The 274,888-nt window shown below is 53.2% G+C and overlaps 12 protein-coding genes, 3 long non-coding RNA genes and 1 pseudogene across 36 annotated transcripts; 9 read left to right on the plus strand and 7 right to left on the minus strand.

The window, feature by feature from the left end:
- Nucleotides 1–16,241: 16,241 nt before the first annotated feature.
- Nucleotides 16,242–22,756, plus strand: RNASEH2C (ribonuclease H2 subunit C). Of its 2 annotated transcripts, none has more exons than XM_007983460.3 (4): nt 16,242–16,562; nt 16,754–16,929; nt 17,007–17,126; nt 17,361–17,489. In XM_007983460.3, the coding sequence occupies exons 1-4, from the start codon at nt 16,391–16,393 to the stop codon at nt 17,385–17,387; spliced, it is 495 nt and encodes a 164-aa protein (XP_007981651.3). In that variant the 5' UTR covers nt 16,242–16,390; the 3' UTR covers nt 17,388–17,489. The 2 variants fall into 2 exon arrangements, with proteins under 2 accessions (XP_007981651.3, XP_007981825.3); XM_007983634.3 differs by lacking the exon at nt 17,361–17,489 and adding an exon at nt 22,441–22,756 and having other exon boundaries at nt 16,267–16,562.
- Nucleotides 17,867–25,580, minus strand: KAT5 (lysine acetyltransferase 5). 5 transcript variants are annotated; one of them, XM_007983179.3, is made up of 14 exons: nt 25,474–25,580; nt 25,308–25,374; nt 24,907–24,975; nt 24,683–24,819; nt 24,238–24,393; nt 24,074–24,148; nt 23,903–23,977; nt 23,008–23,256; nt 22,841–22,930; nt 20,368–20,508; nt 20,193–20,286; nt 18,415–18,574; nt 18,204–18,285; nt 17,867–18,109 (listed from the first exon to the last, which is right to left on the minus strand). In XM_007983179.3, the coding sequence occupies exons 1-14, from the start codon at nt 25,483–25,485 to the stop codon at nt 17,975–17,977; spliced, it is 1,542 nt and encodes a 513-aa protein (XP_007981370.1). In that variant the 5' UTR covers nt 25,486–25,580; the 3' UTR covers nt 17,867–17,974. The 5 variants fall into 5 exon arrangements, with proteins under 5 accessions (XP_007981370.1, XP_037853388.1, XP_007981470.1 ...); XM_037997460.2 differs by having other exon boundaries at nt 24,238–24,420; XM_007983279.3 differs by lacking the exon at nt 24,238–24,393.
- A 190-nt stretch (nt 25,581–25,770) lies between these two features.
- Nucleotides 25,771–59,269, plus strand: LOC103226939 (uncharacterized). 3 transcript variants are annotated; one of them, XR_012092721.1, is made up of 4 exons: nt 25,771–25,923; nt 34,017–34,188; nt 49,718–50,064; nt 51,301–59,269. It is a non-coding gene; the product is annotated as an uncharacterized lncRNA (long non-coding RNA). The 3 variants fall into 3 exon arrangements; XR_012092720.1 differs by having other exon boundaries at nt 49,718–49,818; nt 49,914–59,269; XR_005240228.2 differs by having other exon boundaries at nt 49,718–59,269.
- A 7,897-nt stretch (nt 59,270–67,166) lies between these two features.
- Nucleotides 67,167–76,658, plus strand: RELA (RELA proto-oncogene, NF-kB subunit). Its single transcript, XM_007983705.3, has 11 exons — nt 67,167–67,471; nt 68,087–68,113; nt 68,204–68,355; nt 68,457–68,605; nt 70,077–70,168; nt 70,495–70,626; nt 71,468–71,572; nt 71,789–72,001; nt 74,026–74,106; nt 74,199–74,273; nt 75,261–76,658. The coding sequence occupies exons 1-11, from the start codon at nt 67,465–67,467 to the stop codon at nt 75,881–75,883; spliced, it is 1,656 nt and encodes a 551-aa protein (XP_007981896.1). The 5' UTR covers nt 67,167–67,464; the 3' UTR covers nt 75,884–76,658.
- A 2,671-nt stretch (nt 76,659–79,329) lies between these two features.
- On the minus strand, nt 79,330–92,305 carry SIPA1 (signal-induced proliferation-associated 1). Of its 3 annotated transcripts, none has more exons than XM_007983792.3 (16): nt 92,204–92,305; nt 88,776–89,545; nt 88,018–88,145; nt 87,756–87,932; nt 85,295–85,469; nt 84,467–84,570; nt 84,049–84,206; nt 83,362–83,971; nt 82,761–83,035; nt 80,749–80,967; nt 80,557–80,668; nt 80,364–80,472; nt 80,178–80,279; nt 80,038–80,092; nt 79,752–79,830; nt 79,330–79,660 (listed from the first exon to the last, which is right to left on the minus strand). In XM_007983792.3, the coding sequence occupies exons 2-16, from the start codon at nt 89,452–89,454 to the stop codon at nt 79,514–79,516; spliced, it is 3,129 nt and encodes a 1,042-aa protein (XP_007981983.1). In that variant the 5' UTR covers nt 89,455–89,545; nt 92,204–92,305; the 3' UTR covers nt 79,330–79,513. The 3 variants fall into 3 exon arrangements, with proteins under 3 accessions (XP_007981983.1, XP_007982065.1, XP_007982144.1); XM_007983874.3 differs by lacking the exon at nt 92,204–92,305 and adding an exon at nt 91,968–92,185; XM_007983953.3 differs by lacking the exon at nt 92,204–92,305 and adding an exon at nt 90,355–91,940.
- A 637-nt stretch (nt 92,306–92,942) lies between these two features.
- PCNX3 (pecanex 3) lies at nt 92,943–115,396 on the minus strand. Of its 5 annotated transcripts, none has more exons than XM_007984576.3 (35): nt 114,270–115,396; nt 113,725–113,912; nt 113,391–113,490; nt 113,229–113,268; nt 113,032–113,127; nt 111,671–112,798; nt 111,081–111,204; nt 110,809–110,987; nt 110,312–110,402; nt 109,780–109,915; nt 108,380–108,540; nt 107,104–107,257; nt 106,786–106,818; nt 106,377–106,548; nt 106,162–106,272; nt 105,728–105,819; nt 105,464–105,573; nt 105,202–105,307; nt 104,968–105,060; nt 104,658–104,808; nt 103,660–103,804; nt 103,156–103,333; nt 102,041–102,149; nt 101,796–101,925; nt 101,329–101,387; nt 101,013–101,228; nt 100,145–100,398; nt 96,020–96,250; nt 95,735–95,838; nt 95,254–95,401; nt 94,925–95,155; nt 94,569–94,843; nt 94,065–94,198; nt 93,683–93,981; nt 92,943–93,606 (listed from the first exon to the last, which is right to left on the minus strand). In XM_007984576.3, the coding sequence occupies exons 1-35, from the start codon at nt 114,420–114,422 to the stop codon at nt 93,406–93,408; spliced, it is 6,132 nt and encodes a 2,043-aa protein (XP_007982767.1). In that variant the 5' UTR covers nt 114,423–115,396; the 3' UTR covers nt 92,943–93,405. The 5 variants fall into 5 exon arrangements, with proteins under 5 accessions (XP_007982767.1, XP_007982858.1, XP_007982950.1 ...); XM_007984667.3 differs by having other exon boundaries at nt 111,081–111,201; nt 114,270–115,371; XM_007984759.3 differs by having other exon boundaries at nt 110,809–110,984; nt 114,270–115,371.
- Nucleotides 115,397–115,557: 161 nt separating this feature from the next.
- On the plus strand, nt 115,558–133,487 carry MAP3K11 (mitogen-activated protein kinase kinase kinase 11). The gene is made up of 11 exons (XM_073014662.1): nt 115,558–116,240; nt 116,403–117,701; nt 122,564–122,744; nt 122,944–123,092; nt 123,203–123,378; nt 123,510–123,753; nt 124,230–124,343; nt 124,949–125,084; nt 125,178–125,269; nt 131,488–131,862; nt 132,626–133,487. The coding sequence occupies exons 2-11, from the start codon at nt 116,963–116,965 to the stop codon at nt 132,961–132,963; spliced, it is 2,544 nt and encodes an 847-aa protein (XP_072870763.1). The 5' UTR covers nt 115,558–116,240; nt 116,403–116,962; the 3' UTR covers nt 132,964–133,487.
- Nucleotides 133,488–135,296: 1,809 nt separating this feature from the next.
- KCNK7 (potassium two pore domain channel subfamily K member 7) lies at nt 135,297–138,108 on the plus strand. The gene is given in 5 exon segments (XM_007985063.3): nt 135,297–135,422; nt 135,425–135,451; nt 135,454–135,684; nt 137,259–137,657; nt 137,903–138,108. Coding segments are annotated over 5 exon segments (915 nt in total). The 5' UTR covers nt 135,297–135,370.
- A 362-nt stretch (nt 138,109–138,470) lies between these two features.
- Nucleotides 138,471–155,127, minus strand: EHBP1L1 (EH domain binding protein 1 like 1). Of its 4 annotated transcripts, XM_037997466.2 has the most exons (20): nt 154,748–155,125; nt 152,034–152,091; nt 151,735–151,830; nt 151,172–151,225; nt 150,902–151,080; nt 150,681–150,823; nt 150,034–150,102; nt 149,787–149,949; nt 149,198–149,621; nt 147,413–147,586; nt 146,807–146,964; nt 146,671–146,719; nt 145,596–146,246; nt 141,361–141,430; nt 141,190–141,245; nt 140,972–141,095; nt 140,590–140,689; nt 139,241–139,314; nt 139,024–139,138; nt 138,471–138,912 (listed from the first exon to the last, which is right to left on the minus strand). In XM_037997466.2, exons 1-20 carry the CDS (start codon nt 154,849–154,851, stop codon nt 138,813–138,815), a joined length of 2,961 nt encoding a protein of 986 aa, XP_037853394.1. In that variant the 5' UTR covers nt 154,852–155,125; the 3' UTR covers nt 138,471–138,812. The 4 variants fall into 4 exon arrangements, with proteins under 4 accessions (XP_037853394.1, XP_007983621.2, XP_007984038.2 ...); XM_007985430.3 differs by having other exon boundaries at nt 147,413–149,621; nt 154,748–155,127; XM_007985847.3 differs by lacking the exon at nt 147,413–147,586.
- Nucleotides 155,128–156,902: 1,775 nt separating this feature from the next.
- On the minus strand, nt 156,903–159,205 carry FAM89B (family with sequence similarity 89 member B). Its single transcript, XM_007986315.3, has 2 exons — nt 158,121–159,205; nt 156,903–157,739 (listed from the first exon to the last, which is right to left on the minus strand). Exons 1-2 carry the CDS (start codon nt 158,409–158,411, stop codon nt 157,461–157,463), a joined length of 570 nt encoding a protein of 189 aa, XP_007984506.1. The 5' UTR covers nt 158,412–159,205; the 3' UTR covers nt 156,903–157,460.
- Nucleotides 159,206–159,317: 112 nt separating this feature from the next.
- Nucleotides 159,318–161,034, minus strand: ZNRD2 (zinc ribbon domain containing 2). Its single transcript, XM_007986216.3, has 4 exons — nt 160,909–161,034; nt 160,664–160,815; nt 160,449–160,533; nt 159,318–159,695 (listed from the first exon to the last, which is right to left on the minus strand). The coding sequence occupies exons 1-4, from the start codon at nt 160,925–160,927 to the stop codon at nt 159,352–159,354; spliced, it is 600 nt and encodes a 199-aa protein (XP_007984407.1). The 5' UTR covers nt 160,928–161,034; the 3' UTR covers nt 159,318–159,351.
- A 12,211-nt stretch (nt 161,035–173,245) lies between these two features.
- Nucleotides 173,246–193,444, plus strand: LTBP3 (latent transforming growth factor beta binding protein 3). The gene is given in 29 exon segments (XM_007986395.3): nt 173,246–173,764; nt 177,000–177,112; nt 177,114–177,330; nt 177,477–177,679; nt 177,855–177,960; nt 178,130–178,222; nt 178,404–178,526; nt 178,978–179,136; nt 179,227–179,412; nt 179,819–179,835; nt 179,909–179,981; nt 180,159–180,257; nt 183,737–183,862; nt 183,968–184,099; nt 184,228–184,356; nt 184,900–185,022; nt 185,260–185,382; nt 188,579–188,701; nt 188,904–189,023; nt 190,585–190,713; nt 191,018–191,185; nt 191,357–191,440; nt 191,678–191,806; nt 191,910–192,047; nt 192,139–192,279; nt 192,398–192,559; nt 192,650–192,730; nt 192,819–192,950; nt 193,044–193,444. Coding segments are annotated over 29 exon segments (3,897 nt in total). The 5' UTR covers nt 173,246–173,448; the 3' UTR covers nt 193,196–193,444.
- On the plus strand, nt 180,485–180,572 carry LOC119624596 (U7 small nuclear RNA; annotated as a pseudogene).
- A 113-nt stretch (nt 193,445–193,557) lies between the features above and the next one.
- Nucleotides 193,558–206,694, minus strand: SCYL1 (SCY1 like pseudokinase 1). Of its 6 annotated transcripts, none has more exons than XM_007986608.3 (18): nt 206,491–206,694; nt 206,043–206,183; nt 205,716–205,838; nt 205,409–205,635; nt 204,886–204,976; nt 204,642–204,797; nt 201,029–201,187; nt 200,135–200,242; nt 199,018–199,131; nt 196,879–197,034; nt 196,117–196,305; nt 195,923–195,998; nt 195,507–195,671; nt 195,128–195,270; nt 194,379–194,447; nt 194,079–194,294; nt 193,937–193,991; nt 193,558–193,820 (listed from the first exon to the last, which is right to left on the minus strand). In XM_007986608.3, exons 1-18 carry the CDS (start codon nt 206,599–206,601, stop codon nt 193,696–193,698), a joined length of 2,424 nt encoding a protein of 807 aa, XP_007984799.1. In that variant the 5' UTR covers nt 206,602–206,694; the 3' UTR covers nt 193,558–193,695. The 6 variants fall into 6 exon arrangements, with proteins under 6 accessions (XP_007984799.1, XP_007984754.1, XP_072870797.1 ...); XM_007986563.3 differs by having other exon boundaries at nt 194,379–194,450; XM_073014696.1 differs by having other exon boundaries at nt 193,607–193,820; nt 194,079–194,257.
- Nucleotides 206,695–206,890: 196 nt separating this feature from the next.
- LOC119624214 (uncharacterized) lies at nt 206,891–208,451 on the plus strand. Its single transcript, XR_012095164.1, has 2 exons — nt 206,891–207,190; nt 208,253–208,451. It is a non-coding gene; the product is annotated as an uncharacterized lncRNA (long non-coding RNA).
- A 32,228-nt stretch (nt 208,452–240,679) lies between these two features.
- On the plus strand, nt 240,680–273,120 carry LOC140711502 (uncharacterized). The gene is made up of 2 exons (XR_012092760.1): nt 240,680–240,811; nt 271,793–273,120. It is a non-coding gene; the product is annotated as an uncharacterized lncRNA (long non-coding RNA).
- Nucleotides 273,121–274,888: the final 1,768 nt, after the last annotated feature.

A 274,888-nucleotide genomic window follows, 5' to 3' on the forward strand; every position in this document is an offset into this window, starting at 1 on the left:
TGTTGCTCCCAGCTGTCTTCTGCTGCTGCTGGAGGCTCCACTTAGTCTCCAGCATTTGTTCTGCTCCTCTAGAAACTGCACCTTGTTGATGAAGGAGGCAAACTTGTTGAGCGTCTTGATCTGCCCCTTCTCCTGGGTGTGCACGGCCCAGATGTTGGGGTCCAGGTCCAGTTTAAGGGGGCTCAGCAGACTCTGGTTTACCATGATGGCTGTGTCACCCACCCCCACCCCATACCACTGCCCCACCATAGCCTCCACCCAGACGCATGCTGGTGCCTAGGCCACTCTAGAAACTGCTTCTGCTGCTGCTTGCTCAGGAGAAGCTCAAGGAGCTGATGTGGGCACCAGGACCACTGGTGTAGGAGTGGCTGCTGAAGGCCCAGGGGCCAGAGATGGATGCCTTGTAGGGCTTCTGTGTCACCCTGATGGACATGATGGAGGCAGGAGTGGAGGTAGGCAGGCCGAACCAGATGTAGATTCAAGGAGTGGAGAAGCTGCCTCTAGGTCAACCCTTGTTTTCCAGAAGAGGGTGGTAATCCCACCTTCCCAGATTAGGCAGCTGTTTTTTTTTTCTGTATGTTCCAATCTGGGAGAAGGCACTGTATATGCGCTCCTTGCTCACGAATGGAACCTTACTTATCTTCCTGTGGCCTTGGGAACTTGGCAACTAGAGTTGTGTCACAGCATAGTGGGGAAACTTCCACTTTTGTGTCATTAACACCACAGTGGGTACAAAAGATAGAATCATTAGTGCCGTAGAGATCTAGACACACGCCTTCCCAGGTCCAGGTAATAGTGGTGGGGGATTTCAGGTAGAATCCGTCAAGTGCGGGAAAGTTCCACCTAATGGTAGGGGTCTGGGTACTTTGAGTTTGCTGTGGTTGGTGAAGAGGGTCAGGGAGTTAGCCATGAGAGTTTTTGGATCCGCCAGAAGGTGGAATTCTCTATCCTGGGGATGTTGATGACAAATCCAGCAACCATGAAGATGATTTCCTAAAGCTTTAATGTTTGAAATATTTACCGTAAAGTTTTGTTCCCACTTACACGGGATTAGGTTAATTGGGAGAACAAACAGGATTAATGGTGGCACATGGTATCCACTTGGGCCTTAGAGTGGCCTCTATACCCAACAAGGACAAAAGAGGTGTTTCCTCGGAGGAGGTAGTTGCCCAAAGCGACAGAAAAGAAGTATTACAATCAGGAAGAAGAGAAAAACATTCCCACCCACGGCGTCACGTTACCACTTGTGGCTAAGTATTGATTCTTTTAAATAGGTAGCAGAGTTCCTCCAAAGGTTTACAGATGTAGGTCATGGTATCCTGCTTTTGTGCCTGTGACTCATAAGAAACAGGTTTAATCCTAGACAGGTGTATCCAACAACTTATTCCCTGAAGTTTAGCAGCAGAGGGGATACTCAACAACACCTGATAGAGGCTCTGTCATTTCGGTTGTAATGGATCCTCAAGGGAATCTTTCTTTCCAAGTTTTTATTAAGACTAAGCCTCCTGGCCGGGCGCGGTGGCTCATGCCTGTAATCCCAGCACTTTGGGAGGCCGAGGCAGGCAGATCACGAGGTCAGGAGATCGAGACCATCCTGACTAACACAGTGAAACCCCATTCTACTAAAAAATACAAAAAATTAGCCAGGCGTGGTGGTGGGCGCCTGTAGTCCCAGCTATTCGGGAGGCTGAGGCAGGAGAATGGCGTGGACCCGGGAGGCGGAGTTTGCAGTGAGCCGAGATCACGCCACTGCACTCCAGCCTGGGAGACAGAGCAAGACTCCATCTGAAAAAAAAAAAAAAAAAAAAAAAAAAAAAAAGACTAAGCCTCCTGGTTGAATGGTGGAGTAAATTTCTTCTCTTGTGAGATGAGCCAATATTGTATTTCCATACGCTTGAAGGGCTCAACCTGGCCTAAGTTGATAATATGAGTGAGCATTCTATGTGCCTCTTCATCAAACAAGAGATCTGAAATTCAGAAGTCATTTCAAATGCACTAAGCTTTAAGGCTCCCCGTGGAGCCATCCTCATGTGCAGAGGAGCTAGTGTAGGAGAGAAATCCGGGCCTCTGAGGGCTCCTGACAGGATTTTGCTAATGTCCTCTTATTTTTTATTTTATTTTTATTTTTTGAGACAGAGTATCGCTCTGTTGCCCAGGCTGGAGTGCAGTGGCGCAATCTCAGCTCACTGCAACCTCCGTCTCCCGGGTTCACGCCATTCTCCTGCCTCAGCCTCCCGAGTAGCTGGGATTACAGGCGCCTGCCACCATGCCTGGCTAATTTTTGAATTTTTAGTAGAGACACGGTTTTGCCATGTTGGCCAGGCTGGTCTCAAACTCCTGATCTCAGGTGATCCACCCACCTCATCCTCCCAAAGTGTGGTATTACAGGCATGAGCCACTGCACCCGGCCTGCTCGTGTCCTTTTAAAAACATGGTTGGGTTTTTCTACTTTACCTGAGGCTTGAGATCTCCAGGAGGAGTGAAGATGATAGGTAATGCCTGAGCGTAAGGAAACCTGCTGGGTCACCCTAGCAGTGAAAGAGGGTCTGTTATCACTGTGCAGGCTTTTTGGTAATCCAAACCTTGGGATGATTCTGTATTCAAATTGGTTTCTCAAATCTTGTTTGTAAAGAAACTATTTCAGACTGTAAAAAGCATCACCAGTGCCTGTGAACTTTGTGCCCATAATGACCCAGGAAGCCACCCCATACCCCCAACCCTACTCAAACCTGTACAACACCAAGGGACATACCCTGGGGAAGACTGGCAAATCGATTTCATCCAGACGCCACCTTACTGGGGACTAAATTATTTGCTAGCATTTCTAGACACTTTCAGCTGGTGGCTAGAAGCTTTTCCCGTAAGACCAGAAAAAGCATTAGAAGTATCCAAATTCCTACTGAACTACTTAAAGTATTTCCTATTGTGGAAATACTTAACTATTTCCCATTGCTCAGCCTCAGGGAAAAAGAGTTTGTGGCTTTGTGGTAATCACCCTGAGTGATCCTTTTGTGAGTCTTTCTGCTCTGCCCGTTTCCGTTCCTTGGGGGTATAGTATGGTGTCACTGACATGGGCAGAGCATTAGGTATTAGTATAGCAGCCTGTAGTACTGGTCTTTCCCTCCCTCCCTCCCTTCCTTCCTTCCTTTTCTTTTTCTTTCTTTCTTTTCTTTCTCTCTCTCTCTCTCTGTCTCTCCTCTCTCTCTCTCTCTCCCTCCTTTATTTTCTTCCTTTCTTCTTCTTTTTTTTTTTTTTTTTTTTGAGATAAGAGTCTCGCTCTGTCACCCAGGCTGGAGTGCAGTGGTGCCATCTCGGCTCACTGCAACCTCCGCCTCCCAGGTTCAAGTGATTCTCCTGCCTCAGCCTCCCAAGTAGCTGGTACTACAGGCGCCCGCCACCACACCCGGCTGATTTTTGTATTTTTAGTAGAGACAGTGTTTCAACATGTTGGCCAGGCTGGCAGTACTGGGGTTTCTTTAGCTGTAGCTCTGGCTGCTCTGTCTGCCAGAGCATTTCCTCTGATGACAGAGGTATCTCCTTTTTGGTAACTCCAGCTGTGAGTAACTGCTACCCACTTTGGGAGTTGGACAGCACCTAACAGTTCTAAGCTTTCAGAATGTTGTTGTGTGGGGGGTCCCCTGGCTGTCAGTAGTAGCCATTCTTTCCCTATGGCTGCATGAACATGGAGCACCCACAACCCATATTTGGAGCCAGTAAATATATTGATTCTTAAGTCTTTTCCCAACTGAAGGGCACTAATTAGAGCAATTAATTCTGCTTTTTGAGCGGGAGTTTGAGGAAGTAAAACTTTTGCCTCAGTGACTTCTTGTTGGCTGACCTCTACATACAGTGTCGTTCTTACTCCCTCATGAATAAAGCTGTTTCCATCTCTAAACCACTAGACATCTGGATCAGGTACGGGCTCATCTCTGAGGTCAGGCCTGCTGGAGAAAGTCTGTTCTATGATTTCCACACAGGAGTAATTGAGTTGGGAATGCTTCTTGGGGCAAGAAATATGGCTACAGAGTAGCATGGTCTAAAACCTGACATACTTTTAAGGGTAAAATCTGGGGTGAAGGCTGGGTGCGGTGATGCACGCCTGTAATCCCAGCACTTTGGGAGGCTGAGGCGGTGAGGCGGGTGGATCACTTGAGGTCAGGAGTTTGAGACCCGCTTGGCCAACATGGTGAAACCCCCATCTCTACTAAAAACACAAAAATTAGCTGAGTATAGTGGTGGGTGCCTGTAATCCCAGCTACTCAGGAGACTGAGGCAGGAGAATCGCTTGAATCTGGGATGCAGAGGTTGCAGTGAGCCAAGATCATTCCACTGCACTCCAGCCTGGACAACACAGCGAGACTCTGTATCAAAAAAAAAAAAAAAAATCTAGGGTGTTAAGCAGAAGGGCTTGATATTTAAGTAAGCAACCTCCTATTAGTCATTGGTGTCCTTTGACCTCTAGGACCCTCTGCACTGGGTCAGGGGGATGGGTCATGATATCTAATTTTTGTCCTAAAGTAAGCTTACTGGCTTCTTCTGCCAATAGACTGGTAGGGGCCACAGTTCCACAGCTCACAAGCATCCCGGCCACCCAGCTGCCACCTGCTCTAGCTGTTTAGAAAAGTAAGCCACTGATCTAGGATTCTTCCCAAGCCTTTGAGTGAGGATGCCCAAAGCCATCCCTTGTTTTTCAGCCACTCCTCTCACCATCTCTTCTTCACCCCTGGCTCACTCACCACTGATACAAGGCAGGTTCTTGGCTTCACCCAGGAAAGAATTCAAAAGCAAGCCAGTGGTAAAAGAAAACGGCTTTGTGGAAGTGGTGGCAGCATTAAAGCTCTGTGACTGCTCCTATGGAGTAGGGCTACCCAACAGACAGTGTGCTGAGAGTAGCAGCCTTGCGGCAGTTTTCCAGTCCTATTTATACCCACTTTTTTTTTCTTTTGAGACGGAGTCTCGCTCTGTCACCCAGGCTGGAGTGCAGTGGCATGATCTTGGCTCACTGCAAACTCTGTCTCCCGGGTTCACGCCATTCTCCGGCCTCAGCCTCCCAAGTAGCTGGGACTACAGGCGCCCGCCACTACGTCCAGCTAATTTTTTGTATTTTTAGTAGAGATGGGGTTTCACCGTGTTAGCCAGGATGGTCTTGATCTCCTGACCTCGTGATCCGCCTGCCTCTGCCTCCCAAAGTGCTGGGATTACAGACGTGAGGCGGTCTATACCCACTTTTAATGATATGCTAATTCAGGTGTGGGTTATTCAAAAACAGCTAGAAATTTTTTTTTTTTTTTTTTAAACACAGCTCTTTGTCACCCAGGCTGAAGTGCAGTGGCGTGGTCTAGGCTCACTGCAACCTCTGCCTCCCAGGTTCAAATGATTCTCATGTCTCAGCCTCCCAAGTAGCTGGGATTACAGGTGTGCACCACCACACTCTGCTAATTTTTGTATTTTTAGTAGAGACAGGGTTTCACCATATTTGCTAAGCTGGTCTTAAACTCCTGACCTTAGGCGATCCGCCCATCTCAGCCTCCCAAAGTGCTGGGATTACAGGCGTGACCCACTGCACCCAGCCTAAAAATAGCTAGAAACTTCTGAGTGTTGCCATGGCAAGGGGCAGTAACTTCCAGGTGTTGCCAAGGCAAGAGGTGATAACTTCTGGGTGTTGCCATGGCAATGGTAAACTGTTATGGTGCTCATAGGTGTGTCTTATGGGGAGGTGCTTTTGGTGCCTCTTCTTGGTTTCAGTCAGTCTTCATTCAAGTCTGGAGTTGATTCCCGCCTGCCTCTACCCCAAAGAGACCCCTAATAGCCAAAACAATTCTGAAAAAGAACTGGAAGACAAACACTTCCTGATTTCAAAATTTATGACAAAGCTACAGTAATTAAAACAATGTGGTACTGGCATAAAGACAGACACATAGACCAATGGAATAGAGAGCCCAGAAATAAACCCTCTAATGGATGGTCCAGTGATTTTTGACAAGGGTATACAGACTACCCAATAGGAAAAGGGCGGTCTTTGGAACAAATGGTGCTGGGAAAACTGGATCTTGACATGCAGAAGAATGAAGTTGGACCATATACAAAACACCACATACAAAAATAAACTCAAAATGGATTAAATACCTAAATGTAAGACCTAAAACTATAAAATTATTAGAAAAGAACTAAGGGCAGGGCCAGGTGCGGTAGCTCACACCTGTAATCCTAGCACTTTGAGGGACTGAGGCAGGTGGATTGTCTGAGCTCAGGAGTTTGAGACAAACCTGGGCAACATGGTGAAACCCCTCTACTAAAAACACAAAAAATTAGCTGGGTGTGGTGGTGCACACCTGTAGTCCCAGCTACTTGGGAGGCTGAGCCGGTAGAATCACTTGAACCCTGAAAGTGGAGGTTGCAGTGAGCCGAGATTGTACCATTACACTCTAGTCTGGGTGACAGAGTGAGACCCTGTCTCAAAAAAAAAAAAAAAAACAAACATAAGGTCAAAACATCATCGCATTAAATTTGGCAATGATTTCTTGGATATGATACCAAAGGCACAGGCAACAAATTTTAGACACAGACATCAAATTTTATGAAAATTAAAAATTTTGTGCAACAAAACACAATATTAATGAAGTAAAAAGGCAATCCGTATAATGGGAGAAAATACTTGAAAATTACATATCTCCAAATTGCTATGCAAAATATAGAGAGAACTCCTAAAACTCAACAACAAAAAGCTAACTTGATTCAAAAATGGGCAAAAGACTTTAATAGACATTTTTCCAAATAAGATATAGAAATGGCCAATGAGCCCATGAAAAGAGGCTCAGTATCACTAATCATTGTGGAAATTCAAATCAACCACAATGATATACTATCTCACACCTATTAGAATGGCTATTATCAAAAACAAAATAACAAGTGTTGGCAAGGATGTAGAGAAATTAGAACCCTTGTGTACTGTTGGTGGGAATGTAAAATTGTACAGCCAGTGGGTAAAACTGTATGGCTGTTCCTCAAAATATTAAATATACAGTTATCATATGATCTAGCAATTCCACTTATTGATATATAGTCCCTAAGGAATTGAAAGCAAGGGTCTTAAAGAGATATGTGTACACTCATGTATATAGCAGCATTATTCACAATAGCTAAAACATGAAAACAACACAAGTGTCCCTTGACAGATGAATAGAAAAGCAAATGTGATGTATACACAATGCAATGTAATATTATATAAATTTTAAAAGGAAGGAAATTCTGACATATGCTACAACATGGATGAACCTTGAGGACATTATGCTAAGTAAAATAAGCTTGTCACAAAAAGACAAATACTGTATGATTCCACTCATATGAGGTTCTTAGAGTCGTCAAAGTCATGGAGAGAGAAAGTAGAATGGTACTTGCCAAGGCCTATGGAGAGGGGTAATGGAGAGGGGTAATGGAGAGTTGTTGTTTAATGAGTATAGAGTTTCAGTTCTACAAAATGATAAGAGTTATAGAGATGGATGGTGGGGATGGTTGCACGACATTGCAAATGTATTTAATATCACTGCATTGTACACTTAAAATTGGTTAAAGTGGCTGGTTGCAGTGTCTCATGCCTGTAATGCCAGCACTTTGGGAGCCTGAGGCAGGCAGATCACCTGAGGTCGGGAGTTCAAGAACAGCCTGGCCAACATGGTGAAACCCTGTGTCTACTAAAAATACAAAAATTAGCCAGGTATGGTGGCAGACGCCTGTAATCCCAGCTACTCAGGAGGTTGAGGCAGGAGAATTGCTTGAGCCTGGGAGGCAGAGGTTGCAGTAAGCCAAGATTACTCCATTGCACTCCAGCCTGGGTGGCAGAGCAAGACTCCGTCCCAAAAGAAAAAGAAAAAAAAAATTGATTGAAGCTGGGCATAGTGGTGTGTACCTATAGTCCCAGCTACTTGAGAGGCTGAAGTAAGAGTATCACTTGAGGCCAGGAATTCAAGGCTGTAGTATGCTATGATTGTGCCTGCAAATAGCCACTGTACTCCAGCCTGGGCAACCTAGTGAGGCTCCCATCTTTTAAAAAATGGGTAAGATGGTAAATTTTATGTTATGTCAATTTTAACACAATTATTTTAATTGAAAAAACAATTAAAAATCTATGTCTAGGCTGGGGCAGTAGCGCCTGTAATCCCAGCACTTTGGGAGGCTGAGGTGGTGGATCACGAGGTCAAGAGATGGAGACTATCCTGGCCAAAATGGTGAAACCCCGTCTCTACTAAAAATACAAAAATTAGCTGGGTGTGGTGGCACATGCCTGTAGTCCCAGATACTCGGGAGGTTGAGGCAGAAGAATCGCTCGAACCTGGGAGACAGAGGTTGCAGTGAGCCAAGATTGTGCCACTGTACTCCAGCATGGTGACAGAGCAAAACTCTGTCTTAAAAAAATAAATAAATAAATAAAAATAAAAATCTATATTTAGGCACATTAATATTCAAACTCCAGAAAACCAAAGACAAAGAGAAATTCTTCACAGAAACCATGGTGGGAGAATGCCTTAATTACAGAAGAACAAGGAAAAGAATTACATCAGACTTTTCATCAGAAGCCATGCAAGCAAGAAAAGAGTGGAGGGAAACATTTAAAATGTTGAATGAAAAACCTAGAATTCTGTAGCCAGTGAAACTGTCTTTCAAAAGTGAAGGAGGCTTACTCAGACAAACAAAAACTGAGGGTATTTGTGGTTTTTTTTTTTTTTTTTTTTTTTTTGAGACGGAGTCTCGCTCTGTCGCCCAGGCTGGAGTGCAGTGGCGCAATCTCGGCTCACTGCAAGCTCCGCCACCCGGGTTTACGCCATTCTCCTGCCTCAGCCTCCCGAGTAGCTGGGACTACAGGCGCCCGCCACCTCGCCCGGCTAGTTTTTTGTATTTTTTAGTAGAGACGGGGTTTCACGAGGGTATTTGTTATTAGTAGACCAGCCTTGCAAGAAATGTTAGAAGTTCTTCTGAGGGAAGGAAAATTATAGTGTCCAGAAGTTCAGATCTGTATGAATAAAGGAAGATCATTAGAGAAGGAATAAATTAAAGTAAAACAAATCTCATTTATTTTTTATTATTCATAATTGATCTAATAGGTAACTGTTTATGCAAAGTAATAATAGTGAAAATGGGTCCCCAGCACCTAAGCCCACACATTGCCCTATACCCCAGGGAACAGGTGGTCCAGTATATCAGAGAGACTGTACTCAGGACATATGGAGCCAAAATGTGTGCTCCCTAAATCTAAGAGCTGTCTGTTCAGGGCCATAGCCACAGACAACAACCCCACTCCCTCCAGCAGCAGGGCTACCATGCACCAATATGCACTGCCCGAGGACCTAAAATCTGGTCCACTGCTACCACCACTAGTGCCCTCATGAGATGCCTGGAGTCCTGAAGACCAGTCACCCTGGGGCTCACTATCACAACAGCTAGTGCCTTCATGTGCTACCTGGAGGCCTGATGACCAGCCTACCTGGTGCCCCAGGCCCCAGCAAAGCCTCACCAAAGCCTCCACAAACAACTATGGCCTAAGCTACTCAGGAATTCACAGATACCACTGACATTGATTACAACTGAATAAATCATATAAAGACTACACTATGGCACCCACTCAGAACCAAAGCCAAAGTGCCCTAATCAACCAACACTATAGATACATCTACAGAAAAAAGACTTCCCTGTGAAAGCCACTCCATAAAACTGGAAGGATGGACTATTACACCCAATGTGCAGATATGAATATAAATGCACAAGAAACATGAGAATGCAGGAAATACAACTCCTCCAAAGAAATACAGTAATTCTCCAGTAACAGGCCCCAAAGAAGAGTAAATCTATGAAATGCCTGAAAAGGAATTCAAAATAATGATCTTAAGGAAACTCAGTGAGGCCAGGCACAGTGGCTCACACCTATAATCTCAGCACTTTGGGAGGCCAAGGTGGGCGGATCACTTGAGCCCAGATGTTCAAGACCAGCCTGGGCAACATAGGGAGACCCTGTTTCTACAAAAAGGTTTTTAAAAAATTACCTGGGTATGGTGGCACATGCCTGTGTTCCCAGCTTCATGGGAGGCTAAAGTAGAGGATCACTTGAGCCAGGAAGGTTGAAGTAGGAATGAGCCATGATTGTGCCACTCATTCTGACCTGGGTAACAGAGCAAGGCCCTGTCATAAATGAATGAACGAATGAATAAATAAATAAATCCAAACAGAAAGCCTAAAATTGAAATAGTCTAGGAATAAAATAAAAAATACAATCAAGAGCTTCAACAATAGACTAGATAAGGCAGAAAGATGAATTTCTGAACTTGAAGATAGTTCTTTTGAAAAAAGTTCAGTCAGAACAAAGGGAAAAAAAGAATTTAAAAAATGAAGAAAGCCTATGTGACATTTGGGACACCGTAAGGTGGACAAATAATGAAATTTTTGGAATTCCAGAAGTAGAGATGGCAAAAGGTACAGAAAATCTATCTAATGAAATAATTGCTGGAAACTTCCCAAGTCTTGAAAGAGATATAGATATCTAGGTATAGGAAGTTCAATGATTTCCCAATAGATTCAACCCAAAAATGTCTTCTCTGTGGCACATTATAGTCAAACTGCCAAAAGTCAAAGAGAAGGAAGGAATTCTAAAAACAAAGAGAAAAGTATTAAGTTACATATAAGGTAATCTTCATCAGACTAATGACAGATTTCTCAGCAGAAATCTTACAGACCAGGCCAAAAGCACTCACCAAGAATACTATACCAAACAAAGCTAGCCTTCAGAAATGTATGATAAATAAAGTCTTTCCCAGATAAGCAGTAACTGAGGGAATTTATTACTACTAGACTGAACTTGCAAGAAATGCTCAAGGTAGTCCTACATCTGGAAGCAAAATAATGATATCTATCATCATGAAAACACACAAAAGTATAAAAATCACTGGTAGAGCAGGTACACAAAGGAGAAAGAGAAAGGAATCAAACATTACCACCACAGAAAAACACCAAATTGCAAAGATAAACAATAAAAAAGGAAAAAAGAAACAAAGGATAAACAAAAAAGTCAGAAACCCATTAACAAAATGGCGGAACTAAGTCCACATCTCTCAATAACCTTAAATGTAAATGGTTTCAATTTCCCAGTTAAAAGATACAGACTGGCTGACTGGGTACCAAAAACAAGACCCAACTATATGCTGCCTACAAGAGACTCACTCATCTGTAAAGACACACAGACTGAAAGTGAAGGGATAAATATATATATATATATATATTCCATGCAAATGAAAAGCATGAAAGAGAAGGAGTAACTATACTTAGACAAAATAGACTAAGCCAAAAAACATAAAAGGAGACCAAAAAGTTCATTATATAATGACAAAGGGATCAATTCAGAAGAGGAAATAATGAATGCACCCAACACTGGAGCACCCAGGTTCATAAATCAAATATTATTAGAGCTAAACAGAGAAACAGACCCCAATTCAATAATAACTGGATACTCTAACACCGCACAGTCAGCCCTGAACAGATCATGTAGACTGAAAACAAACAAAGAAACATCAGACTTAAACTGCACTATAGACCAAATAGACATACATAACATTTCACCCAACAGCTGCAGAATACACATTCTTCTTATCAGCTCATGGACTATTCCCCAGGATAGACCATATGTTAGGTCACAAAACAAATCTTAACCAATATAAAAAATTGAAATCATATCAAATTTATTCTCATACTACAATGGAATAAAAATAGAAATCAATAATAAGAGGAACTCTGGAAGCTACACAAATACATGAAAATTAAGTAACATAATCCTGAATGACCACTGGGTCAATGATCAAATTTAATAGAAAATTTAAAAATTTTGAAACTAATGAAAATGGAAACATAACATACCACACAACCTGTAGATACAGCAAAAGCAGTACTAAGAGAAAAGTTTATAGCAATAAACATCTACAACAAAAAAGTAAAAAGATTTTAACAACTTAACAGTATACCTCAAGGAATCAGAAACACAAGAACAAATTACATCCAAAATTAGTTGAAGGAAAGAAATAATAAATAAGGATATCATCATTGCACTCCAGCCTGGGCGACAGAGCGAGACTCCATCTCAAAAATAAATAAATAAATAAATAAATTAATTAATTAATAAAATCAGCCGGGCATGGTGGTGGGCACCTGTAATCCCAGCTACTTGGGAGGCTGAGGCAGGAGAATTGCTTGAGCCCGGGAGATGGAGGTTGCAGTGAGCCAAGATCGTGCCACTGCACTCCAGCCTCGGCTACCAGGTGAGACTCTGGCCCAAAAATATCTCTGTGTGTGTGTGTGTGTTTGTGTGTGTGTGTGCGCGTGCGCACGTGTTTTAACCTCTAATGAATTAAAAGATCGAGGCAATGATCATCTATGGCTGTTAACCTCACAAAAAGAGGGAAAAATACAAAACCACCCATGAAGTAGTCTTGACCCCTCCCCTCCCCAAAGAATCGAATTAAGCTTCTAGGTGTAATTACAGAAAATACAGGTATAGATTACCTTGACACTATAGGAATGCAATTACTAATATCCAGACTATGGGAAACTTGCAAAACCAAAAACATAAAAATAAAAAGTAAGATCAAACATCTACTCCCAATTTTTAAAAGCTTAGTACAGCTTTAATGAAACATATATAACAAGTCAAAAGGCAGTTTCATGATTATTGGTGAAACAGCAGAAGCACTCCCATGAAAGTTTCAGGAAAAAGACAACATTGTCCTCTGATAGCAGTAACATTTGAGAGACTGTTCTGCAAGTACTGGCCAAGGCAATTAGAAAAGAAAACGAAGGCTGGGCGCGGTGGCTCAAGCCTGTAATCCCAGCACTTTGGGAGGCTGAGGCGGGCGGATCACGAGGTCAGGAGATCGAGACCATCCTGGCTAACACGGTGAAACCCCGTCTCTACTAAAAAATACAAAAAACTAGCCGGGCGAGGTGGCGGGTGCCTGTAGTCCCAGCTACTCGGGAGGCTGAGGCAGGAGAATGGCGTAAATCCAGGAAGCGGAGCTTGCAGTGAGCTGAGATCTGGCCACTGCACTCCAGCCTGGGCAACAGAGTGAGACTCTGTCTCAAAAAAAAAAAAAAAAAAAGAAAAGAAAAGAAAAGAAAACAAATTACAAGGTGTAATGAAAACAAACAAACAAAAAAGAAGATGTAATGATGAGGTGAAATTATCATTATTTGAAAGAGAGGTGGCTAATTCTGGCTAATATTTTATTTTCTTAAGAAAATAAAATAAAAATCATTAGGAACAAAAGAATTCAGTAGATATCTAGTTTGAAAATTAACATATAAGGCCGGGCGCGGTGGCTCACGCCTGTAATCCCAGCACTTTGGGAGGCCGAGATGGGCGGATCACGAGGTCAGGAGATCGAGACCATCCTGACTAACACGGTGAAACCCCGTCCCTACTAAAAATACAAAAATTAGCCGGGCGCGGTGGCGGGTGCCTGTAGTCCCAGCCACACGGGAGGCTGAGGCAGGAGAATGGCGTGAACCCGGGAGGCGGAGCTTGCAGTGAGTGGAGATCGCGCCACCGCACTCCAGCCTGGGAGACAGAGCGAGACTCCATCTCAAAAAAAAAAAAAAAAAGAAAGAAAGAAAAAAGAAAATTAACATATAAAAATCAACAGGTTTGCTACAGATGAGGGGTCTGAAAAATATGGCCTGTGGTTCAAATCCAACCCACTGTCTGTTTTTGCAAAGATTTACTGGAACACAACAATGCTTATTCATGTAGGTATTGTCTATGGCTGTTTCCATGCTATAATGGTGAAGCTGAGTAGCTGTGACAGAGACTATAAGGTCCATAAAACCTAAAATATTTACTATTTGACCCCTTACAGAAAAAGTTTGCCACCCCCTGCTATAGATTAAAAAAAAAAAAAAATCAGTCAGAAAATAAAATGAAAAAATAAAAACCCCAATTTTGGTTTTTAGAGACAGGGTCTTCCTCTGTAACCCAGGCTGGTGTGCAGCAGTGCAATTGTGACTCGAATGGTAGCCTCAAACTCCTAGGCTTAGGTGATCTTCCCACCTCAGCTTCTTGAGTAGCTGGGACTACAGGCACATGCCGCCGTGCCCCACTTCTGTTTAAAACATTTTTTTCTTTGTAGAAACGGAGTCTTGCCATGTTTCCCAGGCTGGTCTAGAACTCCTGGCCTCAAGCAATCCTTCCCCATCTTGGCCTCCTAAAGCACTGGAATTACAGCTGTGAACCAGTCATGCCCAGCCCCTCAGTTTTTAATACAAACAATTATTAATATAACCTAGGAAGAAATAAACTTTACATTATGTATTAATAACTATTATATATGAACAAAACCTCACAACTGTATGGATATCCAAGGAGATGTGAATAAATGGAATTATGTATTTCGTGATAGAAAACTAAAGCAAGCCTTTTTCTAAATTAATCTGCCACTCTAGCCAAAGACCACCAGGAATACATCTGCGGTTGAACAAATTGGGCATATTACTCCTGCACTCTGGGGCATTTCAGTAAGAAGGTGCTAGAAAGGACTTAAAGGAGGATTTGTGCCAATGTTCAGTGATTTCAGTCAGGGTTTAGGGAAGCCAGGCTTCTCTCTGGCTTGGATGCTGTCAGAGGTGGGGGTATGTCTGTGACGGACTATCTTAATGAATCTTGCCCAGGAGAGAAGATTAGTTGGAGGCTAGTGCTGTAATTGGTAAAAAAACAAGTCACTTTCCTGTGGGAGAAAGAGGGATGTTTCATGCCTTTTGTGGTTTGGACAGTGTTCACCTTTGCCAGCGTTCAGATGTGATGATGGAGGGGTTCTGTTTCTGTCTTGCTCCCTCATGGTCACAGAGCGACCTTGTCCGACGCTGATGTTCTCTGAAATTTATGTTCCACAGAATACCAAGGCCAGCTCCCAAGATGTCCAGGGATGTATAAATTAAACGCAATTTAAATCTAAATTTCCAGTTTTGTGTTTATGTGAGAACTTGAAAGAATATATCTAAGTTGGGTGTCTGAACAAATAAACATTAGAGAAAAGTTGAGAAACCAAAAAGAAAATTGTGAAATCTAAAAGACTGAAAAATGTTGATAAATTTGACTACAAAAAATAAGTCTTTATCCTGGGTACAGTGGCTCACGCCTGTAATTCCAGCGTGATTTGGAAGGCCAAAGAGGGCAGATAGCTTGAGTCCAGGAGTTCAAGACCTGGGCAACATGGCAAAACTCTGCCTCTACCAAAAATACAAAAATTAGCCGCGTGGTGGCGCAGGCCTGTGGTTCTAGCTACAGGGGAGGCTGAGGTTGGGGGATGGATTAAGCCTGGGAGGTCGAGGCTGCAGTTAGCCAATCAAACCACTGCACTCCAGCCTAGGTGAGTGAGACCTTGTCTAAAAAACCAAACAACAACAAAAATAAGTCTTTGTCCACCAAAAATCACCTTTACACAGGTTTGCAAGACAGACCACAGATAAAACATTTTCAGTGCATTTGAGAAAAGGGTTGATGTCCCTAATAAACTAAAAATGAAGAACCCATCCACCAACCAATATAAAGAGATTAGAATCGTTTTAGATTTTTACAACGATCATGTCCCATTAAAAACAATACAAGAAAAAAACCTGCTGGGCGCGGTGGCTCACGCCTGTAATCCAAGCACCCCGGGAGGCCAAGGCTGGAGGACCACCTGAGGTCAGTAGTTCGAGACCAGCCTGGCCAACATGGCAAAACCCCGTCTCTACTAAAAATACAAAAATTAGGTGGGCGTGGTGGTGCGCGCCTGTAATTCCAGCTACTCCGGAGGCTGAGGCAGGAGAATCGCTTGAACCTGGGAGGCGTAGGTTGCAGTGAAGCTGAGATCGCGACACTGCACTCCAGCCTGGGCGACAGAATGAGACTCTAAAAAATAAAAAATAAGAAAAAGAAAGAAAGAGGGAAGGAAGGGAAGGAAAGGAAGGAAGGGAAGGGAAGGGAAGGGGAAAGAGGGGAGGAAGGGAGGAAGGGAGGAAGGGAGGAAGGGAGGGGAGGGGAAGGTAGGGGAGGGGAGGGGAGGGGAGGGGAGGGGAGGGGCGGGGCGGGGAGGGGAGGGGAGGGGCGGGGAGGGGCGGGGAGGCGAGGGGCGGGGTGGGGTGGGGAGGGGAGGGGAGGGACTGGGCGGGGCGGGGAAGGGAAGGGAAGGGCGGGGAAGGGGAGGGAGGGGAGTCCTGGGACTTGGACCCAGGGAAAGCGTTAGGGGTAAGGGGACTACACTTCCCGTGCAGCTCCGCGGCGGCTTCCCGTGAGGCTCTGCGGGGGCTTCCTGAGAGGCCCTGCGCGCTTTCCGCACCAGCTTCAGCGCCAACCCGCGAGCCCTTGCGTCGCGTAGAAGCGAGGATGGAGAGCGGCGACGAGGCGGCCATCGAGAGGCACCGCGTCCACTTGCGCTCCGCCACGCTGCGCGACGCCGCCCCCATCACACTGCACCTGCTGCCCTGCGAGGTCGCGGTGGACGGGCCCGCCCCGGTGGGGCGCTTCTTCACGCCCGCCATCCGCCAGGGCCCCGAGGGTGAGCATCGCGGCCGTACTACAGCTCCCGGCAGCCCCCGCGCCGCTCCGCGCGCCCCTCATCTCCTGGGCTCCCGGGGATCGTGGTGCGTCCGGAAGTGGCGGGAGGGCAGCTCCGGGCTCGCTCCGCAGGGCTCAGGTCCTGGGCCCAGTGTGGGTCCTACCTGAGGCTCTTTGCGCCTCCCGCTCCAGGACTCGAAGTGTCATTTCGGGGCCGCTGTCTACGGGGCGAGGAGGTGGCGGTGCCGCCTGGCCTCGTGGGATACGTGATGGTGACGGAAGAGAAGGAAGTGTCCATGGGGAAGCCAGACCCCTTGCGGGATTCCGGGACTGACGACCAAGAAGAGTCGCCGCTGGAACGGGACTTTGTGAGCAAAGGGATAGGGTTGAAAGGGGGTGCGGGCGGGAGCTGTAGTCCCCATGCTGAGCCAGGCCCCTTCCTCAGGACCGCTTCATTGGAGCCACTGCCAGCTTCAGCCACTTCACCCTGTGGGGTCTGGAGACCATCCCTGGCCCGGATGCCAAAGTGCGTGGGGCCCTAACTTGGCCCAGTCTTGCGGCAGCGGTGAGTAGATGAGGAGTTCCGTCTTGTCCCCGGGTGGATGGGCTGGGGAGCACAATTGGGCAGACGGAGTCTGGAGGATTCTACTGGGTGGTGCGTGGGAAGCGTAGCTCCCTGACCACTCTTCTAGCATGTCTAGAAGGGGTTATTCTGAACAGCTGAGTCCTTCCCCGGCTCTGGGGGCCAGCCTGCCGCCCTGCCTTACAAGTCCAACAGTAGAGGCGACTCCTCTTGCAGATTCACGCACAGGTGCCCGAGGACTGAGAACCAGAGCTTGAAATTCAAAGCTGCAATCCCTTCACAGCAGTAAACCAGCTCTTTGGAACCACTGATTCCATCACCCCAATAAAGGAGCTCTTTACAGCACCTGTGAGTCCGGGCACCTTAGAGCCCCTAAGCCAGCATGGACCCCTTTCCCCCAAGAACCTTGCATGGCTCTGGCATATAGAAACAATTTATTGCCGTGGGCAATGGGGATAAGAGAAGCCAGAATTTTTTGCAGCCAGCACCCACCCCACCCCCAACTTCTACTTTACAAAAGAAATTTTTACAACCACCAGCCCTCTGTACAGAGCTCCCCCATCCCCCATCCCACTGTACACAGCTGCCTGGCTCCCTCTGGTCCCTGGTTCAGAGCAGGCCTGGGCCTGTGGCCAGCTGACCTTGGAGTTAGCCTGAGCCCTGAGCTCACCTTGGTGCCGGGCACCAATGGGCCCTGCCAGGCCTGTCCCCTCCTTTTCGAGCTTTTCAGCCCCATCTCCCTTAGAGTGCTTTGTGGGAGCTGCAGTGGGGGCGGGGTAGGCTATCAGCCCCAGTCCTGCTGTCTTAGCACTGCAGTGGGCAGTGCCTGGTCACCACTTCCCCCTCTTGCTCCAGTCCTTGGGAGTGAAGTGCAGACACTTGGAGTCGATCCGCAGGAGCCGCTTGAGCATGGCCCGCTCATGGCCATCCACGATGTCCTCTGACAGTGTGAGGATGTACTGGCCCTGGGCAGAGGAGATGGGTTCAGCAAGTGGCCTGCCCACAGGGGCCTGCACTCTGCATCCCACACACCTGTCTCCACCCTGCCTGCCTCCCTACCTTGTAGTAGTTGATGAGATTGAGGTACTGCAGAGTGGAGATGACATCCTCCTTCTTGATGCTGGTGATTTCACTGATCTCACTGTAGGAGAGCAAAGGTCAGGTCCCCTGAGGACCTTCATCTGTCCCCAGGAGCCCCAGGAGGGAGTGAGAAAGCCCAGGAACAGACAGGCCATGCCATGTACCCCCAGGTAGGCAGTGCCAGGCTCACTTGATGGTGATCTGTGGCCTCTCCCCGCTCTCCGACTTCAGCCCCATCAGAATCTCCAGGATGGTCTGGGACCAGTAACTTCGATAGGATAGGAGGCCAAGGTCTGAGAGGGGCTTCTCAGGGGTCCCTGTTTTCCCTTCCACTTTGGAGAGTTCATAGCCTAAAGCAATGGAGCAGGAGAGGGTGAGTAAGAGGTCACAGATGAACATAAGCAACATTTAAAAATACAGGTCACCAAGGCAGGCTGCCTAGTTCCCATCATGGCCCTGCCACTTGGCAGTTCTGTGGCCTCCACCTCTCTGCGCCTCAGTTCCCTCAGGAAGAACTAACGAGTATTCACTCTTCCCCTGGGAGTTGAGCACAGTGGAGGGCATGAGAGCACTGAGAGGAGCAGCTGCACTCAACCACGAGGGTGATCAGAGGCCAGTGAAGGCTTATGGGCAGGGGATGCAGGGAAAATGGCTCAGGGGAAGAAAGTGCCTCCAATTTTCCTTTGCCATCCCAGGCTCCATGTCTGGGCATGTAAGGAAGGAAGTGGGGACAGATTCCTGTCTCTAATCCAGGCCTGAGAATGCTTGAATTCTCAGTCAAATCAGTCCTCCTAGCTGGGATCTTGGGAGTGTCAGCTGCTGTTAAGACATGAGTGGCCTGACTGGGTGGTTGTGAGGATGCAAGGAGAAAAGGTGCACCAAGGTGCTTCCCAAGTTGGGGAGACCATTCCTGAGAGCCAGGTGACTGGCCCCCACCATGGCTGTTTCCCTCCAACTCATGCTGGTAGCTGGGCACTGGGAGGCAGTCCCCAGTGAGATCCTGACCCTGCACAGCCCTGAGTGGCTTCACATCTCTTGGGCAGTGTCTTCATTCTCCCCACCAGGGACCTGGGATGTTTGTGACTTCTAGAAGCCCTTCCTCACCCTCACAATGGACCTTAGCCCCTTGGTAGTCCCACCCACATCCCATCTCCATTGCAGTCTGAGCTCCAAGACTGAGTTTCTTCAAGCATCCACTTGTGCTACCAGGCTGAGAAGTTCTGAGGATGAGACCCCATCTGGGCATCACTTAACCAATAAATTTCTCGAATGGACCATAACCTTGATCAAGTAAAGCCTCTGTGTCTTCACCAGGCAAACAGCTAGAACTTCCTCTTCTTTTCTCAGGTCAGAGCTTAGTTATTCCAAGTGAGTGGTGAGATAGAACGCGGGGTGATAGGGAAGAGGCTGAGAAGGAGAAGGAGCCTCAGGGTTGGGGAGGGCACTGAAGAGCTCATGTGTGATGAAGGTCAGAGTCCCTTCTGGCTTTAAGAGACTGACCTCACTGGACACGAGGAGCAAGGGACAATTCCATGCTTACGTGTATCTGTTGATAGCATTTTGGACACCTGCCTGCACGGCTCAGGGGACAACTGGGGACATTAACCACTGGTCCTTGCCCAAGGACTTGTATCATGGGACACCCGTTACCAGATACATGAGCACCAGCGGCTCACTAACCTGCCCATGGCCCCAGGCAGGAGCATGTAAGTCAGACTTGGGGAAAGCTGAGTGGCACTTAGAACCCTGGCCAAGGAGCAAACTGTGGGGCTGAGAACCTACCCCAGATAAGCAGGGCAGTCAGCCTGAATGGAGAGAACTCTGGGAGAGTGCCACTGTTATTTCTGGCTGGCTCCCCTAGAGACCGGGCTGCACAGCCACGGTTGAGAATCACGGTAGCCTGGCACATCTGCCTATGAGGCACCGATGATGGGTGCACTGCCCCCTGGCCGCAGCACACATACTCACTGAACTCGATCAGCAGCTTGCCATAGCCCCGGCGCTGGTAGGGAGGCAGGGTTAGGATGCAGGCCACATTGTAGTCTTCTGTCGATTCTTTCTCCTGGAAAAGGGGGGCAGGTGAGTGTCAGGGAAGGGACCTGGCTCAGGATAGGGCACAGGGACAGCCTGAACAGGCACTGACCTTGGAGAAGTAGCCCACGATGTGGAAGCCCTTACAGTCATACTCCGTCATGACGTAGAAGAGGAAAGGGTCTGTGTCATAGTATAGTGTCTTATGGTCAAGGAAACACTTGGCCAAAAGACACAGGTTCTGGGAATAACTCTGCAAGAGAAAAGGCTTGTCACCATTCTGGGTATCCTGCCTTGAGCCTGGCCAGTGGTTCAGGGTCAACCAGTTTGTGCTATGCCCCAGACTGATAGGTGATGACTATTCTTCCCTGGCTGGGCCTGACCCACCCCACCAGCCCGCAGCTTACGCAGGGCTGCTCCTCAGTGTTGAAAAGCCTGTGTGCCAGATGTGTGATGGGTCTGAATGCCTCCCTGCTCAGTCGGGCAAGTTTCCCGACTTGCTCTGCACACCTCCATCTAAGCCTGGCCGGGAGACTCCACCACCCTGTAATGTTTTTAACAGCAATCAACAAACTAATGTGTCCAAAGTCAGACTCCGACCACCGCTCCTCAGAGAAGCTCTCTCCAACAGTTTTGGGAGTCTAGCTGTTAAAAAACCTAACATTCTGCCGGGCGCGGTGGCTCACGCCTGTAATCCCAGCACTATGGGAGGCCGAGGCGGGCGGATCACGAGGTCAGGAGATTGAGACCATCCTGGCTAACACGGTGAAACCCCATCTCTACTAAAAATACAAAAAAATTAGCCAGGCGAGGTGGCGGCGCCTGTAGTCCCAGCTACTCGGGAGGCTGAGGCAGGAGAAGGGCGTGAACCCAGGAGGCGGAGCTTGCAGCCTGGGCAACAGAGACTCCGTCTCAAAAAAAAAACACAAAAACCTAACATTCTACATCCACAGTCACATCTCCTGGGAACTGATCTGCTACTCTATGACAGAGTTAAGGAATTATGTAATTTAACAAAATAACTGCCTTAGGGGTTACCCCAGCAAAATTATGAATCATGCTGCTTAACCTTATCTCTGCACATGATTTCTCCTGCATTTCAGACATTGCGGGGTTTTTTTTTTTTGAGACAAGGTCTCATTCCTGTCGCCCAGGCTGGAGTGCAGTGGTGCAATCACGCAGTCATGGCTCACTGCAGCCTTGACTTGCGAGGCTCAGGTGATTATCCCAACTCAGCCTCCTGAGTAAGTACCTGGGACTACAGATGTGTACCACCACACCCAGCTAAATTAATTAATTGTTTATTTAGAGACAGTGTCTCGCTCTGTCACCCAGGCTGGAGTGCAGTGGCGCTATCTCGGCTCACTGCAAGCTCCGCCTTCCGGGTTCATGCCATTCTCCTGCCTCAGCCTCCCGAGTAGCTGGGACTACAGGCGCCCACCACCACGCCCGGCTAATTCTTTTGTATATTTAGTAGAGATGGGGTTTCACCGTGTTAGCCAGGATGGTCTCAATCTCCTGACCTCATGATCTGCCTGCCTTGGCCTCCCAAAGTGCTGGGATTGCAGGCATGAGCCACCGTGCCTGGCCAAATTTTTTATTTTTAGTAGAGACGGGGTTTCTCCATGTTGCCCAGGCGTCTTGAAATTCTGGACTCAAGTGATTGGCCCACCTCAGCCTCCCAAAGTGCTGGGGTTACAGGTATGAGCCACTGTGCCCAGCCAGAAACTGCTTTTTGTTTTATTTATTTTTTTAGACAAAGTCTCACTCTGTTGCCCAGGCTGGAGTGAAGTGGCACAATCTTGGCTCACTGCAAGCTCCGCCTCCCGGGTTCACGCCATTCTCCTGCCTCAGACTCCTGAGTAGCTGGGACTACAGGCGCCTGCCACCACGCCCGGCTTATTTTTTGTATTTTTTAGTAGAAACGGGGTTTCACCGTGTTTGGATGGTCTCGATCTCCCGACCTCGTGATCCACCCACCTCGGCATCCCATAGTGCTGGGATTACAGACGTGAAATTGCCCAGCCCAGAAATTGCTTTTTAACTACCTACTGCTGGGTACTGCCACTTGGATGCCCAGGTCCACGTTAATAATTACAGAATGGTGGTTAACACAGCATCTTCATCACCTGAGCTCTGTCCCCTGTTAAGAGCCTTCCCTTTTCCTCCCTTTTTTGCCTCCCAGCCAGAATGATCTGTGCCTTTCACAAAGACCATCTCTGTGCATCCATGCCTCCTCCTCAGCACCACTGCGAGAAACTGCCTCAGCCACTGTCATCCACCAAGGCTCCAAAGTAACCCTCTGTGAAGCTTTGCCAACCACCTCCTTTGGGTCCTGCTAACCTGCCCTCTGTTTCATGACACTTAAGACACTGGGAGCTAAGAGGTCATTGGTATGTCTGTCTCTCCCATGGACTAAGCTGTCAGAGAACAGACTGTCTCATTCCTGGCTACCAACACCTGCCAGACAGCAGGAACTCAATAAAAATGGGGTGAACTGATCTGCTGGCTTGACTGGTCAGTGTTTACCTCAGCAAGATGTCATTTGACTCACCCCAGCGCCCCACTGCCTCTCAGGCACTAACCTTGTTCTTACGTCCATCAATTTCAAAGAAGGAGATGGTGCCCTTGCGGTAAATCTCATTGCCTGGAGGATGTCGTAGGTCGCACTTGGTCTGGGGAAGAGAGGACGGTCAGGAACAAGGGCAATGTGGAGGGTGCTGGGAAGGCAGCCTCCCTGGACCCCTCATACCAAGTGACGCTGAAGACACTTGAGGCTACGGCCGTACTTGAGGCAGAACTCGCACAGGTAGAGAACAGGCAATGTGGTGAGCTCCTGTGGGTATGGGGAGAAGTACCACGGCTTGAGGCGGTGCCGGCCCAGCTCAATGCACTCGATGTTCTTCATCCGGGTGACGATGTCGTCGTGGCTTCGGTCAGACACCAGGCTGCCAGTCATGCGTGGTGCTGATGGTATTCCATCTGAGCTGTCCTGGGAGTCCTGCCCAGGGCCAGTGGAAAATACCAGGTTAGAAGAGACAGCTCAGCAGGACACCACAGCTCACAGCCCTTTGACAGGTTTCCTGCAAGCCTAACAGCAACCCTATGGGGGAGGTACCATGATCCCCAATTTCTGGATAAAAAACCTGAAATCCTAAGGGATTGATGATGTGGAAAAGATCACCGAATGACCCTTGTTTTTGAAATGGAGTCTCACTCTGTCACCCAGGCTGGAGTGCAGTGGCATGACCTTGGCTCACTGCAACCTCTACCTCCGGGATTCAAGCAATTCTCCTGCCTCAGCTTTCTGAGTAGCTGGGATTATAGGTGCCTGCCACTACGCCTGGCTAATTGTTGTATTTTTAGTAGAGACAAGGTTTCACCATGTTGGTCAGGCTGGTCTCGAACTTCTGACCTCAGGTGATCTGCCCGCCTTGGTTGGCCTCCCAAAGTGCTGAGATTACAGGTATGAGCCATGGCACCCAGCCCCAATGACTCATTTGAACCATGTTCTGCCTGGCTCCTAATCCCACCAACACTAGCCCCTCCTACCACCCCTTCTTTATTTTTAAACTCATCACTAACTCTCCACCCTGCCTGCATCCGTTCCTTTTCACCCAGCTCCTTCTGTTGCTCCCCAGACCCACCTCATCAGTGCCCAAACAATTCGATTTTCGCTTCCGTCCTGGCTGGGCTGCCACCGCCCTACGGGCTGCTCCATTCTGCAGATATAGTAGTAAAAGAAGGGAATGAGCCTGAAAAAGGCCACCAGAGAGTAGAAGAGAAAAAGGGAACAAGAAATGGTTTGGGAAACTCACCTGGGGAAAAACCGAGGCCGGGGCTGTCTCGCTGGGCACTGGAGTTGCTGGTGAAACCACCTCCACCTTCCGTTTCTGCAGAGAGAAACCAACAAAGGTGGGTCAGAAGGTAGAGAAGGTGGGACCTGAGAAGAAAGCAAGGTCCCTGGAATTGCTGAGGGTACCGTTGAGCGGTGGTTGGGCTGCAGGCAGGAGCTGGAGGAGAGCGGCTGGTCAGGCTCGCCACCGGGAATGGCCTCCCGCTCCTTGGGCAGGTTGAAGCGGAGTGTGATCTGGACCGGGATTGGCAAGGTCTTCCCGCTGGCCTGGGCCGAGGCCGGCTGTAGAGATAGGTCCAGGGTCTTCCTCTGGGGCGGGGATGGCAGTGGAATGGGGAAGGGGAACAGGGGTCCCTCAGCTCAAAATTATCAAACCCCACCCTCGCCTTCTGAAGGACACAGGACTAGCTACTGGACTCTGGGAGCTACATGTGCAATTCGGCCCCCATCCTTTGCAAGATGAAGTCAGGGTGAGAGGGAGCCGCCTACTGCCCATCCAGGAGCCCCTAATGCCAACAGATAAGAGAAACAGGAGGCAGGAGAGAAGAGGTGAAGTGGGGGACCTACTCACCACCTCTCTCTCTGGAGAGCCGGGACGGGACCCAGGAAGTCCGTTCTTGGTGGGGGTCTTGGCCTCTTTCTTCGGGAACTGGATCTTCTTTAGGTCCAGCCGCTCGTGCGTCACCCATTCATCCAGACGTTTGTTGACTGCAGCAGTGGGGATGGCTCAGGACAGAATGCCAAAGACTGTTCCCCAACCCTACCCTGATGCCCCACCTCAGGCCCAGAACTCACAGTCAATGTAATGGACGTAGAAAAGCTTCCGGCCACTGATGTCCTTCACGCTCAGGATCTCGGCCAGGGCTATGGGAATAGCATAGGCAGGGGCCTTAGACGGGCCGGGCCAGGCTATGAGACTCCACCTTTCCACGACCTGAACTCCACCCCAAGGCCGGATCCCTAAGCTCCAGCACTTAGAAGGTCTCTCCTAAGCCTCCTTCAGTCACTACTGCCACCCCTTTCCAGGCCCCGCCCTGTACCTCTCGGAGCAGCTAAGAGCCACGCCCCTTCATGGGAGTATCTGCGCCCCGACCGCCCCATAATTCCAGAGGCCCCTCCCCATCCCGGGGGTTCAGTTGACTTCCTCCCGCCCCTCGCCCTCAGGTTCCTTAGCCCCGCCCCCCAACGTCACTCACGCCACTCATCTTCGTTGTCCTGGTTCCGCCGCAGCACGGGTAGGCGGCAGCCCTCGATTATCTCCCCCTGGGGAGACAGCGCGGCGCCAGGGTCGGCTACTGGGGGGCCTCGGGCTCTACCCACCTCCCCTGGCTCCCTCCGCCCCGCCCCGGGCACCGGACTCACCACCTCCGCCATCTTCCCTCCCTCCACTGCCCCTTCCGGCCCCTGTGGGAGACGTCACTTCCGGGACCGAGCCCGCTGTAGGCCCGGGCCTCACGAAGCCCCTGTAGAGGGGGACCTTTGAGAGATACCGCGACCCAGCTGCAAGGGGCAAGACTGCCCCTGTGACTCCTGGGAAAACGGAGTGTTACAAGCCTCAGGCCGAGCCCTAGGTGGAAACCCCACAACGTGCACAGCGATTGGAGAACTACTGAGTCTGTCACGTGACGCCCACCGGGTGCGACGCTGTTCACGTGGATGCGGAGCGGGTCACGTGGCAATACCGTTTGGGGTTTGACTGAGGGCAGTCCTCGGGCGTCTCCTTGTGGCGGCGGGAGGTGTTGTCGGCAGTGAACTGCGCGCGAGAGGCTGGAGAAAGGAAGTGGGCTTAGAGGGGCTCGAACGCTCCCCCAGGTCTGTGTACTTCATTCCGTAGGCAGGAGGACTCAGGGAAGATTCCTAGCTTTATTTTGTGTATTAGGCTTCTTTTATTTTTGAGACGGAGTCTCGTTCTGTCGCCAGGCTGGAGTGCAGTGGCGCCATCTCGGCTCCCTGCAACCTCCGCCTCCCGGGTTCAAGCGATTCTCCTGCCTCAGCCTCCGGAGTACCCAGCTAATATTTGTGTTTTCAATAGAGGCGGAGTTTCACCATGTTGGCCAGGATGGTCTGGATCTCTTGACCTCGTGATCCGCCCGCCTCGGCCTTCCAAAGTGCTGGGATTACAGGCGTGAGCCACGGCGCCCATCCATATTAGGCTTTTTTTTTGAAACAAGGTCTGTGTCGCCCAGGCTGGAGTGCAGCCAGGGAGGCATAATCTCCGCTTACTGCAGTCTCCGCCTCCCTGGATCAAGTGATCCACCTCAGGCTCCCGAGTAGCTGGGACTACAGGCGCGCACTACCGAGGCTGGCTAATTTTTTAAAATTTTTGCGTAAACAGGATTTGGAGACTGGGCATGGTGGCTCACACCTGAAATCCCAGCTATCTCCAGCCTAATCATGAGAAAAAGATCAGACAAATACCAATTGAGAAACATTCTACAAAAGACCCCATGAATACTCCTCAGAACTGTGAAGATGTCACCGGTGGAGGGTGTCCAGATTCTTGGCATCTTAAAGAATTGGACAAAACGGCTGGGCGCGGTGGCTCACGCCTGTAATCCCAGCACTTTGGGAGGCCGAGGCGGGCGGATCACGAAGTCAGGAGATGGAGATCATCCTGGCCAACACGGTGAAACCCTGTCTCTACCAAAAAAAAAAAAAAAAGATACAAAAAATTAGCCGGGCGTTTTGGCGGGCATCTGTGGTCCCAGCTACTCGGGAGGCTGAGGCAGGAGAATGGCCTGAACCCGGGAGGCGGAGTGTGCAGTGAGCCGAGATCATGCCACTGCACTCCAGCCTGGCTGACAGAGCGAGACTCTGTCTCAAAAAAGAAAAAAAAAAAGAATTGGTCAAAACGCACAAAGCAAGGAAGGAATGAACGATTTATTGAAAATGAAAGTACACTCCAGTGTGGGGGCCGGCTGAGCATAGGAGCCAGTTACAGGATTTGTTGGAGTTTAAATACTCTTGGTTACTTGGGATACGCCCTGTGTAAATGAAGAGGATGAAGTAAAGTTACAAAGTCATTTAGGGTGTATGCCCTAAGGAGAGGATATTTCCTGTCATAACTGAAATGTGAGTCGGCCTTATATGTTGCCTGCCTCCAGACCCTATTTTCCTGCCTCAAAGGTGGCTGAACATGGTGGCTTACGCCTGCAATCCCAGTGTTAACAGGAAAGGGCCTATCCAGACCCCAAGAGAGGGTCCTTGGATCTCACACAATAGAGAATTCAGGGCGAGTCCAGCACTTTAGGAGGCCGAGGCAGGTGGATAACCTGAGGTCAGGAGTTCAAGACCAGCCTGACCAACATGATGAAACCCCATCTCTACTAAAAATACAAAAATTAGGCAGGCGTGGTGGTGCCCTCCTGTAATCCCAGCTACTCGGGAAGCTGAGGCAGGAGAATCGCTTGAACCCAGGAGGTGGAGGTTGCAGTGAGCATGATCGCACCACCAGCACTCCAGCCTGGGAACAGAGCAAGACTCCGTCTCAAAAAAAAAAAAAAAAAAAAAAAAAGGAATTCAGGGCAAGTCCATAAAGTGAAAGCAAGTTTGTTAGGAAAGTAAAGGAACTCAATGCTGATTGTTCATTTTTATGGTTATTTCTTTTTTTTTTTTTCTTTTTTTTTTTTTTTTTGAGATGGAGTCTCCCTCTGTCGCCCAGGCTGGAGTTCAGTGGCACTATCTCGGCTCACTGCAAGCTCCACCTCCCAGGTTCACGCTATTCTCCTGGCTCAGCCTCCCAAGTAGCTGGGACTACAGGCACCCGCCACCATGCCCGGCTGATTTTTTGTATTTTTAGTAGAGACAGGGTTTCACCTTGTTAGCCAGGATGGTCTCAATCTCCTGACCTTGTGATCCGCCCGCCTCAGCCTCCCAAAGTGCTGGGATTACAGGCGGGAGCCACTGCACCCAGCCCATTTTTATGGTTATTTCTTGATGATATGCTAAGCAAGGGGTGGATTATTCATGTCTCTTCTTTTTAGACCATACACAGTAACTTCCTGACACTACCATGGCACTGGTAAACTGTCATGGCACTGGTAGGAGTGCGGCAGTGAGGACGACCAGAGGTCGCTCTAGTGGCCATGTTGGTTTTGGTGGGTTTTAGTTGGCTTCCGTACTGCAACCTGTTTTATCAGCAAGGTCTTTGTGACCTGTATCTCGTACCACCTATCTTATCCTGTGACTTAGAATGTCTTAACCCTCTGGGAACGCAGCCCAGTAGGTCTCAGCCTCATTTTACCCAGCTCCTGTTTTAGATAGAATTGCTCTGGTTCATGCACCTCTGACACCAGCATTTTGGGAGGCCAAGGCGGGCGGATCACTTGAGGTCAGGCATTCGAGACCAGCCTGGCCAACATGTTAAAACCCCATCTCTACTAAAAATACGAAAGTTAGCTGGGCATTTGTGGCATCCACCCATAATCCCAGCTACTCAGGAGGCTGAGGCTAGAGAATCTCTTGAACCCAGGAGGCAGAGGTTGCAGTCAGCCAAGATGGTGCCACTGCACTCCAGCCTGGGCGACAGAACAAGACTCTGTCTCAGAAGAAAAAAAGAGGCCGGGCACGGTGGCTCGCACCTGTAATCCCAGCACTTTGGGAGGCCAAGGCAGGTGGATCACAGGGTCAGGAGTTCGAAACCAGCCTGGCCAATATGGTGAAACCACGTCTCTACTGAAAATACAAAAATTAGCCGGGCTTGGTGGCAGGCGCCTGTAGTCCCAGCTACTCAGGAGGCTGAGGCGGGAGAATCGATTGAACCCAGGAGGCAGAGGTTGCAGTGAGCCAAGATCACGCCACTGCACTCCAGCCTGGGCGACAAAGAGAGACTCAGTCCCAAAAAATAAAGAAAGAAAGAAAGAAAAGAAAAAGATGTTGCTCAGGCTGGCCTCAAACTCCTGAGCTCAAGCAATCTGCCTACCTCAGCCTCCCAAAGTGCTAGGGCCACCGCACCCAGCCGTTGTTTTGTATATTAGGTTTCTTTTTTTTTTTTTTTTGGTCCAGTGGCTCACGGCTGTGATCCCAACACTGGGAGGCAGAGGTGGGAGGATCGCTTGAGCCCAGGAGTTACAGACCAGCCTTGGCAACAGAGTGAGACTCCGTCCCTACAAAAAAAATTTTTTTTAATTAGCCAGACGTGGCAGTGTGTTCCCAGCTACTTGGGAGGCAGAGAAGGGAGGATCGCTTGAGCCTAGGAGTTCCAGGCTGCAGTGAGCCGAGATCATGCCACTGCACTCCACCCTGGGTGACAGAGACAGACCAGCCTGGGACAGACAGACTCAGCACTTTGGGAGGCCGAGGCGGGCGGATTGCCTGACACCGTTCTGTCAATCCAGCTGCTTCAGGATGTTGCCTTGGTCAGACAATGCTGTGTGGAATACCATGAGGGTGCATTCTATGAGTTCACAGATGGTAGTCTTGGCAGAAGCATTGCGTGCTGGATAGGCAAACCCATATTCGGGGTAAGCGTCTATTCCAGTGAGGACAAACCTCTGACCTTTCCATGATGGAAGAGGTCAAATATAATCAACCTGCCACCAGCTAGCTGGCTGATCACCCCAAGGAATGGTGCCATATTGAGAGCTGAGTGTTGGTCTCTGCTGCCGGCAAATTGGGCACTCAGCAGTGGCCGTAGCCAGGTCAGCATTGGTGAGTGGAAGTCCAGGTTGCTGAGCCCATGTGTAGCCTCCATCCCTGCCACCATGGCCACTTTGTTCATGGGCCCATTGGGCGATGACAGGGGTGGTTGGGGAAAAAGGCTGAGTGGTGTCCACAGAACAGGTCATCCTATCCACTTGATTATTAAAATCCTTCTCTGCTGAGGTCACCCATTGGTGAGCACTCACATGGGGTACAAATAGTTTCACAGTTTTTGACCACTCAGAGAGGTCCATCCACATACTTCCACATATTTCTTTGTCACCAATTTTCCAATTATGCTTCTTCCAAGTCTCTGACCATCCAGCCAAACCATTGGCTACAGCCCATGAATCAGTATATAATCCCACATCTGGCCATTTCTCCTTCCATTTGAAGTTCACAACTAGGTGCACTGCTCAAAGTTTTGCCCACTGGGAAGATTTCCCTTCACCGCTGTCCTTCAGGGATGTCCTAGGAAGGGGCTGTAGCACTGCAGCTGTCCACTTTTGGGTGGTGCCTGCATATCGTGCAGAACTATCTGTCTTCTGCACAGGCCAAATGGGAGAGTTGAACGGGGATGTGGTGGGAATCACCACCCCTGCGTCTTTCAAGTCCTTGATGGTGGCATTAATCTCTGCAGTCCCTCCAGGGATGCGATATTGTTTCTGATTTACTATTTGTCTAGGTAAAGACAGCTCTAATGGCTTCCATTTGGCCTTTCCCAGAATAATAGCCCTCACCCTACCAGTCAGGGAGCCAATGTGGGGGTTCTGTCAGCTGCTAAGTATGTCTACAGCAATTATGCATTCTAGCACCGGAGAAATGACCACAGGATGAGTCTAGGGACCCACCGGAACCACTGGAAGTCGGACCTGAGGAAAACTCCATTAATTACCTGACCTCCATAAGCCCCTACTTTAAATTATCTTTTTTTTTTGAGACGGAGTCTCGCTCTGTCGCCCAGGCTGGAGTGCAGTGGCCGGATCTCAGCTCACTGCAAGCTCCGCCTCCTGGGTTCACGCCATTCTCCTGCCTCAGCCTCCCGAGTAGCTGGGACTACAGGCGCCCGCCACCTCGCCCGGCTAGTTTTTTGTATTTTTTAGTAGAGACGGGGTTTCACCGTGTTAGCCAGGATGGTCTCGATCTCCTGACCTCGTGATCCACCCGTCTCGGCCTCCCAAAGTGCTGGGATTACAGGCTTGAGCCACCGCGCCCGGCCCATAGGCCCCTACTTTAACTGGAAGACCAAAATGACATTTATAGTCCCCCGGAATCAGTGTCAGCTCAGAGCCAGTGTCCAGTAGTCCCTGAAATGTCTGATCATTTCCCTTTTCCCAGTGGACAGTTACCCTGGTAAAATGCCAGATGTGTGCTTGGGGAAGGATGGGTGAGCGATTCAGTGCATAAATTGTCAATAATCTAGTGGGGTCCTTCCTCAAGGGGACCCGGTCTCCCCTTCATTCAAGGAGTTTTGGGTCTATAAACTGGCTCAAGTCTGGAAATTGATTGAAGGGCCCTGATTCTCTATTTTTATATTTCAAATTAGTCTTTTGTCCATTTGACCTAGAAGTTTTCTGCTTGTATAAATTAAGTAGGAATGAAGTAGGCTTCCTATCAGTTTCACTTCTAGGAACACTATGATTAATTAGCCAATGCCAGAACTCTACACGAGTCAGACTATTCTGGTTGCCACTTTGCCTCTGCTGTCCATTACAGTAGCTACTCCCACCTTGCCTTTGACCGTTGAATGCCTCCACTTGCCGCTGCCACCTCAAGACCCAATTACTCCCATTGTATTTAAATTTTGTAGTTGAGTGACTGTGGTTCCTGCCATTAGATCTGACATACAGAGAAGAACAATTACAGGGCTCTTCGAAGATGCAGGAGCTGTCCTCACAAATCTATTTTGTAAGGCATAGGTTAAGGATATAGGTTCTGGACCCTCACAGCTGGGATGAGTAGGTCTAATTTGACTAATCCACTCCACCATCGCAATCTCCCTAAGCGTTTGGATACCTTCCTCTACATTAAACAAAGAGATCAGGCATTTCCAGCTTGCTCACAATGGGCCATCTTTTAATTCATATTTAACTAACCAAGCAAATAAACAATTAGAAACTTTTTAACTCCCAGAGCTGCAACATTAATTGCAGAGTCCCTACTTAGTGGGCCCAAATTAATAAATTCAGCCTGATCCAACTCTATGTTTCTTCCACCATTATCCCATACCCTTAATATCCATTTGTATGCTTGTTCTCCAGATTTCTGTTTATATAAATTAGAGAACTCAAACAGTTCTTTTTGAGTATAGCTCACTCTCAACCTCACCTCTAGGGGCCTGCTGGGATTGGAGTCTAGTCATAGGTCTAAAGCAAACAGGTGTTGGGGGTGGCTCCTGAGGAGAATCAACATTATCTTGCCTGGCAACTGCCTCAGGCAGAACAGGTTTTATCTTCTCAGACAAAGATGGAAAGGCTAATGATAGCATGGGTTGGGGAGAGGATGTTGCTGCTACTGGGGATGGGCAAGTTGTGTCTTCTGGAAAAAAAGATTCATCAGAGTTTACAAGCTCAGTGCCCCTAGCTTCAGCAGGGTCCTCCCACACATCCCCATTCCAAGTCACAGGATCCCATTCTTTTCCAATCAATGCCCTCACCTTAACAGTAGACACCTGGTGAGGCTGTGCATGCCTCTTTCGTTGCAGGTCAGCCACTTGCATGATAAGAGCTTGTGTCTGTTTTTCCACAATTTCAGCTCTTTCTCTACAGGAGATAAGACTCTCACTCAGGGCAGTCTTAGCAGATTTGAGGCTCAGTATCTGCCTCTGAAGCAGACAGATAGAATCCCTAAGTTCATAATTTTCTTTCTTTCTTTTTTTAAACAGAGTCTCACTCTGTTGCCCAGGCTGGAGTGCAGTGGCACGATCTCGGCTCACAGCAAACTCTGCCTTCCAGGTTCACACCATTCTCCTGCCTCAGCCTCCTGAGTAGCTGGGACTACAGGCGCCTGCCACCACGCCTGGACAATTTTTTGTATTTTTAGTAGAGATGGGGTTTCACTGTGTTAGTCAGGATGGTCTGGATCTCCTGGCCTTGTGATCCACCTGCCTTGGCCTCCCAAAGTGCTGGGATTACAGGTGTGAGTCAACGCGCCCTACCCATCGTTTTCTGTAATCACTTTGTCCACTGAACTTAGAAGCAACCAACCAGCGTCATTATGTTCCTTGGTTCTCCATATATGGTCAAAGGTATTATGTATAGAGTCACTAAAATATTTTTAAACAATGAAGTATATTTTGGGTGAAATTAAAATTCTGAAAAGCCTACATGAGCCCTCTATCTTCAGGATGGTCCTCGGCAGAGCACAAGTCAAATTTTCCTTATGCCTCAGAAGACCACTTGACGTGTGAAAGTGTGCTTATTAGGTCAGATGGAGCAAGAACCAATAATGCTCAATCAGACATGTTGCATTTTTGCAACAATGGGCATAAGAAGGATATTTGAAAATACTTAAGCACTCTATTTGTGGTTAAGAGGACTTGATCACAACAAAAGTCTGCTCTTGTAAACTAGAATGATAAACCCCACATTCATATTTAGGATCAAATACAGCACTTACATGGCCTGGCGCGGTGGCTCACGCCTGTAATCCCAGCACTTTGGGAGGCCAAGACAGGTGGATCACTTGAGGCCAGGAGTTCAAGACCAGCCTGGTCAACATGGTGAAACTCTGTCTCTATTAAAAATACAAAAAAATTAGCCAGGTGTGGTGGAAAAGGTCTGTAGTCCCAGCTACTCAGAAGGCTGAGGCATGAGAATCGCTTGAATTCGGGAGGTGGAGGTTTGAGTGAGCTGAGATTGCACCACTGCATTCCAACTTGGGCAATAGAGTGAGACTTTGTCTCCAAAACAAAACAAAACACCCCACAGCACCTACAGGCTGTTTCCTGCCTGCCAGTCACTCTTTCGGCCACTCAGACAGCTCCCCCAGCTTCTTTGCTGAGGTGAGGTCTGTCCTTCCGGGTCTCTGCTGGCTCTGGTCACTCACCTGGAGCAGGCCTAGCAGTGGGTTGAACACTGGGTTGGAAGGAAAGTAGTGTCTGTGTTGGAATGGTGTCTCAGCTCCATTGTTTGGTTAAGTCACCAGAGAGCTGTGCCTTCATGGTTCACTTGTCAAATTGGCAGACCACCTATGCCATTCGCAGGGTGACATGAGGTCAGATCCATTCGTCCAGCAGATGTTCACTAAGAGTCTCCTCTGCGCAGGCACTGGACGGTGCTGGTGCAATTGGATGATGACACAGCCCCGTGAACAGGGGAAACAGACCTGTTGCTGGATATTCAGTTTACAACCCACAAGCAGCTGGGACTGTGAGGTCCGGAGGCTTCCTGGAGGAAGAGGCATCTAAGCCATGAATGAGATTGCTGGGCTGAAAATGTAAGAATGTTCTATTTTACTAGATATTAGCTAAGTTTTTAAAAATTAACATCTCTGGCCGGGTGTGGGAGCTCATGCCTGTAATCCCAGCACTTTCGGAGGCTGAGGCGGGTGGATCACGAGGTCAAGGGATTGAGACCATCCTGGCTAACATGGTGAAACTCTGTCTCTACTAAAAAAATACAAAAAAAATTAGGCGTGGTGGCGGGCGCCTGTAGGAGGCTGAGGCAGGAGAATGGCGTGAACCCGGGAGGCAGAGCTTGCAGTGAGCCAAGATCGCGCCACTGCACTCCAGCCTGGGAGACAGAGCGAGACTCCGTCTCAAAAAAAAAAAAAATTAACATCTCATCCACAAAAAAGCATGAAAATTTCCATCTCCTCATATCCCCATCATTAATAGATGTTAAAGTTTACATATATATGTATATTATATATAAAACATATATATAATATTAGTCAGTTTCCATACTGCTATAAAGAACTGCCTGAGACTGGGTAATTTATAAAGGAAAGAGGTTTAATTGACTCACAGTTCAGGATGGCTGGGGAGGCCTCAGGAAACTTACAATCAAGGCAGAAGGTGAAGGGGAAGCAAGGCATCTTCTTCACAAGGCAGAAGGAAGGAGAAGTGCAGAGCAAAGGGGGAAGAGCCCCTTATAAAATCATCAGATCTCATGAGAACTCACTCACTGTCATGAGAACAGCATGGGGGAAGCTGCCCCGATGATTCAATTACCTCCACCTGGCAATTACAATTCAAGATGAGATTCGTGTGAGAATACAAAGCCTAACCATATTTTATATATATGTTATACAGATAGATATAGTATATATATCATATATAACCATATCTCATATATATATATATAATTTTTTTTTGTTCTGAGGTGCAGTCTCAAGAGGTCCTGAGAATATGTACCCCAACTCCTGGCTTGAGCAACGCTCCTGCTTCGGCCTCCCAAAGTGCTGATATTGCAGGCATGAGCCACCATGCCTGGCCCCAAAGCCTTTTTAATTATTGCCAAACTGATGGGTGTAGTAGTATAACTTTACTTTGCATTTCCCGACTGTTTAGCCTGATTAAGCAGCACCTTTTCTTTTGTTTGTTGGCCACTGGAATTTTTTTCTGTGAATTGCTCCTCTGTATGTTTAGCTCGCTTTTCTGTTGTGTTGTCCACTTCTTGATTTGCAAAAACCCCTTTTATGGGGTGGTATTAAGCTGCTATTGTCTTCAGCTGTGCAGACATTTTTTCTGAGTTTCTCCTTTGTCCCTGTACTTTGTCTCCAGCCTCTTTTGGCATGCATACATTTAAATAGTCACATTTCCTAACTTCTGGGTTTCCAGTCTTGATTGAGAAGGTCTTCTCATATTTTACATTTTCTTACAAGATTCATATTGTGGGTTTTTTTTTTTTCATTTAATAAATCTCTTCTGGAATTTGTTTTGTGGGCTAGTGTAACAGACAGGCCCAGGTGCATTTTCTTCCAGGTGGGGAGTGAGCTGACTGCAGTGCCTCTCATTACATAATTCCACCCTTTCCTGCCGAATTAAAATGCCACATGTGGCTGGGCGTGGTGGCTCACACCTATAATCCCAGCACTTTGGGAGGCTGAGGCAGGTGGATTACTTGAGGTCAGGAGTTCAAGACCAGCCTGGGCAACATGGTGAAACCCCATCTCTACTAAAACTACAAAAATAACTGAGCGTGATGGCGCATGCCTGTAGTCCCAGCTACTCAGGAGGCTGAGGCAGGACAATCACTTGAACCTGGAAGGCGGAGGTTGCAGTGAGCTGAGATCGTGCCACTGTACTCCAGCTTGGGTGACAGAGTGAGACCCTGCCTCAAAAAAAAAAAAAAAGAAAAAAGAAAAGAAAAGAAACAAAGGGACACCATGGGACAAGCTGGCATGCAGGGAGCATGGGAGGAATAGAGTGGCACTTGTCCGTGACATTTAAGAGCACCCAGCCTCCAGCCAGTAGTGACAACAAAGAAGAAAACCTTTACTTTCTTTATTTTATTTCTTTATTTTCTCCATAACTCAACTTAATCTCTGATTTAAGATCCGTCATGCCTAGGAGGGTAGGGAACATAATCTCAGGAACTTTTGAGATGTAGACTCCCATCCAAGGTAGAGCTGGAGGGCAAGGATGGGATGACTTGGAGATACATCAGTCATTTGACTTGGGTGAGCGCCATATGAGAAACAAGGAATACTACTGAGAATTAAAAGAGATATTTTATCATTATAAAGGAGTTACTTCATTAAGAAAACATCAAAGTCATAACAGTATGCATTCAATAATTCAAAATGCATGAAGCAAAAACTGACAGAAGTGAAAGGAGAAATTCCTTTCAGACAGGCAAGAGCCACCGCACCTGGCCTGTCTGACTGATTTTAAGTGTGCAATTCACCGCCATTCAGTATATCTACAATGTCATGCAACTATCACCATTTTCTGTCTCTGGTATTTTTTCATTGTCCCCAACATAAATTCTGTGTCCATTATGCAAAACTTCGCATTCCCCTCACCTCAGCCCCTGGTAATCTCTATCCTACTTTTTGTTTTTATGAATTTGCCTATTCTAGGTACTTCATATAAGTAAAATCACACAATATGTGTCCCTCTGTGTCTGGCTTATGTCACTTGGCATAATGTGACACAGGTTGATCCATGCTGTAGCGTATGCCAAAATTCCATTCCTTCAGATTGCCACAGAATATTCCATCGTATGTGTATACTGCATCTTGTTTCTCCATTCATCTGTGGATAGACATTTGAATTGTTTCCACATTTTGACTATTGTAAATAATGTTGCTCTCAACGTTGGTGTACAAATACCTGTTGAAGTCCTTGACTTCAGATTTTGCTTTTTTGTTTTGTTTTTTGTTTGTTTGTTTGTTTTTTGAGATGGAGTCTCGCTGTGTGGCCCAGGCTGGAGTGCAATGGCACGATCTCGGCTCACTGCAACCTCTGTCTCCCAGGTTCAAGTGATTCTCCTGCCTCAGCCTCCTGAGGAGCTGGGATTACAGGCGTGAGCCACCGCTCCCGGCCCAGTTCTTTTGGATATATACCTAGAATTGGAATTGCTTCATCACAGGATAGTTCTGTGTTTACATTTTTGAAGAATTGCCAGGCTGTTTTCCACAGTGGCTGTACCTTTTTGCATGCCCACCAACAAGGCACTAGGGCTCCAATTTCTTCACATTCACACCAAAGCTTATCTTTCATTTTTTGGAATTAAGGGTTTAATTTTAACAGTTATTCAGATTATATCATATTGCTCCATGGCAACAGTTAATAATGACATATTCTAGACATTTGATTAAAATATGTACTGCTGGCCGGGTGCGGTGGCTCACACTTATAATCCCAGCACTTTAGGAGGCCAAGGCAGGCAGATCACGAGGTCAGGAGATCGAGACCATCCTGGCTAACATGATGAAACCCTGTCTCTACTAAAAATACAAAAAATTAGCCACTCGGGAGGCTGAGCAGGAGAATGGCGTGAACCCAGGAGGCGTAGCTTGCAGTGAACCGAGATCGTACCACTGCAGTCCAGCCTGGGCGACAGAGCGAGACTCCATCTTTAAAAAAAAAAAAACAAAATACACTGCTTCCAAGAAGCCTTTCTCATTTTGAGAATGAGATTCAATTTTATAGATTCAAACAAGAATACCAATCGAAATCTCAGCAGACTGGATTGATAGAAATTGACAAGCTGATTCTAAATGGTATACAGAAATTCCATGGCTCACACCTGTAATCCCAGCACTTTGGGAGGCTGAGACAGGAGGATAACTTGAGGCAGGAATTTGAGAATGGCCTGGACAATGTAGCAAGACCCCATCTCTATGAAAATAAAAATATTAGCTGTGTGTGGTGCCATATGCCTGTAGTTCTAGCTATTCAAGAGGCTGATGCAAGAGGATCACTTGAGCCCAGGAGACACAGACAAAAACCATATAATTATCTCAATTGAAACAATTATTAAATTGCATTTAATAAAATTCCATATCCTTTCATGATAAAACCTCCAAACAAACTAGGAATAGAAGGAACTTACTTCATAACAATTTATTGATATGACAAACCCTCAGCTGACATCACACTAAATGGGGAAAAGCTGAAAGTCTTTTCTCTAAGATCTGGAATAAGACAAGAATGCCCACTCTCATCACCCCTATTCAATACAGTGATGGAAATCCTAGCCAGAGCAATCAGGCAAGAAAAAGAAATGAGAGGCATCCAGATTGAAAAAGTCAAACTCCCTCCTTGCTGATGATGTGATCATATATTTAGGAAAACCAAAAAACTCCTAGAATTAATAATGAATTCAGTAAAGTTGCAGGATACAAAATCAACATACAAAAATCATTAGCATTTCTACACACCAAAAATGAGCTAGCTCAGAAAGAAATGAAGAAGCCCATTTATCTTGCTGAAAAAAAAAAAAAAAAAAAAATCTAGGAATAAATCTAACCAAGAAGGTAAACTATCTCTACAATGAAAACTACAAAACACTGATGAAAGAAATTGAAGAGGACACAAATGGAAAGACATCCCATACACATGAAATCAGAGAATTAATAGTGTTAAAATCGAGAGAGGAGACCAGTAGGACTTGTTGGGAAAGAACCAGCAGATGGTGACAAAAGCAATCCCTAGCTGCCCTCATTGCTCCCTCGCATAAGACACTCCCACCAGCATCATGACAGTTTACAAATGCCATGGCAATGACCCAGAGGTTACCACGCCTTTCCACACCAATGACCCAGAAGTCACCACCCTTTCCTAAAAAGTTCTAAATAATCCCTCCATCAATTTGCATTAACTCACCCTTCTATTTGCATATAATTAAAAATGAGTATAAGCGAATATAAATATGGTTGCCAAGAGTCCATAGGTTGCCTGCTGTACATGCACTGCCCATGAGTTATCCCTGCTCCACAAAGAGCAGTACCATTCAATTAAAAACTGCTCTCTAGGCCGGGCTCGGTGGCTCAAGCCTGTAATCCCAGCACTTTGGGAGGCCGAGACGGGCGGATCACGAGGTCAAGAGATCGAGACCATCCTGGATAATACGGTGAAACCCCGTCTCTACTAAAAAATACAAAAAAAAAACCTAGCCGGGCAAGGTGGCGGGCGCCTGTAGTCCCAGCTACTTGGGAGGCTGAGGCTGGAGAATGGCGTAAGCCCAGGAGGCGGAGCTTGCAGTGAGCTGAGATCCGGCCACTGCACTCCAGCCTGGGCTACAGAGCGAGACTCCGTCTCAAAAAAAAAAAAAAAAACTGCTCTCTAATACCGCTGTCTTGCTCTTGAATTCCTTCCTGTGTGAACCCTAGAACCCTCCCAGGCTAAGCCCCAATTTGGGGGCTCACCTGTTCTGCATCACCTGGTGACCATGAAGACCACAAAGACAGCAGAGATGGCAGTGATTGGCAATTAGCAGACAGGCAGTAAGACAGTAGAGAGGAGAAAATTGGCAATTGGTGGTCAGCAATTGGCAGGATGGTGAGACAGGACAGAAAGACCAATAGATAGCAATTAGAAGTGGTGAGAGCAATTGGCAAGACAGACAACAGAGATAGCAGGAGGTAGCAGTTGGGGAGAGGTGGCAAGAGATGTCAAGATGGTGATCAGCAAGAGACAGCAGGTGATCAGTGCTACAAGCAATCGAAGCTACAGAGCTTCTAATACTGCAGAGGCGTAGCACTAGCCCAAAGGTTCATTTTAAGAGCCACTGTCTTGGCCAGGCGCAGTGGCTCACTCCTGTAATCCCAGCACTTTGGGAGGCCGAGGCCAGTGGATCACCTGAGGTCAGGAGTTTGACACCAACCTGGCCAACATAGTGAAACCCCATCTTTACTAAAAACACAAAAATTATCCTGACATGGTGGTGCACACCTAAAATCTCAGCTACTCAGGAGGTTGAGGCAGAAGAATCACTTGAACCCAGGAGGTGGAGGTTGCAGTGAGCCGAGATTGCGCCACTGCACTCTAGCCTGGGCAACAGAATGAGACTCCATCTCAAAATAAATAAATGAATAAATAAGAGCCACTGTCTTTCCTGGCAGCCAGTGGAGCCAAGCAGATGGGTGAGCAGCCATAGCAGAACTGCCTTGTGTGGGACTCACTACTGCAGCTGGCATGCTGTTGGTACACCTGTTGATCCCCCTTTGGCAGCCAAGCTTGCCCAAGCTGGGGAAATCTGGGGAGGAGATCTTCACTGGGCCCCAGTTAGAGACTGGCCAGCACCATTTTGGCTCCTGTGGACAGGTGACTGTCCCCTTTGCCTCCTCCCTTCCATATCAGGTGAGCCAGGAAATAAGACTGTCGGCTAAATAGTCAATTCAAAGTCCCTCGAAGCATGCCTGACCAATTGCATCCTTGTTGCCCCTTCTCTTGGTCCCTTCTCCTCTCATGCCATTTAATTTTTCTGTTGGCCATTTTATTTCATTTTATTTTCCACTCTGAAATATATATTTCTTTTGTAGTTTTTGCTTTAAATCCCCACTAACTATATTTGGGCAATTGTTTAAGGCAGGACACTTGCTTGTGAGAGGTCCCTGTCGTATTGACCCTGGAAAAAGTTGTTCTATGCCCCCGACTTGGTCTTTGGGGTTCGCTGTTGGCCACCCCCGATATGGTCCAGGGTTTTCCACATTTGGTGTGAGGACTCTCGTTGGCCAGTTCTCAGATACTCTGGGGTTTTAGGCATTTGGTATTGTTGGCCACCCTCCAGGTGCTCAGGGGATGTTGGCATTAGCATTCTTTCTAGGACTGTGGCTTGGGTGCCCACCCCAGGAGAGTCTTGGCCTTGCGTTTTCTTGTTTTCTGCCCTAAAGTTATCATTTCTGTAACAACATCTTTTTTTTTTTTTTTTTTTTTTTTTTTTTTGGTGAGATGGAGTCTCGCTCTGTTGCCCAGGCTAGAGGGCAATGGTGCAATCTCAGCTCACTGCAACCTCCACCTCCTGGGTTCAAGCGATTCTCCTGCCTCAGTCTCCTGAGTAGCTGGGACTACAAGCACACACCACCACACCCAGCTAATCTTTGTATTTTTAGTAAAGATGGATTTTCCATGTTGGCCAGGCTGGTCTCGAACTCCTGACTCGTGATTTGCCCATTTCGGCCTCCCAAAGTTCTGGGATTATAGGCATGAGCCACCGCGCCTGGCCTGTAACAACATTTTCTTTTGGTTTATTTACACTTTTCCTTCTACATTTCATTTAATAAAAATATGTCTTTAGTCATATTTCATTCACTGGCAAACGCTTATAATCCACTTTCACAATGCCTTGCTACCTATACTTATGCCTTCTCTGCAAGAGGTAAAAATCTAAAAGCGAAAAATAGCAAGAGCCCAGTTTTCGCTAGACTTAGAAAAACTTGTGCGTCTAGTGTCAATCCTTCTAGTCATGGGGACAATAACAAGTATTTCAGAGGACTCACCACTAGGGTGTCTTTGGACTATCAGTGCAAATTCAAATTCTGCTTAAAGGAAAACAAAACAAAACAAAACAAAAACCCCTCACTTTCTAGTGCAGCACCATTTGGGTCCAATACAAATTTTTAAAAAGAAGAAATTTGGCTTAAATATGATTCACTATAATGCTATTTTACAATTAGAGTTATTCTGTAAAAAAAAGAATAAGAAAAATTGGAGAAGGCCCTTTATATACAGAGTTTATAGCCCTTTACTGGCTCATGTCACTTCCAGGCACCAGAAGCTGTGCTTAAGGGATCCCCTCCTAGCTGCTCCCCTTAGAGGGTCTACACCCTCCCTGGAGCCTTCTCAGCCCCCCAGTTATAAGGGGGATCCAGCCAGTTCTCTAATGCAGGATTCCACCCCAGGGTCATTAGACACCATTCCCTCTTATCCAACTAGCCCTACCCTCTACCTCCTGCTGTCTGAGAAGTTAAGCCCAACCAGTACCACCAGCAATGGGGCCCCATTCAACCCTAAAGTTAAACCTGTGTCCATTGCAGGAGCTACCTGACAGAAATGGGAGAAGACTAAAGAGTACATGTGCCATGGCCGGGCGCGGTGGCTCACGCCTGTAATCCCAGCACTTTGGGAAGCGGAGGCGTGTGGATTACCTGAGGTCAGGAGTTCAAGACCAACCTGACCAACATGGTGAAACCCCGTCTCTACTAAAAATACAAAAAATTAGCCAGGCGTGGTGGCGCGTGCCTATAATCCCAGCTATTTGGGAGGCTGAGGTAGGAGAATTGCTTGAACCCGGGAGGCGAATGTTTCAGTGAGCTGAGATCCCACCATTGTACTCCAGCCTGGGCAACGAGAGTGAAACTCCATCTCAAAAAAAAAAAAAAAAAAATTACATGTGCCATTTTCTAAGTCAGATTTGGCTTTATGCAAGAAAAGCGTTGGCCAGTTTTTGAAGGAGCCAAGAAAGTTTCTAGAAAATTGTATTAAATTGACCATATTCTTTAACTTGGCATGACTTGCAAATATTGTTATCCACTTACTGTGCTGTGAAGAAAAAAAAAAAAAAAGCAGAAAAAACTATACCATTAAGCCTGTCAAGATTTTTTAAATAACTAAAAAAAAAAAAGTCCCACTCTGTTTCAGGGTCATTTGGTTAAGACCCTACAAAAACCAAACAAACAAAAACTTAGCCAAGCATGGTGGCAGGCAGTGTAATCCCACTTGGGAGGCTGAGGTGGGAGGATCGCTTGAACCAAGTAGGCGAAAGTTGCAGTGAGCCAAGATCACACCACTGCACTCTAGCCTAAAATAAAAGGAAGAAAGAAAAAGAAAAACATTTACAAAATAAATAAAAAATCTACTTACAGAAAGACATCATTACTATAATGAAAAGGCAAGCCACAGACTGGAAGAAACTATTTGCAATACACATATTGCAAAGTCAAAGTCAAAAGACTTTTATCTAGAATTATTACATAAAGAGCTCTAAAAACTCAATCACAAAACAAACCAAAAAAATTTTTGAATACAGACTTCTCAATAGATGATATACAAAGTCAGACACAAAATAATACATATTGTGTGAGTTATTTTTATGAAATTCTAGGAAAAACAAATTCATAGTATCAGAAAGCAGATCATAGGTCAATGTAGAGGCTGGTGAAGAGCAAAAAAGAAAGAAAGAAGGAAGGAGAGAGTGAAAGGAAGAAAGGAAGGACAAGGAGGAAGGAGGGAGGGAAGGAGGAAGGAAGGAAGAAAGGAAAGGAGGGAGGGGAGAGAGAAAGAAGAAATAAAAGAAAAGAAAAGAAAGAAAAAGAACAAGAAAGAAAGGAAAGAAAGAAAGAAAGAGGAAGGAAGGAAAGAAAGAGAAAAAGAGAAGGAGAGAAAGAAGAGAAAAGAAAGAAAAGGCAGGAAGACAGGAAGGAAAGAAGGAAGGAAAAATCAGTGGTTGTCTGGATTATAGGGTGGGCATGGGGCTTGATTAGGAAGGAGCACAAGGGGTAGTTTTAGGTGTGATTTAAATGTTCTAAATATTTTTCTTCTTCTTCTTTCTTCTTTCTTCTTCTTCTTTTTTGTTTGAGACAGGGTCTTCACTCCAAAGCCCAGGCTGAAGTGCAATGACACTACCACAGCTCACTGCAGCCTCAACCTCCTAGGCTCAGGTGATCCTCCCACCTCGTCCTCCTGAGTAGCTGAGACTACAGGCGTGTGCCACCACACCCGACTAATATTTGTATTTTTAGTAGAGACAAGGTCTCACTATGTTGACCAGGCTAGTCTCAAACTCCTGGGTTCAAGAGATCCTTCAGTCTCAGCCTCCTGAAGTGTTGGGATTACAGGCGTGAGCCACTGTGCCCGACCGAAAATGTTCTGTATGTTTTTTCTTTTTTTTTTTTTTTTTGAGACGAAGTCTTGCTCTGTCACCCAGGCTGGAGTGCAGTGGCGCGATCTCGGCTTACTGAAAGCTCCGCCTCCTGGGTTCACGCCATTCTCCTGCCTCAGCCTCCTGAGTAGCTGGGACTACAGTCGCCCGCCACCACGCCCGGCTAATTTTTTTGTATTTTTAGTAGAGACGGGGTTTCACCATGTTAACCAGGATGGTCTCGATCTCCTAACCTCGTGATCCACCCGCCTTGGTGTCCCAAAGTGCTGGGATTACAGGTGTAAGCCACCGTGCCCAGCCTCTGGGGGTCTCTTTTCATTTTCACTCCTCAGCCAGGGTGGGGGGTGGTGGGGGGTGGTGGGGCCTGGGACATGGGCTCTTCCCGGGGACATCCCAACTCCTCTGCTCCTTTCTACAACCTCTGCTGTTCCTCTCTTCCCCTCTCCTCATGCTTTCATAATTGCCTTGGTAGGCAGTGGTAAGGTGACCGGCTCAATATCAGAGCATTTATTCTTCCAAACCTTTTTGAGTTTGGGGGAGTTTTTGTTTTGTTCTGTTTTTTAGACAGCATCTCACTCTGTCTCCCAGGCTGGAGTGCAGTGGTATGATCATGGCTCACTGCAGCCTCAACCTTCGGGGCTCAGGTGATCCTCCCCAGTCAGCCTTCCAAGTAGCTGGGACCACAGGTACAAGTCACCACACCTGGCTAATCTTTGTATTTTTTCTTTTCTTTTTTTTTTTTTTGAGATGGAGTCTTGCTCTGTCACCCAGGCTGGAGTGTAGTGGCGCGATCTTGGCTCACTGCAAGCTCCACCTCCCAGGTTCACGCCATTCTCCTCCCTCAGCCTCCTGAGTAGGTGGGACTACAGGCACCCACCACCACACCCGGCTAATTTTTTTGTATTTTTAGTAGAGACAGGGTTTCACCGTGTTAGCCAGGATGGTTTCGATCTCCTGACCTTGTGATCCGCCCGCCTCGGCCTCCGAAAGTGCTGGGATTATAGGTGAGAGCCACCACACCCGGCCAATCTTTATATTTTTTGTAGAGACAGAGTTTGACCACGCTACCTAGGTTGGTCTGGAACTCCTGGCCTCAAGCCATCCACCCGCCTCGGCCTCCCAAAGTGCCAAGATTACAGACGTGAGCCACTGTGCCAGCCCATATCTATCGTTTATGACACTGAAACTGGTATTGTGAGTTCTTTTGTTGTATGGTGTCCTGAGTCAGGGACTGGAGTGGGAGGGTCACAGGACAACAGGAAATGTGTGTGTGTGTCTGTGTGTGTGTGTGTGTCTGTGTGTGTCTCTGTGTGTGTGTGTCTGTGTGTCTGTGTGTGTGTGTCTGTGTGTGTGTGTCTGTGTGTGTGTGTCTCTGTGTGTGTGTGTGTGTCTCTGTGTGTCTGTGACCTGTGATATGATCTCACACTGTGTTCTCCTGTTCAGGTGTCTGTTAGAATCGAGTTGAGGGGAGTGAGGGAGGGTGGAAGTCTGGCGGGGAGCAGTGCTGATTCTTGATTTTGGACCCTGGCAGGGCTGGAGAGAGATCTTGGAGATAAAAGAGACCCGAGATAGGGGGAGAGTCTGAGAGTGGGGAGGAAGATGTCTTGAGAATAGGTAAGCCAGATTTCAGGCTGGAGAAGGCAGAATGTGAGTTTGGTCAGAAATGTCCATGGGCGCTGGCTGGAGGAGGCAGCAGACAGTTAGGGAGGGAGCTCTGGAGTTTAGGAGGGGGTGGGGAGGCCAGTGGATTGGGCCTGTCTTGCTGCCTGCTTATTTAGTGTTTGGTGATGGGGAAGCAGGATTTTATTTTTTCCTTTTTACTGGAATTTGGCCAGATTAAGCTCTAGGACTGCCCTGGACATATAGCCTCTCCAAACCCTGGGACTAGCCAAGGCCTCTTATGTGGGGTCACCCCAGCCAGCCCCATGGCCCTGTTCTTCACGCGGCTACCTTATCTGGGATTACATTTCCAATGGGTCTCCGATCTAGAAAGCTGGAATTATCCAGAGAGGCTCTGGATCAAGGGGGTAGGGCATGTCTCTGCCAACATGGGACTTACTTTCTGCCTCTTTAAAACATTAGCTCCACCAGGCCTCATGACTTCTTCTTGTCCACTCCTCTATCCTGGGCACATTGTGGACACACGGTAAATATCTGCTGAGTGAATGAGCCAAGATCTGAGGGGATTCCCTGGGGTGGGAAAAGCCATGCATCTTCTCTACAGCCCCAAGGGCAGAAGGCTGACCGTCCCACGGAAGCTAAAGGGGGATGGATTTGACCCTACATTAGAAAGGGCCTTGACCAGCCAGAGCTCCTGAGAGCATCCTGTCACCTGAGCTGACCATGCTGGGGCCAGGGGTGGACCCAGAATAACCATGTGGAAAAATGATTTGCTTCAAGGCAGAACTGAAGGGCCCCTGAGGGTCCTTGCAGCCACCGTGTCCAGAACCAGGCTTCTGGGTCCCATTGTGGTAGGTAATGGCAGTTGAGATGGTAGCTCTCAGCCAAGAGCAGTGGCTCACACCTGTAATCCCAACACTTTGGGAGGCCAAGGCGGGAGGATCGCTTGAGCCCAGAAGTTCAGGACCAGCCTGGGCAACATGGTAAAAACCCCCATCTCTACAGAAATACATAAATTAGCCAGGGGTGGTGGTGCAGGCCTGTAGTCCCAGCTACCTGGGAGGCTGACGTGGGAGGATCGCTTGAGCTCAGGAGTTCAGGATCAACCTGGGCAACATAGCCATCCCCCGTCTCCATTTTTTTTTTAAAGTAAAAGAGAGAGAGAGAGAGAGATGGCAGTCAGACAAATCTAGGTTTAAATCCTGGGTCCTCCATTAATCTGCGTGATTTAGGCATGTTACTCAATGTCTCTAAACCTGTTACCTCATTTACAATGTGAAGATACTAATGGTATCACCTCAAAGGCTGGTTGTAAGCATTAGATTCAAACAATAACCTTTTTTTTCCCCTTGAGTCCGGGTCTTGCTCTGTAACCCAAGCTGGAGTGCAGTGGCTCACTGCAACCTCGACCTCCTGGGTTCAGGCAATCCTCCCGCCGCAGTCTCCCGAGTAGCTGGGAGCACAGATGTGCACCACCACGCCCTGCTCATTTCTGGTTTTGTTTGTTTGTTTCTTTTTGTATAAACAGGGTCTCAGTTTGTTGCCCCAGCTGGTCTCAAACTCCTGACCTGAAGCAATCCTACTGCTGCGACCTCCAAAGTGCTGGGATTACAGGCATCACCCACCGCACTCAGCCTCAAACAATAGCCTATTACATATTTAGCTCAACATTTGGCACACAGCCTAGACTCAATAAACATTGGCTATTGTTACTGTGCTGGAGATGGGCCAGAGGGGGCTGGTTCCCAGGGCCCAGTGAACCAGGACGGACCACATGTAAAGTAAACAAACTGGTTGGCAGACAGAAAGGTGCATGCAGTGCTTCCTTTAGATCCAAAGTGCACTTTTCTAGTATGATACAATCTTTTCTTTTTTTTTTTTTTTTTTTTTTTAATTTTTTTTTTTTTATTGAGACGGAGTCTCGCTCTGTCGCCCAGGCTGGAGTGCAGTGGCGCAATCTCAGCTCACTGCAAGCTCCGCCTCCCGGGTTCACGCCATTCTCCTGCCTCAGCCTCCCGAGTAGCTGGGACTACAGGCGCCCGCCACTGCGCCCGGCTAATTTTTTTCTATTTTTTAGTAGAGACGGGGTTTCACCATGGTCTCGATCTCCTGACCTTGTGATCCGCCCGCCTCGGCCTCCCAAAGTGCTGGGATTACAGGCGTGAGCCACCGCGCCCGGCCGATACAATCTTTTCTTAAGAGACAGGGTCTTGCTATGTTCCCCAGGCTGGAGTACTGTGACTGTTCACAGGCACAATCCCACTACTTGATCAGCCCAGGAGTTTGGATTCACTCCTTTCCGATTTGGACAGTCTCACCCTTCTCAGGCAACGTGGTGGTCCTGCTCCCAGAAGGTCACCATACTGAAGCTGAACTTAGCGCAGACACCCGATGGGCATAGTGCACTGTGGCCTAGAACTCCAGGGCTGAAGCGATCCTCCCGCCTCAGGCTTCCCAGTAGCTAGAACTACAATTTCATACAATTTGGATTCATATAGTTCCAAATAATCATGGGTATTAGGGAGTAATATCTAGAGATGCAAAAGGTGGTGTTTTTAAAAGAGCTACAGAAACAGATATTAAATCCATAACTGGTACCGACGTTTCTCATTTGTGTTAAACACAAAATGACAGATATCTTGATTCTAAGTCGCTTATGCACACAGAAAGACTTCAGGCCTAGTTTCTTCTCTCTTAGAACAAACAACTGCAGCAAAAACTATCTAGGGCTGGGCGCAGTGGCTCACGACTGTAGTCCCAGCACTTTGGGAGGCTGAGGCAGGCAGATCACTTGAGGTTAGGAGGTCCAGACCAGCCTGGCCAACATGGTGAAACCCCATCTCTACTAAAAATACAAAAATTATTAAAAAAAAAAATACAAAAATTAGCCAGGCATGGTGGCACACGCCTGTAATCCCAGCTACTAGGGTGGCTGAGGCAAGAGAATCGCTTCAACCCAGGAGGCGGAGGTTGCGGTGAGCCAAGATCATACCACGGCACTCCAGCCTGGGCAACAGAGCAGGACTCTGTCTCAAAAACAAACAAACAAAAAAGCTATCTAGATTGTGCTACTGACAATATTTATATTGTTTTGTTAACCTAAACTCTGTGTTAAACTGGATCATTTGTGGAAACAGTAAGCATATCAATAACGACAATAAACTTTCAGGATTTTTTTGTTATTTTATTTTTTGAGATAGGGTCTCACTCTGTCACCCAGGCTGGGGTGTAGTGGCACAATCACAGCTCGTTGGAGCCCCAACTTCCCAAGCTCAAGTGATTCTCCCACCTCAGCCTCCTGAGTAGCTGGGATTACAGCTGCATGCCACCAAGCCTAGTTAATTTTTTTTTAGAGACAAGGTTTCACTATGTTACCCAGGCTGGTGTCAAACTCCTGGACTCAAACTATCTTCCAGCCTCAGTCTCCCAAAAAAGTGCTGTGATTTTAACTAAGTATTCCCATTTTTCTTAGAAAAAGAGAATAAGTTACTATTATTTTTTTCTTCTTTTCTCTTATTTTCTTTTCTCCATTTCTCCTATTCCCCACTTCCTAATTAACCAATGCAATTATAACCTTTCAGCTCCCCTTCACCAGACACTCCCCACAGGGAAAGTTCATCTACCCATGTGCTTAGAGGCTCCAGGGCAGAACTCTCTCCCACCAAGCGACTGTCTCAGAGATATCAGTCAATTTGCAACCCAAAGTATGCCCACTACGAAACTCTCTCCCACCAGGAAGTTGCCTCAAGAGACAACAGTCCCTCTACGACCTCAAATATGCCCGCTACAAGACTCTCTCCCACCTGGAAAGTTTTTGGCCACTTTTACAACCCATAAAGGTGCCAGCAGTCACCAACTTGACTGCCCAGTAGATAAGGCACCAAAGGGAGTAAGCAGATCCCCCACCTGCTTGCTTCCTCTCCCATGTGCCATGCATGCCAGTATGCCAGCCTCCCCCACATTAAAAGCACCCACTTTCTGCTCCAAAGCCAAAGCAGCACCCTTAAGGCAGGAAGCCTATACTTCTTCCCCTAAGTTAGCTTTGGAATAAAAAGTCTCTTTCTTTATACCAGACATTACTCTCATTAACTGGACTCTGCAAGCAGCAAGCGACCGAACCTGCATTTCAGTTACAATTTTGGTGACCCATAGGGGGAAGTGCTGTCCGCTCTAGGTGAGTCTGAGATGGACAGCCCTGTTATGCTCCTGGGTGAGGCATGGGGTCACCTGTGAGTGCCAGCTGCTCATAGATAGCGGATCCCCTGACAGGAACATTATGGAACTTTCCGGCAGCTGCCAAAAGTGCTTTTGTTTTTGGAGGAGGCTTCCTTTCACCTCCCGGTATGACATCTGCCATCTTCAGTGTTTCACTGGTACAAAGCAAGTGACCTCTGAAGAAGACAGCAAACTTTGAAACTGGGTAAGTTATTTGGAGTGCACCTGACCCCTGACCACCCTCTACTTTTTTTTTTTTTTTCTGAGACGGGGTCTCACTCTTTCGCCCAGGCTGGAGTGCAGTGGCGTGATCTCGGCTCACTGAAAGCTCCGCCTCCCGGGTTCATGCCATTCTCCTGCCTCAGCCTCCTGAGTAGCTGGGACTACAGACGCCCGCCACCACGCCGGGCTAATTTTTTATATTTTTAGTAGAGACGGAGTTTCACCATGTTAGCCAGGATGGTCTCAATCTTCTGACCTCGTGATCCACCCGTCTCAGCCTCCCAAAGTGCTGGGATTACAGGCATGAGCCACCATACCCGGCCCACCCTCTACCTCTTTTGGGGTGTCACTGGGGGGCCCTGCTCTACTTAAGATTTGGCTGCTATTGACACCATTTGAGCATTTTATGCATTTATATTTGTTTGCACATGTGGAACCAGTAGAGCTTTGCTCAGCTCAAACTGCCTATAGAGGCATTTGGATCTGAGGAGGGGGATTCAGGACCTCACCCAGCCCCTCAATTGGAGACTCATTGGGAAGCACACTGTTTGTTTGCACATGCGAATGTATGACTGTGTGTGGGCCCTGGCCCTTTTCTAGACTCTCTACCTTCAATTTCACCCTCCTGACTATCCAGGAGAGCTGCCCACATGGGCTACTGAGACTCTCCCTGATGGAAGACAAACAAGAATGGTGGGGTTTTTGTTTTGTTTTGTTTGTTTTGTTTTGTTTTCCAAGAAGACTCACCATTTTTATTTTTATTTTTATTTTTATTTTTTTTGAGACAGAGTCTTACTCTGTCACCCAGGCTGGAATGCAGTGGCACGATCTTGGCTCACTGCAACCTCCACCTCCTAGATTCAAGCAATTCTCCCATCTCAGCCTCCTGAGTAGCTGGGATTACAGGCATGCACCACCATACCTGGCTAATTTTTGTATTTTTAGTAGAGACAGGGACTCACCATGTTGGCCAGCCTGGTTTCGAACTCCTGACCTCAGGTGATCCGCCCTCCTCGGCCTCCCAAAGCCCTAGGATTACAGGCGTGAGCCACCTTGCCCAGCCTCATCTATTTATCAGTATTACTATTTAGCCACTTCCCAGCAGTGTGACTGTTGTAACAAGAACAGGACTTACTTTCTAAAGGTAATAAAATAACAAGGCCATCGTAGACGGTACACTGGGAACACTCCTTATAGGGAACTGGCTTTTCTTTTCCAGCCAGGTGCCAGGTAGCATTCCTGAACACACACCTCCTGGTCCCAAACAGAGGAACATCTTCGCTCATCTCAGCCTCAGGGTTGGGGGGCAGTGGTATTCTGGACGGCCATCTCCCTGCCCCTCCTCACAGCACCTGACCTTCTCAGTTCATCTGGATAAACCTGCTGTGCTTCCTGTCCAGGGAGTGAGAAGTGAGGCGCTCCTGAAAGGCTGAGCCAAAGTCTAGTAACTGTGGCTGGAAGGCTCGTGAGTTTCCTTTTGGTCACTTTACCTTTTTTTCTTCCTCTCCTTTCTTTCTCGTGCCCCGCTTGTGGATCCCGGCTCCTATGCAGAGGCCTGCCAGCTTGGCTTTCTCTCTCTTCTTTTCTGCCTTCTTCACGTCTGCTGTTACTAAGCTGCCTGTGCTGAGATAAGACTCATTGTTTGCGGACTAGCTAGAATGTGAACACTGGAAACAAATTTGAAACTGAAGAAAAAATGGGCAAAAGAGGTGTTTTTAAAAACCAAACTGCCATAGGCACTGCTTTACCAAAATTTTTTTTTTTTTTTTTTTTTTTTTTTTTTTTTTTTGAGACGGAGTCTCGCTCTGTCACCCAGGCTGGAGTGCAGTGGTCGGATCTCAGCTCACTACAAGCTCCGCCTCCCGGCTTCACTCCATTCTCCTGCCTCAGCCTCCCGAGTAGCTGGGACTACAAGCGCCTGCCACCACGCCCGGCTAATTTTTTGTATTTTTAGTAGAGACGGGGTTTCACCGTGTTAGCCAGGGTGGTCTTGATCTCCTGACCTCGTGATCCGCCCACCTCGGCCTCCCAAAGTGGTGGGATTACAGGCGTGAGCCACCACACCCGGCCAAAATTTTTTTTTAAATTAATTATTATTATTATTATTTTTGAGACAGAGTCTCACTGTGCCACCAGGCTGGAGCGCAGTGGCGCGATCTCACTCACTGCAATCTCCACCTTCCAGGTTCACGCCATTCTCCTGCCTCAGCCTCATGAGTAGCTGGGACTACAGGCGCCCACCACCATACTCAGCTAATATTTTTGTATTTTTAGTAGAAACGGGGTTTCACCGTGTCGGTCAGGATGGTCTCGATCTCCTGACCTCGTGATCTGCCCACCTTGGCCTCCCAAAGTGCTGGGATTACAGGCGTGAGCCACCGCGCCCAGCCTGAGTCAAGTTCTTTAGGGTTGACTCGTGGTAGGCAAAGCTGCCCCGGGGTGCCACTAGTCATATTGCCGCCCGATTCCTACCAGAATTCATCCTATGCTCATTTATTTCCGGTGTTCCTAGGTCTCGTGGGCCTATAGACTGTGACCCCTGGAGGGGCAGGGGGCGCCAACATACATTCATCTCTCCTCCAAGTTTTTGATATACAAGGGAAAGCTACTCCTAAAAGAACAGATGACTCCCTGGGAATCAGGAGTGGTTACAGGATTGATTTCTTCCCAGTCATTGACACACAAAAATGAAACCAGTTGGGTCACAAACAGAAGCCCTATGGGGTGTGATGTTAATCCTTTGCTGCCCAGTGGGTCTATAGGGATATTCTGCTGCTGCGATAGGAGTGGCCAAAAAATTTCTGTTTTCCGGAAAGGGCAGTACTCCCCTCTTTTTTATTTATTTATTATTATTATTTTTTGAGACGGAGTCTTGCTCTGTTGCCAAGCTGGAGTGTAGTGGCACGATCTCAGCTTACTGCAACCTCCGCCTCCCAGGTTCAAGCGATTCCCCTGCCTCAGCCTCCTGAGCAGCTGGGATTACAGGCACACACTAGCACACCTGGCTAATTTTTTGTATTTTAGTAGAGATGGGGTTTCACCTGTTAGCCAGGATGGTCTCGAATTCCTGACCTCGTGATCCGCCCACCTCAGCCTCCCAAAGTGCTGGGATTACAGGCGTGAGCCACCGCGCCTGGCCAGTACTCCCCCTTCCTAGAGTAGGCAGTTGCTTTTGCCCTGTGTGGTCTCATCTGAGAGAAGGCACCATATATGGTTTCCTCACTTACAAGTGGAATCCCATTTATCTCACTGAGGCCTTGGGAACTTGGGAACTTGGCAACTACAGTTGGATCAGAGCATTGCAGGGAAACTTCTGCTTTTATGTCATTAACACAACAGTGAGTGCAAAAGACAGAATCATGAGTGCACTGGAGATATAGACACCCAACTTCCCAGGTCCAGGCAACAGTGGTAGGGGGATTCAGGTGAAATCTGTCAAGTGGGGGAGAGGTCCACCTAACAAGTTGGGGTTCTGGGTACCTTAGGATTGCTGTGGTTAGTTAGGAAGCCTAGGGAGATGACAGTGAGATTTTCTGGATGGTATAGAAGGTATAACTCTCTCTCCTGGGGATATTGATGACAAATCCATAAACTGTGAAGATGATTCCCTGATGCTATAACTTTTGAAATATTTACTATGGAGTTTTGTTCCCAGCCACAGTCAATCAGGGTAACTAGGAGATCAAAGCCTTAGAGTAGTGTCTAACACCCAATGAAGACAAAATAGGTGTTTCCTAGGAGGAGGCAGTTGGCAAAAGCAGTAGAAAATAAGTATTACAGTCAGGAAGAAGAGAAAAATGAATGCTCCTATTCCCACCCACAGCATCACATTACCATTTCTGGCTGAGGGTTGATTCTTTTTTCCTTTTTTTCCATTTTTTGGGGGAGGGGGATGGAGTCTCGCTCTGTCACCCAGGCTGGAGTGCAGTAGCATGATCTCGGCTCACTGCAACATCTGCGTCCCGGGTTCAAGCAATTCTCCTGCCAAAGCTTCCCGAGTAGCTGGGATTACAGGCACCTGCCACCACACCCAGCTAATTTTTGTATTTTTAGTAGAGATGGGGTTTCACCATGTTGGCCAGGCTGGTCTTGAACTCTTTACCTCAGATGATCTGCCCACCTCAGCCTCTCAAAGTGCTGGGATGACAGGTGTGAGCCACTGCACCCGGCTGAATGTTGATTCTTTTAAACAGGTGGCATAGGTTCACAGATGTAGGTCATGGTGTCCTTTTGTGCCTGCAACTCATAAAGAACAAGTTTAGGCCAGGCATGGTGGCTCATGCCTGTAATCCCAGCACTTTGGGAGGCCGAGGCAGGTGGGTCATTTGAGGTCAGGAGTTTGAGACCCGTCTGGCCACCATGGTGAAACCTCATCTCTACTAAAAAATACAAAAATTAGCCGGGCGTGGTGGCATGTGCCTACAGTTCTAGTTACTTGGGAAGGGTGAGGCAGGAGAATCACTTGAACCCGGGAGGCGGAGGTTGCAGTGAGCCAAGATTGCACCACTGCACTCCAGCCTGGGTGACAGAGGGAGACTCCATCTTAAACAACAACAACAAAAAAAAGTAAGAAAAAGAAGTCCAACATTTATCTTTTTTTTTTTTTGAGACGGAGTCTCGCTCTGTCACCCAGGCTGGAGTGCAGTGGTGCAATCTCTGCTCACTGCAACCTCCGCCTCCTGGGCTCAAGCGATTCTCCTGCCTTAGCCTCCCAAGTATCTGGGATTACAGGCACACACCACCACACCCAGCTAATCTTTTTGTATTTTTAATAGAGACAGGGTTTCACCGTGTTGGCCAGACTTGTCTTGAACTCCTGACCTTAGGTGATCTAATCGCCTTGGTCTCCCAAAGTGTTGAGATTACAGATATGAGACACTGCTCATGGCCTTTGTTTTTTGTTTTGTTTTGTTTTTAAGATGGAATCTTGCTCTGTTGCCCAGGATGGAGTGCAATGGCCCAATTTCAGCTCCCTGCAACCTCTGCCTCCTGGGTTCCAGCAATTATCCTGCCTCAGCCTCCCAGGTAGCTGGAATTACAGGCATGTGCCACCACACCCATCTAATTTTTGTATTTTTAGTAGAGACGGGGTTTCACCATGTCAGCCGGGCTGGTATCAAACTCCTGACCTCAGGTGATCCGCCTACCTCTGCCTCCCAAAGTGCTAGGATTACAGGCATGAGCCACCACGCCCAACCACATTTAGCTTTTAAATAAATTTTGAAATTAAATAATGAAATTTCTCTAACTTTGTTCTTTTTCAAAAATGTTTTGGGGGAGGCTAGGCGCGGTGGCTCACGCAGGTGGCAGATTGTGGCGCTTCTCAGCCTCCATAAACTTGTCAACCAATTCCCATAATAAATCGCCTCTTATATGTCTATACCTGTTTAGTTCTGTTCTGGAGACCCCGGACTAACGCAAATCGATTAATAAACTGTAGGCCAGGTGCAGCCCACAAAAATTCATTTAACATTGAATAATTTTACCATATTAAAACTCAGGATTTCTGTTCATCAGAAGACATCCTCATACTACAATTTATCTAAGAAACTCTAGATATAAAATACATTTTTTAAGAAGAAAGAAGAGGCTGAGTGTGATGACTCACACCTGTAATCCCAGCACTTTCGGAGGCTGAGGCAGGCAGATCACCTGAGGTCAGCAGTTCAAGACCAGCCTAGTCAACATGGTGAAACCCCACCTCTACTAAAAATACAAAAATTAGCTGGGGCCGGGCGCAGTGGCTCAAACCTGTAATCCCAGCACTTTGGGAGGCCGAGACGGGCAGATCACGAGGTCAGGAGATCGAGACCATCCTGGCTAACACAGTGAAACCCCGTCTCCACTAGAAAATACAAAAAAATAGCCAGGCGAGGTGGCAGGTGCCTGTAGTCCCAGCTACTCAGGAGGCTGAGGCAGGAGAATGGCGTAAACCCGGGAGGCGGAGCTTGCAGTGCACTGAGATCCGGCCACTGCATTCCATCCCAGGCGGCAGAGCGAGACTCCGTCTCAAAAAAAAAAAAGAAAAAAAAAAATTAGCTGGGCGCGGTGGTGCACACCTGTAATCCCAGCTACTTGGGAGGCTGAGGCAGGAGCGATTATTGCTTGAACTCAGGAGGAGGAGGTTGCAATGAGACAAGATCATGCCACTGTGCTCCTGCCTGGGCCACAGAGTGAGACTCCATCTAAAAAAAAAGAAAAAAGAAGGAGAAGGAAGAAAACACATGATGAAATAGAAAAAAGTGGGCTGGGCGCAGTGGCTCATGCCTGTAATCCCAGCACTTTGGAAGCCCGAGGCAGGCAGATCACGAGGTCAGGAGATGAAGACCATCCTGGCTAACATGATGAAACTCCATCTCTGCCAAAAATATAAAAAAATTGTCGGGTGTGGTGGCGGGCACCTGTCCCAGCTACTCGGGAGGCTGCGGCAGGAGAATGGCGTGAACCTGGGAGGCGGAGCTTGCAGTGAGCCAAGATCATGCCACTGCACTTCAGCCTGGGTGACTGAGCAAGACTCCATCTCAAAAAATAAAAATAAAAATAAATATAAATATAAATAATTAGTGGGGTGTTGTAGTGAGTGCCCATAATGTCAGGCCTCAGTCTCCTCAGTCTCCTCTGAAGACTGAAGGGTGAGGATCCCTTGGGACCTGAAGTTTGGGGCTACAGTAAACTATGATTGCACTATTGCCCCAGCCTGGGCAACAAAACAAGATCCCATCTCAAAAAAAAATTAGTTACCTATAGGGGGAGGGAGACTGCAGGTTGGAGAGGACAGGGATAGAAGTAAGACTTCTTTTGACATAACTTGTTATATAGATTTGACTTTGGAACGATATATCTCACATCATTATGAAGAAAAATAAAACTTCAAAAAGCAATTCCTAAAAATGGAAAATAAAACTATGTATCAATTTGCTGGTATAACTTTATGGAGATTAACTATTCAAAGAGATTCAAAACAAAGTTATCTGACTATCATCCCTAGTGGGCTATAACCTAAGGACAAGAACTACAAAAATATATTTTCAGAAGTCATATTATGTTGAGTCATAAGTTTTATGAAAAATAAAGAAAAAAAAAGAAATCATTATGGAGGTAGAGTTGGTGTCATTATTCTGTTTTGTTTTGTTTTGTATTTTTTTTTTTTTTTTTTTTGAGACGGAGTCTCGCTCTGTCATCCAGGCTGGAGCGCAGTGCTGAAACTGTTTTGTATACAGTGTGAGATAAAGCAAATGAGTAATGGGTTGGTGTCATTGAGAACTGAGGCTGGGCACAGTAGCTCATATCTATAATCCCAGCACTTTGGGAGGCTGAGGTAGGAGGACTGCTTGAGCCCAGAGCCCAGGAGTTCAAGACCAGCCTAGGCAACGGAGCAAGACCCCATTTCTAAAATAAAAGTAAAAAAAAAAAAAGAAGAAAGAACTGAGATTTTTAAAATTGTGGTTATAGATATATAACCTAAAATCTGCCATGTTACCCATTTATAAGTGTGCCACTGAATGGCACTTAGTACATTCACACTGTGTGCAACCATCAGTCACCACTATCCTGCTCCAGAATGTTTTCATCATCCCCAACACAAACTCTGCATCCGTTAAGCATTAACTCCCCATTTCCCCTTCTCTCCAGCTTCTTGTAACGGGTATTCTACTTTCTTTCCCTATGAATTTGACTATTGTAGGTATCTCACATAAGTAGAATCATACAACATTTGTCCTTTTGTGTCTGGATTCTTTGACTTAGCATGCTGTCTTCAAGTTTCCTCAATGCAGCATGTATCAGAATTCCCTTCCTTAAGGGTGAATAATATTCCCTTCCATGTATATACCATATTTTGGGGTTTTTGTTTTGTTTTGTTTTTGAGACGGAGTCTCACTCTGTCACCCAAGCTGGAGTGCCGTGGTGTGATCTCGGCTCACTGCAACCTCTGTCTCCTGGGTTCACGCAATCCTCCTGCCTCAGCCCTCCAAGTAGCTGGGATTACAGGCATGCGCCACCACACCCAGCTAATTTTGTATTTTTTTTTTTTTTTGAGACGGAGTCTCGCTCTGTCACCCAGGCTGGAGTGCAGTGGCCGGATCTCAGCTCACTGCAAGCTCCGCCTCCCGGGTTTACGCCATTCTCCTGCCTCAGCCTCCCGAGTAGCTGGGACTACAGGCGCCCGCCATCTCGCCCGGCTAGTTTTTTGTATTTTTTTAGTAGAGACGGGGTTTCACTGGGTTAGCCAGGATGGTCTCGATCTCCTGACCTCGTGATCCACCCGTCTCGGCCTCCCAAAGTGCTGGGATTACAGGCTTGAGCCACCGCGCCCGGCCAATTTTGTATTTTTTTAAGTAGAGACAGGGTTTCGTGGGGTTTCACCATGTTGGCCAGGCTGGTCTTGAACTCCTGGCCTCAAGTGATCCACTCGCCTCGGCCTCCCAAAGTGCTGGGATTATAAGCATGAGCCACCATGCCCAGCCCACATTTTGTTAATCCATTTGCATTAGTCCGGGGTCTCCAGAACAGAACCAAACAGATATAGATATATAAGAGGCGATTTATTATGGGAATTGGATGACAAAGTTATGGAGGCTGAGAAGTCTCACAATCTGCCATCTGCAAACTGGAAGACCCAGAAAGCCAGTGGTGTAATTCAGTCCAAGTCCAAAGACGAGAGGACCAGGCAAGCCAATGGTGTAATGTCTCAGAGTCTGAAGGCCTCTAGGAGCTCTGATGTCTGAGAAGATGGATGTTGCAGCTCAAGACAGCAGAGAATTCACCTTTTCTCCACCTTTTTGTTCTATTCGCGCCCTCAGTGGATTCGATGATGGCCACCTACGTTGGATAGGATGGATCCTTTTACTTAGTCTGATTAAAATACCTCTTCCAGAAACATTCTCACAGACGTACCCAGAAATAATATTCTACCAGCTATCCGGGTATTACTTGGGCTGGTGAAGTTGACACATGAAATTAACTATCACACTGGTCATGCATCAATGGACATTTAGGTTGTTTCCGCCTTTTGGCTATTGTGAATAATGCCGCTATGAACATTGGTGTACAGATATCAGTTTGAGTTCCTGCTTTCAGTAGTTTTGAGTACTATGAAATTTCTGGATCATGTGTTAATTCTGGTTTAATTCTTTTTTTTTTTTTTTTTTTGAGACGGAATCTCGCTCTGTTGCCCACGCTGGAGTGCAGTGGCCGGATCTCAGCTCACTGCAAGCTCCGCCTCCCGGGTTCACGCCATTCTCCTGGCTCAGCCTCCCGAGTAGCTGGGACTACAGGCGCCCGCCACCTCGCCCGGCTAGTTTTTTGTATTTTTTAGTAGAGACGGGGTTTCACCGTGTTAGCCGAGATGGTCTCGATCTCCTGACCTCATGATCCACCCGTCTCGGCCTCCCAAAGTGCTGGGATTACAGGCTTGAGCCACCGCGCCCGGCCTATTCTGGTTTAATTCTTTTGAGGAACTGCCATACTGTTTTCCAGAGTGACTGCACCATTTTACATTCCCACCAGCAATTCACAAGTGTTGCAATTTCTCCACATGTTCTCCACATCTCCACATTTCTCAGCAAACAGCTGTTATCTTGTTTTTCTGATAACAGCCATCCTAATGGGTGTGAAGTGGTATCTCTTTGTTTTTTTGTTTTTGTTTTTGTTTTGATACAGATTCTCTCTCTGTCGCCCAGGCTGGAGTGCAGTGGCACGATCTCAGCTCACTGCAAGCTCCGCCACCCGGGTTCACGCCATTCTCCTGTCTCAGCCTCCCGAGTAGCTGGCACTACAAGGCACCCACCACCACACCTAGCTAATTTTTTTGTATTTTTAGTAGAGACGGGGTTTCACCGTGTTAGCCAGGATGGTTTCGATCTCCTGACCTCGTGATCTGCCTGCCTTGGCCTCCCAAAGTGCTGGGATTACAGGCGTGAGCTACCGTGCCTGGCCTATTATTAGTTCTTTATATGTTCTGGGTATTAATCCTTATCAGATATGTAATTTGCAAATGTTTCCTACCATTCTGTGGGTTGATTTTTTACTCCAGTATATTGTATTTGATGTACAAACGTTTTTAATTTTTATAAGCCTCATTTATTTTTTCTTTTGTGGCCTGTGCTTTTATGTTGTATCCAATAAATCACTGCCAAATTCAATGTCATGAATATTATACAACATAAATAACATAATAAAAATGTAAATAATAACATATAAACAATAAAAAACATACGGTACTATGTCTTTTTCTGAGTTTATAGTTTTAGGTCCTACATTTAGGTATTTGGTCTCTTTTTAGTTATTTTTTTGAGACAAGCTCACACTCTGTCGCTTAGGCTGGAGTGCAGTGGCACAGCTCACTGCCGTGAACTTGAACTCCTGGGCTCAAGTGATCCCCTGTCTCAACCTCCTGAGTAGCTGGGACTACAGGCATGCACCACCATGCCCAGCTAATTTTTTTCTTTTTCTTTTTTTCTTTTTTTTTTTTTTGGCTTTTGTAAAGATAGGATCTTGCTATGTTGACCAGGCTGGTTTCGAATGCCCACGTTCAAGTGATCCTCCCGCCTTGGCTTCCCAAAGTGTGGGAATTACTGATGTGAGTCACCAGGTCAAGCATTTGATCCATTTTGAGTTAATTTTTGTATATAGTGTTAGGTAAGGGTTAACTTCATTCTTTTGCATGTGGATACCCAGTTTTCCCAAAACCATTTGTTGAAAAGATTGTCCTTTCCCCCGTTGAATGGTCTTGGCACTCTTGTTGGAAATAATTCAGCTGTATATGGAAAGGTTTTATTTATTTATTTATTTATTTATTTTTTGAGACAGAGTCTCACGCTGTCACCCAGGCTAGAGTGCCATGGCATGATCTCGGCTCACTGCAACCTCCGCCTCGTGGGTTCACACCATTCTCCTGCCTCAGCCTCCCAAGTAGCTGGGACTACAGGCGCCTGCCACCACGCCCGGCTAATTTTTTTTTTTTTTGTAGTTTTAGTAGAGACGGGGTTTCACCGTGTTAGCTAGGATGGTCTCGATCTCCTGACCTTGTGATCCACCTGCCTTGGCCTCCCAAAGTGCTGGGATTACAGGCATGAGCCACTGTGCCTGGCCAAGGAAAGGTTTTATTTTTATGGGCTCTCTATTCTGTACTATCGGTCATAGTGTCTATCTTTTTTTTTTTCCCCCCCGAGACAGAATTTTGCTCTTGTTGCCCAGGCTGGAGTGTAATGGCTCGATCTTGGCTCACCACAACCTCCACCTCCCGGGTTCAAGTGATTCTCCTACCTCAGCCTCCCAAGTAGCTGGGATTACAGTCATGAGCCACCATGCCTGGCTAATTTTGTATTTTAGTAGAGATGGGGTTTCTCCATGTCAGTTAGGCTGGTCTTGAACACCTGACCTCAAGTGATCCACCCGCCTCAGCCTCCCAAAGTGCTGGGATTACAAGCGTGAGCCACCGCAGCTGGCCTGTATGTCTGCCTTTATGCTAGTATAATGCTGTTTCGATTACTGTAGCTTTGTAGTAAGTTTTGGAATCAGAAAATATGAGTCCTCCACCTTTGTTTCTCTTTTTTAAGATTGTTTTGGTTATTTGGGTCCCTTGAGACTCCGTATGGACTTAAGAGTGGACTTTTCTATTTCCTCAAAAGAGAATCAAGATTTTTGACATGGGAGAAATATGTAAAGTGACTAAGGTTAAGTTAAAACACTGGTAATTCTAGCCAGGCACGGTGGCTCACACCCATAATCCCAGCACTTTGGGAGGCCAAGGCAGGTGGATCACAAGGTCAGGAGTGCAAGATCAGCCTGGCAAGATGGTGAAACCCTGTCTCTACTAAAAATACAAAAATTAGCCAGGCATGGTGGCGGGCACCTGTAACCCCAGCTACTCAGGAGGCTGAGGCAGAGAATTGCTTGAACCCAGGAGGCAGAGGTTACAGTCAGCCTGGGCAACAGAGCGAGACTCCATTTAGAAAATAATAATAATCATAATAATAATTAATAAATAAATAAAAATTTTAAAACCCTGTAATTCTAAATTTGAATAGGAAACATTAGTATGAACTCCTGATGCATTTCATATTTTTAAAAAATTACAGTCAGGCGCGGTGGCTCACGCCTGTAATCCCAGCACTTTGGGAGGCCGAGGCGGGGAGATGACAAGGTCAGGAGATCAAGACCATCCTGGCCAACATGGTGAAACCCCGTCTCTACTAAAATACAAAAAATTAGCCAGGCATGGTGGCACGCGCCTGTAGTCCCAGCTACTCGGGAGGCTGAGGCAGGGGAATCACTTGAACCTGGGAGGCAGAGGTTGCAGTGAGCCGAGATCATGCCACTGCACTCCAGCCTGGTGAATGAGCAAGACTCCATCTCAAAAAAAAAAAAAAAAAAAAAATTACTAACTATTCACCGAAAACATCTACAATGACTGACTCAGTAGCAATAAATATCTGAAGTACTCAAGCTGTAGTCTCTAAATAACATTTCCTACTAAGAAAAATCAGGACTCCTTGTAAAGCTGTCGGATTTCAGATCTGGGGCAGAAAATTTACTAGATGAGTCTAGAAACATCTTTTCAGGCTGGGCGCTGTGGCTCATGCCTGTAATCCAGCGCCGTGGGAGGCCGAGGCAGGTGGATCACCTGAGGTCAGGAGTTCGAGACCAACCTGACTGACATGGAAACCCCATCTCTACTAAAAATACAAAAATTAGCTGGGCGTGGTGGCATACCCCTGTAATCCCAGCTACTTGGGAAACTGAGGCAGGAGAATTGCTTGAACCCGGGAGGCAGAGGTTGCAGTGAGCCGAGATTGCACCATTACACTCCAGCGTGAGCAACAAGAGCAAAACTCCGTCTCAAAAAAAAAAAAAAGAAGAAAAGAAATATTTTTTCATATCAGATAGCAAGGAAGCTATCACAGGCTACTGCAATTGCTTTTTATTATTATTATTATTTTTTTTTTTTTTTTGAGACGGAGTCTCGCTCTGTCGCCCAGGCTGGAGTGCAGTGGCCGGATCGCAGCTCACTGCAAGCTCCGCCTCCCGGGTTCACGCCATTCTCCTGTCTCAGCCTCCCGAGTAGCTGGGACTACAGGCGCCCGCCACCTCGCCCGGCTAGGTTTTTTGGTACTTTTTAATAGAGACGGGGTTTCACCGTGTTTGCCAGGATGGTCTCGATCTCCTGACCTCGTGATCCACCCGTCTCGGCCTCCCAAAGTGCTGGGATTACAGGCTTGAGCCACCGCGCCCGGCCTTTATTATTATTTTTAATAGACATAGGGATCGTGCCATTTTGAACAGGCTGGTCTTAAACTCCTGGCCTCAATAAATCTTCCCCATTCAGCCTTCCAAAGTGCTAGGATTAGACGTATGAGCCACCAAGACTCATATATTGGAATTGTGTCAAAAGGACTGAAGAACTAACATGAAGAGGTTCTCCCTAACCAAAGATGAATAATTTGAATTTCAATAAGAATAACTATAATTGATTAAAACACAGCTAATATATTTAAATCCATGCATTCATTAAGATTTTTTTAAAACTCAGCCAGGTTTGGTAGTTCATGCCTGTAATTCTAACACTTTGGGAGGCTGAGACAGGAGGATCGCCTGAGTTCAGAGGTTCAGGACCAGCCTTGGCAACACAGCAAGACCTTGTGTCTACTAAAAATTAAAAAAAAAAGAAATTAACTGAGTGTGGTGGTGCACGCTGTTAGTCCTAGCTACTTGGGAGGCTAAGGTGGGAGGACTGCTTGAGCCCAGGAGTTTGAGGCTGCAGTGTCATGCCACAGCATTCCAGCATGGCGACAGAGTGAGACTCTGCCTCAAAAAATTGTTTTCTTTTTAATTAGCTGGGTGTGGTGGTGAGTGCTTATAGTCCCAGCTATTTGGGAGGCCTAGGTAAGAGGATCCCAACTGATAGGGGGGTTGGTGGGAGAAATAGTAGGTTTATTGGTTTATTCTGAAAGCCAGCAAGACTGAGAGGATGGTGCACTAGCGTTCTAAAGTACCATTTTAAGTCAGTACAATCTTAGGCTCTTTCTATGTTAAGGGCAGGGAAGAGGAGGAGGGTGTGACCAAGAGGTACCCCACGGCAGACATCTGGGCAGCAGCGAGGGGCCGAGGAGGTTGGGAACTTCTTTGTCCTTGGTCCAGTCACAATGCTCCTATAAATGTTTAAGAAAACATAGTTGTTTACATACTTCTTTAACCCCAGACTAAGTTTTAAAAACTACATGATTGCTGTTTTTGCATATTAGCTCAGTGCTCTAAAGCTTACGGTAGCAAAAAATTAGAAGTCCAAATGCCCATGGCCAGGCGCGGTGGCTCACGCCTGTAATAGCACTTTGGGAGGCCGAGACAGGCAGATCACCTGAGGTCTGGAGTTAGAGACCACCCTGGCCAACATGGTGAAACCCTGTCTCTACTAAAAATACAAAATTAGCCAGGCGCAGTGGCTCATGCCTGTAATCCCAACATTTTTGGAGGCTGAGGCAGGTGGATCACCTAAGGTCAGGAGTTTGAGACCAGCTTGGCCAACATGGTAAAACCCCGTCTCTACTAAAAATACAAAAAATTAGCCAGGCGTGGTGGCAGGCACCTGTAATCCCAGTTACTCACGAGGCTGAGGTAGGAGAATCACTTGAACTTGGGAGGCAGAGGTTGCAGTGAGCCGAGATTGTGCCATTGCACTCCTGCCTGGGCAACAAGAGCAAAACTCTGTCTCAAAAGAAAAAAAAATACAAAATTAGCCGAGCATGGTGACACATACCTGTAGTCCCAGCTACTCATGAGGCTGAGGCAGGAGAATCGCTTGAACCCGGGAGGCGGAGGTTACAGTGAGCCGAGATGGCACCATTGCACTCAAGCCTGGGCGACAAGAGAGAAACTCCATCTGAAAAAAATGAAAATAAAAATGTCCGTCTTCAGGATGACTAGATAAACAAACAGTGGTATATTTACACAACAAAACAGTATACAGCAGTGAAAAGTGAATTAACTGTGAAACAGATGAATCATAGTAATATGTTGAGTGAAAAAAGCAAGTAACAAAGGACAACAAATCATATGATGCCCTCTACATAAAAGTTCAAAACTGGCCGGGCGCGGTGGCTCACGCTTGTAATCCCAGCACTTTGGGAGGCCGAGGCTGAGGTCAGGAGTTCGAGACCAGCCTGGCCAACATGGTAAAACCCCGTCTCTACTAAAAAAATACAAAAATTAGCCAGGAGTGGTGGTTGGCCCCTTTAATCCCAGCTACTTGGGAGGCTGAGGGAGGAGAATCACTTGAACCCGGGAGGCGGAGGTTGCAGTGAGCCGAATGACACTGCACTCCAGCCTGGGCGACAGAGCGAGACTTCATCTCAAAAAAAAAAAAAAAAAAAAGTTCAAAACTAAGGAAAACCAAAAAATATATTGTGTAGGCATGCAGATACGAGTAATTTTTTTTTCTTTAAAATACAGAATTCTGGCCCAGGCGTGGTGGCTCATGCCTGTAATTCCACTTTGGGAGGCTGAGGTGTGAGCATCGCTTGAGCCCAGGAGTTTGAGACCAGCCTGGGCAACACAGGAAGACCCATCTCTAGTTATAATTAATTAATTAATTTAAGAAAATACAGAATTCTGGCCCAGCATGGTGACTCATTCCTGTAATCCCAGCACTTTGTGAGGCCAAGGTGGAAGGAAAGTTGAGCTCAGGAGTTCAAGGACAGCCTAGACAACAAGGTTAAACTACTTCTCTACAAAAAAATACAAAAACTTAGCCAGGCATGCTGGTGCGCTCCCATAGTCCCAGCTATGCAGGAGGCTGAAGTGGGAGGATTGCTTGATCCTAGGTGGTAGAGGCTGCAGTGAGCCACTACACTCCAGCCTGGGCGACAGAGCACGAGCCTGTCTCAAAAAATAAATACATACAATACAATACAATACAATGCAATGCAGAATTCTGCACGGTGGTGGTCCCTTAAGTTTTGCAATGCGTACACGGGTGTTTATGGTATTAATTTAAGTTATAAATATACATGAATTTTAAGAAGAGGATCCATGCAAGGTTTAATGATAATTGTATGTCATCCATTCGGTCAACTGAAGTCGGCCTTCCCCGCCCCCTGCCGAAAGTAAATACTTTTCTAATCAGGGCCAGCCACTGGAGAAACTGAAATGAGTGGGCGGGGTGCTAACTCTATTTTCACTTTTCTCTTCCTGTTTCTTCAGAGCCTGGGAAACAAGTCAGAATTTCCAATCTTTTCCAATTCCCACATGATTTCCTAATTTAAGACGAATTCAGAGAAAATAAGTCTTTCTCCATCTGGAGAAGACTCCGCCCCCTGGAGCATCCTCCTTCGGGGATGAGGCCTGAGGTGGGGCTGCGCCAGCCCCAGCCCCCACAAGGACGCGCCTTGGGCTTGGTCTTGGGGGAGCTACCCGCACTGTGGGGTCACATGACAGAATTAGTGGTCAGCCCTATCTGGAGGTCCAGGGCAAACACAGGCGGGGGCAGTGGGGTTGGGGGTTGTGGCCCTGCTGATTCGAGTGTCCCCTGTGGGTCCCGGACCTTCTGAGACACAAGCGCCAGGCTTCAGAGACGAAGCTCTGGGGTGTACCCCTGGGGACCCCCTGCTCCCATAGCCGCTGAGGGCCGGCAGTTTGGCTGCATCGTAAGCTGGCGCTTTAGCTGGAGAGGGACGAGCTCTCGGCCAACTCGCCAGCGGGAGGGCCTCAAGTCGTCCCATCCCGGCTCCGCAAAGCTCCCTGATGCACTGTCAGGCGGGGAGGTCCGGCCGCTCCCCTTCCCCTACAGCCGCATCTAGAGTGGGGTAGTTGGACATTTTAACGTGCTTCTGAGACAGTGACCACCGAAAGGCACCTTTAGCGATTAGGAAACCCGCGTGGAGTTCAACCACCCGGCCTCTGCGGAGCAGAAGGCCGGGCTGGGCCTTTCCCTGCGCAGGGCGGGCGGCCGCAGCCCCGTAGCCCGGGCTTTGCTCCAGACCCGGCCCAGAGTGACATCACCAAACTCCGCCGATCGGTGGGAGGGGGCCCTGAAATCCCCTAAAAACAAAGTGAGTAATCGGCGGACCCGCCCTCCAGGCGGGGCCGGGACCCGGGAGCTAGCCGAGCCACCGGGCACACCAGCCTCTTCGTCCCCGGCGACGCGCGCACTTGGCCCCGGCCCCCGGCAGCGACTGTGCGCGCGGCCTCTTCGTCCTCCGCGCGGCGCGCACTTGCTCCCGGCCCCTTCGCCGGGCGGCGGCGGGGCAGCGCGCAGGCGCGGCCGGATTCCGGGCAGTGACGCGACGGCGGGCGCGCGCGGCGCATTTCCGCCTCTGGCGAATGGCTCGGCTGTAGTGCACGCCGCGGGCCCAGCTGCGACCCCGGCCCCGCCCCCGGGACCCCGGCCATGGACGGTGAGGTCGCCCTCTGACCCCGCGGGGTGGCCGCGCCGGGGCCGCCCCGGCTGTGGCGGGAGCCCCCGCGCCGCTTTCCGCCCCTTCCTGCGCCGACAGGCGCTGCGCAGGGAGCGGTCGGCCTGCCGGATGGTGGCGCGGGGCGGGGCAGGCGGGGAGGGGTCTGACTCAGTTTCCCCTCTGGGTGGAGGGGGGCCCTTGACTCAGCATCCTCCCTGGGTGGGGGAGCAGAGGGAGCCTTGACTCAGTTTCCCTCCACACCGTCCATGGGGGCAGCTCTGGCTTCGTTTCCCTATTAGGGGAGAACGCATCTGATTCAGTTTCCTCTCTGGATGGAGGTGGGGCGTGCCCTCCCTCAGTTTTCCTTATGAAAGTACAACAGGCCCTGATTCGGCTTCCCTTGGGAGAAGGATTCCTTACCCCCTTTTCCCTCAAGAAGCAGGTGTTTCTGGTTCCTTTCCTCCACTCCTTAGTTTCACCGCAGGTTCTAGGAAGCAGGTCCTTACTCAGTTCCCCTGGGAGGGAGCCTGGCTTCTCTACTCTGTGGAAAGCAGATACCCCCTTGTGAGGATGGGCAGTGGGTGTGTGCTGACCCTGATCTCTCTCCCCTTTCAGAACTGTTCCCCCTCATCTTCCCGGCAGGTAAGTGGCCCCCGCAGCGGTCGGGGAGGTGTTCCCTGGGGTAGGGCAGCGGGGGCAGCTGTCTAATGGGCCTGCGGTGTCCCCTGGCAGAGCCAGCCCAGGCCTCTGGCCCCTATGTGGAGATCATTGAGCAGCCCAAGCAGCGGGGCATGCGCTTCCGCTACAAGTGCGAGGGGCGCTCCGCGGGCAGCATCCCAGGCGAGAGGAGCACAGATACCACCAAGACCCACCCCACCATCAAGGTCAGCACTGCACCAGGGTGTGCGGGGAAGGGACTGTGGAACCCTAGCCCTCTGTGTTTGGGAGTCAGGTTTGGATGTCTGGGCCTCTGTACTTTGGACAGATCAATGGCTACACAGGACCAGGGACAGTACGCATCTCCCTAGTCACCAAGGACCCTCCTCACCGGCCTCACCCCCACGAGCTTGTAGGAAAGGACTGCCGGGATGGCTTCTATGAGGCTGAGCTCTGCCCGGACCGCTGCATCCACAGGTGAGCTCCCTGCAGGCTAGGAGGCCCAGCATGAGGGGACAGGAGGCGGGCTATGAAGCAGCCGCTACAGTGTTACTCCTTTCTGGACACAGGGCAGAGTTGCTTACTCCTTGCTCTGACTCAGCTCTGCAAGTAAACTCCCTTTGTCTTGAAATTATCTATTTGTATGTCTACTGTAGCACAGATAAGAGCTCCAGGGGATATGGATGGGTCCCTAATCACTTCTGAATCCCTGACCCCTGTAGCTGGAAGGACAAGTCCCTCAGAGTCACGTCTCTTGTTTGAGAAAGAAAACCACTGAACCAACACTCTCCCCTGGAGGTGACATTGCAGTTGACAGAGACAGGCCTTAAAAAAATATACAGGCCAGGCATAGTGGCTCATGCTTATAATTCTAGCACTTCCGGAGGCCAAGGCAGGAAGATCTCTTGAGCCTGGGAGTTCAAGACCAACCAAGGCAACATAGTGAGACCCCATCTCTACAAAAAAATAAGAAATTAGCTGGGTATGGTGACTTGTGCCTATAGTCCCAGCTACTTGGGAGGCTGAGGTGGGAGGATCACCTGAGCCCAGGAGGTCACCGCTACGGCAAGCTATGATTGTACCACGACACTTGGGTAGCAGAGCGACACCTTGCCTTTTTTTTTTTTTTGAAATGGAGTCTTGCTCTGTCCCCAGGCTGGAGTGCAGTGGCGCAATCTCAGCTCACTGCAACCTCTATCTGCCGGGTTTAGGCCATTCTCCTGCCTCAGCTTCCTGAGTAGCTGGGGCTACAGGTGCCCGCCACCATGCCCGGCTAATTTTTTTGCGTTTTTTTTTTAGTAGAGAAGGGGTTTCACCATGTTAGCCAGGATGTTCTCAATCTCCTGACCTCATGATCTGCCTGTCTCAGCCTCCCAAAGTGCTGGGATTACAGGTGTGAGCCACCGCACCCGGCCCAACACCCTATCTCTTAAATAAATACACAGATAAATAAACAAGGTGCTGTCAGAGTAACAATTTCAGTCCTGAAAATAAAACAAAGTCATAGGATAGAAGGATAACCTGGGGTGGGGGAGTTACGGGAGCTGGTGTGATGACTTTAGATTGGGAGGTCAGGGAAGGCCTCCCTCAGCTAAGACTTGAATGGTGAGAAGGAGGAGAGAAGTAGGAAAAGAACATTCCAAGCCGACCAAACAAGTGCAGAGGCCTTGAGGTGGGAATGAGTGTCCTGTGTTTAGAGAATGGAAAAGAAGTCCCTGTGGTTGTAAGCAGGGAGCCCACAGGGAGGCTGGCAGAGGCGGGGGCACGGAGGTGCTTGTCAGCTGAGGGAAGGGACAGGGTTCATTGCAGCACAGTAGGAAGCCACTGGAGGGGGTTAAGCATGGAGCGATGGTCTGGGGGTGGGTGGGGGAGGAAGGAGCAGGCTGGGCAAGGCAGGAAGGTCCGGGCTGTGTGAGAGACAGTGGGACAGATGGCTGGGGGTGCTCAGTTTCCAGAACCTGGGAATCCAGTGTGTGAAGAAGCGGGACCTGGAGCAGGCTATCACTCAGCGCATCCAGACGAACAACAATCCCTTCCAAGGTGAGGGCTACCCTGCCTGCCGCCCCCACACCCTCTGCCACCCTCCCTGGCCCGCCTTTCCTGCATCTCCCTCATTGGCCAGTACACGGTAAAGATGGACTCTTGGTGCCCATTCAGTACTCTCCCACTTTGCCATTGGGAAACTGAGGCCCAGGAGGGGACATGACATTCAGGTCACAGTGGTGTCACTGCTGGGTTCTGCCTCCTCTAGGACTTGTGTTTTACACACTCGCCAGCGGCCCTCCCAGAGCAGAGCTCCCTGCCCCCACTGGTCACACCTATATCCCCACTTCCCCTGCTCTCCTGATCACCTGTTTTCTTGCCAGTTCCTATAGAAGAACAGCGTGGGGACTACGACCTGAATGCTGTGCGGCTCTGCTTCCAGGTGACAGTGCGGGATCCATCAGGCAGGCCCCTCCGCCTGCCGCCTGTCCTTTCTCATCCCATCTTTGACAACCGTGAGTAGTGAGGGAAACACAGGAAGGGGAGAGGGTGGGCCTGGATAGGAGGAAGGAGGTTGGGGTGAGTGTGGCCTGCAAGAGGTGCTCTGGCTTCATCAATCATCTTGTGTATTCATCTTCTCTTCTGTGCCCAGCTCTTTGTTGGCTGGGGAGAGAAGGCAAAGAAGACCCAGAGCTGTCCTTGAGGTGTAGCTCCGGCCTGGCAGGGAGTTTAGCAGGGAGTCTGATGGGAAATGGGCATTCAGTATCGTGTGATGAGAAGGTGGTGTGCCCACAACTGTGATAATGACTCTAGGAAATGAACTCCCAGGAACAAGATAGTGTTCGAGAATGATGCTTCAGTGATGGAAGCCCGCAGATGAATTGGGCTGACTGATCAGCTGCAGTCTTTAATTAAGTAACCAGCAGGATGAATGGAAATAAAACGACTCTGGAACCCCAAAGATGGGAAACCAGGATAAACTGGGGGTCAGGAGGGAAGGGCTCATTGCCAAGGTGGGTATGGACTGACCTTAAAGATTGCTTTGGTCAGGTGGAGAAACAGTGTGATCAGATTGGCACTCACTGGACTATAAGCTCCGTGGGAGCAGAGGTTTAGGTTTTGTATGTGGTTGTATTCTCCTTGCTTAGATCAGTGTTGAGCGCCCAGTAGGCAAATACTTGCTGAATCGGTTGGGGTGAGGAGCTAATAAGAAGGTCTGACTTTGGCTGCAAAGGTGTAGGTGGCAAGCTCTGGGCAACCTTGACTTGGGGCTAGGCAGGGAAGTTGCATCTCCTGCAGGCCGCCCCGGGGACCTCTGGTGGCTCAGGTCATCCTTCCTTGTTCTCACTGCCTTAGGTGCCCCCAACACTGCCGAACTCAAGATCTGCCGAGTGAACCGAAACTCTGGCAGCTGCCTCGGTGGGGATGAGATCTTCCTACTGTGTGACAAGGTGCAGAAAGGTATACATCAGGAGACAGGGGTGGGCTCTTGGGAGCAAGGGGTGAAGCTGAGCAGAGACGGGGCGTGTCAGGCAACTGGCTTTGGATACTTCCTCCTATGCCTCAGGGGCCTCAGGTGGGCCGAAGGGTGATATTAGAAGACAAGCATCAGAAGTTGAGGGGGAGACCGTGGAGGGTTAGACACACTGACCCACACTGCCACCCCATCTCCTGCAGAGGACATTGAGGTGTATTTCACGGGACCAGGCTGGGAGGCCCGAGGCTCCTTTTCGCAAGCTGATGTGCACCGACAAGTGGCCATTGTGTTCCGGACCCCTCCCTACGCAGACCCCAGCCTGCAGGCTCCCGTGCGTGTCTCCATGCAGCTGCGGCGGCCTTCCGACCGGGAGCTCAGTGAGCCCATGGAATTCCAGTACCTGCCAGATACAGGTACACAGCTGGGATGGCAGCATCAGGGCAGCTGGGCTCTGCCATGAGAGAGGCCAAGACTGCATGTCTGGGGCTGTAGTTGAGGGCCAGAAGCTGGAGTCAGAGCTTGGGATTTATATGGTAATTGGAATCCATTTCTTGCCTCATTTAATGATAAGGATACCTCAGGCGTTGAGCTAGTACTACACATCTGCCCCATTCCAGGCATTTCACTGGATTACCTGATTTTAATCTCATGACCATTTTGAAGTAGGAGATAGTGTCCGACTTGCCTGGGTTCACGTGGCTAGTAAGTAGCAGAGTCAGCATTGGAACCCAGGCCATCTGGCTTCAAGGTCCTTTTGCCACACTGGTTGTCTTGTCACTACCATAGAGCTCAGCCACATTTTGGTCAAGGTTTGAATATCTACTTGGTACCAGGGCCTGTGCCAGGTATTGTGAATACAAAAAATGAGTAAGACATGCTCCCTGCCCTCAGAATCTCAGTCACTTGAGGAAGACAAATGTGCAAAACAGATCCTTAAGTCACAGAATGACATGTGAAACAGAGGTATGTGCAGAGCAGCTCGGGGGCACGGTGGCCTCCGGGGAGCTGGAGACGGCTGCATGGAGAAGGTGGCGTTGAAGCTGGAGAAAGACACGGAAGTGTGTTCTCTAGGCAGGTGGCCCAGCACCTGGAAGGGAAGGGGTATTGGCAACTGCATGGCCTGTTCGGGGGCATCTTCGTGGTTTGAGCTGATGTTGGGCAGTGAGCAGGCTCAGAGAGAGGCGGGCGTGATTAAGCTGAACGCCTCTAAGCAGAGAAGTGACAGGAGCAGATTTGGAAGTTGACTCAGGGGGCCACATGTAGAAGATCAGAGACGAACAGACTCAAAGCGGGGAGGCCATTCTGGAAGATGTTGCTGTAGTCCAGGAAAAGAAGATGCGGCACAAACCTTGCAGAAGGAATAGCAAAGCAAGATCACATCTCCGCCACTGTCCTCAGTTACCCTTCAGCCCTGCAGCCGTTTTGCATCTTATAGACCAAGCTCAGTCTCACCTCAGGACCTGTGTCTAGCTATTGCCTCTGCTTGGAATGCCTGGCCCAAGGTTTTAATGCAGGTGGCTTATGCCAGTCCTTCTCTGACCTCTAAATTAGTCCTTCCTTCTAAATTTAGACTGCCCCGACCTCACTTCTGGTATTGTTCCCTCACCGTATCTTCCCTGGACCACTGTCACTTGAGATTTTCTGGTTTGTATATATGGTGGTGTCCCTCTCACTTTTTCACTAGGATGCCAACTTTTTGGGAGCAGACACCTTGTGTGCTTATGGCCACATCCCCAGTGTCTAGAAGGGAGGCTGGCACATAGTAGGTGCTTGATAAATATGTGTCAAGTTAGTGGTGGGGAGTGAGAGAAAAGAAGGTAATCATTCCAAGGTTTCTAGCTTTGGTGACAGGGCAGATGGCAGATGGATGGTCAGGAAATACAGGAGAAAGAACCCAGTTTTTGAGGGATGATGAGGTTGTCTTTGAATTAATGGAATTGAGGTGCTTTGGAGCTACTGAAGTACCATTGTAATTAGAAAGACAGTTCTGAAAGCTCCGACTAAAATACGAAACCATTACAGATAAGAATAAGAGTCTGCTGAAGTCTTAAGGCAGTTGTGCCCCAGCTGCCCCAGAGTGGCAAGAAATTCTCACCGCCTTGGGTGGAGGCTGACAGTGAGCCAGGACGTGAGCAGTGCAGGAAGGCATGAGCTGGAGGCTGGGACCCCCCAGGGCTCCTCTTTCCCCAGAGCACGGCCCCTGTACTCGGCCTCGCCATGTGGCCGTAGAGGGGCAGATTCAGCCAACAGAGGCCTCCAAAAGCTGTGGGATTCTCAGAACTGCTGGGTGTCATACATCCCTTCTCACTGGCAGAGGAGGTTGGGAGAACGGGTCTTGGGAAAGCCTGGCTCCTTGCTTTCCTCCTGAGGGTCCTTTGAGAGCGTTGGGGGCCCACCTGAGGAGAGCAAGTCCTACTTCTCCTCCTTACTTTCCCAGATGATCGTCACCGGATCGAGGAGAAACGCAAAAGGACATATGAGACCTTCAAGAGCATCATGAAGAAGAGTCCTTTCAGCGGTGAGATGGGGACCGGGAAGGACAGAGAGAAAGGCAGCGGGCAGGGAGGGGACACCTTAGGGCTGAGAACTGACCCAGCCCTTGCCCTACAGGACCCACTGACCCCCGGCCTCCACCTCGGCGCATTGCTGTGCCTTCCCGCACCTCAGCTTCTGTTCCCAAGCCAGGTAAGGATTTCCTTTTGTCCTGCTGGAACGACAGGTTCAGCTGAGGAGCAGTGGAGATGCAGACTCTTGGGCCCCATTACAGACCTACTGAATCAGAGGCTTTGAAAGGATGGCACAGGAACCAGCGACTTCTGGGATGCTAATGCACGCTTGAAGCCTGGGAACCACTGTGCCAGTTAAATCCTGTACTGGGTATCTTGGGATTCAGAAGTTAAAAATGCAGAATCGGCCAGGCACGGTGGCTCACGCCTACAATCCCAGCACTTTGGGAGGCCGAGACGGGCAGATGACGAGGTCAGGAGATCGAGACCATCCTGGCTAACACGGTGAAATGCTGTCTCTACAAAAAATACAAAAAATTAGCCAGGTGTGGTGGCGGGCGCCTGTAGTCGGGAGGTGTGGTGGCGGGAGGCTGAGGCAGGAGAATGGCGTGAACCTGGGAGGCGGAGCTTGCAATGAGCCGAGATCGCGCCACTGCACTCCAGCCTGGGCGACAGAGCGAGACTCCGTCTGAAAAAAAAAAAAAAATGCAGAATCTCTGCTTTCATCTCTCACTTGAATTAGGGGGAACAAAAATCACTTCTGAATTAGCAAGACGTATGTGCCGGTGCGAGGCTCAAAAACTGACAAGCTGTCCACCTGAGGCCGCTGCTCACTTGGTACTCCATGGGCTCATTGCCTCTCAGGACTTAGTTTTTCAGCTGTAAACCGAGGAGTCCAGCTTGTCTCTCAAAGTGTCCCTTCCTTTAAAAGGCTGGGAGAGTTTTGTGGGCTTGAGTAGTCAGGGAGGACTCCAACGTGGAGGTGTGGCTAGAACTGGACCCTACAGGCTGGGTCAGATGGGGTAAGAGGAAGGAGATAGGGTGTTGGCAGTGACTTCCTAGAGAGGGATTGAGCCTAGGCGCCATCAGGAGGGGCTGGGGTAAGAGGACAGGGTGGATCTCTAGGGTTTTCTCTGACCCCTGCCTCTCTGTCTCTCTCCTCCAGCACCCCAGCCCTATCCCTTTACGTCATCCCTGAGCACCATCAACTATGATGAGTTTCCCACCATGGTGTTTCCTTCTGGGCAGATAAGCCAGGCCTCAGCCTTGGCCTCGGCCCCTCCCCAAGTCCTGCCCCAGGCTCCAGCCCCTGCCCCTGCTCCAGCCATGGTATCAGCTCTGGCCCAGGCCCCAGTCCCTGTCCCAGTCCTAGCCCCAGGCCCTCCTCAGGCTGTGGCCCCACCTGCCCCCAAGCCCACCCAGGCTGGGGAAGGAACGCTGTCAGAGGCCTTGCTGCAGCTGCAGTTTGATGATGAAGACCTGGGGGCCTTGCTTGGCAACAGCACAGACCCAACCGTGTTCACAGACCTGGCATCAGTCGACAACTCCGAGTTTCAGCAGCTGCTGAACCAGGGCGTACCTGTGGCCCCCCACACAACTGAGCCCATGCTCATGGAGTACCCTGAGGCTATAACTCGCCTAGTGACAGGGGCCCAGAGGCCCCCTGACCCAGCTCCTGCTCCACTGGGGGCCCCGGGGCTCCCCAACGGCCTCCTTTCAGGAGATGAAGACTTCTCCTCCATTGCGGACATGGACTTCTCAGCCCTGCTGAGTCAGATCAGCTCCTAAGGGGTGATACCTACCCTCCCCAGAGCACTGGGTTGCAGGGGATTGAAGCCCTCCCAGAGCACTTACGGATTCTGGTGGGGTGTGTTCCAGCTGCCCCCAACTTTGGTGATGTCTTCCTTGGAGGGGGAAGGCATATTTTATTCTTTTATTGGCAATATCTGTATCTATCTCTCTTTTTGGAGGTGCTTAAGCAGAAGCATTAACTTCTCTGGAAAGGGGGAAGCTGGGGAAACTCAAACTCTTCCCCTATCCTGATGGTCAGCTCCCTTCTCTGTAGGGAACTATGGGGTCCCCCATCCCCATCCTGCAGCTTCTAGTACTCTCCTAGAGAGAGAAGCAGGCTAGAGGTAAGGCCTTTGAGCCCACACAGCCTTATTATCAAGTGTCTTCCATCATGGATTCATTACACCTTAAAATAACGCCCCAGGTACCAGCCCTTATATGGCACTGGCATTGTCGCTGTGCCTAACACCAGCGTTTGAGGGGCTGGCCTTCATGCCCTACAGAGGTCTCTGCCGGCTCTTTCCTTGTTCAGCTGTGGCTGACGGAAACCAGTGGAACAGCGCTGGCTCTCAAGGATCCAGAGGGGGTTTGGTCTGGGACTTCCCTGCTCTCCCTCTTCTCAAGTGCCTTAATTGAGGGCAAGTTGTTAAAGAGAGTCGGGGAGAGCAGGCTGGCAGCTCTCCAGTCAGGAGGCATAGTTTTCACCGAAGAATCAAAGCACTTGGACTCTTGCTCTTTCTACTCTGAATTAATAAATCTGTTGCCAAGCTGGCTAGAGATTCGCTTTTTTTCAGCAGACACTGAGCACACACTTCGCTAGTCACATCAGGCCGGACATTGGTGGTAGAGAGCTGGGTGAATGCGTGCACTGTCCTCTGAGAGCCTGCAGTCTGAGAATGCCCTTGGAAACCCCGAGTTACTGTCCAGTGGATGAAAACGGGCAACTAAGGCAGGAGTCCTAACACACCGAGAGCCTAGTAGGGCGCAGTGACTGTGGGGATTGAGCAATTTCAGGAGTCTTCCAAGAGGCCCCATTTGCTCCAGGTCTTAGATCGGCTGAGAGTGGATCTCGCAGAGGGACTAGCCAGCGTCAGAGGTAAGAGAAACGATGTTCGAAAGATTTGATGGGGCCAGGAAATTTGGACTTAATTCCTTGGGTGGCCCAGGGAGTGTGTGCTTCTCTTGGGGAATGTGTAGTGCCAGGTAAAGATCTAGCCTGCCCCACCGATGCTTTGATACTCTGTTCTGGGAGGAACGGTGAAAGCTTCAATCCACAGCCTCAGGAAGCCAAAACAAAGGCCCAGCCGCAGCCCACAGGGCTACAGCTGGACGTACTTCCGCTTTGCCCCAGCGCAAGCTCAGAGCAAATAGCGCTGGCCGGCTTGGTACCCCCCGTTCTCGAGTGCGCAGGCGCACAAGGCGCCCTCAGCGACCGGAGGCCGAGTCCCGCATCTGGGGGAAATCCGCGCCGAAGCCGATGGCGTTTCCTCTGGGCTTCGCACTGTTGCGGGAGTACAACAGCAGGGGAAAAGGAGTTATCGTCAGCAGGACGCATCCCAAAAGTCAGCGAGTCTCCTAGGAACACAAAAGGCACTGGGTGCAGGCTCCCATGGGCAGCGTCTGCGAGACTGCAGGCCGACTGCGTCGATGAAGTAGAGCTTGCCCCGGGGCTCTGGCTCGCTGGGGACGGCCAGGGGTGGGGCCTGGAGCGAGGGCGGGCCTCGGCGGAACTCCTACGCGAGGGGCGGAGCCCGGGCTCGCGGTGGCCCGGTCAGGACCCGGGCGAAGCTGCCGGGTAGTCTCTGGGAGGCGGGGCCGGGGAGGAAGCGGGCGGGGTGAGAAGGCTCCTAAGCTGAGGAAGCCGACTGCTGAGCTGCGCAGGGACCCCGACTGGAGGTCCCCGACCCGAGGCCCAGAGGGAAACCAGGGAGCCCAGGCCATGCAGCCCAGGCTGCGCCTCCCTCGCCTTGGCTTTCTCGGTGCCGCTTCCTCCCGTTACCCACGGAAGACCTCTCCTGGTCCTTCTCTCATTCCTGAATGATCCCATCATGCTCATGGCTCACCAGCTCCAAGTCCTCGTATCCAGCCCAGACCTCTCTCCTCTGCGCGCCAGCCCCTGGACATCTCCACTCTGACGTCCTCAGGCCTCTCAAACACCCTGTTCCAAATGACCTCAGCCATCCCCAGTCTGCCTCTCCTTTTCCCTGTGTCAGCCCTGGCCCTGCCACCTTCCAGGGGCTCCAGCCGGAAACCTGGCCACTACTGTAGATGCCACAACTCTTCTCTTAGTAACTTGCATCCAGTCTTTCCACGAGGTCCTGGAAAATCTGCCCACTTCTCCCCACTGTCACTGCTATCACTGAGTTTAAGTCACCACTATACCTCCCACTGGACTGTGGCTACAGCCGCCTCCCTGCAGCCAAAGAGCTCCAACATCCAGATCTCACCTCATCAATCTCCCTTTGAACATCAACCATATGACCAGATCCTAGTTTTCTGCACACCCTCAGTGACCAGAGCCTTCCACACTAGTCCACAACCAGGAAGAACTGGCAGTCTTGGGAACTGCTAATCCACGATCCCTAGTGCACCTTCACAACCCTTTCTGATCCGGCTTCTTTGACCATGGGTTCCTGTGTGTGCCTTGGCTCTAGTCCAACAGGCCCCAGCCAGACTGGTCCTACCAGGATACCTCTGACGTCTCTGCCTGGTGAACTCCTACCCAACCTTCAAAACTCAGCCCTCGTTACCTCCTCCATGAAGCCTTCCTGATCCTCAGATGCTGTGTTTCTCAGAGCCTAGCTCATCCTGCCAGCACCTAACTTAACAGACCCAGGGCCTAGGTCTCACCATGGAGCTTCAGCCAGCCTAGGGAAGGGACTGGAATAGGCATGAGATGCTGGGCAAGTCTGCCCTGTCTGGGCCTCAGGTCCAGAAAACATAGGATTTAGACAAAGTCCAAGTTTGGACTTGATGATGCCACTTAGAGGACCATAGGCTGGTGAGGAGAGAAGCAGGTCAAGGGCCCATTTCCTCCAGGACATGGAAACAGCCCCAGTCAACTGAGGCGGAGATGCCACCACCTCTGGAATTGGGCCCTGCAAGAAGTGGCCAGGTGGGTGGAGAGAGGACGAGGCCTGGGGGCTCAGTGGCTTCAGAGAGAAGAATGAGGCCTGCACCGAGGTGCAGGGCCTTGTGATGCATGGCCAGGGTACGTATGGGCTGTGGCCACCTGCTTCCCTGCAGAACCAAATAAATGTTATGGGAGAGAAGCCAAGCAGTGGCCTGGCCGCAGGGACCCCTCAGCGAGTGCCAGCCCATCTCTGAGCCAGTGTTCCCAGGGCCTGTCCTGACTGCTCCGAGGAGTCTGGCTGGGGCCTCTGGAGGCAAAGCCCCGGCCCTGCCCTGTCTTGGACACATATTCAGACGCAGACAGCAGTGGCTTCTTTACTCCCTGAAGTCCTCTTTTCTCCACAGAATATTTACAAACAGGGAAGGGGTGGAGGCCACCAAATAAAGGGCTGGGGAGGGGGGCAGTGCTAAGATGCGCCTCTGCGCAGGGAGAGTTCCTGAGAAGGGCCCAGTGTGACCACGGTGCCCTCAGGGGCCCAGGTGGTCCCAGGTGGCTCAGGCCAGGTCAGCGGTGGGAGAGCCCAGCTGCTTGGAGGCCAGGAGCAGGCGTGTGGCTGCGCTCTCAGACTCTGCCTGCAGCCGTCGGTTGTTGTGTCTCAGGCTCCGCACCTCCTCCTCCAGGGCTGCCCTGTCCGCCTTCTCCTGGGGTGGCCGGGGAAGACAAGAGTCAGAGCCGCCAGCCCCTTTCCTGGGGCAGCCTTGTGACTCCCCCCAAGCCCAGCCCACCCCTCACCTTCTGCAGGTCCTCCTGCAGCTTCCTGAGCATGGACTCCAAGTGAGAGACCTTCTCTGAGAGGTTCCCAGGCTCTGGCCTGAGGACATGGGGGTCAAGACTCAGCAAGAACAAGGCAGGGCGCAGCGCACCAGCTGACTCTCAGCCCCACCTAATGAGAGGGCCCCGCCGGTCTTTTAGGCATATGTGGCAGCAGAGCCGGGACAGAGCTCCACCCCAGAGGACAGGCATGAAGTGGGGGGTCATGTGGGCAGGTAAAGCGGCTGTGGGGAGTTGGGGAGCTTACTCAGCATCAGACTTTGGAGTTCCCTTAGGGTCTCCGCTCTCTGGGATGGGCTGTCCTGTGGGGACAGAGGGACCAGGTGGGCAGTCAGAAAGGGGGCAAGAGCACTGCCCAGGCTTACTGCAGCACCCTGGTGGCCTCACCCTCTCGGGACAGCGACTCCAGAATGGTGTTGCAAGTGGAGGCGATCTCCGAGATGGCCTGCCACTCATCCTCCAGGGTCCCACTGCCTGCCTCCGACATGACTGTGGGCACAAGGAGCAGGCTGAGCTGGGGAAGCCCAGAAGCACCCCCCGACCCATCCCCTGCTCTCCTGGGTCCAGACTCACTCCTGCTGATGGAGTTCCGCAGAGACAAGGTACGTGGCAGAAAGGAGGCCCTCAGCTCTGGAGCCGGGTTGCCCTTGTCCTCAGAGCCACTGGGACTGCCTGGCCCGTCCTGTGCGACAGAAGTGGATACCGATTCAGTGATGCCCACTGTTACCACTGTGCCACTGGGCTCCAGAGCCTGGTTTCTGCTCACCTGGGTCAGGGGTGCCTCACTGTCAGCACTGGGTACTGATGGCTTGGCCGTGGTGGCCAGGAGGAGGTCCGGGGTGGTGTTGGGCAGGACTGGGGCCTCATCTGACAGGGAGCTGGGGAGAGCAGGGGTGGCTCAGAAAGGGAAGCCGCTTTCCCAGAGGCCTGGAGGAGAGGGAAGGCCAAGAGTGTGCACCTGCGTGGTGACAACGAGTTCTGGCTGTGCAGGAACTCAGTCCTCTCCTCGGCCAGATTCCCAGGCGCTGGAGGACTGCCACCATCTTGCAGGCACAGGTGCAGCAGCTGTTTTGTGGTGGGCAGCAGGGTCACCCCCTGGACCTCATCCTGCACAGGCTCTGGGGCCCCCCGCCGGCTGGGCTCCTGCAGAGACAGCATGTACAGCTCCGAAAAACTCCTGTGGAGGGGGACAGGGTTAGGCAGGACTTCCCCAGTCCCCAGTGTCCTGCATCACCAGCCCCACCCCCAGCCCAGCTCACTACCAGAAGCAGGAGAGCTCCCCAGCTTCCAGACAACAGTGAAAAATGTCTGCCTGGTTACTGGCCATTCTTCCAGACCATGGTTCAAATTCCAGTGCTGCCCCTGGATATCCCAAGCAAATCACTCTGAACATCAATCTCTCCATCTGTGAAATGGGGATAATAGTACCAACCTCATAGTGTGCTGTGAGGGTTTAAATAAGACGTTTAAATTGCATAAATCCCAAAACTACTGTCTGTAGCCAAATCCAACCTGTGCCTTTTCCTTTTCTTTTCTAAAGCAGATGTGCCAGCTGCTGTACTGCAAGCTAAGCATGGATTTTACTTTTTTTTTTTTTGGTTTTTTTTTTTTGAGATGGAGTTTTGCTCTTGTTGCCCAAGCTGGAGTGCAGTGGCATGATCACAGCTCACTGCAACCTCCTCCGCCTCCTGGGTTCAAGTGATTCTCCTGCCTCAGCCTCCCGAGTAGCTGGGATTACAGGCGTCTGCCATCATGCCTGGCTAATTTTTGTATTTTTAGTAGAGACGGGTTTCACCATGTTGGCCAGGCTGGTCTCGAACTCCTGACCTCAGGTGATCCACTTGCCTCAGCCTCCCAAAGTGCTGGGATTACAGGTGTGAGCCACTACACGCAGTCCGGATTTTACATTTTTAACTAGTAGAAAAATCAAAATAATATTTCATGATAAGTGAAAATCATATAAAATCCAAATTTCAGTGTCTGTAAAGTTTTAGCGAGATACAGGCACATTTATTTTTCATTTACCTACAACGACAGAGTAGCTGCGGCAGAGACCAGATGGTCCAGAAAGCCTAAAATATTTATTATTTGGGCATTTACAGAAAATGTTTGCCTACCCCTGGCTTAGCACAGGAAATTATCAATAGTGTGTAATGTGTGTGGTGGTGGCAGGGGGGCGGGTGTCAACACTTTAAAAAAAAAAAAAGAAAAAACAGATAGTCGGGGCTATTTGATCTTTTAAGCAGTGGGAGCAATGCGCTTAACTGGTCCCATTCTACATATGAAGAAAGAGGTTCAGGGCATGGTGGCTCACGCCTTTAATCCCAGAACTTTGGGAGGGCGAGGCGGGTGGAGCACCTGAGGTCAGGAGTTCAAGACCAGCCTGACCAACATGGTGAAACCCCGTCTCTACTACAAGTACAAAAAATTAGCCGGCTGTGATGGTACGTGCCTGTAATCCCAGCTACAAGACAGGCTGAGGCAGGGGAATTGCTTGAATCCGGGAGGCGGAGATTGCAATAAGCCAAGATCACACCATTGCACTCCAGCTTGGGCAACAAGAGTGAAACTTCGTCTCAAAAAAAAAAAAAATTAAGAGAGAGGAACGAGAGAGAGGAGAGAGAAGAGAGGAAGAGAGGGGAGAGAGAGAGAAGAAGGAAGGAGAGAGAGAGAGAGAGAAGAAGGAAGGGGGGAGAGAGAGAGAGAAAAAGTAAAGGGGGGGGGAAGAGAGGGGGAGGGAGGGAGGGGGAGAGAGAGAGAGAGAGAGAGAGAGAGAGAGAGAGAGAGAGAGAGAGACTGAGACTGAGACTGAGACTGAGACTCAGGCGGGCTAAGAGACCAGAGATTATTTCTAAAAGGAAAGGTATCCACAAGGGGTTCCTGAAACTGCTGATGGCGACCCGAGAGGCACAGACTGTGCGGTGGCCAACTGCCGGCCTTCCCACCTCCCCGCGTCCCCGGCACCCTGACCTGCGGGGCCGGCCGCTCTCGTCGGGGGGCAGGACGGTGACGCAGACCTTGGGCGCCGAGCGCAGCAGCTGGGCAGCGGCCTCGGGCCGGAGGCTGGGCAGCGTCTGGCCGCACACGCGCAGCAGGCGTGCCCCGGGCCGCAGCCCCGCCGTCTCGGCGAACGTGAAGCGCTCCACGTGCGTGACGAAGCCCTCGGCGTCCACCTCGAAGCCCAGGCGGCCTTGACCGTCGCGGGGCAGCGCCAGCTCGCGGGTCTCGCAGCCGCGGCTCACCAGCTGAGGGCGGGGCGGGGCGAGTGGGCGGGGCTGCCGGGAGGTGGGGCTGCCCCAGCGCCCGCCCCCGTGCCCGCCCCCTGGACTGCGTCCCAGGCCACATGGAAAGTTCCACAGCCCCCGAGGGTCGCGTGCGCCACCGCCCGAGGGATGAGGACCAGAAGTCGCTTACTCGAGGGCACCAGTTCCGGCCTTGCCAAGCCCCAGGGCTAGCTCTGCCCTCCTCGACTTTCCCTTCCGCAGGAGTGGGGGACAAAGACGGAGGGAAGGATCCAAAGCAGGCCCCGCCCCGCCGCGCGCAGGTGCCCCAGTTTCCCGCTCAGGCTCACCTGCAGGCGCGCCACCACCTCGCCCACGGCTTGGCTGGGGGACCCGTCGAAGCGCAGCGTGATCGCCTCCCCGCGGCCGTGGTACAGGTCCAGCTGCTGCTCGGAGAAGGTCCAGGCCAGCACGTCGCGACAGGCGCAATTGAACACTACACGGCCGTCGCGCGGCGCCACTAGCACCAGAGCCTCGGCCGAGATGCCCAGCAGGCAGGGCACCTCGGCGCCTTCGGGGCCACTCGCCTGAGCTCCGGCGGCGACCCGCGCCCCAGACGCAGCGCGCACGCCCCACACCAGTGAGCCAGCTGCCTGCAGCTCGGCGCCTGGGCCCCGAGGGGCTGCCCGGCGCCTCCCCCCTAGGGAAGGCAGGCCGAAGCGTGAAGCCGAGTCCAGCGACGTAGTGGTCACTTCGTTGGTGGCCAGGTCTTGCAGGTACTGCTGGCGGGTGCGTGTGGCCATGGCGTGGAACTGGCGTGCGTGGCCGGCCGCCTGCTCGCCATTCAGCGCCTTGGCCAGCAGGAAGGCGCGGAAGTCGGCGTTGGCCGCGAAGGGGCCTCCGCCAGCAGGCAGAGCTGGCCCAAAGGCCGGGGTGTCCTGGGTGCGGCTGACGGCCACCCTGCGGGGAGGGAGGTGGAAGTGAGGGGCAGCAGGACGCCATGCCCACGGGAGACCTGGGACCACACCGGTGCCTACCTGTAGGAGGTGTGCGGTGTGCAGGGTGCGTGTGCCCGCACCACTAGGAACACGTGCTGGAAGTGTGAGCGGATGGTGGCGGGGCAGAAGGGCTTGCTGCCAGGCTCCTGGAACACGATGGTCACAATGTCGTTGCCAATGTGACGCTTCCGCAGGAGCTGGGGGTTGGATAGTTGGGGCTCATGATGAGGCCTGCCATGCCCCAAACCCCTCCTCATTCAAGCAGGAGAAAGCCAAGACACCAATGGCTCCCCACTGCCCCTGGTGAAGACCTAGGGTGTTTGCCTTTGGGAAGGGGCCACCAGAGGGGCCGGTTGTTGGGGCCAACAGAGCTCCCGCCAAAGCTCAAATGTCATGGACCATGCAGGGCCCTCCATGGTTCCTGGAAGCCCCACCCCCACGCTGGTCCCCCTCACACCTGCTGCTGGTTGTTGGGGGTGTAAGGCAGCATTGTGGACACGTGGAACATGATCTCGTGGTCCTGGTACGTGGTGTAGAGGGAGTGTGTGCCTGTGGAATCCGCTGTGGCCAGGGAGTTAGGGATACAGAAGGAGAAAACAAGGGGAATCTGAGTGACTTGAACTTGCCATTCCTGTCTGCACACAGGAGCCTCTGTGCCCCAAACAGCAGGTGGACAACCAGTCATGCCACCAGCCAATGCCCAGCCAGTGAGATCCAAGGGCCTCATCCCTGGGTGCCCCTCCTCCCCTCCCTCCACAGGCTCCAGCCCCATGCCAGAGTGAAGGGGGGTCAGGATGGGAGCGTTGAAATAGGATGAAGACAGAAATGAGAAGGGGTCTCAGAGAGAGGCCAGGGTCAGGTGTCCTAGGAGAACAGGTGTCACTCCAGGCCCAAGCATGTGTGGTATGCTGGGAAAGTGAAAGGCAGGCAGGGGGTGCTCAGTACAACACCTCCCAGGGGTCCTGGGGCCCCTTCCACCGGGGAGGCAGGGGCACCTCTCTTCCATGAGGCTGAGCTGCTGGAATGTGTTTGGTGGAGGGGTAGTGCCCCCAAACCACTTTAGCCCTAGCTCAGGCAGTAGGGTACTTGGGCCTTGAGGGACAGTCCCAGCCCCTCCTCTCAGCCCATAGCTTGGCCCTTATAGCCATGACTCAGATCCTCAGCTTACACAAAGAACTCTCCAGCCCCCAGCCCCAGGACTGTATGGACAAAGGAGTGACAAGGCAATTCGTGCTCACCCCTTCAGCACAGATTTGCTCCCACCCCTCCCGCCCCTGGGCCTCACTTTTGGTGTCTAGTTGGGCCCGGTAACTCTCAAAGCCTTTGAGCCGCACTACATCGCCCAGCAAGGTGAGAAACTGCATGAAGGCTGGTCCCGCCTCCTGGTTGTTGTACATCTCCTCCTCTGAGCCCTGGCCCGCCCGGCAGTACAGGATGCCCACCTTGCGCTGGAAACTCAGCTGTGGGTAGGAGACAGAAGGCATAGGTCTCAGTCCCCCACAGCCCCACCCCACCAGCTCTTAGGGAATGGATGGGACGCTGGCCTGGGGGCTGAGCACCAGCCCTCTCTGAGCCACTTGTGTCCTTGCCTGTCAGGTGAGTAGTTTGTTGTGCTCCTCGTGCTTGGGAGGGCACAAGTAGGAAGGGATGGGAGGAGGCTGGTTCCCATGTGGCAGTAGAGAAGGTAATTCACGGAAAGAACCCTTCCAATAAACATACACATTATCATCCTCCTTATCTCAAGGCTGGACTGTCCTCTCCACCCCTGAATCCAAAGCACCCCCACCCCAGCCCCTTTAGGCCTTGAGCCAGGCGCCACCTCTGCCACCCATGCCCTCGTTTCTGTGCCCTCTGTTCCCGGCTCTTCCCTCTGCGGATAACTGGATAACCGTGCCCAGCTCAAGGTGCTCTGAGCTCCTCCGAACAGCACAGGCTACCACCAGCAGTCACCTCCCTTTTCTACAACTAAACTTGTCTGCACTCACAGTCCCTACTTCCATTTCATTCCTCCCAACCCCCTGCACCTCCCACTCCCCATATGGACCGCAGATGTGGCCTCATCCTGGCGGCCTCCCGGCCACAGTTGGCACTGAGGATAGCTGGAAACTCACCTTGCCTAGGGCCCCAGGGACCCCGTCCTCTTCTGCCTGGGCCTCTTCTCCACCCATGCTCCTCCCACTCCCTGGCTGCAGCAGGCATGACACCCCCATCTCTGCCTCCCACTCAGACCAGCCTACCAAACCCAGGCCCTTTTCTCCAGCTGCCTAATGTCTCACCTTGCTGTGGCTCCTCCTCCTTAAAGCACCACTCCTGGGGGCCAAGAAGCTGGGCAGTCCTAGCACTTCACCTCTTCCAGTCAGCCACATGACTACCCAGTCCCTCTTGGACTGTCACCTCCTCTTCACCTCCACTATCGATGCCATTGTGTCCAGCCTGGGCAACTGCAACAGGCTTCAGCCTGGCCTCCCCGCCCCATACAGTCTAGTCCTCATGCTGCAGCCAGAGAGTTGCCCCTCTCAGATCTGCACTGGATCCCTCCATGGCTCCCCAGTGCCCATGGTAACAAATGCAAGCTTCTCCCCAGCCCCTCCCCACAATCCCGACCCCAGCCACGCTGAACTGACTGCCTACTGTGCCATGCTCTCATTCTCCAAGCCTTTGCACAAGTTACTCCTTCTGACTGGAAAACACCTGCTTATCCAGGCTGGAGCGCTTTTATGTTCTCTCTCCTGGAAAACCCTGGCCAAGGAAGGGCTCTCAGCACTACCCTTGTGGCCCACGGAGCCCTCAACATTCCCCTTTCAGTGTTATCCTGCTCGTGTATTTCAGCAGTTCTCTGTGGGTCTCCTTCTCCCACCCAGCTGTGAGCTACTCAAGCAAAGCACCTGGTCTAGACCTGTCCCCAGCATCCAGTCTGAGGCCTGGCACCAAAAAGGTCTAAGAAATGTTTGTTGAATGACTGATGGGTTGAATGACACAGAGAAGACTCAGCCAATAGGCAGCTTTCAGCATGGAGTGGGGGCTGGAAGGAGCCACTCCAGGAAGCTGGAGCACCACATGTGAGAGGAAACCCAGCAGGGGCTGTGGGGGAAATTGGCCAGGAATGATGCGGGAACTGCAGGACCAGTGGGGTGAGTCAGACCAGGGCGTCTAGGGCTGTAAAGATCTTTTTAAAATGCAGACTCTGGGCCGAGTGCAGTGGCTCATGCCTGTAATCCCAGCACTTTGGGAGGCGGAGGTTGGCAGATCACAAGGTCAGGAGTTCGAAACCAGCGTGGCCAACGTGGTAAAACCCCGTCTCTACTGCAAATACAAAACTTAGCTGGGCATGGTGGTGCACACCTGTAATCCCAGCTACTCGGGAGGCTGAGGCAGGAGAATCACTTGAACCCGGGAGGTGGAGGTTGCAGTGAGCTGAGATTGCACCATTGCACTCCAGCCTGGGTGACAGAGCGAGACTCCATCTCTAAATAAATACATAAATAAATAAAGAGCAGACTCTGATTCAGATGGTCTGGGGTGGAGCCCCAGAATCTGCATTTCTAGATGATGTGGATACTGCTGGTCTACAGAGCTCACTTTTGAGAATCAAGGCTCCAGATGACCTCTGATACTTTCTCTCTGAAAATCTAGCTCTCCTGGGGTCACCACCCAGCCCAGGGTCAGGGTCAAGGCTAGGGGTTTGGGAGCTGAGCAGGCTGGGTTCAGACTGGGGCCAGTTGTGGGCTCCGCGGCCGGTCACTCACCACTTGCTCATCCAGTGTGAGCAGCGTCCGTGGTACCTTGGGTGAAGCTGAGCCCAGGCGCAGGCAGCTGGGGCTCAGCTGCGGCGCCACGTGCTCCAGAAGTTTCCTTGGGGACAGACCCCGTGGGGGCCCTGGCGGCAACGCGTCCTCCGAGATGGTGCCACGGAGGGTCCGGAGCTGAGGAAAGGGTGTAGGGGAACTCAGGATGCATACAGGGTGTCGGGGAGGCAACCCACGTCCTGATTCCGCGATCCCGGCCCACCTGCGTAGTCCGCACGATGACGCGGTAGCTGTGCAGGGTGCCCCCTCCGCTGCCCTCCTTCTCCTCCCGCCGCAGGCTCACTGCCACCGGGCCCAGCGACTCGTCCATCCCGAAGAAGTTCTGATGTTCTGGGGGAACGCGCCGAAGAAAATGATTGGTCCCGCCCGCTGGCAGCCCCGCCCCCGCTCGACCACGCGCATCACTAAGCTCCGCCCTCGGCTTCATCTCACCACCAAATGCTGACCCTAGACTAAGTCCCGCCCCTCTGTAGCCCCGAGCTCAACATCTTGATCTCAACCCTGATCCAGAGGTGGACCCAGACCCAGACCTAGATCCACGCAGCCAGCTCCCAGGCCTAAATCCTGCCTTGGCCCCGCCCACCACGCCCCCATTCTGTCTTCTGTGTCCTGGAGCCCTCTCCGCAGTGCAGGTGAGAACAAGGTTCACGGATGCAGGGCTTTGGGGCCTGAGTTTTCACCCCACAGAAGTGCCCATAGGGAATCTCTCCCCAGCCCGGCAGGCTGAACCAGATGGAGGCAGAGGGACCAGTGCTGGCTGGGGGTGAGGGGCCAGGGATTAGCCTTAAGAAGGTGGTTGAAAGTGGGTCCAGGAGGACCCCAGCTCAGCTCTTGAGCCCTCTCAGGGCCAGGGACTTTACAGGAAATGGACAGTTCATGAGCCCTACTGTGTGCACTGCAGGTGACAGGGACCTCTTCTTCAGCACCCCTCCTCCCCTCCCTGGAACTGCCTTTCCTCACCTTTGCCATAGAAGTACTTGCGGTAGTAGCCAGCACCCAGGTCTGCGTGCTCCAGGCTGTAGGCCGAGGTTCTGTTCTGTGGCTCCTCCAGGATGGACACGGCCGCGTTGGGCAGTGCAGGGGGCACAGGTGGGGATGCTGGTCCACCCAGGCCTAGCTCACCCTCACCCCCGAGCTCACACACAAAGCCAGGTGCCCCATGCAGCAGGTCCGAGCTGGCAGCCTGGTGGTCCGCTGAAGCCAGGGTCCCAGAGCTGGCCTCTGAGTGGCTCCCCGTCCCCTGAGACCTCGGAGCCCAGTCAAAGAGCAGGCTTTGCACGTCATAGTGGGCAAACCATCGAGGCTCAAGCACTGGCGGGAAGGCAGGCTCTGGTTCCTCGGCTGGCAGCCCCAGCAGTGCCAGCGGGTCAGTGAAGAGCCGGGTGGAAGTGGCTGCAGGGCGGCTGGCCTCTTCGTGGCTGTGGGCACGGGCACGGGGGCTGGCTGGCGTGGGGGGTCTGGCCTCGCCTGCATCACTGCCGCTGCGCAGGAGCGGGCCCCGGACTGGCCTCGGATCGAAGGTGTGCGGTGTCAGCGGGGGCCGTGCTGGCTGGCGCAGCTTGCGGGCAAAGAGGTCATCCGTGGACGCAGGGGTCATGCCCCGCCGAGGGCTCCCCACACCGCCAGCCCACATGGGCATGTTCTGTGGGCCTGACTCTCCGGGGGCTGGGCCGCATTGGCGGGCACGGGTGTTTGGTGCCCAGCCGGAGGTTGCGGCAGCAGTTCCTGCCCTGAAGGAGGAGGGGGCTGTTCAGAGGGGCCTGGGCAGAAAACAGGAACCCAGGCCCCCAGCCTGGTCCTCCACCACCCGCGTTGGCTTCCGGCCCCCTCCGAGACCATCAAAGCTGCTTCCGCTTTCCAGGCCACTTCCTTTTCTGCCTAGGGCTGAGGTTTTCAGCCCCCTCCCCGGCTTAGCTGGGCAGGGCTAGAGGCTGGGCTGTTGGGTCTTGGCCCTGAGGGTCCTGGAGCCTGGGCAGTCCTGGGGCTTCCAGGGTCCCCCAATTGCCACCCACACACCTTAGCTTTGGCCTGGGCCCAGAGTAAGGGTCCCACCAGGACCTAGCCCAACTGGACAGATGACTTGTATTGGCTGGGATGGGAAACCCAGGGGCCACTGGTGTCTGGGTCCTGCCCACTTAACAAAGGGAGGACGTCCTGTCCCCAGAGACCTTCCTCCCTGCCCCTCCCACTTCCTTCAGGGTCCCTGGAGAGCTGATCACCCAGAGAGGTCTGATCTCAGTGCCCTGGACCTCAAGGCCTCAATACCACAAGGACACATGGGTTCCCAGGGGGGCAACGGCAGGGCAGCAGGAATGGCAAGAGGACTTCCTTCAGCACAGGAAGTAGCCCCAACTGTGGGCCCAGCCCTCTGCCAGGCCCCTACATCCTGAGGAAGGTGCTGGGGTCACAGCAGCCGTCATGGGACCCCAGTCACCCTGGCCTGAAGGACAGGCCAGCTCATCTTCTTGCAGGCTACTGTGCCCAGGCTTGGGCACAAGAGGAGTCACAATGACAGGGACCCATAGGGACCTCTGCCTACCTGGTCTCACTGATGCAGACAGGGAGGTCTGAACCCCATGTGACAGATGGTCAAATGAGGTCCAGAGGAGATGCTCTTGCCTGAAGCAATTCCATGTCAGAGCTAGGATTTGAGCCTGGGTCTGTTCATCTTCAGGGCCTAAGCAGGGCTGCACCTGCCCACTGCTGTCTGTGTGCGTAGGTGTTGGGGGGGTGGGTGTTGGGCTGAGGTTCAAGGTCTCACAGGATGCAAGATTGAGACACCCAAAGCCCCAGGGACCTGCTAAGTGCGGAAATGTGACGCCAGAGGCAGGTGCAAATGTTGGTGGGAGAACTTCAGGGAAGCCACGCCCAGGCAAGACCTGGATGGACTAGGCAGTGAGGACAGGGAGCTGGGGACCTTCCACTGGGGGTACAGGCATCTAATGGTGGGTCTTCCTGCAGCACCCAGCGACATCATGCAGGGCTGGGCCGGTGGAGAAGGGGCTCCACACACCCCCTCACCTGGGGCCTCCAGAACCAAGCAAGGGTCTGTTCCCCAGCCCAGGTGCCTTCTACCTTATTTCTCCTGAATAAACTTCCATGCTGACCTTGAGCTTCTGTTTTCTCATCTCTAAAATGGGGTTAACTGGCTGGGCGCAGTGGCTCAGGCCTGTAAGCCCAGCACTTTGGGAGGCCAAGGTGGGGGCGGGGGGGGATCACCGGAGGTCAGGAGTTCGAGACCAGCCTGGCCAACACGGTGAAACTCTGTCTCTACTAAAAATGCAAAAATTAGCCAGCTGTGGTGGTGCGTGCCTGTAGTCCCAGCTACTCGGGAGGCTGAGGCAGGAGAATCGCTTAAACCTGGGAGGCGGAGGTTGCAGTGAGTCGAGATCACACCACGGAACTCCAGCCTGGGCGACAGAGCGAGACTCTGTCTCAAAAACAAAACAAAACAAAACAAAAAACCTGGGGTTAACTATTTCTGTCCCCTCCCAAGGCTGTTGAGAGACTGAGAAGAGTGAAGTGAGTGTCGCTAGCTATCTGTATGTGTGACGGGTGTAGCCCCTGGCTCCATGAGCCAAGCTCTGGGCATATCCAGCGCTCGGGCCTGGGCTATAGTGTGTGAAGGAGTAGGAGGGCATGAGGGAGGGGGTTGCAAGCCCCGCTCCGTGTGGGCTGAGCTCTGCACGCTTGGAAGTGAGCTCTGTGCATGTGTGCACCCAGCCTGTGGGCTGCCTCTTGCTGTGGCTCAGTGCCAGGCTCTGGCGCTGCCTTGAGGGGTGTTCTTGGGCTCTGCCCCCCACCCTGAAGCTTCACACAGGGTCCATTGAGGCCAGGACATTCCTCCGGGTCTGTGTCACTAGGGGTGGGGGGAAAGGGCCGGCCCCGCCCCCACAGATCCGGAAGGCCTGGCTGCCCCAGGAGGAGGAGCTGGCCACTTCCCAGCACATCTGGAGGTCATGACCCCATTTCGGCTGCCAGGGGGCGCGACAGATGTTTCCTCCCAGGCCAGGCGAGGGACTGGGGTGGAGGCCGCCTAAGGAGAAAAGGAGCCTCAGAATAAGGGGGAGCCCCGCACACACTTGCAGTGTTGAGGGGGAGGGGGGGTCACAGCACCGCCACCAGGAGTCAGGAGCCGCCGCCTCCACTCACCGGTTTGCTAGCCAGGCTAAGCCGTCACACAGAGGAAGTAGGAACGGCTGGTCAGAGACAGGGGGCTGGACATATTGACTCGGGACTGAACTGGAGCCCGGAGGGAAGTTGGGAGGGTGCTGGCGGCGAACGTGGCGAGGACCCCACTCCCATACACATCACCCGGGCCCACGGCTAGGCCCTCTCCCCTGACGGGCCCGACAGCAGTGCCTCCCGTCCCTTGCTCCCGCCAGTACCTCTGGGGCTCCCGCCCAGCCGCCGCCGCCCGCGCTGGGGTCCCGCTGACGCTCTCCCGCTACAGCTCCCGGCGCCGGCTCCGCCTGGGGGCGGGGCCATGTCGGGGGCGGGGCCATGTCGGGGGCGGGACCGGCCCGGAGCTGTCTGCGGCGGGAAGCGCAGCAGCGGGGATTTCAGGCCTGGGGGCGGTCAGCCCTGAGCAGTGCTGATTCTAAGGCTATTTCCTCGGCTAGGAAAACTGTGCCTGCCTTCCAGACCAACCGGGGGTAGCCCCACCTAGCATCCAGTTCTCTGTCAGTATGCAGCAGATGCTCGAGTCTGCCACTACTTTATGGAGCACTTGCTAAGCACTGGGCCCTGGGCAACTGTTCCACTAGTGCGCTCTCATTTATTCATAAAACACCTTAGACAGGTGTCATCTCTTTACGCCTTGGAGCAACTGAGGTCCAGAGAAAGGCTTTTGCCAAGGACAAGCCTGATAAATGTAGGAGCCACCAGACCTGGAAGTCTCTGACCATATGGTGGGAAATGGCAGACACTACCCTTCAGATGAAGGCTTGAAAAGGGAGCAGTCCTGCAGGGAAGAGGACCCGGTTCTACCTGAACCCCACCTTGGTCTGCCCTTGATATCTACCAGACTTCAGCCTCACATTCTTCACCCCTCTGTGTGCTTGTCCATCCCAACATGGCCACCCATACTATCGTACCCATTCCCAGGTAGAAAAAGAAACTGCCAACCAAAATCAAAAATAGTGTTATTAATTCTGATGTCTCCGAAGCACAAAAAAAAAAAAAAAGAACCAAAAAAAAAAAAAAGGAAATAAAGAAACCACCCTTCCCACACTTCAGGCCCCAGGTCCAGGCCAAGGGGGCCACCCCTGCAGTCAGTGCAGGCCCAGGGGCTGAGGTGGTCCTGACCACGGGTTCCAAGAGGGACCAGCCCATGGTTTGGCTCTTAGGGTCTGGCTGGGAGGCTCACTGCCTCCATCTGGGGAGCCCAGGCCCTGGACTGGGGATGAGAGAGATCAGGGGTCAAGGTCAGAGGTCTGGGTCATTCAGTTTTGGTACTCTGGCCAAGGCAGCCAGAGGTCAGGGTTCAGACATGGAGGCCAAAGCCACTCAGTTCTGTGGTCCAGCAGAGAGGCAGCAGAGCAGGTCCGTTACTGAGTCCTAGGAGGAGGTCCAGTGGGCGCCACGTAGCTCAGTACTGGTGTTCCAGCAGGGGCTGGGCAGCCGGGCTCTCACGCTCCTCGACAGGGGCAGGCCAGTCGCCCGGGGCACCCGTAGGGGTGCCACTCTCAGGGGCACTGCTGTCCAAGCAAGGAATGTCCTGGGCAGCTCTGGGGGGTGAGGCCTCAGTGCTGACATCCGGGCTGAGGCTGAGGCTGAGGTCTAGAGGCGCCTGGGGGAGGGGAGAGAGGTTGGCAGATGAGCAGGCCTTAGCCTTCTGTGACCCAACCCTCCCACAGGTGCCTTACCTGAGATTTGGGGGTACCTCCTTTGGGGCTACCTGAGGCTGGCTCCCCATCAGATCCTCCTAGCCCCTTCCGGCCCCCCAGGCTCCACTTCCCACTGGGGCCCTCAGAACTGAGGAGACCAGGACCAGGGGGCCGTGAGGTCCGGGGACCCTCTGTGGGGGTAGGCGATGCAGGGGGTGGTCCAGGGAGCCGAGGGGGAGGCCACTGCAGCAGAGGTGGGGGCCGCCCATCACCAGAGCCACTCAGGGAGGGCCGCGGCCCCCAGCCAGGGCCTGGTGGGAGGGGTTGGTCACCATTGCCTGTAGGAGACAGATAAGACAGCAGAGACCTCAGCTGGGCTGCACTTCTCACCCACGGGTTCAGCCCAGCCTCGCCTGCTCACCTGCCGTGTTCTCAGGCGTGGGGTGTGCCATGGGAGGGTTATTGCTGAGGGAAGTCAGGCCACCGCCCCCGCTACAGTCTGAATCATCCACGTTCCCGCCACTATTGCAGCCGGCACCACAGCCCTTGTGAAGCCTGGGGGTGGGGAGGTAGAAAAAGGATCAGGAGGGACATGGCTGAGGCCAGAGTCCTCACAAGCATGAATCCTCAGCCCCAGGACAAGTCATCTAATACCTCTGAGCCCCAGGATCCTCCCCTCTAAGAAGCTGCCACCTACTTTGCAGAGTCTTTTGAGGGTGCGTTGTCAACAGTGCTTGACGGCTAAAGGCCACTGTTAGCTCTGGGGCTAAGCTGACATCTAGGAGGGGCAGGTCAGCTCTGGGAGGGGGTCATCTCTCGGGATTCAAGCCCTGGCTCCAGCACGTCCTCCCTCTGAGACCCAGGAAGGAGGTACTGCACCTCAGCTTCCTCCCGTGCCACACGTCACCCCTTCCCGAGGCCTCACCTCTCCCAGCTGCGCAGGAGCCAGCGGGCAATGGCACCCAGGCTGATGGGGCCACCCCACAGCGCCCGTAGCTGGGGGTGGCTGCCAGCCAGCGAGGTGGTGAGAGGCGACACGTAGATGGGGTAGCCCAGCGGCTGGTCACAGGAGGAGTTGATCATGTTGCGAAGCGCCTGCTTGGCATTCTGGATGCTGCCACGCTCAGGGTTGCGGTTGCGCAGGAACACCAGCTCCTGCTGCTGCCCGGCCCACAGGCCGCGCACGCACTCCCGGTTCACCTGAGAGCCACATGCCAGGGTCAGGGGACTGGCCCAAGGGGTTTTGGGGGCAGGGCTTAGGGCAGGTGGAGCCGGCCCAACCTTGATGACTCGGAAGCTGAGGTGGCGCCGGTTGAGCATGATGATCTTGTACTCATCAGAGGCATCATCCAGGACGTGGCGCAGCGCCAGCAGGGAGGGCGTGTTGCTGAGGATGGCGCTGCGCCATGCTGGGTCACCCTCATGTGAGATGACCAGCCGCTCCTCGTTGGCCGCAATGGCATCGTATAGGGCTGCTGGCTCCTCATATTCATCTGGGGACGTGAAGTGGTCCTGGTAGGGAGGACGGGGGACCGGGGTCAGTGGCCCCTGCCCTAGAGACAGGCTTCATTCCCCACCTGCCCATGCTGCTGGGCACACCCCTCCCCCACCTGGTGAAGCTTGAGGGCCATGCGAACCCCAGGCGCCACAACGCGGTGAAGCAGGTCCATGTCGGCAAAGACCCACTCGTCGCGTGGGGAGGTGATGCGAAAATCCCCCTTGAACAGGGCGTGCAGGCCGTAGAGGAAGGGCTCCAGGCTAAGTGGGAGGAAGAACAGGGAGGGGAAAGAGAGAGGTGTCGAAGACCCAGGGGTAAGGCTTCAGAGTGATCCAAGCAGAGGCCTTTCCTCACGCTGGGCCTCAGTTTCCCCATCTTGACAAAGAGGCCAATCTCTGCCCATGTCTCTCACAGAGCGCTGAGGAGCAGGCAAGGTCATGACCCGGAAGTGCCCTGCCCATGGGAGAAGAGGTACCCCAATAGGAAGGGCCACTGCAGTTTCTGTGGCCACTGCGGCCAGAGACCACAAGGCTCTTCGTGGAAGAGGTGGGGTGGGGACGGCAGTAGGCCCAGTGGGACACCCAAGCACTCACCTTGCAGACATGCTGTGAGAGGCTGTCCCCAGGGCCCGGCGGCCCAGCACACATAGGCCAAAACACAGCGTGACCAGCGGGGAGTTCCAATCCTGGTCCACGGGCTGTGGCATAAGGACCCCCGTCCCAGAGCCCAGCTCAGACCTGGGACAGGGAACTTGGAGTGGGGGCTGGGGCCCAGGCCAAGGGAGGCTCAGAGTGAGAGGAAACCAAATAGGGAGAAGGGAGGCAGGGAAGCCCAGGTCCCACAGCCCCAGGTGGCAGCCTCAGGTAGTGGAGCCTGACCTGGCTGCGCCGGGAGGCACAGTACTGGATCCACTCGAGGTGCACTGCGCAGAAGGAGGGCAGCGAGAGGCCAGACAGGCGGAGGTCATAGTCCTCATCCACACTCAGAGAGAAGGTAGGATCTGAGTCGGCATAGCCGGGCGCCCGCACAGGCCTCAGGGCTGCCGCGATGCCCTCGTGGCTGAGCCACGCCTCCAGCTTTGGTGAGCGGCTCACGTAGTAGATGATGCTCTGGGAGAGGAGGGGCAGGCGTTAGGCCGGGGTCCCAGCCCTGGCCACTGGAGAAGAAAGCATGGAGGTTCAGAGGCTCTTCCCCAAGACTGAGCTGAAGTCTGCTTTCTGGGATGCCCCGCTCCTAAAGCCATCTCAGCTCTCAAGAGCAACCAGGCAAGTTGGCTCCTTCCCCTAAGCCAGGGAGGAGGAGCAACAAAGTCACCAGGAAGCACCCACTTACAGAGTGGTAAGTCCTGTGCTGGAACCAGCACTCACAGGAAGCATCTGCCTGCCTCTGGCCAGAATATGCCGTTTATATGAGAAATATGAGGCTCAGACAGATGGCAGCCCCTGAGAACAAGATCATCATGCTCAACCTTTACCACCTCAGCTTCCAAGTCATCAAGGTGGGGACGGCCCCACCTGCCCTGAACCCTGTCCCCCACCCGCCTCGGGCCGGCCTCGACCCTGGGGTGAGGCCTTCAGGTGAACCTTCAGTGCCTGTGTAGCCTGTGGGTGGGGCAACAGCAGGGGCTGGTGTTCCTGCACAAACAGAACCCCGAGCGAAGGAGCATCCAAACATCACATGGGCGGGGGGCGGGGAGCAAAGCGGGCAGGACAGACGAACTGCAATCTGAACACCAGACCTTCCCCATCATGACATTGTGGGATCCAGATCTCGGGCCCGGAAGGGCAGGCTGTAGTATTGGGCCTACCTCAGAGTGCCTGGGTCACAGATCCCTTTAGGCAGCTGAAGCATGACAGACATCAGGCCTTGCCTCAGAAAGAAGCCACGGGCACACCTGGTACCCAAAGCTGGGGGCTCCTGGACCTCTTGTTAAAAGGCCCTGTTGGTTATAAGCAGGGGTTTGGGCAAATGTACAGGAGCTTTGAAAGGCAGGTAGCTGGCATGACCAGGATGCATGGGCAGGTTAAGGCTGGCAGGGCAGGCAGTGAGGTGACGAAGATTCCATGTGCCACCCTGAGATGGAGCTAATGGGGCAGGCCCTTTGCCAGGGCAGACCCGCTCCAGACTGACCTTCTTGCCCACAGCTTGCCTCTACAATCCAGCTTTTTACCAGAGCTGCTAAAAAGACCCAGAAAAGAAAAGCTTTGGCCAGGCAGGGTGGCTCACACCTGTAATCCCAGCACTTCGGGAGGCGGAGGTAGGAGGATCGCTTGAACCCAGGAGTTCAAGACCAGACTGGACAACATGGCGAAACCCCATCTCTACAAAAAATACAAACATTAGCCAGACGTGGTGGTGCACGCCTGTAGTCCCAGCTACCTGGGAGGTTGAGATGGGAGGATTGCTTGAACCTGGGAGGTGGACATTGCAGTGAGCCCAGATGGCGCCACTGCACTCCAGCCTGGACAACAGAATGAGACCTTGTTTCAACAAAAAAAAAAAAAAAAAGAAAAAAGAAAAGTTTCGGGTACAGGGGGAGGAGCTGCCTGGCACATATCAGGTGCTCAGGTGCTTGGTTAACCTTCACCAGCGCCATCCTTTTCTCTGACACACTCACAGTCATCTCGGGAGGAAACTGAAGACGGGGACAATACTAGCAGCGGCTCCGCCCGTGAGCGCTCACTGCAAGCTGGGCTCTGCCCAAGGTGCTTCCCTGGAAGCACTGCCCGGACTCCGTGCAGCCTCAAGCCATGGTGCCTTTTCCGACTCTTGTGGTTTCCCAGCTGCAGGAGCAGGTCTGAGAGCCCAGTGACTCCCACGAGAAGGGCAAAGCTAACAGGAGGGGCTCTGCCCTGACTGGCCAACCTCGAAGGCTGGAAAGGACCTATCCCTGCAGCTGTGACACTTCCCCAAATGCACCAAGCTCTCCAGCACACCCGCCTCCCCCTGCCCCACCCCCGGCAGCCCTGACTTGTCCTTCCAAGTTTCACCCTCAGTCCACATCCTCAGCGGAGCCACCCCAGGTCCTCCAAGCATTTCCCCCAGACTCAAATTCTGCCCAGCCTTTGAGGCAGCCTTAGATGTGGCAAGTCAGCTTCCCCATGGGACAAGAGACCCGGCCGGGCGCATCTCAACCTGCTGGCCCTGGCCTGGCAGGCACAGCGGGGCAACCTGGGCAAGGGCACCTCTCTCAAGATGGGACCGGAAGGTAGACTGGGCCATCACCTCTGGGTGACCTGGGACTGGGAATATCCCTCTCTAGACACAGCCTCCTTCTTTTTTTTTTTTTTTTTTTTTTTTTTTTGAGGCGGAGTTTTGCTCTGTCGCCCAGGCTGGAGTGCAGTGGCCGGATCTCAGCTCACTGCAAGCTCCGCCTCCCGGGTTCACGCCATTCTCCTGCCTCAGCCTCCCGAGTAGCTGGGACTACAGGCGCCCGCCACCTCGCCCGGCTAGATTTTTGTATTTTTTAGTAGAGACGGGGTTTCACCGGGTTAGCCAGGATGGTCTTGATCTCCTGACCTTGTGATCCGCCCATCTCGGCCTCCCAAAGTGCTGGGATTACAGGCTTGAGCCACCGCGCCCGGCCTCACAGCCTCCTTCTTGATGAAAGGGGGGTGGTCTCACAAATCCTTGCCTAGGAGTGGCTGGGAGGGCAGAAGGAATGACAAAGAAATGACAGCTCCTCTGATACGTGGTGTGGACAGGATGTCCTTTAGAGAAGGCCAGCCATCAGCGCGTGAAACTGCTGCAGAGAGAACCAGGTGGCAGGTGGCAGGCTCACCTGGGCCCCAATAGGCCACCCCCCGAGCCCAACATAGGGAGTGCCAAGGCAGATCCTAAGAAGGCGTGTGGGACCCTGGACTGTGACCAGCAGGACACCCCACTCCCAGTACCCTTATTCTGGGCACCACAAGCCTGAAATTTTCTTTTTTTCTTTTCTTTCTTTTTTTTTAGACAGTCTTGCTCTGTCGCCCAGGCTGGAGTACAGTAGCACGATCTTGGCTCACTGCAACCTCTGCCTCCCAGGTTCAAGCGATTCTTCTGTCTCAGCCTCCTGAGTAGCTGGGATTACAGGCACCCACCATCACACACACCTAATTTTTTTGTATTTTTAGTAGAGATGGGGTTTCGCCACACTGGACAGGCTAGGCTCAAACTCTTGACCTCAAGAGATCCACCTGCCTCGGCCTCCCAAAGTGCTGAGATTACAGGCATGAGCCACCATGCCTGGGGAAGCCTCAACATTTCTGCCGTCTCAGAGAACTGCAATAACCCCCACTTCCCAAGGGGTAAGCTGAGGCACACAGGGAAGAAACATTCCAGGCTGATCAAAACCCATTCCAGGGCTCCTTATGCACCTCACATTGCCTCAGCAACTCCCACCATCCCCAAGAGGTAGCTCAAGATCCTCAGGCCTGGCTCAGAGCCCCGAGGCTGAGGCAGGAAAGCTCCATGGCTCAGAGGGCTGGCCTGGGTTCAAAGCCTGGCTTGGCCACTTTCTTCAGATTCTGGAACCTCTGCAAGCCAACTTCCACATCTGTGAGACAGCAGGGCCCCTCTCAAAGAGTAGGGGGACTCTACCCAGCTCAGGAGAGATGTCCAGCATAGCGCCCACCCAAGGCAAATGCTACTGCTCAGGCAGCCGCTCCCATGATGATCATTAACGCGACAACTGCTAGCTCTACCACTGCTCTGTGCTGGGTGAGCTGGGGGCAGGGGGCAGGTGGTTTCAAAGGCTGGCCTCTGCAACTGCCCACCTGCCCCATACTCACTGCCCAAAGCAAGCCTTCCTTGCCTGGGAACCTATCAGAGCCATATGGCCATAGAAGCCCCTGTAACCTGAGGTCTGGCAGTGGCACCTCAGGGGACACTTAAACTCTGAGGCCTTGGCTTCCCTTGGACAAAACAGGTTCCCAACAACCCAGAAAGGGGTACTGGGGCCTCTGGTCAGCGAGCGCTCACCAGCAGGGGCCCTGCTGCCTGGCCGCGCCTGCCCGCCATACCTTGACGTAGTAGGTGATGAGGATCTTGCGGAGGTCGAAAACCTGCAGCATGGAGGCAGCATTGTTGTCACTAATGCTATAGCCCTCCAGCACGTACTTGCTGGCTGTCACCTCCCAGGCCAGCCAGCGCTGCCCGAAGGCGGCATTGAAGGACAGGACCCGTGGCAGGTGGCCGGGTTCGCAGCAGCAACAGCCCTCGTCCTCCTCCACACCCTCGGTGATGGCCTCCACCTCGCGCTGCTGGCAGTAAGTGCCTGTTGGGGAGGGGTGTGCAGTCAGGAGCCGCAAGAACAATCCCTACCTGCCCCGTCCTGGGAGAGTGACCAACATGGCATCAGAGGCCTGTTGCCATTCCCCCCCTGGACGCCAGGGGAGTCAACCTTATTGGATGCCAACATTCACAAAGGAGCGCCTGCCTGTCCCCTTCCAACTCCCAGCATCCAAGGGCAGGGCAGGAGGGAGCAGGGACACTGGGTCTGGCCCCTCTGCACTCTTCGGGCATTCAACACACGTCTTCCTGAGAGGAAGGAGCTGGCTCGCTCATGGCGCCCAATCCGTGGGCCAAGCCTGAGACCACAGAGCAGGCTGGGCATGAGAACTCAGACCTCCAGGCCCAGGCCCTTACTGCAGTGACCTGTAGAGTCACTGGGACCTAAAGCTGGGGCAGGCACAGGGCTTGGCCAAGAGACCCTGCCACCTCATTGCTCAGACTGGGAAACGCGGCCCAGGGAGGAGGAGTGCCTTGCCCAAGGCCACCTGCCAGCCTGGGCAGAGCTGGACTGGACCTCACTCGCATGTGCTATTGAACACAGCTCCCATGTCAGGCCCGAGCCGTGCCTGCCCACCCGAGCCTGGTCCTGCGGCTCACCCCGGAACTCAAGGCCACGCAGCTGGAAGGTGACGAGGCCATTGCCAACCTCGATGAGGTGCACCAGGGCGTTGAGGTAGTCGGAGGCCAGGACGAAGCAGTCGCCAGGGCCGTAGTTGCCCCAGCGGCCCAGCGCCAGGTCCCCACACAGCGTGTGCTGCAGCGAACGCGCCAGGTGCTCGTAGAAGATGGAGTTGAGGTTGTTGTCATCAGCGCCTAGGACCCAGGACAGGCAAACGGACAACGTGACAAGTTAGCGAGGCTCCCTCCCCAGGGAGGCCCTGCCCTAAAGCCCCTTGGATGGCTGGGTACACACCAGGGTTCCGGTCCAGCTGTGTGACCAGGCGGGTGTTGGAATGATCCACACGTTTAGTGCTGTTCAGAGAGAGAGCAACAAGGCGGTTGGCCAAGAAGGTGAAGAGAGGGTGCACCCTGCTCATGCTCTCCCTGTGCCACAAGGCCAACGCCATCCAGGACAGCCCCGTTATGCAGGCAGATGAGGAGACTAAGGCTCAGGGACATGAAGGGACTCACGCAGGACACACAGCCAGGAAGCAGGGAGGCTGGGCTCATCCCCAGACCCCACCATCCCCAAGCTGTGAGCCCGAGGCCTTAGCCTGGTGCAGGCTCTGCCCGCATCAGATCCACCACCTCAAGTGTCCCCACTGTGCCCAAGTCCTCCCATACCTGCTGTGGGCCCCTCTGTGGGTGGCCTCCAGCCTGGGCTCCACACCCCTCCCTTCCTGTCCTGCTGGGCGTGCTCCCGCCTCCTGTGAGACTCACTTGTAGTCACGCTCCCAGAACTTGAGGGGCCGTGCATAGGACATGATGAAGACGGCGCTGCCCAGCAGCGGGTTGAGAGGTGTGGAGAAGAGCCCCGAGAGCAGGGCCTGGACGAACAGCATGGCCGAGTCTGAGCTACAGTCAAGGAGGCAGCGGGCAACAGGACCTCCCAGCCCCCGACCACCCCCCACTGCCCCAGGCCACAGCCCTCCCTGCACAACCCCACCCAAACACAGGCCGGATGCGTGGCACGGCAAAGGGCTGGGCAAAGGCGTGGAAAGCCGAGCCCCAGGTGATCTGCCAGGGCGCGATGTAGGTCAGCACGAAACGCAGCTTGTACAGCAAGTCCCACAGCTGGCAGGGCCAACAGGGAGAAGAAAAAAGACATGCAGGGTCACTCATGGAAGCCCCTGGATGCCAGGCCCCATTCAGAGGCTTGGGTCATCCCACTGGGGCCAAGCTCAAGATTACTATCAGCCCTTGTGCTCTGGACATGGCTCAAGGCACCTGACACCATTAGCAACCCCTGCCTGAGCTCTAAGAGGGCAGTGACCATTTAGTTCATACAAGTACCCTGTGAGCTTCTTATTCCTATTGCTGGCCCCATTTCACAAATGGGAAAGTTGAAGTTCAGAGAAGATACAGAAGGTAAATGACCTCCTCAGGTCATGCCACTAAGTCACCGGTGAGGCTGAAGCTGGACTATAGTACTGAAAGTCGAGGAGAGCCACAGGCCCTGCCCTCAGAGGGTACGCAGTGTGGATGCCCACCAGCCTGGGCCAGGCCAGAAAACAAGAACAGAATGTTCACGTGAGGGAGAAAAAGGCTCAGGCCTGCCTTTTTCTCCAGTAGACTACAAGAGGCCTTTGGCCTCCAGTAGAGTGCAGGAGAATGGTCCTTAGTTCAAAGAGCCCCCCAAGCCCTGGCAACGTCACAGCCAGCAGAGCACCTGTACACGCCAAGGCACTAGGAGCTTCCGAAACTCAGCTCTGACTGCTCTGGATCCAGGGTGGCAAAGGGGTGCAGAACTCAGAGGTTTGCATCCAGAGGGTAAGGCCAGGTCCTGATTACCCTAACCATTTCTGAGAAGGTGGTCGTGGGGTCAGACAGGCCTGGGTTCAAATCCTGGCTGACCGCCAATTCTCTGAAAACCTGAGGCAAGTGCCTCAACCTCCTTCAGCCTCAGCTTCCTCTCTGTAGAGGATGGAAGTAACCCCTTCCTTGAGAAGCTGCTGCAAAGACCCATGGGGCTGATAGAGCGGTGGCCACAGGCCCTCAGGAAATTCTCTTCCCAGCCAGGCAGAAGTTGGCTCTGCTCCCATTGGGCAGCCTGGCGTCTGGGCCACAGCCACCAGCTCACCTTGCTGCAAAGCAGGGACATGAGGAAGTAGTCAAGCAGAAAGCCCTGGGAGAGGCGCGGGTAGTCGAAGTGGAAGAGCAGGACAGTGAAGGCCAACGTCAGGTACTGCTGCGGAGGGCAGCAGAAGGCTGAGCGCAGCAGCTTCAGCCCAGCCACGGTCATCAGCAGCGCCCGGCAGCTGTGGGTGAGGGGCAGGCATCAGGTGCTTGGTAGGGGACCAGGGGCAGTGGGTATAGGTGTCCCATCCCTTGCCTACTCTGGCCGGAGAGCAACCCCTGGCCTCTGCTCTACCAGGTTGACCCCTGCTCTTTTGGCCCCGTGACTCTTAGTCCCTTCCCTTCCAAAGGGAGTGGTGGGAACACATTTGCTTTTGAAGAGGCAACACTTCTGCTTTAGCTTGCTGAGCAACCTTAGACGTGACTCATTTCCTCTTAGGCCTCAGTTTCCCCATGGATCAGAAGGGAAAGTGGGTGATGGGATCGTTGAGGGTGGGGTGGTCCTCACTAGAGGCAGTACTTGTCCGGGTGGCTGACGACTGTGTGGGCATCCACCGTGAGGGCGTTGAGCACCACGGCTGGGTAGATGAGGTACTTCTCTACGCACTGCAGGCCAGCATACAGCTTCTCAAACCACATCACCTGGGCGGCACCTGTGTGCAGAGGCCAGGACTCAGTACCTGGCTTCCACACGCCCACCTTCCCTGTGGAAGTCCTTCCCTAGGAGGGCAGGCTGTGCTGTCCTGAGTCCTCAGAGACTCTGGGGGGAGGGCTGATCTGTGGCAGCTCAAACGAGAGCAACGAGCCTCAGCAGGGAAAGGGCTCCACATGCCACTTAGCACATCGAGGCTTGCTTTATGGTGGGTGCTCTGCCCTGCTTTGCTGTCTGCAAAAACAAGGCCAATGATGAAATCCCAAACACCCACGTACAGCAGGCTGGCTAGGGCCTGATTGCACAGTAAGCCCGTGAGCTGGGCCCTTGTAAAGGGCAGATCCCTCGGTTCAGGCTGGTTGTAGCCACAGACGGATGCTAGTCCGGGAGGCAGAATCTTCTGTCGTTTAAGAAAAACTCAAGAAACGTGGATCTTCATATCTCAGATCAAGATGCTAAAATACAGGCTCCAGGATTTTTAAAAAAATGTTACGCAGCCCAGTAACAATGTGCTCCAGGCAGCTCTGGTCCATTGATGACCAATGTTTAATTCTGGACAAGAGATCCCTTCAGGGCCTTGGGGTTCTAATTCTTCCGTCTCCTCACAGACAGCAAGGAGGGCAGGACCAGGGCAATGCAGGCAAGGGAAGGGCACAGCAGGGCATGGGGAGGAGAGTAGGTGGAGAGCGCAGCAGGGCAACATGGACACAGAGGGCAGGGAGGGTGCAGAAAGGGTAGTGTGGCCAGTGAGTGCCCCCTGCTGGCACTCCTGAGCTGAGAGGACCACAGCTCTCACCAGCCAGGCTGCAGCCTGAACCACTGCCCAGGCCTGACCATCAGGGGCAGGAACTCACCACGCACTTCATACTGGCTGTACTCCAGCGGCTTCAGCACGGGCTGTGACAGGCAGAACCAGGGCAGCTGTTTGCGGAGTTGTGGCAGCAAGTAATGTGTGAAGAAGCCCACGGCCCCAGCCAGTGCATACAACACGAAACCCAGCACCGACTGCAGGAGGGAGAGGCCAGAGGCTCAGCCGACGGGAGCAGACCAAGGGGCCACAGAGGGCCACCTGGCACAAGCCGGGGAGGGGCTGCCCAGGGTGCTCAGATCGAGCAGGCTCCCACCAAGACAGTGAGAGGCAGCGGCGGCCCATGCCACACAAACCTTCAGGGCAATAAAGACGGTGCTGGCACTGATGGCGAAGGTGAGCACGGCGATAACCACACACATCACCAGGTCGGAGTGCAAGACCTCACGCTGCAGGGCCAGGAGAGACATTCAGCTGCCCGGCCAGGAGAGACACTCAGCTGCCCAGCAGCCCAGGTTGGACATGCCCCTCCCAGTACCCCCAGAACTTGTCACCACCTCCCCACAGAACCCCACCCCCCGCCCCCTCACCACTGACTGGCGCATCTTGTCCGGCAAGGGGTCCGGGGGCTCGGCCCGGGCTGTCTCCAAGCTGCGCTCCTCCAGCTCAGGGAAGAGCTTGCTCCGGATCAGAGACCTGGAGGTGAGGAAGAGTCAGGAGGAGGACGCCCCTTCTTCCCCCCAGCCCCAGTCACAGGCACATGCACAGACCACAAACCCCTACTGTGCAGACACAAACACACGACCCGGAGTACACACACCAGCGCGAGCACAGGCGCGTGCGGGAACCCACCAGAGCACGGTGGGGTCGCTGCTCTGCCGGCTCAGGTGGTAGGACAGCGCCACCAGGAGACCACAGAAGACTGAGAAGAGGACAGGGACGTGCTGCTCTGGCCACGGAGTCTGGGGAGAGAATCCATGCTGGTCAGGGGAGGTGAGGTAAGCATGGAGTCCGGGCTGCCCCCATGTGAGAAGCCACTGCTGAGCCCAGTTCACAGCCCCACCCCAACCATCCCTACGCACTGCAGCATGCCCCCACCTCGAAAGCCACCCCTACCTTGATGGCTCCAAAGCAGAAGCCGTAGAGCAGGGCAGCGGCCAGCAGGCTGCGGGAGAGGCTGAAGACTGCTGTGAGCGGGCTGGTGGCAGCTGTGTGGAAGGGAGAAGTACAGCCCAGCTCTCACCTGCAGGTACCCACCTCAACCCTAGCCCCACTTCCCCTCAACTCCCAGAGGCTGGCCTCCCTGGAACGGCACCCCCAGTCCATTGTTCTCTGTTGCTCCAAGCCCCAAGGGGCCTTCAGAGCTTCCAAGATTCTCAGATTTAAACCACTTGCCTGGGGAGGGAAGGAGAGAGGAGAGGGCGGAAACCCTGAGTCTGCAGTACAGACGAGGGAGAAGGTTCCGCAAGGGTGGAGCCAAGGACCCAATCGGAGGGCCCTCCGGGGCCTCCGCACGGACCCCACCCCGGAGCCACCTGTGGGCATCATACCTGTGCCCCCGAAGCCATGCATATCTATTTGCTCCAGCAGGTACATGAGGCAGGTGTTGACCTGGGGCAGGAGGCCCAGGAGGAAGACGAAGGGGAAGCACAGAGTGAACACTGGTAGGGAGGGGACACGAAGGCCCAGTCAGCCTGCTGGCTTCCCGCGGCCCACCCTCAGGGACTCACTCTCCTGGGCCACCTCATCCCTGCCCCAGCCTCACCAGTGGCCACGTCTCGGGCACAGAAGAAGAAGGAGGCGGAGAAAAGCGTGAGGCCATAGAGGGAGACAGGTGGGAAGGGCTGAGCTGAGCCCAGGGCGTCCAGCAGCCAGATGAGCAGACAGCAGATGCAGAAGTAGACAGGCCGGCTGTACGCGATCACCCAGTTGTGGCCCTGAGGGGTCAGCGCATGAGGAGCTGGGTCTCCCCCACTGGCCACGCCTCTGGCACATGCACACACTCAAGGGTCCCAGGCCTGGCCCTGGGTCCAAGCCGGAGAGCCTGGCCAGGTGGGGGCGATGGAGGTGAGGGACGAGGGAGCCCCAGCCCTCCATGCCCTACCCTCCTCCCCACCTGGTCTCAGCCCCTCCCGGGGCCTCCTGGCCAGAGGCGCTGCTCCATGGGTACTCACGTGCATGGGGGATGCCGCATCAGGCTGGACGCTCTGGAAGAGACAGGGCTACGTTGGCAACTAGAGCCGATGCCCACGGGATGGTCAGAGGCCCCGGACCTGTTCAGCTCCACCACTAGGCAGTTATGAGTGACCAGGTCAGGCCCCCGAACTGTCCTGAGCCTCAGTTTTCTTGCTTGTAAAAGAGCTGGCCGGCTCTAAGGAATCTTAGGCAAATTATCTACCTTTTAGCTTATACCCCTTAAAACTGAAGTGGTGGGAAGGGCAATCTCGGGGAAAAGCTGGGTGCGGAAGGAAACACAGGGAGCCCAGCCTGACCTTCAGCAGGGAGTACTGGCAGGAGGCGATGACCAGGCAGAACTGGAAGACCCAGATGTCGGTGAAGAAGCCCTTGAGCAGCAGCAGGTAGCCCAGGAAGGCCACAAGGCTGCTCAGGCCCACGCCGAAGATGTTCTCCAGCACTCCCCGCGTCCTGCAGGGACAGCCAAGTCAGGGCATGCCCATCCGGCCTCACCTTCCAGTGGGGCAGTGGGGGAGATGGACCTTGCCCTAAAGGCCCAGCTCTGGGACCCTGCCCATGCCAGACCCTTGTACTCTGACGATGCAAACACCTATAACTTTGAGGATGCGGCCTGGCAGCACCTGTTCCAGAGACCATTGTATTGCTCTCTCCTTCCCAATCTTTGCCCACTCTGGACATCGAGGGCTGAGAGCTCAGGGTGCCATCACTCCCGGGATTCCCCCATCCCCAGCTGAGGCTGAGTTAACTGCACGCAGCTACATCGTGCATGCTATCTCGGGCGTGCAACGCTATGCACGTGGGACCAGCACCCAGTCGCTGTATCTAGAGAAACCCAAACGGATGGGAAGGCACACGGGCTCTCGGCCCAAGTTCTCTACAATGGGCAAGTCATCTGACTTCTCTATCAGATTTTCTGGGACTCGGTGTCCCCTCTGAGAAATGGGAAAGGTGAGATAACTGGTCTGTGAGCTTTTCTAGGTTACAGCACTCGATTTTCAAATCAACAGAAGCTAATACAAAAAAGTGAATAGGATGGCTGGGAGTGGGGTCTCACGCCTGTAATCCCAGCACTTTGGGAGGCAGATGCAGGTGGATCACGAGGTCAGGAGATTGAGACCATCCTGGCTAACACTGTGAAACCCCACCTCTACTTTAAAAAAAAAAAAAAAAAAAATTTAGCCAGGCGTGGTGGTGGGTGCCTATAGTCCCAGCTACTTGGGAGGCTAAGGCAGGAGAATGGCGTGAACCCGGGAGGCGGAGCTTGCAGTGAGCCAAGGTCATGCCACTGCATTCCAGCCTGGGCAACAGAGAGAGACTCCGTCTCAAAAAAAGAGTTTTTTTCAGCAGGACTTTGGAATAGACAGATTTAATACAGCACCACCCACCTGGCCACCCCTTTACACCACAAATGAACCATAGGAACCACCACTACAGACTCCAGCCAACAACACGCCCTCAGCTTCCCCCGAGTCAGGCTCTCTGCTGCCTGCCTTCCTCCACAGGTAGAGAGTCTGGGGAGCCAAGGTCCAGGGGCTTTCCAAGAATTGGGGGCCAAGGCCGCAGGACACTCACCGGTCCAGCAGAGCCAGCAGGGCAAGCCGCTCGTAGCGCACAGAGGTCCAGCGGCCAGGGAGAAGCCAGTACTTATAGCTATGCTGGGCCCGGGGTGGCGCTTCCTCCATCAGCGTCTGCTCCTGGGATTCGTGCAGGGAGTCCTGGTCCAGCAGGTCAAACTGCAGTCCCCACAGCCGCGGCCATCAGCCCCGCCACCCCACACACCGTCTACTGTTACCCCCCTTCAGCACACCAGCCTGGCTGACCATTTCCATCAGCACATAAAGGCCCCCATCTAGCGGCCCCAGACTCCACCCGAACCCTTCATCCCAAAGGGCTCCTCCTCTCTCCAGGTTTCCAGGATGTGGCCCGACAGCTGCAGGGGCTGCCTAGAGTCACCAGTTCCCACGCCTGTCTTCCCCAGTCAGGCAGACTCTGCCACCTCTGCTGAAGCTCAAGGAAATCCACTTGTCCTTTGGGACCTGGCACAAATGCTACCCTCCTCCCAGACAGGGCCTGTCACTGTCACTCTGACTACCCCATCCAAGAGTGCATACAGAGCTCAGCCTTGAGGACAGGCCTAGGTGCCAACGCCAGCCCTGAGGCCCTGGGCACATGACTTGACCTCTCTCATTTGTTGTATCCTTCACTCAACAAGCACTTGTGGGGCCCCAGCTATGGGCCCGGCCCTGTACTGGGCTCCAAGGATAAAACAGAGAGCCAGAGGTGCACAGCCCTTCCCTCTGGAGGTGGCCGCCAGCCACGATTCCACTTGACATGGTTACGAGGAAGAAATGAACCAGAAGGGAACAGATGGGAGCTTCTGGGGGTTGCTCAACCTATCTGTGGCCTTGAGGGTCAGGTGCCGGGTACGCTTTCATAATCATTTTTTAAACTCTGAGATGGTGTTTTATGCATTCTTAGCACTTCTGGTATTAATAGATTAAGCACATAAATTTACTGTCCAAATTGTGATGTCCTTAAGAGCAACAGAGAACACTGTTTATGACTATACTGGGACAAGAAATGTTAACAGAGAGCACTCCAGCATCCACATGTGCACAGTGCACGCAGCAGCAGAGTCACCACGGGGTCCCTGTTTGCCAACAGAACACCGCCACTTCCACAAGTATCATCATTAACACCCATAGCCCCTGTTTACCGTGGGCCCCTCCAGAGTTAGGAATATACTCCAGAGATATTCAAAGAATAAACAAATAATTGACTTCTCCAGCCATTCAGACTCAGAGCCTCTGCCAGCATCAAAGGTCAGGATAGAATAGGGCCCCTGGAGCCCTCACTCAGCACAGCCCATTCCTCCTGGGGCACCTGGACAAGCTCTCTATACAGGCCAGACTCAGTGATCTGCCCACCCCATCATGCCCCACTGGCACGGCCCTTCCCCGGCCGCTCCTCACCTCCGGGATCTCCAGGGGCACCCGGCGCACCTGCATGCCCTGCAGAACCACAGGCCTCGGCTGCAGCAGGTTCAGGCCGCCTGTGGCCTCAGGGACATCAGCTGAGTGGAAGCTGGAGGAATGTGAATGTCTGTCCCTGTGAGAACAGCAGCCATCAGGATCCCATGAGAGGCAAGCCCTGGGGCTGGGTGGGGTCAAAGTCAAGGCCAGGCAGGAGGGGCAGTCTGTGCCCGAGACCAACCAGGACCCAAGGGACAAAAGTGCTGGGGTCAGGTGGCAGAAGTGCCTCCCTCCCAGGCCCTGGCCCGAGTGTTGAGGCTGTGCCCTGAGCTTCCTAGAAACTTCCTGCCTGGAGTGTCATGGAGCCAGGGACCCGAGGAGGTCTGTCCTTTGTTGCTCCCCATCCTCCCCCTGCAGGTCTGAGCTGCCTCTGCCAACCCAGCAGGAAGAGAGCTAACTCCAGGCTCAGGGAACTGCCCAGAGATGCAGGCCACCAAGACAATGGCCTGGGAGGCCAGGCTTGGGAACTCACCAGACTCCATTAGCTGCCTGCTCCCCTTGCTGCCCTACAGGGTTCTCGTAGCCGCCTCCAGCCAGACCAAAGGTATAGGAACGCCGCACACCTGGGGCAGGGTATGGGAGATGATGCAGCGTGGCAGAGACAGGAGCACCAAGGCCCGGCTCATGTGGGCACCAGACCCATCAAATGAGGCAGAACCCTATGCTGTGTCCTCTGAGAGGGCAGCCCAGCCTCTGGACAGGAAAGGGCCTACAGGTCAAGAGCCTGGGCGCAGCAATCACCTGCCCTGGCCTTAGATCTCCCCTGTACTGCAGGCTGAGCCTCCATTTCCTCATCAGCAGAGAAAAAGATGACAAAGACACCGTGCCTCAGAGAGGCTGCAAGGATGATGTCTGGCAGAATTAGCAGAGTACCCGCCACAGGGCTGAGGAAGCACCACTGCTGGGAGGACTCAGGTTGTTGGGGGAGGGCGGGGAGGCACCGGGCCAACGGGCTTGGGGAAGGCTCACCGCTCTCATCGTAGAAATAGTGCACAGCACCCTCAGAGGTGTCATCAAAGGTGCAGGCCTCATGCACATTGGCACCGGCCCGGGTGAGCAACAGTGAAGAGGCGAAATGCAGCGCAGAGGGCAGCGTCAGCGCCCGGGAGTGAGAGGCAGCCCGGCCCCGCTGAGCCTCCTGCAGGCTGCTGGAGAGGGTCAGCCCCAGGTCAGCGCCAGTTAGAGCTCGTGGGCCCTCCCCGGCCCCTGGTGCCCCTCGGCCCAGCCGGCAGGGTGCTCACCTGGGAGGCGAGCCCATGACAGAGGCTGGAGGGGTGGGGTTGCTGCCTGCATTGTGGCGTCTCCGAATGGCCTGGGTCCGCCTCACACTGCTTGAGCGGTCCCGCCTGCCAGTCTCCTCAGCTGCTGCCCAGAGAGAGGTCCCCAAGGGTAAGTGACAGATGCTCAGACAGGGCTGGGGGAGTAAGGCTGGAGATGGTGCTCCGCCAGGAAGCTAAAAGCCTGGTACAACCATGCCCCGGCTCTGGGGCCCAGCCAGGTCACATAGCCCCTTGCTCAGTTTCCTTACTTGCAAACAAGGATGACACTGATCTGCCCTGCCCCACCCCGCTGGTGGTGGGAGGATGAGTGTGGATGATGAGAGTCCTCAGGGAACAAAGACTCAGGTGCTAACCAAGGATGTGAAGGCAGGTAGCTGAACCCATGTCTAAGAGATTTGGCAGACAATGTCAATCATCACCAGGCCCACATCCATCTGCTGCCTACGACAGAGGCTGAGCTGACACTGACCAGGTCCACTCTTACCTGCCCTTTGCCCAAACCCAAGCCCGTAACTCACGTCCCCCAGCCCGCCTCTACAGCCAGTACTCACCTCCCCCCACGGCACCTTCCTCCTGCAGCTCCCCCCGCCAGCCGGGCTGGTTGGCAGCAGGTCCCCTTCGGGCCTCAGCAGGCAGCGCAGCAGGCTCACCAGCAGCCTGCTCCACCCCAACCTGGGCCTCCAGCTCAGCCTTGGAGCCAGCCAGTGGGGGCCTCAGAACATCACCCCCAGCCCCATCCATGCTCAGCACTCGGGCATGTGTTTTAGCGCTGGCGGTACTAGGCGTCCGCTGGGTCCCATATGGCCGCTTGGGGGGCACAGCAGTTCCCTCCTCAGCCCCATGGGGGGCCCTCCGCTTCCGGGGTCCCCCTGCTGCACCCCGGGAGCTCTCAGGGGAGTAGCAGGAAGTAGAAGAGGAGCTGTCAGTACTGTAGCGGCGCTGCGATCGGAGACTGGAGGCCGGACTCAGTTCACTGCCCTCGCTGGTGTCTTCATCCTCAAAGAAGGCCCCACCTTCAAGCAGGGGCCGTCGAGGGGCACGGCCAGGTGGAGAGTGTCTTCGCAGGGATGGCTGCTGTTTGCTAGGCCGTAGCAGGGCCAAGTCCTTGGGCCGCACAACCAGGAGCGGCTCAGCCAGGCCCGGTGGTGTCCCTGCTCCAATGACCGTGTCAAAGGAACGCAGCGTGTCATCTGAGGGGACCCCGGCGTCTGGCGAGGCAGGCAGTTCAGCCTCAGAGGGTGGGTCTGTGTCGCTGCCCTCAGGGGCTGGCCCCCCTGGGGGGCTGTCCAGATGGGTGGAGTTGGTCTTCTCACTCTTGAAGCTGCTCAATGTCTCCCTATCAGTGCCGCTGAAGCAAGAGTCTGAGGAGCCCGCTTTCTGGGGCGTGGGCTCCCCTGAGCCCCGCCGGTCAAGGGGCTGATAGCCACCTGCCCCCCTGCGTTGCTCCCGTCGACTGCTGGTCCTCACCAGGGCCCGGTCAGGCCGGGTCAGGGTCAGGAAGCTCTTGCTCAGCTCCTGGCTGAGGCTCCCCTTCAGGAGGGGGCTCATGGGAGTGTCAGCCATGCTGCTCCCACTCCAGGGCGCTCCATCTCCAGCCAGGGGGGAAGGCTCTGAAGAGTCTGTACTGGGAAGAGAGGGGTCTGGGACAGCCCCTGGAGGCGTCTGGGGAAGGTCTCCAACTGCCAGAAGAATGGGAGACAGAAAATGAGAAAAAGGGTTTTCTGCAAAAGAAACTGGTGCTAAGGGGGCTCTTACGCTCTGTACTTTTCCTGAGAGCCCAGCCACAGCAGCACACTGGGGAGGTCCCACAGAGGAATACAGAGCAGACCCGAAATGGAGCCAAAGTTGAGGGGATTCAATGACAAAACAGCTGGTCTAGCCCACAAGCCTCAGCCCCATAAGGCCCACGCACTCAGTTTCTCCTGCGAGCTGAGCTTCAGCATCTCTCGGTCGGCAGAGGTCACGATCACATTGTTGCTGCCCTGCTCCCGCACCAGCTCCTTGATGTCTGCAACCACGGCCCCAGAGGTGTCAGCAGGACCCCCTGGCACAGCATGCCAGCCCCTGTTCCACAGCACTATGCTCCAACCCTAAAGAGCAGCCACCTACCTCTGAGGGGCCCAGAGTCCTCCATTCGGGGCAGCAGCTCCTGAGTAGACAGAGAGAGGCGTGAAGGAGCAAACAAGGCAAGAAGTAGGCTCAGGACGCACCCACAGTGGGGACTGGCTCGCGGAGGAACAGCAGGACAAGCTGAAGTCCAGGCCCACTCACCGAGACCTGGTTGAAGCCAAACACAGAGTGCTGGGAGCTGCAGCGCACTGGGGGTGTGGAACTGACTTTCCGGAACACTGTCATCTCCACTCCGGGGTCCCTGGCAGTGAAAAAGAACAGCAGCTTTGAGCTAACCTCTCCTCTGTGTATGCTACTTCCATCTTTGTCACTGCTTCTTCTTCAGAAGTCACTTTACAATTCCTAGGCTAACACGAGACAAGTGTTCACATTCACTCAGAGAGCCAATGTTCCCTAAGTCCCTACTCCACCCTGCGAGGTTCAGGCCCAGGCACCAAAACCCCTCAATCCCCAGCACAGTCCCTACCCCACCCACCTGGGCGGATTGCTGTCCCCCTGGGCAGGCTCTTCCTCCAGCTCCCCCACGGTAGAGCTGCGCTTCTCCACGATCTCGCCCTGGTCAAACATGGCATGCAACCGATAGTTGACGGTCTTGATGGCAGCAAAGATGATAGCCACCACGAGGCAGTACACGCCGGCCACCATCAAGCTGGGAGGCAGGACCTGAAGATGAAAGTAAACCAGGTCCCTTTTCACAAAGCCTTGCCACTACAGGACGTAGCTGCCATCGTCGTCATAGCTAGGATTCACAGACTCACTAGAAAACTTCATCACCTCTGCACACAACCACTACACAGCCCTCGGCAAGGAGCTCTGTCTTCTGTTTAGCTGGATAAGATTAAGTGTGGGGTTCAAGGTCACTCGATCCAAGAAAGGTAGACTTTGGCCTCTTCCACGCAGACCCAAACTCTGCAGTGATTCCTCTCTCTCCACGTCCCAGAGCCCAGGGCACGGCCCCGAATCCCTGCCAGGCTGCCCTCCCTCTCCCGGCTGGAGTTACAGGTGGCCGTGGCGTCTCACCATGTACAGCAAGAAGGGAAAGATGAGCAGGAAGATCCAGACATAGAGGTGGAAGCAGTTGGAGAAGGTGCTCTGGTGCGGGTCGAAGAACCAACCGCCGGTGAGCGAGGCCCACACCCCCTGGCGCAGGATCTGCAACACCTGCGACCCCATGGCCCCGCCGCTGCTGCGCGCGCCCCACTCCCGGGACCCTCATGGGGGCGGCCCCCGGCCCATGCCCCGTCTGGCGCCTGAGGGCCCCGGGGCCCGGCCTCACGCTCACGCCATGGCCTCCCCCAGCGGGGGAGGGGGGGCTCAGCCGCGCGAGGGTGCGGGCAGGGGGCGGGGCCGACCGGGACAGTCAGCGGTGCAAGGCCCAGACGCGGGGGTGGGGCTGCATCAGGGGCGGGGTCCGCGTCCCCACTCGTGGCCCAGAATTGCTCCGAGGGGCCGAGCCGTCAGGCAGGCGCGGGGCACGGGCCGGGCACCCGTCGGCGGCATCCAGAGGTGGGCGTGGGGTGGATGCTCCCGGGGTGCAGGCGACAGCTCTCTAGCCTCCGGACCAGGGAGAACCCCAGGATCTGGGGTCCACTTCCGGGGTCGCAGGTCACTCGCTTGGGGCTCCGCGCTCGCCCGGCTTCTGCCGGTGCCGGCCTAAGGAGGAGGCCGGAAGAAGGAGCCGCGAGCCGCCAGCCTGCAGTGGCGCATGCGCCCAACGGTTCCAATTGGGACCCGGAAAAGGAAAACTTGACGGCATGAATGCGCAAGCGCAGAGAGGTGGTGGCGCGGTAGGACGCGAGGGGTGCCATTTGGGCGTGCGCAGAGTCCAGAACTAAAGCAAGTTCATGCGAAAAAGCGTTTGGGCGCATGCGTAGACCCAGGCGTCGCCAAGCCAGGGTAGACCACTGGGCGGAACCAAAGAGAGAGTTGAGTAGCCATTGGGTAACGGCAAGTAATTGGCGCACAGCTCTTCCAATGAGTTACAGGAGACGGGGAAAAGATGGAGGCGTGGACTCCCCTAGTTGCAGCGAGTGTTCTGCACTAACGAAGCACGCCCCTCTCGGTCCGCCCCCTTTAATGCTGGACCTCCTACGTCCTGATCGTTTCTCGTCTCCCAGCGGCGTCTACTTCCGGGTCAGAGCTCAGACCTAGGGTGTAGAGAACAACCTTCCGGAACAGGCAGGAATAGTCGAAAAAGGATAGCGTCGTCTTTCTTAAAGTGACAGACTCAAAGCAATTGGGGCAGCCCTATCCAGAGGTTGTGAGGGCGACTCAGCTATTCTGAATCCAATCGTGGGCAAAGTTCTGGACAAGTCTCAGGATTCTGCCAATGGGGAAGGGATATGAAGAAGCGGATTGTTTCCCAGGTGAGAAGAGCAGAACCTTAGACAATCCACTCCAAGAGCTTGAGGTGCAGCCAGTTCCGACTGTCCTCCAGTCTTCCCCACCCCATCCCACTAGCTCTGAGAGGCAGAGCTTTCTTGTTCTCATATCATATATGAAAAGAATGGTCAGGCGCGGTGGCTCACGCCTGTAATCCCAGCAATTTGGGAGGTCGAGGCGGGCGGATCACGAGGTCAGGGGTTTGAGAACAGCATGGTCAACGTGGTGAAACCCGTCTCTACCAAAAATACAAAAATTAGCCGGCCGCCCGGCTACTCGGGAGGCTGAGGCAGGAGAATCGCTTGAACCCGGGAGGCAGAGGTTGCAGTGAGCTTAGACTGCGCCATTGCATACCAGCCTGGGCGACAGAGAAAGACTCCGTCTCAAAAAAATAAAAAAGAAAGAAAGAAAGAAAATAATGAGGCTCAGAATGGATGGATCGCACAGTCCCACAACTTCGCAGCCAAGACCAGACTCGGGTTCACCCCCTTCCCAAGTGTGGTTCTGTAACCCCGTTTTGCTGACGCCAGTGCGGATGCAGAGGACAGAGATGGCCCATCCTTAGCAGAGACCAACCTGCACCCTGGCCAGCAGAGCACGCAGCTGGAGGTTTTTCTTTCTATATCTCAAAGCCTGCTGTGATGGGGAATCTGGTTCTGCCCTTTCCCTCCTCTGCCTCTCCTGGCCCGCCTACCCGGGAACTCCCCTGCTGGAGCCTCTGGGAGGGGAGCGGTGCAGGCCGCCCGCGTCATCTGATGCTGTTTCCTGCAGGAGGGAGAAGAGCGGAAAAAAGTGAAACTCCACCCTCCACCTCTGCCTCCCGCCCCCGAGGCCAAAGTACAAAGGGAGGAGGAAGAAGGGAGCGGGGTCGGAGCCGTCGGGACCAAAGGAGCCGGGGCCAGGAACAGGCAGTCTGGGCCCAACTGTGAACGCTCCCTCCACCCCCGCGCAAAAAGACCCAACCGGAGTTGAGGCGCTGCCCCTGGAGGCCCCACCCTACGCTTGGCGGGGGCCGAAGCCAGGCTCCCAGGACTGCTCCAGGACCGAGGGAAGCTCGGGCCCCTCCAAGCTAGCCATGGTGAGGCGTCGGAGGCCCCGGGGCCCCACCCCCCCGGCCTGACCACACTGCCCTGGGTGCCCTCCTCCAGAAGCCCGAGATGCGGGGGGCCGGGAGGCGACACTCCTGGCTCCCCAGAGAGGCGTGGGTCTGGGGCTGAGGGCCGGGGCCCGGATGCCCAGGTTCCGGGACTAGGACCTCGGCAGCCAGCGGGGGTGGGGACCACGGGCACCCAGAGAAGGTCCTCCACACATCCCAACGCCGGCTCCCGGCCATGGAGCCCTTGAAGAGCCTCTTCCTCAAGAGCCCTCTAGGGTCATGGAATGGCAGTGGCAGCGGGGGTGGTGGGGGCAGTGGAGGAGGCCGGCCTGAGGGGTCTCCAAAGGCAGCGGGTTATGCCAACCCAGTGTGGACAGCCCTGTTCGACTATGAGCCCAGTGGGCAGGACGAGCTGGCCCTGAGGAAGGGTGACCGTGTGGAGGTGCTGTCCCGGGACGCAGCCATCTCAGGAGACGAGGGCTGGTGGGCAGGCCAGGTGGGTGGCCAGGTGGGCATCTTCCCATCCAACTATGTGTCTCGGGGTGGCGGCCCGCCCCCCTGCGAGGTGGCCAGCTTCCAGGAGCTGCGGCTGGAGGAGGTGATCGGCATTGGAGGCTTCGGCAAGGTGTACCGGGGCAGCTGGCGAGGTGAGCTGGTGGCTGTGAAGGCAGCTCGCCAGGACCCCGATGAGGACATCAGTGTGACAGCTGAGAGTGTTCGCCAGGAGGCCCGGCTCTTCGCCATGCTAGCACACCCCAACATCATTGCCCTCAAGGCTGTGTGCCTGGAGGAGCCCAACCTGTGCCTGGTGATGGAGTATGCAGCTGGTGGACCCCTCAGCCGAGCTCTGGCAGGGCGGCGCGTGCCTCCCCATGTGCTGGTTAACTGGGCTGTGCAGATTGCCCGTGGGATGCACTACCTGCACTGCGAGGCCCTGGTGCCCGTCATCCACCGCGACCTCAAGTCCAACAACAGTGAGTTTCTGGCGGCATGGTTGCGGGTGGCATGGCTCTGGCACACACCTGCTCCCAACCTTCCACTGAGCCTAGCTTAGGGTCTGCTGCAGGTAGGAGCACTCGCCCTAGGGGGTCCCAGCTGACCAGGTACCCATGGGCTCAAGCTAGCCCCCAAACAGAGCTCCAGGCACCCAGAAGAGTCTTCCTGTCCCAGCCTCAGAAGTCCTTGACCCCAGCCTGCAGCTGAGGTTTGGACAAGTTAAGAAATTGGGATTTCTCAGGCGGGCCATAAGCATCCTGCCCAGCTCTGGCTCCCACCTCAAGGAAGTCCTCTGGAAGCTCGCGCTCCCCATCTTCTCCTCCCCTAAATTCATATTCGTGGAGTTGGTGCTCTGTCCTCTCCTGTCATCATGGGCAGCTCCTCCAGAACAGATATCTCAGAGGGGGAAGCCCTCCTTGGCCGTCAAGGCCAAGGCCAGGGCTGGAATTCTGGCCTAGCCCTCCCTGGCTGCATGACCTCTAGCTCATTACTCCAACTCGGAGCCTCAATTTCAGACTCTGTAAAAAGGCAGAGTGAAACAGCTCAACAGCCTGGGCAAGCCTGACCTGCGATCCCCAACCCGCAGCAGGTCTTCAGCCGTGGAGATGGACATTTGAGGGCTGGATCCCCAAGAGGGCCTAGCCTGGAATCAGTGCTTGGGGTGGGAGTGCTGGGCTAAGGGAGACTCCATCTCCCACCATTTTAAGCCCCCAACACGCTTTCCATCACGGCCCAAGAGAAGCAAGTGGTAGCTTCAGAGGGCTTCCTGGTGCACGCAGCATTTAGAGAACGAAGGCATGGAAGCAGGACCTAGCACACAGCAGGGACCAGAAGCAGGGGCCTCCTAGAGCCCAGGGTGCAGGCTGGAGAGCAGCAGTAGGAAATGCAGGAGGGGCCAGGCTCAGTGGGGTCATTGGAAAAGCATGAGACATTCTTAGAGGGGGGTCCATGTGGATATTTTGAGCCTCCTGGCCTGGGCTGACCATGGACAAGGGGCTTGCAGGAAACAGAGTGCTGAGCCCCAGATATCCAAGTTCTTGCCAGGGCCGGAGGAGCCAGGGCAGGCCTGCCAACCACCCCACCCACTCTTCTCATCCCTAGTAAGGTGCAGTTCCCACCTCTCAGCCTCAACGCTGGGCTCTATCTAGGGACCCCCACTACCTGCCCCAGTCTGAGGGGGATTCCCCGAAGGCGCAGGGGGAGGGGACTCCCATCTTCTGTTTTTCCTCCGTTTTCTTTCCAGAAAAAATGGAACAATAGCCCAGGCCCCTGCTCCCCACCCTCCCCACTGCTTCCTGCATTTCCTGCTGCCCTGAGCCGGCTTCCTGTCCCTGCTCCAGCCCCTGCTCCCTCCCTAGCCCAGCTGCCTGCAGGGGAGGAAAGAGCTGGGGGTGGAGGGCTTGCGGGAGGAAGGAGCCTGGAACTGCTGCCCCACTCCCCTCTAGTTCCCCTGCTTCCCTCTCAGAGTCTGGGAGTTGGTGGTAAAGGGCAGGCAAGGTGCCCTCAGCCTCCCTGAGCCTGGCATTTAACCTCGGAGACCCCAGTCTTAGGCCCAAGTTGCTGTCTGTGGGATTGGGGTGGGGGGAGTCCCTGGGCTTGGGGGGGCACAGGCAGGAAACAATGGCATGATTTTCCTGGACAATGGGGGCCTTGTGAGGAAGCCTGGCGGGGAGAGGAGGGGGAATTCTCCAGGCCCACGAGTCACAGGACTGACCAGCCAGCTCGGCCTGGGCCTGACCTCCCCCAGTTCTCCCCAAAAGGACTCCCCCTCCCAAGTGGGAGACCTGGCCCAGGCCTCCCAGAAAGGAGAAGTAGGGACCACAGGAGGGAAGAGGAAGAGGCGTGAGCTGCCCAGGCCACTCCCAAGCCCCACAGAGGCCAGCCTAGGGAGGGAGCTGGTGGCCAGGTCCCTGTCAGAGGCCAGGGAGCCCTAAAGGGGCACTGAGAGCTTCCCCTAGCTTCGGGGTCTCTGGCCCATTCTCCTCTGGGTGACCCCTGACCTCCCATGCCTGGGGTCTACATCAGACACCAGAACAGCAGCTGGAGTTGGGACAATTCAAAGCACAGAGAGGCAGCTTGGAGAGAAAGCAGAGGATGGGGCTTAGCAGCTGGCAGAGCCGGGAGCGGGGAGGTAGCAGAAAGGCCACAAGCACAAAGAAGTCCTGAAACTTTGGGTGAGTTGCTGCCCCTCTCTGGGCCTCAGATTCCCCACCTGAAAAAGGTGGAGAGTGGCTACTCGGCCTGAGATACTGGAACAGCACTTTGCCAGTCTCGGATGCCACAAGTGGCTGGAGACCGGGCCAAGCAGCAGCAAGTGTTGGTCTTCAAAGGGGGAGTTGGGCCCTGGCACCAGGGGAAGTGCCCATTTCCACTCCACCCACTGCCCCAGCCTGCTGCGTTTCCCCTTTGGAATGAGCTTGTGCGGGGCTTGCTAAACGGTCAGGTCCCCAGCCTCCAGCAGCCAGACCGGAGGCTATTGTGAAGCTGGCAGTAAGGAGTGACAGAGGAGGGAGAGGAGGGTGGAGATACGATAGGAGCTTTAGGACAACTGGCCTTTAGGATGCTTCTGCCAGGTGGCAGCCCCCATGCAAAAGCTTTAAAAGTGTGGTCTTGTTTCGTGCTCGTGACAGCCGTCTGAGGAGGGTTTTGTTGTCATCCTCGGCTTGATGAAGTGTTCAGGATTTGGCTCCAGGGTCTGGCTCAGAGGAGTCGGTGGATTTTGAGACCATTCTCTGGATTAGGAAAAGTTGCAGGAAAACCTACTGGGCATGCCGGGATAGTAAAGGTGGTCATGGAGGGCACCTGGACATTAGGTAGAGCTGCTGAGGGGTAGCTGAACCAATTTGTCTGGCCTGGAGTTACAAATGTGGAAGATGCCAGTAGGGAGAGGGAGCTGGTACCTGGAAGAGGCTGAGTCAGCCAGGGGCTGTGGGCAGAGGTTGAGGAGAGGCCATGCTCTGAGAAGCACCAGCGCTGAAATGGCTGAAGGTGGAGGATGCAGAAACAGCCAAGCAGCCAGGGGCTGTGGGGGCTGAGGACGGTGGGGCAGCGGGGACGGCTGGCGGCAGTGCGAGATGCCTCCTCAAGGCCCAGGTGGGCTGGCCAGCAGCAGGATCAGGGCTTGTGGCTTTAAGCCCTGAAAAATGAGCACCCTGGTTCTGCCACCTCCTCTGGGAAGTCTTCCCTGACTCACCAGGCTGTATGAGGTGCCCTTCCCATCTGCTCCACCCTGTGCCCTATGCTGCCCCCATGACAGTCGTGTCACATGGGGCAGGAGAGCTGAGAGGTGTGCCCTGACACGGGTCCAGAAACATGGTTGACTTGATATCGCTTCTCTTCCACAGTGCAGTTGGCTGTAACCAGCAAAGTAGAGGGGCCTTCAGACCCTTCGTGACTCTATGACTTTGTCCTCTTTCTATTCCTCGAAAACTTCTCTCACTTGAGTCATTCCTGTCCTGGTGAGAGATTTGCAAGTTGCTGTTTCTCCTCTTTGTACCAAGTACGGTGGCCCCATTTGGGTTAAAGCCACGAGCCCCTGCCACGTCTGACCATCCACGCCTACATTTACCCCAGGCTCCTCCTTTGTGGCCAAGAACCATCACTTTCTTGGACCCCACCCTTTCTCTTCCCTTCCAACTGCATCGGTAGGTATCTTTTGGAATCTTTGCCTTGGAAGTGGCTGTACTTGCCACAGTGTGATGTGGGCACTAGGGGCCTGTGGTACCTGCTGGGCTGCTTTTCTCACCAAGAACTTCCCTCTTGCTCCCCACTCCAAGGGGGGTTCTCATTCACGCTCCTTCCTCAACAAAGTGACAGGACACTCACAGACCTCTCTTGAAATCAAAGCCATAAATGCCCAGGCCAGGCGCGGTGGCTCACATCTGTAATCCCAGCACTTTGGAAGGCCAAGGCAGGTGGATCACAAGGTCAGGAAATCAAGACCATCCTGGCTAACATGGTGAAACCCCATCTCTGCTAAAAATACAAAAAATTAGCCGGGCGCGGTGGGTGGCAGGCACCTATAGTCCCAGCTACTCGCAAGGTGAGGCAGGAAAATGTCATGAACCCGGGAGGCGGAGCTTGCAGTGAGTGGAGATCACACCACTGCACTCCAGCCTGGGTGACAGAGCGAGACTCCATCTCAAAAAAAAAAAAAAAAGCCCAGAGTTGCTACCTTGCCAATTTTGTTTCAGTGTAGTCTTAGGGAAAAGCTAGAACACTGGTTTCAGAGCCACACAGACCAGGTTGTAATCTCTGCTGTATTTGTTGTATGACCTCTGCCAAGTCATTTCCCTGCTTGGTTTCCTCATCTGTGAAATGTGAAAAATATTATCTAGCTCATAAATGGTTTTGAGTGCTAGGGCTGAGTGTGAAATGTCTGTCGTCGACCAGGTGCGGTGGCTCACGCCTATAATCCTAGCACTTTGGGAGGCGAGGCGGGCAGATCACCTGAGGTTGGGAGATCGAGACCAGCCTGATCCATGGAGAAATCCTGTCTCTACTAAAAATACAAAATTAGCCGGGCATGGTGGCACATGCCTGTAATCCCACTACTTGGGAGACTGAGGCGGGAGAATCGCTTGAACCCGGGGGGTGGAGGTTGCAGTGAGCCAAGATGTTGCCACTGCACTCAGCCTGGGCAACAAGAGCGAAACTCCATCTCAAAAAAAAAAAAAAAAAAAAATGTCTGACTTCAAGTAGGTCCTCAAGATCTAGACCAAGTCACCTCTGTGCCCCCAGGACCCAGCCAGGATGTCCATCAGATGAGTTTGCTCCCAGCTCTTACCCTGTCCCCACCACCTGATCCTGGAGCATCCACAATCTAGCCCCTCTTCTCTAGTTTTGCTGCTGCAGCCCATTGAGGGTGACGACATGGAGCACAAGACCCTGAAGATCACCGATTTTGGTCTGGCCCGAGAGTGGCACAAAACCACACAAATGAGTGCCGCGGGCACCTACGCCTGGATGGCTCCTGAGGTTATCAAGGCCTCCACCTTCTCTAAGGGCAGTGACGTCTGGAGGTGCGGCCCTCGGTGGGGCTGGACAGGGGCTGCTACGGGGCTGCAGAGGGCAGAGGTGGCTGCCTAAGTCTAGGGCTGGGCCAAGTCCAGAGACAGGGATCCAAACCACTTAGCTCCTAGTTGCTTTTGGGTGAAGTGGCAGTAAGGGGGTATGGGTTGGGAGAGAAAAGGGAACACAGACCTGTTGTCTCGCCCACAGTTTTGGGGTGCTGCTGTGGGAACTGCTGACCGGGGAGGTGCCGTACCGTGGCATTGACTGCCTTGCTGTGGCCTATGGCGTAGCTGTTAACAAGCTCACACTGCCCATCCCATCCACTTGCCCCGAGCCCTTCGCACAGCTTATGGCAGGTAAGAGGACGGGGCGGGGGGAGCAGGTGAGGGGCAGAGCTCCCTGGTCCAGGACATATCCACCCACAGACCCCTTCTTATTCTGTTCCCGCTGCACGCCGTGCCCCTAGACTGCTGGGCGCAGGACCCTCACCGCAGGCCCGACTTCGCCTCCATCCTGCAGCAGTTGGAGGCGCTGGAGGCACAGGTCCTACGGGAAATGCCGCGAGACTCCTTCCATTCCATGCAGGAAGGCTGGAAGCGCGAGATCCAGGGTCTCTTCGACGAGCTGCGAGCCAAGGAAAAGGTGTGAGGAATCAGGGGACCCAGCGTTGGAAGGAGTGTCTCCCTGATCTTCCTGGGGCAGAGTCGGGACGGGCTCCGCCGGGATCGGTGCCAGGTGCCAGGCTGACCTCTTCTTCGCTGTCTCGGGCGCAGGAACTACTGAGCCGCGAGGAGGAGCTGACGCGAGCAGCGCGCGAGCAGAGGTCACAGGCGGAGCAGCTGCGGCGGCGCGAGCACCTGCTGGCCCAGTGGGAGCTAGAAGTGTTCGAGCGCGAGCTGACGCTGCTGCTGCAGCAGGTGGACCGCGAGCGACCGCACGTGCGCCGCCGCCGCGGCACATTCAAGCGCAGCAAGCTCCGGGCGCGCGACGGCGGCGAGCGCATCAGCATGCCACTCGGTGAGGGGCGGGCCCCGGGGCATCCCCCGCCATTGGCTGCGAGGGCGGGGGGGTGGAGCCAGATCTGTGTGCTGACCGCGCTGGGATTGGTTTAGGGTGTTGTGGGTGGGCCCGAGAGGTGAAGGCTGGGAGGGGTGGGGCCAGGAGTGTTTTTTTCTGTCTGTGGGCGGGTTCTGGCGGAAGTATTTGCATGTCGGTCGGGGAGTAGCTGCGACCGGGAAGGGGTGGGGTTCACGAAAGTTCTGGGAAGGTCTAGGGGGCGGGGCGGGCCGGCGCCCGGGCATCTCCGACGCAGACGAGTAGCTTTCCTTATCCAGAACCAGCGGCCCAAGAAAGCAGTGAGGCTGGCAACAGTCTCATAGCCACCGTGCCGCTTCCTGTGCGGCCTGGGAGCCGGCCTTGGGCCCCTGCAAGTTGGGGTCCTGGCTCTCCTTCATCGCAAACCTGAACCCTGCTCCCCCCAACCTAAACCGCAGACTTCAAGCACCGCATCACCGTGCAGGCCTCACCCGGCCTTGACCGGAGGAGAAACGTCTTCGAGGTCGGGCCTGGGGATTCGCCCACCTTCCCCCGGTTCCGGGCCATCCAGTGTAAGAAACCTCGCCTCTCATGCCCCTTTCCGTATCCCAGCCCCTTATTCTCTTTCAGACCTTATCCTTGGAGGTGGATCCCACTCACTATCCCCTCTTTCCGTCTGCCCCCAGGCTCCCTGCCCTAGGTCTAGACTGTTATCTCTGAACTTCCCAGGCAGCATTAATTGTACTTATTTTTTTAGTCAAATAATTGTATGACACTGTACTACTAATTTTTTAAATGCTTTACTAATATTAATATCTTGCAATAATTTTATTAGGTTGCTATTTTTATTGTTAATCTAAGTTTTACGGATGAGAAAAGTGAAAAAAGTAACTTGCTACACAGTTAATAAGTGGAAGAGCCAGAATCAAACCCAGGCAGTTGGTGTCCTTGTCTGTACTAATTACTAACTAGCAAATGTCAGCTGAAGGGCTAGATGAGATGCCCCACCCCACTGTGGGGTGATAAACCCAAACCTATCTATCTTGCCCAAAGCTCACCCTGGGAATGGTACAGGGCCCACCCTGCTCCCCATACTGTAAAGGTTACCCCTGAAGACTGACTCTGATGATGGAAGGAGGATAAAGATTATCTCCAATTCCATTGGTTTCCCCTGTAGTGGAGCCTGCAGAGCCAGGCCAGGCATGGGGCCGCCAGTCCCCCCGACGTCTGGAGGACTCAAGCAATGGAGAGCGGCGAGCATGCTGGGCTTGGGGTCCCAGTTCCCCCAAGCCTGGGGAAGCCCAGAATGGGAGGTGAGTACCTGAGTGCCCCCCAAACCCAGCATCATCTGCTTTCTCCAAGTCCTGGAATTCCTAAAGCACCCCTCCTTGTCCTCCCATCACCAGGAGAAGGTCCCGCATGGACGAAGCCACATGGTACCTGGATTCAGATGACTCATCCCCCTTAGGATCTCCTTCCACACCCCCAGCACTCAATGGTGAGTGGCCTTCCTCCCTCGGCAGAATCTGACTGAGTTCCTTCCGTGGGCACCTTGGGGAGGCCATGAGAGGTGAGCAGGCAAAGCAGGAATCCTGCCCTGGTTGCTCTCATTCTAGAGACTAGGAAACCAAGGCTGAGACAGGACAGAACTGATCTTGGAACCCAGGTCTGACCTACAGGCCCACGATCAAGCGGCATACAGCCCAGGCCTCGGCTCGGGGCCCAGAGTCTCATCCCCTTGTTCAGAGCTGGCCTGTAAGAAGGCTCTTCCCTGTCCCTGTGGCAGCCCCTGTACCCTTAGCAGGCTCCAGGGAGAAAAGAAGACAGGAAGCCCACCCAGCATTTGGTACTAAGGCAAGCTGAGCCCAGAGACAGGAAGGAATCAGCCTGTGTTAGGTGGAGCCAGACTAGTGTCAGCCACACTGTGCTGCTCAGAGTCCCTTCTGGGAGCCCCTAGGTGAAGAAGAGAATGAGAAGGCTGAGCAGGCAGGATCCAGGACCCATTCTCACCACATCCAGGAGAGCTCAGGGCCTTTCTGTTCTCCGTGATGGTAACTGCCCTACTGTGCCAGGCATTCCCTTCAAGCATTGATGAAGAGGGGCTACTATTACCCCATTTTACAGATAAGGAAACTGAGGCTCTGAGAGGTGAAGTAACCTACCTTAAACCCCCAGCTGAGGATTTGAACCCAGAGAGATTTCAGCTCCCGTGCTTGTAGTGAGCTCAGAAGCTTTCACTTGAAGAAAGGGCTTCTCACATACAGACTGCTTAGGAACCCAGAGGGTCAGGCAGAGAGCAGGGCTCACTCAGCCCAACACTGCCCAGCTCTGACTGAGGCCAGAAAGTTACGGCCTCCCTTGCCTGTGAGTCCCTGTGCCAACCTAGGGACCATCCTCAGAGCCCCCACACCTGCTGCTCACAGCCAGAATGTAGGACCCGCTTAGCCGCTCTCAGAAGAGTCGAGTTCAGCAAGCTGTTTAAACTCCTCCCATCCCACCCAGCCCATCACTATCATTCCCTGAGCTACATTTGATAGTCATAACAACAGCTAACCTTTGTTGGGTCTCTTCTATGTGCCAAGCAGTTTTGTGAGGGGAGTAGTAGTATTGGCCTCATTTTACAATGAGGAAACTGAGGCACAGAGCGATGAAGTGGTTTGATGTAAGGCACCCAGTAGAGCAGAGATTTGAACCGAAGTCCGTCTGTCTGTCTGACCACAGAGGCAGAGCCCCAGGCCTCCATCCGCCCCGCCATTTGCTGCTCCAGCAGCTGCAGTGCCCCCAGCATCTGTCCTGCAGGGACTGAACTGAGAACTGGAAGGCCAAGGGGGCTTCCTGAACTCACTTGCTCTAAAATGTACCAGGCCAGATGGGCCAAAGGAGAACTTGAGGGCCTGTCAACCCAGGTGTGTAGGTTGAAGCAGGTCCTGACTATTCCGCAGAACCGTCTGGCCCTGAGCTCCCAGAAGCAGGGGCACAAGGGGTCTGGACCCCATCGTTCTCAAGGTTGCCCCATGTTTTTTTATCCAAAGAATTTGTTAATTATTTATCAAGAGAAACTGTTAGCTCATGTATTCATGAATAGTTCAGGTCAGTGACAAACTTCTAAGTAATTCAACCCAAAGAAATTCTTCATATTCCAAAATCACTTTGCATTCTGAGAGATACCAGCCTTCCTCATCTCCTCGAAATATTTCATGGCATCATAACTTCGTAGAAGTCTGTGCCCGTAGATATCTGAAATGCCTTCTTTCTTGGTTCAGCCACAGCAAACTGAGAGAGCCGCAGCCCCCAGGGATACAACGAATGCTCCCACAATATGAAATTGCAGATGTGTGGCCAGAAGGCCACCTGCCTGAGGTTTCGTGAAAGCACTGGAAACCATGGTAGTTACCGTTCTTGATAAGGGTCTGTCAGCCTGAACACCAATGCCCTTCCTGGCTGAGGAAGAAATGGATTGCCACTTGCCCCGAAAGGATGTCAGCTGCCGCAGCTCAGTGGCTGGCTGAGCACATGGTTCCCCAGCCCAATTCCACACTCCACACACCATCTGGGTCCGTGAAAATAAATGACATTGACCTCACAGCCACCCACAGAAACCCAGTTAAGAATCAAAGAATGGAACCTCACAGAGATCCCAGACCCTGTGAGATGGTCCCAGGCATAAGCCACACCCCATCACCCTGTCCCCAGCGGGCTGTTCTGGCCCCTGGAGAGCTGGTTGCAAGGAGTGGCACATTGGCAGGGTACACTCAGCTACACTGATAGCAACTGCCCTGTGAAGCTTGTTGCCTTGGAGTCAATAACTATGTGGCCGTGTCCTCCCTATGAGGCCCCACAGAAGCAGTTTCACCTCTGTCTATCTTTGGGTCAAGAAGAGTCACGCAGCTTTCTCCTAAACAACAGAGTTGCTAACTCTTGCTGCCAGGAAGTTTAGAGGCAGATTCAAATCCTAGCTGGATTATGTTGACCAAGTCACTTACCCTTCAGAACCTCAGTTTCTCAGGCCATTGACTGCAGGAACTTCTGTTCATTCTCATTTTGTCTGCTGGACCCTATCTTCTCTTCCCTTTGTCTCATTTCTCTCTTCTATTAGTTAAGACACAGTCTATTTCTATCACCCAGGCTGGAGTGCAGTGGCACAATCATGACTCTCTGCAAACTCTGCCTGCCAGGCTCAAGTGATCCTCCCACCTCAGCTTCCTGAGTAGCTGGGACTCACAGATGCATGCCGTGTTTGGCTAATTTTTGTATTTTTTGTAGAGATGGGGTTTTGCCATGTTGCCCAGGCTGGGCTGGGCTTAAGCAGTTCACCCACCTCAGCCTCCCAAAGTGCTGGCATTACAGGTGTGAGCCACCACACCCGGCTTTCTCTTGCTATTTTTGTTTTGTTTTATTTTTTGAGGAGTCTTGTTCTGTCGCCCAGGCTGGAGTGCAGTGCTGCGACCTCAGCTCACTTCAGCCTCCACCTCCCAGGTTCAAGCAGTTCTCCTCCCTCAGCCTCCCCAGTAGCTAGGATTACAGGTACGTGCCACCATGCCCAGCTAATTTTTTGTTGTTGTTGTTTTTGAGATGAAGTGGTGTTCTGTTGCCCAGGCTGGAGTGCAGTGGTACAATCTCAGCTCACTAGAACCTCCACCTCCTGGGTTCAAATGATTCTCCTGCCTCAGCCTCCCACGTAGCTGGGATTACAGGCATGTGCCACAATGCCCAGCTACTTTTTGTATTTTTAGTAGAGACGAGGTTTCGCCATGTTGGCCAGGCTGGTCCCGAACTCCTGACCTCAAGTGAGCTGCCTGCTTCATCTTCCCAAAGTGCTGGGGTTACAAGTGTGAACCACCGGCCTAATTTTTGTATTTAGTAGAGACAGGGTTTCACCATGTTGGCCAGGCTAGTCTCGAACTCCTGACTTCAAATGATCTGCCCTACTTGGCCTCCCAAAGTGCTGGGATTATAGGCATGCGCCACTGCTCCCAGCCTCTCTTGCTTTTTTTCTTTGTTGAGGTGGAGTCTTGCTCTGTCACCCAGACTGGAGTGCAGTGGCGGGGTCTCGGCTCACTGCAACCTCCGCCTCCTGGGTTCAAGTGATTCTGCTGCCTCAGCCTCCCAAGTAGCTGAGACTATAGGTGTGTGCCACCATGCCCTGCTAATTTTTGTATTTTTTAGTAGAGACAGGGTTTCACCATGTTGGCGAGGATGGTCTCGATTTCTTTTTTTTTTTTTTTTTTTTTGAGACGGAGTCTCGCTCTGTCACCCAGGCTGGAGTGTGGTGGCCGGATCTCTGCTCACTGCAAGCTCCGCCTCCCGGGTCTACGCCATTCTCCTGCCTCAGCCTCCCGAGTAGCTGGGACTACAGGCGCTCACCACCTCGCCCGGCTAGTTTTTTGTATTGTTTTAGTAGAGACGGGGTTTCACCGTGTTAGCCAGGATGGTCTCGATCTCCTGACCTCGTGATCCGCCCGTCTCGGCCTCCCAAAGTGCTGGGATTACAGGCTTGAGCCACCGCGCCCGGCCAGTCTCGATTTCTTGACCTCGTGATCCGCCTGCCTTGGCCTCCCAAAGTGCTGGGATTACAGGTGTGAGCCACCGCATCCAGCCAGCCCTTGCTTTTTTTAAACATGATTTCCCCTCTTCTGTTTAAACTCACTGTAAATGATCAGTTCTTCACCAGCGAAGTGGGGGTGATAACAATAACCTCATGTGGTTGGTGCAAGGATTATAAAAATGGATTCTTCATCAAACAAGGATTTGCATTTTTTTTTTTTTTTTTTTTTTTTGAGACGGAATCTCGCTCTGTCACCCAGGCTGGAGTGCAGTGGCGCGATTTTGCCTCACTGCAAGCTCCGCCTCCTGGGTTCATGCCATTCTCCTGCCTCAGCCTCCCAAGTAGCTGGTACTACAGGCACCGGCCATCACGCCAGGCTAATTTTTTTGTATTTTTAGTAGAGATGGGGTTTCACTATGTTAGCCAGGATGGGCTTGATCTCCTGACCTCGTGAACACCTGCCTAGGCCTCCCAAAGTGCTGGGATTACAGGCGTGAGCCACTGCGCCAGGCCCAGGGATTTGCATTTTAAGAGCCAGGCATCAACATGTTAAACACTGCCTTGACCTCATCTGATGAAGGAGGCAGACTCACAAGTCCAGTAGCACCTGTATGAGGCATAACATGAGCAATAACTGTGCAGGTTCAGGGAGATTTTGGGAAGGCTTCACAGAGGAAGTGACATCCCAGTGGGTCTTGAATGGTACGTAAGAAGTCACTGAAAGCTGAGGTGGGAAAGGTCAGCCAACCAGAGCAAACAGTGTGTGCACAGGCATGCAGCTCACCAGACCCAAGGAAAAGGCAACCTGGCTGAACTCTGAGAAGAGTTGAGAGCCAAGGAGTCTCAGGACTGGGGCTGTGGACAGGGGCCAAGGCACATGGGTCAGTAGATGTTGATTGAATGAATGAGTGAATGAAGCTGGAAGTGATGGGTAGTTTTTAAGCAGAGACCTGTCTTTTAACAGGTTTGCATTTTAGAAGGATTCCCTTGTTCCTTCAGTGGTAGTGGCCGGGGTGGGAGTTGGGTGAGGTAAGAGGCAGAGAGTCTGAGTAAGGGTTGTGGCTGACAGAAGGGACTGTCAGCTGAGTCCTGGTTCGTAGTAGAAGCTCACTTTTCCCAGCCTTATATTTCTTCCTCCCGACATCCAACCTGCTTTTGCACTCCAGGCAGGAGCGGAAAGGCAGAAAAGGCAGAGGGAGGAGGCCAGACTTTCTTCTAGTGGCAGTGGAGAGCCATAGCAGATTCTAGAGCCAAAATCAGTGCTTGTGAGAGCCCATCCTAGAGGCCCTTCTCCTTAATGAGTGGTTTCCCCATCCCTGCCCAAGTGATCTAGAATGGAGTCAGGCCAACCCTAGACTGGAAAGTGGGACACTAGTGTCTTGCAATCTAGGGCAGAGTCTGGTTGGGAAATGGTGGAGAGCAAAAGCTCTACTGCCCTTGCCTGGGGTGAAGCCAGCTCCACCTTTCACTGGCTGTACAGCTCCGTGCAAGCCCTCAACCTCTAAGCCTGGAACCCCCGGGCATGAGGATCAGACAACATAATGCTCCTATGTTATTCAGCTCAGGCCTGGCACAAATACCTACTCTGTAAATTAGCCGTGACCTTGGGCAAGGTATTGACCCCTCTGAACCTCATTTTCCTCCTTTCTAGAATAGGGACAGGGATTTTATGTTCCTCAAGGCGGCCATGTATGTTAGAGTTGACTGTGTGTATCTTACAAGCTACAGCTGGAGTGGGGGTGGGTGGGCAGAAGGGGCAGGGCTGCCAAGCCAGGAAGCGGGTGGGCACAGAGCACAGGGCGCCGGTCCCAGTCAGTGGGACCTGCCATGGCCCTGGACCTGGAGGTTGCCCCTGGCAGACCACGGAGGCCCACCGTGACCTGGCCTCAGCCCTGCCTCCACTGGGACTGCCCATCCATCTTTGGGGTCTGGGTCACTGGCTGCCATCAGGCTTTGCCGTCGCTTCCTCCGCCTGCATTGCCCTCCCCTCCCAGCACCCATCTTGTGAAAGGCCGGAGTGTGGTGCATGGTAGGGAGGCCGTGGGACCTGTGGGACCAGGGAAGATGCTAGTAGAGGGCAGAACTCAGTTCCAAGACCGCAGAGAGGTCCTGGGCCCTCATCCGGAAGGTGCATCAGCCACGCCCTCACCTGTGCCGCCTCCGCCCCGCAGGTAACCCCCTACGGCCTAGCCTGGAGCCCGAAGAACCCAAGAGGCCTCTTCCCGCAGAGCGCGGTAGCAGCTCTGGGACGCCCAAGCTGATCCAGCGTGCGCTACTGCGTGGCACCGCCCTGCTTGCCTCCCTGGGCCTCGGCCGCGACCTGCAGCCACCGGGAGGCCAAGGACGTGAGCGTGGGGATCCCCCCACAACACCCCCAACGCCAATGTCCGCGCCCTGCCCGACCGAGCCGCCCCCTTCCCCGCTCATTCGCTTCTCACCCAAGACGCCGGACTCCCCGCCCACTCCTGCACCCCTGTTGCTGGACCTGGGTATTCCTGCAGGCCAGCGGTCAGCCAAGAGCCCCCGACGTGAGGAGGAGCCCCGAGGTGAGTGGCCTGAGGCCGCCTGCTTCGCGGATGAGAGATGAGGGTCCCCAGGGAGGGAGGAGTGGCTGGGGACATGCAGGGAGGCAAGGCCAACACCACAGTCATCTACTGGACCCTGAACCAGGCGCTTGGGATACTGAAGACCATGTAGGGAGCAGAGTTCTAAATTCAGCTATCAGGTGGTCCAGGCAGGTGGGGGCGATGCCTGCTGTGAAATAACAGAAGTAATCAAGGCCAGGCAGTGGTGCACGCCTGTGATCCCAGCACTTTGGGAGGATCACGTGAGCCTTGAAAGGTTGAGGCTGCAGTGAGCCGTGATCATGACACTGCACTCCAGCCTGGGCGACAGAGCATATATGTAGTCATAATAGTAGCAAACTCCTGGTTCCTTACTTGTGTCAAGTACTCTTTACAAGGCTTTCCCGAGATGGTCTCATTCAGTCATAACAACCACAGAACTAAGTGCTCTTAGAGGCCCATTTTTAGATGAGGAAATTTAAGGCACAGAGATGAAGGGACCCAGAGCTCCCACAGCTGGTAAGTGGCAGGGCCGGGATCCACATCCAGGCCGGCCTGCTCCAGAGGCCTCACTCCTAACCATTACGAAAAAACAGAGGCACCGCAGAGCAGGAAGGGCCGTAGAAGTTGAGTCAAGTAGCTCACTGTGCAGATGGGGAAACTGAGGCCCAGAGCAGGGCAGTGTATCTTGGGGACCTCAGGAGTTGTTAGTTGCCTGACCTTGTGCCCCTCCTATATCTCACAGGAGGCACTGTCTCACCCCCACCCGGGACATCACGCTCTGCTCCTGGCACCCCAGGCACCCCACGTTCACCACCCCTGGGCCTCATCAGCCGACCTCGGCCCTCACCCCTTCGCAGCCGCATTGATCCCTGGAGCTTTGTGTCGGCTGGGCCACGGCCTTCTCCCCTGCCTTCGCCACAGCCTGCACCCCGCCGGGCACCCTGGACCTTGTTCCCAGACTCAGACCCCTTCTGGGACTCCCCACCTGCCAACCCCTTCCGGGGAGGCCCCCAGGACTGCAAGGCACAGACCAAAGACATGGGTGCCCAGGCCCCTTGGGTGCCGGAGGCGGGACCTTGAGTGGGCCAGGCCACTCCCCCGAGCTCCAGCTGCCTTAGAGGAGTCACAGCATACACTGGAACAGAAGCTGGGCCAGCCTCTGCAGCTGCCTCAGTTTCCCCAGGGACCCCACCCCCGCTTTGGGGGTCAGAACACTACACTGCACAGGAAGCCTTCACACTGGATGGGGGGCCTGTGCCCCCATACCTGAAACCTCCCAGCTCACCTGCCCTACTGGGGCCCGACACTGTACCCAGCTGGTTGGGAGGACCAGAGCCTGTCTCAGGGAATTGCCCGCAGGGGTGATGCAGGGAGGAGGGGAGGTGCAGGGAAGAGGGGCCGGCCTCAGCTGTCACCAGCACTTTTGACCAAGTCCTGCTACTGCGGCCCCTGCCCTAGGGCTTAGAGCATGGGCCTCCTGCCCTGGGGGTCATCTGGGGCCGGGGCTCTCTGGGTGCCTTCCTGCTGCCCCAGCCAGGGTTGGAGTATTAGCCTCGGGATCCAATGAAGCCAGAAGCCAAATAAACTCAAAAGCTGTCTCCCCACATGTAGCCTGTCACCTTTCTTGGAGGTAACCAGGTGACCCAACCTATCATGCAACCCTGGTGTCCTGATGTCCCAACAATAGGCAGTTCCTTGCCTTGCACTGCATCCCTCTCCTGGGACCAAATCCACCAGCCTTGGTGAGTCATTCAAGGCTTTTCTCTGCCAGGTGTGGTGGCTCACTCCTGTAATCACAGCACTTTGGGAGGCCAAGGCCGGTGGATCACATGAGGTCAGGAGTTCAAGACCAACCTGGCAACATAGTGAAACCCCATCTCTACTAAAAATACAAAAATTAGCCAGGTTTGGGGGTGCATGCCTGTAGTCCCAGCTACTCTGGAGGCTGAGGCAGGAGAATTGCTTGAACCTGGAAGGTAGAGGTTGCAGTGAGCCAAAATCACGCCACTGCACTCCAGCCTGGGCAACAGAGCAAGACTCCATCTCAAAAAAAAAAAAAGTGTAGGCTGGGCACGGTGACTCATGCCTGTAATCCCAGCACCTTGGGAGGCCGAGGCGGACGGATCACAAGGTCAGGATTTTCGAGACCAGCCTGGCCAATATGGTGAAACCCCGTCTCCACCTAAAAAAAAAAAAAAAAAAAAAAAAAAAATGCTCGGTGTGGTGGCGGGTGCCTGTAGTCCCAGCTACTTGGGAGGCTGAGGCAGGAGAATAGCTTGAACCCAGGAGGCAAAGGTTGAGTTAACCAAGATTGTTCCACTGCACTCCAGCCTGGGCGACAGAGCAAGACTGTCTCAAAAAAGATAAAAAGTAGTAACTTCCAGCCACCTTCAAGCATCGTGACTTGCCATGGCATTTGGCACCCCTGACAGTTCTCTTCACACTGCCATGGGGGCTCTGGCACTCCCACACCATATCCAAGGGCAGGGTCCCTTCCTCGGCCTCTGTCCTCAGCCCCTCTGAGGTTAGAGGAGTTGGAACCCAGGCCCCGCTTGCCCTCTCCCAGGTGCCCCATGGCAGCCAGACTCTGTCTCTACAGTTCAGGGGCAGGGAGTCAGGAGGGCAGGCACAAAGGGTTCTCGGGAAGAACTGGCAATCAGGCTCAAGGGTATCATCTGCCCGGGTACTCTGGGCACCCTGGAGTCCTCTCCCTACCTCCTACCCCTGCCCTCACCTGATCCTTCCCAGCTGCCACCATTCCTCTCCCACCATACTACCCAGGCCAAAATCACTCCATCCAGGACGCCTACAGTAGCCCAGCGTAGGTCTCCCTGGACCACGTTTGTCATGTGTCCTTATCCCCCTTTCACCCCCAACTCTCCCCCGCCACAGCCAGCCCTCTGTTCCTTTCACACCCCAAGCTCATTCCTACCTTCACCGGCCTCTTACTCCCCAGCTGAAATGTCACCTCCTTAGCGGAGCTTTCCCAGTGAGATAACCCCCGCTCCCTACAAGCTCTCCCATCACCTAGGGCATTTCCTTCATGGAACTCATGACAATGAGAGGTTGCCAGTTTCTTTGCTAAGAGGTTTCTTGTGTAAACACCAGGAAGGAAAGGACCTGTGCCTGTCCTCCTCCCTAAGCACTTGCTGAATGAATGAATGAATGCAGTATGGGTGCCTGAGTGAGCAGGACCTTGAATAAGTGTGAGGTCCTGTCTAGGCCTCAGCTTCCTCCGCCTCCTCCCCTCACTGCAGCCACCTTCCTCCACCCATCCCCACCGTCCCAGCTGCTGTGAAATGGGCAAATGTCTTGCCTCCAGAACCTGGGAGGGGTGAGGCAGCTCACCTCCCTCTGTTCACACCCCAGCCCCCCCAGCCGGGTCCCAGCTACCCACAGAGCACCTCTTCCTGGCCCAGCCCTGCCCAGCCCTTCCCAGGTGCCTGAGGTGGAGCCACCAGCTCCCACAGCACCCCAGCAGCCTGCCATGGGGTGTCTAAGGCCCTGGGCCCGATATGGGCTCCTGGTTGTGGCCCACTTACCCTGGGGCTTGGGGCTGTGTTGTTCCAGGCCTGGAGGGGCCTCCTGCATGCAGGCTTCAGGCTGAGCTCAGGGCAGAGCTGGCAGCATTCCAGGCAGAGCATAGGGCCTGCCTGCCACCTGGAGCACTGGAAGAACTGCTGGGCACTGCCCTGGCCACCCAGGCCCATGGGGTCTCCAGCCTGGGCAACAGTTCAGAGGCCAGGAACTGGAACCTTTCCTCAGCCCTGCTCTTCACTGCCAGCATCCTCACCACCACAGGTAAGAGAGCCTGGCAGCCAAGTCAGGGGGCACAGCTCTTGAGGCCATCGCTCCCTGGGGTCCCTGGGGTTCATGCAGCCCTTCCTTCAGCCCCAAAGAGCCAGACGGAGCCCAGGCACTGTGAGGCCCGACATCACAGCTGGGGCTCCCCATCAACACACCCCAACTGGTGCCTCCACTTCAGCTGCCAGGAAGGGTGTGGCCTCCCCAGTCCCACCCCAGGCACCCTTTGAGACCCAGGAGAGCTGCCCAGATGCCACAGCCTGTGGCCAGGTAGGGGATACAAGACAGTGGGATGGATTCTCAGATGGAAGCAAATAGAAGGAACCTGGGAAGGACAGATGAGGACCATGGCCTCCAGTGGAGGAGTGAGGGAAGATAGGGGAGGAAGCTGGCATGAGATGCTCGCAGAGCAGGAGGGCACAGACAGGGATGAGGGAGTTCTGCAGAGAAATCGTGCCCAGGGAAAAGCAGCAACAGGACCCACAACCCTGGGTTTTCGTATTTTTTGCCCCACAAAGTGTCTCAGTGTTTTTTGAATTGGAACTTGTATTTCCAACTTTTTTTTTTTTTTTTTTTGGAAACAGAGTCTGGCCCTGTCACCCAGGCTGGAGTGCAGTGGTGCGATCTCGGCTCACTGCAACCTCCACCTCCTGGGTTCTAGCAATTCTCCTGCCTCAGCCTCCTGAGTAGCTGGGATTACAGACGTGCACCATCATGCCCGGCTACTTTTTGTATTTCTAGTAGAGATGGGGTTTTTCCATGTTGGCCAGGCTGGTCTCAAACTCCTGACCTCAAGCGATCCACCCACCTCAACCTCCCAAAGTGCTGAGATTACAGGTGTGAGCTACTGTGCCCAGCCTGTATTTCCAACTTCTTTTGGAAAATCAGGAAACCTACTCACACTGAGCCAGAATCCCTGCAAGGCAACATCCTGCCAGGAGCAGAATGGGGCCTGCCCTTTGGAAATAGCTCACACTCTGCAGTGCACCCCTGTCCCCACCACTCCTGTTTGTCTCCCATCTGGCTCCAATAGGCATGTGCGTTTGCAGCTCTGTATTAGCTGATGCTTTTCTCCCAGCACACCCCACACTCCCACCCCTCCCCACCTGGCACATGCTCTCTCCCCGCCATGCTGCCTCTTTGCAGCCCTTCGTGATTTTCCTGCCCAACTCCCCCACCAGAGCTGGCAGGGCCTGGCCTGACTCAGATACCAGCACAAAGCCTGGCACACAGGACATGACACACATTTGGGGAAAGAGTGGATGATATTCCACCAGCTGTGGAATCAGGAGTATCTGTTAAAGGCAGTGCAGTTCTCAGAATTGTCCCAGCTACAAAAGGCTTGAGGAACTGTCTTCTTTCATCCTTTCATTTCCCAAAAAAGAAAAATGGCCCAGAGAGGGTAAGGGATCCCCTGACCGAGGAGGAGCAGAGTCAGCTAGAACCTGGACCTGGCCAATTCAAGGCCACCAGAGGGCAGCCTTCTGCAGAAGGCTGTATTGGGGTAGGCAGGGACCCCAGCAGACATGGCACTCAGAGCTCTCACTGTCCACTGACTGTCTCTTCTCCAGGTTATGGCCACATGGCTCCACTATCACCAGGCGGAAAGGCCTTCTGCATGGTCTATGCAGCCCTGGGGCTGCCAGCCTCCCTGGCTCTCATGGCCACCCTGCGCCACTGCCTGCTGCCTGCACTCAGCCGCCCAGGTGCCTGGGTAGCGGTCCACTGGCAGCTGTCGCCCGCCAGGGCTGCGCTGCTGCAGGCAGTTGCACTGGGCCTGCTGGTGGCCAGCAGCTTTGTGCTGCTGCCAGCGCTGGTGCTGTGGGGCCTTCAGGGTGACTGCAGCCTGCTGGGGGCTGTCTACTTCTGCTTCAGCTCACTCAGCACCATTGGCCTGGGGGACCTGCTGCCCAGCCACAGCCGCGGCCTGCACCCTGTGATTTACCACCTGGGCCAGCTCGCACTTCTTGGTAAGTCCAGCCACCTAAGAGCGTGTGGGGGAAGGGGGAAGAGGAGCCTGGTCTAGGACTCCCATAAATCACTGGAGGGACTGGGCCTTGCAGGTGGAGGGACCCCACTCCTGGGCACGATGTGGGAGGGGTAGTTGAAGAGCTCTGGGAGGTGGTGAGTGGTGCCAGCTGCCAGGGCAGGTCACCGTGTGGGCAGGGAGTATCACCAGCACCCAGGCGCTGCCCCAGCACCTTCTCCTCCCCAGGTTACTTGCTTCTAGGACTCTTGGCCATGCTGCTGGCCGTGGAGACCTTCTCTGAGCTGCCACAGGTCCGTGCCATGGGGAAGTTCTTCAGGCCCAGTGGTCCTGTGACTGCTGAGAACCAAGGTGGCATCCTAGGGCAGGATGAACTGGCTCTGAGCACCCTGCCCCCCGCGGCCCCAGCTTCAGGACAAGCCCCTGCCTGCTGAAGCGTCAGGTGACCGAGTTCAGCTCCCATAAGGTGGCGGCACCTAAGGAGGAAGCAGCCAAGAGTGGCTGGGGAAGAATCAGGAGATGGGGCCGTGGTGGGGGTGGGCGGGAGGCCTTGGGGAATACTGTGTTAATCATAAAATGAGCAACCACTTCGGCTGTTTTCAAGTATTTCTAATGGGACTTCTCTGAGCCCCTGGCCACCATCCGGGGAAGGCCGAGGTCCAGCCTCCGCTGGCCCTGGGAACCTCGAAGCCGCACCAACCGGCTTAGGATGGCAGAGCCACCCTCCTCAGCCTCGGCCCACTCTCCTCCGCCTATTGAGAGCCCAGGTGGAGCGGAGAAAATGCCGGTGCTGGGGTAGCCTCGTCCAGCTTTATTGCTCTGGAGAACAGGAGGGCAAGCCGGCGCGGGGCGGCAGTGCCCAGGCATCCCTCTCCCCGAGGCTGCCGGCCCGGCCGTGCAGTCGGGGAGGACCCCGCACCGCCTCAAGCGCGCGCACACACTCGGTGACAAATAAATACGGCGGCCGCCCCGCCCGTGGGGTCGAGGATCCGCCCTGCCCCGTCCAGGGAAGCGCGCTGGCGGCCCCTAGCGGACACGCGCGCGGTATCCAGGACGGCCGGGTCCTCCGCAGCGCAGTCCCAGGGTAGCGGCGGACTCCGGGGGCGCGAGAAGTTATGGACCAGCCAGGCCGGTGGCCTCAGCTCAGCACGCAGCGTTCCCGCCGGCTCAACTGCCGGCTCAGCTTGCGGCGCCGCTGTTCCAGGCCGCGTTCCAGGCGCTCGTCCTCCTCCAGGGCGCTGAGGGGAATGGGTTCGAGTCAGTGCAGCGTTGGGCGGGGTCCACACCAACCCTCTGCGGGAGCATGTCCTGGACCCTCCCAACTCCCAGCGCCGCCCAGCGCCACTCACATCCGTTCCTTGTGGTCCAGGTCCCGGACCAGCTCGTCACGCTGGTTCACCAGCGACACCAGCTCCTCCAGCAGGAGCTGCTCTCGGTGCTGCTGTGCGGACGTTTTCTTCCAGTCTGAGGGTCGAAGCGGCTAAGCGTCAGGAGGCGCGGGCCCGGCCCTGTGCCACCTCTACCCTGGCTCTGTCCTGCCTCCTGCCCCCTGAGCCCATGTCCCACCTTCGATGGCCAGCATGGCCCGCAGCTCGCGGCTCAGCAGCTCAAACCTTCGCTCCAAGTCCTGCTCCTCGATGCTGGACGGTGCAGGGGGGTGACAGGTCAGGAAAAGCGGCATAGGGAGAGAGTGCCCAGGGCTCTGGCCACTCCCTGACCCCATCCCACCTCCCCAGCAGTTCCCAGGGAGGGCAGGGCTGACCTCCAGTCTCCAGACCACATTATCTCTTTTCTTCTGTTTTCTCCAATTGCTGGGTGTTTATGTTGCCCCCCAACCCTGAAGGACCCCTGAAGGATTATTTGGATGAACACTCATAAACAGGAAGTATTGGCTACAGTTATTCTGAAAAATGATCCCAAACGCAAAAGGGAGGCAAAGCTGTTCCCACCCAGCAGGATGACAAAGGCAATGGCCGCAGAGTGGCTTTGGACCCCACATGGGAACCAGATCATATCTCTCTGGGCTTCTGTTTTCCTTACTGTAAAGGAACAGGGTCACACTGGGAAATTCAGCCCTCAACTTCCTGGGCCTCGGTTTTCTTTTTCTTTTCTTTCTTTTTTTTTGAGACGGAGTCTCCCTCTGTTGCCCATGCTGGAGTGCAGTGGCACAATCTCGGCTCACCACAATCTCTGAACCCCGGGAGGGTTCAAGCTATTCTCCTGCCTCAGCCTTCCCATTAGCTGGAACTACAGGCGCCCGCCACCACACCGGGCTAATGTTTTGTATTTTTAGTGAAGACGGGGTTTCACTGTGTTAGCCAGATGGTCTCCATCTCCTGACCTTGTGATCTGCCCACCTCGGCCTCCCAAAGTGATGGGATTACAGGCGTGAGCCACCGCGCCCAGCCGGTTTTCTTATTAGTAAAAATAGTTCTAATTTAAGAGTTTTATCCTTAATTTTTTTTTAATTTTTATTTTTTGAGGCAGAGTCTCACTCTGTTGCCCAGACTGGAGTGCAATGGTCTGATCTCAGCTCACTGCAACCTCCGCCTCCCGGGTTCAAGCGATTCTCCTGCCTCAGCCTTCCAAGTTACCGGGATTACAGGCACATGCCACCACACTTGGCTAATTTTTGTATTTTTAGTAGAGATGGGGTTTCACCATGTTGGCTGGTCTTGAACTGACCTCAGGTGATCCGCCTGCCTCGGCCTCCCCAAGTACTGGGATTACAGGTGGGAGCCACCGCACCCGGCCAGTGTTACACTTTAAGCAGCAAATTGGTTAGGACAAAAACAGTCAGATGGAGGAGGAATCATTTGTCAAAAAGATCTCTGTAGGAAGAAGAAAGTAGTGAAGAACCCTAACCAAAGTAGCTGAGAGTCCCTCTGCTCTCCTGGCCCGGGGCCAGCACTCACAGTAGCTGCAGCTGGTCCTGCCTCCGGATAAGAGCGTTCTTCTTGTTGACCAGGGTGAACCACTCCTGGATCAGCACCTCCTCCTGCAGTTTGTTGGCACCTGCATTGGACAGGGACAGTCACCAGGCCTGCCCCCTGCCCCCGGTATCAGTGTAGGGCAGCTGGGGGTTGGGGGAGGGGGTTTGCTCCCTTGTGACATCCCAGAAGCCAGAACTGGGTGCCTCAAGGAAGCCACTTCAGGGCCTCAGCATGCCTGGCTGTAAAATGGGAACGCTGACGCCAGCCGTGCCTCTTCCCAGCTCCTCCCAAGGTCAGGAACAGCTGCAGGGCCGGGCAGACCTAGTGACGTGTTGGGGAAGGGACCCCCAGATGCATGCCCCACCTGACTCCATAAGGCTCCTCAGCTGTGTCTCCACCTCAGACGCCCGCCCATCTATCTGCCTCTGCTCCTGTTCCAGAGCCTGCAGCTCTGCACACACATACTGACTTGTGTCCTGGAACCGTTGCTGGGGTGGAAAAGGCAGAGAACAGGGTGGACTCAGCCCAGGCCCTGAATAGGAGGTGCTCAACCATCAGCTCCTCCCACTTAGCCCTCCTTACCAGCCCAGCCTCCTCCCCTGGGCTTGGGGGTGGCTCCTCCGAGAGGGGACTCCCACCTGCAGACAGAGATGATGATAAGGTACCCCTTAACCACCACCCATCCCCAGGAAGTCCCCAGTCCAGGCTTTGTGAACAGCCTGAACTGAGATGGTCACCACTCCTGCTACTCACCAGGGGGCTGTTGAGAGGCTGCAGCTGTGGGTGGGCCCGGGGCAGGGCTGGGGTCAGGGGCCTGGCCTTCCTGTGGAAGAAGGGGCCAGTGAGGGCTGGGAGGGGTTTCCCGCCAGCCTGGGCCTGGGGCCAGCCAGAGCCACTCACACAGAGGGGAGGAGGGGTCCTTGACCCCAGCCCTTGCCCGACCCTGCCCCTCCTCTAGTCCTGCATGCACACAACCCCTGGGCCCACCTCCTTCCAGGGAAAATGCCTCCTCAAGCAAAGGCCATGGCCTTCATCCTTCCTGGCTCTGTGGCCCTGGGCCTATCCACACCCAGGCTCCGAGCCTCCCAATTCCCCTCCTGGGGCTGGGCTGACCTCCAGCCTCACAGGGTGAGAGCCTTTGAAGGGCCCAGCCCAGGCCTCTCCTCCCCACTCTCTTTTTTTTTTTTTTTTTTTTTTTTTTGAGATGGAGTCTCGCTCTGTAACCCTGGCTGGAGTGCAGTGGCAGGATCATGGCTCACTGCAACCTCCACCTCCTGGTTCAGGTGATTCTCCTGCCTCAGCTTCCCAAGTAGCCACCTGCCACCACGCCCCGGGGATTTTTGTATTTTCAGTAGAGATGGAGCTTCACCATGTTGGCCAGGCTGGGCTCGAACTCCTGACCTCAGGTGATCTGCCCACTTCAGCCTCCCAAAGTGCTAGGATTACAGGTGTGAGCCACCACGCCCAGCCTCGAGGACTCCTTCATGGAACTCCCTCAGGCCACTTCTGACTTCTGTCAGCTAGTGCTGGCTTCCCATCATGGCCAGGGCCCCATGCAGTGACCATTGCACTCCCCCGATATGGCCCCATCTGTGTGATCCAGCCCAGCCCTGCCTCCTGCAGAGGCCCCACCCAGGCTCCCTCCCCTTCTGTCCTCAGGGCTTCCCAGACCCGGACCCTCCTGAGCCAGCACCTCCACCTCCTGGCCAAAAGGGGGTGCCCTGCTGCATTTTCAGTTCCCACACCCAGGAGCAGCTGCTGCACGCGCACACACACAGGCTGGCTGGATCCAGGCTGGCTGGATCTCCGAATTTTAGCCTGGAAGGGCAGGGCTGACCCCATGTGCCTACCCGCCCCTAGTGACTTGCTGGGACTGTTAGTGCTGGGGGTCCCCAACTTGCAGCTCAGCTGACAGCCTGGCCCCTCAACTGCTCCTGACCTGGCCCCCCAAGTCTGGGTCATCTGACCTGTGTCAGGGTCATGGGGCAGGGACAGTGGTTGAGCCACCCATGTCCACTCCCACCTGTACCTCTCCGAGAGGCAGCCCTGGACATCCCTGGCTCAGGGGCCATCCTCTCTGGCCTGGGGCAGTGGTGGCTTCCCACCAGCCACCATCATGGCCTGCCTGCTGACTCAAGCTGAAACCGAGGCCTCTCTGACACTCTCCCCCACCTTTTAGGTGTAACTGTTTCACACCTCTCCTCAGTCCCCCAGCCTCATGCCAAAGCCTCAGGCAGCTCCAGCCTCAATGTTCCTACCACCCTGAGCCACGCCTAGACACCGCCCCCTGGCCACAGTGACCGACTTTCAGTTCCCAAAATAGCTTTCTCAGCCTGGAGTCAGCCTCCATCTTGGGCTGCCTGGTACCAACGTGACCTCCATGACCCAGCCCAGCCCTACTTCCTCCAGAGACCCCCCTGCTGGGGCCCCCATGCTCTTCCCACTGCCCTCCCTGACTTCCATGTCTCCAGAAGCCTCCTCTGATCCCCAGGCTGGGTAGATGCTGCTCCCATGGCCTCTCCCATCACAGCTCCAACCCCCACTCACCCCGTCACAGCTGCTGGTTTCCCATGTCTCCCCCTCATACAGAGCTGGGCCCAGAAAATACACCCGGGGTACACTGACTAATAACAACAGCTCATATCTACCAAGTGTTTCTGTGCCCGGCACTTAAAGCACTTTATGTGCATTGACTCACCGGATCCTCCCAACAGCCCCGGGAGGCAGGGACCATGACCCTCTCCGCTTTACAGATGAGGAAACTGAGGGTCAGAGATGAGGCTCCTAAAGGGTCTGGTCTAGGACCCAGGGTTGTCTAACCCAAAACTTTTTTTCCGAGCTTGGCCACCAACTTGCTGTGTGCCTCGGGGCCAGTCACACCCATGGGGCCATTGTTTGTGTCCTTGTATGTAAAATGGGAGAAAGCCCAGCCCTGTGTGACCTGGGAGCTGCAGGGCTTCTAGAAAGGAATCTAAGGAAACACACAGCTCCCCTCTTTTTGACAGCAATCTGCAGAGAACCTCAATGCCACCTTGCAAAAGGCTTTCACACACACTGTAAGAGCCCATGGGCAGGCCAGGCACATAGAGAGTGCTGAGCTGACGGGACAGGCAAAGGCAGGAGAGTGGAGAAATCCAGCCTCAGCAGCAGCGGAGCTTCCTCATGCCAGGCCTCATGGGAATTTCAGTGCTTCCTCATGTCTAACTCAAATTCCTTTTTTTTTTTTTTTTTTTTTTTTGAGACAGAGTCATGCTGTGTCACCAGGCTGAAGTGCAGTGGCACGATCTCGGCTCACTGAGACCTCCGCCTCCAGGGTTCAAATGATTCCCCTGCCTCAGCGTCCTGAGTAGCTGGGATTACAGGCCTGTACCACCATGCCCGGCTAATTTTTTGTATTTTTAGTAGAGACAGGGTTTCACCATGTTGGCCAGGATGGTCTCAATCTCCTGACCTCGTGATCTGCCCGCCTTTGCCTCCCAAAGCGCTGGGATTACAGGCATGAGCCACGGTACCCGGCCTCAAATTCCTCTTTCAATACCCTCATGTCTGGCCCCTCCTCGAGGAAGACCAGGACTTTGGGAGCTCCCAAGGGCCGGGCCAGGTCAGACCACCTCCCACTGCACACAATGGGCATGAGGGATGGGGGTGGTGGGTCAGACATCTCCTGTGAGACAAGAGTTGAGGGAAGGCCTGACTTGGAAAGACCAGATGCTGGAACTGGGACCCAGAGGGGCATAGGTTGGCACCTCCCCTTTAAGATTTAAAGAACCACTGACACACATTAATGGGGGTGTGGCCAGAGGCCAACAGATGGGCCAAAGCTGGCCTCATCCTCTTGACTCCTGCGTATCATATCTCCTACAGGCGGGCATCACCCGTGCCCTCTGTCTCTCACTCACAGGCTCAATGCTGTGCCTCTGACCCTACACCCAGGACTCCTGCTCTCAGCCTAGCCTCATTGCCACTTATGGACCTTCTGGGAGATGGCTGGCAGTTCCCTAAACGAGACCTGAACTTTCCTGCTGCCACGTTTTTGCTAATGCAGGTCCCACCATTTGAGAACCCCCCTCATTTTTCACCTGGGAAAAACCTGGCCATCTTATCAACCTAGCACCTAGCTCAAATGGTGGCTTCTTCCAGAAAGGCTTTCCCAATGAATTCACTCCTTTCCTTCAAACGCAGGGGTCATTCCTGGACAGCTGAAGGTTTGCAGCAGCCTGGCAGAGCTGCCCCTTGGTTCACAGGCAGGATGGGGCAGTGCTGGGACCCCAGCTGGAAAACCCGTGTCCTGGACTCCAGCAGCTGTGGGTCACTGAGCAAGTCCCTGCTCTTTCTGGGACCATGCCCCTTTCAGCACAGTGACATGACACTCTAGGAGATGACCTGCAACCCATAGGGGATGACAGCAGGGACATGGGCCCTCAGGATCTCCCATCTCCAACCTTCCATTGTAAGAAAAGAGGAGACTGGTCTCCAGCATCTGGGGTTAAAGATGCATGCCAGAGTCCTGGGGCTGGGAAGCCCTGGAGAATCCCTCGAGTACAGATAGTCTGCACCCAGCTTACGGGGCAGGGTGGCTGCTGGTTGATGATGAGCCACCTGCAGGGAAAGAAATGCCCAAACCCACCTTCCAGCCTCCCAAGCGCTGGGCTGAGGGCCAGGAATGTGGATCCTGCGGGAGCCTGTGATTCCCCACACCAAGTGCCAAGCACTAAAAACCCTCAACACTTATCCCAGGCTGGCGGCAACGCCTGGGACCCTGCCTGGCGGGCTTGAATGCGTCCCCTAACAGGGAACTCACTACCACACCAGAGGACTTTTCCACAGCACCAGGGTCCCTCTGATCAGAAAGCCCCTCCCAGGTCCAGCCAAGCCCCGCCACTCTGAAACCGTCACCTTCGCGCCAGCTCTGTCCTTGGGGCCCCTAGGGACTCGCCCCGTTCTCTGCCCAGCTTCCCGGGGAGGAAAGAAGGAGCCCTGACACTCACTGCAGCCACAGCTCCCGCAGCTCCGGCAGCTCCCGCAGCTCCGGCGTCCGGATCGTCCACCGAGAAGGAGCTGCTGTTCCGCAGCCTTGAGCGCCTCTTCTTGAGCAGGTCGGCGTCGCGCACGTGGGAGAAGGAGCCGTGCGCGCGGGGCGGGGGCACCGGCCCGGGCTCCCCATTGACCGAGGGCCGTCGCAGCCTCACGCCGCCACCGCCCGGCGCCCCCGCCCCGTTCACCAGCCCCTCGACCGGGACCTCTGCGGGTCGCGCCTCTCGGGGGACCTCGGCCCCGCTGTCCCTGCAGGCGCGGCCCGTGTCCGCGTTCCTGGAGGCCGCCCCCGGGGCCGCCCCGTCCGCGCGGTCTTCGGCTTCCTTGGTCTCCTGGGGCGCCTCGGCCCCGTGACCGCGCAGCCGCTGCGCCAGGCCTCCGGCGTCCAGGTCGTCGGGCGGGCTGGACTGGGCGCTGCCCACGCGGTACGTGCCGGCGCCGCCGCCGCCCTCCAGCTGTACCAGCTGCAGCTCCTGCCCGGTGCAGAAGGCGCGGATCTGGCATAGGTACGTCATGACGATGAGCTTGTCGGGCACCGACAGCAGCACCATGTCCGCTGGCTCCAGCAGCCGCGACACGCCCAGAGCCGCGAAGCCATCGAAGGCCTGGGGGAAGGGTGCGCTCGGGGTCAGCGGCGGTGGTGGCCCGCGCCACCCAGCAACGCTGCAGTGCCGCCCCGCGGAGGGGGTCCCCGGGATTGGCACCCCAGGCTTTGCCTAGCAACACCGCCCCCTCCTAACAAGGGAAATCCAGCAACAGGGCCCGCCCTCACGTTGCTTAGCAACGGCACACCGTCCGCCCCGTTACCAAAGTGCGGTTTTGGAAAAACCATCTAAGGGAGGAAAAACGCTTTAAAACAAACAAACAAAAATAAGGAAAACAAACAATTTAATGACGAAAGGGGTAAAAAGTGGCAGAACTTCCAGAAGCCACTGCTGGACCCAGCAGCCCACCTTATCCAAATCTGAGACTGAAAGCCTGGCTCTCTAGACCCTCCTTCCCTCCAGGCAGCCCCCCATCCCATCTCACCTGCTTGTTGTTCTGCTTGATGTTGAGTGGGTCTAGGGAGGCATAATCACTGCAGAGAGAGTGCTGGTCAGAGACTGGGTCCACATTGCCCTCCCTGATGGCTCCGCCATCCATTCCCACCCCTCTGGCAGCTCACATCTTGTCTGGGTAGAATCGGTGCAGGATGGCACAGAAGGCCAAGCCGTTGCGCCAGGATGTGGTGAAGTTGGTGATGCGGACGCCACGGTAGCCAGCGGTGACTGCCTGGCACCACTCCAGCAGGGACTGGCTGGAGCTGACCACGGCAGGTGTTGCCTGGGGACACAGGGGTGGGCTTAGGGAATGTATAAATGGGATCTGTGCCCTCTGCCTCTTGGGGAAGCTCATGCCTGGCACAAAACAGCCCCATCTCTGAGCTTGCAGGGGTCACCACAGACCACTGGCCAGAGCCTTGGGGCCAGGTAAAAGGGTTTCCAGATGCAGGGTTATCTGCCAAGGTCACCTAAAAGGTCACCAGCAGCCAGACCTCAAGGTCAGCCCAGAAAATCAGCTTAAAGGTGTCCAGCTCCATGCGGCCCAGGGAAGATGGGGTAGGAGAACCAGGGCATCCTGAGAAAGGAAGGGATGAGGGGGCTCCTTCAAGCTGAGCCCCGCACCCCACCCGATCCCATTCCACCAGGTGGGTCCATGCAGAGCCGCCGTTCGCTCAGCCCCAGGTTAGTGGGAAGCAGCAGACTGGGCCCTCGGCGGCCCCCATCCCTACCTGGCTGCCCAGCAGCCTCCTGTCCTCTTCAGCCTTCTCTGGGGAAGAGGCCCTGGGTGCCCCAGCCCCTGCCCCACTGGCCACCTGTGCTTCGGGCGGGCTGGCCTCTGCGAGGCTTCCCTCAGCTTCTTTCCCCTTCTTATTTCCCAAGACCCCAGCCTCCGCTTCCTGGGCCTTAAAAGTACCAGATTCGTTCTCTGGAGACTCTAAAACCTTCATCCCTGCTTCCTGGGCCCCCCAAGCCCCAGATTTTCCCTCTGACATCCTCCAAACCCCAGCCTCTTCCTCCTGGACTCTCAGAACTTGACTCTCTGACCCTTGTACTCCTGAAATCTCTGTTTTTGCTTCCTGGGATCCTAAAACTCTTGGCTGAGTGACTGGGGCCCTTAAAGCCTCATATTTGAGAGCACTCCCAACTTCAGTCTCTGCTTCCTGGACCCCTGAAATCTGAGCCTCTTCCTTCTCAGCCTCTGGAACTATAATTTCTGTCTTTTGAGTCATCAGTACTTGGGCCTCTGCCATTCCAGCCTCTGCCTCTGAGGTCCCTGAACCCCCCACCTTTGTCTCCTGGGCCCCAGCTACCTCAGATTCTAGCCCTGGGACCCCCAAACTCCTAGATGCTATCTCTCGAGTCCCCAATATCTCAGTTTCTACTGTCCCAGTCTCTGTCTCTGGAACCTCTGAACCCCCAACCTCTTTCCCCTGAATCCCTGTTATATCAGTTTCTATCTCTGGGACCCCTGAATCCCTAGATGCTATCTCTTGGGTCCCCAATATCGCACCTTCTGCTGCCCCAGTCTCTATTCCCGGAACCCCCAAAAGCCCCACCTCTATCTCCTGGACTACCAATATATCAGACTCTGCTATCTCAGCTTCTATCTCTGGGACCCCTGAATCCCTAGCTGTTATCTCCTGGGTCCCTAATATTTTAGCCTCTGTCCCCTTAGCCTCTGTCTCCGGTACCCTAGAAGCTTCCACCTCTGTCTCCTGGGTCCCCAGCATCTCAGATTCTGCTATCGTATCTTCTATCTTCAGTGGCCCCAAATCCCTAGCTATCTCCTGGGTCCCCAGTACCTCAGTCTCTGCTATCTTAGTTCTTGTCTGCAAAACTCCTGAACCCCCAGCCTCTGTTTTCTGAGTCCCCAGTACCTCAGATTCTGACGCCCCAGTCTCTGTCCCTGGGGTCTCTATGACCCCCACCTCTGTTTCCTGGGTCTCCAGTCCCTCACACTGTCCTGTCCCAGCAACCTCTGACTCCAGGACCCTTGATCTTGCTGCTTCTATCTCCAAGGCCCCCAGTATCTCAATTTCTAGTGTCCTAGTCTCTGGGAACCCTGACCCCTCAACTTCTTTCTCCCGGGTTCCCAGCACCTCCAACCCTACCACCTCAGTCTCTGTTTCCAGGACCGCTGAAGCCCCAGCTTCTGCCTCCCAGCCTCCCAGACCCCTGGATATTGCCCCCTGGGCAGGTGATAACAGGGCCCCCTGCCAGCTGCTCACCTGGGGCCTGGTGCTTACTGCTCCAACAGAGGGGCCCTGCTCCAGGCCTGTCCCCTCAATACCAGGGGCTCCGCCCCTCACTTCTACACCCTCTCTCTCCTGGCCTGCAGCAGCCCTGGCCCCCTTCAGGTCACCAAGTTTCCCAGAGTACCCTACAGTCTGATCCATCGTCCTGACTCCCACCCTCCCCTGAGAGCCCCTTGGAGGAGCCTCAGGGGTCCCCCTGAATCTTGCCTCAGGCATCAACCCTGTTGCCTCTGGTCCCTTAGTGTCCACATGTCTCACCTTTGACCTGTGCTCAGCATCCACTTGACAAACTGCTGAACTCTCTTCAGCCTCCCCAGCTCTGACTCCTGACCTCTTAGTGTTTGCCTCTCTGCCTCCTGACCTCTTAGTGTCCACCCCACTGGCCTCTGGCCTGTCCCCAGTGCCCATCTCTTCAGCCGTGACTCTCTGCCCTCCAAAAGGGTCTCCAGAGCCTTTATCCTCAATGCTCAGGCCCAGCCTAGCTCCATGGGCTTCTGTCCCTTCCTGAGGGCATGCCTGGGCCTGGGTCTCCCTAGCAGAGCCCAATCCTGCTGGAGGAGCCCCTGAAGCTTTGGGGACCTCATCTTCCCCTTGGGGGACTGGGGGCCGGAGGGCATCAGAGCCTTTCCGGAGCCGAGGGGCCGGGGTTGGGGCCGTGTCCTGGCCTGGCTGCCTTGAAGACCTGAGAAGAAAGCAGGAGGGCGAGTTGGGGGGCTGCTGTGGCCCCAAATCTCAGCACCATCCCCCACCCCTCAGACTGTTGGGGCCCTGGAGAGGCAGGTTGGTGGGGTGAGGACTGCGGCTCCTATCAGGGGGCAATGGGGGTGGGGCTGGTTCCAAAGCTCACCTCATCTCTGGTGAGGTTTCCGGGGGCCTTGGGGCCTCAGGGCCCACCTGGCCCCCGGCTTCAGTAGCTCGTTCTGGCCCCTGGCCTCGGGAGGCTCTGGCCGGGGGTGCAGGAGCACTCACAGGGGCTGGGCTGGTATCCTCAGCATTAGAAGGGCTGGCAACTGAGAAGAAAGTGGGGGATGCTGTGGCCTGGGCCCAGTGACCTGGGGTCCGGTCTCTACCCCCAACCCCAGCCTGGGTCTCACCTGTCTGCCGGGGTCGTCCTTGACCTTCCTCCTCCTCCTCACAAAGCGTCTTCAGCTCTCGAGAGGGATCTGGGGGTGGTAGGAGAGGGCAGAAGGGCAGAGTCAGCCCAGGGCAGGGCCCTGCAGGCCTGACCCCCTCCCCCAACTAGGGTGCAGGGCCTACCTGGGAAACGCCCCAGCCTCAGGGCACCGCCCCGGCCTGTGAGAAGAGACAGGCCCACAGATGTGGAGAGAAAGAGAGAGAGAACCACAATAGTGGACAGAGAAAAAGCCTGGACAAGCAGCGGGGAGGGATGAGGAAGCCCCAGCTGGCCCAGGAGGGCTGGGGGTGAGGGATCAGGAGCCGGGCTTCTGACCCAGCTGTCCTGGGTCAGGTACGGGCCTGGCAAGCACCACACAGGGATGAGAAGAGGACCCAGGAGCCCAGGGAGACACTGGGAACCCATCCTCCAGGACTCAGTTGAAGACTAAGGCCATCATGGAACCAGCAGCCAGGTTGGGACGATTGAGGCTGCCGGGTTGGTTGGAACTGCCTGGGCAGTTATGAGTTCCCATCACACGGCGGGCACAGCAAGTGGCTGGTGGCCCGGGAAACCCTCCCTCCCCAGGTCTTGGCAGTCTGGATCCACAGCAGGCTGTGAGCCCACCTGGCTGGGTGACTTGAGCCCGGGCCTCGGGGGCTCCTGGGCCATGAGCCTCGTCTTCATCACTCTCAGCAAAATCATCCAAGTTGCCCACATCACTAGGCTTCACACTCATGAGGCTTGCAAGACTCTGCATGTCATCGTCCCTGGGGGGCAGAGGTTAAAGGTGAGGGTGGCGGTTAGAGGTCACAGGCCAGGGTCAAGGAGGGCAGGTAGGCACTCACGTGGCACGGCCCTCCCGCAGCAACACCCCGGAAAGAGTGAGGCTCAGCTCAGCCTGCACCACCTTCACTGACTTCGGCTTCAGCCGCAGCTTCATCGGGACTTGGGCAGGCACGGGCCCTGCATGGCGGGCCAGGTCCACCTCGGCCGTCGCCAGCACCTTCCGCTGCCCCTTAGACTCCTGTGGGCCAGAGGAGAGACCAGGGGAAGGAGCATCAGTGCTGTCCCAGGGTCCCCAAGATTCCAGACCCAAGCCCACTCCAGACACTCACATTTTCAATAATAAATGTCCACTCTTTGGCCTCATACTGGTCCACGTGGGGGTCCTGGGAAGGAGTGCTGGTGAGTACACGGCTGCTGGGGCGGCAGCAAAGGGAGCAGAGCCTGTGCTGGCTCAGGAGGTGCTTGGTGGTGGTGGCTTTTTTTTTTTTTTTTTTTTTTGAGACGGAGTCTTGCTCTGTTGTCCAGGCTAGGGTGCGATCTTGGCTCTCTGCAACCTCTGCCTCCCAGGTTCAAGCAGTTCTCGTGCCTTACCCTCCCAAGTAGCTGGGATTACAGGTGCGTGCGGTGGTGGCTTTTACACATGCTGCTACCTCCTGGGATGCACCCCAGGTTGTGGTCCCAGCTGCCTCTCATGCTGCATGTGTTGGGTAAATGCTGCCTCCTCCAAGGAGACCTCCTGGGCCAGTCATTCTTAGCAGGCCCCCCTAATTCTTGGCCTCACCCCCCGCATCCTCTTCTATCTGGATGAACAACCTACCAGGAGACCCGGGTGACTGCCCGTGTTGCAATTGCCTGCCCTGTTGCCATTCATGCTGGAGGGCTAGAGACTCACCCTGTAGAGGGTCACGGAGATGTCCACATTCTCAGGTACCATCCACACCACGGTGCCCCGGTATGGGTTCTGGATGCCCGGCTGCCAGCTGTGGGCCTACAAGGGGCAATCTGAGTCCTCCCCCGATCTTAACTCTTCCCTCCCACACCCACCCTATCACCAACCTTGACACCATCTTCCTCTCTCCTCTGTGGATTCTGATCTGAACTTGAACCTGACTCCACTCCCCCATCAGCCCCCATCAGCTTCCCACTGGCCCCCATCCCTAACCTGGATCACCAGTTGCCATCCTTCCCCACCTTGGAGCAGATGCGTCGGTTCCGCCGGGTCCACACTACCACCAGCTTATCTGGCTGCCTGGGGGAGGGGGAGGGAGAGGGGGAAAGAGAGTGGGCTGCCTGGTCAGGCTCACCTGCCTCCCCATCTCCTCTTTCTCCTCCTCCCCCAGCTCCCTCAGGGTCTTCCTTCTGCCCACCTCTCCCTCCTCCAGGAGAGGGCCTGGGCAGCCCTTTATCTGGGGCCACAGGGTGCAGGGTGGAGCTGCTAAGGCAGGGTGGGGCCACAGCAGAAGGGCAAAGGCCCAGACAGTGTGGGCAGGCAGGGACTATGAGGAAAGACAGCAAGAGAGACAGGGACAGGCACATTCAGAGACCAAGACACACAGAAACACAAGGACCTGGCAAGAGATGCCAGACACAGATGCGCACTTGAGCATTGTGTACACACGCAGACTCCGACACAGGGAGAGACAAAGACGAGGGATAAAAGAAGTCCCTTCTCGCAAAGATGTTTGTGGAGCGCCCACCATAAACCCAGCCCAGTTTTGGGGACAGAGGCGGGCAAAAGAGGGGCAAGACCTTTCCGATGAGGACAATGGAGGTGGGGGCAGACTACCAGTCAAGAAAGAAAATAAATTAACAAGCGAACTTCAGGGTGATGTGAGGGAACCCCTTGGGGGTCTCCTTGAGGTTGGGTGTCTGAGCAGAGACATGAGTGGCAGGGGGATGGGCTGTGTGAGGATCTGGAGAAAGAGGGAATGGCAAGTCCAAGGGTCTGCGGCTGGAGGGTGACGTCAGAGAGAGGGGCAGAGAGTTGGGGGTGAGGCCAGAGAGGCAGTAGAGGGTCAGCTTGTCATTAACCAACACTGCCATCCCTTGCCCACCATGTCCAGCCCTTTGCTGGGCCCAGGGGTCCCAAGGAGGATCAGTTTTCAGCGAGATGTTGACAGTGGAGCCTGGGGGGCAATCAGGGAAGACTTCCAGGGGTGACATCTAAACTGAACAGCATATATGCCAGGTCAGAGGAGAGGCAGAGGCAAAGCAAGAGGACAGAGATGGCTGCGCAGGGCCCATTCTCAGGCACTGAGTGTACTCATGGCTGGGCCTGGGGGCAGAAGGCCCCTTTGGGTTAGATGTTCAACTGCTGCCCAGGAGGGGTGATGCTTGAGGGGACAATCCGGCCGAGGGCAGCACACAATCTTGCCTTGCCTGTACCCAGCCCCATGCCAGACGCTTGGGTTTGCCCAGCTCATTGTTCCTCTAGGGGCCAAGCCAGGATAACTGGCTCTCTGTTAACCCTGAGGATGCTGAGGCCCAGACAGGTTTGGAGCCAAACAAGGTTACACGGTTGAGCCTAGAGCCCTCCAGCCCAGAGCCAAGTTCCCTTCCCCAAGCCCAGATTGCTGGCGATGGCAGAGCAAGGGTAACTAAGGGGCCTTCCCAGAAAGGGGAAGCGGACAGGGGGTGCCTAGGGAGGGCGGGGCTTGGCTGGGCAGCCTGACTCAGGCTGCTCACGCCCTCCTGGGAAGCTGCAACCTGGGCAGGGGCAGCTTCCCGGCCTGGGCTCCAGGCTAAGCAGCCCAGGAGGCCCTACCCACAGCCGCCTGTGACTCAGCTGCGTTGACACTGCAGGCACCCTCAGCCTGCTGTGCCCAGTGTTTCCCTGGCCTCCCGCAGGATGCTGGAGCAGGAGCCAGAGGCCAGAGTTCAAGTGCCAGCCCCCAGGTTCTCCCGGGCTCTGCTGAAAGATGTGAATAGCCCTCTAGCAGGCCCAGTGTGGGCAAGGCCAGGGATATGGCAGCTGCCCAAGGGACCCCAGCCTCCTGCTCACTCCCCTCCCCCTGGACCCTATGGTCCCTTCCTGCCCCAGTTCTTCCCCTGGGGAGCCTAAATTTAGCCCCGTCTGGGGGGTGAGGCCCCCACAGCTGTGCCCTAATCCAGCCAAGGGAAGCTGACACCAGCAAGCACGTATATTTAGGGTGTGACGCAGGGGCCTGGGCAGCTATGGGTGGCGGCATGTGAACGAAATGCCCCTGAGCCTGCTGGTAGTCCGGGCTGGGGCCTGCACCCTCTCGTGAATCACCCCTCACCCTTCCACCTTGCCCTCCACAACCCTCTCATCCCGGACACACAACCTCCTAGGTCCTCAGGCCCCTTTAAGCTGCTCCCCGCCTCCCTCCTCATTCCTCCCAGCACTCAGTTTCCCCTTTTAAGGACATTGTGGAGATGTTTCCAGCCTCCCAGCACTCTAGCTGAAGAGGCGGGAGTTGGAGGGGTTCTTCTGGCTCAACAAGATGACAGGGGAGGAGGGGGCAACATCTCTGTTCTTAGCTGGACTAAGTAAGGCCAGGGAGGTTCCTGCCCCAGCCCTAGCCACCTGCAGACCTCAAAACTTCATCCCTTTTCTAATGCCACCCTGAATCACCTTTCTGGCACAAGACACGCGGCCTCCCTCCCCCAACCCTGACCGCAGCTGAGGAAGGAGTGGACACAGGCAGAACCTCAGGCCTGAAAGTCCTGACCCCCGCGCAGGGAAGGCTGCCCACACCCCCAACGCCAGGGGTCCCACAAATTGCAAGGGCACTTCTGAATCTCCAAGCCTGGGAACAGAAATAGGGCCCAAGCTGGGGTGGGGGCCCATTTGGTCATTGGGCTGGGGGGCAGAATCCTCTCAGGCTCAAAGGGCTGGATGAAGTCCCAGTTCGGAGGAGACCCCCGGCCTCCCTCCCACTCACCATTTCTTGGTGCACTCCAACACCAGCTCGTGGTAACAGGCCACGAACTGGAACTTGGCCGCCCGCTTGCCCACGCGCTGCAGGCGCTTCCACACCGAGGTCATGGCCCCCGCCGCCCCGCCGCCCACTTCTCAGGCCCGGGGCTCCCGCTGGCCCGCCACTGCTGGCCCGGCCCGGGTCCCCATGGCCTGTCCACGCCGCCCACCCCGTCCGTGCGGAGGTGTCCCAGACTCCGACCCGGGACCGCACTCTCCGCTGCCGCCGCTGGGGCCCACCGGGTGGTCTGGCTGAATCGGCGGGTCGTCTGGGGCGCGTCGGGTGGCCAAGCGCGGAGCTGGGAGCGCGCCGTTTCCTGGAGCCGCACCCCCGTCGGAAGGCGGGCGGGGCTCCGGCGCGGGGCGGGGGCCGGGGCAGGAGCGCGGGGGGCGGGGCGACCCGGCTTCCGGGGCCTCGCGCAGCGACCCGGGAGAGAGAGCAGGAGCGGGGGCCGGGGGGGGACTTGGAGGGGGTGTCACCCGACCACAGTGCCCCCTCGGGGCGCGCAGAGGCTGCGTGGACCCCGAGAGAGGGCAACCAGCAACTTCGTGCCACCCTAGAGAGCGCTACCCGGGCCACCTCCCTTCCTGTCCGCAGCCCTGGGAGGTATGTACTGCTGGCCCCCTTTCACGGGCTGGGAAAACTGAGACCCAGAAAGGGGAAGGGACTTGCTCAGTCATACTGTGAATCTGGGCGAGGACCAGCTCTCCTCTACTCCATGGTGCAGCCACCCACGTCTTAACCAGAGCAGGAAGGCGTCGAGTCAGGACTAACCTCGGGGGCCCAACCTCAGAACCTGACTGCTGTCGAGTGGGAAGATAATCCCAAACCCCGACAAGTAGCTGCAGATTCACAACTGACTTCCAACCAAGTGTGACCTTGGGCAAAGCGCTAACACTCTGAGCCTCAGTTTCAATGTCTATTAAATGGGGATAATTATAGTTCCGCCTTTTACGGAATCACTGAGAGCACGAACCTCAGAAAGCATTTAGCAGAAAGCCTGGCTGATTTTGCTGTACCTTACTAAATGGGATGCGCTATCATGGATGGGGAAAACTTGTCATTTCTGTGTGTGTTTACTCTCCCTCCCCACGAAAGCCTGCCTGGGGCGTTAGCGGCTCTGTGAACCCCTAGATTAGAGCCTTTATCGCTTACCCACCCGCCCTGCATGGTAATGAGCCTATGCAGGTGTCAGCTGCCCTGGGGCAACAGGTCAGTTTGCTCCCTCCCACTGCTCTGCAAGGTGTGTGAATGAACAGGAGCCCGGTGCGTGACAGCTACTTGGTTTAACGGGATGTCAGAGTGCCAGGACTGCCAGCTGGGCTGCATCTCCAGGAGGCACCACACTCCTCGGTGTGCGGCTTCGCCTCTTTTCAGGAGGTTGTGGGGTGTCGTGTGCGCGTGTGCGGGGCTGAGTACCCACTGTCTCCGAACGTGCTGACTTCTTCCGGTGGGCTTGACACCTGGGTTTGGTTCCCAGTCCCAGCGGTGTGGGTCCCCGGTTTCCTGAGAAGAAACCTTTAACAGATAACTGTAAAGACCGCTAGTGCTGTGGGGAGAGCCGGCGTTTCTTCATAGACTAAGCGGGGAATACGGGTCCCTGGGACCCCATCAACCTTCATCGCCGCGGATTCTCACGCCTGGCCTCTGGGAAAGCCCGAGGTGCCGCGACTTCACACCGCTCTGCCTCTGCCGCCCCTCCCTCCCACCCGCGGGTTGTGAGCTCCCAAACCGTTCCAGGAGGCGCCTCCCCCGCCCCCGCCGGGGCCCCTTGCTCAGCCGACTCCGGCCACCCATTTCCTGCGCCGCCCCAACCCCGCCCCGCGCGGGGTGGAAAGTTTCCCTCCTCAAGGTGGGCGGCTCCTTCTCCTTCCTTCCCGGCCGGCAGGGAAAGCCCGAAGCGAACTGGGAGGAGGACTCGGAGGTCGCGGGCGAGAGAGGGGAAGTGACTCGACCGACCGCAGCCAAGCTCGGCTAGCCGGGAGCGCCCCCAGCCCCGCCCGGGCGGGACGGCAGGACCTTCTCACTCGGGGGTTTCGGGCGCCACCCGCCGGCAGAGCGCGGGGACGCACCTGCCAGAACGCCGCGGTCTTCCCGCCCCAGAGCCAGCCAGGCAGAGTACAACGACGCTGAGAGTATTTATTTATCTACGCGCCCTGGAGGCCGGCCCCTAAATTTAAATATCCAGCACGGGGCCTTGGCCCTCCTGGCCATGGGTGGGTATTGGGACGGGTCCTGGAGCCCTTCCAGGGCAGAGGAACCCAGAGCCCGGAGGTGGGATGCCCCTGAGCCAGCAGCTGCCGATAGCAACAAAAGGTGAGGAGGAGATGGGAGCGAGGCACTCATCCCAATCCCAGAGATGCCAATGGGAGGGGAAGATGCTTCTTCGGGCCCCACTGCAAGGCTGAGGGTTGGCCAAGCTGGGGGTGCACACATGTGGAAGAAGTGGAGGCCCAGTACCATGGGCAGAGGCTGTACCCTAGGTACCCGCCCCAGTGCCAGTCAACCCAAGACAAGAGAAAGGGTTTGGCAGTTTCGCCTCTGAGGAATACATGCCTGGCCCTCCTGTGAGGTGAGGTGGTATGGGGGAAGGCGCAGGCTCCGCAGTCTGAGGGCTTGCCAGAGGGGGAGTTTCTGAGCCTTTTGCATGGGTGCGTGCCCCCTGCCCCCCAGCTCTTCAGAGGCTGATGTGGAAGGCATCCTGCAGCCACTGGTCACGGGCATTGTGCGTCTGGGGCACAGTGAGGGGTGGCGGGTCAGGAGGCAGGCTGGCATCGGGAGGCTCCTCATCGTCAGACAGGCCCGCATCCGGTGGGTAGGAGCTGTCCGAATGGAGGGAGGATGACAGGTCCTGACAGAAGCTCAGGTCTTGACACAGGTGTTTGTAGTCCTGGATTGACTCATACAGGCCCCACAGCTGGCACAACAGGGACATGTCCAACTGCCGCAGCCCCACCTGCAGACAACTGAGGGTGGGCTGGAGTTGGGGTCTAGGCCACCCCAGCCCAGCTCCTGCCCCCTGGAACAGTGGGCCCCAGCCCATCTTCCCCGCACCTTCCTAAACAAAGTTTTTTTTTTGTTTGGCAGTGCAACTTTAGTCACGACCCAAAAAATGGGGTTATTATCCATTTAGCAGGATGAAATGAAGTAACATCAGCAGATCATTTGAAAATATATGGTAACTACTGCCATAATTTTTAACTATCACTAATTATTGTTACCATAACCCTTGGAACCCAACTGGTGCCTGCAAGTCCTGAGACCCAGGCCGCCTGTCCCAGTCCCCTGCGTTCCGCATCAGCCCCCCGCCCAGCTGGCCCGGCACCCACCCACTTACCATCTCCTTGCGCAGCGCGGCCAGCGCCGAGTCGAGGTTGACAGGACGACGCGGGCCGACTGCGGGTCCCGCGTTGGCGGCGCCGGCGGCGTGGCGGGGCCCGTCCGGTGCGCGGGCGGCGCGGCTCAGCTCGTCGTGGATGCGGCTGCGCTGGCTGTAGACGCGCTCCAGCTCCCGCCACGAGCCCCCGCTCGCATTAAGGAGGCCGCTGAGGCCGCGCGGCAGCGGTGGGAGCCCGGCCAAGGCGCAGCTTGCCCCGCCCGGCGCCTCTGCCGAGGGCAGCCCGTTCATGGCCACCGACGGCGATGCCACCTCCTTCTCCCCAACACTCCGCCCAGGACGCTGCCCGCAGGCCCCGCACCCCGCGGCCCCGCCGGAGCCCAGCCGCCGCCCGCAGGCCGCGCTTTGTTCCTTCCCCAGCTCCTCAGACTCCGCCTCTGCCCCACCCCCTCCGCATGGGCCGGGCCTCTCTTAAAAAGGCAACGGCTGTGGGACCACGTCGCGTAAAGCTGAGAAAAAGACAGCGGGGCACCCACTCACTCAAGGGGAGATGGAAAAATGCGGCGGAGGGGGGAAAAGGCCGAAGGGGGCAGGCGTGGTTTCTTCGCGGTTCTTTTCGCTACCCCGTCTGCCCGCCGCGCCCCGCCCCCACACACTGTGTTCTGCCCATTACCCTCCCAAGGAAAATGATCCTAACAGTGGAATCAGGAGACTGGCAAGTCCACAGTTGGTGCCTAACGTGCCACCTGACGCTGAGGTCACCACAAACTCCTGTCGCTGAGTACCTGGGGTGGCCATGAGATGGAATAGGCTGATAGGGTCAGGATGCTCAGGGAAAGGAGCGGAATCTATCAAGGGGATTGGAACCCAAAATCTCACTTCCAGGTGGGGAATGGGCACCGCATGGCAGAGAAACTGCAGATGTGCTGCCAGACACAAGGCTAGGGTCCACCCCTCTGGCTGCTACCTTTGAAAAGGCTATCACCTCTTCCTTAGAAAAGGTGCATCACATAGTCCTCTACCTACTCCCGCATCCTGACGAGAAACTGAGCAGAAACAAGTTCAACTCATCTCAGGGCGTCAGGGAGAGCAGAGAGTGGAGAGGTGAGAGGCCAAAAGTAGGAAAAACGTGAGTGGAGCTGGGGCTGGCATGCACACTCGGAACCAGGAAAAGAACAAACCACACAGAGGAACAGCTGTTTTTCTAGAGGGTTTTTCTCAGGGGCTTCTCTTAGTGCTGCAGCTGCTGCAGGCTGCGCAGGGCCTCCGCACATGCGCGGATAAGGCCACACAGCTGGATGCTAGTCTCCAGGGAGGTGCTAGAGCCCAGTTCAGCAGAGGCCCAGGTCAGCTTCTGCAAGAGGGCTGTCTCTGTGCAGGCCATGGCATCTGTATTTGGAGGCACAGCAGGAGTGGGTGGCCCCTGGGCTGCCTTGAGTCCTGCTGCAGCTCCCTCACAGTGCTCCGGACGAGGTACTGGGGGCTGCGGCACAGGTCGAGAGCCCAAGGGGAGCTCTGAGGTAGAGGCCAGCTGGTGCTCCCGAGCTTGGGAGAGGGCAGCCTGGGCATTCAGAGCTAAAAAGAGGAGAAAGTGGGTAGAATGGTCAGGATGCCTGGCCCACCTCAGCCGTGAGCCATCTCCTTTCCTGCTCTGCTCTTTCTGTGCTTGAGGTGTTTTCCCTGTCCCTCTATAAGGCACTTCATCCACTTTCTACTTTGTATCACATTTATGCCTTAGCTTCAACTCTCCATCAGTACTGGGCCTGATTAAGCTCAGACTCTCGCGCAGTGGCTGGCACACAGGAGGTGCTTAGTTCTCTTACTGAGTTAATGGTCCTCTTTAGAGCCTAACGGAGAAACCATTTTACCTCTGCCCCACCCAGAGACTCCACTGTCGCCCCCCAGGCCTACTGTTCTCGGCCCTCTATCACCACTTTTTTTTTTTTTTTTTTTTTTTTTTTTTTTTTTTTTTTGAGACGGAGTCTCGCTCTGCCGCCCAGGCTGGAGTACAGTGACCGGATCTCGGCTCACTGCAAGCTCCGCCTCCCGGGTTCACGCCATTCTCCTGCCTCAGCCTCCCGAGTAGCTGGGACTACAGGCGCCCGCCACCTCGCCCGGCTAGGTTTTTGTATTTTTTAGTAGAGACGGGGTTTCACTGTGTTCGCCAGGATGGTCTTGATCTCCTGACCTCGTGATCCGCCCATCTCGGCCTCCCAAAGTGCTGGGATTACAGGCTTGAGCCACCGCGCCCGGCCCCTCTATCACCACTTACCACGCTTCCCCCCTAAGCACATCCGGCCCCTCTCCCGGATTATTTTTTACCCTCACCGGGATTATCTTTATCCACGTCTGAGTCGAGTTCCTGACAAGCCACGCAGTAGATTTTCCGCTGTTTGTCTTGGAGGAGAATCGTCTACGGACCAAAAAGCACATGGGGCCGGAATGAGACGCCAGCGATGGGGTCCAGAGGGGAGGACTGAGGAAGAGCTGAGTGGCCTGACCCGCAGACCCATCCCTGCTCACTCGCCCGAGTCTCGCCTCACCCCGCAGTCCGCGCACGTCTCGCCCAGCATGCGGTAACCGCGCAGTAGATAGTCGCCCATGAGCCGGGAGATGCGATCTTGCCGCTCCCGTCGCGCCTGCAGCACCTTCGTCTCTGCCTCAGTCGGGGGCTCCCAGGAGAAGTCGTCGACTTCTGGGGAAGAGAAGCATAGGGACTGGGGGTCTTGCCGGAGCGGGCTGCCTCCCGTACCTCACAGCCACAAGCCCCTGCCACCCAAGTCCTCACCGGCTCCGTTCAGGGCCATGTTGCCGTTGTCGCTGCCGGGCTCACCGGAAATGACGTCCAAGCGGCGCGCCCTCCGCTACGGCTCCGCCCCTTCTATAGCGGCCGCGAATCAGGGCGGAAATGACGCCTCAGCGTGGTCCTCAGATCTCGCTGTGCCCGGAGTGGGGCGTGTCGGCTGCTACCGAGAACCTGCCCTGGGGACGCGTCAGTCAGCCGGAATCCAGGGGACAGAACCTTCCGACGCGTGAGGCCTCGGGAGGAGCGTCTCCGTGGTAGCTCTGCTCCGGTCGCAAGACCTGAAAGTGGCCTCGGGAGGTCGCCCTTCCTGTCCGTCGTGGATGAAGGGGACCACCTGGCTTGAGAAATCCCCGCTGGCCTCCGCCTCCCCTGGGGTTTCCCTTTCGGCGCAGGCGGGGCAGCGGCATCATCACGACCATCGCCACCCGAGTAATCACAGCGAGCGGCCCTTTGCGCATTCGTGGAGCCTCCTCAGGCCTCAGTGCTTCTCACTTCGCCCAGCAAGGCTGGCCAGGAGGGGAGCCTTCTCGCATTCCGTCTATTTCAAGACCCCTCCCCTTCTGCATGCTTGGTGTCCCAGTCTGTCTCCCCGCTGCCTCCCGAGGCCTGGGACTGAAGCAAAGTCGGCCCCGAAACCGACCCTTCTTTGAAATTGAAATCCTCAAAAAGCCTGCGGACTGAATAGCGCTGTACTCGGCACGCGCATTGCGCTTCCAGCCGCCCTTGGGTGCTATGTACTGGGCAGGGTCGGGTTGGGGCCTTCCTACATACTCTTGCGACCGTTAGGCTCTTCTTAGGTGAGTTGCAAGTTAAAATTACCAGGGCTCTCTGAACTTGGACCTTGGTGCTTTTTTTTTCTCTCTCTCTCTCTGTTCCGTGTTCTTTTTCCATATGCATCCTCTCCCTTATTAGATTCAGAGAAGCCAGACAGGGCAGGCAGGGGTCCTCAGATGTGCAGTCTGCAGGGCCTGAGGTTGTACACCAGGGCAGTGGAAAAGCAGCCAGGACTTGGACTTTCATAATTACATCGACAGTCTCCTCCTCCGGATGGCACATGCCTCCTCAATCTGACCTGAAGTCCCCTCCTCCTGGCCTCCTCTTCCTTCCACGTAAAACCCCTGGAACTGTCATTCTTGCTGCCTCCTGCTTACCTAGAGAGCCCTGTGCCCCTTTCGCATCTCCATCTACCAGTCAGGCTCTTGGGCAGCAGCGTACCTGACTTAGGGCCTGTACCCCAAGTCGTTTATATCAGGCACTAGAGCCACCGTTTTTTGTGTTTTGTTTTGTTTGTATTTTTTGTAGCGATTGGGTTTCGCTGGTCTCCAACTCCTGGACTCAACTGATCCTCCCACCTCAGCCTCCCAAAGTGCTGGGATTACAGTGAAGTGCACCCAGACTTAGGCTGACTAGTGGAACTATCTCTATACCATCTCTTGGACGCACAGACCCCCAGGTTATTACTGTCTCCAGCTCCCAGCCCTACCCTGAATTCCTCAGTGCGCCGACTATGTTACCATTATGGCCGATATCCACTCAACTGTCTATTCTGCCTCGCACCTACAAAGACCCTTATATGAGTCCTCTCACTTAATCTCTCCAATTTACTCCTCATGATAACCTTATATGGGGTATTATCCCCATATAAGCAGGAAACTGAATAATTCTTTTAAAATACAGTGTCATTCTTGTACTAAAAACCATCTGGTGGCTGGGAATGGTGGCTCACGCCTGTAACCCCAGCACTTTGGAGGCCGAGGCAGGCAGATCACTTGAGTTCAGGAGTTCGAGACCAGCCTGGCCAACATAGTGAAACCCTGTCTCTACTAAAAATACAAAAATTAGCCAGGTGTGGTGGCAGGCACCTGTAATCCCAGCTACTTGGGAGGCTGAGGCAGGAGAATTGCTTGAACCGGGAGGCAGAAGTGAGCCGAGAGCACACGACTACACTCCAGCCTGGGCAACAGAGTGAGACTCTGTCTCAAAAAAATTTTTAAAAAATCTGGCATCTCCCCATCATACTTAGACAAAATCCAAAGTCCTTGTTATGGTCTCCAGGGTCCTACAAATCTGGCCTTGGCCCCCCACATCCAGACAACACATACAGAGATGCACACACATCTCCCATCCTCCCTGCATCCCTCTTCTCTCACTGCTCAAGAAGATTCTTGTCACTTTTCTCCTCTCAGGGCCCCTCACCATCTTAAGTTCCACTGTAGGGTAGACAAGACACAGAACTGGAATGAGGCAGGACTGGGTTTGATCCTGGATCTGCTATTTACTATATCACCTGGAGTAATTTACTTAATCACTCTGGACTTCAATTTCTCATCTGTAAAACAGGGACAGTAGACCAGGTGCGGTGGCTCATGCCTATAATCCCAGCATTCTGGGAGGACATGTAAGAGGATTGCTTGAGACCAGCCTGGACAGCATAGTAAGACCCCATCTCTAAAAAATATATATATATTTTTTTAATTAGCGGGTGCAGTGGCATGCACTTGTAGTCCCAGCTACTCAGGAGGCTGAGTGGGAGGATTGCTCCCAGCCCAGGAGATCCAGACTGCAGTAAGCCATGATCTGGCTTCTGCACTGCAACTTGGGTGATAGAGCAAGACCCTGACTCAAAACAAAAATGGGGCCACTTATGCCTGTTTGGTGCTTGTTTGTTTTTTGAGATGGAGTCTTGCTCTGTCACCCAACCAAGTGGTGTGATCTTGGCTCACTGTCACCTCTACCCTCCAGGTTTAAGCGATTTCTTGTGCCTCACCCACCTGAGTGGGATTACAGGCATGCACCACCACACCTGGCTACTTTTTTTTTTTCTTTCTTTCTTTTTGAAATGGAGTCTCACTCTGTCATCCAGGCTGGAGTGCAGTGGTGTAATCTTGACTCACTGCAAGCTCCACCTCCCGGGTTCACAACATTCTCCTGCCTCAACCTCCCAAGTAGCTGTGACTACAGGCACCTGCCACCATGCCTGGCTAATTTTTTGTATTTTTAGTAGAGACAAGGTTTCACTGTGTTAGCCAGAATGGTCTCGATCTCCTGACCTTGTGATCCACCCTCCTCAGCCTCCCAAAGTGCTGGGATTACAGGCGTGAGCCACCACACCTGGCCGTCCAGCTAATTTGTTTTTTGCATTTTTAGTAGAGACAGGATTTTACCGTGTTAGCCAGGATGGTCTCGATCTCCTGACCTCATGAGCTGCCCGTCTTGGCCTCCCAAAGTGTTGGGATTACAGGCGTGAGCCACTGTGCCCGGCCAATTTTTTAATTTAGTAGCAGTAGCCGTAGCAGTAGCAGAGACGGGATTTCACCATGTTGGCCAGACTGATCTCAAGCTCCCGACTTCAGGTGATCTGCCCACCTCAGCCTCCCAAAGTGGTAGGATTACAGGCGTGAGCCACTGCGCCCAGCTTCAAAGATGTTTATCCAGGGAACAGCCATGGAAGATGGAGTTGGTGTCTCCCTCCAGAGCAAAGGACAGCCATGCTTACTGGCTTTGAGTTTCCTAAGCTTAGGGTCCTTTCCCACAATGCAGTTCACTCTGTGTGTCCGCACTAACCTGAGCCCATGAGCATCACCTCCATGGGACTTAGGGTGAAAAGGAACTGACGGAAATGTGCTGGTGCTCATGCTGTTTGCTGCACAGTGATGAAGTCCTTTGTCTCTGACCCAGGACTCTCTTGTATTTTGCCAGCATCCTTGAACCTGACGGGCTACCTTGGCAGCTTGCAAATTGGATAAGATCTCAGATGCTTCATAGTCTTTGACATAGAAGGTGCTTACAGGTGTTGGTGGTAAAACCTATTCGCAGCAGTCGCAGTGGACAGGCCAGTGTCTATGGAACAGTGGGCTTGGACTCTTTCACACCCTTCCCTTGCCAACAGAATGTACCACACCTTCGGCCAGGCATGGTGGCTCACAACTGTAATCCCAGCACTTTGGGAGGTCAAGATGGGCAGATCACTTGAGGTCAGGAGTTTGAGACCAGCCTGGCCAACGTGGTGAAACCCCGTCTCTACTAAAAATACAAAAACTAGCTGGGCATGGTGGTGCGAGCCTGTAGTTCCAGCTACTTGTGAGGCTGAGACAGGAGAATCGCTTGAACCAGGAGGCGGAGGTTGCAGTGAGTGGAGATCCTGCCACTGCACTCCAGCCTGGGCAACAGAGCATGCAGTCAGGGGAGGGAAAGGAGGGAAAGGAGGAGCGGGAGGGGACGGGAAGGGGGAAGGGAATCACACCTTCATGTGAGCCAGTCCAAATTGGTCCCTCCTTGTGGCACTGATGACATGGCTGTAGTTAGGCTCTTTTCTGGGTGATAGTGCACGCCACGGCAGCTCAGTCACACACAGCTCAATTATAGCTCTCCCTGGGCTGGCTGATTTCGTGGGGATGGTTTACATGGCAACAAGTTGCCTATGCCACATTGCTGTGCCTCTGAAAAACATAACTCACATCATTTGTATATTCACACAGGCACTGAAAAGGGGTCAGCTATTCTTTTTGTTTTGTTTTGTTTTTCACTGCAATGTGAATCACCTTGACATGTCTGTGAAACAGGAAGTGGCTGGATGATACAGCAATAAAAATAATCACACTCAACTTGGTGTGTGTATTTTCTTTGGGCCAGGCACTGTGTTAAGAGCTGTTTATGAAGTATTTCACTTATTCCTTAGGACAACACTGGCAGCTGGGTCTTATTATCATTCCCAATTTGCAAATGAGGAGGCTGAGGCCTGGAGTAGTAAGAGATGTATTCACAGTCACCCAGTTGGGAGTGGCAGGTGGCAGCCAGTGTACCTCTTGAGCCTGAGCTCTTACCAGTAGATTTCTCCTGTGCTCAAAAAGCAGGGAAGAGTGGCAGGGCAGAAGAGCACCCTATTTATCAAGTGTGAAGATAGTTTCATTTCATTTCCAATCCCAACTCTCAGTGTCCATCGTTTTACTACTCACAGTAAGTGGCACATCAGAGGGGTTTAATAACAGCCACTTTCAGTAAAGTGTCTTTGGAGAGAGATGCATTAGGGCAACATTGCCCCCTCCAGGCCTTCATCACTTCCATCCCTCATCTTCAAAACTGATGAGCGAGGCCGGGCGCAGTGGTTCATGTCTGTAATCCCACACTTTGGGAGGATAAGGCAGGCAGATCACCTGAGGCCAGGAGTTCAAGATCAGCCTGACCAACGTGCTGAAACCCCATATCTACTAAAAATACAAAAATTAGCTGGGAGTGGTGGTGGTGGCTGCCTATAATCGTAGCTACTCAGGAGGCCGAGGCACAAGAGTCGCTTGAACCCAGGAAGTGGAGGTTGCAGTGAGCTGAGATTGTGCCATTGCACTCCAGCCTGGCAACAGAGTGAGACTCTGTCTCAAAAAAAAATAAAACTGGGCCGGGCGCGGTGGCTCAAGCCTGTAATCCCAGCACTTTGGGAGGCCGAGACGGGCGGATCACGAGGTCAGGAGCTCGAGACCATCCTGGCTAACTCGGTGAAACCCCGCCTCTGCTAAAAAAAAAAAAAAAAAAAATACAAAAAACTAGCCGGGCGAGGTGGCGGGTGCCTGTAGTCCCAGCTACTCGGGAGGCTGAGGCAGGAGAATGGCGTAAACCCGGGAGGCGGAGCTTGCAGTGAGCTGAGATCCGGCCACTGCACTCCAGCCTGGGCGACAGAGCGAGACTCCGTCTCAAAAAAAAAAAAATAAATAAATAAATAAATAAAAAAATTAAAAAAAAAAATAAAACTGATGAGTGTGGCCCCCTTGCCTTCTACCCACCCACCCCCTCCCCAAGAGCCATTTCTTTCTTCCCAAAGACATTCAGAACTCAGAAGGACAACACGTAGAGGCGGCACAGCACCTGATACACAGCCCTCATGGCACAGTAGCTTTCCTCCTCCCCATCAGCAGCCCATCTCTCGCCACCCTGCCCATCTTGGCTTGCAGATGCAGACAATGATGAAAAGGTCTCACATATCCTGAGTGCTTACTATGTGGCAGGCATCTGCTAAGGGCCTCATAAATATCAGCCCACTGATTCCCTGCTTATTTTTATTTTTATTTTGAGAGAGAGTCTCGTTCTATCACCCAGGCTGGAGTGCAGTGGCACAATCTTGGCTCACTGCAACCTCTACCTCCTCAGTAGCTGGGATTACAGGCATGTACCACCACGTCTGGCTAATTTTTGTATTTTTGGCAGATGGAGTTTCACCATGTTGGCCAGGCTGGTCTCGAACTCCTGACCTCAAGTGATCCACTCGCCTTGGCCTCCCAAAGTGCTGGGATGACAGGTGTGAGCCACCATGCCCCAACTTCCCTGTTAATCTGTTGATTTTTTTTTTTTTTTTTTTTTTTTTTTTTTTTTTTTTTTTTGAGAAGGCGTCTTGCTCTGTCACCAGGCTGGAGTGCAGTGGCGCAATCTTGGCTCACTGCAACCTCTGCCTCCCAGGTTCAAGAGATTCTCCTGCCTCAGTCTCCCGAGGACTAAGGTGCGTGCCACCACATACGGCTAATTTTTGCATTTTTAATGTTGGTCAGAATGGTCTCAATCTCCTGACCTCGTGATCCATCCGCCTCGGCCTCCCAAAGTGCTAGGATTACAGGCGTGAGCCGCTGTGCCTGGCCAATTTTTTTTATTTTTTTACTTTTATTTTTTGAGACAGAGCCCCACTCTATCACCCAGGCTGGAGTGCAGTGGCGCCATCTCGGCTCACTGCAGCCTCTGCCTCCTGGGTTCAAGCGATTCCCATGCCTCAGCCTCCCAAGTAGCTGGAATACAGGCATGCGCCACCACACCTGGCTAATTTTTTGTATTTTTAGCAGAGACAGGGTTTCACCATGTTGGCCAGGCCGGTCTGGAACTCCTGGCCTCAAGCAATCTGCTCGCCTCGGTCTCCCAAGTGCTGGGATTACAGGCATGAGCCACTGAGACTGGCCTCATTCCCTGTTTAAAAATGAGGAAAGCCGGCCGGGCGCGGTGGCTCAACCCTGTAATCCCAGCACTTTGGGAGGCCGAGACGGGCGGATCACGAGGTCAGGAGATCGAGACCATCTTGGCTAACACGGTGAAACCCCGTCTCTACTAAAAATACAAAAAACTAGCCGGGCGAGGTGGCGGGTGCCTGTAGTCCCAGCTACTCGGGAGGCTGAGGCAGGAGAATGGCGTAAACGCGGGAGGCGGAGCTTGCAGTGAGCTGAGATCCGGCCACTGCACTCCAGCCTGGGCGACAGAGTGAGACTCCGTCTCAAAAAAAAAAAAAAAAAAAAAAAAAATGAGGAAAGCCAGGTGCAGGGTCATGTGCCTATAATCTCAGCTACTCAGAAGGCTGAATGGGGAGGATTACTTGAGGCCAAGAGTTTGACTCTATATTGACTGGGCAATATAGAGAGACTGTCTCTAAAAAAAAAAAAAAAAAAAAAAAAAAGGAGGGGTAGGGGGTCGAGGACTGAGGCATAGAGAAGTTGAAGGATTTTCCCAGTTCACTTAGCTGATGCGTGACACAGCCAGTATGATCTCATGCTAGAAAACAACCATTGCGATGCTGCCTCCTGAGACAGAACTTTCATCATGCAGCTGCTGTCACCCTGTCCAGCCAATCCCTTAGCACGGCATCAGGAGCCCTGAGTTCAGGTTCTGGCTCTGCTAATGGCTGGTTGTGTAACCTCAGTCAAGTCCCATTTCTTCTCTGGGCTTCAAAAACCCAAGAACCTCAAGAACATTTGAGCAGCCTGAACATTCCCTGGGCCTGGGTCCTATGCCTCCTCCTTGTCCCATTCCAGCAAAGCCCCTCGTTGCCCTCAGGGTCCTACCTACCTATCTTCAGGACATTTGTGAACAAATGTCAGGTCTCCTGACGCCTTCGGGACACCTCCCATTCCTCTCCCCAGGATCATTGTATATATAGGTTCTGGATCAGGCAGGCTTCGGTTCAATCACCAGGTGACCTGAGTCTAGTTGCTTTTTGTTTGCTTTCTTGTTTTTGTTTTTTGACACAGAGTCTCGCTCTGTCGCCCAGGCTGGAGTGCAGTGGTGCTATTTTGGCTCACTGTTAGCCCCGCCTCCTGGGTTCACGCCATTCTCTAGCCTCAGCCTCCCGAGTAGCTGGGACTACAGGTGCCCACCACCATGCCTGGCTACTTTTTTTGTTTTTTTGGGTTTTTTTTTTAGTAGTAGAGACGGAGTTTCACCGTATTAGCCAGGATGGTCTTGATCTCCTGATCTCGTGATCCGCCTGCCTCAGCCTCCCAAAGTGCTAGGATTACAGGCGGGAGCCACCGCACCCGGCCTAGTCTAGTTGTTTCATCATCAGAGCCTTGGTTTCCCCTTTGCAGGGTCGCTGGGAGGAGGATGTGGCCCCACAGTGTAGAGTGCATGGTAGATGGCAGGCACTCTCGTGGCCTCTCTGTGTAGTCAATCAACAAACTTCAGCACCCTCTCTGTGCCAAGCCTTGTTCTGAGATCTGGAGACAAGGTTGTCCCTCCCTCAGAGGGTGGCAAGATGAACAATAAGCAAGTCAACAAATCCACAAAGAAGAATGCTTCAGATTTTGTGGAGTACCAGGGAAAAACACAGGTATGGTGGCATGACCCTGTAGTCCCAACTAATTGGGGATGCTGAGGCATGAGAATTGCTTGAACCCGGGAAATGAAGGCTGCAGAGTGGAGCCGAGATCGTACCACTGCACTCCAGCAGAGCAAGAGCTTGTCTCCAAAAAAAAATCAAAAAAACCAAAAAACAAAAAACCCTAACATTAGTGAAGCTTGGTTGTGCACCTATAGTTCCACCTGCTGAGGTGGGGGTGGGAGGGGGTGGATTTAGGTGGGAGGATCCCTTGAGTCTGGGATGTTGAGGCTGCAGCGAGCCAAGATCATGCTGCTGCACTCCAGCCCTGGCATGGAGTGAGACCCTGTCTCAAAAAAAAAAAAAAAAAAAAAAAAGGTGTGCTGGCAGATTCTAGGCAAATGAGGTGCCACATGTGGTGATGAGGTTAGAAAAGATGTTCAGGCCAAAGAGACCATGTGTGTTGGGCTTTGTCAGCTTGCCCTGCAGACCCCGTCTGCATTCCTGACCTCCCTGCTGCGCCAGGAAGCTAAGCTCCACCCGCTGCACCCCCAGGCCCCTCAGTCCATAGGCTTTCTTCTGGGTTCAGCCCACAGGAGGCCCAGCTGGAGACCCGTGACCAGGAGGAGATTAGGATGATATTTTTTTCCCCAACACCCTCCCTGCAGGCTGCAGGAGGCCAGGGGCTGCTGCTTTGCTTCAGGCCATACCTCTCAGGCAGCCCTCCCTGGTTATGCCAATGGAGCAATGTGCACTGGAGTGATGTCCCTCTGTTGCTAGCCCCAGCGGTTTCAGCTATTTCCTGCGGAGGCCCTGAGAGCTGAAGGAATTTGGTTGGGTATCATTTGAGTTGGGCATCATGACTGGGCTGGACACTTTCATTGCTCCTTCTCACTGAGTCCCCTCATCAGCCCCTGAAGAAAGGCTGTCATCCCCTCATCCTACTGGCAGCAGCTTTAGACACAAGGGCCACACCCTCCTCCTGGCTCTTCCCCACCACACTCCTGGTTTTCCCCTCTGCTCCCTCCAGCTGCTCTTTCTGGTCTTTTGCCTGACTCCATCTCCTCTCCCCGCCTGACTCCGCCTCCTCTCCCTGACCTGGGAATGGTGACCTCCCTGGGGCACCCTGGGCCCTCTTCTCTCCATAGTAAGCCCACCCTTTCCCACTGTCGTAGACACCCCTGTGTAACCCCAGGCCTCTGTCTCCAGGTCAGAGGTCCTGTCTGAGCTGCAGACTCCCGGTTTTGGGCGCCTCCACTTGGATGACTCACAAGCATCTCAAATTAAGCAGGGCCAGAACAGAGCTATGGACCCTGCCCCGTGTTTCCAGCTTCTCTGCCTCCCCTCTTCTTTGCCCATCCAGGGATCAGACCAGGATTCTGGGGACCATTCGTGCCACCTGCCTCTCCAGCAGCCCCACTTCACACAGTCTTTACATCTCCCCTCCCAAATACATCTCTCCTGGGGCCAAGTGAGATCTGTCTCCTGGGATGAAGGCAGGGTGCTCGTTCTTGCCCTGACACAGTCCCACTGCAGTGAAAATAAAAGCAAATTCCTCACCACGGCTGGCCCCTCCCACCACCACTACCACCTTCAGCTCTCCCTCTCCACCACCTCCTGTTGTTCACTGGCCGTTTCTCAGTTCTCTGAATAGGCTCCCCCTGCAGCCTTCCCTGAGGTCAGATGCCCACAGGTGTGACTCACTCCTACTCATCTTCCAGCTTCCAGTGGAAGAGTCCCTTTGTCTTCCAGGTCCCAGCCCTCTCCTGTCCTGCTTCTCTGCTCTTCTCTGTCACGGTACCAGCCTCTGTTGTAGCCACAGTGCTGTGTGAATTGATTTGGCACATATCCAGTTCCCCTAGTACAGCAGCTCCAGGAGGGCAGGACTGGTTCTAGGGCAGGACTGGTTCTATTTGTGGCCAAGAGGTTAGGACGTGGTGGAGTCTCAGTTTGTTGAGTGAATTTTTTACATTTATTTTTTAATTTTTTATTACCACTAGTTGGACATAGATGTTGAGTGAACAGATCCCCATCTCACAAGCAACGAAACTGAGGCTTAGAGACAGTAAGAATCCAACCCTGGACTGTTTGGCTGTGCTGTGCTCCACGGTGAGCCACAGCCAGCTCTAGGCAGGGTCGGGACAGATTCAGATGAGTGTTAGGAAAAAATGAGTATTCAATGCTCAGCTCTGTGCCTGGCAGGTGGTCAGCACCTAGCATTATTCCCTGCCTCAGTGTGGACCAGGGCCCCAAGAAGCAGGGGCTTGCCCCTCACACCCCCTCCTGGATTCCAGCAGCAGGGATCCCTGGGGACCTGTGATTTCCCCTCCTAGCCCTGCACCACCAGACTGGACTTACTAAGGGTCCTCCTGAAGCTACCCACATCGACTTATGCTCACAGTAAAAACTGAGAGTTCCTTGGACAGGTGTGCCTGAAAGTGAGTCCCTGAACCTCCTCTCCCCAATTAGACTGCTGCCCCCTGCTGCCCTGGGTGCTGTCCGGGAGAGGGTCTGGTGCCGCCCTGACTTGGCATTGGCAGCGCTCTTCCTGGATGTGCCCTAGCCGTCCCCACCTCCTGCTGAGTTCTGTGAGTCAGAGACTGAACCCTGGGGTCTCCTGGCAGGCCCCACAGTAAGTCCTGGGCCCCCAGACGTTGCAGCCTTTCCTTCCAGACCAGTGGACAAGCCTGGTCTGGAACTATGCTCCTCTCCAGCCATGGCCAAACTCAAGACCCCCACCCCCAGCCGCTGCCAGCCTCTGCCCTGGGGCTCTGCTGTGCGCCTCTCCAGCCCCTGGGCCCTCGAACAGCGCCCCCCTCCTCGCGGCTGTTAGCCTGGGAAGGGGGCCAGGCCCTGAGCTCAGACCTTGGCGATTCCAGAGTGTCTGAGGCCCAGAGCCAGCCCCGCCAGCACAGCCAGACGAAGGGAAAGGGGGGAGGTGGCAGGGTGGGCACCAGGAAGCCATTCAGAGGGGGCTGGCAGGGAAGCTGGGTTCTAGCTTTGTTCTTTCTGCTCCTCTTCTGGACCCCACAGACTTCTTCCTGGGACCTCCGTGAGCCCTGGCCAAAGGCTGTCCCCACCCTTGAGCCCTTTCCTCAGAGGGGATTGGATCAGCACTAATAAGAAGTGACTTTGGGGCCCTGAGACCCCGACGTTTGCAAGGGAGGCTGGGAAAGAGCTGGAAGGCCTGGGCTCCGGCCCCACCCGGCCTCCATCGTCAGTGTGACCCGGCAGGGCCACCTCTCTCCCTCAGCCACGGTATCTCGCCCTACACAGGCCTCCCCGCCCCGCCCGGAGGAATCCGCTGCCGGCCCGACAGTCCCAGGTGAGGGCCCTCTGGAAAGGGCCCAGCGCGGCCGCGGGTTCCGGCGGGGGCGGGCATCTAGGGTGGGGACGGTCCCCGCCCCGCCCCCCCAGCCTCCGCCCGCCTGCACACCCTCGCTTCTCCAGGAGGCAGCGACGACGCTTTAAACAAAAAAAAAAACTGTGTCCCTGGCCCGGGGCCAGCGTCCCAGCCCCCCTCGCCGCCGCCGCGCAGCTCTCCAGCCAGGGAAAACAACTGCTCACTTCTCCCTGCGCCCTCCCCGCGCGCTCCCTGCCTCCCGGCGGCCGCGGGAGAGGAGCCCGGCCAGGGGGAGGCGCGGAGCGGGCCGGCCGCCCGGCCTTCCTCTCCCTCGCTCCTCCTCTCCACCTCAACTTGCTCCGGCCTCCTCGCTCCTGCCTGAGTTCGGGGCCTGGGCTAGGCTTCGTCCCGGGGCTAGGAAGTTTCTGCGCTCCCCGCGGTCCAGTCTCCATCTCCGCGCCTCCCGCCGGGCCCCCGCGGTCCCCTCCTGCCCGCTTCCTTCGCTGCCCTCCCTCGCTGCCCCCTACCCTCTCCCGGGGCTCCCGGCCCTCTAACTCCTTCGGGCGCGGGCCCCTCGCCCTGCCCGGGTGCGCCCCCCCTCCCCCGGGTCCTGCGGCCCCGGATGCCCGGGCCCCGAGGGGCTGCTGGCGGCCTGGCCCCTGAGATGCGCGGGGCGGGGGCGGCGGGGCTGCTGGCGCTGCTGCTGCTGCTGGGCCTGGGCGGCAGGGTCGAGGGGGGGCCGGCCGGCGAGCGGGGCGCAGGCGGGGGCGGGGCGCTGGCCCGCGAGCGCTTCAAGGTGGTCTTTGCGCCGGTGATCTGCAAGCGGACCTGTCTCAAGGGCCAGTGTCGGGACAGTTGTCAGCAGGGCTCCAACATGACGCTCATCGGAGAGAACGGCCACAGCACAGACACGCTCACGGGCTCCGGCTTCCGCGTGGGTGAGGGCCGGGGGCACGACTGGGGGCAGGGGAAGAACAGGCACCAGGCTCGATGGGAGAGCTAGTGGGGTCTTGGCCTTAAGAGACTGGGGGCTGAGGGTTTAAAGGGCAGAGATCCGGGCACCTGGGGGTCCAGGGGCCTCAGAGAACTTGGGAGGCTGGAACTCTGGGGGCCAGAGTTGAAGGGCTGCATGGAGGCCTGGACTTTGAAGCTTCGCATTAGGTTTGGGGCCTAAGGGGTGGGGAAATGCAGAGGTCCTGGATGACACTGGCTTCCCAGAAGGTGCTGAGTTCTGAACAGGAGCACACAGGGTTTTTGAGGAATGTGAGCCGGAGACTGGAAGCCTCAGAGAAGGGATAAATATTCCCCCAAGAAGCAGACTTGCTGGAAGAAACAAGAAAAGTCTTTACAAAATGTCTAAAGTAGGGCCTGCCAGAGTAGACACCTGCATTCCTTGGGAGGAGGAGCTAAGGTCAGGGCTGGGGATGGGAGCTGGTTACTGGCAAGGTCTGAGAAGGCAGGGTGTTGGGGCCTAAAAGTAGAGTGCAGGCCTGAATGTGGGGACTAGTTTGGGGTTTTTAGCCTTTCCTTTTCCAATGCCTCCCCATAAGCTCCTGACATCCTGCCTTGGAGGCCCTCAGGGTCCCCCTCATCCTCCCCCAAGCCCCTACAACCTCCCCAGTTCAGTTTGGAGCCCACCCCTTCCATGGCATCTCTCTTCAAAGGGTCAGGCCTGGGGCTCAGTCATCCTCCTGCTAGGCCCTGTGGGCCAGGCTCAGGGAGGTGTCCCAGCAGTAATTACCCTCCCGGACAGGGTAATTAGGCCAGGCCCATGATGGCACCAGCAAAACAGCCCCTCTTACACATTCCTATATTCACTCGCCCACTCACAGAGCTAAGGAACCCCACTCATGTGGTTCACATTTGTCATGAGATGGGGTGTGCATGCATGTGTCTGTGCGCATATTGGCCGTGTCTGGAGTCATGCCATGGGCATGGCGTGGCACTCTGTGAAGTACCCATCTTTGTGTTGTCTTGGGTTGTATCTCTAGTCGCTGTTAGAGAGTGTGTGGGAGTGTTTTTGTTTTTGTGTTTTTAAGATGGAGTTTTGCTCTTGTTGCCCAGGCTAGAGTGCAATGGTGCAATCTTGGCTCACTGCAACCTCCACCTCCCGAGTTCAAGTGATTCTCCTGCCTCAGCCTCCCAAGTAGCTGGGATTACAGGCATGCACCAACATGCCTGGCCAATTTTTTGTATTTAGTAGAGATGGAGTTTCACCATGTTGGTCAGCCTGGTCTCAAACTCCTGTTCTCAAGTGATCTACCTGTCTCGGCCTCCCAAAGTGCTGGGATTACAGGCGTGAGCCACTGCGCCCGGCCAAGTGTATGAGGATGTTTATGTGAACCTGTGTTAGTGTCAGGATGAGTCTGTGTGTGTGATGAGGACTGTGGGTGTGAGTGTATGTGTGTCCATCTCCCAGGCTCCCTGGCCATCCTGCCCAGGCTGCTGTCTCCATCTGTGCTGCCCACATCCCCCAGGCTCGGTGCCCAGGCCACAGTGGGCGGGTGTCATTGGGAGGTCACTCTCACCGCTATGAGTGACTCACTGGGAGACAGGAAAAAGAGAATCCTACCTCCCCCAGCCCAGACACACCCCTCTGCTCTGTGAGGTCTGGCCCCAGGAGGCCAGGCAGGATGGGCTGGGCTGGGATGTGCTTAGCCTGACCCTGAGGGCCATGGATGTGGGCTGTCCCTGTGAGGCCCTTCTGGCATCCAGGAGAACAGTACCCCTGCCCTCCTGCCCTCCTGCCCTGGGAAGTGAGGGCAGCCATGGGGTGGGCAGGAGAGCCATGGGGTGGGCAGGGTTTTGGGATGAGTCAGAGTCCCAAGGCTGGTAGTAGCATGGGTCGAAGGTGAGTATGGGACAGAAACAGACAAAGGTCCCATCCTCTCCCTCCCTTAGTCACTCCTTCATTCATTCCCCCAAATCCCCTGTAGGACCCAGAGCTGAGGCCAGCCTGGCCCTGCCTTCCAGAGTACCCTCTATAAGGAGGCAGACAGACAAGCAGGTGCCAGGCAGTGCTGGCAAGTGGGTGGTAAGGCAGGAGAGGGAGCTCAGGTGGGCAGGATAGGAGGAAAGGCTCCCTCCTGGTGGAGACACTGAGCTGGGAAGGATGAAATCTGCATATGTAGAGCGGGGGACATGGGGCCCTGTTGTGGAGGGAAGGGCAAGAATGAGGCCAGGAGGCAGGAGGCAGGCACATTTGCAAGAGGGAGATGGGTCCTGGGGTGTGCGGTGCACAGGGAAGGAGCAGAGGGGGATGGGCTGAAAAGGTTCTGGGCCATGGAGTGAGCTTCTGCCTGAGGCAAGTTTCTTTGGGACACTGAGACTGTGGACCAGCAGGAGAGGCTGGAAGCCAAGGAGGGATCTGGGTGGCCAGGCCTGAGCCAGGGCAGGAGCAGTGACCCTAGGGAAGAGGGGAGGCAGGTTCATGGGACATTAGAGGCTGTAACTGGGCAGGGGAGAGCAGGAGGGATGGATCCATGGGGGCTCAGCTGTGGATGCCTGGTGGCCAGGTGAAGAGGAGGTGGGGAGGCAGGATACTGACTTCTGACAGTATGTCCTGGACAGCAGTGCCCGAGAGAGCCCTGGAAAGGTTGGGGGCTGTGTCTGTGTCTTGAGATGTGGACATCTTTGCCAGTGATGAGGTGGGGGCCCCAGGATGGTGAAGAGGGAGAGGGTGGAGAGCAGGCAGAGAGGGCTGAGGCCTGAAGAAGGGAAGCGTTTAGGGGAGAAGAGGAGGAGGTGCCAGGGACAGAGCCAATACCTTTGGAAGGCCCAAGGGGAAAGCCAGATCACCATAATTGTTTGCCACCACTTATTAAGCACCCTTTGTGTACCAGGCCCTAGGGTAAGCATTTGTACAGCCCTTACCTCATCTAATCCACACATCTCTACAGATGAGGACGCTGGGGCACAGGGAGGAGACGTGAGTTGCTCAGGGTCGCACAGCTGGCACATGGCTTAGCAAGGATTCAAGTCCTTGACTTGAGACTCCAGAACCCAACATGGGTGTAAGGATGTGGGGGGAGCTAGAGAGGGCAGCTTGCCTGTGTAGGATGTATCTCAAAACCTGACTTCCCAAGAGGACAGAGCCAGTGGGTGGCAAGGAAGTAGGGAGGAGGGGAAAGAGACAGGATGTGGATGAGGGCCTGACCCCCCTCTTCTCCCCAGTGGTGTGCCCTCTCCCCTGCATGAACGGCGGCCAGTGCTCCTCGCGAAACCAGTGCCTGTGTCCCCCAGACTTCACCGGGCGCTTCTGCCAGGTGCCCGCAGGAGGAGCCGGCGGGGGGTACCGGTGGCTCAGGTCCCGGCCTGAGCAGGGCGGGGGCCCTGTCCACGGGGGCGCTGCCGCCCCTGGCTCCGGAGGGCGACTCTGTGGCCAGCAAGCACGCCATCTACGCCGTCCAGGTGATCGCCGACCCTCCTGGGCCCGGGGAGGGGCCCCCTGCCCAGCACGCAGCCTTCCTGGTGCCCCTAGGCCCGGGACAGATCTCAGCAGAAGGTACCAGGCGACTAGCAAACCCGGGAAGGTCGCCAGTGGGTGGGCACTAGGGTGGCCGGGGCAGGGCATGGTCAGCCCTGGAGAGCTCAGCGCGGTGACCCGCGGCGCGGTGCGGACAGCCCTGAGGCCACCGCGCCCGCCCCCAGTGCAGGCCCCGCCCCCCGTGGTGAATGTGCGCGTCCATCACCCGCCCGAGGCCTCGGTCCAAGTGCACCGCATTGAGAGCTCGAACGCCGAGGGTGCGGCCCCCTCCCAGCACCTGCTGCCGCACCCCAAGCCCTCGCATCCCCGGCCGCCCACTCAGAAGCCCCTGGGCCGCTGCTTCCAGGACACTCTGCCCAAGCAGCCCGTGAGTGAATTCGCAGTCTCGTTCGGCCTTTCCTTCTCTCAGGGTTGCTCTGCCCCAACTCACCCGGATAGCGGAAAACTGAGGGGCAGGGGAAGAGGAAAAGACCCAACCCCAACAGGCGGCGCGGGGGTGGGGTGCTCTGTGACCCCACCTCCCCTCCCCCTCCTTCCCCTAGTGTGGCAGCAACCCCCTCCCCGGCCTCACCAAGCAGGAAGACTGCTGCGGTAGCATCGGCACCGCCTGGGGCCAGAGCAAGTGCCACAAGTGCCCCCAGCTGCAGTGTGAGTGCTTGGGCTCAGAGGGGCGTTCCCCATCTGGTGGCCCCTCCCCATCCACCCCACCCATCCCTGCAGTGGGAGTCCCCAGGTCACCAGATTCCTCTCTACATCTGCTGTGCGCCTCCCCAGTTCCCTTCTCACCCTCCCATGCCAAGCTATCGTCTCTCTGCAGACACAGGAGTGCAGAAGCCAGGGCCTGTACGTGGGGAAGTGGGCGCTGACTGCCCCCAGGGCTACAAGAGGCTCAATAGCACCCACTGCCAGGGTATGGCCGGCTAGGAGATTCTGTGGGCTGGAGGGGCAGGCCAACCATTATTGGGGGTGGGGAGGTTCCCAAGGTGGGTGAGAGAGGAGGCGGGGCTGGGGCAAGACCCTGAGTTTCTCGGAGCAGCCTGCTGTCACCCCATGGCCCCAGACCAGAGGAGCCAAACTTCCACTTACCACAGACATCAACGAGTGTGCAATGCCGGGCGTGTGTCGCCATGGTGACTGCCTCAACAACCCTGGCTCCTATCGCTGTGTCTGCCCACCTGGCCATAGTTTAGGCCCCTCCCGTACACAGTGCATTGGTGAGACTGGGGCTCAGATTCCTGGGAGGTCACAAGGCATGGGTGGGAGCAAGGATCAGAGATCACAAGAGATCAGAGTGGGGTTAAAGGTTGACTGCAGGAGGAACAAGGGCCAGAGCCAATAGGATCAGGGGTCAGTGGGGTCTGGGGTCACATGAGATCTGCCATTAGCAGTCACATGGGGTCAGGGATTACACAGAGCCAGGGTCATGCAGATCATAGGCTTGGTGAGTAGGAGTGGTGAAGTCCAGGATAGCTAGAATCGGGAGTCAGTGGGGTCAGTGGTCACATAAGTTTCAGGGGTCACATGAGTTCAGGGTCATATGGGGTCAGAGACCACATGGGGATCAAGGGTTGTCTGGGCTGGAGAGGTAAGGTCTGCAGCAGCTGGGCAGAGGGACGTGGGCAATGTGCAGGCTCAGAAGCCCATGCCCCCCACTGCCCCCTGCAGCAGACAAACCGGAGGAGAAGAGCCTGTGTTTCCGCCTGGTGAGCCCTGAGCACCAGTGCCAGCATCCACTGACCACCCGCCTCACCCGCCAGCTCTGCTGCTGCAGTGTCGGCAAGGCCTGGGGCGCGCGGTGTCAGCGCTGCCCGGCAGATGGCACCGGTGAGTCAGGATTACGCAGGGCTAGGGGTTCACAGGTCCATGCACCTGTCCAGGAAATGCTCACTTTTGTGTCTGCTGTCTTGACTGCAGCTGCGTTCAAGGAGATCTGCCCAGCTGGGAAGGGATACCACATTCTCACCTCCCACCAGACGCTCACCATTCAGGGCGAAAGCGACTTTTCCCTTTTCCTGCACCCTGACGGGCCACCCAAGCCCCAGCAGCTTCCGGAGAGCCCTAGCCAGGCTCCACCACCTGAGGACACAGAGGAGGAGAGAGGTCTAGCCTGACACCTTCTGATCCCTGACCCATGCCAAGCCCCTAGGCCTGACCCCTTGACCCCTGATCCACAGATCTGACCTCACAGTCTAACCCCCAATTCCTTATCCCTCACCCATCCACTGACCTCCCACATGACCCTCTGACTCCGACCCAGAGATTTGACCCTGAGCTATAACCTCCTAAGCCTTCTACAGCCTGATCTGTAACCCAAGGCCCATCAACCTGATTATGTGACTATTATGCAAACACACCCTAACCACAGAATCTAACCCCTGACCCTTGACTTGGAGACATGATTGTTGAATTCCCAGAGACCCTAACTACAAATACTCAGCTGCTGATCCCAGATCTGACTCCCTTCTCCCACCCTAACACTTCATGGCCCCATCTTCTTCCCTTTTAGGGGTGACCACGGACTCAGTGAGTATGAGAACCCAGATGGGAGGGGCGGGCAGGCGAGGGACAGGAGGGCTCATGCTGCTGTCACCCGCAGCCAGTGAGTGAGGAGCGGTCAGTGCAGCAGAGCCACCCAACTGCCACCACGTCTCCTGCCCGGCCCTACCCCGGTGAGCTGGGCTCTATAGGGATGAGTCCTCAATGGCTAAATCACTGGGTGGGCGGGGAGTTCGCAGTTTAAGTACTCAGGGACAATCAAGCTGGGGTGGGGCGCCGGGCCAAGACTGAAGTGGAAAGGGAGGCTTCAGTCACTGTCGTCTCTGACCAGAGTGCACTGCCGCCCGCAGAGCTGATCTCCCGTCCCTCGCCCCCGACTATGCGCTGGTTCCTGCCGGACTTGCCTCCTTCCCGCAGCGCCGTCGAGATCGCTCCCACTCAGGTCACAGGTAAGGCCCGCCCAGCAAAGCCACGCCCTGCATAGGCCACGCCCCCAGTTTGGTTTTCTCTCCTCCTCTCCCGCCCCCAGGCATTCCTTAGCGCTCACAGGCTAGCGTTTATCCAGGGCTGAGCACTCGGGTAGCCGGAGCACCAGAGATCCCACTGCCCTAACCAATCCAGGTAGCATGGTGGTGAGCCCATTCTGACGGAGTTCATTCATTCAACAAATACTTATTAGTGTTACAGGTCTTTTAGAATTTGTCTAGCAGGTTTCCCTGTTTGTTTTTGTTGTTGTTATTTTTTTTTTTTGAGACGAAGCCTCGCTCTGTCGCCAGGTGGGAGTGCAGTGGCGCAATCTCGGCTCACTGCAACCTCTGCCTCCCGGGTTCAAGCGATTCTCCTGCCTCAGCCTCCCGAGTAGCTGGGATTACAGGCATGCGCCACCACGCCCAGCTAATTTTTTTTTTTTTTTTTTTTTTTTTTTTTTTTTGTATTTTTGGTAGAGACAGGGTTTCACCATGTTGGCCAGGATGGTCTCGATCTCTTGACCTGTGATCCGCCCACCTCGGCCTCCCAAAGTGCTGGGATTACAGGCGTGAACCACCGTGCCCAGCCCGTAACCATCTTTCAAACTCTGCTCAGAAAGCCTTCTCTCATGGCCACCCTACTTATATTATCACAACCCTCAGAATTCCTTCCTTCTACTCTGATTTATTTTCTCTTTTTCTTTTTTTGAGACGGAGTCTCACTCTGTCGCCCAGGGTGGAGTGCAGTGGCGCGATCTTGGCTCACTGCAAGCTCCGCCTGCCGGGTTCGCGCCATTCTCCTGCCTCAGCCTCTTGAGTAGCTAGGACTACAGGCACCCACCACCTCGCCCGGCTAATTTTTTTTTTTTTTTTTGTATTTTTAGTAGAGACGGTATCACCATGTTAGCCAGGATAGTCTCAATCTCCTGACCTTGTGATCCGCCTGCCTCGGCCTCCCAAAGTGCTGGGATTGCAGGCATGAGCCACCGCGCCCGGCTCTGATTTATTTTTTAATAGCATTTATAAGACATAAGAGATTCTGTTTATTGATTGACTTGTTGCTTGTCTGCTCTGCAAAGACAGGAAATTTTTGTCTGTTTTTGTTCATGCAGTATCCCTAGCACGTCAACAGTGCCTGGCACATAGTAGGTGCTCAAGAACTATTTGGGTTCTTTCTTTTTGTTTGTTTGGTTTGTTTTTTGAGACAGGGTCTCACCTTGTCACCTAGGCTGGAGTCCAGTGGCACGATCATGGCTCACTGCAGCCTTGACCTCCTGGGCTCAAGTGATCCTCCAGCCTTGGTCTCCCAAAGTGCCAGGATTACAGGTGTACACCACCATGGCTGGCTCTCTTTTTTTTTTTTTTTTTTGCCTGGGGAATTTTCCTGTGAAAACTGGGAAACCGTGGCAGGGTGCAGTGGGTCATGGCTGTAATCCCAGCACTTTGGGAGGCTGAGGTGGGCGGATCACAAGGTCAAGAGATCAAGACCATCCTGGCCAACATGGTGAAACCTCATCTCTACTAAAAATACAAAAAAAAAAAAAAATTAGCTGGGCATGGCAATGCACGCCTGTAGTCCCAGCTACTCAGGAGAATCACTTGAATCCAGGAGATGGAGGTTGCAGTGAGCCAAGATCGTGCCACTGCACTCCGGCCTGGCGATAGAGCGAGACTCCATCTCAAAAAAAAAAAAAAAAAGAAAAAAAGAAAGAGGCCAGGCACAGTGGCTAACACCTGTAATCCCAGCACTTTGGGAGGCCGAGGCGGGCAGATCACGAGGTCAGGAGATCAAGACCATCCTGGCTAACATGGTGAAACCCTGTCTCTACTAAAAATACAAAAAATTAGCCGGGCGTGGTGGTGGTCACCTGTAGTCCCAGCTACTCAGGAGGCTGAGGCAGGAGAATGGCATGAACCCGGGAGGCGGAGCTGGCAGTGAGCTGAGATCCGGCCACTGCGCTCCAACCTGGGCGACAGAGCGAGACTCCATCTCAAAAAGAGAGAGAGAGAAGGAAGGAAGGAAGGAAGGAAGGAAGGAAGGAAGGAAGGAAGGAAGGAAGGAAGGAAGGAAGGGAGGGAGGGAGGGAGGGAGGGAGGGAGGGAGAGAAAGAAAGGTTAGAAGTGCCAGAGAAGTGAGGAAGAGAGGGGCATTCATTTTGGGAAAAGGATATCACAAGGGAAATGAAGTTCGGGCAAAGGCATGGAAGCATGAAACACTGGTGGAGGAGGGAGAACCCACACACAGGCCAGTGTCTCTGAACCAGGGGAAGTCCAGTGCATGGAGCCTTGTCAGGAGGCTTGAGTTTGATGCCAGAGGCTGTGGGCGGTGTCTGCAGGATTTTGAGCATCATAATTGCTAGCTCAGACTGAGCAGTCCCTTTGTGCCAGGTACTGTCTGAAGAGTTTTACATTCTACATACCATTTAACTTTCTCATACTCTGTGAAGTGAGCATTGTTAGCCTCATTTTCCAGATGAGAAAACTGAGCCTCAGAGAGGTTCAGTAACCTGCCCCAGGTCACACAACTGAGCCGCGTTCAAGCCCATGCCTGTGTAGGCTTCAAAACCACAAGGGAACTGCCAATCCAACTGAAACCCTGATCCTCCATGAGCTCCTGGGGTGAGGGCTCAGGTGGGAGATGGCTGTTCTTGGGGGAATGTGGACAAGGCCCCTCAAAGGAGGGGCTGTTAAGGAAGCCTAAGGAGAGGTACTCCAGGCAAAGAGAACCGCCTGCAAAGCCCACCGGCCAGGTGGGTTTGGGGTGCAGCAGAGTTCACTGTCATGGCCCAGGCTGCATGGCAGGGGTGAGGGGGAAGGGGGTGTGGGAAATGAAACTGGTGAGCAGTGAGGATCCAAAGGAGGGAGATGTTGGAGGCAGGGAGTCCTGGGCTTGGTGACAAAGAGAGTGAGGGAGGGTTCCTGGATCTGAGCGCCTGTGCACAACTCTGGCACTGATTCCCAGGAAACCAGCTACTGCTAGTCCTGGGAGGGGGGTAATCAACCCTTCTGGAATAGGGGGGTCTGGTCCCTGGGGCAAGGGCTTTTGGAGTCACTGGGCTAGAGGATATTGGTGTGACTGAGGCTATAGAGTTTGAGGTGTTGAGGTGACTGGGGAGAAAGGGGTTTTAGTCCCTTGGGTGGGAGTACTGGGACTGCTGAGGGGCGCTGAGGGGATGTGGCTTGGTTTGAGGTGACTGGGGTCAGGGTCTTGGAGTGAACTAGGAATGGAAGTATGGCGGCCTGGGTGTGGGGTAATAAGGAAGTCAGAGTCCTGGTTTGGAGCTTTCTGGGGTCTTGATATTGGGGTTATCTAACATAGAGAAATAGGACATCCTGGAGTTGGAGTATGGGCATACAGGAACCTGAGGTCATGGTGTGACTAGGGTGTTAAGGTCTGCCCTGGGGATTTGACATAAGGTGAGCGCTCCCTGCTCCGCCCCCTGACCTGGCCATGCCCGCAGAGACTGATGAGTGCCGACTGAACCAGAACATCTGTGGCCACGGAGAGTGCGTCCCGGGCCCCCCAGACTACTCCTGCCACTGCAACCCGGGCTACCGGTCACATCCGCAGCACCGCTACTGCGTGGGTGAGGGCGGGGCAGGCGGCGGGCGTGCAGGTGGGTAGCGGAGGGTGGGTGACCCTAGATAGTGACGCTTCCTTTGACTTTTCTCGGCCTACCGGTTCTTCTCAGATGTGAACGAGTGCGAGGCAGAGCCCTGTGGCCCGGGCAGGGGCATCTGCATGAACACCGGCGGTTCCTACAATTGCCACTGCAACCGCGGCTACCGCCTGCATGTGGGCGCCGGGGGGCGCTCGTGCGTGGGTGAGCGCCGCCAGGGCGGGGGCGGTGGGACCCTGGGTGGGACAGGCTGTCCTCCAGACCGCCGTGTAATCCCCACCCCACGGCCGCCGCCTCCAACACCCGCTTCGTGGCCCCTTCCTCCCGCACAGACCTGAACGAATGCGCCAAGCCTCACCTGTGTGGCGACGGCGGCTTCTGCATCAACTTTCCCGGTCACTACAAGTGCAACTGCTACCCCGGCTACCGGCTCAAAGCCTCCCGGCCTCCTGTGTGCGAAGGTGAGGGGAACCCATTCAGATCAAAGAAGGGGCTCCTTAGCTGTCTCCCCACCTGGGGTGGGCCTGGGGGGCCCGCATTATTATTATTATTATTATTATTTTTTTTTTTTTTTGAGACGGAGTCTGTCTCTGTCGCCCAGGCTGGAGTGCAGTGGTAAGATCTTGGCTCACTGCAACCTCCGCCTCCCGGGTTCAAGCGATTCTCCTGCCTCAGCCTCCCGAGTATCTGGGATTACAGACATCTGCCACCACGCCTGGCTAATTTTTGTATTTTTAGTAGAGACGGGGTTTCACCTTGTTGGCAACGCTGGTCTCGGAACTCCTGACCTCAGGTGATCCACCCGCCTAGGCCTCCCAAAGTGCTGGGATTTACAGGCGTGAGCCACCGCACCCAGCCTGTATGCTCAGCTCTGGGCCTTTCAGAGGTTGCGGTTCCGGGAGCCTCGTAGATTTGTGTAGGAGGAAGGCCCTGCTGTGGACGCTGGGAGCCGGGCCACCCACGTTGTCCGCAGGTGGGTCCTTTTCCTTCTCCCTCCCGTGCAGATATCGACGAGTGCCGGGACCCGAGCTCCTGTCCGGATGGCAAATGCGAGAACAAGCCCGGGAGCTTCAAGTGCATAGCCTGTCAACCTGGCTACCGCAGTCAGGGGGGCGGGGCCTGTCGCGGTGAGGGCGGGGCCTGGATGCGAGTGGGTGGGGCTGTCGGGTGCCTACCCCAGTCTGGCTCCGCTGGGGGCGGGGCGGGGCTAGCGGTGGTGATTGGCGTCTGGGGGCGGAGCCTTCCGAGAGTAGACGCTGTCCGCTCAATCCCGCGTTCCTGGGAAGAAGAGACCCACATCCCCGAGGGGTGCGCGGTTCGCCTTCCGGTGGGGCAGAGTCCGAGGCTAGGTCTTTCTGCCGCAGATGTGAACGAGTGCGCCGAGGGCAGCCCCTGCTCGCCTGGCTGGTGCGAGAACCTCCCGGGCTCCTTCCGCTGCACCTGTGCCCAGGGCTACGCGCCCGCGCCCGACGGCCGCAGTTGCGTGGGTGAGCGCCAGCACCCCAGCCCCGGGCCTCCGCAGCGCTCCACGCGCTGAAGCCAGGGAGCGGGTCACGCTGTAAACAGTGGGTGGAAGGTAGCTCATTCATCCCCACGTGGCTCTGCTCATTCATTTTCTCAACGAACCTTGCAAGAAAGGCACCACTAGGGCGGGGCGCGGTGGCTCACGCCTGTAATCCCAACACTTTGGGAGGCCGAGACGGGCGGATCACGAGGTCAGGAGATCGAGACCATCCTGGCTAACACGGTGAAACCCCGTCTCTACTAAAAATACAAAAAGCCGGGCGTGGTGGCGGGCGCCTGTGGTCCCAGCTACTCGGGAGGCTGAGGCAGGAGAATGGCATGAACCCGGGAGGCGGAGCTTGCAGTGAGCCGAGATCGCACCACTGCACTCCAACCTGGGTGAGAGCGAGACTCTGTCTCAAAAAAAAAAAAAAAAAAAAAAAAAAAAAAAAGGTACCACTAGAATTTCCACATAGCAAGAGTCTTAGGGGGCAGAGCTTGAAGCTGCGTTTGCAAAGCATGTTACTTAAATTTGAAGGAAAAAAGATATCAAAGAATGGGTGGAGAGGATAGTAGTCCCCCCTGCACTCATGTTTATTATACACCAAGAGGCGGGGCTGGGGGCTGGGACTCAGAGAAAACTGAAGGAAAGACACAGACTGTAGTGTGCAGTGCTGGGCCTGGATGCAGTTGGGCTGCTTCCTGGAGACACAGCAGGATGGGAGGAAGGAGGCCTGGGTCGTCTTAAAGAATCACTAGGAATTAGGCAAGAAAGGAGGAGGAGAGGAACAGCATGCCAGGCACAGGGGCTGGCACTGGCAGATCAGAGGTGAGACAGAGGGTGGGGTGTTGGGGAACTGTAAGGAATGACCTGGGTATGGGGGCTGAGGCCAGCTGGGGAGGGGCAGATCCCCATCCCTTGGAGGGTCCCCTAATTCCTGCCTGGGAGGTTGTGCTTCCACCTGAAGCACTTTAAGTGCAAGAGTGACAAGATTTGTCATTTGTTTTAGAACGTTCCCGGCTGCTGATTGTGGAGGGTAGCTGGAGGTCTGTTGGAGAGACTTAGGGCGGAGACAGTGGTGGACAGGATGAGTGGTGGCCCCAGGATGGCCATGGGACGATGGTATTGGAGAAATGTTAGACCTCCTGGGTTTTTTAACTGGATGTCAAGTGAAAGTGAGGGTGGTAACGACCCCTCCCCGTTTCTGGTCTGGGTGAGTGAGGGGGTGGTGCTGCGCCCTGGGAATGGGTCCTCAGAAGTGAGCATATTTGGGAGGGAAAATGCTGAGCTCCACATTGGACAAATTGGGTGGAACGTGCCTCTCAGCAGGAGATGCCAGCATACCCACCTGGAATGATGGACCATGGACCAGGGGAGCGATGGGGTCTTGGGTGGGCCTGCTTAGCCAACCCAAGGTGGGTTGGGTAAGCAGAGCATCTAGCAGAGCCTTGTGGACACTGACAGTTCAGAGGCAGGCTGGGGAAGGAGTTGGAGGACATGGTGGGGGAGGGATAGTAGGGGCACCTGAGGGGCACCATCTGGGAAGCTGCGGAGGACATATTTCCAGGGAAGGAGGAGGATGAGCTAAGTGCAGTAGAGAGGTTCTTGTAAAATAAGAACTGGTGAGACAACAAGTCTTAGAACAAGACTTAGGAGTCTGCCCCCTAATCCTACATGGAAATTCTAGTGATGCCTTCCTTGGCAAGAAGGTCCTTCGTGGCCTTGGCAGGGTAGCTTTTGGGATATGATGGGGACAGAGGCCAGGATATGTGGGCAGCAAGTGAGGAAGAACAAGACCTGGGGACTCTTGCTCTTCCTAAGTAGGGCTTTGGTATAGGCTGAGGAGGTGATGCCAGGAGAGTGGACCAGGAGACAAGGGCATCAGGGTCAGGAGAGGAGGGAGGAGAGCCAGTGGGCAGCTGGCTGTGGACAGGGGAAGGACTTCTCTTCCTGTAACAGGAGCAAGAGGGGAATGGATGTAGATAACGATGTTCAGTGGGTTAAGGGCGATTACCCTTAATTCTCTCAATACACAGTGAAGGGCCTGGGTTGAGTAGGGGACTCAGGAGAACAGTGGCGGTTTGGAAATGCCCCAGGGCATGGGGCTGCCTAGGGGCTTTGTGGAAGTCAAAGCTTGAGAGGAGTCAGAGAGGGAGGTGCCAGCCACACGAGGCTCTGCTGGACTGAGGCTGAGGCATGTGGCTCTGGCCCAGCATGCTCAGCTTGGTGGCTGCTCCAATCCCACCCTACACCCAGGATCCACAGGCCACAGCTCTGACCAGAGACTGGGCATTGCCAGACCAGTGAGGAGGAAGGAGAGGTGTTTATGGATCAGGGACGGGAGTCCTAGGGATGATGAACCCTGGGCTCCAGCTGGGAACTGTCAGAGTTTGAGGGTGTTAGGCAAGCTCAGAGGACTGAGAGGGAGGTACCAGGCCCTGTGAGAGGGAAGGTGGAAGTGAGGACCTGAGAACCGTGGAAAGCAGGCAGCCTCTGAGGGCCCCAGGGTGGAGCAGATCTGAGTGATGAAAATCCCCTTGGGACCCTGAGAGTGAGGGGAAGGTCATGGAAGCCAAGACATCCAGGAATGTGAGGTCAGAGGCTGAACTGTTTGTCCACGCGGATGTTTGAAACTCCCAGGATGGAGACGAAAACAGAGCAGGAGGAGCGAGGAAGGTGGGTGCTGACAGCCACAGGAGGGCTGAGGCTGCAGGAGGCCAGCGGCACCTCAGAGGCAGAGCTGTGGCTTGGAGGGGTCTAGGGTGTGGGCAACAACCGGCTCCACCAAAGAGGCCTCAGGAAAGTGTGTCCCGGGGGAGGGTCAAGTTCCTTTACCTCATGAGCAGGAGAAAGTGGAAAGGACAGGGATAGGGAGTTTATCCACCTGGGAAAAAGGGAGCCATGGCAGGTGAGGGAAGGATGGGAGCAGCAGTGAAAGCGGCTGGGGCAGGGAGAGAGGCTGGGGAGGCTCTTTAGCATCACACCTGGCCTAGGGACCCTGGCAGCACCGGCCTGGTCACCAGGGCACCATGTGCCACCCAAAAGCAGGGTGATACCTGTGCTTCTGAGTGCTGCTGGCCTCAGCTCTGGTGCCCCAGGCCATGCGTAGAAGTGAGAAAAGAGTAGTAGAAACCCAAGACCTCCCAGCCTGGTCCTCTGACACCCCCTATGCCCTTCAGATGTGGATGAGTGTGAGGCTGGGGACGTGTGTGACAATGGCATCTGCACCAACACGCCAGGATCTTTCCAGTGTCAGTGCCTCTCTGGCTACCATCTGTCCAGGGACCGGAGCCACTGCGAGGGTGAGGGATCTTAGAGCTGGGGTGCTGACCTGTGCCTCCCTACCCCAGGACCCCCACCCCCCAGGGTCCAGTCCTAATCCAGATCTCAGTTGGGGCATGGAGGGGTGGGACTGACCTAGGGCTCTGGGGGAAATCTCTGGCTGCCTCAGGCCGGGGGTGGTGATCAGCCCCTGAGAGTCTCCACCCCTTCCATCCCCTACAGACATTGATGAGTGTGACTTCCCTGCAGCCTGCATTGGGGGTGACTGCATCAATACCAATGGCTCCTACAGATGTCTTTGCCCCCAGGGGCATCGGCTGGTGGGTGGCAGGAAATGCCAAGGTATGAGGGACTGGCTGAGAGTTCCTGAGGGATGTGACAGGGAGCAGTAATTCCCTAGATACACTGTGGCCTTTCTCTATTCCTTCCTTCCTTCCTTCCTTCCTTCCCTCCTTCCTTCCTTCCCTCGTTCCTTCCTTCCTTCCTTCTTTCCTTCCTTCCTTCCTTTCTTCCTTCCTCCCTCCCTTCCTTCCTTTTCTTCTTTCCTTCCTTCCTTCCTTCCTTCCTTCCTTCCTTCCTTCCTTCCTTCCTTCCTTCCTTCCTTCCTCCCTCCCTCCCTTCCTCCCTCCCTCCCTTCCTTTTCTTCTTTTCTTCCTTCCTTCCTTCCATCCATCCATCTTTCCATCCATCCTTCCACCCACCCACCCATCCATCTGCTCAGCCTTCCGGTCTTCCACCTGGAATAACAATGATCACAGTAAACATGACAGTTAGTGCTATTGTTGTGCTTACTGTGTGCCAGGCACTCTGTTAAGCTCTTTACAGATATTAATGTATTGGTCTTCCCCATCAACTCACCCATACATGCGTTCATCCAACAAAAGTTTAGGCTGAGTGCAGTGGCTCAGACTGGGGACAGTGGCTCACACCTGTAATCCCAGCACTTTGGGAGGCTGAGGCGGGCAGATCATGAGGTTAGGAGTTCGAGACCAGCCTGGCCAATATGGTGAAACCCTGTCTCTACTAAAAATACAGAAATTAGCCGGGCGTGATGGTGCGCGCCTGTAGTCCCAGCTACTCGGGAGGCTGAGGCAGAAGAATCGCTTGAACACGGGAGGCGGAGGTTGCAGTGAGCCAAGATTGCGCCACTACACTCCAGCCTGGGCAACAGAGTGAGATTCCATCTCAAAAAAAAAAAAAAAAAAGAGTTTATTGAGCACCTACTATTTTCCAGGTTCTGTGCTTTGTACTAGGTAATCAGCAATCACCCAGGGCTCCCAGCTAGGGGAGGCCGACATGTAAACTGATTCTGACAGTTCAGGGTCCTGGGTGTCAAGAAAGGTATGGACTAATGATTAATTGCAATGGGGAGGTGAATGCTGAACTGGACTGAACTGGACCAAAACGTAAGTAGGAGTTCCCTAGGCATGGGAAAGGCAAGGCACGAGAAGTCATTCCAGGACCAAAGAGCAGTAATTGCAAAGCACAGAGATCTGGAAGGAGCTAGTTATGTCTACAGAGGAGGGGAGGGTGCCCTGAGCACAGAGTTGGGGAGTGGAAGGTGGTCTAGAGTAAGGCGTGATGAGACCTAAAGGTATCCGAAGCTCAATTCGAAAAGCCTCAAATGCCAAGCTGAGTTTAGTGGCATTTGAGGCCTTTCCATTTGGGCTTCCGATACCTTTAGGTCTTATAAGGTTAGTGGGAGCCACTGAAGGTGTTATGAAGGACAGCAGTGAATGTCCACATGCACATTCAGACACATGCACTGGCTCAGCAGACTTCCTGCTGTACATACTTTGAAACCAAAGTGGAAATTCAGGTTCTGAACTTGCGTGAGGCCCTTGAGGTGCAGCCCCAGGGAAAGAGGGGCTGGGTTTCCATCTGCGCTACTCTTGCCCCCCAGACATAGATGAGTGCACCCAGGACCCAGGCCTGTGCCTTCCCCACGGGGCCTGCAAGAACCTTCAGGGCTCCTATGTGTGTGTCTGCGATGAGGGCTTCACTCCCACCCAGGACCAGCACGGTTGTGAGGGTGAGTATCCTCCCAGCACCTCCCTTGGACTGGACAACTCCCCTGAGCTGCAGCTGGGGTTCAGAGATGTGTCCTGGCCTCACCCTCCTGAATTTGGGGAACCGGAAGAAATCCTTTTGTCTGGGGGAGTCTGGTGGGGCCAGACCATGAAGGGCCCAGAACACCACGTTGAGAACAGAGCCAGCTCTCAGGAGGAGACTGAGGGTAGCCAGGGAAGGTGGGGGGAAAGAGCTGTGGTGGGTGGGCAGGGTGGACAGGGCCAAGGGGGTCTGTGCACGACCCTGAGCTGCCCTCCACCCCTCAGAGGTGGAGCAGCCCCACCACAAGAAGGAGTGCTACCTGAACTTCGATGACACAGTGTTCTGCGACAGCGTATTGGCCACCAACGTCACCCAGCAGGAGTGCTGCTGCTCGCTGGGGGCCGGCTGGGGCGACCACTGCGAAATCTACCCCTGCCCAGTCTACAGCTCAGGTAAGGAGCCGGGCAGGCCCCTTGCCAGATCTTCAGTTTCTTCCTCTGGGAGCCAAATGTGGGAAATGGCGCCCCCTGGCAGTTGGGAAATAGGCGGCGGGCTGCAGCCCTAAACCCACGCGCGCGCTCAGTCCTGCCCCTTCCCTCCCGACGGCCGCCCTGCCCCCGCAGCCGAGTTCCACAGCCTCTGCCCAGACGGAAAGGGCTACACCCAGGACAACAACATCGTCAACTACGGCATCCCAGCCCACCGTGGTAAGCGCCCCGCCGCTCCGCCCGCCCCGCACTCACTCACCCCGCGCTGGGATCACGCGGATCCCGCCGGGTCACCTGCCCTAGCCGAGTAAGCCCCACCCTTCCTCACCGGCCCCGCCCCTCTGGTAGGCCCCACCCCCAGTCCCGCGGGGATGGCTTCGCTCCAGTGATGAGCCCAGCCCGCACCTCCCGGCCACGGCTGCGGGACCGGAGCGGCCACTGTTTGTCACCCATCAGACATCGACGAGTGCATGTTGTTCGGGGCGGAGATTTGCAAGGAGGGCAAGTGCGTGAACACACAGCCTGGCTACGAGTGCTACTGCAAGCAGGGCTTCTACTATGACGGGAACCTGCTGGAATGCGTGGGTGAGCTCAGCCCCCTGGCGGCCGTGGGGAAGCGGCAGGGAGACACGCGCCACCCCGCCCATCCCGGGCCTGCCCCTACCACCCACGCTTTTCCTCCCTGCAGACGTGGACGAGTGCCTGGACGAGTCCAACTGCCGGAACGGAGTGTGTGAGAACACGCGCGGCGGCTACCGCTGTGCCTGCACACCCCCAGCGGAGTATAGTCCTGCGCAGCGCCAGTGCCTGAGCCCGGAAGAGATGGGTGAGGCCCGGGCCGGGGAGTGGGGTACGCGGGAGGGGCAGGGCCCGGGCCGAGCTGTGACGGCTCCCACCCACCCCCTCGCTGTTCGTAGACGTGGACGAGTGTCAGGACCCGGCAGCCTGCCGCCCTGGCCGCTGCGTCAACCTGCCGGGCTCCTACCGCTGCGAGTGTCGCCCGCCCTGGGTGCCCGGGCCCTCCGGCCGCGATTGCCAGCTCCCCGAGAGCCCGGCTGGTGAGGGCGAGGGTCGGCCAGGGCCCTGTCCGTCATGTCGCTCCCGCGCTGGTGGTGTGGGGCGGAGGCGGGCGGTCCCTGCCTTGGGCCCCTCCCTGATGCCAGGTGCTGTCCACAGAGCGCGCCCCGGAGCGGCGCGACGTGTGCTGGAGTCAGCGCGGAGAGGACGGCATGTGCGCGGGTCCCCAGGCCGGGCCTGCCCTTACCTTCGACGACTGCTGCTGCCGCCAGGGCCGCGGCTGGGGCGCCCAGTGCCGCCCGTGCCCGCCGCGCGGAGCGGGTAAGGCAGTCGGGGAGGAGTTGGCCAGGAGCGAGGATGGGGGCCAGGGCCTGGGGACCCGGCGTCGCTGACCAGCTCTGCTCCTCCCAGGGTCCCAGTGCCCGACATCACAGAGCGAGAGCAATTCCTTCTGGGACACGAGCCCCCTGCTGCTGGGGAAACCCCCGAGAGGTGAGTGCTGCCGGGGCGGGCCGTGGCGGGGTTGGTAGCCTTTGGCCGGGGGTCAGTGTTGAAGGCAGTATTGTCCTGGGCCATGCAGATGAGGACAGTTCAGAGGAGGATTCGGACGAGTGTCGCTGCGTGAGTGGCCGCTGTGTGCCGCGGCCAGGCGGCGCTGTGTGCGAGTGTCCCGGCGGCTTCCAGCTCGACGCCTCCCGCGCCCGCTGCGTGGGTGAGCGGGGCTTTGGGGTGGGGCAGGGGAGGGGCCGGTGGTGAGGAGCCGCCTGGAGGCTCAGCGAAGCCGCACCTGTCGCCCCACCTGCAGACATCGACGAGTGCCGAGAGCTGAACCAGCGTGGGCTGCTGTGCAAGAGCGAGCGCTGCGTGAACACCAGCGGCTCCTTCCGCTGCGTCTGCAAAGCCGGCTTCGCGCGCAGCCGCCCGCACGGGGCCTGCGTTCCCCAGCGCCGACGCTGACACCGCCTTCGGCCCAGACCTCGGTGATCACTGAGGGGCTTCTGCGAGCTCGGCCTCACTTCTGCCCCGACTTGGGGCTCGGACCCAGGGACCTTGGGGCCCGCAGACCCTCCCTGCGCCTTGAGACCCGCGGCGCCCCTACCGGCCCCACCCGGCTGGCGGGCGGTTGTAAGGTCCCCGGCGGGCGCTGTCTGCCTTCCTCCCAGAGGGTGTTTCCTAGAAACTGATAAATCAGATCGTGCCTCTTTATCCTTGGCTTTCGAAGCAAATTGATGTTCACGTCTGACGTGGGCGCGGGCTGCACAGCGCGGCACCAGACCCCAGCCACCTCCCAGGGGCCAGACTGGGCCCGGCACAGGGGGTGTGAAATAGAATTTATTGTGGCTCTGATTATGTACACGTGAGATGGCCTGGCCGGGCCGGCCGGGCTCACATGGTTTGTACAATAAATACATCTGTGGGGCGGGTTCTCCGCAGCCAGGAAGCGCCACCGCCACGGTTCAGTCCAGCTTCCGGGCTCCCAGCTTCATGGGGCCCTTGGCCGCCTTCCTCTCGGCGCGTTTGGCTTCCATCTCCCGCCGCCGCTCCTCGCGCTTCTTCCGGGCCAGCTCAGCCTTGGCCTGTCCTGGGGTTAGGAAGGGAGCTCCGGTCTCAGCTCTCCAGCCAGTGCCTGCCTGGGGCCTGTAGGGACGAGCTGGTCGGGGAGCCCTAGTCTTCGGCCCGCCCAGGGGAAGCACTTACGACTTTCTGTCTCCAGGCCCTCCCAGTTGTCCTCACCCCACGAGTCCGGCCTCGGCTGTAAAGAAAAGTGTGGGCTGCAGTGGGGCCCACTTCGGGCTGAGGCCCACCATCTCTACCCTCTCGCCAGACCCATGCTGGGTACCTGGGTGCTGGGACGTGCAGACAGGGTAGCGAAGGGGTCACCCTTGTCGCTGGACTCTGGGCCACCCCAGTTATACTCGCTGGCCAGCCGCGTACCCTCGAGAGGTGGCTCCTGGGAGCTTGGCTCCTGCCAGCCCTGTTCCCAGGAGCCCTCAGCTTCCCAGCTGCTCCAGTCGGACTCTGGGGATTTGGAGGGTTTGTGGTCGGAGTTGCTGACCTGTAGAAGAGCGGGAAGGGGAAGTAGCCCTGGGCCCAGGGAGGAAAGGGCCCCATACACACACACCCGCCTGACCCAGCTCACCTGACTAGCACGGCTCACTTGGCCCCCAGTGCTCCAGTCATCCTGCTGGGCCAGCACGGACTCAGCCTCCTGCTGCAGTGTGGGAAGGGACCACTGACTCCCACCCCATGCTAAAGGGCAAGTGAGTCAGCCCCAGCACCATCCGAGCCACAGGCCCCACCACTGTCTTTTGCCTTCCTCCTCATTTGCTCCTCAGGCTCTGTTTCCCATATATTTAATGGACGCTGACCCTGGCCTGCCTTCAACCCTCTTTGAGGCCGGGGAATGAGATCTAGATGCCCCTTCCAACAGCCTTGGGGGCCAGAAAATGCTGCTCTCAGTCAGATGGGGAAATTGGGCCCCCAGTTCTGCCCCATTCTGAGGGCAGCCCCAGTCCTCCCTCAGCCCATCCTGAACCCATGCCCCAAGCAGAACTGGTCTGGTTCTAGACCTAGGAGTTGCCTCTCCTTGCTGACCCCAGGGCTGGGTGGGCACTGGAGGAGGGGGAAGAGGGATGGTGTGGGTGAGAGTGAGGAAGTCCAGGGAATGCCCCAGGCACCATCTGCCCAGCCTGCTCCCTGGGGCCACGGGTTGAGTGGGGCCTGCTGCTGGCTCTGGTCTACAATGGCCACTCCATGAAGCCTATGTGCCAGGGATGCTATGCAGATGAGGACAGGCCAACTCCAGCCAGGCCCCACAGAAGCTCCCTGAATGGCAGCCTGTGAATTTGAGCTGGGGTCCCCTGGGGAGGCTCCCTCAGCCCCACACACCTCCAGGCTGCCCCAGTCTTCGTCGTCCCATCTGTCAGCAGCGCTGCTGTCCTCTGCTGTGTCCTTGTCCTCTTCCTGCGTCTCCCAGTGGCCTGAGGTTGTAGGGGTGGCAGGAACAGGGGTGGGAGCCGGGGCAGGAACTCCTGGGGAGCAGAGGCTCACTGAGCTTTCAGGGGAGTCTTGGGACAGGGCAGAGGCTGCTAGGGGAAGGGGGCTACTAGGGAGAAGGGGTGCCAAGGAAGCCCACAGGGTGACTAGAGCCTACCCCAGCCCCTATATTCCCCTCACCATCCCCGGGGGAGTCAGACAGTAACAGTTCCTGGGTGCCTGCAGCTCCCAGCCCTCTCAGCCACTGATGCAGCCAGGCCAGGATGCTCACCTTCAGGTGTGGGTCTTTGGGGAATGTTGGTCTCTGTGGGGGCAGTGGTGGGGTGCACACGGATCAGCTTGGAGGTGAGTGAGGAGACCCCGGTCACAGCCCAGCCTGCCCAGCTGGCTGCGGCTCCTCCCATGCCAGGGCTGGAGGCTGCATGGACATCCTTCTCTGGGCAGTGGCATGAGAGAGAGGTGGGTATGGGCACGTCAGGTACCCATGGGTGACAGGACAGCAGGAATTGACAGTGCCCTGTAGCCGCCCCTCCCTTCTCCAGGCCTGAGTTCTCCCATCTGTGAAGGGGGAGCTGAGTCAAGTCTGCTCACAAGGGCCTTTCAGAAACTCCAGTGGGGGTGGGACACAAACAGGTCACTGTCAAGTACATAGCAGGGAAAGAAGGAACACGAGTGTAGGCCACTCACCCACTTCCTCCAGCTGGGTTGGGTCCTCCGACACAGACTCCAGTTTGGACAGGAAGCTCCGAATGGCCTTGAAGGCCTGTGGGGTAACAAGGGGCAGAGCTGGGGCCTCTGGGGTTCCCAAGAACTTACCAGGCCAGCTAGGGCCTGACATCCCCTACAGCCCCAGCCCAAGGCCAGGCCCAGCTGTGCCTCACCTGGTCCCGCACAGATTTCTCAGGATCTACAGTGAGACCGCAGAGCACAGGCAGGATCTTGTGGGCACAGTCGTTCATTGAGTAGAGATTGTGGGTGGCAGCAAAGCCCAGGACACCCGCAACCCGGGACGGTGCAAACGGGTCCTTAGTGGCTCGGCTGAAGGCGGAGGTAAGGACCCTGTGTCTGGTCTATGATGGGGCAGGAAAGAGGGCTCTTGAGTAGAGGGTCAGTGTTGGGGCCCAGAACCACCAGCCCTTACTTCCCAGAACGGGGCCACACGTAGGCCCCCAGAATCTGAAAAATGTAAATGAATCACTTAAATGGGGAGAGTTTACCTAAAACTCTGGACCTGGGCTTCTCTTCCCAAATCACTGGGCTCCACACTGCCTCAGGGCATGGGACCACAACAGCAGCTGTCCCCAGGGCTCGGACACAGGCTCCCTTCCTCCCTGCCCAGCTGATTGTTCATTCCTGTTAACTGTCTGGGCACGGCAAGCATCTGAACTTACAAACCCTGGCTGAGAGGATGCACACAGGCCGGGAGGCCAAGCAGGCCTGGATTCAGATCCCAGATCCACCCTCCTGGCTGTGTGACCTCGGCCAATTCACTCCACCTCTGGGAACCCAGATATGGGACCAACAGCGTTCAGCGCCTGGGTCTCTGGGAGAATGAAGGCCCACACACACAGGACTCCTGGCCCTGGAGGAGGCCGTGGTCCTGCGACAGGGACCAGGCTCCAGCAGTTGTGCAGGACACTCACGCTGGCACTGAGGTAGGAGCCGATTTTGCCCAGGCAGACCGTGGTGTTGCAGCGGATGGGACCCTGTTCATCCTTGGCCTGTAGCCGTGCAAAGTGCTTCATCAGCTCCACATTGAGGTTGGCCTCATTCAGCTTCGGGGCCAGAAGCAGCATGGACTGTGGGGCAGAAATGAGCAGGGGAACTGTGGGCTTTGGTGGGCAAAGAGTCTTGTGCAGGAACAGCCTCCTGGCAGCCCTCATCCCGGAGCACACCCATCAAAGCCTGCAAGGCCACCTCCCAGCCTGGCCCTGGCCCTGGCCCTGGCCCTATCCAGCATGTTGAGGAAAGGGACCCCATTTCTGTCCCCCCTTACGGCAAAACCTCCAAAGTCTGTCTGTACTCCTGTCGCCCATTTCCTCTGCTCTGCTCTCCTGATGGCACTCCACCTAGACTCATACAAACAGCCCCACACTCTGCCAAACTGGCTCAGGGTGGGGTCACTGACGCCCTCCATGGTACTAATTTCAATGGCCAGTTCTCCATCCTCACCAAACTTGACCCTCAGCAGTTCTGACATCCCTGAGTTTTCCCTCCCTGAAACTCTGGTCTCTGGTCTTCCAGGACACCAGCCCCTCCTGGTTCTCCTGACCCGGCTGGCTGCTCCTCTGGCTGAGATTCTAACGTTCACACGCTCAGAGCCAATCTTGAGGTCTCTTTTATATTTAACACACTTGCCCTAGGTGATCTCAGCCATTTCATGGCTTTAAATGCCTTCTTGTGAGCTGACAACCCCCAGGCACATACCCCTCGCCCAGACTTCCCTAAGTTTCACACATGCACAACCAGTGGCCAACTTGACATCTCCATCCAGCTGCCTAACAGAAACAGCCAAGATGGGGCCCAGGGCCCAACCTGCTTGCGTCAGCTTCTCAGTAAATAGCAACTCCTAACCTTCCAGTTGCCCAGGCCACAAGCCTCAGAGCCATCCTCGTCTTCATATCTTTTTTGTTTTTGAGATGGAGTCTCACTCTGTCACCCAGGCTGGAGTGCAGTGGTGTGATCTATTCACTGCAACCTCCACCTCCTGGGTTCCAGCAATTCTCCTGCCTCAGCCCTCTGAGTGGCTGGGATTACAGGTGCCCACCACCAATGCCCAGCTGATTTTTTGTATTTTTATTTTATTTTATTTTTTTGAGACAGAGTCCTGCTCTGTGGCCCAGGCTAGAGAGCAGTGGCACGATCTCGGCTCACTGCAAGCTTCGTCTCCCGGGTTCACAGCATTCTCCTGCCTCAGCCTCCCGAGTAGCTGGGACTACAGGCGTGCATCACCAAATGCAGCTAACTTTTGTATTTTTTTTAGAGATGGGGTTTGGCCACAATGACCAGGCTGGTCTCAAACTCCTGGGCTCAAGCGATCCTCCCACCTGGGCCTCCCAAAGTGCTGGGATCACAGGCATGAGCCACTGCGCCCAGCCCCTGACCATTGTTTCTAAAACCACAAACTCTTCTCCCCACGCTTTCCAACAATACATATTTTCTTTTCTTTTTTTTGAAACGGAGTTTCGCTCTTGTTGCCCAGGCTGGAGTGCAATGGCATGATCTCGGCTCACTGCAACCTCTACCTCCCAGGTTCAATTAAGTCTCCTGCCGAGTAGCTGGGATTACAGGCATGTGCCACCATGCCCAGTTGGTTTTGTATTTTTTAGTAGAGACAGGGTTTCGCCATGTTGGTCAGGCTGGTCTTGAACTCCTGACCTCAGGTGATCCGCTCGCCTCAGCCTCCCAAAGTGCAGGGATTACAGGCGTGAGCCACCTCGCCCGGCCAACAATACATGTTTTCTAATTCTGTTATATTGTCTGGCAAGTCCACTCTCTGTGCTCTGGAAAGGAAGCTCCATGAGTGCAGGGGGCTGGGCACCGCATGCACGCTGCCTCCCAGCATGGGACTTGGGCCAGGAACAGGCAGGTGCTCATCGTCTGCTGAATGGAGGACCTGCCCCCGCCGCCAGCTATGGAGCTGCACCCACAGCATGAACCCATACAGCAAGGACAGTGCCTGCTTGGACCCATGGGCCAAAGCCAAGGCCTCTGTGTCTAGGGTGAGCCCCTCCAAGCCTTGGAAAACCAGGGGTAGCCACTCTGGGCCTGGTCACACCCACCTTGACCGTCTGCTCCCGGATGGCAGGGTTGGTGTCCAGAAAGCCATGTACGACGTGGGGGAAGATCTGGGTGTTGACCGTTGGCTCATCAAGGTACTGGATGAACTGCTCCATCTGTGGCTCAAGTTAGGATGTGTCAACATGGTCAGCCCCTCCCACTCTATCCCCACAGCCATGGAACCACTCCTGGTTTAGCTTTTCCACCCAGCAGGCACTGGCCAGCCAGGTCAACCTCCTGAGCCCCTACCCAGGTGTTTGGCTTCAGGCCCAAGTGGAGTGAGGAGAGGCCAGGAGGGCGCTAGGAAAGCCTGGCTCATAGGCTGGCTCATCTGGTCACCCTCTCAGAGCCTGTTCTATTTTTTTTTTTTTTTTCTGAGATGGAGTCTCGCTGTGTCACCAAGGCTGGAGTGCAGTGGCACGATGTCGGCTCACTGCAACCTCTGCCTCCCAGGTTCAAGCGATTCTACTGCCTCAGCCTCCCGAGCAGCTGGGATTGCAGGCACCCACCACCATACCCAGCTAATTTTTGTATTTTTAGTAGAGACGGGGTTTCACCATGTTGGCCAGGCTGGTCTTTATCTCCTGACTTCAGGTGATCTGCCCACCTTGGCCTCCCAAAGTGCTGGGATTACAGGCATGAGCCACCACGCCCAGCCTGAGCCTCTTCTATAAACGAGGGTACCACCCCTGCCCTGCTCCTCCCCACCTGCCCACAGCGCCATGAGGAGGACTGGTGGGTTTGGTGGTTGCAGAGGGAATGGCACTGGGAACCACTGGTACTTCCTAGACCCCATCCATCCTGTCTGATGCTCCCAGCTGCCCTGGCGTTGGCAGGAGAGAGACTGTATCCCCACTCTAGAGGGCTCGAGTGATTGAGCCAGGAGAGGAGGGGGCATTAGAGTGCTGCAGCCTGGGCAGTTGGCCATTCCCAAAGCTGCCAAGGAGCCCTGTATGTGGCCAACTTCCTGAGAGCCTGGCCTCAGGGATTCCCTCACTTCTGTATATGTTCAGGGGTGGGGTTTCTGGGGTCCCTGTGCAGCCAGGGCAGGTGCCTCCCTAGCAGCCAGGGTAGGGTCTGGGTGGGGTGGACCACCGTGGAGTCTGGTAGAGGCTTCACCTGCTGCAGGAGGCGGATGCGCATGGCCCGGTCAGTGGATGAGAACATCTTGACCACCACAGGGATGATCTTCTGCTGATACTCCTCAGCGCTCAGGAACTTGCCCACCTGAAAGGGCAGAAAGAAGGATTCGGCCACTCACAGGAATGGGCTGACTTTGCTAGGCTCATCTAAATTCCTGGGGCTGATATCCCAGGATGGGAACGAAGTGATGGCAGAGTGGGAGGCAGGCATTTCTTCAGCAGCTCCTCTGCCCATATTCCATCTCCGCCCTGCCCTTAACCTTTCTGGGCCACGGCCTCTTTCAGGAGGCTGATGAAAGCTCTGGGCCACCCCCTACAAGGAGGTACCTTTATGCCATATGCAGAAATTCTGCCTGCAACTTCTGGGGGTTCTTAGCTATACAGCACTTGCTTGTTGTCTTCTCCCCTCCTGGCAAGACTTTCAGGTGAAAGGGTTCTCCCCAAGGTGAGGAGGGCAGGGACTGGCCGGTGCCCATAAAAAGGTGGGCTGGGGTCTGAGGAAGGGGTGGAAGATCCAGCCCCCAGAAGTCAGGTGAGCTGAGTGCTAAGCAGTCAGGAGGGAGACGGCAAAGTGGGGTGGTGAGTAGGTAATCCCCTGGGCCCTGGGAACCAGGGTGCACAGGTCAGACCCAGGGAAATGGAGGAAGGGCTGAGGGTTGTGAAACCAGAAGTTTGTGGGAAAAGGATTTTAGGGGCAGAGTCTCTCCTCCCCAGGGAATAGCTGGTCAGGTGCCTGTTTATAGACGCTGGCAGGAAGCTCCTGCACATATGGGCTTGGGTCTGCCCTAACCAGGCTGCCCTACCCCAGGGCCTTCTCTTTGGCAGTTCCTGTGCACCTAGCCAGCCTTCTGGGTCCCACAGCTCCACTCACCTTGAAGAGGGGCGTGAGGACAACGGCCCCAGCATTGCCGAACTCGAAGGCGGTCAGCAGCTGGGGCAGCACCTTGTGCCGACAGAAATCCTCAGGGAACGCATCCAGGCTCTTGCTCAGCTCCTGGAAGAACTTTTGCTTCTCGGCTGGCTCTTTGATCTGGTGGAGTGAGGATGGGACCCAGGGAACAGATCAGCCTGGCTGTAGCCCAAACCCAGCCATGGGTGAGGACAAGAACTGACATTTATGGGCTCCGGAGCCTGGCTGCCTGGTTCAAAGCCCAACTGTACCGCTTAAGTGCCGTGTAAAATGGGATAACAGCTCTACTATCTACGGGATTGTTCTGAGAATTCAACCAGAAAATGCACATAAAAGCTGTAGCACAGGCCTGGCACACAGCAGATGCTCAGTCCGTTAGGGACTGTTGCTGTCATTGCGGCCACCTGACCTGTTGCTGGGAGAGCATCACTAGGGGCATCGGGCCCTTTATCAATGTTGCCTCTACTGCTCCCTACCTAGGATGTGAGCACAGAGGAGGAAACTGAAGATCAAAGAGGTGAAGCGGTTTACTTGGTTCCCCTGCCCTGGCTGGGTTGGGCATGAAGTTCCTGGTAGGCCATGGGAAGGCAGGGATTAGGTACACTTTACCCCCAGACCTCATCCTCCCACTGAGCTAAAATGGACCAGGCTATCAGCTCAATGGTCTACTTTTAGTCCTCCTAACCCTCCTTTGAGGCCATGATACCCCAACTCAAATTTCCTGAGCACAGATTATGTGCTAAAACCTTTACACAGATTATCTCAGTCCTCTTCACAACTTTACAAGGTAGGTGCTAATGTAATCCACATTTTACCAACAAGGAAGCTGAGGCACAGAGAGGGCAAGGAGCTTGTCCAAAGTCACACAGCTAAGAAGCAGTCAGAGGAGGGTCTGACTCAGTGGTTTGGCACCTCTCCTGTGCTGTACACTTCAAAAGATGCTGTCACTCCCCCCATTCACAAAGTGGGAGATAGAGGGTCAAGATCAGCAGCCAAGAGTGGCCAGTATTGTGTTCCAAAGTCCGGGTGCTATACCGCCATCCCCACAGCCACGGCTTAGCCTGGGAGAGGCGACCTCTGGCTTGGGACAAGGAGGACCTAGATGTCACTCAAGCAGCTCAGACCAGTGTGGGAGGCAGGCTTGGTGCTCTGATCACATGATTCAGCGGGGCCAAGGCCCAGAGAGGCTAAATCACATCCAAGGTCATACATCGAGAGTCACAGCTGGGTTCTCTCCACCATGCCACCCAGCAATGGGAAGAGGGGCCCCTGGGCACTGCCCTCTCATGTTCTCCGGGAAGCTCCCGAAACCCCATTTCCTATGAGGCACATTTCAGGGAGAAGGGCAGCTTGGCAGAGCCAGCCGTATGAGGAGAACTCCACATAACAAAGTTCCTGCTGCCCCGAAACTGCCCAGGAGGCAACAGGGCCTCAGCGTTTCCAGCAGCTTCTCCTTCCAGGTTCCCACCCTCCAAAGGCCCTCCCCGCCCCGCAGCATCTGAGTCAAGATTCCATGGCATCTGCTGGGTCAGGGTCTGTGGAGTGCCTGCCACTCTCCTCCCTTGCTCCTGATTCTGATTCTCAGCTCCCGCTGTTTTCCTCACACATGGCTGGGTCCAGGCATTGCATAGAGCAGAGCCTCCCTCCCTCCTCCCTACAGCAACCCTGCGGACCAGTGCACCTGGATGCTTCTCACTATATACGTGCGGAAACCAAGGTGCAGAGGCAAAGTAGAGGGCTCCCTCCTCAGCATCTCTCCGTGTGTTGTCGCCCCTGCCTGGAACTCCTCCTCCAGGTACCATCCATCTGGCTCCCACCATCATGTCCTTCAGGCCCCAGCTCAAATGTCACTTCAGAGAGCCCATCCCTGAACACCCACTCCAGTACTTTCTTTCCTGCACTGGTTTTTTCTTTCTTCTTTTTTTTGAGACTGAGTTTTGCTCTTGTGGCCCAGGCTGGAACGCAATGGCACAGTCTCAGCTCACCGCAACCTCCTGCCTCACAGGTTCAAGTGATTCTCCCACCTCAGCCTCCCGAGTAGCTGGGATTACAGGTATGCGCCACCACACCCGGCTAATTTTTTGTATTTTTAGTAGAGACGGGGTTTCTCCATGTTGGTCAGGCTGGTCTCGAACCCCTGACCTCAAATAATCCACCTGCCCCGACCTCCCAAAGTGCTGGGATTACAGGTGTGAGCCACCACACTGGTTGGTTTTCTTATTTATGGTGGGTTTTTTTTTTTTTTTGAGACAGAGATTCGCTCTTGTTGCCCAGGCTAGAATACAATGGCATGATCTTGGCTCACTGCAACCTCCACCTCCCAGGTTCAAGCGATTTTCCTGCCCCAGCCTTCCTGAGTAGCTGGGATTACAGGTATGCGCCACCATGCCCAACTAATTTTTGTACTTTTAGTAGAGATGGGGTTTCTCCATGTTGGTCAGCTGGTATCAAACTCCCGACCTCAGGTAATCCACCCGCCTCAACCTCCCAAAGTGCTGAGATTACAGGCCTGAGCCACCGCGCCCAGCTCTTATTTATGGTTTTTATGTTTTCTGTCTCTCCCCCAGCAAGACTTCCCAAGGGTGGGGATCTGGTCTGTTTACTTGTTGCTAGATCCTTGAGGGCAGGGATCTAGGTCTGCCTCACCTTCCTCCACACTGAGCTGGAGCTGCCCACCCCCCTGCAGCCAGCACAGGGTGTTATACCCCTGAGGACCAGAGCCAGAATGTGCATGTGGAGTGACTGGAGCAACCAGAGCCGGCCCTAAATGCCTGCTGGGCGCAGAACACTACACCATGCACTTTCAATTCTGACTCCTCATTGGGCCTCTCTGAAGTAGGTACAGGTTGAGTCTCCCTTGTCCAAAATATTTGGGACCAGAAGTGTTTCAGATTTCAGATGTTTTCGGATTTTGGAATATGTGCATTATACCAATTCTATATATACATATACATTTTTTTTTTTGAGACAGAGTCTCACACTGTCGCCCAGGCTGGAGTGCAGTGGCGCTATCTCGGCTCAGTGCAAACTTTGTCTCCTGGGTTCAAGTGATTCTCCTACCTCAGCCTCCTGAGTAGCTGGGATTACAGGCGCCCGCCCAGCTGATTTTTTGTATTTTTAGTAGAGATGGGGTTTCTCCATGTTGGTCAGGCTGGTCTTGAATTCCCGACTTCAGATGATTCACCCGCCTCAACCTCCCAAAGAACAGGGATTACAGGCGTGAGCCACTGCACCCAGCCCAAATTCAACATTTGTAATCCAAAAAATGCAAAATACTCCAATGGGCATTTCCTTGGATTGTAATGTTGGTGGTCAAAATGTTTCCAGTTTTGGAGTACTTAGATCATGCATTTTCGGATTAGGGATGCTCAACCTGTACTATTATTGGGACTGAGCTTCAGCCAAGTGAAGTCACAGAGTGAGTATGAGCTGGAGCCTGGGTTTGAACCCCGATTGGCCTAACTCCACAGTCCATGCTTGTCTCCTGAGGGTCAATTGTGAGATACCCTGAAAAACAGGGTAGGGACAGAATGAAAAAGGTAGGGTTGAAGCCCAGGGTGAGTTGGGAGCTCACCTGAATCTCCTCCAGGAAGAGGTTGGTCTCTACAAAGCGGTTGCTCATGAAGCCACCAGGTGCCCGGCAGTTCTGCAGGAAGCGGGCCGGGTTGGGACGCACCTTGGGGTTCGCTCCCACCAGCTCACAGTAATGGGGTACTAGTGATTTGGGGATCTGTAGGGGAGGGGTCAGTGTCAGGGCAGGGGTAGCCAGCTGGCAGAGGGGCCGAGGCAGGGCAAACAGCCAGGGGCAAGAAACTTACCTTCCCAGGGTTGCGTAGGGCTGCTGCCCGAGGTAGGGGCCCATTGAAGACTTCCCAGATGAGGCAGCCCAAGCGCCACATGTCTGCTGACCTGTGACAGTGACCCAGAGCTCTCAGGGCCCCACCAACCACCTGCACAGGCCTCCAGCCTGCCTTGGGCACCAGGCACTCATGGCATGCCAGGGCCTGGCAATGTCCCTCAGCTGAGCCATCAGTCCCAAGGGGCAGGTTTCATTAGCCTCACTTAACAGATTAAAAAAACCGAGGCTCAGAAAAGTAGGCACATCTGCCCAGGTCACAGAGCTTTCAAGTTCAGAATCACCCAACCCCGAAGGCTGCGTCCATCCTGCCCTACCACCCTGAGGACCCTGGGGGCAGAGGAGTGTCCCTCACTCCTGGGACACTGATTCCCTCCCCAGCCAGGCAGCAGGGAACAGGGGAGTACCAACTAGTCTAGGAGTCCTGAGGCTGCAGGGGCCTCCAGGACAGGGCAGCTTGGGGCGTGCTGCCCCTAGTCACCCACCACTTCTCTCTGACCACTCTGCCACTGCTGTCAGCCAACTCCGGGGGGTCATACTGCTCAAGCTCGGGGATCCCCTTGCGGGGAGGTCCCCCACCGTTGCCCTGGGCTGAATACATGTAGTCCAGACCCCCAAGCTTCCACTCGCCAGCTCGGTCCACGAACACGGCGGCCATGCAGACGTTGTTGTGGATGAGGCTGCAGTCGTTCACCAGGAAGCTGAGGGCTTTCTGGGGGCAGAAGGAGCCATCACGCCCCAGTACCTGCAACACCCCATCCCTGCTCTCATCACCACTGCCCCCCACCTCACCACAATCTGGTGTAGCCCCCAGGAGATCTCCAGCTCCTTCAGGCCACCAGCCTCCACTCTCGCCTTGAGGTATATTCCCAACGGAGTCACAGCCTCTGTCACGACGTGGAGACATTTTTCTGTCTGGGGAAGGGGACACGGTTATCAAGGGCAGAGAGGCAGAGAGGAAGGAGAGATAAGCGACTTGAAGTGGGGAGAGATGGGGAAGAGGAAACCAAATCTGGGGGTGCTGGGGCACATAGGGTGGAAACAGGGCAGGAAGGGAGACAGGAGTGGGTAACCAGGATATAGTGAGAGGCAGAGACGGGCAGGCAAGGCAGCGGGTACCTCCAGTCCATCGATGTAAGCCAGGATGTTGGGATGCCGTAGAGTTTTGAGGCGCTTGAAGGCAGCTTTGGCCACCTGGGTCTGCTCTTCCGCGCCAGGCTTCACATCATAGACGAAGATGGACACGAGACAGCCTGTGGCCTGGGGGAGGGCAGCGGGGCCTGAGATGGTCCCAGAGCTGTTGTGTTGCCGGAGACAAGGGCTGGCAGCCCAGGCTGTCCCAGGTCAGCCTTAGGGACACTTCGCCGGGCCCACGTGACCCCGGCCCTGTCCGCCTGTCGGTCCCTCGGTCCCTCCGCCCGCCACGTAGGCACTGCCCGCCCCCTCCCCGGCCCGCTACCCCGAGGCTCCGCCGCCACGTCAGGCCGGGCGCGACACGGCGGGGCCGGCGGCGCGGACTAGGCAAGGCCCAGGTCGGCCGCGGCCTACGGAGCTCGGTCGCACTCACCTTCTTCCGGCCACGGTGCAGGGCCCAGGGCCCGGGCGGGCCGCCCTCTGGGGGCTCCGGGATGAGCTCGAACGGAAAGTCCCGGACCGGGTCCCGAGCAAAGAACCACATCGTACCCACCGCCGCCGCGGGCTCGGGAGCCTTAGCTCCGGGTCCTCCGGCCTCCCGAGCCGGGGCGGGGCGGAGAGGGGGCGGGGCCTGCGTCGGATGGGGGCGGGGCGCGGGGGCGGGGTGGGGCAGAACCCGAGTTGGGGCTGGAAGGGGCGGGGCCAAGTGAGGGGCGGGAGAGGGGAGGGGACGGGACCTAGGGAAGGGTGGGGAGAGGCCGGGGCTAGTCCGGGGCGGCAGGCGGTACTAAGATCAGTACTCCGCCGCCGGGTAAGTCACTTAGAACCCTCCAAGCCTGTGAACCCTTAGGGGCGGGATAATAGAGCCTGCCTTCTAGCGTATTGTAAGAATGAGAGCTTTAGAAGGGACAGACGGATGGGGAAAACGAGGCAAAAAGGGGGAGAAGTAGGGAGACTGACACGCATGAGAGGGCGCAGTGAGGAGTGAGTCAGAGACCCAGAGAGGGAGACTGGCCCCACGCCAGACACTCTCTCCCACCAGCAAGTGGGTGCCTCCAAGCTGCGGGGAGGAGTCGGTACTGATGAAGTGACCAGGAGAGAAGCACGAGGAGACGCCCCAGAGAAAGAGCATGGTGAGAGGCAGAGAGTAAGGTTCCAAGGAGGTCCAGAACCCCGGGGTAGGGGCGGGCACCCAGGAAATGGAGGAAGGAGAGACTGAGGAGGGAAGAAGTGACTCCAGGGAAGGAGGGGTGGAGAAGGAGCAGCTGGGCAAGTCCGGAAGAGGTCAAAGGCCTGGGAGGGGCCCCTGCTCTCCAGGGCTCAGCTGTCCGGCTCTCAGGCAAACAGCTTGCATCTCTCAGTGCCTGTGCGGACAGCCATGGAGTGGTGTTAGCTCAATCAGCACATCACACTGGTGGGGATCCAGCCCCTGAGTTGTGTAGGAGGGGCCGGACAGGCGGTGGTTCCTCTGCAGGTAGGGTCTCAGGACCCAGGTGTGGGCGGCAAGCCACCCAGGTGCCGAGGCAAGAGATCGAGGGCGCGAGCTGTTCCGGTATAATAAAATATACAAAATAATAGTTATACTAGATATAGATAATAGATATGATTATATATGAATATCATTAATCATTAGTCTATAGCAATTACTCTTTAATATTATAATAATCCTTGCTCCACAATCATAACCTAGGAAAAACCAGGCCATACAGAGATAGGAACTGAGGGGACATAGTGAGAAGTGACCAGAAGACAGGAGTGCCAGCTTTCTGTTATGCCCGGGCAGGGCCACCAGAGGGCTCCTTGGTCTAGTGGTAACGCCAGAGTCTGGCGTTACCAAGTGGACGGCGTTACCAAGTGGGCTATGGTCTAGTGGTAGAGTCAGTGTCAAGGAAAAGCACCCGCTACTTAGCAGACCAGGAAAGACCAGGAAAGACTCCCTTTCCCGGGAGGAGTTCAGAAAAGACTCTACTCCTCCACCTTTTGTGGATAACGCCCACAGTTATCCAGAGGCCTAACCATCTCCATGTGATGCTGTGTTTCAGTGGTCACACTCCTAGTCTGCCTTCATGTTCCATCCAGTACACCTGGCTCTGCCTTTTAGATAATAGTAGCAAATTAGTGAAAGGACTAAAAGTCTCTGATACGCAGAAATAATGGCGTAAGCTGTCTCTCTCTCTCTCCTCTCTCTGCCTCAGCTGCCAAACAGGGAAGGGCCCGCTCTCCAGTGGACATGTGACTCGTGACCTTACCTATCATTGAGATGGCTCTCACTCCTTACCCTGCCCCTTTGTCTTGTATCCAATAAATATCAGCGCAGCCAGGCATTCGGGGCCACTACCGGTCTCCACGTCTTGGTGGTAGTGGTTGCCCAGGTCCAGCTGTCTTTTCTTTTATCTCTTTGTCTTGTGTCTTTATTTCTACAATCTCTCATCTCTGCACACGGGGAGAAAATCCCACCGACCCTGTGGGGCTGGACCCTACACCCAGGCTTGGGGACAGTCCCTCAACCACATCCTATGGAGCACTGGTGAGATTCTGGGACCGGTTATGAAAAGTCTGGTTGGGCTGCCTTTGGGAGATAACTCAAGGGCAGTGATGCCACAGAGATGGTGCTGGGTTTCAATCATGGTTCAGCCCCTCATTGGATGTGAGAGCTCCCACAGTTCCCTTTCGAAGCATTAGGTCCCCCGTCTATAAACTGGGGTGAGGGCTGGGCATGGTAGTTCCTGCTTGTAATCTCAGTACTTTGGGAGGCTGAGGCAGGCGGATCCCCCGATGTCAGGAGTTCCAGGTCAGCCTGACCAACATGTTTGAAGGGGGCCTGCCCCTCCACACCTGTGGGTATTTCTCATCAGGTGGAGATGACAAACTGAGAAAAGAAATAAGACACAGGCCGGGCGCGGTGGCTCACGCCTGTAATCCCAGCACTTTGGGAGGCCGAGGCGGGTGGATCACAAGGTCAGGAGATCGAGACCATGGTGAAACCCCGTCTCTACTAAAAAATAGAAAAAAAATTAGCCGGGCGCAGTGGCGGGCGCCTGTAGTCCCAGCTACTCCGGAGGCTGAGGCAGGAGAATGGCGTGAACCCGGGAGGCGGAGCTTGCAGTGAGCCGAGATTGCGCCACTGCACTCCAGCCTGGGCGACAGAGCGAGACTCCGTCTCAAAAAAAAAAAAAAAAGAAAAAAAAAAAAGAAATAAGACACAGAGACAAAGTACAGAGAAAGAACAGTGGGCCCAGGGGACCAGCACACTCAGTGTGCGAGGACCTGCACTGGCACTGGTCTCTGAGTTCCCTCAGTATTTATTGATTACTATTTTCACTACCTCTGCAAGGGGAGTGTGGCAGGAGAATCGGGTGATAGTGGGGAGGAGGTCAGCAGGGAAACACGTGAGTAAAGAAATCTGCATCAGAAATAAGTTCAAGGGAAGGTGCTGTGCCCGGATGTACACAAAGGCTAGATTTATGTTTCTCTTTACCCAAACATCTCAGTGTAGCAAAGGGTAACAGAGCAGTATCACCGCTAGCATATCTCACCTCCAGCCATAGGGCAGTTTTATCCTATGTCAGAATAGAATGAATGGTCGGCTTTGCACCGAGACATTCCATTCCCAGGGACGTGCCGGAAACAGAGGCTGTCCTCTTGTCTCAACCACAAAGGGGCCTTCCTCTTTTACTAATTCTCCTCAGCACAGACCCTTTATGGGTGTTGGGCTGGGGGACGGTAAGGTCTTTCCCTTCCCACGAGGCCATATCTCAGGCTGTCTCAGTAGTGGGGACAATACCCAGGCTTTCTTGGGCAGAGGTCCCTGCGGCTTTCCACAGTGCCTCATGTCCCTGGTTAATAGAGAATGGAGAATGGCGATGACTTTTACCAAGCATACTGCCTGCAAACATATTGCTAACAAGGCACATCCTGCACAGCCCTAAATCCCTTAAATCTTAATTCAATACAGTGCATGTTTCTGTGAGCACAGGGTTGGAACTAAAGTTACAGGTTAACAGCATCTCAAAGCAGAACAATTTTTCTTAGTACAGATCAAAATGGAGTTTCTTTCTTTTTTTTTTTTTTTTTTTTTGAGACGGAGTCTCGCTCTGTCACCCAGGCTGGAGTGCAGTGGCCTGATCTCAGCTCACTGCAAGCTCTGACTCCCAGGTTTACGCCATTCTCCTGCCTCAGCCTCCCGAGTAGCTGGGACTACAGGCGCCCACCACCTCGCCCGGCTAGTTTTTTGTATTTTTTAGTAGAGACGGGGTTTCACCGTATTAGCCAGGATGGTCTCGATCTCCTGACCTCGTGATCCGCCTGTCTCGGCCTCCCAAAGTGCTGGGATTACAGGTTTGAGCCACAGCACCCGGCCCTTTTTTTTTTTTTTTGAGACGGAGTCTCACTCTGTTGCCCAGGCTGGAGTGCAGTGGCGCGATCTCCGCCAGCTGAAGGCTCCACCTCTCGGGTTCAGGCCATTCTCCTGTCTCAGCCTCCAGAGTAGCTGGGACTACAGGCGCCCGCCACCATGCCCATCTAATTTTTTTTGTATTTCAGTAGAGATGGAGTTTCAGCGCATTAGCCAGGATGGTCTCGATCTCCTGACCTCGTGATCCGCCCACCTCAGCCTCCCAAAGTGCTGGGATTACAGGCGTGAGCCACTGCGCCCGGCCAAAATGGAATTTCTTATGTCTTCCTTTTCTACATAGACACAGTAACAGTCTGATCTCTCTTCCTTTCCCCCACATATGTGTGGGCGGAGGATTACCTAGGTGCTGAGGCAAGAGACTGAATGCACAAACTGTTTCAGTATAAAAAAGAAAATAGAATAAGAATAGTCATAATACAAATTAGATATAGAGATGATCATAGACAATTATCAATCATTATTATAAGCGTTATTAATCATTAGCTTTTAATATTACTCTTTGTTGAATTACTAATATAACTTAGGAATAAACGGCGGGTATAGGGTCAAGTGCTGAAGGGACATTGTGAGAAGTGACCTATAAGGCAAGAGGTGAGCCTTCTGTCACACCCGCATAAGGGCCACTTGAGGGCTCTTTGGTCAAGCGGTAACGCCAGTGTCTGTGAAGGCCCCCGTTACTTAGCAGACAGCGAAAGGGAGTCTCCTTTCCTTGGAGGAGTCAGGGAACACTCTGCTCCACCAGCTTCTGGTGGAAGGCTGGATATTATCCAGGCCTGCCCGCAGTCATCCGGAGGCCTAAACCCCTCCCTGTGGTGCTGTGCTTCAGTGGTCACGATCCTTGTCCACTTTCATGCTCCTCCCATACTCCTGGTTCCTCTTTGAAGCTCGTAGTAGATAGCGGTAGAAGGAATAGTGAAAGTCTTAAAGTCTTTGATCTTTCTTATGAGTGCAGAGAAGAAAACACTGACGAATGCTGCCTTCTCTCTCTGCTTCGGCTACCCAAAAGGAGAGGGCCCTCTATCCTGTAATCACGTGACTTGCTTCACTTTGTCAATCACTCACAAGATTCACCCTCCTTACCCTGCCCCCTTGTCTTGTATGCAATAAATACCAGTGAGTCCAGCCATTCGGGGTCGCTACCGGTCTCCGCATCTTGATGGTAGTGGTCCCCTGGGCCCAGCTGTTTTCTCTTTATCTCTTTGTCTTGTGTCTTTATTTATTACAATCTCTCATCTCCACACATGGGGAGAACACCTGCTAAGCCCCATAAGGCTGGACCCTACATCTGGCGCTCCAACGTGGGTTTCTCCCTTGCTCTGTGAAGTTGCGCTTTGAGCCGGGGGCTCAGCGGAGGACTTTCGACCACAGATTCCTGAGGATTGCAGTCAGTGAGCTTGGTCGTAAGCTTGGGCACTCAAGAGTATCCCGGGGACACCATGGGACAAGCCAGTACTAAGTACTCGGCTTATTTAAACTTTATAAAAATCCTCCTGTATTATCTCAATACAGGGCTGTCCCTGTTCAGCCCTGCTGTGGAGCTCTCAACCTTCCGCCTCTTCGGCCTCGATCCCTCTGAAGCCTAGTTTTTCATTTTTCACGCCTGTTTCTCTTTTGGAAACTCAGGCTCCCTTGAAGCCTGGTTCTCTTTAGACAAATCAGGCTCCCTTGAAGCCTGGGTGTCTCTCAGAAAATCAGCCTCCCTTGAAGCCTGGGTCTCTCTCCATAAATCAGGCTCTCTTGAAGCTTGGGTCTCTTTCGACAAATCCAGCTCCCTTGAAGAAGCCTCAGGCTCCCTTGAAGCCTGGTGCGCAGTTACCGTGGCAGCCTGGACTTCAGGCCCATGAAAGATCTGCTCAGCAGGTAATCTCGTCTCATCCTGGTTTACAGGTTCTCAACTCTTTCTCCATTCAAAATTCCAACCTTTTTTCTGCTTCTGATCCAGTGGCTACTACGATTGCCACCACTACCCTTGCCGCTCACAAGCAACAAGTTACATACGTTCCTCAAAATGACACTCCTCTTATGAGAGCTATAACACAGGCAAGAGAATACGGGGATCCTGAAGCCTGGCAATTTCCTGTAATTTTATAACCTCCAATACCTGCCATCCCTGCGACACAAAATCAGCCACAGCCCGCTGATCTTGCTCAGCAGACCGCTGATCTCGCGGCACCTTCACGCTCCGTGTTAATATCTTGTTTTTCTGCAGTACAACAAGCAGTTGCAACAGCCGGTTTGGTTATAGCTCCAGAAGAAAATCCAGACTTCTTCTCCTTATCACTATTTAGGAATGCAGCTAGAAGACAAGGTTATTAAGCCCCCAAAAATCATTGTTCCCCTCACCCAATTACAAGTCCAACAGGTTTTTGCAACCTACATTCCTCGGCAAGTACATTTGGCAGGTTTCCCAGGTATAATAGATAATCATGATCCCCATGTAGAACTATTACAGTTCCTTAAATTCACTTCTTGGATCTTACCTAACATTACTAGAAACACCCCATTAGCTGAAGTTGTCACTGTTTTTATTGATGCTTCCTGTAATGGCCGCGTAGCATATACAGGACCTGTGTTCTCAACACAGGAGCTATTTTAGCACAACAGCTGAGCTGATTACTGTCATGGCTGTTCTTGAAGATTTCCCTGAACCAGTTAACATTGTTTCTGATTCTGCGTATGTAGTTAAGTGTTGCTCACAACATTGAAACTGCCTTAATCAAATTTCTGCCTGATGATAACCTACTTTTTCTTTTCCAAGGGTCTCAGTCTGTACTCAGAGCAAAGTCTTCTCCTTTCTACATTACTCGCGTTCGGGCTCACATACCCCTCCCCGGATCCCTCTTGGCAGCAAATGCCTGAGCTGCCGTTGCAGCTTCCGTTTTTACAGATGCAGAAAATTTTAATGTTTTAACTCATGTCAATGCTGCGGGACTCAGGAAAAAGTTCCCCCTTACATAGAAACAAACTAAAACCATTGTACGTCACTGTCCTACTTGTCAAGTGTTAATGTTACAGCCGCTTACCATCGGGAATTAATCCTCGAGGCCTTTCCCCCAACGCACACTGACAAATGGATGTAACCCACTTTCCAGCTTTTGGGAGACTTTCTTTTGTACATGTAACAGTGGACACCTGCCGGGCGCGGTGGCTCAAGCCTGTAATCCCAGCACTTTGGGAGGCCGAGACGGGCGGATCACGAGGTCAGGAGATCGAGACCATCCTGGCTAACACGGTGAAACCCCGTCTCTACTAAAAAGACACAAAAAAGTAGCCGGGCGAGGTGGCGGGCGCCTGTAGTCCCCGCTACTCGGGAGGCTGAGGCAGGAGAATGGCGTAAACCCGGGAGGCGGAGCTTGCAGTGAGCTGAGATCCGGCAGCCACTGCACTCCAGCCCGGGTGACAGAGCCAGACTCCATCTCAAAAAAAAAAAAAAAAAAAAAAAAAAAAAAAAACAGTGGACACCTTTTCCCACTTCATCTGGGCTACGTGCCAAACAGGAGAAGGTACTGCTCATGTTAAACAACACATGCTTTCCTGTCTCTCAGTTATGGACTGCCCCATTAAGCTTAAAACTGATAATGGTCCCGGCTATACTATCATTGCCTTTAAAAAGTTCACTCAAACATGGGGCATTAATCACACTACTGGAATTCCCTGTAATTCTCAAGGACAAGCACTGGTGGAACAAGCTAATAAATCTCTCAAAGACCAGCTTCGCAAACAAGATAACAAAAAGAAAGGGGATGTCAGTACTCCCCGTGCACAGTTAAATTTTGCTCTGTTCAGATTAAATTTTTTAAATCTGGCTAAAACCCAGCTTTTCACAGCAGCAGAACAACACTTTACTGGTAATAAATTTGACCCACGAAAAGGCAAGAGAGTATGGTGGAAGGACATAACAACTAATAACTAAATGGGAACATAACAACTAAATGGGAATTAGGCACTGTAATAACATGGGGTGGGGGTTTTGCTTGTGTCTCCCCAGGAAAGGACCAACAAGCTGTTTGGCTTCCCTCCAGTCAGTTGAAATTGTACCATGACTCCAGCCTTGAAGAACCGTCAGAAACAAAAGGCGAACAACCGCCAGAAATCGAAGCGCAAGGCTCGTCGCCTGACTAATAAAATTTGTAATCTTAACTTTGCATCACAGCGTCGCCCCACAACTCCCGATACAAAAAATTCCACCCTACTGACGTGGGGTCAGATAAAAGTAATTTCCAAAGAGGTTGAGAGACACCTACAGGACAAAGTGATTCCAAAAACTACAGATAATATTATCTTGGCTGCCTTTAGGGTAGTTACTGCAGTGGTAAGTATACCTGGGGCTGTAGCAACTCAAAATTATACCTACTGGGCATATGTCCCATTTCCCCCTCTTATTGGATATGTTTCATGGATGGATTCCTCAGTGGAGGTTTATACTAATGACAGTGCATTCATGCTGGTCCCTAATGATGACAGATTTCCAGCTCAACCAGATGAAGAAGGAATGCCTTTTAATGTGTCCATTGGATATAGATTTCCACCATTGTGCATAGGAATTGCACCTGGCTGTTTGGCATGCTCTAATCAAAACTGGATGTAGACTGCAGGCCTCTAGTAATGATTCTTATCAGGTGCATGAGTTTTCAGCAGTAATTCTTTTCAGGTCCTGACTATTAAAATAAATTCATTTGAGGAACAGAGAATTCTTGTCTCAATAAAAAACAATGAAACACAAGAATTGCCACACTGTTTAAAGGACACTATAAAGGGAGCTTTAATAATTCAAAATATTCTATGGAGTTATTGCAATGCTCCAAAAGCAGCAGTGCTACAGAGTCCCACCACAGGTATTGCCATTGACTGGGCCCCAAAAGAGTTTATTGACGAGATTGCTCTGGCCAAAATACCCAATGTTCAGAGTTTATTGATTATGAAGAAGAAGGCTGGCACTCCTATAAAAAGAAGGAATAGGTGTCTCCTTACCCGTTCAAATGGTTGGACAAGGGCATCGTTCCTCCTAGACCAAAAATGATTCATCCTGTAGTTACCCCAGAACATCCTGAATTGTGGAGGTTGGCTGCAGCCATGTCCAGAATTAGATTATGGAATGCAGCTTATCAAAAAATTCTTGCAAATACCAAAACAAACATGTATAAGATCACTTTAATGTCTGATAGGATGGTACCCATGAGGAGCTGTGTTAAACCACCATATATGTTATTGGTTGGAAACATGATTATCATCCCTGATAGTCAAACTATTGAATGCAATAATTGCAAATTGTTTATGTATATTGATGCTACATTTGATCCAAAAACAAGTGTTCTCCTGGTCAGAGCCAGAGAAGAGGTATGGATACCAGTTTCTTTACACTGCCCCTGGGAATCTTCTCCCTTCTATTCATATAGTCAATGAAGCCCTAAAAGGAATCCTTAAAATAACTAGGAGATTCATTTTTACACTCATTGCTGTAATTGCAGATTTAATTGCTGTTACCCTTTCACACTATGAATAAAGTCAGTTTCCTCCCTTGGCTTCCAGGGCCCCGCCCACCTATTCCTATTTCCTCTCTCGCCAGAACTGCCGTACAGAACAAAGCTTTGGGTTTAAGCAGACATTGCCCACATTTGTTTCAGATTGTCCCAAGCTATTGTGTTGTGTTAAATGATGAGTGTGTTTTTGCCTGAAACTGTAATGTCAAAATATCACATCTGGCTAGGCGCAGTGGCTCACACCTATAATCCCTGGGAGGCTGAGGCAGGCAGATCACTTGAGGTCAAGAGTTCAAGACCAGCCTGATCAACATGACAAAACACTGTCTCTAGTAAAAATACAAAAATTAGCTGAGCATGGTGGCATGCACCTGTAGTCCCAGCTACTCAGGAGGTTGAGACAGGAGAATCACTTGAACCCAGGAGACGGAGGTTGCAGTGAGCCAAGATTGCACCACTGTACTCCAGCCTGGTTAACAGAGTGAGACTCCATCTCAAAAATAAAAATAAAAATAAAAATTCATGTCTAATAGTGAATTTACTTAGTGTGTTTCTCAGTGAGAAAAAGAAGTTAGCTGGCTGTGATGGCTCACGCCTGTACTCCCAGAACTTTGGGAGGCTGAGGCAGGAGGAGCACTTGAGCCCAGGAGTTTGAGACTAGCCTGGCCAACATAGGGAGACCCCATTTCTACAAAAAATACAAACATTAGCCAGGCGTGGTGGCAGTTACTCAGGAGGCTGAGGTGGGAGGATTACTTGAGCCTGGGAGGTCAAGGATGCAGTGAGCTGTGATCACGGCACTGCACTCCAGCCTGGACAACAGAGCAAGACAGCAAGACCCTGATCAACAACAACAAAAAAGAGGGCCGGGTACAGTGGCTTGCATCTGTAATTTCAGCACTTTCTTTCTTTTTTTTTTTTTTTTGAGACGAAGTCTCACTCTGTCGCTCAGGCTGGAGTGCAGTGGCACGATCTCGGCTCACTGCAAGCTCCGCCTCCCAAGTTCACACCATTCTCCTGCCTCAGCCTCCTGAGTAGCTGGGTCTGCAGGTGCCCGCCACCATGCCCAGCTAATTTTTTTGTATTTTTAGTAGAGACGGGGTTTCACCGTGTTAGCCAGGATGGTCTCGATCTCCTGACCTTGTGATCCACCTGCCTCGGCCTCCCAAAGTGCTGGGATTACAGGCGTGAGCCACTGCGCCCGGCCAATCCCAGCACTTTCAATTTGGGAGACTGAGGTGGGTGGATAGCTTGAGCCCAGGAGCCTGAGACCAGCCTGAGCAACATAGCAAGACCCTGTTTCTACCAAGAAATAGAAAAACTTAGCAGCACATGGTGGTGCGTGCCTGTAAGCCTGGGCAACAGAGCAAGACTCTGTCTGGGAAAAAAAAAAAAAAAAGAAAGGATAGAGGAGTAGGGAACCATTATATGCAAAAAGGAGTCACGTCCAAAACATGGCGTAACTGGGTGAGAGGCGTGCGGTGATGCGGGTTAAGTGTGTAGCAACACCTGGGGGCTGCATCTAGGCCTTTCGCACCCACATGTGTGTACACACAGGTCTTCTCAGGAGGGTATTGTCCTTGTCATTCAGCTGAGTAAACTAGGGCCTGGTCTCAGGTCACAGGGTTAGCGTTGTCGCAGCAGGGATGAGACCAGAAACCAGCAGGCAGGACTCCAGGAGGCTCAGAGAACATTCCAGAGGTGAACAAGGCTCAGGCAGCCCAGCCAGGCAGAGGGCGGTCAGGGAGGGGGCTGCTGAATTGGGCCTTGCAGGAGGAGTGGGCTTTACGTTGGGGAGGTGTGGGGAAAAGAAAGAGAGATCAGCCTGTTACTGTGTCTATATAGAAAGAAGTAGACATAAGAGACTCCATTTTGTTCTGTATTTGAGATGCTGTTAATCTGTGACCCTACCCCCAACCTTGTCCTTGCAAGAGACATGTGCTGTGGTGACTCAAGGTTTAATGGATTTTGGGCGTGCAGGGTGTGTCTTTGTTCCTAGAAAAGCTAGGTATTGTCCAAGGTTTATCCCCACGTGATAGGATGAAACAATGCTGCTAAAAGGTTTATCTCTAGGCACAGGATTTTCCTTTAAACTTATTCATGTCACAGAGATCCTTGTTCTTATGTCTTACTGCTGATTTCCTCCCCAAAAACGATCCTATTGTCCTGCCACTCCCTTATCTTTAAGATGGTAAAGATAATTATCTATAAATACTAAGGGAACTCAGAGGCCGGCGTGGGTCCTCTGGAAGCTGAGCGCCGGTCCCCTGGGCCCCCGCTTTTCTTTCTCTATACTTTGTCTCTGTGTCTTATTTCTTTTCTCAAGTCTCTCGTTCCACCTAACGAGAAACACCCACAGGTGTGGAGGGGCAGGCCACCCCTTCAGGGAGGAAGGAGGGAAAATGTTCCCAGAAGGGGGAAAGGCATAAGGGAAGGCCCAAGATGGGACAGGGAGGGAATGAGTGGGGAGCAGGTGGTTCCTTTAGGGGAAGAAAGGGACGCCAGCGAAGCAAGGGTGTCAGAGGCAGGATGACGGCAGGCGAGGGGGCCCCAGGTGGAAACTGAACGGGAACCCTGGGTGCCGGGGAGGCAATGGAGGTGGATGGCAGGGGAAGGTCTTGATAAGCTCAGCGGGTCTGGAGGACACTCTGGTGGCAGCAACCCCAGGGAGAGGACGTGGAGGGCAGCCTAGTGCCGGGGCCACAGCAGGCAGGGCAGGGGACCCACGGCTGAGGTGAGTGGGGCCTGCAGGACTTCCTGGCTGGAGATGCCACCAGGAGAATGAGCCATTGGGGCCATCCCCTTGGAGAGGTTCCCACCCAGAGTTGAAATGGGGGTTTGAGACTCTCCAGGGAGGAGACGTCACACATCAGAGCTCCTGATGGGGCAGGGAAAAGGGCAGATGAAGTTCCAGAGGCCCCTTCTCTGAGAGGCCTTCCCTGGCCACACCCCTCCTGACACCCCATCAGTATCCCTGCCTCCTCTCCTCCCAGCTCTGGGACCTGGGACACAAGGACAGAAACTCGCTTTGTTTCCTCCTCATCCCTCCAGATGCTGGCTCCATGAGGGCACAGACCCTTACAGGCTGTTTCATGCACTGTGCCCAGCACAGTATTTGCTGAACAAATGAACGAAGGAATGAAGGAGTGAATGCATACATGGAACTGCACTGGAGGGGCAAGAGAAACAACAGAGGCCAAAGCAGACCAGACTACACGAAGAAGCCAGAAAGGCCCTCCCAGCGCCTCCTGCACAGGGGCCCCAGGCATCTAACACACTCCGATGCCGCCTTCCGGATGGTCACTCACAGCTGGCCGGTAGAGCCAAGACCACTCCTGAGCTATAGCCTGAGCTGTAACTTGTCCATTCCAAGCGCCCGCCGACATCTTCACTTAGCCTCAGGCCTCTCACTCAACTCAGCATCCAAAACTCACCTGGTTGCCTTCCCCTGCCCGCTTCACCTCCCAACCTCTCTCTGTCTGAGGGGATGCAGCTCCATTCCCTAGAGCCCTGAAGGCAGAATCAGGAGGCCTTCCTTAAAACCGTTCCCTCTCTCAGTATCTAGCTGGGTACCTGCACCTGTTAAAGAGACCTGCTGCCTCCATGCGCTGGTCTCCAGACCTCTAGGCCTGCCTTGCCCCCACCTTGTAGCCAGAATCATCAGTCTTACCATCTGTTCCCCAGGGGCAAGCCCCTAATTCATCTGCTGTTCCAGGGCCTAACCACCTTCCAACCTACCCCAGCTTCTCTCTCTCTCTCTCTCTCTCTCTCTCCCCCCCCCTACCTCTCTCTGTCTCTCTCTCTCTCTCCTCTGTCTCTCTCCTTTCTCTCCCCTCTGTCTCTCTCCTTTCTCTCCCCTCTGTCTCTCTCTCCTCTCTCTCTGTCTCTCTCTCTACTCTCTCTCCTCTCTCTCTGTCCCTCCTTTCTCTCTCTGTCTCTCTCCTCTCTCTGTCTCTCTCTCCTTTCTCTCTCTCTCTCCTCTCTCTCCTCTCTCTCTGTCCCTCCTCTCTCCCTCTGTCTCTCTCCTCTCTCTGTCTCTCTCTCTCCTCTCTCTGTCTCTCTCTCCTTTGTCTCTCTCTCTACTCTCACTCCCTGTCTCTCTCTCTCCTCTGTCTCTCTTTCTACTCTCACTCCTTTGTTTCTGTCTCTGTCTCCTCTCTCTCCTCTCTCTGTCTCTCTCCTCTCTGTCTCTCTCTCCTCTCTGTCTCTCCTTTGTCTCTCTCTGTCTCTCTCTCTCCTCTCTCTCTCTGCTCTCTCTGTCTCTCTCCTCTCTGTCTCTCCTGTCTCTCTCCTTTGTCTCTCTCCTCTCTGTGTCTCTCTCTCTCTCTCTCTCCTCTCTCTCTCCTCTCTGTCTCTCTCCTTTCTCTGTCTCTCTCCTCTCTCTATCTCACTCTCCTCTATCTCTCTCTCTCTTCTCTCTCTCTCCTCTCCCTGTCTCTCTTCTCTGTCTCTGTCTCTCTCTCTCCCCTCTTTCTCCTCTCTCTCTCTCCTCTCTCTGTCTGTTTCTCTCTATCTCCTTTCTCTCTGTCTCTCTCCTCTCTCTCTCTCTCTCTCTCTCTCTCCCCTTCTCCTCCTCCTCCTCTCTCAGCCTCCCTTCCAGCCACACTGGGTTGCAATGCCCTACACTTCTCACTTCACTTTCAAGCTGTTCTCTCTGGAGGAAGGCTGCCCTGGTCTTCTCTATCCAGCAAATTCCTATTCATTCTTTGAATCTCACTCCAAATGTCCCCTGCTCTGTCTAGCCTTCCCTGAATTATTCAGGTAGAAAGCATTGCTTCTAGCCTGGCAAGATGGCTCACACCCGTAATCCTGGCACTTTGGAAGGCTGAAGTGGGAAGATCGCTTGAGCTCAGGAGTTCAAGACCACCCTAGGCCATATAGTAGGACTCTCATCTCAACAAAATATCAAAAAATTAGCCAGGCATGGTGGGGTGCACCTGTAGTCCCAGCTACTTTGGAGGCCAAGGAAGAAGGATTGCTTGAGCCCAGGAAGTTGAGGCTACAATAAACCGTGATTCAACCACCGCACTCCAGCTTGAGCAACAGGGTGAGATCTTGTCTCAAAATAAGTAAATAAAAATAAATAAATTAATTAAATCAACTTGTTAAAAAGCATTGCTTCTGTGCTTCTCCAGTGCACTTCACAAGAAATGCTCTCAGAGGCCAGGCACGGTGGCTCATGCCTGTAATCCTAGCACTTTGGGAGGCTGAGGAAGGAGGATAGCTTGAGCCCAGGAGTTTGAGACCAGCCTGGGCAACATAGCAAGACCCTGTCTCTATTTTTTTAAAAAATACTCTTGGCCATCTGCAGTGGCTCATACCTGTAATCCCAGCACTTTGGGAGGCCAGAGCAGATGGATCACTTGAGGTCAGGAGTTTGTGACCAGCCTGACCAACAGGGTGAAACCCCATCTCTACTAAAAACACAAATAATTTTCTATAAATTGAATCATGCAGTATGTATTAATGGCAAAAACTGCAATTACTTTTTTTTTTTTTTGAGACAGAGTCTCACTCTGTCACCCAGGCTTGAGTGCAGCAGTGCAGTCACGGCTCACTGCAACCTCTGTCTCCCGGGTTCAAGAGATTCTCATGTCTCAGCCTCCCTGGTAGCTGGGATTACAGGTGTGCCCCACCACACTCGGTTAATTTTTGTATTTTTAGTAGAGATGGGATTTTACCACGTTGGCCAGGCTGGCCTTGAACTCCTGATCTCAGGTAATCTATTTGCCTTGGCCAGGCTGTAATTACTTTTGCACTAAACTAATACTTTTTAAAAACTGGTTTCTTTAATCTCAGTATCTTTTGAAATTCTTCCATATTACTGGTGTATTAGTAGTTCATTCAAGATTTAAAACCTTGGCCGGGCGCGGTGGCTCACGCCTGTAATCCCAGCACTTTGGGAGGCCGAGGCGGGCGGATCACAAGGTCAGGAGATCGAGACCATGGTGAAACACCGTCTCTACTAAAAAATAGAAAAAAATTAACCGGGCGCAGTGGCGGGCGCCTGTAGTCCCAGCTACTCGGGAGGCTGAGGCAGGAGAATGGCGTGAACCCGGGAGGCGGAGCTTGCAGTGAGCCGAGATTGCGCCACTGCACTCCAGTCTGGGCCACAGAGCGAGACTCCGTCTCAAAAAAAAAAAAAAAAAAAAAAAAAGATTTAAAACCTTAAGACACCATGAGCAAAGCTCACCACCCCACAGCATAAAAGGTTATAGATAACGGCCGGGCATGGTGGCTCCCCCATGTAATCCCAGCACTTTGGGAGGCCGAGGCGGGTAGATCACGAGGTCAAGAGATCGAGACCATCCTGGCCAACATGGTGAAACCCCATCTGTACTAAAAATACAAAAATTAACTGGGTGTGGTGGCGCATGCCTGTAATCCCAGCTACTCTGGAGGCTGAGGCAGGAGAATCACTTGAACCAGGGAATCGGAGGTTGCTGTGAGCCAAGATCGAGCCGCTGCACTCCAGCCTGGTGACAGTGTGAGACTCTGTCTCAAAAAAAAAAAAAAAAGAAAAATGATGGTAGATGTATTCAAGGAATATTTTGGGGATTTGATCCTTTTATGAATCTTGTGATAGATGAAAGTGTGAAGTTGGCAACTAGTGGACAAGAGAGCAACCCTGGAATGGCGGTAAGATGAGGGAGAGGTGTCCTCATGTTAGAAACCTTGGAACAACTATAAACAATGACTGCTCTGCAGAGAAATCCAAGTCCCCACTCCAAAGGACTTGTTTTACTATTAAGGAAGGAGACCACTACTACTGCTGCCCTCCTCCCCCACCACGTTGCCTAGTTCATAAGACAAGAGGAAAGAGAGAAAGAAACAAAAGTAAGATAAATAACCAGACAACTTGGGCACCACCACCCGGCCCTAGGAGTTAAACAAAGTAATAATAATAACATCAACCCCTGGCCTAAACTACTTGTGTTATCTGTAAATTCCAGACACTGTATGAAAAAAAGCATTGTAAAACTTTTTGTTCTGTTAGTTGATGCATGTAGGCCCCAGTCACGTTTCCCACCCTCGCTTGATTTATCACGACCCTTTTACATGGATCCCTTAAAGTTGTAAGCCTTTAAAAAGGCCTGGTATTTCTTCTTCAGGGAGCTCGGCTCTTAAGACGCGAGTCTGCCTACGCTCCCGGTCGAATAAAAAACCTCTTCCTTCTTTAATCCGGGGTCTGAGGAGTTTTGTCTGCGGCTTGTCCTGCTACACTATGATGTAAAAATTGGGCCAAGTACATTTTTTTTTTTTGAGACGGAGTTTCCCTTTGTCGCCCAGGCTGTAGTGCAGTGGCGTGACCTCTGCTCACTGCAAGCTCTGCCTCCCGGGTTCACTCCATTCTCCTGCCTCAGCCTCCTGAGTAGCTGGGACTATAGGCACCCGCCACTACACCCAGCTAATTTTTTGTGTTTTTAGTAGAGCCGGGGTTTCACCGTGTTAGCCAGGATGATCTCGATCTCCTGACCACATGATCCGCCCACCTCGGCCTCCCAAAGTGCTGGGATTACAGGCGTGAGCCACTGCGCCCAGCCTGCGCCATGTACATTTTTATATTAAGCTTTCTGTTAAGTAAACATTTGTAATAGTAAAAATAAAAAAGAGAGAGATTTAAAACTTCTACTCCTCAAAGACTTTGTTACAAAAAAATGAAAAAGCAAGACACATACTGGGATAAAACTTTTGCAAAACATATATTTAAACATAAAACAGGCCACTGGCGATGGCTCACGCCTGTAATCCCAACACTTTGGGAGACCAAGGCAGGCAGATCACTTGAGGAGTTTGAGACCAGCCTGGCCAACATGGTGAAACCCTTTCTCTACTAAAAATACAAAAATTAGCCAGGCGTGGTGGCATGCACCTGTAATCCCAGCTACCCGGGAGGCTGAGGCAAGAGAGTCACTTGAACCCAGGAAGTGGAGGTTGCAGTCAGCTGAGATTGCGCGACTGCACTCCAGTCTGGGTGACAGAGCAAGACTCTGTCTCAAAAAATAAAAAATAAATAATAAACATACAACAGAAATAAAAAAAGAAAAAAAAATCTGACAATGGACTTTTATCTAGAATATGTAAAAGCCCTTACAACTCAACAAAAGATAAAAATGCCAACAACAATGGCAAGAAATAAAACACAAAATGGGCCGGGCGCGGTGGCTCAAGCCTGTAATCCCAGCACTTTGGGAGGCCGAGATGGGCGGATCACGAGGTCAGGAGATCAAGACCATCCTAGCTAACACGGTGAAACCCCGTCTCTACTAAAAAATACAAAATATTAGCCGGGCATGGTGGCGGGCGCCTGTAGTCCCAGCTACTCGGGAGGCTGAGGGAGGAGAATGGCATGAACCCGGGAGTCGGAGCTTGCAGTGAGCTGAGATCTGGTCACTGCACTCCAGCCTGGGCCACAGAGCGAGACTCCATCTCAAAAAAAAAAAAAACACAAAATGGCTGGGCACAGTGGCTCATACCTATAATCCCAGCATTTTGGGAGGCCAAGGTGGATGGATCATTTGAGGTCAGGAGTTCGAGACCAACCTGACCAATGTGGTGAAACCTGGTCTCTACTAAAAATACAAAATTTAGCTGGGCATAATGGGGCGCTCCTTCAATCCCAGGTACTTGGGAGGCTGAGGCAAGAGAATCGATTGAACCTGGGAGGTGGAGGTTGCAGTGACCCAAGATGGCAACACTGTACTCTGGTCTGGGCGACAGACAGAGACTCTGTCTTAAAAAGAAAAGAAAAGAAAAAAACACAACGCAAATGAACAGACACTTCACCAAAGAAGATACGCAACTGCAGCCAGGCGGGGTAACTCGCACCTGTAATATCAGCACTTTGGAAGGCTGAGGTGGGAGGATGACTTGAGCTTAGGAGTTCCAGACTATCGTGGGCAACATGGAGAGACCCCATCTCTACTAAAAATAAAAAAATTAAGGCCGAGTGCGGCGGATCACACCTGTAATCCCAGCACTTTGGTAGACCGAGGTGGGAAGACCACCTGAGGTCGGGAGTTTGAGACCAGCCTGACCAAAATGGAGAAACCCCATCTCTACTAAAAATACAAAATTAGCCTAGCATGGTGGTGCACGCCTGTAATCCTAGCTAATCAGGAGGCTGAGGCAAGAGAATTGCTTGAACCCGGGAGGCGGAGGTTGCAGTGAGCCAAAATCGTGCCATTGCACTCCAGCCTGGGCAACAAGAGTGAAACTCCGTCTAAAAATACAATTATCGGCCGGGCGCGGTGGCTCAAGCCTGTAATCCCAGCACTTTGGGAGGCCGAGACGGCGGATCACGAGGTCAGGAGATCAAGACCATCCTAGCTAACACAGTGAAACCCCGTCTCTACTAAAAAATACAAAAAACTAGCCGGGCGAGGTGGCGGGCGCCTGTAGTCCCAGCTACTCGGGAGGCTGAGGCAGGAGAATGGTGTAGACCCGGGAGGCGGAGCTTGCAGTGAGCCGAGAGCCGGCCACTGCACTCCAGCCTGGGCAACAGAGCGAGACTCCGTCTCAAAAATAAATAAATAAATAAATAAATAAATAAATAAATAAAAAACAATTATCTAGGCATGGTGGCATGCATCTATGGTTCCAGCCACTTGGGAGGCCCAGGTGAGAGGATCGCTTGAGACCAGGAGACAGAGGCTGCAGTAGGCTGAGGTCCTGCCACTGCACTCCAGCCCCAGCAACAGTGACAAAGTGAGACCCTGTCCAAAAACACAACAAAACAAAACACACCAGTGCTGCGTGCAGTGGGTCACACCTGTAATTCTACTTTGGGAGGCTGAGGTGGGAGGATCCCTTGAGTCCAGGAGTTCGAGACCAGCCTGGACAACAAAGCAAGACACAATCTATTTTCTGTTGTTGTTTTTTGAGACAGAGTCTCGCTCTGTTGTCCAGGCTGGAGTGCAGTGGTACCATCTCGGCCTAATGCAGCCTCCGCCTCCTAGGTTCGAGCAACGCCTCAGCCTCCCTAATAGCTGGGATTACAGGCGCCAGCCACCACGCCCGGCTAATTTTTGTGTGTTTTTGGTCTTGCTGTGTTGGCCATGTTGGTCTCAAATTCTTGGCCTCAAAAGATCCACTCTCTGCAGCCTTCCAGCGTGCTTGGATTACAGGCGTGAGCCACCATGCCCAGCCACTCTTAATTTTTATTTTAATTTTTTTTTTTTTTTTTTTTTCAGACGGAGTCTTGCTCTGTCACCCGGGCTGGAGTGCAGTGGCCGGATCTCAGCTCACTGCAAGCTCCGCCTCCCGGGTTTACGCCATTCTCCTGCCTCAGCCTCCCGAGTAGCGGGGACTACAGGCGCCCGCCACCTCGCCCGGCTAGTTTTTTGTGTTTTTAGTAGAGACGGGGTTTCACTGTGTTAGCCAGGATGGTCTCGATCTCCTGACCTCGTGATCCGCCTGTCTCGGCCTCCCAAAGTGCTGGGATTACAGGCTTGAGCCACCGCGCCCGGCCTATTTTAATTTTTTTGAGAAAGAGTCTCACTCTGGTACCCAGGCTGGAGTGCAGGGACGTGATCTCTACCTCCTAGGTTCAAGTGATTCTCATGTCTCAGCCTCCTGAATAGCTGTGATTACAGAAATGTGCTACCGCACCCAGCTAATTTTTTTTGTATTTTTAGTAGAGACAAGGTTTTACAATGTTGGCCAGGCTGGTCTCAAACCCCTGACTTCAAGTGTTCTGCCCACCTCGGCCTCCCAAAGTGCTGGGATTACAGGCGTATCCCAGCCTATATACATATAATTTTGTTTGGAGTAGGGGATGGAGTCGCGCTCTGTCGCCAAGGCTGGAGTGCAATGGCACTATCTCGATTAACTGCAAACTCCACCTCCCAGGTTCACATCATTCTCCTGCCTCAGCCTTCCCAGTAGCTGGGACTACAGGCATCTGCCATCACGCCCAGCTAATTTTTTATATTTCTAGTAGAGATGGGGTTTTGCCACGTTAGCCAGGATGGTCTCGATCTCCTGACCTCGTGATCAGCCTGCCTCGGCCTCCCAAAGTGCTGGGATTACAGGCGTGAGCCACTGTGCTCGACCCCCAGCCAATATTTTTAAAAATAATTTCATGGTATATCCATACAAGGGAGTGGATATACTCAGCAATAAAATTATTTACTCAGCAATAAAAATGCTTGTTGAGATGGGTGCGGTGGCTCACACCTGTAATCCCAACACTTTGGTAGGCTGAGGCGGGTGGGTCACCTGAGGTCAGGAGTTCGAGATCAGCCTGGCCAACATGGCGAAACCCCATCTCTACTAAAAATATAAAAATTAGCCGAGAGTGGTGGTGGGCGCTTGTAATCCCAGCTACTTGGGAGGCTGAGGCAGGAGAATTGCTTGAACCCAGGAGGCGGAGTTTGCAGTGAGTGAAGATGGCGCCACTGCACACCAGCCTGGGTGACTGAGTGAGACTCTGTCTCAAACAAACAAACAAACAAACAAACAAAAAAGCTTGTTGAACAAGCGTATTACAATGTATTCCAAAGATAACTCATGCAATGCCTGATTTGTTCACTAGATGACAGCAAGACCCAAGTCATTTCTATTTGCTTCCAGGTGGGTTTACTGTGGCTACTCTTGCTTGTCACAGTAAGCAGACAGCACTATCCCCAGTTAAAGATAGGAAAACAAAGGCGTAAAGAACACTGCTTTGTCAGAGCCAGGATTCTGGTCTCCCAAATCAACAACCCACGAGAACCCTCCCAGATCTCTTCCCCACACTGTCTCCTTCCCCTAAGTGCTCTGGTAATTTCATCCATTTCCTGAAGTCAGAAGTACTCTGCCTGGGCCAGGTGCAGTGGCTCAAGTCTGTAATCCCAGCACTTTGGAAAGCCGAAGCAGGCGGATCACCTGTGGTCAGGAGTTTGAAACCAGCCTGGCCAACATGGCAGAAACCCCCATCTCTACTAAAAATACAAAAATTAGATGGGCACTGTCGTGGGTGCCTGTAATCCCAGCTACTCAAGAGGCTGAGGCAGGAGAATCGCTTGAACCCGGGAGGTAGAGGTTGCAGTGAGCTGAGATCCCGCCATTGCACTCTAGTCTGGGCAACAGAGCGAGACTCCGTCTCAAAAATAAATAAATAAAAATAAAATAAAATAAAAATACAAAAATTAGGCCGTGCATGGTGGCCCATGCCTATAATCCCAGCACTTTGGGAGGTTGAGGCGGGCAGATCACCTGAGGTCGGGAGTTCCAGACCAGCCTGACCAATATGGAGAAACCCCGTCTCTACTAAAAGTACAAAATTAGCCAGGTATGGTGGTGCATGCCTGTAATCCCAGCTGCTCAGGAGGCTGAGGCAGGAGAATTGCTTGAACTCGGGAGGCAGAGGTTGCAGTGAGCGGAGATCGCACCATTGCACTCCAGCCCGGGGAACATGAGCGAAACTCATCTCGAAAAAAAAAGAAAAAAAAAAAAAAAAAACGGCGGATCACGAAGTCAGGAGTTTGAGACCAACCTGGCCAATATGGTGAAACCCCATCTCTACTAAAAATACAAAAAAATTAGCCAGGTGTGGTGGCACACACCTGTAGCCTCAGCTACTCCGGAGGCTGAGGCAGAAGAATCACTTAAACCCAGGAGGTGGAGGTGGCAGTGAGCCGAGATCGCACCATTGCACTCCAGCCTGGGCAACAGAGCAAGACTGCTTCTCAAAAAATAAAAAATAAAAAATTAGCCAGGTGTTCCTATAATCCAGGGGCTAAGATGGGAGGATCCCTTGAGCCTGAGAGGCAGAGGTTGCAGTGAGCTGAGCTGAGATTGTGCCACTGCATTCCAACCTGAGCTACAAAGTGGGACCCTGTCTCAAAAACAAAAACAAAAACAAAACAACAAAAAAAACTCTCACACAGGTCCATACCAACCAGCCCTTGATCCTGGGTCTGAGGGGCTTGAGAGGGAAGGTTTTGGAGGGCTTGGGGAATGGTGGAGCTGCCCCTTGAACTCAGGATTATCAGGATGATGAAGTCCAAAACTGTGGGCCAGGCTCGGTGGCTCACATCTGTAATCTTAGCACTTTGGGAGGGCAAGGCGGGCAAATCACTTGAGGTTGGGAGTTCCAGACTGGCCTGGCCAACATGGTGAAACTCTGTCTCTACTAAAAATACAAAAATTAGCTGGGCGTTGTGGCATGTGCCTGTAGTCCCAGCTACTCAGAAGGCTGAAGCAGGAGAATCTGCTTGAACCAGGAGGTGGAGGTTGCAGTGAGCCGAGATCGCCCCCACTGCACTCCAGCATGGGCGACAGAACAAGACTCTCTCTAAAAAATAAAAATAATAAAAATAAAATTCAAAACTGGCTGGGCGCGGTTGCGCACACCTGTAATCCCAGCACTTTCCAAGGTCAACAGATCGAGACCATCCTGGCTAACATAGTGTAACCCCGTCTCTACTAAAAATATACAAAACTTAGCTGGGTGTGGTGGTGCGTGCCTGTAGTCCCAACTACTCAGGAGTCTGAGGCAGGAGAATCGCTTGAACCCGAGGTGGAGGTTGCAATGAGCCGAGATCCGTCTCAAAAAAAAAAAAAAAAGAAAAGAAAAGAAAAGAAAAAGAAAAAGAAAAGAAAAAAAGAAATCCAAAACTGAAGTCCCTGTGTACAGCAGAAGGAGTACATATGTGGAATGCCTGGAGCTTGTTCATATTATTAAGTGCAGCTGGCCAGGTGCGGTGGCTCATGCCTGCAATCCCAGCACTTTGGGAGGCGGAGTCGGGGGGATCACGAAGTCAAGAGATCGAGACCATCCTGGCCAACATGGTGAAACCCCGCGTCTACTAAATATACAAAAATTAGCTGGGCGTGGTGGCGTGCCTGTAGTCCCAGCTACTCCGAAGGCTGAGGCAAAAGAATCGCTTGAACTCAGGAGGCGGAGGTTGCCGTAAGCGGAAATCACACCACTGCACTACAGCCTGGCGACAGAGGGGACTCTGTTTCAAAAAACAAAAAGAGCAGTCCCCTTGACTTGGACAGGACCTTTTGGGGGAATTTATGCTCTCCATTTTGTGCTCAGAGGGTGGAAATGACTTCCAGCCTACTTTTCTGCCTCCTCCTGTTGCTGTGATCAGTGTCTGATCTTTACATTTTCAATCCTGGAGAACTTCCTCAACACCAGGAACCACGTAGCCCCTGGCTAATGCCCAGCTCCTACTCTTTTCTTTTTCTTTTTTTTTGAGAGGGAGTCTTGCTCTGTCGCCCAGGCTGAAGTGCAGTGGCCCGATCTCAGCTCACTGCAAGCTCCGCCTCCCGGGTTCACGCCATTCTCCTGCCTCAGCCTCCCGAGTAGCTGGGACTACAGGCGCCCGCCATCACGCCCGGCTAATTTTTTTTTTTTTTTTTTTTAGTAGAAAGGGGGTTTCACCGTGTTAGCCAGGATGGTTTTAGTCTCCTGACCTCGTGATCCGCCCGCCTCGGCCTCCCAAAGTGCTGGGATTACAGGCCTGAGCCACTGCGCCCGGCCTTTTTTTTTTTTTTTTTTTTTTGAGACAAGAGTTTCGTTCTTGTTGCCCAGGCTGGAGTTACCCAGGCTGGAGTGCAGTGGTGCAATCTCGGCTCACTGCCATCTCCGCCTCCCGGGTCCAAACGATTCTCCTCCCTCAGCCTCTGGAGCAGCTGGGACTACAGGCGCGTGCCACCACGCCTAGCTAATTTTGTATTTTTAGTAGAGGCGGGGTTTCTCCATGTTGGTCAGCCTGGTCTCGAACTCCTGACCTCAGGTGATCTGCCCACCTTGGCCTCCCAAAGTCCTGGGATTACAGGTGTGAGCCACTGCGCCTGGCCCCCAGCTCCTACTCTTACTCCTTTGGTCTCCAGTGAAGTATTTGTGCCTCCACAGAACCTTCTGCTTTGGAAAAACAGACCTTTCTCCATTCAATACTGACTGGGCATCAATTCAGAAGACACTTAACCAACTTAGGAGAGCACCTAGCTCAGCTTCTTTCATAGCCAGAGAGACAGATACCCGGTCCCCCATTAGATCACTTCAAGGGAAGACAATGCTCATGTGGCCAAGGCCCACGCAGGCTGGGTAGGTTGGGGGTTGGTCTGCTGCTGACCTACCATTGCTTCATCTATCAGAACATTGTACACACTGAAGAAACAGCAACATAGGGGTTGAAGTGTTGACTGACTAGGATTCAAACCCCAGCTCTGCTGTGTTGGCAAAAGGACCCAGAGTCTACCTCCCCATCTGCAAAATGTAATACCATTAAAAAAAAAAAAAAAAAGGTAGTTCTGCTTCTGAGGCCCCCTCCATTAGGCTAAGGGTGTGGCCAGTCACAGGTTCACCAGGCTGGAAGATTCTTCAGATGTGGGTCCCTCTCTCTGGTAAGTCTGGGTTGACTGGAATGCATCTCACACTCCAGGTACCAAGGTCTGACTTTTCAGGGAGATCTTAAGGGTAAGGAGGGCCAGGGAGAGTATTTCACCTGAGATCCTGGCCAGTCCTTCTTCCAGCAGCCAGATGCTGCTACGAATCCAGCAAATTCAAAGGGACAAAAGGGGACCAGTGACAACTGATAAAAATATGATCCTGAGTGACCCGGGACCTTGGGACTCTGAGGGGGAACCAGAGAGCTTAATTGGCTTAAAAACTTGGCTTGGTGGCTCACACCTGTAATCCCAACACTTTCAACAGAGGCCCAGGAGGATCACATGAGGTCAGGAGCTCGAGACCAGCCTGGCCAACATGGTAAAATCACGTCTCTGAAAATACAAAAATTAGCCAGGCATGGTGGTGTGCACCTGTAGTCCCAGCTACAGTGAGGGTGAAGCAGGAGAATCACTTGGACCCCAAAAGTGGAGGTTGCAGTTTGCTGAGATCATGCCACTACACTCCAGCCTGGGTGACAATGACTGTCTCAAAAAAACAAAACTTAAGAGATCTTTCCAATGACACACACACACACCCAGCCCCATTTCTCTCCACCCAGCCCAGCTCACAGCCAATTACTAGTGGAAAGGAGACTTAAGTTCCCCATTTTCTGTGCGGGTTACTGGGGTTTTTAGTAGGCCACTCACCCACTACCTTCACACCAATCCCCCAAGTCCCTACCCTACTTGAAGATGATGCTGTAATTAAGGGAGCTGTGTATTTGTAGACCACAGATTTAACAGGAACAAGCCCACAGAACACCCATCTTTTTTCCCAATCTACTCAGATTTGTTTATACACCAAAGAACCACAATAATTTAGAGCTTCTCCATTTTTATTACATAAAATTGTTAAGTTTTCAACAGTAGGGCTTCTCAAAACGCCAGCTGCATGGTATTACCTGAAAAAGACAAGGCAGTTATGTTAAGTTCTCGTGTAAATATGAATATACAATCAAGCTTCTGACAAATTATACATTAAGGATGTATATAGTTCAAAGATACTGTGCTGTTACCTCCCACCTCCCCAAAACTCCAAGAACTAGCACCTGCAGAGAAAAGGAGAAATATGGAGTCCTGAAGACAGATTAGTAGTCAAAGCAAAGATGCCGCAGGGATTTGAACCCCGTCCTGGAAACCAGGAGTGCCAACCACCAGCATCTTTTGCTTTTTTTTTTTTTAAAGCTAGAAAAAGGCCAAAAAGCAAAACCTGAGAAAACAAAACGTGTTGTTTTCTCAGGAAAAGAAAAACCTTCATGACCCTACTGAAGAGCATTGGAGATCAGGTTCCGCTAAGATGCTAGCTTGGCCAAGTCTGTTATGTTCACCTGAAAGAGTCTTAGCAGAGAATTTTTGCATTCCCACCCAACAGCCCTCTCAGCCACTCAAATACCTATCTTCTCCAGTCTACAAGCTACATGTTCCCACCCAGCATTACAGTTCTTGATGTTATTTCTCCACTTACAGGTTTGAGTTGGTTTTAGTCACTGGATAGGTGTTATATAGAGCTACTTAGCTGTGGTTTTAATATCCTTCTGTTAACAATTTGCAGGCAAATTAATGGCCTTTTCTAATAAAGTGCAACCCACCAAAGACCTCGGCACCATTGTTACCTTGAAACCGATTATGGATCATGCCCACAAGGATCCAAGCTACCGGCTGCATCGAGGTGAGGGGTGAAGGGTCTGTGCTAGATCAAAAGGCACAGGTGGCGATGTGGCAGAGAAGTTGCTTGTGGGGAGACCTTGCTTTTAACAGGCTTCTGGAAAAGCTAGGGAAAACTGGTTGCCCGCTTTCCCCCTTTCCCTCCCCTTCAAGCACCGCTTGAGATTTGGGCTTTATTAAGAGCTGCTATAAAAACAGCTTGCTTAAATGTTAAGAGAAGCCCAGGGGTACTTCAAGCATTCCTTTGGATGCTTCACTCCAGAAAGAGTTGAGGCAAATCCTCATTACTAATAAAAATCAGGTGAGGCTGACACCACTTTTCTTGACCTTAGGATAATAGCGCTTTGTTGTCTCTCTTGCCACAGGAAGGCTCCATGGTTGTCCTACTTTAAGCCTTCGGTGCCTTTAGTGAGGGGTACCTGAAAAATCTTAAAAAAGAGGCTTAGCGCCCACCTCACCCCTCCACCCCCACGACAACACAGCTTGCTCACATGCCAATTACTCCAGCATAAAGCTGAATTCTATTCAGTACTATTGTCCCAAAACTGATCTGACTTTGTATGTAAATACAGAAAAAGCTTGTTCACCTGTTGTCCTCATTTTGTCCACTGGTGAATTCAACTGGAAGCTCCTTCTATAGTCTGAAGAATACCATCTGAAAGAACTAGTGGTTCCCAATCCCCACATTTAAAATGGAATGTTTGGTTTATTTAAAGTAAATAGACTATTTTTTCTTACTGGGTCTGGCTTCTCTGGCCCTTCGCATAGGTTATGTTTGCTGTTCTGAGTGTTCCTGCATGTAAGAATTAAGACCAAGGGAGGGGAGAGAGAAACCCACACAAAAACAATGCACTAAAGATCACTGAACTGTTAAACATTTCCACTTGCCAGTTAAATTTCTTGAAGACTGTTGCTTGTTTGGAATTTGTTTCTTGTCACTGATTTTAAGGTTGCATCTGGAAAAGACTAAAGGCTTCAGTCCCCACCCCCCACCACCAGAAATGAACAAAAAGCATTTTACCTAAAAATGCACGGCAAAATGTACTTAGCTTCAATCACAAACACGACTGCTTAAAACTGCAGAAATTTCCTCAACACTCAGCCTTTATCACTCAGCTGGATTTTTTCCTTCAACATTCACTACTCCAAGCATTGGGGAACACAACTTTTAATCATACTCCAGTCGTTTCACAATGCATTCTAATAGCAGCGGGATCAGAACAGTACTGCATTATTACTTGCCAACAGAACAGACAGACCTGAAGTCAAGACAACTGCATTCTCTGTGAAGTCTGTAAAAAAAAAGCTAAAACAAGTAAGCCCCACCCGCTCCTCCCATCCCTCCAAATTCCAGGAAAAAAATTTTTAGTATGCTGATAAACTCACTGCAAGGTCTCATACACTCACTAGAACAGAAGGAAGAGCCAAGCACTCATATGCAATTCAAAATCCTGAACAGCTTCATGAAGGATGAAATGCCTCTGCAAAGGAAAATTCTTTAAAAACCCACAGGTCCCCCCCACAATGCCTACATAAGGTCAATAGTGTAAAACATTGCCTACCACTCTAAGATTGTAAGCATTTAAAGTTAACATGCAAACTTTGGAAATGTGAAAAAGTACTTTATTAACTCTAGTCACTGTCAATTTATAGACCCTTGACTTTCTGGAAATAAAATGTGTAATTACCTTTTACTCTGATCATTATCTCCCACCTGTCTAAGAGGTTATTTATTCCTTATTTAGAGGGCCTCTATTGCCATGTGCCTGGAATTATTATATGCTCATCACTTTATGAAGAATAAAATTTGTCTTTCCTGCCTTAAGAAAGTTACATTCGTTCTTCCGCTCAAATCCTGATCTTGTCCATTAAAGAGTGTTCGCAGACAAAGTTTCTGAAAGATTAGAGAAGAATCCCCCCCAAGATTGCCCCAACACTAAACTACAAACAGTATTTTATTTAAATAAGGAGACAGCTTTCTAAAAGTATACATTCTCTAATAATAATAGTTTATTATTTTGAATGATTTAATGGTTTTCTACACAATTTACATCACAACATAATTTTAGCAAGAATAACATCTGATTCCAACAGCACATCATGCTATTCCTTTCATAGTCTTCAGAGATTCAATGCTAAACAAATTTCTGTAATTTTGCATAAGGCACTAATCACGTTAGAGGCTTTTAAGAAATTAAAGATGCAAATGCCTCTGAGTGAAGTGTACTATCCCCATCAGGGAAGCCCACAGGAACAAGTCCTTTAATTTTAAAGAGGCTCGATGGGAACATTTACTCAATCCTGAAATCCCCTAGGGAAGGGGTCAGGAAAAAGTGCCATGGTTGATATTTAAGAACTCCACAGCTCTTAAAAATAAGCACTTATCCCTAACATGCAATACTGCAGATGCAAGTTAAACTTATCTGTTAACAGCTGCCTGCTGTTTTCTGCTCCCAGATGAAATGAAGCAACTCTTCTGATAACGAAGAGATACCTGTCTGAGGCAAACGAAAGATTGGCACACAGCACAGCCTCCTCAATCCACTTGATCCCAACTCATCTCTCATTTATTTCGGCTTCTTTCATTCCAGGATTAATGTAGTGTAAGATTTCATTTCATTTCGCTTTTATTCTGCTTTTGTAAAAGCAGTATTTTGAGATGGACATTGGCTCTTCATTGTATTTCTCATCAATTCATTATTTTTGTGGTTATAGCTTGACAAGCACTTAGCTTTAAAATGGTAGATTTCCGTAACTTTAAATTGGTAGCTTTCATTTGCTTAAATTTTTTTTTGGCATACGCAGATAACGTTCTCATCAGTAGTAAGAATCTGAGGGTTATGCTTATTCCCCAGTGGAGGTATGACATATAATCTTTTCTGCCTTTACTTATCATTCACCAAGGAGCTGTTCTCTCTGCATCTAGGCCATCATACTGCCAGGCTGGTTATGACTCAGAAGATGTTATCTGAAAAAAGTCTACAGAAAAAAAAAGTTTCCCCTCCCTCATCAACAAAAGCCCACCCTCTAAGAGACATTCAAGCTGAACTATCACAATTCTTAATTACGATTTACAAACAGACATATTTAAAATACACAATTTACAGAATTTTTGAAGCATACCTTAACATCTTGTTTTGCAGCTGAACAACGGAAAAATATTTCTCCTACGCTAAAAAAAACTTGCTTACACACAACTGAAAATAGAATCTTACTTGATAATACAAAAGCTACCATCAGAAGAAATCCCTTCAGGATCATTAAGCCACTTCCTTTGCTCTGAAGTTTCTATAGTAGTTTTAAGTTATTATTAAACCACCTGAAAAAAATTCCAAAAGAGAACCACACACTACCATATCCAAACAACTTTAGCATTTCCCATAATTGTAGCTAATGTCAGCCCAGTGCTTCAGACCAACCCCCATTCCAATACTTTCCTTCCCCAAGCTCTATACTTTGAGGGAAAACAGATACAGTATCAAATTATGATACTTTCCTTGCCCAAATTAATGCACTGGTACACCCAGTGGCTCCTATTTAACTTCCCCCAGCTTCCCAATTCAAAAATTGGGGGAAACAAACTAAAGGATTGGGAGTTACTTGCCAACTTGGAAGTTGAGATTTCTTTACCTTTTCCATTCTAAGACTTTAAGTTCTCTGGCATGAGTTTATCTGCAATCATAAACTAAACAATTACCTAAACCCACCCCCCCAATCCCAACCATAACAGGCCACTGCCAACTAATTGCCAGTATTTGCCCCTCCCCTTTAATAAAACTTTTAAGAAGTCACATTATTTGAAAACTTAACTTCAACATTTGGCCTACTCAAGCTCTTCTGAAGTTCTCCTGAGATGACTGAATATGAACCAAAGCTGCACTGTGCTGTATTTTTCAGCTTCAACTGGGAATACTCTTCCAAGGATAAAAGCAGCTCCAGTCCCTGAAGGTGTTCGTGCCAACAGTACAGCGGTACACTCCTTCTCTAACCCAGTTTGTCAATAGTACTATAGCATCTGCGGAAAATCTTAGAAAAAAACATTTTCTCCCCCACCCTCTCTCTTCCCTGTTAAGACCATCCCAAAATACTTCAAGTAAGAAATAACAAATTTAAGGGGTTAAGCACTTTTAAAGTCTTATTAAGGAGGGAGGGGGGAAAAAAGAGTAACTACCAGCCATTTCTCCAATGGACATCTCCTCCACAGACCTTAACGTGAGAACTGCTCTAGTTTCTATAAACGGTAAACCTGTGTGGTGTTCTGATTATCCTGATATTGGATTTTCTTGTTTTCTGTAACACCTTGAGTCATTTGCCTTTAGGATTCTAGTCAGACCTATGGGGAAAAGAACTCAAAACATATTTTGCCCCCACCCCACAAAAAAAAATACTTAAAATGCCCCCCCTCGGTTACACATCCAAACTCCACATTTAGAAAACTAATTCAGGATGAGGAAGTAAAAACAGGTCATCTATTCACAAAACTGAAATACTTCATTACCCCAACTAAACATACAAACTGCTTACAGATTTGCTGAAATTTTGTCTCAATTTTGGCTCTATCAACTTCATTTGGTTTTCGAATTGGTATTTAAAAAAAAAAAAAACCCACAAACTTGCCATCTACTATTCCTCCAGGACTTGGCAGTCTGCCCTCAAAAGCTTCAGACAAGAGTCATGAGCATAAGCCTGAAAAAGAGAAACCTACAACACCCGGAAATCGGCCTACATCCCCATATAAATCCCTTTACAACTCAGTACGAAACTCCCCCGGTACATTAGAAAAGTAAATAAAAGGTTACCATACTCAAGTTCCAGAAAAACAACATATTGCCGACCTCACGGATTTTTACCAACCACTCGCTTTCCCTGTGGCCTTGGCACACTGGCATGCTGGTCTAGGATCCTCTATCTACGCACAACGCCCGCTCGCCTCCTCCGTGTGGTTGCCAAGCCAAGCCGCCTGCTAGCTTCATCACAAAACCGCACTCGCTCCTTCCTGGAATCCTTTTTCCTAGCTTCACCACCAAATCGTTAGCGCTCCTTCCTTCTTCCTAGCTTCCTTCACCAAATCGCACTGGCTCCTGGACTCTTTTCCTATCTTCACCACGAACTGCTGCTTGCTCCTCAGTCCTAGCTTCACCAAACACTGGTTCCTGGAATCCTGTCTGCTGCTGTCTTCCTAGATTCACTGAATCCACTTCTGTGTAGCACCTGGGTCAGCTGCCAATTAATGCTAGTCCTCAGGATTTAAAATATCATCTTAGCTCAAAGTCCAATGCAAAAACATTAAGTTGGTAATTACTCTTGATCTTGATTTCCGTTACGAAAGTCCTTCAAAATTTTCAAACTAAGCTACTGTATTTAAGGCCTTCCAAATTCTTCTAACTCTTCCAAAAGCCTTCTGCCTTAAGTTTTTTTAAATTACTCCAGTCCTTTTAGCAGCTTTTTGATGTGATTTTTAACCGACTTCCCCCTTCTAGCTTCAAATATTCTTCTAAATTGGTTCTGGTCTACATAACGTAAAGACCCTCATCTTCTCAAGCTTTACCTTCTAACTTCTGCACCACGAGAATATAAATTGATAGGCTTTTAAAATAAATTACCAATAATTTCATTTTTTCAGTGCTATTTTATCCAATTTTTGGCTTTATATTTTTCTATCTTCTATACTTCTCCAATACTTGTCTTAGCTTCTGTTTTTCGTTTTCTATCTGAAACTCTTGACAATATTTTCATTTTCTATCTTGTTTCTATCTTCCGGTTTTCTTCTAAGTTTGTACATTTTGCCCTTAGTTGCTTTTGTTTCCTAGCGTGTCTAACTTTTTTCTTCGGCTTCCTACTTTTCAGGCTTAAATTTATCTTTTGTCTTCTAAAGGTATGTTTTTATCTTCTAATTTCCCTATCTTCTCTATTCTTTTCTTCGCCTTCCTGTACTTCTGTCTTCGTTTTCCACTTCAAACTTCTAATCTTCTCCAGATTGTTTCATCCTACCACTCCCAATTAATCTTTCCTATTTTTCGTCTGCGTTTAGCAAATGCGTTAAGATTAACTAGGCTTTAAATGACGCAACTCTCCCTGCGACATGGAGTTCAAGGTCTTTTAATCACCTTCGATTTAATCTCATCTTAAATGATCGCCTTCAAATTATTTTAATCACCTACAACTTTTCAAACAACGCTTAAGCTCTGTTTAAATCACCTTCATTTTAATCTAAAAGCATTGCCCTTCTATTGGTATTAATTCAGGGCTCTGGAGTCCCTTCTCTCAATTTTCTTTTAAACACATTTTTTACTTCTTGAAGAAGCTTCATCTCAACCTCCGTCATGTTTTAGAAACCTTTTTTCCTTTTCCTTCCTCACGCTACTCTTTTAACTCTTCATATTTTCTCTTAAAATCTTAAGTTATTCAAACTACGTTAAGAATCTAATGCTAAGCAAAACCTTAGCAAGCTACTGACTACATTTCTTAAGCAGTTGTATTAATCTCTGTCTTTCAAAGAGAAAAAACTTATCTGCGGGTTCCTCAAGCTGCGCCTGCCACCTCAGCAGAAACCCCTGCGCTGGCTGCCTCAATGCCTGCCGCAAAGCCCCGGCGAGGCCTATTTATTGACGGAGGACAGCTCGCATCACCGGAATTCGATCACCTTCCGCCGCCTTTGTGAGGGAGGCAAAAAATAGTTCTTCGGTTAAAAATAGGTTTTAGTTTTACAAGACTTTTCTAGATTTTTTCATAACAGGTTGTGGAACTTGAGTGCAAACTGTACATTCAGAAATATTTAAATTACTGGCATGTGGAAAGATTTGAGCTGAAAACTTTAGACAAAAGAAACGTGGAAATCACATTTTAAACGGGTCATCAAACACTTCACAAAATCCCCGCAACTTTTTAAATGCCTCTTAAAGCGCTTTTTGTGTTCTCTTGAGGGACAGGAGGAATAGTTTACTACCCTTTGAAGGAAGGTAAAGGTGTGATAGCTCAGGGCTTTACTTTCCATTACACAACTGAGCCCCAGCCTTGGAGGGACGGTTGAGAAGTGACAAAATGGCGGACTTTCTCCCCCAACTGCCTGCAGTCCTGCGACTTGCTCCAGACAGCCACACGTTTTGCTTGCTCTTTTATTCGAGAAATCCGAGCAGCACAGGCTATCTTCTTGGGAAGTCTTAGAAACGTGAAAACCCACTTTTGGAAACCGCCTCAATCCCACACCACAGAGCTGCTCCCCGCCTGAGCCCCGAGATCCGCCGGCTGCCAGTGACCCACTCTGATCTGCGGCCCCGAGGTGCCGCCAGCCCCGCACGGCCCGCACGGAAATTTTTCTACCGTTTTTCAGCTTCCAGGCTCTCCTGAAAGTGCTCACAAGGCAAATCGCCATGGAAAGCAAGTTCAAGTGGCCTTTTAAAGTTGCTCAACTAAGCGAACGGCTTTGTCTCCGAAGACACAAGGACCTTGGGCAGCCAGTCAGGGACACACCCTGGAGTGTTTACACTGCTCTGGGTCTGCTTTGCTAGGGGTCTTTGTTTTGCAGATTCTGTCTTATGCCTGGTTAGGTCCGAGCTTCAGACTTCCTGAACCGGAGTAGGAAAAAAAATAAACCTTTCCTCCAAACCCCAAGACCAAACTGCACGGTTTGAGTGGTTTTATCTAAATACCACCACCTGGAATGGCCAACCTAAAAGGACGACTAACCCAAGGACGCAGGGAAACGGGGGCTCCGGGAGGCAGCAGAGAGGACCTGCCTACAGGCGGGCTGAGGCTTCCCGGCGCCCAGCTTCCGCGTTGCTAAAATGGCGTGGCGCCTAAGGGTGCAGGTGAGAGACCAGTGCAGGACCCCAGTGCTTTACAGAAGCCTCGGGCTGCGGCCGAGGAGGAGAAAGCGGGGGCGGGGAGGGACCCGGCGGCCTGCAGGGCTGCGTAAGGGACAAAGGCCGGGGGAGGGGCAAAGGCCGGGGGAGGGGCGGCTCGCGAGCGCCGCGCAGGGATACGCGAGGGCCGTGAGCCGCCCTCCCTTTGTGAGGCGCTGGCTCGTGGGCTGGAGCCACCGGTTCTAACCGGCTCTAGCCGGTCCTGGCCGCCTTCCCGGAGCTGTGGCGGTTGGCGCAGCGCGTGACTGCGCACGCGTGCCCCGCCCTAACGCCTGCGCCTGTCCTAGGGAATGGCATGGGGGCGGGGTGGCAGCTGGGCTGGGAACTTCTTGGTCGTTACTCTGTGGTGTCACAGCACTTGGGGGCTGGTCTTCGTTTCGGGGGGCTGCTGCCCAACTTCCCTTTTCAGTCTAGGTCTTCCTTTCCCACCTCTATCCTGTCCTTTGTCATTTCCTCCATATAGTCTCGATGTCATCCATTAATTGAAAATCAGAACACGATTCTTGTATAGCTATCAAGGGCTATGGCGTTTTTGCAAAATATCTTCGTCGTTTGTATGTCACCAGGTCTTAGAAGTCTAGAATTCTCGGGGCGGAAGTGGTCTCAGGCTGACCTAGCAGTAGCCTAACTTTTTAGAAAAGAGACTGAAGCAATGACCTAAAATGGAGAGCTCCAGGGCACACGAAGCTTGGAGCTGGACGGGGTGGTGAGACCCACCCGCTCTGCTCCCTCACCCCCGGGTCTTTAGAACCTGTATCATGGCTTGTTTTTAGGCAGTCAACTCCGAGGGGAGAGATTAATGACACTGTATAGGTTAAGATGGCAACTACACAATGATACAGCAACTCTATGAAGTTGATTTCTAAAACCCCTTTGGCTCCGGTAAATGATGCAGGTTGTGTAAAGTGTGGGGGAGCTGCCCTGGGGGCTCCAGCAAATGAGGGTCCTGTTTTCTGGGCCAACTCCCTGTCCCCATCTGCCCACATAAAGGAGGGACCGTTGAAGCAGCTCTTCTCAATTGACGCTGGTGAAACTGTTCTTGTTTTCTTTCTTTTTCTTTTTTTTTTTTTAATCTGTAAGAGTGGAATATTACTGAGATGCAGCCGGATCCCTTTAGGCACAGTCCTGATGCTTGCTCTGGGGTTGGAAATTTTTTCGTAGAATTTTATCGCTGGATGGAGGAAAATTGAGGCAGGTCACCTCGTTTCGCAAATGGGGATTTGGGGGCCTGGAGATTTTGTGGTTTGCCTGAAATGACACACAGCTAATTAATAGAAGAAGCTGTTCTTGAATCCCAGATTTTCCACGTCCTGCTGCCTCCCTTCCTCTCCAGCTCTTCTGTAAGTCTCCCCAACTGCGGTTTTTCTATATCTGGGGGAGTACCTAGGACCTAGCACCTGCTCTGTGCTCTCTCCCTCACTCTAGAGCGAGTGAGATGAACCTTAAGAACCCTAAAGTGCGTGTCACTGCATTAATTTCCATTACCTTTACAGATTACAGAATTTTTTTTTTTTGGGATGGCGTCTCTGTTACTGAGGCTGGAGTGCGGTGGCGCGATCTCGGCTCACCGGCTCACGGGAACCTCTGTCTCCTTGGTTCAAGCAATTCTCCTGCCTCAGCCTCCCGAATAGCGGGGACTACAGGCGCCCGCCACCACGCCCGGCTAATTTTTTGTAATTTTGTAGAGACAGGGTTTCATCGTGTTAGCCAGGATGGTCTCGATCTCCTGACCTCGCGATCCACCCGCGTCGGCCTCCCAAAGTGCTGGGATTATAGGCGTGAGCCACCGCGCCCGGCCGCCAGAGTGTTGTACAGTCATACCTTGGTATCCATGGGACATTGGTTCTAGAACCTCTCCTCGGATACCAAAATCTGAAGATGCTCAATTTCTCAACCTACACATACCCTCCCATATCCTTTAAATCATCTCTAGGTTGTTTATAATACCTAATACAACGTAAATAGTTTTTATATTGTATTGATGAGGGAGTAATAACAAGAAATGAAGTCTGTACATGTTCAATACATACTCGAGTTTTAAAAATTTTTCTTTTTTCTTTTCTTTTTTTTTGAGATGGAGTTTCACTCTTATAGCCCAGGCTGGAGTGCAATGGTATAATCTCACCTCACTGCAACCTCCACCTCCTGGGTTCGAGCAATTCTCCTGCCTCAGCCTCCCAGGTAGCTGGGATTACAGGCATGCACCATGACGCCTGGCTAATTTTTGTATTTTTAGTAGAGACAGGGTTTCACCATGTAGGTCAGGCTGGTCTCAAACTCCTGACCTCAGGTGATCTGCCTCGCTTGGCCTCCCAAAGTGCTGGGATTACAGGCGTGACCCACCATGCCTGGCCTTTAAAAATACTTTTGATTCACAGTTGTTTGAATCCACAAATGTGAAAACCCATAAAGGGGCCAAGGCGGTTGGATCATGTGAGGTCAGGAGTTCCAGACCAGCCTGTCCAACTTGGTAAAACCCTGTCTCTACTAAAAATACAAAAATCAGCCAGGTGTGGTGGCACGTGCCTGTAATCCCAGCTACTCAGGAGGCCAAGGCACGAGAATCACTTGAACCCAGGAAGCAGAGGTTGTGGTGAGCCGAAAGTGCGTCACTGCACTCCAGCCTGAGCGACAGAGTGAGACAATGTCAAAAAAAAAAAAAAAAAAAACCTCTAAAAAATGAAATAATAAAAAAAGACAGCCTAAAATTGCCATGTACTTTAGTTAGAAGATTAATGATACATTTGATTATGTGGCCTTCTCACCACTCTTGGAACTAAGGATCTTTTTAACGTAACACTGAATTTTTTCAAGGCACCTTTTCTCTGGACTATATCCGTGCTCCTTTTAACTTCAAAATGTCCGATGGCAGCTGCTCCCTCTACTAGTCCTTTAATATCATGTTTGTTCCCTTTCACTTTAGTCTCAAACCTAGGCTTCATTTGGGCCTAAGGACACAAATATAAAAGGGCAAATTTGTTTAAGCCAGTCATCTCATGCTCCCCTCAAAAAAGCCCAGGCTAAAATTAGGAGGCCCTTGGTTCTGGTTTCTGGCAGTTACTCCACTGACAAACAGCCCTGTGACCTCAGGCACCAACCCAAATAACTTCCCAGTAGCAACTGAGATATGTAAAATGAGAGGATTCGATGCAAGAAGCCATGATGCTGATTCTATAAAATACAGTAAACAAAGGGGTGGGGAGACGACATGAAAGATTTTAGGCTGGGACTGGGCAGGTGTGGGCGCGGTGGCTCACGCCTGTAATCCCAACACTTTGGGAGGCTGAGGTAGGCGGATCACCAGGTCAAGAGATCAAGACCACCCTGGCCAACATGGCGAAACCCGATCTCTACTAAAAATACAAAAATTAGCCGGCCGTGGTAGAGGGAACGTGTAGTCCCAGCTACTCGGGAGACCGAGGCAAGAGAATCGCTTGAACCCTGGAGGCAGAGGTTGCAGTGAGCTGAGATGGTGCCACTGCACTCCAGCCTGGCAACAGAGCGAGACTGTCTCAAAAAACAAAAAATAAAAAAAGGAAAGATTTTAGGCCTCCTGGCTGTACCTCTGAGAAGATGGGGTGCTGGAAAGGACTAAAAGGGCAAAAATTTAGCATCCAGCCTCCCAGCATACAGTCAGCAAGGCTCTACCTTAATCCTCCTGACTCATGCCAGGCCAGAAACCTCCAGAGAATGCCAGAATCCACTCCACCCCTTCCCTGATTGGCAAGTCCAGTCAGGCTTAGTCAAGAGACAAGCTTCTGAGAGGCCCTTCATCCACGGCCCTGGAGCCCAGAGGCTGGGGTGGCTGAGTCTTCATGGCACCTGGATTCCTCCCAGGCCTCCTTTGATTTTTATCTAATCCTATAATTTTTTATTTAATTCTACATTTCCAGAGCTCTCTAGAAATGCATGTCAGAAATGAAGGGCAAAGACAATCCCAAGAAAATAACTTTTTTTTTTTTTCTTGAGACAGTTTTTTGCTTTTGTCGCCCAGGAGAGTGCAGTGACAGGCTCTCAGCTTATTGCAACCTCTGCCTTCCAGGTTCAAGCGATTGTCCTGCCTCAGCCTCCCGAGTAGCTGGGATTGCAAGCGCCCGCCACAATGCCTGGCTAGTTTTTCTATTTTTAGTAGAGATGAGGTTTCACCATGTTGGCCAGGCTGGTCTGGAACTCCTGACCTCAAGTGATTCGCCTGCCTCTGCCTCCAAAAGTGCTGGGATTACAGGCATGAGCAACCATACCCAGCCCAAACTTTCTTGTTTTCTAAAGATTTTAGGAATTTGCAGTTCCCAATCCCCTCCCCTGGCTGCCCACTTTCCCAGAGCCGATTTCTGGAACAATGTGATCTTCCGTTGCTGCTGCACAAACTTAGGCTCCCTCACCTACTGTGACCACCCCCATAGCAGGAAAAAACCTACAGAGATGATGACACAGCTCAGAGCTCTACTATACAGAAGACAGAGCATTGTTTTCTAGGGGATTTGGGACAGCTAATAATTTACCCTGTAGAACATGTAAAATCATCCCTTGAAACCCACCGGACAGGCCCATCACTTCGCAGAGAGCTGAGGGCAATTCGAGCAAGAATGAGTTACAGAAACTAGAAGTGGCTGTGTCATTGACCTTCCCGAAATGATATGCGGAAGAGGCAGCCAGGGCCTCTTCCATCACAGCCCTGAATCATGAGGGCAGGAGGGCAAGGGAAACAGATTCTCTCTTCCTGAGACAAGAAAACATCTTCTAAATGTACCCACCTCTACTTCTAGGAAGGATTCCTTGTTAGATAGAATCTTCTTTTGGGGAGGGGAATAAAGGAGAAAGTGTCTTTTTTGTTGTTGTTGTTCTTTCTTAGGAGAAAGTGTCTTAAGAGAGCAATTCCCCACCCCCCAGCCTGAGAGTTCCAGGCTCCTAGTTCCTTCCTTGGTCTATTCGCTGCATAATGTACTTGGCCCTGGGCCCTGAAGCCTGTTGATGGATCCTTCCGGAAGGCCTGGCTGTGGCAGCCCAGCTGTAGCACTGTGGGCTGTAGGATGACAGATTGACATCGAGGGGCACAACGGGGCTGTCCAGAGGAGATGTTTGGCCCCCTTCCTCCCCTGCTTAAAAACTCTGCAGGACCCCCCTTGACTTCATCCTAACCTCTAGTTTCTAGACTTCCTTCCCAGGCTGCCTGCCCTCTCATGGGCCCCTCCTTCTCAGCCCAGTTAGTCTTGGACAGAGACTTCCTAATTGCCCTCCTCTCCCCCAGCAGAACATAGTCCCCATGCCTTCCTGGGGGCCTCCATTGTCCCTGCTTCGTCTGCAGAACCGTCTATCCATCCCATGTGCATCTTCATTTTCTGTAATGTGTATTGAGTGCTGTGCTCACAACAGCCCTGTGGGGGAGGCGGTGTTGCTCTCCCCTTGGACGGATGAGGAAACTGAGGCAAAGAGCTGTCTTTTTGCCGTATCACCAGAGCCTGGCACACAGTAGAAGCTCCATGTGTGTCTACTGAGTAATGACTCAATGAATACATTGGAATAGTATCTTTTTTGGAATTTATCACTCACACACAGACACACACACAATACTGAAAAGCTCCCACAGGAACAGATCATTCCACAGGAACAGAACGGATTTAGACTTGATGTAAATGTGACTGCCCATCATGATGGAGTGGAATGGCACTGAGCTAGCTGTACTGCGTGGGAAACTGGGAACTGCTTTCCTCTGGAGGTCTGTTCAGAACTTCTGAACCGACTGCCATCCACAGAGTCAGGGGAGAAAACCCGGTGGCAACCTATGGTTTCCATGCAGCTCTGATGGAGGATTCACCCCTCTACCTCCTACCCACCCCCTGCCCAGTGCAGGGTAGTGAGCCGGGCTCAGCCCTTGCTGTCCTTGCCCCATGGTGAGTCACCGCGGGAGACGCCTGCTGAGTGAACCTTCCCAAGTGGCCTGAAGGAACAATGAAGCTCCTAGGGAGTTGCAGCCGCGTTCTTGTGGCCCTGATCTGTTCAGTCACGCTTCAGGTCCCTGGAAGATGTTTGTATTGGCCTGGCACACCCAGCATGAGGCTCACTGAGCCTCCTCCATGAGCATGCTCTCTCACACACACAGATACACACGTATATTCATTCTTCCTCAATGTAAGTGTGCCCCACATCCCACAGACACACATCTCCTGGGACAAGGGGCCAGCAGCCACAAGGTTTCAGGCGCTTTGCTGGGGGTGTTTCTCAACAATGCCAGATTAAAACAGAAGCCCGCAGAATGACAGGGCCTTCTCCTGAACGGTAATAGCTGGTCAGAGCCACCCAGTGTTTGAGTGGAATGCACCTGTAGGTAGCAAGTTCCCATTCCCACAGGTATCCTGCAGAAGCTGGGTGACCTTCCTAGGGTTCTGCAGTATCCCTGCATTGCAAAGAAGCTGGTCAAGATTCAAAACTTGAGATTTTTCTTCCAATCCTGAAAATCCATAATTCTAAGTAGCCCCCTCATGTTACAATTGAAAAATCTAAGACTCAGAAAAGTTACATTCCCACATCACTTTTTAGAGATGCGGGCAGATGGCCTCTGGGGCCTGGACATCTCCCTGAGTTAGCTGTAGGGCCACTCACACCCTGGCTACCCACCCTCTGAGCTTTCTCCTGGAAGCTTATCCAAGGGGTCAGGCTGCATTTGGTCTAGCCATGAGGGGAACAGATTAGTACAGGAAGTGTTACAACAGGAACAGAGCCCAGGAGAGACTGTTCTGGCTAGAAAATTCCAGAAGCCAGGCCGGGCGTGGTGGCTCATGCCTGTAACCCCAGCACTTTGGGAGGCTGAGTTGGGCAGGTCATTTGAGGTCAGGAGTTCGAGACCAGCCTGACCAACATGGTGAAACCCCGTCTCTACTAAAATACAAAAATTAGCGGGGCATGGTGGTAGGCGCCTGTAATCCCAGCTACTCGGGAGACTAAGGCAGGCAGGAGAATCACTTGAACCCAGGAGGCGGAGGTTGCCATGAGCTGAGATTGCACCACTGCCCTCCAGCCTGGGTGACAGTGAGACTCCATCTCAAAAAAAAAAAAAGATGTGTAGGATTTAATAGACTTTCATGAGGGACAGGGGGTGGGGAATATCCCAGACAGAATAGGTGAACAGAGACCCTGCACCTCCACACCTCAAATTGTCAAGGCTTGTGTGAGGAGGAGGAAATGACTGGCCAGGTGGGTGCTGGGTGCGGGTGTTGACAGGAAAGCAAGAGAAGACTGCTTTCTGGGCTGTCGTGGACACCTGGAGAGGGACATGGACATGGCTCTTTGGGCAGAAGGATGGCTTCTGAGCTGGGAGAAGCCCTGGCTTCCGGAAGCATTGTCTGGCTGCTCTGAGCAAGATGGCAGAGCTGGGAGAAGCAGCAGAGGGGAGGGCACTGAGGCCCAGTGCTGCAGCCCAGGCCAGAGGTCATGGGGCCTGGATTGGGGGTTAGGGGAGTGGCCATGGGACAAGAGAAAGGAAAGGCTGTGAAAGAGTGGCCTGAAGCTGCCTGTGCCCCAGTTCGGGCCTCCTCCCTCCTGTCTCTTGGTGCCCCGGCCCTTCCAGACTCCTGGTCTTTGCTGTCTTTGGCCCATCTTCTGGGAATGCCCCTCTGCAGCTCCCCAGAAGGCAGACTTCTCGCCCCCCTGACCTCAGGGCACTCCTTGCACAGGACCCCTCTGGCCAGTGTCTGAAAGTTGACACTTATCACCACCCCATCAGTAGTCTCTGTCCCAAGGCAGCCTACATTTTCCCGGATGACTATGTGTTTGTTAACATGGCTCCCCCACTCCTCTGAGATCAAAGGGGACAGAGGGGATTCCAGAGTTTCCAGTCTGGTTGGCAGGGAGGCCTCAGGCTCACTCCCAGTACAGACATGAGAGGCAGGCAGGTCTGTGCCAACTGAGGGAGGGTCCCTCTCACCCTGGACAAAGGGCAGGGACATCACAGGGATGCCATTTTGCATTCGCAGCTCCTGCTGCTGTTCAGGAAGAGCCTAACAGGAGGTGGGGTGGAGCCTGGAGCCCAGAGTAGGGAAAGGAAGGCCGGGAAAGGGGAAAGAGCTGCCAAGGCCTTCCCAGCTCCTTTGTCTCCTTTAAGTCACCTTTTCCCCTTGGAAGCTTCTAGAGATAGACATATAAAATACTCCCCCTGAGAAAACAGTGGACCCGGATCATTTCTGGAGAGTAGAAGTGCTGAACCCACAATATTTAGGTGCCCCTGGGCTTGTTCCGCCCCTTCTGCTGTTACTCTCGTTACTCTCGGGGAGGCATGCCTGCGATGAGCTGATCTGATCTGACTTGAGTACTGCTGTGACGAGGAGGCTGTAACTCCTCCTCTTTGCCCTCTCACGAGCAGGGACCCTGGGGTGTCTGGGACCTGTCAGGCATGGTGGATGGCTCTGGTATTTCATGGCAGCTCAATGCCCCACATGCCTGAAATTCTGATGCGTCCACACTCCACCGGTCTTCTGTGGCTGTCCCTGTGACCTGGAGGCTGTCCTTGGCCTCTTCAAGCCTGCAGCCTCCACAAGTGGAACTCAGCCCAGCAGGGCCTAGAAGAATGTGGAGCTGGGGACTGAGTGCTGGGAAAGGAATCTGGGTGGAAATTTCCATGACTCTTCTGCTCAAGCAAAGACTGCTGCTGAGGCCCAAGTTGTCAACAGAGACCAGGGCCCAGGTCACAAAGGGTCACTTTTCCTCTCTCTGGGCTCTTTATCACCTACTGCCCCACCCTGAGCCAGGGCCGAAAACCTCACACAGTCCATCCTTCTCTGTTCCTGCCCTTCCCACCCCCGCCCCCACTGTTTGTGGGGGCAAGACCCTTACTTTCCCTACTTGCACTGACCTCCCTCCACTGCTCCCCATGGTCATGGCCACTCTCCCGGGAGTGGGAGCCCCCCAACTTCAGGAGCCATGTCAAGACCCCTTTCCTTCCCCACTGAACAGTCAGTCCATGCTGCAGACTCCTGCGGCCTTCCCTGCCAGTGACGTCACTAGCACGCCTGGGAGTGTGCCCTTGACTTGGTGACTCAGCTGTTTTTATTTTTTTTATTTTTGTTTATTTTCTTCTCATTGTCCAAATCCAACTCAGCTGTTGTTATCCTGAGCTATGGTGTGTGGCTTTTATTGCGGTTTGTCATTGTCACCTGTCTTGAAAACAGAGTTCGTGTTTTCTTATAGTTCTGCCTCAGCTCAGGACGGCTCTGCACATGACTTAGGCAACGTCCGCCCACACAGTCAGTCCCATGCGGCCTTGGGCTGGTGCTGGGACCTCCGAGAGGCTCACCCCCGGCCCGGCTGGTGGTCCCTGTGGATTCCCCAGCCAGATCAGGCAGAAGTGTTCGTGGTTTGCCCTCTCTGCCCCCAGCTGGAATTCCAACCTGGCCAGTTCTAAAGACTGAACCGTGTGGACTCAGCCCTGCCTGGCATAGTCTTCCCTGGAGCCTGGCTGGCTGCACCCAACAGCTGTCAGCTCTGGCCTAGAAATTTGGGGGTCCTGGAGACAGCAGGTCCTGCTGCCTCCCTGTCCTCCATTCAGCCTAAATGTCCACCTCCTCGGGGGCCTTCCTTCAGCTCCCCTGCAGACCACAGAAGTCTCCCCACTGCGCACCCATCCCCTGCTCTTTGGCACTCCCTACTCGGCCCCAGGGTGTCCTGCAACATCAGCATCGGCAGCATGGCAGACGGCTTCGTGGAGAGAGGGTGCCCGTGCCCCCAGGATCCACAGGCTCAGTCCGAGCCTGTTTCCTGTTTGTGGTGCCCCCTTCTCAGGCCTGTGGGGATGTCAGGAACTTAGGACAGCGCCTGGCTCCAGAGATGTGGCTGCCTTCCCTCCCGCTTTCGGTACTCAGCACAGGCAGGGTTCAGTGCAGCAAGTAACAGCTATGGGTTACTGGATCAGTTGCAAGCACTGGCGACTGAGAGATCCTTGCAGCCCTCCTAGACCCCTGATCTGACTGGAGCCAGGCCCACGTGGAGAAAGGGTTAAACGTTGGCAGTGACTTCATCCCTGCATTGGAGCAGGCGGAGGCAGAGTAGGTAAAAAAAAAAATCAGGACAGAGGCTGGGTGGAATTTTCCAACGCTCATAAACAGGACCAGTCAGGGTTGCTAAGGGAGGTCACCATGGAAACAGTCACGTGAACCTGCCTCCTGGTTATTCCACCCTGATCAGGAGGATGATGCAAGCTCCAAGCCTCTTCATTGGCTGCCACCTTCCTCTTGCCACCGAAATCTGGTGGGAGATTGGCCGAGGACAGTTGCTGGGCTGGAGCTAGCCTTTCCCTTTCTCCCCCACCCCTCCCACAGAAACCTGCTGGAAGCTGTTGTTCTGAACCAGAGAAGGATGAAAATAGCTGCCAAAGATGTTGCCATAGTAACTGCTTTCCTTCCTGACCTTCTTGGAAGTTAGTAGTTGACTTTGTAGTTGAAGTACTTTTCTGAAGGCGGATGAGGCTGTCAGCCATTTTACACTGACCTAACTTTCTTCTTTTGAAGGTGAATTCCCTCATTTTCCATAGTCAAGGAATTTCTGTGCCTCTACCCATGGCTTTGGTTACCAACCCGCCCCTGGGGGCCTTGGTTTCTTTCTGTGAAATGGGATATTCATTTCAGCACTCAACTACCTTCTAGGCTGGAGGAAGGCTCCAACTTTGCAAATGCTCTTAGTAAACTGTAAAGCTCCGTGCACTTCCACGTGTCTTTACTTGACCAACACTGACACTCCCTTGGGCTAATGGCTCTATAAACTGGAGAATGGGGGCAGCTGACTTGTTCAACAAGCCCAGAGCCCCAGGACAGAGGACCCTTGTGGAGTTTGATTCCTGTTCTGTCACCAAAAGTCCCTGGGACCTTCAGCAGGTCACGCAGGCCCCCAGGAACTCATTTTCTCCTGTAAGAGGACGCCTTTCTAGTTACCTCAAGAGGCCTCTTCCAGCTCTGACATTCCATGACACTAAGTTAAAGGCCGACCTGCTTTCCATGATAAATCTGTGGAACTTATCATCCATGTAGGAGGTGAAAATACAGACAGCTATCCTGCACTGAGTCCTTTCTACATGGCAGGCACTACGGCACATGCATTCACTCAATTTTCACAGAAGATACCTGTTATGATTACAGCACCTACCCATTTTACAGATGAGGAAATGGAGGCCCAGAGAAGTTAAGTAAACTTGCCCAAGGTTGCACAGCCAGTAAGTAGCAAGGCCAAGACTTAAAGCCTGGTGGTCCAGCAGCTAGTACATACAGCTGTCTTTCTAGGTACTGACTAGAATGACGAAAACAACATGGATCAGTTTGTAGCAGGTAAAACATTCAGTGGAGCAAACCCTGGATGAGGCAACAGCAGCCCTGGGTTCTACCCTAGGCTGTGCCATTAAGTGGCACCCTGTTACCTCCAGCAAGTCACTCTTCCTCTCTTTGTCTCAGTTCTCCCATCTGTAAAAATAAGAAGTTAACCGGCTGGGCATGGTGGCTCACGCCTGTAATCCCAGCACTTTGGGAGGCCAAGGTGGGCAGATCACCTGCGGTTGGGAGTTCTAGACCAGCCTGGACAACATGGCGAAACTCTGTCTCTACTCAAAACACACAAATTAGCTGGGCATGGTGGCATACGCCTGTAATCTCAGCTACTTGGGAGGCTGAAGCAGGAGAATCACTTGAACCTGGGAAGCAGAGGTTGCAGTGACCCAAGATCGTGCCATTGCACTCCAGCCTGGGCGACAGAGTGAGACTCCATCTCAGAAAAACAAAACAAAACAAAAAATAAATAAATAAGAGGTTAACCCAGATCTCTGAGGGCCTTTTCTACACTAAACACTCTCAGTCTTTGAGAGAAAGCAGCCCAGAGAGACAGGTACCAGCTTGTCCGAGTCACGGAGTGAACAAGCACAGCCTCACTGGCTACCCACTAGCTTTGATCTCAACCTTTGAAACAAACAAGGTTTGGGAAGGGTTGTTTGAACCTAGGGCCCATGAACCAGAAACAGTCTGTGGGAGTGTCGGCTGTGACTCTTCCGGGAAAACTAACTACGTTCCATTTTAAGGGGGTCCTTTATTCAGAAATTAAGCCTGTGAAAGGAAAACAAATCTTGGAATCCCAAAATCACTAAGCCACGGGAAAAGTCAAGCTGGGAACTGTCAGGCAAACCTGCTTCTGATTTTATCCCTAAATAAGATAGCTACAAAGATTAAAAAAAAAAAAAGCTATATGCCTCCCTCACAATTTGCCCACAAGGAAATTCCTTGTGCACAAAGGACAGACAGAACTCAGTCATTCCTCAGAGGCTCACGTGAGACTAATGCATATCTGATTGCTTCCCCTGCCCTCTGATTTCACTAAACCAGACTAAGACATAAGTGACTACTGCTCTGCCCTGCTCTCAGATGTAAATTGCATATACCCTGACAGGCTAATCAGAAACTCAAAAGAAAACAGTGCAACCCTTTGTCTCTTATCTACCTCCTGAGGCTGTGTCATGGGTGTGTCCTTTGGCAAAATAAACTTTCTCTTTTTTTTTTTGTTTTTTGAGACAGAATCTTGCACTGTCGTCCGGCCTGGAGTGCAGTGGCGCAATCTCGCCTCACTGCAACCTCCACCTCCCAGGTTCAAGTGATTCTCCTGCCTCAGTCTCCCAAGTAGCTGGGATTACAGGTGCCTGCCACCATGCCCAGCTAATTTTTTGTATTTTTAGTAGAGACGGGGTTTCACTATGTTGGGCACGCTGGTCTCAAACTCCTGACCTCAAGATCCACCCGCCTCGGCCTCTCAAAGTGCTGGAATTACAGCATTGAGCCACCGCGCCCGGCCGGCAAGATAAGCCTTCTAAATTGGCTGAGACCTGTCTCTCATATTTTGGGTTCACAAGCCCTTTTTGTATCTTTGATGTTATAAAGAATTTCTTCTTATGAAACGGTGGTGACAGTGCAGGGTAATTTTGTTATAATTTTTATATTTGGGAAAAGTTGCTCACCGTTTGTCAATATTTCCAATATTTAAAGATGTATTCTCCGTCTCTACTAAAAATACAAAAATTAGCCAGGCATAGTGGTACGCCTGTAGTCCCAGCTATTCGGGAGGCTGAGGCAGGAGAATCGCTTGAACTTGGGAGTTGGAGGCTGCAGTGAGCCAAGATCACGCCACTGCACTCCAGACTGGGTGACAGAGCAAGACTCCATCTCAAAAAAATTCTCAAAAAATAAAATAAAAAGTAAAAATAATAGTTTAGGGCTGGGCACGGTGGTTCACACCTGTAATCCCAGAACTTTGGGAGGCTGAGGCGGGTGGATCACCTGAGGTCCAGAGTTCAAGACCAGCCTGACCAACACGGAGAAACCCCGTCTCTACTAAAAATACAAAATTATCCAGGCGTGGTGGCGCATGCCTGTAATCCCAGTTACTCAGGAGGCTGAGGCAGGAGAATCGCTTGAACCCGGGAGGCAGAGGCTGTGGTGAGCTAGATCGTGCATTGCACTCCAGCTGGGCAACAACAGGGAAACTGTCTCAAAGAGAGAGAGAGAAAAAAAAATAATAGTTTCATGAATTGCCATGGTTATTCATACGCATCTCCAACAGTTACTAACTCCTGCCACTTTCCTTCCATCTAAACTCCCAATCCCCTAAAGGGGATCAGAATATCTTAGCCGCCCCCAATGCCACTTTGGTATAAGGATAATTTTGAACTGAGGCATTTGAGATCAGACAGATGCAGAGATAAGCCTTTCTGGAGCTTTCCTTATCTGACTACAAGCAAAAACTCTTAGAAATGAGGACTGCCATAAATATCCTCTTCTGGGGAAGGTTTATGACCTTGAAGACAGAAAGTCTGGCCGGCACAGTGGCTCACGCCTGTAGTCCCAGTATTTTGGGAGGCCGAGGTGGGCAGATCACGAGGCCAGGAGATCAAGACCCTCTCGGCCAACACGGTGAAACCCCGTCTCTACTAAAAATACAAGGAAAAAAAAAAAAAATAATAGCCGGGCGTGGTGGCGGGCCCCTATAGTCCCAAGGAGACTGAGGCAGGAGAATGGCGTGAACCCGGGAGGCGGAGCTTGCAGCGAGCAGAGGTCGCACCACCGCACTCCAGCCTGGGCAACAGAGCAAGACTTCGTGTCAAAAAAAAAAAAAAAAAAAAAAAAAAAAGCCGGGCGCGGTGGCTCACGCGTGTAATCCCAGCACTTTGGGAAACCGAGGCCGGCGGATCACGAGGTCAGAAGATGGAGACCATCCTGGCTAACACGGTGAAACCAGACTCTGTCTCAAAAAAAAAAAAAAAAAAAAAGGACAGTCGGCACTGAGATGAAACTGCACAAACAAATCTTACTAAATTCAGAGTGATCTTCCACTAGTTTTCCCCATATATTTACCGTCCCATGGTTTTGTAGCCCCCAGATGCTTAAAACCCTTTTCCTTTTGCCTGGTCACATCTTCAGGATGTACTGCTGTCTTGAAAATGATATGTAAGCTCTCAGGCCAGGCAATAAGAGGGTAGAAGAAAGTGTTTCTTCTTTCTTTGTAACCCCCATTACCTGGATTATTTTGAAACAAACCATAACTATTTGTATCAGTTTTTCTTTTTTTTCTTTTTTCTTTCTTTCTTTTTTTTTTTTTTTTGAGACAGAGTCTAGCTCTGCCACCCAGGCTGGAGTGCAGTGGTGCAATCTCAGCTCACTGCAAGCTCCGCCTCCCAGGTTCACGCCATTCTCCTGCCTCAGCCTACCGAGTAGCTGGGACTACAGGTGCCTACTACCACGCCCGGCTAATTTTTTTTTTTTTTTTTTGTATTTTTAGTAGAGGGAGATTCACCGTGTTAGCCAAGATGGTCTCGATCTCCTGACCTTGTGATCCACCTGCCTTGGCTTCCCAAAGTGCTGGGATTACAGCCGTGAGCCACCGTAGCTGGCCTATTTTTATTATTTTTTCAATTTGTAAAACATTTTTTATAAAATTAAAGCCCTATTAGCATTTTCACACCTAAAAAAATTAACCAGGGAGCCTCTCTGAACATATTCTGGTTCAACGACTGCCTGAAACAAACAAACAAACCAACAAACTTTTTTTTAAGTATTAGTCTTCAAATACACAGTTTGCTTCAATATTTTTTGAGAGTTGGTTTGTTCAATCAGGGCCTAAATGGAATCTGCACATTTCATTGGATTTCTATGTCTCTTAAGACTCTAGCATACTCTGTGGGTTTCCTCTCCCCACCTTTTTTCCCCCTGAAATTTATTTGCTGAAGAATCTGGGTGGTTTGGCTTTTCCACATTCTGGAGTTTGCCCATTACATTCCTGCGGTGTGGTGTGACATATATGGTCTTCTGTTCCCTCTGCATTTCCTATAAACAAGTGATTAAATCTAGAGGCTTGATCCAACCTGGGTTCCCCTTTCTTTTTTTTGAGACAGGGTCTTGGTCTATCACCCAGGCTGGAGTGTAGTAGTACAATCATGGCTCACTGCAGCCTCAGTCTTCCAGGGTCAAGCGATCCTCTCACTTACCACAGCCTCTCAAATAGTTGGGACTATAGGCGCACGCCACCACCAAGCCTGGCTAATTTTTTTTTTTTTTTGTATTTTGTGTAGAAATGGGGTTTTACAATGTTGCCAAGATGCTTTTTTTTTTTTTTTTTTGGAGACAGAGTTTTGCTCTCGTAGCCCAGGCTGGAGTGTCATGGTGCGATCTCGGTTTACTGCAACCTCTGCCTCCTGCGTTCAAGCGATTCTCCTGCCTCAGCCTCCTGAGTAGCTGGGATTATAGGCATGCGCCACCATGCCCAGCTAAGTTTTGTATTTTTAGCAGAGACAGGGTTTCTCCATGTTGGTCAGGCTGGTCTCGAACGGCCGACCTCAGGAGATCCACCTGCCTCGGCCTCCCAAAGTGCTGGGATTACAGGCTTAAAAAAAAAAACAAAAAAAAAAACAAGAATATTCTATAGATGGTGGTTGAAGTAATTCGATTAAAAAAATACAATTACTAACCATGTAAACCAGAACAGAAAGCTGGGAGCCACACTTCTCTGATGGGAATTCAGTACATCCATTCCTCTTTGGTTTTAGCCCTCAACCCTGCGTCTGGCCAGAGCCCGCACCAAGCTCTTCTGTGGCCTTGCAGAGCTGCCCTCGCTGAGTCATTCCTTGGCATCCCACTCTCTGCTGATGCTACTGATTTGGATGCTCAGTGAACAATGTCCTTAGGAAAGCTACAGTCTGTTCTCGGCAACCACCACATCCGTATATGGAGACCTAGATGAGAAATTCCTTAGATATTAACTGCCAACAAAAAGTTTCCTTTCTCTGAGGAACTGGGATGCTTTTTCCCTAGAGGCAAGAAGAATCATGCAACTACCTTTGTTCCTCTTCCTTTCTCTTTGGCTCACAGAAGCTCAAAGCAGTAACTGAGGCACAGTTCTGGAAGTCATACAGGACTCTGGCCTTTTTCCTTGGTCTTATCTTTTAGGTCTGCATGCATTTTTCTCTGTTGATTCTTATTTTATTTATTTATTTATTTTTATTTATTTATTTTTGAGACGGAGTCTCGCTCTGTCACCCAGGCTGGAGGGCAGTGGCGCGATCTCGGCTCACTGCAAGCTCCGGCTGCCGGGTTCACACCATTCTCCTGCCTCAGTCTCCACAGTAGCTGGGACTACAGGCGTCCACCACCACGCCTGGCTAATTTTTTGTATTTTTAGTAGAGATGGGGTTACACTCTGTTAGCCAGGATGTTCTCCATCTCCTGACCTCGTGATCCACCCGCCTTGGTCTCCCAAAGTGCTGGGATTACAGGCGTGAGCCACCACGCCCGGCCTATTTTTATTTTTTTTATTATTATTTTTTCAGACAGAGTCTCACGCTGTCACCCAGGCTGGAGTGCAGTGGCACAATCTTGGCTCACTGCAACCTCCGCCTCCTGGGTTTAAGTGATTCTGCTGCCTCAGCCTCCTGAGTAGCTGGAATTATAGGTACACGCCACCTCGCCTGGCTAATTTTTGTATTTTTAGTAGAGATGGGGTTTCACCATGTTGACCAGGCTGTTCTTGAACTCCTGACCTCAGGTGATCTGCCCACTTTGGTCTCCCAAAGTGTTGGGATTATAGGTGTGAGCCACCATGCCGGGCCATCTCTGCTTGAGTTTTACTTCTCTATCTCAATCTCATTGTATGTTGACAAGCTGACTCCAATTATTTGTGTAAATGATTGATATAAAGAATTAAAGGGAGGCTGGGTGTGGTGGCTCACACCTGTAATCCCAGCACTTTGGGAGCACTTTGATTTGCGAAGCAGGCAGATCACCTGAGGTCAGGAGTTTAAAACCAGCCTGACCAACATGGAGAAACCCTACCTCTATAAAAATACAAAATTAGCCGGGCCTGGTGTCAGGTGCCTGTAATCCCAACTACTCAGGAGGCTGAGGCAGGAGAATTGCTTGAACCCAGGAGAAAGAGGGTTCAGCGAGCCAAGATGGCGCCACTGTACTCCAGCCTGGGTGACGGAGTGAGATTCCACCTCAAAACAAAAAACAAACAAAAAACAAAAACAAAAACATAAAAAGAAAAGAAAAATAGAAAAATAGCAGAGCAGGACCTAGTTTTCCTGACTTCTAGCTTCAGTTCCTTACTTGATCTTGGACAGAACTTCATTCACTCAACAAACACCCTTTACGCAAGGTACAGCTGGTAAAAATAAGGCAGGAAAAAGCCAAGAGTTCCGCCTTGCTGGAGCTTACATTCTAGCAGAGGATATGGGAAACAATCCCAGTGAATGGGCACTGTACATGTTCTGAGAAAAGACAGGTGATGGAATAAAGGAACAGAGGAGGGGACCAATTTTGACAAGGGTTGACAAGGAAGGTGACATTTGAGTGGAGAGTTAAAGGATGAGAATACACCAGCTTTGAGAAGAGGGGAAGATTTCAGATGGAGGGAAGAACAAGGGTGGGCAGAGGCACCAGAGTGACAGAGATGTCCCTCTGGGAGGTGGGCTCCCTCCCCCCACCTTCCACAGGGAGAAGGGTGTTCCTTCCCCTTGACCCATGTGGTAAATCTCCCAGTAATAGGTCCCCTGTCCTTTGCTTATGAGTTTGAAATATGTAGCTGTTTTCCCCGCCTCCAGACTTCAGCCACCACCGACTGCCTGGAAACAAATGCCCAGATCCTTCCCAGGGGGTGCAGGTCCCCAGCCTTCCCACCCTTGAGCTGAACTTCAGAGATGCCCAGTAAGGGATCTGGAGGCTGCAGGAGCCCTAGCTCCCTGCTCCAGGCCAAATAAGAGGCGCCACCTTCTCTAGCTCATGGAAGTGGACATTTAGTCAGTGCTGATGTGGGGAATCCCTAAGGGGCCACTAGAGCACAAAAGTCAGTCTTAAGCCAGGGTGGCGTAGCTAGGAGGGCTTCCAGGGAGAAGTGATTCACAACGCAAAAAAGCCTGAGAACATCAACTAAGAGGCTTGGGACTTTGTTTTATGGCAGCTCATTATGTAAACCAGTGGCCAGTCTCCAACACACAGTCCGTGCTCAGTAAACATCTGTTGAATGCATGAGTGAGCCAGGCCTAAGGGGGTGTTAATTTCAAAACGTTTTTAGTAGTAGTAGATAGTGAGCGCCCTATAAGTGGGAGAAGCCAGGAGCTCTTAAACCGCTCCTCCTCTGGACTCTTGTCTTAGGGAGGGGTGAGGGCCTAGGACAGCCTAATCCCTTCCATGCCAGGGCAGTGTGGGGGTCACCCCCTCCGCATCACCCCGGAGGGAGCTCAGCTCGCCCCCGCAGGCGGATCCCTTGCTGCTGCCGGGAGAGAAGGAGGAAAGGAGGTGGCTCATTCTCCTTCCAGCTCTGGACCCCACGGCAGCCCCTGAGGAGAGCAAAGGTCATCTGGTGGCCATCAAGCAGACCAGGCAGGGGCAAAACTCTTTATCTGAGGAATTCAGAAGTAATGAGACTTCCCTAAAGCACTTGGTTCCTAGCTCTGGTCCAACAAAATTTCTAAGTAATTAGAATTTCTATACATCTCTGCAAATGCATGCCCGTCTAAACTCATTGTGTAACCCTTGCTGACGGACATTAGGCACCAAAATGTCTACAAATGTAATCATTTATCATGACCTATGTGGCTACTGTGGTCCAAGTTACCCTTAAGCTCCCTCTTTAAGGTCCATAAATGCCCCTAAGGAAAATCCACCAGCAAGCACTCAGTCCTCTAGCTGAGGCGCCCCTCTGCACTCTTCTGTAGTGGTTTTTCTTTTTCTTTTTTTTCTTCTTTCTTTCTTTATTTATTTTGAGAGGGAGTGTCACTCTGTGGCCCAAGCTGGAGTGCAGTGGCAAGATCTCAGCTCACTGCAAGCTCCGCCTCCTGGGTTCAGCCTCCAGAGTAGCTGGGACTACAGGGTTGAGCCACCACGCCCGGCCATGAAACTCTTTTCAAACCTACACTGTCCTCCGTAAATTCTTCTTACTGCCTGGGAGTCCAGCATTTTCCCATGTTGACTGTGACCCCTTGCCCAGCAGCCCCCATCTAGGACCAGGCAGAGCCCTGGGGCCCCACACCCTGCTTCCCTGGACCCCTGCCCCCAGGACGGTTTTCTCCCTGCAGTCCTTTGACACCCAACTCCCATGGAAGCCAAGGGACCTGCCCAAAGACCCGCCGCTTCAGCCCTGCACTGCTTCTAGCCTTCAAGCCTGGAAGGAAGAGGCAGGGCTTCGGGCACAGTGGTCCCTGGCCTTGTGGAGGCCAGAAAGGAAGCAGGGCCGACCAGGTACTGGGAAAAGGCGTTTCAGAAACGACTGCGCAGGAGCTGGGCCTAGGAGGCCCAGGCGTTCACCAGGGAGAAGAGGGTGTGCGGCCTGGGAGAGGGAACAGGCAGTGCGGAGGCGCACAGACGCCTCAGGCACCAGGTGGGAGCGGGCAGGGAAGGCACGTGTGCGAAAGGGGAGGAAAAGGGGACAGAGAGCGCACTGGCAAGGGGAACGGAGTCGGTGACAGAAAGGGCTGCTGGCCGTGTGGGGCGTGTGGTGTGTGTGTTTTGTGTATTTTTAATAAAGACGGTCTCGCCAGGTTGCCCAGGCTGGTCTCAAACTCCCCTTCCCGTCCTGGAACCCCCTGGACTCCCCCATTCGTAGGCCAGTGCAGAGATCCTGGGGAGGTAGAAGCAGGGCCAGCTACTACCTTCCTTTCGCTCCAGACGGTCCCGCAGATTGGCCAGGCCCGGCCGCCCAGCCAGATGCTTCCCGGTGACTCAGCGCCCGGCGTGTCACGTGACGGCGGGTGGGCGTTCCGCGCTGCCTCCCCTGCCCCCGCGCCGGGGCCGCCTCCTCCAGCCAGGTCCCCTCTCCCTGTCGTGTCCCCAGGCCGGGACCACATTGGAGAGAGTCGGGGAGGAGGCCGCGCTCCCGGGGGCTGGAGACCCGGCGGCGGTGACCACGGCGCGCTGTTCCAGCCTTGAGGGAGGGAACCGCGGGCCTGGGTCCGCCTTGGGATTTGGGAACCGGTTTCCTGCCAAGTTGACTTAACTCTATCCTTAAGTAGTTCCGGGGCGGGTGTTGTGGTCTCCGTTCCGAAGGCGGGAAAACGGTATCTGGGCTGGCGAAGGGCCGCGAGGGTGGTGGGAGGACCCTGTGGCTGCGCCGACCAGACCGCGGGGACCCACACTGAGTGAGGAGGGGCGGGCTGCCACCCCGGCTTTGTCAGCCCCATGCTCCCTTCTCCCGCCATCCCCTGCTCCCTCACTTAGGCTCTAATTCCTCCTGATTTCGTTCTGCTTTTCCCTTCCGGCATCCAAGGCAGACACCTGCCCCGGCCTGGGCCTGTTCAAATACTGTCTTCGCTGTCCTCCCTAGCTCCTTCCTTGAACCTCTACATTGTCTGCATTCAGGAAGTTTTGTGGCTCTTTAGGATGTTTTTTAAACACAGGGTCTGGCTCTGTTGCCCAGGCCGGAGTGCAGGAGTGTGATCGTAGCTCACTGTAACCTCGAACTCCTGGGCTCCAACCATAGGAAACCTTTGATAAAACAACCTTTGCTCCGACCGCACCCTGGCCTTGCTGAATAAAGCCAGGCCTCTCTTGGGTTACAGCAGGCCCTTCAGGACTTGGCGGCCCCTCTCTGCTCCAGCTTCTCCTGATGTCCCTGGCTTACCCCAGAACTCCTTTCCCAAAACTGAGGGAACTCCAGCTTGTCCTTAAGATCTCAGTTCTGCCCAGTGGTCTCCTTAGATTGGGTGTGAGGGTCCTGCTGGGGACTCCCTGAGCTTAGGGAGAGGGCTGATTTATTCCTGCTCACTCAGGCCCAGTTTAGGCCTCAAGACAAGGACCCAGGGTGTCTCCTCAGAGCTCAGAATGCTGCCACCAGGTGTGGGCAGTCCACTGTTGGCCCAGCTCTGACCAGTAACATGGGCAAGGCTCAGGATTGCTGAGAAATATTGGGGGCAGCAGAGTAGCTTCTAAGAAAGGGTTAAATAATAATACTCTGTTTATTGTTGTTGTTTTTGTTTTTTTGAGACAGAGTCTTGCTCTGTCGCCCAGGCTGGAGTGCAGAGGCATGATCTCGGCTCACTGCAACCTCCGCCTCCTGTGTTCAAGCGATTCTCCTGCCTTAGCCTCCCCAGTAGCTGGGACTACAGGCACCCGCCACCACACCCAGCTAAGTTTTGTATTTTTAGTAGCGATGGGATTTCACCATGTTGGCCAGGATCTCAATCTCTTGACCTCGTGATCCGCGCACCTCAACCTCCCAAAGTGCTGGGATTACAGGCATGAGCCACCGTGCCCAGCCAATACTCCTCTATTAAGAAAAAAATATCAGCTGGGCAAGGTGGTTTTCATGACTGTAATCCCAGGACTTTGGGAGGCCGAGGCGGGCAGATCATGAGGTCAGGAGATCGAGACCATCCTGGCTAACATGGTGAAACCCCTTCTCTACTAAAAATACAAAAAAATAGCCAGGCGTGTTGGCGGGTGCCTGTAGTCGCAGCTACTCGGGAGGCTGAGGCAGGAGAATGGTGTGAACCCGGGAGGCGGAGCTTGCAGTGAGCCAAGATCACACCACTACGCTCCAGCCTGGGCGACAGAGTGAGACTCCTTCTCAGAAAGAAAGAAAGAAAGAAATATCAAAAATTTGAAAAAGCAGACTGGGTGCAGTGACTCGCGCCTGTAATCCCAGCACTTTGGGAGGCTGAGGCGGGCGGATCATGAGTTCAGGAGATCGAGACCGTCCTGGCTAACACAGTGAAACCCTGTCTCTAATAAAAAATACAAAAAATTGCCGGGCGCGGTGGCTCACGCCTGTAATCCCAGCACTTTGGGAGGCTGAGGTGGGTGGATCACAAGGTCAGGAGTTCAAGACCAGCCTGGCCAAAATGGTGAAACCCCGTCTCTACTAAATATACAAAAAAAATTAGCCAAGTGATGGTGGACGTCTGTAATCCCAGCTACTCAGGAGGCTGAGGCAGGAGAATTGCTTGAACCCAGGAGGCAGAGGTTGCAGTGAGCCGATATCGTTCCACTGCACTCCAGCCTGGGTGACAAAGTGAGACTCCGTCTCCAAAAAAAAAAAAAAAAAAAAAAAAAAAACAAAAAATTAGCCGGGCGTGGTGGCGGGCACCAGTAGCCCCAGCTACTTGGGAGGCTGAGGCAGGAGAATGACGTGAACCCCGGGAAGTGGAGCTTGCAGTGAGCTGAGATCCGGCCACTGCACTCCAGCCTGCTGGGCAACAGAGTGAAACTCTATCTTAAAAAAAGAAATTGAGGCCGGGCGCGGTGGCTCAAGCCTGTAATCCCAGCACTTTGGGAGGCCGAGACGGGTGGATCACGAGGTCAGGAGATCGAGACCATCCTGGCTAACACGGTGAAACCCCGTCTCTACTAAGAAATACAAAAAACTAGCCGGGCGAGGTGGCGGGCGCCTGTAGTCCCAGCTACTCGGGAGGCTGAGGCCGGAGAATGGCGTGATCCCAGGAGGCGGAGCTTGCAGTGAGCTGAGATCCGGCCACTGCACTCCAGCCTGGGCTACAGAGCAAGACTCCGTCTCAAAAAAAAAAAAAAAAAAAAAAAAAAGAAATTGAAAAGGCAAAATGATGACCAGTCCCCACAGGTGGCCATAGGATGACGTTTGGGATTCTGTAGGCACCTCTCTGACTTACTCACTACTGATGAGGCTGGGCTCTGTGATGAGTAGATTGGTAAGATGTAGGTAGCTTCTGTCAGGTAGAAAAGATGACCCAAGATAATGGGCTTATTACCCTGCAGGGCAGCAGGAACTTCTGTATGTGACTCAGCAATCTTATTCCAGCTTGTTTTTTCAGTGCCTCTGAGTATTTCAGTCTCTCCAATTCCCTTTGAACTAGTGTTTCCACCATTATAGTAGTTTCTTAACACCTAAATAACCTTTGGTACATACTCACATTAAAGACAGTCATGTTTATAACTTTGGAAATTATATCCTGTGACACATTTGGAGACGGTCTCACCAAGATGTCCAATTGGTCTCAGCTGCCAGAGGCAATTACACTTTGTTGCACGTGACATCTGCCTCATAGGTTCACCTGCCTCAGGCTTCCTGGCTCCATCCTGTGACTTATTATTTTTTTAATAATACCCACGTATAGCTGGGTGTGGTCGCTCACAGCTGCAGTCCTAGCACTTTGGGAGGCTGAGGTGGGTGGATCACCTGAGGTCAGGAGTTCGAGACCAGCTGGGCCAACATGGTGAAACCCTGTCTCCACTAAAAATACAAAAATTAGCCAGGTGTGGCGGTGGGCGCCTGAAATCCCAGCTACTTGGGAGGCTGAGGCAGGAGAATCACTTGAACCCAGGAGGCATAGGTTGCAGTGAGCCGAGATCGCACCACTGCACTCTAGCCTAGGTGACAGAGCCAGACTCTATCTCAAAAACAAACAAACAAACAATACCCAAGTACATGGGTACTTCCTTTTAAAATTCAAACAGTAAAGTTAAACTTGGTTAGACAATCACCTCCCATCCTAGGCCTGTTCTAAAGTTGACTGCTGGCTGGGTACGGTGACTCACACCTGTAATCCCAGCACTTTGGGAGGCTGAGGCGGGCAGATCGCTTGAGGTCAGGAGTTTGAGACTAGCCTGGCTAACATGGTGAAACCCCATCTCTACTAAAAATACAGTAATTAGCCAGGTGTGGCATGCACCTGTGGTCTCAGCTACTCGGGAGGCTGAGGTGGGAGGATTGCTTGAGCTGGGGAGGCAGAAGTTGCATTGAGCAGAGATGCCCCACCGCACTCCACCTCAGGCGACAGAACCAGACCCTGTCTCACAAAAACAAAAAATAAACAACAAGAAAAGGTAGTGTATAACCTTATAGGACCACTGTCATATATGTGGTCCATCATTGATGGATGTGTCATTATTCAGTACATGACTATGCATGTATATATACACATACAAACATTTATAATGTGCTTGTGAATGTGTATATATATTCATACCATACACATGTAGATATATCCTAATATATGTATAAATAGAATATAAATAATTGGAACACATCATTTTAATGGTTCAAGAACAGACTGGGCAGCATAGGTAGACTCCATCTTGCCAAGACATTTTTAAAAAATTGGCCTGGCGCAATGGCTCATGCCTGTAATCCCAGCACTTTGGGAGACTGAGGCAGGCAGATTGCCTGAGGTCGGAAGTTCAAGACCAGCCTGGCCAACATGGTGAAACCCCATCTCTACTAAAAATACAAAAATTAGCCAGGCATGGTGGCAGGCGCCTGTAATCCCAGCTACTCGGGAAGCTGAGGCAGGAGAATCACTTGAACCTGGGAGACGGAGGTTGTAGTGAGCCGAGATCATGCCATTGCACTCCAGCCTGGGCAACAGAACGAGACTCCGTTTCAAAAAATAAAAATAAAAATTAGCTGGGCCTGGTGGCGAGGGCGTGTAGTCCCAGCTACTCAGGAGCATGAGGCAGGACGTGAGCATGACCCCTTGAGCACAGGAGTTTCAGGTTACAGTGAGCTATGATTATGCCACTGCCCCCGCAGCCTGGGCAACAGAATGAAACTTTCTCTAAAAATTAAAAATTAAAAAACTAAAAAGGGAGAACTATTTGGGGACATGAATCCTCCCTACCTCACTCTTTTTATTGTTTTGGTGTTTGTTTTCTTTAAAAAAAAAAAAAAAAAGAGAAAAGAAAAAACAGGGTCTCACTCTCTCTCTACCAGGCTGGAATGCAGTGACACCATCATGGCTCACTGAAGCCTCAACCTCCTGAGCTCAAGCAATCCTTCTGCCTCAACCTCCCAAGTAACCGAGACCGCAGGCATGAACCACCATGCCTGGCTAATTTTTTTAATATTTTGTGTAGAGATGGGGGTCTTGCTATGTTGCCCAGGGGGGACCTCACTCTTTTCTTTTTTTTTTTTGAGACAGAGTCTTGCTCTATGACCAGGCTGGAGTGCAGTGACGCAATCTCGGCTCACTGCAACCTCTGCCTCCCGGGTTCAAGCAATTCCCCTGCCTGCCTCAGCCTCCCGAGTAGCTGGGACTACAGCTGCATGCCACCATGCCTGGCTAATTTTTTGTATTTCAGTAGAGATGGGATTTCACCATGTTGGCCAGGATGGTCTTGATCTGCTGACCTCGTGATCCACCTGCCTCAGCGTCCCCAAGTGCTGGGATTACAGGTGTGAGCCACCGCGCCTAGCCACTCTTTTTAACTGCTAACATGGCAACACAAACTATAAAATACCTATGAATAAATTTAAGGAATGTGCAATACTTTGTGTAGAAATTAATTTTTTTTTTTTTTTTTGAGACAGTTTCGGTCTTGTTGCCTAAGCTGGAGTGCAATGGCATGATCTCAACTCACTCCAACCTCTGCCTCCTGGATTTAAGTGATTCCCCTGCCTCAGCCTCCCAAGTAGCTGGAATTACAGGCACCCACCACCACGCCAGGCTAATTTTTTGTATTTTTAGTAGAGACAGAGTTTCACTTTGTTGGCCAGGTTGGTCTCAAACTCCTGACCTCAGGTGATCCACCTGCCTTGGCCTCTCAAAGTGCTGGGATTACAGGTGTGAGTCACGATGCCCGGCCAATTTGTTGTTTTTAAATAACCTAATTTACAACTTTGTAATATTGATAAATTTTATAAACAATGAGATGTATGAGGCAAAAAGTGAAAGCGCACACACACACGCACACGCACACACGCACGCACACACAGGCACACACACAGAGGCACACACACAGGCACACACACACGCACACGCACACGCACACACACACAGACTCTGCCTGAAGCAGCAGCACTGTGTATTTTTCCAGAGCTTTTCTCTGTCTTTATCTTTACGAGCATATTTCTGGAACTTGCGTTTGGGGGTTGTGAAGTGCTTCCTCGCAGGGAGTGAAGCACACCTATAAATAGCTGTGACACATCATGGACTGTGAAAAACACTGCAGCTGAGTCACCTGGTGCTTTGGGAACCTGCGTCAGGGAGAGTCATGAGCATGGGGTAGCTTCAGAGATGGAGTGGGGCCTTAATTAGGCCCGGAAGGATGAGCTGGTGGATAAGTTAGACAGGACATTCCCGGCAGGCACTTGGTCTAGAGGTGGGCTGATCATTTCTAAATGGCAGAACCCTGACAAAGGTGAGACTGAGAGTCCACAGAGGGGCATGTGGGGCTAAGCTGAAAGGTCCCCAGGGCCAGCATCCTGGCCCACGCCTTATGGAAGGCCAGGCTAGAAGCCCTGGACCAGCCCCAGGAAATAGGAAGTTTCCAGGCCATGGACCTCTTGCGCTCCTCAGGGTAGGGGCCATGGAAGAGCTCCTCTTTGTTGCAGGGAGGGGAAGTCTGTACCCCATAAAGGTCTTCCCATAATCCTGGAGGTGGGAGTGTGCTCGATACACCAATGGCAAATGGTGTGCAGCAAACCTGCTCTGTGCCTGGGACTCTTACCACTGTCCAGAGAGGGGTCCCAGAACTCGGGAGGCAGCCAGCAGCAATCAGCCAGGAGCTGGCAGGGGAGGCAGACGGGCCTCCTTTGTCTCTCTCCCGTTTCTTAAATTGGGAGATGAATGTTCTGCAGGGAATGATCTGTCCTGAGTGGCAAGTACCAGACCCTGGGAGTCCTTCCAGGGGTGCACACTGCCCCCTAAGGAGTTGGTACATGAGGTGCAAGCTGGGACCCTGTGGGGAGGGCTTCAGAGTGAGGTAGGACCTTTATCCCTTCAGCCTCTCCAAATCCGGGCTGGCAGCACAGAGTTCCTGGCAGGGGGAGGCAGAGGCCCTGAGACAGCCAGCCCTGGCTCCAGGTCCGGCAGTGAGGAGGTGAAAGCAGGTCTGGAATTGAGAGGTCCTGCCCCTCAGGTCTGGTCTGCCATGGGGCTTTTTCTTTTCCCCTCAAGTACCCAAAGCCAGCCAGGCGCAGTGGCTCACTCCTGTAATTCCGGTACTTTGGGAGGCTCAGGTGGGTGGATCACTTGGGGTCAGGAATTTGAGACCAGCATGGCCAACATGGTGAAACCCTGTCTCTACTAAAAACACAAAAATTAGCCATGTATGGTGGCACACACTTGTAATCCCAACTTCTTGGGTGGCTGAGGCAGGAGAATCGCTTGAACTCAGGGGGCAGAGGTTGCGGTGAGCTGAGATCGCGCCACTGCACTCCAGCCTGGGCAACAGAGCGAGACTCCGTCTCAAAAAGGAAAAACGACAAACCCACATGCAAAAGAACCAAGTGATCTGCAGGAACTGAAGAGGGAGGAAAGGGCAAGCAGATTCTCTGCCCAGCTCGGCCCTAACTCAAAGGTGAGGACAGGCATGACCTGGCCTCATTTCCCATGCTCTGTAACTGGAGGGCTTGTAGCCCACAGGCCGGTGTGTGGCTAACAGGGCCCTTCTGTTTTCCTGCAGTTTGCTCTGTCTCCTGTTGCATGTGTGCCTCATGTTTGCATGGTGTCTCTGCTTTTAGCTCTCTTCTGTTTTCCTGTTGAGCCCTGCCGAGCTCTTCCTGTGTTCCTGGATCCTTCTGGCCCTGTATATTATTGCGAGACAGTCACCCCGGGGCAGGAGTAGCCTGAGTTGGGTATTTTCAATCAGAGGGACTCTCCACATCAGCCTCTGATGGGGCCCAGGAACGTGCTCTTCCACTGAGGCTGCTGCCTGGTCACAGGAGCTGGACCTCTGCAGCCTGTGGACATCTCTCCCCTGGGGGTCTGTGTTGTTGGCTTGGGAGGTGTCAAGCAAAATGTCAGCTTATTGGCCAGGCACAGTGGCTCACACCTTTAATCTCAGCACTTTGGGAAGCATAGGTGGGAGGATCGATCATTTGAGTTCAGGAGTTGAGACCAGCCTAGGCAACATAGGGAGACCCCATCTCTAAAAAATATTTTTAAAAAGTTTAGTCGGCTGGGTGCAGTGGCTCACGCCTGTAATCCCAACAGTTTGGGAGGTCGAGGGTTGGATCACCTGAGGTCACGAGTTCGAGACCAGCCTGGCCAACATGGTAAAACTCCGTCTCTACTAAAAATAACAAAAATTAGCTGGGTGTGGTGGCGGGTGCCTGTAATCCCAGCGTCTTGGGAGGCTGGGGCAGGAGAATCACTTGAACCCAGGAGGCGGAGGTTGCAGTTAGCCAAGATCACACCATTGTGCTCCAGCCTTGGCAACGAGTGAAACTCCGTCTGAAAAAAAATTTTTTTTAGTCAGGCATCCTGGCACATGTCTGTGGTCCCAGCTACTCAGGAGGCTGAGGCAGGAGGGATTGCTTGAGCCTGGAGGTAAAGGCTACAGTGAGCTGTGATAGCACCACTGCACTCCAGCCTGGGTGACACAGTGCAAAACAAAATCAAACCAAACCAAAAACCAACCAAACAAAAAACCCCTCAAACTGTCAGCTCATAAAGGGATGGGGAGGAGATGAGGCCGCAAGATGAGCCTATGAAATCAGGGCTTCCTCAAGCTGGCCTCCCTCTAGGGCGCGGGAGGCTTCCAGTGGTGGGAGAGCAGAGGGCGCCGTGGACCACAGGTGGTTGTGATCAGGACGCCCTGCCTGCAGGTCGACAGGCACTGCAGGAGAAACCGGTTCAGGTCAGCTGAAATTGAGCTGTCATTCAATGCAAACATGGAATGGAATTATCACAGATTCACAGGAAGTTCTAAAATAATACTGAGAGGTTGGTAACCTTTACCCAATTTCCTCCAATGGGAACATCTTACATAACTATAGTATATTTTCAAAACCAGGAAATTTGCATTGGTACAATCCAGAAATCTTAATCTTATTTAGATTTTTTTTTTTTGGACAACGAAGTCTCCCTCTGTTGCCCAGGCTGGAGTGCAACAGTCAACATTGTCTTGACTGTTCTAGGACCTTTGCATTACCACAAGAATTTTGGAAAGAGCTTGTCAATTTGTATTAAAAAGCCTACTGGGATTTTGACTGGTATTGCACTGGATAGTCTATTTTGGAAGAATCATCATATTAACAATATTGAGTTTGGTATATCTCAGCTCAATATTGAGATTGTAAATCTCTATTTATCTGGTAATCTCCCAGTAATGTTTTGTAATTTTCAGAGAACAGGTCATGTCAATTGCTTTTCAAATTCATTACTAAGTATTTCATTTTTAAATGATATTGTAAGTGGTATTATCTTTTTTTTTTTTTTTTTTTTTTGAGAGAGAGAAGGTCTCAGTCTTGTCGCCCAGGCTAGAGTGCAGTGGCTTTATCATAGCTCACTGCAGCCTCAAACTCCTGGGCTCAAGTGATCCTCCTACCTCAGCCTCAGTTCAGGAGCTGGGACTACAGATGCCCGCCACCATACCTGTCTAAATTTATTTTAAAAATATGATTTTGCTGAGAGACAGCATTATATATTTTTTTTTTCTTTTTTTTTTTTTTTGAGATGGAGTCTCGCTCTGTAGCCCAGGCTGGAGTGCAGTGGCCAGATCTCAGCTCACTGCAAGCTCCGCTTCCCGGGTTCACGCCATTCTCCGGCCTCAGCCTCCCGAGTAGCTGGGACTACAGGCACCCGCCACCTCGCCTGGCTAGTTTTTTGTATTTCTTAGTAGAGACGAAGTTTCACCGTGTTAGCCAGGATGGTCTCGATCTCCTGACCTCGTGATCCACCCGTCTTGGCCTCCCAAAGTGCTGGGATTACAGGCTTGAGCCACCGCGCCCGGCCTTTTTTTTTTTTTGAGACGGAGTCTCGCTCTGTCGCCCAGGCTGGGGTGCAGTGGCCGGATCTCAGCTCACTGCAAGCTCCACCTCCCGGGTTTACGCCATTCTCCTGCCTCAGCCTCCCGAGTAGCTGGGACTACAGGCGCCCGCCACCTCGCCCGGCTAGTTTTTTGTATTTTTTAGTAGAGACGGGGTTTCACCATGTTAGCCAGGATGGTCTCGATCTCCTGACCTCGTGATCCACCTGTCTCGGCCTCCCAAAGTGCTGGGATTACAGGCATGAACCACCGCGCTTTGGCCTGCAAGAGCCTTTCTTGTGGTTTCTGAGAGAAGGGGTGGGCAGGACAGGATAAGCAGTTTTAGGACTGGCTAGTTTCAGGATTGGTCAATTTCAGGCTCTGGGGCATAGGGGCTGTCCCTTTAGTGTGGTACCCGGCCCTGGGGTGATTAGGGTAGTGACCAGCAGCCTGAAGTGGGAAAGCATGATAAAGGAGATGGTGCAGGGTGTGCGCTCTGGACTGGTTGGTTTGCATTTGAAAAGCACACTCTCAGGCGAGTTGTTCTCTATCCGTAAGAACTGGAACCTTGGGAGAGGTGGTCCCTCCAGTGGGGTCAGCAAGGCTCCAGACATCAAAGCATCAGAATTAAGAAAATCAAAGCCATGGTTAATACAGTGACCAATAGAATATGAGAGAAGTGATGATGTATCACTTCCAAGACTAGGTTATAAAGACACAGTGCCAATCGGTGTGTTCTCTCCCTTTCTCTGATCCCTTGTTCCAGGCAAAGGCAGCTTCCATGCTGCCAGGAGCTGAGACCTTTTGCCAACAGCTGTGTGAATGCGCTCTTTCTCACGTGGATCCTCTAGCCCCAGTGATGAGGCCACGACCACATGTGTAAGTTATCTATTGCTGCGTAAAAGTTAACTCAAAGCTTTCAAATGACTGCAGTCTCTTAAGAGACCCTGGGCCAGATGCGGTGGCTCATGCCTGTAACCCCAGTACTTTGGGAGGCCAAGGCAGGTGGATCACCTGAGGTCAGGAGTTCGAGACCAGCCTGGCCAGCATGGTGAAACCCTGTCTCTACTAAAAATACAAAAAATTAGCTGGTGTGGTGGCACACGCCTGTAATCCCAGCTACGCGGGAGGCTGAGGTGGGAAAATCACTTGAACTTGGGAGGCGGAGGTTGAAGTAAGCCAAAATCATGCCACTGTATTCCAGCCTGGAGATAGAGCGAGACTCCATCTCAAACACACACACACACACACACACACACACACACACACCCAACATGAATTAACATAGTAACAGCCTGCATGCCTGTTATTGGGCCAGGGACACCTGTTCTCCATTAGGTGCCTTGCTGACCCAGGGAAAGGCAAAGTCCTGTGTATGTGAACATCTGTCCTCCTTGTTGCCCCAAATCCAAATCTTCTTTCAGGGGACTCCCAGGACAGATAAGAAACAGGATCATTATCAGTCTGGGTCCAATCAGCAAAGAAAAAAACCACAGAATAATTTGAACAGGGAGGAATTTTTTTTTTTTTTTTTGAGACAGAGTCTCACTCTGTCGCCCAGGCTGGAGTGCAGTGGTGCTATCTCGGCTCACTGCAACCTCTGCCTCCTAGGTTCAAGTGATTCTCCTGCCTCAACCTCCTGAGTAGCTGGGACTACAGGTGCACACCACCATGCCTGGCTACTTTTTGTATTTTTAGTAAAGATGGGGTTTCTTTCTTTCTTTCTTTTTTCCTTTTTGAGACAGAGTCTCGCTCTTTCGACGAGGCTGGAGTGCAGTGGTGCAATCTCGGCTCACTGCAACCTCCTCCTCCTAGGTTCAAGCAATTCTCCCTGCCTCAGCCTCCAGAGTAGCTGGGATTGCAGGCGCCCGCCACAACGTCTGGCTAATTTTTGGTTTTAGTAGAGATGGGGTTTCGCCATGTTGGCCAGACTGGTCTTAAACTTCTGATCTCAGGTGATCCACCCGCCTTGGCCTCCCAAAGTGCTGAGATTACAGGTGTGAGCCACCGCGCCTGGCTGAACAGGGAAGATTTAGTATAAAATTAACTACAGGTGATTGGAGTAAAGAGTAATTAGCGGCCGGGCGTGGTGGCTCACACCTGTGATCCCAGCACTCTGGGAGGCCGAGGCGGGCGGATCACGAGGTCAGGAGATCGAGACCATCCTGGCTAACACAGTGAAACCCCGTCTCTACTAAAAAATACAAAAAATTAGCCGGGCATAGTGGCGGGCGCCTGTAGTCCCAGCTACTCGGGAGGCTGAGGAAGGAAAATGGTGTGAATCCAGGAGGCGGAGGTTGCAGTGAGCCAAGATCACACCACTGGACTCCAGCACTCCAGCCTGGGCGACAGAGTGAGACTCTGTCTAAAAAAATAATAATAATAAAAGAGAGTAATTGGCTAGTAAGAAGTAAAGAGCCAGACGCGGTGGCTCATGCCTGTAAACCTAGCACTTTGGGAGGCCGAGGCAGGCAGATCACCTGAAGTCCTGAGCTCTGGACCAGCCTGGCCAATATGGTGAAACCCCAGCTCTACTAAAAACACAAAAATTAGCCAGGCGTGGGTGGTGGATGCCTATAATCCCAGCTACTCGGGAGGCTAAGGCAGGAGAATCGCTTGAACCCAAGAGGTGGAGGTTGCAGTGAGCCAAGATAGCGCCACTGCACTCCAGCCTGGCGACAGAGTGAGATTCCATCACATACACACACACACACACACACACACACACACAAAGTAAAGAAACTAAAGTATACCGAAATAGCAGCTGCCACCTGCCTGGAGTGAGATAGGCGCTCAAGGAAGAGACACCCCATTGCAGGACTGTATTCAAACCTTGTTGAATAAGGCCCAGATCCATTTTTTGAAGAGTGGGCAATGAAAGATGAATTTGGAGCTGAGAGGCAATAGATTGATAACTGGCAGACACAACCCAGCAAAAGAATCAACAGAAATTCCGGAGCTCAGGCACGTTTTGCTTGAGGCAGCAGGTGAAAGTCTTTCCCTAGGTTGAGACAGGCAGAGAAACAAAAACAATTATGGTAACTGTGATATTGACAAATACATATGTGGTTTTTCTGGTTTTCTGACGTATAGCTCCTAAAATCCTTGGAATCTCTGAAGTGATGTGTGTCTTTTGTGTGCTAATGAGATGACTGGTGGCTGGGGCTCCCTAGATAGCCTCAGGACTGGGGAGCTGGTTGCCAGGGGAACCAACCAAGTGATTTGTGAGTTGGAACTTTCAGTCCCATTCACCCTCACTTTTGGGAAAGGGAAAAGGAAGAGGGGCTGAAGGTTGAGTTGATAAACCAATGGCTGATGATTTAATCAATCATGCCTACATAACAAAGCTTCCATAAAACCCCAAAAGGGACCAGGTGTGATGGCTCAAGCCTGTAATCCCAGCATTTTGGAGGGTGAGGCAGGAAGATCACTTAATCCTAGGAACTGACGACTGGAGTAAGCTATTATCATGCCACTACACTCTAGCCTGAGCAACACAGTGAGACTCAGTCTCAAAAAATGAAACAAGGCCGGGGGTGGTGGCTCACAACTGTAATGTCAGCACTTTGGGAGGCTGAGGCAGGCGGATCACTTGTGGTCAGAAGTTTGAGACCAGCCTGGCCAATGTGGTGAAACCGTGTCTCTACTAAAAATACAAAAATGAGATAGGCATGGTGGTGCACACTTGTAATTCCAGCTACTTGGGAGACTGAGGCAGGAGAATCGCTTGAACTTGGGAGGCTGAGGTTGCAGTGAGCCAAGATCAGGCCACTGCACTCCAGCCTGGGTGACAAGAGTGAAACTCGGTCTCAAAAACAAAAACAAAAACAACAAAAAAACAAAACAAAAACCGAAGGCCGGG

The sequence above is a fragment of the Chlorocebus sabaeus genome, chromosome 1 (genome assembly GCF_047675955.1).
Source record: "Chlorocebus sabaeus isolate Y175 chromosome 1, mChlSab1.0.hap1, whole genome shotgun sequence".
NCBI lineage: Eukaryota > Metazoa > Chordata > Mammalia > Primates > Cercopithecidae > Chlorocebus > Chlorocebus sabaeus.

What these genes read in the sequence shown, in the direction of transcription:
- MAP3K11 (XM_073014662.1), top strand. Translation starts at nt 116,963, where the DNA reads ATGGAGCCCTTGAAGAGCCTCTTCCTCAAGAGCCCTCTAGGGTCATGG. An exon ending in CGACCTCAAGTCCAACAACA is followed by an intron (nt 117,702 to 122,563) that starts GTGAGTTTCTGG and finishes CCTCTTCTCTAG; the next exon opens with TTTTGCTGCTGCAGCCCATT. An exon ending in GCGCATCAGCATGCCACTCG is followed by an intron (nt 123,754 to 124,229) that starts GTGAGGGGCGGG and finishes CCTAAACCGCAG; the next exon opens with ACTTCAAGCACCGCATCACC.
- RELA (XM_007983705.3), top strand. An exon ending in GAACAACAATCCCTTCCAAG is followed by an intron (nt 70,169 to 70,494) that starts GTGAGGGCTACC and finishes TTTTCTTGCCAG; the next exon opens with TTCCTATAGAAGAACAGCGT. An exon ending in GTGTGACAAGGTGCAGAAAG is followed by an intron (nt 71,573 to 71,788) that starts GTATACATCAGG and finishes CATCTCCTGCAG; the next exon opens with AGGACATTGAGGTGTATTTC.
- SCYL1 (XM_007986563.3), bottom strand. Translation starts at nt 206,601, where the DNA reads ATGTGGTTCTTTGCTCGGGACCCGGTCCGGGACTTTCCGTTCGAGCTC. An exon ending in AGAGTGGTCAGAGAGAAGTG is followed by an intron (nt 204,977 to 205,408) that starts GTGGGTGACTAG and finishes TCACTGTCACAG; the next exon opens with GTCAGCAGACATGTGGCGCT. An exon ending in AAGTGAGCCGTGCTAGTCAG is followed by an intron (nt 194,295 to 194,378) that starts GTGAGCTGGGTC and finishes GCTCTTCTACAG; the next exon opens with GTCAGCAACTCCGACCACAA.
- EHBP1L1 (XM_007985430.3), bottom strand. Translation starts at nt 154,851, where the DNA reads ATGACCTCGGTGTGGAAGCGCCTGCAGCGCGTGGGCAAGCGGGCGGCC. An exon ending in GAAACCTCACCAGAGATGAG is followed by an intron (nt 149,622 to 149,786) that starts GTGAGCTTTGGA and finishes CTTTCTTCTCAG; the next exon opens with GTCTTCAAGGCAGCCAGGCC. An exon ending in CAGGGGAGGAGGCTGGGCTG is followed by an intron (nt 141,096 to 141,189) that starts GTAAGGAGGGCT and finishes TTTCCACCCCAG; the next exon opens with CAACGGTTCCAGGACACAAG.
- ZNRD2 (XM_007986216.3), bottom strand. An exon ending in AGACGTGCGCGGACTGCGGG is followed by an intron (nt 160,534 to 160,663) that starts GTGAGGCGAGAC and finishes TTTGGTCCGTAG; the next exon opens with ACGATTCTCCTCCAAGACAA. An exon ending in CGTGGATAAAGATAATCCCG is followed by an intron (nt 159,696 to 160,448) that starts GTGAGGGTAAAA and finishes TCCTCTTTTTAG; the next exon opens with CTCTGAATGCCCAGGCTGCC.
- PCNX3 (XM_007984576.3), bottom strand. Translation starts at nt 114,422, where the DNA reads ATGGGGTCGCAGGTGTTGCAGATCCTGCGCCAGGGGGTGTGGGCCTCG. An exon ending in TGGCCCTCAAGCTTCACCAG is followed by an intron (nt 95,156 to 95,253) that starts GTGGGGGAGGGG and finishes CCTCCCTACCAG; the next exon opens with GACCACTTCACGTCCCCAGA. An exon ending in CACGCCTGAGAACACGGCAG is followed by an intron (nt 93,982 to 94,064) that starts GTGAGCAGGCGA and finishes TGTCTCCTACAG; the next exon opens with GCAATGGTGACCAACCCCTC.
- FAM89B (XM_007986315.3), bottom strand. Translation starts at nt 158,411, where the DNA reads ATGAACGGGCTGCCCTCGGCAGAGGCGCCGGGCGGGGCAAGCTGCGCC. An exon ending in CCGCGCTGCGCAAGGAGATG is followed by an intron (nt 157,740 to 158,120) that starts GTAAGTGGGTGG and finishes AGTTGTCTGCAG; the next exon opens with GTGGGGCTGCGGCAGTTGGA.
- RNASEH2C (XM_007983460.3), top strand. Translation starts at nt 16,391, where the DNA reads ATGGAGAGCGGCGACGAGGCGGCCATCGAGAGGCACCGCGTCCACTTG. An exon ending in CGCCGCTGGAACGGGACTTT is followed by an intron (nt 16,930 to 17,006) that starts GTGAGCAAAGGG and finishes CCCCTTCCTCAG; the next exon opens with GACCGCTTCATTGGAGCCAC. An exon ending in GGCCCAGTCTTGCGGCAGCG is followed by an intron (nt 17,127 to 17,360) that starts GTGAGTAGATGA and finishes CTCCTCTTGCAG; the next exon opens with ATTCACGCACAGGTGCCCGA.
- KAT5 (XM_007983104.3), bottom strand. Translation starts at nt 25,485, where the DNA reads ATGGCGGAGGTGGTGAGTCCGGTGCCCGGGGCGGGGCGGAGGGAGCCA. An exon ending in ATTGTTTGGGCACTGATGAG is followed by an intron (nt 23,257 to 23,902) that starts GTGGGTCTGGGG and finishes GGCCCTGGGCAG; the next exon opens with GACTCCCAGGACAGCTCAGA. An exon ending in AGGCCACAGATCACCATCAA is followed by an intron (nt 18,286 to 18,414) that starts GTGAGCCTGGCA and finishes GCTCTCCTACAG; the next exon opens with TGAGATCAGTGAAATCACCA.
- SIPA1 (XM_007983792.3), bottom strand. Translation starts at nt 89,454, where the DNA reads ATGCCCATGTGGGCTGGCGGTGTGGGGAGCCCTCGGCGGGGCATGACC. An exon ending in AGGTGGTGGCGCGCCTGCAG is followed by an intron (nt 83,036 to 83,361) that starts GTGAGCCTGAGC and finishes CCCCGCCCTCAG; the next exon opens with CTGGTGAGCCGCGGCTGCGA. An exon ending in GTGAGGCACCCCTGACCCAG is followed by an intron (nt 80,473 to 80,556) that starts GTGAGCAGAAAC and finishes TCTGTCGCACAG; the next exon opens with GACGGGCCAGGCAGTCCCAG.